General features: G+C 49.3%; 1 protein-coding gene across 2 annotated transcripts; it reads left to right on the top strand.

Annotated features, from left to right (window-relative positions):
* The first annotated feature begins 80,518 nt into the window (after nucleotides 1–80,518).
* Nucleotides 80,519–285,689, top strand: LOC144610464 (ankyrin-1-like). Of its 2 annotated transcripts, XM_078429191.1 has the most exons (44): nucleotides 80,519–80,726; nucleotides 106,266–106,367; nucleotides 128,375–128,473; nucleotides 132,179–132,277; nucleotides 139,333–139,431; nucleotides 140,023–140,208; nucleotides 142,967–143,065; nucleotides 148,294–148,392; nucleotides 154,010–154,108; nucleotides 155,305–155,502; nucleotides 158,659–158,757; nucleotides 161,424–161,522; nucleotides 164,910–165,008; nucleotides 170,187–170,384; nucleotides 178,428–178,526; nucleotides 179,699–179,797; nucleotides 181,392–181,589; nucleotides 182,730–182,828; nucleotides 188,035–188,133; nucleotides 189,124–189,222; nucleotides 190,211–190,303; nucleotides 193,174–193,246; nucleotides 196,413–196,433; nucleotides 197,487–197,592; nucleotides 198,130–198,217; nucleotides 199,086–199,201; nucleotides 199,367–199,432; nucleotides 204,710–204,934; nucleotides 206,568–206,722; nucleotides 208,765–208,976; nucleotides 209,449–209,653; nucleotides 212,023–212,119; nucleotides 213,956–214,184; nucleotides 217,191–217,316; nucleotides 219,393–219,512; nucleotides 222,312–222,396; nucleotides 223,155–223,229; nucleotides 225,222–225,353; nucleotides 228,549–228,692; nucleotides 243,846–244,371; nucleotides 248,372–248,765; nucleotides 267,099–267,182; nucleotides 269,661–269,807; nucleotides 277,087–285,689. In XM_078429191.1, exons 1-44 carry the CDS (start codon nucleotides 80,679–80,681, stop codon nucleotides 277,111–277,113), a joined length of 5,862 nt encoding a protein of 1,953 aa, XP_078285317.1. In that variant the 5' UTR covers nucleotides 80,519–80,678; the 3' UTR covers nucleotides 277,114–285,689. The 2 variants fall into 2 exon arrangements, with proteins under 2 accessions (XP_078285317.1, XP_078285318.1); XM_078429192.1 differs by lacking the exon at nucleotides 199,367–199,432.
* The last annotated feature ends 2,669 nt before the right edge of the window (nucleotides 285,690–288,358 follow it).

The raw sequence follows: 288,358 nt of genomic DNA, 5'->3' as shown, positions 1-288,358 counted from the left end.
CCAACCCCATTCTCCTGCCTTCTCCCCATAACCCTTGATACCCGTACTAATCAAGAATCTATCTATCTCTGCCTTAAAAATATCCACTGAATTGAGGCCTCCACAGCCGTCTCAGGCAATGAATTCCACAGATTCACCACCCTCTGACTGAAGAAATTCCTCCTCATCTCCTTCCTAAAGGAACGTCCTCTAATTCTGAGGCTATGACCTCCGGTCCTAGACTCTCCCACTAGTGGAAACATCCTCTTCACATCCACTCAATCCAGTCCTATCAAGTTGTCATATTGCATGCATTTGACCCATTGCCCTCTAAATACTTTCCATACATTTATCTGTCTACATAAAGGCAATCTCTTGTCCAGAGTAGGGGAATCAAGAACCAGAGAACACAGGTTTAAGGTGGGGGGGAAAAGATTTAACAGGAACATGATGAGTAACTTTTTCACACAAAGGGTGGTGGGTGTGTGGAACGAGCTGCCAGAGGAGGTAGTTGAGGCTGGGACTATCCTGACGTTTAAGAAACAGTTAGACAGGTACATGGATAGGACAGGTTTAGAGAGATATGGGCCAAATGCAGGCAGGTGGGACTAGTGTAGCTTGGGCATGTTGGCCTGTGTGGCCAAGTTTGGCCGATGGGCTTGTTTCCACGGTAATTACGCTATGTTCAATGGTTCAATGGTCCTTTATTGTCACATGTGCAATGAAATTTGCAATGTGCAGTGAAATTTGATTTACCATACAGTCATACCAAAAAAGCAACAAGATACTAAACTACATAAAGGTTAAACGTAAACAGCCACCACAGTGGCTTGTGAGAATCCCCAGGGCACACAGCATAAGAGGAGAACCATGGGCATCCGTTCAATGTCCGGGCCACACACACGCTCCTTCACCATGATGTGCCGCTGTAAATCTCTCTCTGCAGTCCCTGTCTGCCTGAACAGTCAGAAACCCGTCCACACTCACACCAGACTCCGGGATGTCCTCATGGGGCCATGTCCCCGCAAACACCGAGATCACTGTACTCACGGCACTGTGGAGATGAGGAACAAGATGCGTTCCTCATCTCCACAGCACTCCCTCCGAGACCCCACCAGCGCAGGCAGCACGGCCATCTTGTTTTTCAGCGACCTCACATTCCGCACTGTGATGGAAGGCGAATAACTTTGACCTTACTTCCTCCTTTTCTCCCGCGGTCGGGGCAATCGAAGCTCCCGCGGTCGGGGCGATCTAAGCCCCCACAACAGGGCGATCGAGTCTCCCGCGATCGGGTCGGTCGAAGCACCTGCGGTTGGAGCTCCCGAAGGCGATCCCTAACAACGGGACCGCCAGCTCCACAATGTCAAGTCTGCAGTGCGGACGGAGATACGACATGGAAAAAGTCGCATCTCCGTCGAAGGAAAAGTTTCCCCCAACCCCCCCCCCCCCCCCCTGCATAACACAAAAACTAAAGATCCACTAAAACATACAATTAAAACAGACGAAAAACAACAAAGGTAGAAAGGTTCGAGTCATTCTGTTGGCGAGGCTCCCACTTACGGCGCCACCCGGTGGTTTAATGTCATTTCAAAGTCATCATTGTCCCAACAGTCAGGCTGCAGCTATGGAGAAGGAGACAAAATTAATATGGAACCGGAAAGGGTGACGTAAATAGTTCTAAGACCCAGTGGGAATTTCGATTCAAACATCCACCATCCAGGATTGTTGTAAAACTGCCGGTCAATGTAAGTTTGAGAATCATTCTCCCGCGGTGAAGGTAATTGATTTTCAGGAAATAATTGCTTTCAAAAAAGGAAAGAAAACGTGGCAGCTAACAACATTTACCACTGCAGTAATTCAGCAGATGTTTATCTGTGTGGCAAATTTTGTAAATTAGTGAGATTGTATTTTCAATTCTGTTTTCTCTCTGTGAAGAGATGCATGTTGTACAGTATGTACATGTTGTACACCTCTTCTTGAGTCAGAGGGTAGTTAATCTGTGGAACTCATTAGAAAATACCTACAGGAGTAGGCCATTCGGCTCTTCGAGCCAGCATCGCCATTCAATATGATCATGACTCATCATCTAAAATCAGTACCCCTTTCCTGCTTTCTCCCCATATCCCTTGATTCCGTTAGCCCTAAGAGCTAAATCTGACTCTCTCTTGAATACGGAGCCCATCACAGCAAGGAGGGCTCTCTCTAAGCATGTGTGCAGTTCCACTAGGGGTGCCAACTATCTCACCCCCAAATACGGGACAAGGTGACGTCACCGCCCCGCGCGCCACGTGACCTCACCCAGCCAGCGGCCACATGCTCCCGATCCACCAATGGCGGCCGCCCGGGCCGGGAGGTGGGTTGCTACGCAAACTCCGTTAGGTGGCGCCCGGGCCTCTGGACCTAGACTGTCCGGAGCTAGAGTGTCGTGGCCTAAACTGTCGGGATCTAGACTGTCCGGAAACCTAGAGTGTCGTGACCTAAACTGTTGGGATCTAAACTGTCGCGGCCTACAGTGTCCGGGCCTACAGTGTCGGGGCCTACAGTGTCCGGGCCTACAATGTCCGGGCCTGCAGTGTCCGGGCCTACAGTGTCGGGGCCTACAGTGTCCGGGCCTGCAGTGTCCGGGCCTGCAGTGTCCGGGCCTACAGTGTCCGGGCCTACAGTGCCTCCAGGGCCTAATATGGGACACGGTTGGTCCCTTACGGGACAAACCAATTTTGCCCAAAATATGGGATGTCTTGGTTCATATGGGACAGTTGGCAACCCTAAGTTCCACTGTAGAATGGACTCAGTGGGCCAGGCAGCCTCTGTGGAGGAAATGATGAGATGTGGGGGGTTCCCAATCCAATAGGTCGACTATCCAATCCCTCCACAGATGCTGTGTGACCCACTGAGTTCCTCCGGCACTTTTGTTTTTGCTCAAGATTCCAGCACTTTCAGTTTCTTGTGTCCCCATGGGAGTGGTGTTGACAGGTTGTGATGCCCGTACTGAGGGTTCCAGTTTTTACTGTAATTCAGGACCTCGTGGCCACCGTAGTCATTCAGAGTGGAAACAGGCCCTTTGGCCCAGCTTTCCCATGCCGACCAACATGCCCCATCCACACGAGCCCCACCTGCCTGCGTTCGGCCCATATCCCACTAAACCTATCCTATCCACGATGGGCAAAAAAAGCTGGAGTAACTCAGCAGGTCACGCAGCATCTCTGAGGAAAAGGAATCGGTGACGTTTCGAGTCGAGACCCTTCTTCAGACTATCCACCATGGCAGATACTATTTTGGACCAAGATTCCAGGTAGATTCAATGGCTAAATACGTCTAAATCATGCAAAAAGAGTCTCCTAAATATTTCAAGAATTATGGTACGTATTAATTATGTGGAATCGCCCGTTCAACACTGAGAAATTTTACGCTCTCCCATAAAATGGTGCAGATGTTTGCCACATTTATCATGCTAAATCTCATTACAAATAATTGGTGAAAAAGAAAAGAAAATGGCATCCACTTAGGTCATTCTCACGCTGAATGTTAGCTTCAACGTGTGAGAAACCTGGGTCATCTTTGATTCATTGTAGTGCATTAGATTAGCCTTCCCGACCTTAATTACAGTTCATGCCTACTGCTGCATAGCTGAAGCAAAGCAACCTCCAGCTCAGTGTAAAATAATCTGTGCACAGTGGCATGTGGTGGTACTGCAGTAGCAGTGTTCTTCATGAGACCTGACTGTTTAGTTCAAGAGTCAAGGGGGTTTCATTGTCATACTAGACCAAGTGGACCAGTTTGGCCCAAACCTCTCCTGCATTGGTGCAGCACCCTCTCCTCCCTCCCTCCCCCTCCCTCCTCCCCCCCTCCCTCCTCCCCTCCTCCCCATCCCTCCCCATCCTTCCCCTCCCCCCTCTCCTCCCCCTCCCTCCCTTCTCCCCCCCACTCCATCCCCCTCAACCCCCCCTTATCCTCCCTCCTCCTCCCCTCTCCATCCCTCCCCCCTCCTCCCCCTCCCTCCACACCCCTCTCTAGGAGATAGATTTAAACTTTAAAATGTGAATAACGTTTAAAATATAACACCGATTTCAAAGAAACTTCTACCATTAGCACCAAAGGGACGACGGTGAGTAAGGTGGGCCAAAATTGTCGCGCTATCGTGTACCGTTTTGGCTGTAGTTCAAGAACAAACAAACAAACAAACAAACAAACGAGAGTTTTAGTATATAGATGTCCCAAATAGAACAATGACATTTTTACTTGCAGTAGCGCACCAGAATATGTAAACATTGTACACTGTAAACAATTTTGAGATACAGAGTGCAAACAGGCCCTTCGGCCCACCGAATCCACGCCGACCAATGATCACCCGTGCACTCGTTCTATCCCACACACCAGGGGAGATTTACAGAAGCTAATTAACCTACAAACCTACATGTCTTTGAGGTGTGGGTGAAAATCGGAGCACCTGGAGAAAACTCACGTGATCATAGGGCAAACGTGCAATCTCCGGACATACAGCACCCATAGTTGGGATCGAACCCGGGTCTCTGGAGCTGTAAGGCAGCAACTCCAGAGCCTAATTCTCCTTTTATAACTTGTGAACTTATGAATGATACCAATGGATTGGGGCAGCCACCTGTCAGCGCACTTCATCAGGGTCTGTCTCCGAAATGTATCTGAATGTAAGTGAGGTTCGACCAGCCCCGACCCGGGGTAGATCGCCTGGCGCGGGGGAGCTGAGATACCCCCCTGGTGCAGGAGCTGGATCGCCCCGACGAGGAAGGCCCACCGCCGGCTATGGGAGTCAAGATTGTCGCGTCAACGGAAGGTTAGAGGCCCCCGACCGCTGGAGGGCAAAGAAGGGAGAGATTGAACTTGTTTTCGCCTTCCATCACAGTGAGGAATGCAGAGGAGTCACTGTGGTGGATGTTCATGTAAAATTGGATTTTGTGTGTCCTGTTGCTTTTTATTGTTATGACTGTATGGCAAATGAAGTTCCTGGTATATGTTGCAAAACATACTTCGTCGATAAATTATGATTGTGATTTGTGAATTGTGATTTGTGATTTGTGAATTCTGATTTATGATTTGTGAATTGTGAATTGTGAATTGTGAATTGTGATTTGTGATTTGTGATTGTGATTGTGAATGTAAGCTGGTATAGAGTGGGAGATCGCAACACATCCTTCTCCCATGACAGAGTTCCACTGCCGCATTGGGACAAGCAGTGCGTGGAGGTGGTGGGTTTGTACTGCCGCAGTGTTTCCCCATGGGCAGTCTATGAAACAGTGCAGGAACCGTGGCTGACATCCAGAAGCTTGGCCTTCCAGCTTGGGTGTACCAACACAACCACTGACCAAGCTATAGAAGACCTATTGCCTTCAGGGGCGGTATGGCACGGTGGCACAGCGGTAGAGTTGCAGCTGCACAGCGCTAGAGACCTGGGTTCCAATCCTGACCACGGGTGCTTGCCTGTATGGAATTTTCACGTTCTCCCCGTGACCTGCGTGGGTTTTCTCCGGGATTTCCAGGTTTCCTCCCACGCTCCAAAGACGAACAGGTTTGTAGGCTAATTGGCTTGATATCGGTGTCCTCGGGGTGTGTAGGGTGGCGTGTATGATTTAGATTTAGAGACACAGTGCAGAAACAGGCCCTTTGGCCCACCGGGTCCGCGCCGCCCAGCGATCCCCGCACATTAACACTATCCTACACCCACTAGGGACAATTTTTACATTTGCCCAGCCAATTAACCTACATACCTGTACGTCTTTGGAGTGTGGGAGGAAACCGAAGATCTCGGAGAAAACCCACGCAGGTCATGGGGAGAACGTACAAACTCCATACAGACGGCGCCCGTAGTCAGGATCGAACCTGGGTCTCCGGCGCTGCATTCGCTGTAAGGCAGCAACTCTACCGCTGCGCCACCGCACCCCTCTGTGCGGGGGATCGCTGGTCGGCGCGGACTCGGTGGGCCGAAGGGCCTGTTTCCTTGCTTCATCTCTAAACTAAACTTCTGCAATAGAATCATTAAAACAGTCTGTAAGGCATAGCTCACCAGCTTTAACATAACAGCACCTTCTCTCCTTTTTTGTTGCACATTATCATTAACACTGCTAATGTTTCCAACTCATTACTCTGCCACCACCTCTGGAATTGGGAACAGGGATTTCACTGCACAACTGGGGACATGTTTTTATTATTGGTGAAGGCGTTAATTGGCCTTTATTGTAAGTATAGGGATGTACTTATCCAATCTGGCTGGGATTTCTTAACAACATTGGTGAGACCACACCAGAATCATTGTAATGCCTCTGAAGATCTCCTATAATGACACAGAAAGAGAGCCATTGACCCTTTTATGTTCATGTTTATTGCCTGGTGATCAATCCAGTCAGTCCCTACAACTTTGGCACGGTGGCGCAGCGGTAGAGTTGCTGCTTTCCAGCTCCAGAGGCCCGGGTTCGATCTTGACTACGGGGGCTGTCTGTACGGAGTTTGTGCGTTCTCCCCGTGACCTGCGTGGGTTTTCTCCGGGTGCTCCGGTTTCCTCCCACACTCCAAGTCCGTACAGGTTTGTTGGTTAAAGGCTTGGTATAAAAATTGTAAATTTTCCATAAGGAATAGGAGTAGAATTAGGCCATTCGTCCCCATCAAGTCTACTCTGCCATTCAATCATGGCTGATCTATCTCTCCCTCCTAACCCCATTCTCCTGCCTTCTCCCCATAACCTCTGACACTTGCACTAATCAAGAATCTATCTATTTCTGCCTGAAAATCATCCACTGACTTGGCCTCCACAGCCTTGTGTGGCAAAGAATTCCACAGATTCACCACCCTCTGACTAAAGATTCCCTTGTGTGTGTTGGATAGTGTTAGTGTGCGGGGATCGCTGGTCGGCGCGGACCCGGTGGGCCGAAGGGCCTGTTTCCCCGCTGTATCGCTAAGCTAAACTGAAGTAAATTATTGGAGACCATTATGTAAGCATAACCATTTTTTAATCTCCTTGGCCGCGTCAGTTCCGTCAGTCCCTTTTATTGATGAGCCAAAAAGGGACAAGACCCTTTGAAGTGGGGCTGATAACCTCCTAATCCAGGTATTGCTAACACAAACGCATTCGCACACATACGCATGCACCAAAAGTTACCTTGAATTTCACAGAGAGCAATTAATCACTCTTTTTTGCTATGGTTGTTTCATGAATTAAACTTGTCAAAACTGTTGCTCTGTGATTATTTCAAATACTCTTCACGAATCTACACGTACAAGGTCTGAGCCTTATAATTAGACTCCATGCTGTTACACATTCTTTGTAAACCATCCAACGCCTTGATTCAACTTTAGGCTTTAATTTACTCTCAGATATTCAGTGTGAATGGGCCAAAGGCGTCCGTTGGTTCTGATCCAGAATGCTCTTGCACAACCAGGAAAATATCACCGTTCTTCAGTGTAATAAAATAGCTGCAGATGCTGGTACAAATCGAAGGTATTTATTTCACAAAATGCTGGAGTAACTCAGCAGGTCAGGCAGCGTCTCAGGAGGGAAGGAACGGGTGACGTTTCGGGTCGAGACCCTTCTTCAGTCTGAAGAAGGGTCTCGACCCGAAACGTCACCCATTCCTTCTCTCCTGAGACGCTGCCTGACCTGCTGAGTTACTCCAGCATTTTGTGATGTAAATACCGTTCTTCAGCGGGTTTTCTCTGGGGCGCTCCGGTTTCTCGAACCCGTGTCTCCGACACCGCACCACTCTTTCGCTACTCCGCCCTTATCGTGGATTCCAGCTGGGAATCCAGGAGGAACATTTGTCCTCTTCAGGGCGGTGGGGACTCTGACGTTGCTCCCACTGGTTGAGCCAATTGTTGGAATTGGATTTTTAGGGTAAACTGGATAAACGTGAGAGGGAAGAGAGTTTGGGTCCAGACCCGTCTCCAGACTTAACGTTGATTGGTGACGTTTCAGGTTTATACGCTTTTGGTTTCAGAGATGCAGCGTGGAAACAGGCCCTTCGGCCCACCGGGTCCGCGCCGAACAGCGATCCCCGCATATTAATGCTATCCTACACACACACACACACACACACACACACACACACACACACACACTAGTGATATTTTTTTACATTTACCAAGCCAATTAACCTACATACCTGTACGTCTTTTGTGTGTGGGAGTAAACCGAAGATCTCGGAGAAAACCCACATAGGTCACGGGGCAAACACCGTACAGTCAGCACCCGGAGTCGGGATCGAACCCGGTTCTCAGGCATCGCAAGCGCTGTAAGGCAGCAACTCTACCGCTGCGCCACCGTGCTATCCTTCTTTAGATTCGATGTTGATAGCTAATATTTTGAGTTGGGGCACCTTCTTTAGACTCCACATTGATAGGTGACGTTTTGGGTCGAGACCCTTCTTTAAACTCCACATTGATAGGTGACATTTTGGGTCGGGACCCTTCTTTAAACTCCACATCGATAGGTGACATTTCGGGTCAGGACCCTTCAAGTGGATCGGTGCAGTTTCGGGTCAGGGCCTGAGGGAGAGGGCTAAGAAAATGAAAGGCAGCGTGTGCTAGAAGGGGGCGGTGTCAAGACTGGCCCGGCTGGCAGCCCAGGTTAATGTTTATCTGGGAGCTGGTGTCGATAACAGGCAGTGCTTCCTGCACCAGCGTCGGCTCTTGGAGAGATGAATGATTATGGCAGAGTTACTGCAGGCTTCTCGGCAGCGACAGCTAATCGGGCAGATCCACAAGCAGCGTGTGGCATCTGGGCATTCACCCTTGGTGCAAGTGTATGAACGCCTCGCCCAGGCCAGCCTGAAGATTTCTTAAACCTCAAGTAACCCGAGCGTCCCCTCTCTCTACATCCCCCCAGTCCCCCCCCCCCACACCGAAATCATTGTACCAGCTTCAAAGCCGTCTTGTTGAGTCTCATTGTCGGTAACTCATTTTCACCTAGGCCACAGGGAACAATGGCCTATTCCCTTTATCGCCGTTACTTTTTTGCACATCTTTCATTCATTTGTGACCCATTCCTTCTCTCCAGAGGTGCTGCCTGACCTGCTGAGTTACTGCAGCAATTTGTGTCTACCTTCGATTTAAACCAGCACCTGCAGTTCTTTCCTACACTCTTTCGTTCATTGGTTCTATATCTCTCTACATCACCATCTCTATATCTCTCGTTTCCCTCTCCCCTGAGTCTGAGAAGGGTCTTGACGCAAAGCTTCACCCAGGAGGAGTTGGCTGCGCCTAACGGCTGCGGCTCTCTGGCAGTCTGTTGTCTTTTTTTCTTTTTTTTTGTTTGTGTCGGTGTTGGGATGGTTTTTGTTTCTGTTTTTGGCTGTGTATGTGTGGTGGGGGTGTGGGGTGTGTGGTGAGGATGGGGGGGTGCGGGGGGAAACCTTTCTTTTATTAGGTCTCTTCCCCGGGGAGCAGCTCGCCCGCGGGGCCTTCCATCGCCCGGCGCGGCTCGGCTGCGGGACGTTTCAGTGCCCGGTGCGGCTCGGCCGCTGGACTTAACATCGCCCGGTGCGGCCGCGGGACGTTTCGGTGCCGTGTCGTTTGCCTCGGTAGCGGTCGAGCTGCCTGTCCGTGGGTGCGGGGGGAAGAGAGGGGAAGTTTTGTTGCCTCCATCACAGTGAGGGGGTGTTTGGAGTCACTGTGATGGATGTTTGTGTTGGGGTCGGGTGTCCTGTGTTCTTTTCTTTTTTGCTGTGTTTTGTGTGACTGCTGAAATTTCGCTCGGTGTTGTGCCGAGTGACAATAAAGTGTTGTTATGTTATCATATCATATCATATCATATATATACAGCCGGAAACAGGCCTTTTCGGCCCTCCAAGTCCGTGCCGCCCAGTGATCCCCGTACATTAACACTATCCTACACCCACTAGGGACAATTTTTTACATTTTACCCAGCCAATTAACCTACATACCTGTACGTCTTTGGAGTGTGGGAGGAAACCGAAGATCTCGGAGTAAACCCACGCAGGTCACGGGGAGAACGTACAAACTCCTTACAGTGCAGCACCCGTAGTCAGGATCGAACCTGAGTCTCCGGCGCTGCATTCGCTGTAAAGCAGCAACTCTACCGCTGCGCTACATGTTATGTTATGTTATGTTCTCTCTCGTGTTGCTGCCTGTCCCCGCTGAGTTACTCCAGCATTTTGTGTCTTTTCGGCGTAAACCAGCATCTGCAGTTCCTTCCTGCACATACCTTCATTTAAGTTCTGGAAAAGGACACAAAGTGCTGGGGTAACTCAGTTGGGTCAGGCAGCATCTCTGGAGAACATGGACAGGTGACGTGTCGGGTTGGGACCCTTCTACAGACTCATTTCAGGACACTAGTTTCAGTGTTCCGCTACCATCGACTGGTCGGGTGATGTCTGAGGTTGGAGAGACAATGCGGCAGACAAAGAATAAAATTGAATCTCTATCAAGCATGAAATTATTTTTCTTTTGTTTATAAAGGATTAAAGCACATCAGTATTGAAACATGAAGACCTTCAGCTCACTAACATCAGACTGGCCAATTAACCTGCTTAGGCCAAACAGCAGGGTAGACAATACGTAGGTGTTCGCGATTCAACAATTTTATTTATATAAATCGTAGGCATTTCCACATCGCTGTGCTTTTAATCCAAATTACAAAATGCCCCCAAGATAGGCACAAAATGCTGGAGTAACTCAGCGAGTCAGGCAACATCTCTGGAGAAAAGGAATAGGTGACGTTTCGGGTCGGAACCAGAATTCGAAGAATGGTTCTGACCCAAAACGTCACCTGTTTTTGTTCTCCAGAGATATTGCCTGACTCACTGAGTTATTCCAGCATTTTGTGTCCATCTTTGGTGTGAACCTTCTTGATTGGCACGGGTGTCCGGGGTTTGGGGAGAAGGAAGGAGAATGGGGTTAGGAGGTCGAGATAGATCAGCCATGATTAAATGGCGGAGTGGACTTGATGGGTCGAATGGCCTGATTCTGCTCCTACAGCCTGTGAACTTATGAAACCAGCACCAGCAGTACTTTCAGGGCGGCACGGTGGCGTAGCAGTAGACCTCTTGCCTTACAGCGCCAGAGACTCAGGTTCGATCCTGACAACGGGTTGCTGTCTGTACGGAGTTTGTACGTTCTCCCCGTGACCTGCGTTGGTTTTCTCCGAGATCTTCGGTTTCCACCCACGCTCCAAAGGCGTTCAGATTATATGGTTCATTGGCTTGGTATAACATGTCAAATTGTTATTTTACATTAGTAGGTGAACCTATGATGAGCGCTTGCCGGCACTGGGCCTGTGCTCGCTGGAGTTGAGAAGAATGAGGGGGGACCTCATTGAAATGTACAGCATAGTGAAAGGCTGTCCCTAGTGAGTGTAGGATAGTGTTAATGTGCGGGGATCACTGGTCGGTGCGGACCCGGTGGGCCGAAGGGCCTGTTTCCACGCTGTATCTCTAAACTAAAACTAAATAACTATCTTATTGCCACGTGTACTGAGGTACAGTGAAATTCATTTTTTGTGTACTGTTCAGTACAAGTACTTCTATGCATAAGCACTTAGACACATCTTAGATAAGCAGCTCAGATACAGTTTGAGTACAGGGTAGTAGTACACTGAGACAGTGTACAGAGTCGCAGAGTTGGCGCCGTTTTCAAGTCCCAGTTGTTAGAGGGATAGAGTTCTTCACCTGACCATGAAGGCCCGTTGTCCTGGTGCACTGCAGGCACGGCCTGGTCAAGCCTAACTGCTGGTCTCCTCCACTGCTCTGTGCCATGAATGTTTCAGCTTACAACCCTGCATGAGGACATCTCCAGGTGTAGACTTTGCTGTAGTAGGGTCTCGGTCCGAAATGTTCTGAAGAAGGGTCTCGATCCGAAACGTCACCCATTCCTTCTCTCCAGAGATGCTGCCTGTCCCGCTGAGTTACTCCAGCATTTTGTGTCGATCTCCAGTTATTGACTTGTGGCTCCAAAGCAGGATTGTATTGGAGGGAATGCACTGGGTGGAGGATAATGTTCAACACTTGTTTTGCTTTAGTTTTATTTGCAGCAGTTCTCTCAAAAGAGACCATTTTGTTAGTTTCAGTTTGATACTGGACCAAGTGGACCCGTTGGGCCCAAACCTCTTCTGCATTGGTGCAGCACCCTCTCCTCTCCTCTCCTCTCCCCCCCCCCCCCTCCCCTCCTAGGAGATAGATTTAAACTTAAACCCTCTCCTCTCCCCCCTCCCCCTCCCCTCACCTCCCCTTCCCCTTCCCCTTCCCCTTCCCCTTCCCTTCCCCTCCCCCTTGCCCCCCCACTCCACCCCTTCAACCCCCCTTATCCTCCTTCCTCCGTCTTCCTCCCTCCCCCCCCTCCCTAGGAGATAGATTTAAACTTTAAAATGTGAATGACTTTAAAAATATGACACCGATTTCAATGAAACTTCTTCCATTAGCACCAAAGGGACGACGGTGAGTAAGGTGGGCCTAGAATTGTCCAGCTATCGTTTACCGTTTTGGCTGTAGTTCAGGAACAAACAAACAAACAAACAAACGAGAGTTTTAGTATATAGATGTTCTAGGAACAGAATTAGACCATTCGGCCCATCAAGCCTACTCCGCCGTTCAATCATCTTTCCCTCTCAACCCCATTCTCCAGCCTTTTCCCCATTACCCCTGACAACGTTACTAATCAAGACATTGACCATTGTCACATCAGACTATTAGGTGAGAATACAAAAGTGCTTTGCATTTAATTCGGGCCATGTGGACCATGGGATGGTTTTCACACTGTTTACTTCCTTGCCAAATGGGAGGGTTGACTTTGTGTCATCTCTGAAACCATTGATCAATTCGAGTTGCAACTGAGAAGCATTGAGGCCGGAATTAATTGGCCAGTGCATGAAACAGCCTGAGAGAGACACCTATTGGCCTGGCATTGTAACAGCAAACAAAAAGCTACCACATGCAACATGCATCATGCAACATGCATGTGCTCGATGATTGAACGCCAGAATAGGCTTGATGGGCCGAATGGCATAATTTTCCTCTTAGAACTCATGAACTTATCTATATACTAAAACTCTCGTTTGTTTGTTTGTTTGTTCCTGGACTACACCCACAACGGTACACGATAGCACGACAATTTTAGGCCCACCTTACTCACCGTCGTCTCTTTGGTGCTAATGGAAGAAGTTTCATTGAAATCGGTGTCATATTTTTAAAGTTCGCAGCGGTGATGACAGGTAGCGCCAATCGCCTCGCAGCGCCAGAGACCCGGGTTCGATCCTGACCTTGGGTGCTGTCTGTACGGAGTTTGTACGTTCTCCCCGTGGCCACGTGGGAGGAAACCGGAGCACCCGACGAAAACCCTCGCAGTCACAGGGAGAACGTACAAAATCCGCACAGACCCGTAGTTGGGATCGAACCCGGGCCTCTGCCGCTGTAAGGCAGCAACCGGATTCTGTCCCGACTCAGGGACTGCTTCTTCCCAGCTGTTATCAGGTGAGTGAACCATCCTATCACCAACTAGAGAGTGGCAAGTAGCTGAAGAAGGGTCTCGACCCGAAACGTCACCCATTCCTTCTCTCCTGAGATGCTGCCTGACCTGCTGAGTTACTCCAGCTTTTGGTGATACCTACGAGAGAGCAGTCTTGACCTCCCATCTACCTTGTTGGAGAAACTTCGGACTACACATAATCGGACTTTACTGGACTTCATCTTGCACAAAACGTTATTCCCTTTATCCTGGATCTGTACACTGTAGATCGCTTGAATGTAATCGTGGACAAGTATTTCCACTTGAGTGGACAGCGTGCAACAAAAAAAGCTTTGCACTGTGCCTTGGCACGTGTGATAATAATTAACTAAACTATGCTAAACTGTACCGCTGTGCCACTGTGCCAACAAGAGTTCCAAATCCAATATGAACATCTCTACAATGGCCAAATACAACATTAAATACAACATTCAATTAAAACAAAATAGACACATAATGCTGGAGTAACACAGCGGATCATACAGTAAGTTCATAAGATCATCAGTGACAGGAGCAAAATTAGGCCATTCATAGAAACATAGAAAATAGGTGCAGGTGGAGGCCATTCGGCCCTTCGAGCCAGCACCGCCATTCATTGTGATCATGGCTGATCGTCCCCAATCAATACCCCGTGCCTGCGTTCTCCCCATATCCCTTGATTCCACCCATCAAGTCTACTCTGCCATCCTATCATGGCTGATCTATCTCTCCCTCCTAACCCCATGCTCCTGTCTTCTCCCCATAACCTCTGACACCCGTACTAATCAAGAATCTATCTATCTCTGCCTTAAATATATCCACTGACTTGGCCTCCACTGCTTCCTGTGGCGATGAATTCCACAGATTCACCACTGAAGAAATTGCTCCTGATCTCCTTCCTAAAAGAACGTCCTTTAATTCCAAGGCTATGACCTCTAGTGCTGGACTCTCCCACTGGTGGAAATATCCTCTCCGTACCCACTCTATCCAAGCCTTTCACTATGCTGTACGTTTCAATGAGGTCCCCCCTCATTCTTCACAACTCCAGCGAGCACAGGCCCAGTGCCGTCAAACGCTCATCGTAGGTTCACCTACTAATTCCTGGGATCGTTCTTGTAAACCTCCTCTGGACCCTCTCCAGAGCCAGCACACCCTTCCTCAGATACGGTGCCCAAAATTGCTCACAATATTCCACAGCGCCTCTGGGTCAGGGAGCATCTCTGGAGAGAAGGAATGGGTGACGTTTCAGGTCGAGACCCTCCTTGCACACTACAATGTTGAAGGTATCACAAAATGCTGGAGTAACTCAGCAGGTCAGGCAGCATCTCTGGAGAGAAGGAATGGGTGACGTTTCAGGTCTTCAGAAGAAGGGTCTAGCCCCGAAACATCACCCATTCCTTCTCTCCAGAGATGCTGCCCGACCTGCTGAGTTACTCCAGCATTTTGTGATACCGTCGATTTGTACCAGCATCTGCAGTTATTTTCCTTCAATACAATGTTGATCATTGCTTGCAAAAGACGGTCACAGTGAAACTGGGCCACTGTGGAAACATGCACCTTCTGCGAAGAAAACTAAAATAAATATCTCATGACCACAGTGGCTATTTTCGGATTCTGCAACCCTTGGAAAACATATTGTTATTTGTGCTTCTTCAGACCATAATGGTCAAACAATTCTGGTGTAAGTACTCCCAAATGTAAGTCCGGGGAACGTGCATGCCTAAAACACAAACAGTCGGGGTTTTATCCTCGCTGGTAGCAATGTCCTGGAGATTGGAGCACTACCTAATGACCGTGTTCACTGCTTTATTAAGTACTGCAGTTAAATGAATTTCTTAATGGTTGAATGTGCTGTATGAATTATGAGCTGCAAATCAGGGGAGCGAGATTAGATGAATACTTTCCAGTAACTGTGGCAACGGGCAAGGTTCTGAGCTCTACAGTAATGGTTAATGAGGGAGAATCAGACTTTTGAGAGGAAGTGTCACTGAAGTGTTGAAAGTGCCTAGAGACTGGCCCTACCCGGCCTCGATTTAATACGGTTAATATTGGCGATTTAGCACTGCCTTTATTAACTTCTGAACATTACGTTCTAGTCTTAGGTTTCGTTTTAGTTTTAGAGATACAGCGTGGAAACAGGCCCTTCGGCCCACCGAGTCCGTGCCGACCAGCGACCACCCGCACACTACCACTATCCCACACGCTCGACGGACACTTTACATTTAAACTAAGCCCATTAACCTGCAAACCTGCACGTCTTTGGAGTGCGGGAGGAAACCGAAGATGTCGGAGAAAACCCACGCAGGTCACGGGGGAGAGCGTGCAAACTCCGTACTGACAGCGCCCGTTGTCAGGATCGAACCCGGGACCCTGGGTTCTGGCGCTGTAAGGCAGCAACTCTACCTCTGCGCCACCGTGCCGCCCCATAATGTTGAAAATACCTAGTGACTAACGCTACCCTACCTTGATTTAATACGGTTAATATAGGCGATTTAACACTGCCTTTATTAACGTCAGAACATTAAATTAGTTCACTCATTGGATTTTCGGGACTTACAGAACAGGAGGAAGTTCGTCAGCCCAGAGACATTCTGGCCTTCCATCACAGTGAGGAGGTGACTGGAGGAGACTCACTGTGATGGATGTTTCTTTTTGTTTGGTGTTGGTTTGTGATTGTGTGTGTAATTGTTTATTTTTATTGGTCTATTGCTGGACTGTGGGTGATATTTCATTTCACTGCACATCTTGTATGTGTATGTGACAAATAAACTTGACTTGATTTGACTTGAGATGGTAGTTAGCGGGAATGGTCAGTATCAGAAGCAGGAGTACTCCATTAGGCCCCTGGAGCCAACTCCACCAGTAACGAGATCGTGGCTGATCTTCAACTATGTTCCTGCACCACCTGCTTCTTACTTTTATCTTTCCTCTTAACATCTCGACATTTATCAACTTTAAGCTTTGAATTTGATCAATGACTCAACCTGCACAGAATGTGCGGAGTCGAGAATTTCACAGAGACCACTCCCTCTGCAACCCATAAGTGATAGGAGCTGAATTAGGCCATTCGGCCCCACAGGTCTACTCCGCCATTCAATCATGGCGGATCTCAACCCCATTCTCCTGCCTTCTCCCCATAGCCCCCGACACCCGTACCGATCACGAATCTATCTAACTCTGCCTCAGTGCTCCTTGGTCCACTCAGCCCCTCCCACCCAAACCGCCCCCTCCCCAGGCAACTGCAGGAGATGTAATACCTCCCCCCTCGCCTCCATTTAGGCAGAACACACCATGGGAACTACACTCGTCCCCCTGCAGGACCTATACATCAGGAGGTGCAGATCCAGAGCAAGCAAGATCATGAGGGACCCCTGCCACCCCAGTAACAGACTGTTCCAGATGCTACGATCAGGCAAACGCCTCCGCTGTCACGCTGTGAAAACGGAGAGGATGAGACGGAGTTTCTTCCCACAAGCCATCAGGACTGTCAACTTTTATAACTCCAGAGACTAAATTTTTGTCTACACTATAGTAACTTATTAACTTTATTTATATGCTGTAACTGTAATTCTTTTTTGTGCACAATCCGCAGGCATTGCCACTTTCATTTCACTGCACATCGTGTATGTGTACGTGACAAATAAACTTGACTTGACTTGACCACAGCGTTCCTTCCAGGTGATGCACATCTCTTTTAACCTCACCTACTGCATCCGTTGTTCCCAATGTGGCTTCCTGCACATCGGCAAGGCCAACCATAGACATGGCAACCCTTTGGCTGAACACCTGCACTCGGTCCAACAAGGCAATAGACAATAGACAATAGGTGCAGGAGTAGGCCATTCAGCCCTTCGAGCCAGCACCGCCATTCAATGCGATCATGGCTGATCACTCTCAATCAGTACCCCGTTCCTGCCTTCTCCCCATACCCCCTCACTCCGCTATCCTTAAGAGCTCTATCCAGCTCTCTCTTGAAAGCATCCAACGAACTGGCCTCCACTGCCTTCTGAGGCAGAGAATTCCACACCTTCACCACTCTCTGACTGAAAAAGTTCTTCCTCATCTCCGTTCTAAATGGCCTACCCCTTATTCTTAAACTGTGGCCCCTTGTTCTGGACTCCCCCAACATTGGGAACATGTTTCCTGCCTCTAATGTATCCAATCCCCTAATGATCTTATACGTTTCAATAAGATCCCCCCTCATCCTTCTAAATTCCAGTGTATACAAGCCTAATTGCTCCAGCCTTTCAACATACGCCAAATGGAACGCCCGGTTTCTGACCATTTTAACTCTCCTTCCCATTCCCTTCCTGACTTTTCTGTCCTGGGTCTCCTGCATTGCCAGATTATCTATGCAAACATCACCAGATAGTCCACTTGGGTAGCTTAGAACCCAACGGGTTGAATTCTCCACTTTTAGGCAGCTTCAAACACTCACCCCCCCCCCCCCCACTTGCCCCACTTTTCTCTCCTGTTCCTGTGCCCCACCTGGGCTCACACCTATTTCTCCCCCCGATATTCCTTCCTCTGGAATGTCCTTCCCAATTTGCAACTCTTCAATCCTTCCGTCTCATGCCTTCTGCTTTTATCTCTGGCCTTTGCTCAACCATCTGCCTCTCCAAACCCTCCCTCACCTGTCATGCTCAGTCCTGCCTCTCTGTTATCTCACCTTTCATCCCCCCCACCTCCGCACCCCAACAATCAGTCTGAAGAAGGGACTCGACCCAGAAACATCACCGTCCCAAGTTCTCCGGAGATGCTGCCTGACCTGCTGTGTTACTCCAGCACGTTTTGTCCAATTGTTTGTGGTAGTCATTGATTAATACCTTGTGCGGCACGGTGGCGCAGCGGTAGAGTTGCTGCCTTGCAGCGAATGCAGCGCTGGAGACCCGGGTTCGATCCAGACTGCAGGTGCTGTCTGTACGGAGTTTGTACGTTCTCCCCGTAACCTGCGTGGGTTTTCTCTGAAATCTGAGATGAGGAAAAACTTTTTCAGTCAGAGAGTTGTGAATCTGTGGAGTTCTCTGCCTCAGAAGGCAGTGGAGGCCAATTCTCTGAATGCATTCAAGAGAGAGCTAGATAGAGCTCTTAAGGATAGCGGAGTCAGGGGGTAAGGGGAGAAGGCAGGAACGGGGTACTGATTAAGAATGATCAGCCTTGATCACATTGAATGGCGGTGCTGGCTCGAAGGGCCGAATGGTCTCCTCCTGCACCTATTGTCTATTGTTTATTGTCTATCTTCAGTTTCCTCCCACACTCCAAAAACATACAGATTTGTAGGTAAACTGGCTTGGTAAATGTAAAAATTGTCCCTAGTGGGTGTAGGACGATGTTAATGTGCGGGGATCGCTGGTCGGCGCGGACCCGGTGGGCCGAAAGGGCCTGTTTCCGCGCTGTATCTCTAAACAAATACATTTTTGAAACTGTGTGACTGGCAAGTGACCTGAGTGTATTCTTGGACATGGCTGCATGAGTGTATTCTTGGACAGGGCTTCACTTGCCGAAGATGTACAGATGTAAATGAACATTGTGCAGTCATTGCCAAACGTTGTCTTCCTCTTGACCTGATGAAGCAAGGAGGGTCATTGATGAAGGAGGCAGCAACCGTTTGGTTTAGTTTACTTTTAGTGTTTATTTTAGAGATACAGCACAGAAACAGCCCCTTCATCTCACCGAGTCCGCGCCGACCAGCGATCCCCGTACGTTAGCACTGTCCTGCACACACTAGGTACAATTTACAATTTTACCAAGCCAATTAAACTTACAAACCTGTAGGTCTTTGGAGTGTGGGAGGCAACTGGATATCCTGGAGAAAACCCATGCAGGTCACGGGGAGAACGTACAAACTCTGCACAGACAGCACCTGTAGTCGGCCTCTGGCGTTGTAGGTTGTAGCAGCAACTCCTCCGCTGCATCACCGTGCCACCCATGGTATAGTACATTTCCCTGATAAACCTCTACAGTAGGGTTGCTAACTGTCCCATATTAGCCAGGACATCCTGTATATTGGGCTAAATTGGTTTGTCCCGTATGGGACTGCCCTTGTCCGTATTAGTCCCGGGGAGCACTGTAGGCCCGGACACTGTACGCCCGGACACTGTAGGCCCGGACACTGTAGGCCCGGACACTGTAGGCCCGGACACTGTAGGCCCGGACACTGTAGGCCCGGACACTGTAGGCCCGGATACTGTAGGCCCGGACACTGTAGTCCCGGACACTGTAGGCCCGGACACTGTTGGCCCGGACACTTAGGCCCGGACACTGTAGGCCCGGACACTGTAGGCCCGGACACTGTAGGCCCGGACACTGTAGGCCCGGACTCTGTAGGCCTGGACACTGTAGGCCCAGACACGGTAGTCCCGGGGGCCGCTGCAGGCTCGAACAGTGTAGGCCCAGACAGTGTAGGCCCGGACACTATAGGCCCGGAGGCCCAGGCGCCGCCTGACGGAGGTTACTTAGCAACCCGCCTGCCGGCCCGGCCGGCCGCCGTTGGTGGAGCGGGAGCACGTGGCCGCTGGCTGGGTGAGGTCACGTGGGGCGCGGGGTGGTGACGTCACCTTGTCCCTTACTTGGGAGTGAGGAAGTTGGCAACCCTATCCTACAGGGACATCCTGGGGCTGGACTGATCGACTGGTGACCACCAGGGACCACCTTCCCTAGTGTGACGTATGAATGCATGAATGAATGATACTTTATTGTCTCATCGAGGTACAGTGAAATGCTTTGTCTTGCGTACAACCTGGGCGGTTCACAAGTGTCCCCATGTGCTGGCACCGACAAAGTTACAAAGGTGCCAAACACGTCCTACCCACTGAAAGAACGACACAAAAAGCTGGAGTAACTCAGCGGGACAGGCAGCATCTTCTGGGGAGAAGGAATGGGTGACGTTTCACCAGTCTGAAGACCTGAAGCGTCACCCATTCCTTCTCACCAGAGATGCTGCCTGTCCCGCTGAGTAACTCCAGTTTTTTGTCCCTTATCTTCGGTTTAAACCAGCATCTGCAGTTCCTTCCGACACAAGTCCCATCTATTGCCTGGCAATGCATATGGCAGCAGCCCTGCCCCTTTGTCCGATGCCTCTACTGCTAGCGTATCTTCCCTTTGATGTCTTCAGTTTTACCAGAGTTCTTTGATCCCAACTCTGTAAATTATTCTGCATTTATTGTACCATTGGGAACCAAGGCTCTGTTTGAGGTTCGGGCGCTAGATACTTATTTATCTTATTTATTAATTGCTTGCCAAGTATAAACTTTCCAATGTCTGACATGTCAGTTATTTTTATTTTCCATTTGGATGTGACTATTTGTTTCCCAGGGGCGCTGTTGTCTGCTGCGGTGGTGGTATTTGGGAATGCGTTGCATGCCTGCAGCAGCACTGTTTCGCGCAAGTCTTGCACTTTATCTACCATTTAGTTTCGTTTTAGTTCAGAGATACAGCGCGGAAACAGGCCCTTCGGCCCACCGGGTCCGCGCCGACCAGCGATCCCCGCACACTAACACCATCCACCACACACCAAGGGACAATTTGCAATGATGCCAAGCCAATCAACCTACACACCTGCACGTCTTTGGAGTGCGGGAGGAAACCGGAGCACCCGGAGAAAACCCACGCTGGTCACATGGAGAACGTACAAACTCTGTACAGGCAAGCACCCGTAGTCAGGACCGAATGGTCAGGCCAATTCTCTGAATGCATTCAAGAGAGAGCTAGATAGAGCTCTTAAGGATAGCGGAGTCAGGGGGTACGGGGAGAAGGCAGGAACGGGGTACTGATTGAGAAAGATCAGCCATGATCACATTGAATGGCGGTGCTGGCTCGAAGGGCCGAATGGCCTACTCCTGCACCTATTGTCTATTGTCTAACCCAGGTCTCTGTACGTTCTCTCCGTGACCTACGTGGGTTTTCTCCGGGTGCTCTGGTTTCCTCCCACACTCCAAAGACGTACAGGTGTGTGGGTTAATTGGCTTGGTAAAATTGTAAATTGTCCTTAAATTATAGCACCCAGAAATAGCTTTCCCTATTCATATAACCCCCCTCTCTCTCCAACAGACCCCCTCTCTCTCCGCCAATCTCTGGGCAAGGGCAGGAAGCTTCCGCTGAATAACTTGTCCAAAGATTCCAAGTAATAATCTTTTCTTGCCTTGGAGGAGCTGTTAATCTAAGAGAACTATTCCCATGTAAATAGCAGCATGCCAGGAGCTTTCATTTTGTAACTGCTAACTACATGCGATTGTGGCTGCTTGCCTCTTGACGCAAGTTAAAAAGGTAAATTGGATTGCGTTAATGCTTATGAGAAGCTGGGGAGAATTGCTTGATTTCCAGAGATAAAGTACTTTCCCCTCCCAAGCCGTTGCAATTATTTTCTAATTTTAAACACTTTACGTTAACGTGTATCTGTGCAGAAAGTAGCAACATCTCGAAGAACAAAGAGACAGAGTGCTGGAAAATCTCAGTGGGTCTATCGGCAATAGTGGAGGCAAAAAGGCGTCAACTGATGTTTTGGATCAAGATTGAGAGATCATAAGTTCTAGGAGCAGAATTAGGCCATTCGGCCCATCAAGTCTACTCCGCCATTCAATAATGGCTGATCTATCTTACCCTCTTAACCCCATTCTCCTGTCATTTCCCCATTACCCCTGACACCTGCACTAATCAAGAATCTATCTATCACTGCCATAAAAATATCCATTGACTTGTGGCCTCCACAGCCTTTTGTGGCAATAAATTCCACAGATTCACCACCCTCTGATTAAAGAAATTCCTCCTCATCTCCTTCCTAAAGAATCGTCCTTTTAATTCTCAGGCTGTGCTCTCTGGTCCTAGACTCTCCCACTAGTGGAAACATCCGCTCCACATCCACTCTATCCAGGCCTTTCATTATTCGTTAAGTTTCAATGAGGTCCCCCCTCATCCTTCTGAACTCCAGCGAGTACAGGCCCAGTGCCGACAAACGCTCATCGTGTGTTAACCCACTCATTCCTGGGACCATTCTCGTAAACCTTTTTACGAGACCTCGTAAACGTCGGCCTTGCTTCCTTTGGATGAGGTGTTAAGCTGGGGGAAGGGAAGAGGAAATCGTGGCAATGTACGTCGGGATGAATGGAGATGGGGTGGGGGGGGGGGGGGGTGAAGGGGGAGGAGAGTTAGGGTAGAAGCTGGTGATAGATAGGTGGAACTAGTAAGGGATTATGAGTTCTTTCCAAGACTCACTGAAGTAGGTCCTATTACCTGCCACAATTTAGACAATAGACAATAGACAATAGGTGCAGGAGTAGGCCATTCAGCCCTTCGAGCCAGCACCGCCATTCAATGCGATCATGGCTGATCACTCTCAATCAGTACCCCGTTCCTGCCTTCTCCCCATACCCCCTCACTCCGCTATCCTTAAGAGCTCTATCCAGCTCTCTCTTGAAAGCATCCAACGAACTGGCCTCCACTGCCTTCTGAGGCAGAGAATTCCACACCTTCACCACTCCCTGCCCCTCCCCCCCCCCCCCCCCCCCCCCCCCACTCCCCCCTCCAACTTTTAGATTTAGATTTAGATTTTTAGATTTAGAGATACAGCGCAGAAACAGGCCCTTCGGCCCACCGGGTCCGCGCCGCCCAGCGATCCCCGCACATTAACACTATCCTACACCCACTAGGGACAATTTTTACATTTGCCCAGCCAATTAACCTACATACCTGGACGTCTTTGGAGTGTGGGAGGAAACCGAAGATCTGGGAGAAAACCCACGCAGGTCACGGGGAGAACGTACAAACTCTGTACAGACGGCGCCCGTAGTCAGGATCGAACCTGAGTCTCCGGCGCTGCATTCGCTGTAAGGCAGCAACTCTACCGCTGCGCCACCGTGCCGCCGTGACGGTGCCTAGTCTGAAGAAAGGTCCCAACCCAAAATGTCACCTGCCCATGTTCTCCAGAGATGCTGCCTGACCCCGCTGAGTTACTCCAGCACTTTGTGTGTTTTTATTCGTAAACCAGCGCCTGCAGTTCATTGTTTCTACTCTTTATCCTTGGGCAATTAATAGTCTCTTTCTTTCTACGCGTTATAGTTCAGGGAGACTTTTCTGAGCCAACATGGATCTGATGACTATTTAGATGTGCCATGTGTAATGAGGACTGATTAATTAGTGGTCTCGTTTAGGGAGTCCTTTGAGAAGGAGCAATCATAAATGATGAAGCTTCTAATCCCCTTTTTAACATGGAAAGTGAGAAAGTTAACGATGAGACTATTGTCCTGAAATTAGTCTGAAGAAGGGTCCCAACCTAAAACGTGACCTGCCCATGTTCTCCAGAGATGCTGCCTGGCCCACTGAGTTACCCCAGCACTTTGTGTTCTTTTCTTAAACTTAAATAAAGGTCATTAATTGGGTATGTGTAGGAAGGAACTACAGATGCTGGTTTTTGTTCGTCTTCTAATTAAATAAGTATGCAGGCCAAGTTGGTTAAAATAGCCTGGGAAAATAGTTTTATTTACCTAATGAGGCAATAGACAATAGGTGCAGGAGGAGGCCATTCGACCCTTCGAGCCAGCACCGCCATTCACTGTGATCATGGCTGATCATCCACAATCAGTACCCCGTTTCTGCCTTCTCCCCATACCCCCTGACTCCGCTATCATTAAGAGCTCTATCTAACTCTCTTTTGAAAGCATCCAGAGAATTGGCCTCCACTGTCTTCTGAGGCAGAGAATGCCACAGATTCACAACTCTCTGGGTGAAAAAGTTTTTCCTCATCTCCGTTCTAAATGGCCCACCCCTTATTCTTAAACTGTGGCCCCTGGTTCTGGACTCCCCCAACATCGGGAACATGTTTCCTGCCTCTAATGTGTCTAATCCCTTAATAACCTTATACGTTTCAATAAGATCCCCTCTCATCCTTCTAAATTCCAGTATACAAGCCCAGTAGCTCCAGTCTTTCAACGTACTGCCCTTGGCCTGGGAGTCCCTGCTTGTTTAACCCCCTCCCTCCCCTCCTTGTCTCTTCCCTCCCTTCCTTGGGCCAAACCTTACCCCCCTCACTCGGTTGTGACGGGCAATCTGCACTAACAGACACCACCCCCCTCCCCCCCCCCCCCCCCCCAGGGGGGCCGTAATAGTGAGGGGCTTACTGTATTCTATAGAGAGCCAAAGGTGGCACAGTGGCGCGGATGGGAAAGCTGCCTAGATGGTAGAGCGCTGGAGACCCGGGTTCCATCCCGACCACCGGTACTGTCTGTGCGGAGTTTGCGCGTTTCCTCTCGTGACCGCGTGGGTTTCCTCCGGGTGCTCCGGTTTCCTCCCGTGTCCCGAAGGGACGCAGGTTTGTAGGTTGATTGTTCCTGTTGTAAAATTGTCCCCAATTTGTCAGGGAGTGGATGTGAAAGTGGGATAATGTAGAACTAGTGTGAGCGGGTGATCGACGGCCAGCATGGACTCGGTGGGCCGAAGGGCATATCTCTGAACCAAACTAAGGAAGAATACTAAGAATAGTTCCAAAGCGCAAGAAAAGCGTCACATTAATAACAGGCCGGAAGATAGGGAGCAGAGGGTGGCTGTTGTTGTTCGTCCTTCGGGTTCAAATACGACCATGACTTCACTTTCAGTTGGAGGATTGGTGTCTGTGGATCCAGAAGTGACTGGTGAGGCCAATCCGGGCCCGGAAGGCACGCCCACACGTAGGACACAAGTGGATGGGTGCTGCAGTGGAAGTGGAGTTAGCCCGGGCCTTGCGCACAGTGCATTCCCTCTGGGCCTCTGCAGAGCGTCTGTTCTCTGCTGCACGGGCTCCTGTGGTGAGCTTGCTACGCCAGGTTGGACGGTCCAGAGCAAGAGACTCCCAAGTGCTGAGGTTGATGTCCAAGTCTATGAGGGACACTTTGAGGCAGTCCTTAAACCGTTTCTTCTGTCCTCCTACTGAGCGCTTGCCCTGACACAGTTCTCCATACAGAAGCTGTTTTGGCAGTCGACTCTCGGGCGTTCTGATGACATGGCCTGCCCATCTGGCTTGGGCTTTCCGTAGGAGGGTGTGGACGCTGGGGATTCCGGCCCGTTCCAAGACCTCTGTGTCGGGAATTTTGTCTTGAGGGCGGTTACACAAAGGGAGAAATACATTGTAAAATCTATTTAGTAAGGACGAAAAAAACAGCCTGTAAAACCTCCAGCAAGTATATTGAAAAGGAAGGGAGTATCTAAGATAAACATTGGTCCCTTCGAGGATATGACTTAGGAATTAATAATGGGAAATAAGAAAATGGCAGAGACCATAAACATATATTTCATATTTGTCTTCATGCTAGACAGCACTAAAAGCCTCCCATTAATAATGGAGAATATAAGGGGCAAAAGGTTGGGAGAAGTTTAAAACAATCAGTATCAGCAGGGTAAAGGTGCTGGGAAAACTAATGGTGGATAGGTAGTCCACACTTGATGGCCTTCGTTCCAGGGGGTTAAAAGACGTGGTTACAGGGAGGGGCACAAAGTGATGGAGTAACTCAGCGGGTCAGCCAGCATTCCTGGAGGACATGTATAAGAAGATAGATTGAGTCGGGACCTTTCTTCAGGCTCACGCAGAGAGAGAGAATGATCTGCACAGAGGGGGGCGGTGAAAGAGGTTTGAGAGAAAGTGTGATTGTGGTCTTGCAAAATTCCCTTGTCGCGAGAAAGCCCTCTGTGGATTGGAATATGCTCGAAGGAACTGCAGATGCTGGTTTAAACCGAAGACAGACTCGAAAAGCTGGAGTAACTCAGCGGGACGGGCAGCATCTCTGGAGAGAAGGAATGGGTGACGTTTCTGTCTGTCCCGCTGAGTTACTCCAGCTTTTTGTGTTTATCTGTGGATTGGAAAATCTTTATGCAATAAAGGAGGGAGATGGGATGGAGGAAGTAGTTAGGTTGTCATTGGTTTAGTTGAGGTAGCAGCTGCAGATGGTGGTTATCTTAGTTTATTAATATAATATAATATAATACAATACAATATACTGTAAATAATATAATATACTGTAATAAAATATAATTAATATAATACAATATAATTAATATAATGTAAATTATATAATTAATATAAATTATATAATACAATATAATATACTGTAGATAATATAATATAATATACTATAATAAAATATAATCAATATAATATTATATAATACAATATAATATACTGCAAATAATATAATATGCTATAATAAAATATAATTAATATAATATAATATAATATAATATAATGTAATATATTGTAAATAATATAATATAATATACTATAATATAATATAATATAATATAATATAATATAATATAATATAATATAATATAATATAATATAATTAATATAATATAATATAATATAATACAATATAATATACTGTAAATAATATAATATACTATATTAAAATATAATTAATATAATATAATATAATATAATATAATATAATATAATATAATATAATATAATATAATATAATTAATATAATATAATATAATGTAATATAATATAATATAATATAATATAATATAATATAATATAATATAATATAATATAATTAATATAATGTAATTAATATTATATAAAAGATTATAATAGAATGTAATAGGATAGAATATATAAGAATTCATATAATAAATAATAATTTAATTTAGTTTTGTTTATTGTCATGTGTACCGAGGTACAGTGAAAAGCTTTTTGCTGCAAGCTAACCTGTCCTTCCATGGGTGTCGGGCGGTCTGGAGGTTATAGACAATAGACAATAGACAATAGGTGCAGGAGTAGGCCATTCAGCCCTTCGAGCCAGCACCGCCATTCAATGCGATCATGGCTGATCACTCTCAATCAGTACCCCGTTCCTGCCTTCTCCCCATACCCCCTCACTCCGCTATCCTTAAGAGCTCTATCCAGCTCTCTCTTGAAAGCATCCAACGAACTGGCCTCCACTGCCTTCTGAGGCAGAGAATTCCACACCTTCACCACCCTCTGACTGAAAAAGTTCTTCCTCATCCCTGTTCGAGAAAAAGATGAGAGAACAGCTGGGGTTTACAGCGTGCAAGGGTGAGCGAGTCAAACGCCCTTGAGGCCCAGAGATGCCGCCTGACCCGCTGAGTTACTCCGAAGACAGGCACAATAATGCTGGAGGAGGCAGCGACTCTGGACAAAAGGAACAGGTGACGGTTCGGGTCGAGACCCTTCTTCAGACTTGAGAGTCAGGGGAAAGGGAAATGAGAGATTTATAGACGGTGAGGTAGAGAGATCTAGAACAAATGAATGAATGATACACGAAAAAGTAACAATGATAGAGGAAACAGGCCATTGCTAGCTGTGTGCTAGGTGACAATAGACAATAGACAATAAGTGCAGGAGTAGGCCATTCGGCCCTTCGAGCACCGCCATTCACCGTGATCATGGCTGATCTTGCACAATCAATACCCCGTTCCTGCCTTCTCCCCATATCCCTTGACTCCGCTATCATTAAGAGCTCTATCTAACTCTCTCTTGAAAGCATCTAGAGAATCGGCCTCCACTGCCTTCTGAGGCAGAGAGTTCCACAGCTTCACAACGCTCTGAGTGAAAAAGTTTTTCCTCATCTCCGCTCTACATGGCCTACCCCTTATTCTTAAACTGTGTGGCCCCTGGTTTGGGACTCCCCCAACATCGGGAACATGTTTCCCGCCTCTCGCGTGTCCAATCCCATAATAATCTTACGTGTTTCAATAAGATCCCCCTCTCATCCTTCTAAATTCCAGAGTACACAAGCCCAGTCGCTCCAGTCTTTCAATGTACGACAGTCCCGCCATTCCGGGAATTAACTAAAGAGAGTCTGTGTTAAAACGTGGTCGGAGAGTCGGAGAGCGGGAGGAATCTCAGAGGTGGAGAGGCGAGAGAGGATGCTGCAGAACTCTTGTCTCCAGCGCACTGTGTTTCGCTCGGTGTCCATGGATGTAGCTTACTGAACCTCCAGAGGACATGTGAAGAAGTCTCTCTGAAGAGATCATGAATTGAAGTCAAAATTCACGAGATTAAATGTAATCTGTTGGCTGACAGGTGTCGAGGAATCCAGTTAATGGGCAATATCCCTCACTGACAGGATGTAACTCCTGGTCAACATATCTAAAACAACTTCTGAATGAAGAGGCTTTGTTCCAAGTTTGCAGATAGCCAACGTTTTAAGCACTGCAGATGAGAGCGTACATTAACAGAGGATATAAATAGCTTAAGTAAGTGGACAAATCTGGAAACTGGATGTCAATGTTGGCAAAAGAGAGATTGTTCACTTTAGACCTGAAAGAACTGTACAGAATAATAGAAACCTAGAAACACTGGTTGTTGAGTGACATTATTGGAGGACACGGTGGCGCAGCAGTAGAATTTCTGCCTTACAGCCTTACAGCGCCAGAGACCCGGGTTCGATCCTGACTACGGGCGCTGTCTGTACAGAGTCTGTACGTTCTCCCCGTGACCCGCGCGTGGGTTTTCTCCGAGATCTTCGGTTTCCTCCCACACTTCAAAGGGGTACAGGTTTGTAGGTTAATTGGCTTGGTAGAAATGTAAATTGTGAGTTTAGGATGGTAGGAACTCGGACAAACGCCACGCTGGTCACGGGGAGAACGTACAAACTCCGTGCAGACAAGCACTCATAGTCGGGACCAATCCCGGGCCTCTGGCAGGTAGGTAAAGCTGAGGCTTTATAAGGCACTGGGTCAGACCGCATCTGGACAATTGTGAGCAGTTTTGGGCACCCATATCTGAGGAAGGATGTGCTGGCACTGGAGAGGATCCAGAGTAGGTTTACGAGAATGATCCAAGGGATGATTGGGTTACGTATGATGAGCGTTTGGCAGCACTAGGCCTGTACTTGCTGGAGTGTAGAAGGATGTAGAGTGAAAGGTCTGGATAGAGTGGATGTGGAGAGGATGCTTCCACTGGCGGGAGACTCTAAGACCAGACGCCATAGGCTCAGAATAACAGAACGTACCTTTAGAAAAGAGATGAGGAGGAATGTCTTTAGTCAGAGGGTGGTGAATATGTGGAATTCGTTGCCACAGAAGGTGGTGGAATTCAAGTCAATGGATATTTTTAAGGCAGAGATTGACAGATTCTTGATTAGTATGGGTTTAGATTTAGATTTTTTTTTTTAGATTTAGAGATACAGCGTGGAAACAGGCCCTTCGGCCCACCGAGTCCGCGCTGCCCAGCGATCCCCGCATATTAACACTATCCTGCACACACTAGGGACAATTTTTACATTTACCCAGTCAATTAACCTACATGCCTGTACGTCTTTGGAGTGTGGGAGGAAACCGAAGATCTCGGAGAAAACCCACACAGGTCACGGGGAGAACGTACAAACTCCGTACAGACAGCACCCTTAGTCAGGATCGAACCCGGGTCTCCGGCGCTGCATTCGCTGTAAGGCAGCAACTCTACCGCTGCGTCACCGTGCCGGGTGTCGGGGGTTATGGGCAGAAGGCAGGAGAATGTGGTTGAGAGGGGAAGATAGATCAGCCATGATTAAATGGCAGAGTAGACTTGATGGGCCGAATGGCCTAATTCTACTCCTACAACCTATGAACTAATGAGTCGTTGGGCAAGGCACGTTGGATAAATTGTTCTCGCAAAGACCAGGGGACAAATTACGCTGACAATGATGAAAATGGAAACACTGACAATAAATCTGTGAGCCAGATCTTCCTCAGGTCCACTTCATTACCATGTCCTGAAAATACTAATCACCAGAGACTGGAAACTCTCAGCTGGTTTGAAATATGGATTTTGATTCTGTTTGCAGCTGTGGCTTAGTCTGAGGTACTAATCTAATTCAATGCTTGCGCAGTCAGCAGTTATCTGCCAGCAAACGACATCCCAGGTCCCGACTGACTGAAGTGGTGCAATAAAAACATGTACGTCAGCAGCAATAAAACAGCAGGCACAAGATCTATCTGCAACAACTCACAATTGTAGTTTGAAACCAAGAAATCTTTTCTTTCAGTAAATCAGCGCCTGGAATTTTTAATGGAAATATTGTGTATGTGTAAAAGTGTGCGTGTGTGTAAAAGTGTGCGTGTAAAAGTGTGCTGTGTGTGTGGCTGTGTAAAAGTGTGCGTGTGTACAAATGTGCTGTGTGTGTGTCTGTGTAAAAGTGTGCGTGTGTACAAGTGTGCTGTGTGTGTGTCTGTGCAAAAGTGTGCTGTGTGTGTCTGTATAAGTGCGGGTGTGTAAAAATGTGTGTGTGCGAGTGAGGTTGTGTGTAACAGTGTGTGTAAGAATGTGTGTGCGTATGTAAAGGTGTGCATGTGGGTGTAAGTCTGTAAGAGTGGGTGTGTAAAAGTGTGTGTGTAAGTGTGTGTGTGTGCAAGTATGTGTGTGTAAGTGTGTGTGTAAGTGTGTGTGTGTGCACGTGTGTGTGTGTGTGTAAGTGTGTGTGTGTAAGTGTGTGTGTGTGTAAGAGTACACTTCTTCATATTGTGCTTCCCTCGAATTGGCTGACACTGGCCAGTATATGAGGCTACTACTCTATACTGCAAGCTCATAGACGCAGAGCAGTCTAAAGAAGGGTCTCGATGCAAAACGTCACCCATTGCTTCTCTCCAGAGATGCTACCTGTCCCGCTGAGTTACTCCAGCATTTTGTGTCTGTTCTAAGAGGTAGCATACGCACTCTCTGCTCCCCCCCACCTTTTGGCCACCTTTAAATGTCCAGTGGATATACATTGTCTGCTGTACAATTGTGCGGCACGGTGGCGCAGCGGTAGAGTTGCTGCCTCACGGCGCCAGAGGCCCGGGTTCAATCCTGACCGCGGGTGCTGTCTGTGTGGAGTTTGTATGTTCTCCCTGTGTTTCGTTTGGGTGCTCCGGTTTCTTCCCAAACCTCAAAGACTTGCAGGTTTGTAGGTTAATAGACAATAGACAATAGACAATAGACAATAGACAATAGACAATAGACAATAGACAATAGGTGCAGGAGGAGGCCATTCAGCCCTTCGAGCCAGCACCGCCATTCAATGTGATCATGGCTGATCATTCTCAATCAGTACCCCGTTCCTGCCTTCTCCCCATACCCCCCTGACTCTGCTATCCTTAAGAGCTCTATCTAGCTCTCTCTTGAATGTATTCAGAGAATTGGCCTCCACTGCATTCTGAGGCAGAGAATTCCACAGATTCACAACTCTCTGACTGAAAAGGTTTTTCCTCATCTCTGTTCTAAATGGCCTACCCCTTATTCTTAAACTGTGGCCCCTGGTTCTGGACTCCCCCAACATTGGGAACATGTTTCCTGCCTCTAACGTGTCTAATTGGCTTCTGTAAATTGTCCCCAGTGTGTGGGATAGTAGTAGTGTACGGGGCGATCAGCACGGACGCTGTGGGCCGAAGGGCCTGTTTCCACACTGTATCTCTAAACAAAACTGTCAATTCTGAGCCCACTGTGATATTGGAGAAGACGTCTTTGACAAAATAATGAAACCGGTCTCTAAATGAGGTGAACAATCCTTTCCTTCCTCCTTGGTTATGCAATAATGACCAGTAAAGCCCTTCATTGGAAGCAGCGATGAGCATAATAAGGTCATAAGTGATAGGAGCAGAATTAGGCCATTCGGCCCATCAAGTCTACTCCGTCATTCAATCATGGCTGATCTATCCCTCCCCTCTAACCCCATTCTCCTGCCTTCTCCCCATAACCCCTGACACCCGTACTAATCAAGAATCTATCTCTGCTTTCAAAATATCTATTGACGGCCTCCACAGCCTTCTGTGGCAAAGAATTCCACAGATTCGCCGTCCTCTGACTAAAGAAATTCCTCCTCATCTCCTTCCTAAAGGAACGTCCTTTAATTCTGAGGCTGTGACCTCTAGTCCTTGACTCTCCCACTGGTGGAAACATCCTCTCCACATCCACTCTATCCAGGCCTTTCACTATTCTGTACGTTTCGATGAGGTCCCCCCCTCATTCTTCTAAACTCCAGCGAGTACAGGCCCAGTGCCGACAAACTCTCCTCATAAGTTAACCCACCCATGCCAATGACCATTGCCCCACCTCATCTATTCACTGTTATTTCTTGTGTGGTGTATCGTCTAAATGTTCCAGTTCGCTGCTATTTATTGTTTAGTTTAGTTTAGTTTCGTTTATTATTGTCACGTGTACCGAGGTACAGTGGAAAGCTTTTTGTTGCGTGATAAGCAGTCAGTGAGAAGGCAAATCACCATCAAGCCGTCCACAGAATACAGATCCAGGATAAAGGGTATAATGTTTAGTGCAAGGTAAAGTCCAGGAAAGTCTGATTAAAGATAGTTCGAAGTTCTCCAGTGAGGTAGATGGGAGCTCTTATGTTGAAAGACTGGAGCGACTGGGCTTGTATACACTGGAATTTAGAAGGATGAGAGGGGATCTTATCGAAACGTATATGATTATTAAGGGGTTGGACACGTTAGAGGCAGGAAACATGTTCCCAATGTTGGGGGAGTCCAGAACAAGGGGCCACAGTTTAAGAATAAGGGGTAGGCCATTTAGAACGGAGATGAGGAAAAACCTTTTCAGTCAGAGAGTTGTGAATCTGTGGAATTCTCTGCCTCAGAAGGCAGTGGAGGCCAATTCTCTGAATGCATTCAAGAGAGAGCTAGATAGAGCTCTTAAGGATAGCGGAGTCAGGGTGTCTGGGGAGAAGGCAGGAACGGGGTACTGATTGAGAATGATCAGCCATGATCACATTGAATGGCACGAAGGGTCGAATGGCCTACTCCTGCACCTATTGTCTATTGTCTATTGTCTCACTGGTGAGAGGATGGTTCAGTTGCCATGTAACAGCTGGGAAGAGACTGTCTCTGAATTTGGAGGTGTGTTTTTACAAACTTCTGTACCTCTTGCCTGATGGGAGCGGGGAGAAGAGGGAGTGGCCGGGGTGAGACTGGTCCTTGATTGTGCTGCTGGCCTTGTCGAGGCAGCGTGAGATGCAGATGGAGGCAGCGTGAGATGCAGATGGGGTTGGCTTTCCTGGTGGTCTGGATTACGTTCGCAGTGACACAGAGTTGCAGCGGTAGAGTTGCTGCCTTACAGCGCCAGAGACCCGGGTTCGATCCTGACTCTGAGTGCTTGCCTGCACAGAGTTTGTCTGCTCTCGCCGTGACCTGCGTGGGTTTTCTCCGAGATTAGTTTTCGTTTAGAGATACAGCGCAGAAACAGGCCCTTCGGCCCACCGGGTCCGCGCCGACCAGCGATCCCCGCACATTAACACTATCCTACACCCACGAGGGACAATTTTTACATTAACCTACAAACCTACACATCTTTGGAGTGTGGGAGGAAACCGAAGATCTCGGAGAAAACCCAGGCAGGTCACGGGGAGAACGTACAAACTCCGTACCGACAGCACCCACAGTCGGGATCGAACCCGGATCTCCGGCGCTGCATTCGCTGTAAGGCAGCAACTCTACCGCTGCGCCACCATGATCTTCGGTTTCCTCCCACACTCCAAAAATGGTTTATAAGTTAATTGGCTTGGTATAATTGTAAACTGTCCCTAATGTGTGTAGGACAGTGTTAATGTGCGGGTCGGTGTGGACTCGGTGGGCCGAAGGGCCTGTTTCCGTGCTATATCTCAAAACAACCTTGTTAAAAACTCTGCCATTTCTCGCGGTCTTGGATGGAGCAGGTCCTGAACCATCCCGATAACATGGTTCGTGTTGCGGTTTGCGTATTGGCAATTGCTGGTGCTGAGATTCTTGATGGTCGGGACGGGGGTCGGTGGGAGAATCTGCTCATCTCAGTTTTGTGGCTTTAAAGAGGATAGAAAAACCAGTGACTGGTCAAGGAGCTGCTTCTCCTGTCGATTGGCAGCGTTCTCAGCAGGCGGTGGAAGCTGCAGTGTGAGCAGTAATTAATTAGTTTGCTCTATGTCATTTTCTTTCCCTCTCAACCCCATTCTCCTGCCTTCTCCCCATTAACCTCTGACACCTGTACTAATCAAGAATCTATCTATCTCTGCCTTAAAAATGTCCATTGACTTGGTCTCCACAGCCCTCTGTGGCAATGAATTCCACAGATTCACCACCCTCACTGTTCACCACCACCACCCTCACCCTTTAAGGTCACGATCATAGGGGATAGGAGTAGAATTAGGCCATTTGGCCCATCAAGTCTAGGCCACCATTCAATCATGGCTGATCTATCTTTCCCTCCTAACCCCACTCTCCTGCCTTCTCCCCATATCCCCTGACACCCGTACTAATCGAGAATCTATCTACCTCTGCCTTAAAAATATCCACTGACTTGGTCTCCACAGCCTTCTGTGGCGATGAATTCCACAGATTCACCACCCTCTGACTAAAGAAATGCCCCCTTGTCTCCTTTCTAAAGTTACGTTAAAGTTAATCAAGAATCTATCTATCTCTGCTTTGAAGGTGCCTGGGTACTTATCAAAAAGTCCCTGCAAGTCCCAATGCACCAAAAGACTAGGCTTGTATTCACTGGAGTTTAGAAGGATGAGAGGGGATCTTATAGAGACATATAAAATTATAAAAGGACTGGACAAGCTAGATGCAGGAAAAATGTTCCCAATGTTGGGCGAGTCCAGAACCAGGGGCCACAGTCTAAGAATAAAGGGGAGGCCATTTAAAACGGAGGTGAGAAGGAACTTTTTCACCCAGAGAGTTGTGAATTTGTGGAATTCTCTGCCACAGAGGGCTGTGGAGGCCAAATCACTGGATGGATGTAAGAGAGAGTTAGATAGAGTTCCAGGAGCTAGTGAAATCAAGGGATATAGGGAGAAGGCAGGCACGGGTTACTGATTGTGGATGATCAGCCATGATCACAATGAATGGCGGTGCTGGCTCGAAGGGCCGAATGGCCTCCTCCTGCACCTATTTTCTATGTTTCTGTGTTTCTATCTCTGTCGGTCCCCTCTCGTAGATCACACACTCAAAAGGATCGTCAAGCAAGCTTACCCTCGCGGGGTTAACGGATCAATCCCACCACCCCACTCCGCAAAGCGTCAGCCTCCTCTGCTTTGTCCACGTGCTCGTTTCTGCACCAATGCCACTTGTCCTTGTTGGATTACATTGAGTCGTCTCTCCATGGGGAAGGATTAAACCGTCATCAGTCACCGAGAATCTGGCAGTCTGCAGGAACCGCAGAATGCAGTCAATGCTGCAATCAAATCACTCCAATTGCTATGCAGCGCATGTTGCTGCTTGGATGGGGAAAGTCTTGTTTGTCTTGTTTTGAAGGGCAGAGAAAATTTAGCGCACAAAATCATGAGAGGAATAGATCGAGTAGATGCACAGAGTCCCTTGCCCAGAGTAAAGGAGTCGAGAACCAGAGGACATAGGTTTGAGATGAAGGGGGAAAGATTTAACAGGAACCTGATGGGAACATTTTTCCACACAAAATGTGTATGGTACGAGCTGCCGGAGGAGGTAGTTGAGACAGGTACCATCGCAACGTTTAAGAAACATTTAGACAGGTACGTGGATACGGAGGTTTCAGGGAGATATGGACCAAATGCAGAATGTGGGACTCGTGTAGATGGGACATGTTGGACAAGTTGGGCCGAAGGGCCTTTTTCCATGCTGTGTGCCTCTATAACTATGCACATAGAGAACATAACAGTAGGAAAGAAAACTGCAGATGCTGGTTTAAATCGAAGGTAGACACAAAATGCTGGAGTCACTCAGCGGGTCAGGCAGCATCTCGGGAGAGAAGGAATGGGTGACGGTGTAGGCTAACGGAGTGTGTTCGGGGAGCGTGGCCGAGTGTGTTCGCCTTGACGAACTTTCACCATCACTCTTTAATAACCCACTTTTTCAGGCGTTCCTTTGCCTGAGGTAGCAACCCGCCTCCCGGCCCGGGCGGCCGCCATTGGTGGAGCGGGAGCACGTGGCCGCTGGCTGGGTGAGGTCACGTGGGGCGCGGGGCGGTGACGTCACCTTGTCCCGTATTTGGGATTGAGATAGTAGGCACCCCTTTACTCCACAACCACCACCTCCTAGCAACACGTTCCAGGCACCTGCCCCTCTCTGTGTAAAGAAAAACCCTTGCCCCAAACCTTCCCTTAAAGCTTTCCGCCCTTCACCTTCAAGCTCTGCCCTCCAGTCTTTGACTTTTCCCACCCTAGCGATAAAATATTCTGACTGACACCATCAATAACTCTGCTTCACTGCCTGATTTATTTTTGTTTATCAAGTTGAGGTTTTAAAAATTACCAGTGTGCAGGCTTAGAGTACAGCTAATTTACCCATTTACTCATTTAATAATTACAACACGAGGCTGTATTTTAAACAACATTTGTTGATAATTGGACTCAGAAATGTAATTGATTCAACATGAAATCTGTCATCATGATGGCTGTAATTAAAGTGTCAGGCAGTTGGGAGCTTTTTACAGTTTTTATCTTTTAAACTGTGTCAACATGCTTGGAACTGTCTGACTTATTACACTTCCTATATCATGCATATTGACTGCTCTCACTCAAGATAGACCCAAAATGGTGGAGTAACTCAGCGGGACAGGCAGCATCTCTGGAGAGAAGGAATGGGTCTCTTCAAATACCTGTTTTCTAGGCCCCCATTCCCTCATCTGAAGAAGGGTCTTGACCCGAAACGTCACCCATTCCTTCTCTCCAGAGATGCTGCCTGTCCCGCTGAGTTACTCCGCCATTTTGGGTCTATCTTCGGTGTAAACCAATCGTTGCTACATATTTCACACTGTTTTCACTTATACTGCACAGAGCAGTTCCGATAAAAAGGGCCTAATGTGGGTAAATGGGACTTGCTTAGATGGGGCATGCTGGTCGGCATGGACGACTTCTCGTACACATTGGACTGGAGCGCGGTGGATGTTTTGAGGACTGCAGGCGCAAAGTTTGCAACACCAAGAATAGAGTGGATGCGGAGAGGAGAGTCTAGGAACAGAGGCCACAGCCACAAAATTAAAGGATGTTCCTTTAGAAAGGAGATCAGGAGGAATTTCTTTAGTCAGAGGGTGGTGAATCTGTGGAATTCATTGCCACAGAAATCTGTGGAGGCCAAGTCAATGGATATTTTTAAGGTGGAGATTGATGGGTTCTTGGTTAGTAAGGGTGTCAGGAGTTATGGGGAGAAGGCAGGAGGGCGTGGTTGTGAGGGAGAGATACATCAGTCATGATTGAATGGCGGAGTGGACTGGATGGGCCGAATGGCCTAATTCTGCTCCAATAGCATGAACATGTGAACTGATGAAGGAAATGAAAAGGAACATGATGCTTTGGGTCAAGACACTTCTTCAGAGAAAACCTCTTTATATTCTCCAGCGATGTTACCTGTCCCATCGAGTTACTCCAGCACTTTGTGTCGATTCAAGCTGTGATCAACATTGTGTTTGGTAGCTGCCCTTTAGGAGCGTTGTGATTGACAGAAACCACTGTCAAGCAAGAACCTGACATCAGTCTGACTGTGGGAAACGGAGAAGTCCTAGCATGACGTGAGAGGGGAAAAAGAGGACGGCGAAAGAGTATAAACGCAGGGATCCAAAAACAAAAGGCGGCACGCTGGCGCAGCGGTAGAGTTGCTGCCTCACAGCGCCAGGGACCCCGGTTCGATCCTGACCTCGGGTGCTCTCTGTGTGGAGTTTGCACGTTCTCCCTTGTGACCGCGTAGGTTTCCTCCGGGTGCTCCGGTTTCCTCCCACGATCCAAAGACATGCAGGCTTGTCAGGTTAATTTACGCTCTGTAAATTGCCCCAAAAGTGTAGGGAATGGATGAGAAAGTGGGATAACCTGGAGCTTGTGTGAACAGGCGATTGATGGTCGGTGTGGACTTGGTGGCTCAAAGGGCCTGTTTTCATTTTGTATCTTTCAACTGTAAAGTTTAGTTTGGTTTAGTTTATTGTCAAGTCAAGTCAATTATATTTGTATAGCACATTTAAAAACAACCCACGTTGACCAAAGTGCTGTACATCAGTTCAGGTACTAAGAAACGAACATACAATGGCACACAAACATAACAGCACATACATAAACAGTTCACAGCGCCCCCTCAGAGGGCCTCAAACGCTGGGGAGTAGAAATAGGTTTTGAGCCTGGACTTAAAGGAGTCGATGGAGGGGGCAGTTCTGATGGGGAGAGGGATGCTGTTCCACAGTCTAGGAGCTGCAACCGCAAAAGCGCGGTCACCCCTGAGCTTAAGCCTAGACCGTGGGGTAGTCAGTAGCCCCAAGTCGGCCGACCTGAGGGACCTGGAGATAGAGTGGTGGGTTAGAAGATTTTTGATATGGGGGGGCAAGCCCATTTAGGGCTTTGTATGTGAATAGGAGGAGCTTGAAGTTGATACCGAGGTACAATGAAAAGCTTATTTGTTGCGTGCTGATTCCAGTCAGCGGAAAGATTATGTATTACAATTGAATGTAGTTTGGTTTTATAATTCAACTAGTTCAGCTTTTAGTTTTGTTTTCTAGCATGGAAAGAGGCCCTTCGGCCCACCTTTAATACTATATCCACAGTGCACAGAAACAGGATAAAGGAAATAATGTTTAATAAGGGAAGAAAGGGAAAACTAAAACTAAAGGGGACTGAAGAAAAACAACAAGTTGGACAACTTTGGAAAGTAAAGAATTGGATTTATGATTTTGTTCCTCAAAGATATAAACTCTTCATTGTTTAGGAAAGGAAACCTCATGTTGTTCAAAAGGCTTATTGTTGTCACAAAGGCTAGTCATCAGGAGATTCACAACTTTCTCACCTTTAAATTAACTCTAATCTGATCCACCAGCCACATAACCTTCTGTGCTTATTTACAGAATCCGGTCACTTTTTATTTTTACTTCTTTTAGGTTAAATCGACAGCGCCGCATGTTGTATGCACAAGCTAACATGTTGGTTAGGAAATTCCACTGGTGCTCAGGAAATGTCAAGATAAACCTGTTTAGAGCGTACTGTACTCCTCTTTACACTGCTCCTTTGTGGATAAAGTTTAATAAAGTCAAGCATCCATAAACTTAAGGTTGCCTATAATGACTGCATGCGCATATTGCTTAGAAAGCCAAGGTGGTGCAGTGCAAGTGAACTGTTTTGTAGTGCAGGAGTCAATACATTTCATGCCCTGTTGAGGAATCTCATGTTTAAATTTATATGCCAATTGAATGGTTCTCAGAATTCCATCATTGTGCTGCTGGTAAATCCTGGTTTCAGTGCCGTGAGATACCTGGCACCTATGTGGAAACATTGGTATTGTTGCCTTTTCTAATTTAATTTAATTAATTTTATATGTATATACTGTGTACTGTATGTGTATTCTAATGGACCATGAGTCTGCTTAATAAATTTTTTTTTTTAATTTTAAAAATCGGTGCGGAAACTTTTGCCTGCATAGGTTTTCCATTTGCTGCTGATAATCAGAGCTGACGTTTTGTCATAAAATGTAATAAAAAGGAACTTCAGGTGCTGGCTTATACAAAAGATAGACGCAAAATGCTGGAGTAACTCAGCAGGTCAGGCAGCATTTCTGGATAGAATGATTAGGTGACGTTTCGGGTCGGGACCCTATCTTCGGACGAGATAATGTTTAGCCTGAATGTCGGATAATGTCAATGATTAGTAACAAAAGGCATATTTAGTAACAAAAGGCCCCTTAAATGCAGGATATTCTACAACAGGCGAGCATATCCATAGGCTTTTTTCAATCTGTGCCATGGAACCAATCTGCAAACTGAAACTGATTTATTCTTTAAATGTGCAACTAATCTCACTTCATTGAATACTGGCATTTCAGCTGGTGGTCGTAGCTTGCGCTGGTAGCGAGGGTGGTGGGTGCATGGAACCAGGGGTGGTGGCGGAAACAGTTGCAATAACGGCATTTAGGGAACTTTTGGTTGAGCACATGGATATGGAGGGATGTCGTTTATGTGCAGACAAGATAAGGGTTGGCCTTTCATCATGTTTGGCACAGATAAGGTTCCGACCCGAAACGCCACAGTTTAAAAATAAGGGGTAGGCCATTTAGAACAGAGATGAGGAAAAACTTTTTTAGTCAGAGAGTTGTGAATCTGTGGAATTCTCTGCCTCAGAGGGCAGTGGAGGCCAATTCTCTGAATACATTCAAGAGAGAGCTAGATAGAGCTCTTAAGGATAGCGGAATCAGGGGGTATGGGGAGAAGGCAGGAACGGGGTACTGATTGAGAATGATCAACCATGATCACATTGAATGGCGGTGCTGGCTCGAAGGGCCGAATGGCCTTCTCCTGCACCTATTTTCTATTGTCTATTGTCAGATATTGTGGGCCGAAGGGCCTGTTCTTGTGCTGTACTGTTCTAAGTAAATCCGCATACAATTTTTTTTGTCACTAACAGTTGAACTGATAGGGCGGCACGGTGGCGCAGTGGTAGAGTTACTGCCTTATAGCACAAGAGACCCTGACTATGGTCTGTATAGAGCTTGTACATTCTCCCCGTGACCTACGTGGATTTTTTTTCCGAGATCTTCATATTCCTCCCACACTGCATAGATGTACAGGTTAATTGGTTTGGTATGAATGTAACAATTGTCCCTCGTGTGTGTAGGATAGTGTTAATGTGTGGGGATCGCTGGTCGGTGCGGTCTCGGTGGGCCGAAGGGCCTGTTTCCGCGCTGTATCTCTAAACTAAACTAATAGCTAAACTATAAGAAAATAACTGCAGATGCTGGTACAAATCGATTTATTCACAAAATGCTGGAGTAACTCAGCAGGTCAGGCAGCATCTCGGGAGAGAAGGAATGGGTGACGTTTCGGGTCGAGACCCTTCTTCAGACTGATGTCGGGGGTGGGACAAAGGAAGGATATAGGTGGAGACAGGAAGATAGAGGGAGATCTGGGAAGGAGGAGGGGAAGGGAGGGACAGAGGAGCTATCTGAAGTTGCGGCCCGGTGGTATGAACGTCGACTTCTCCAACTTCAGATAGTTCCTCTGTCCCTCCCGTCCCCTCCTCCTTCCCAGATCTCCCTCTATCTTCCTGTCTCCACCTATATCCTTCCTTTGTCCCACCCCCGACATCAGTCTGAAGAAGGGTCTCGACCCAAAACGTCACCCATTCCTTCTCTCCCGAGATGCTGCCTGACCTGCTGAGTTACTCCAGCATTTTGTGAATTAATAGCTAAACTAATTGAATTACAAATCCTAGCTTCACCATGCCACTTGTGCGGTGTTTCCTATTGAATAAATGCACTTATTTAAAGTGTTAGCACGCATTGTGTGAAGAAGGTGCACTATGGAGAACTTTGGGTTTGGTGTCACAGTGATGACAGCGGTTGCCAACTGTCCCGTATTAGCCGAGACATCCCGTATTTTGGGCTAAATTGGTTAGTCCCCTAAGGGACCGCCCTTGTCCTGTATTAGGCCTGGGGGGGGGGGCACTGTAGGCCCGGACATTGTAGGCCCGGGCACTGTAGGCCCGGACGCTGTAGGCCCGGACACTGTAGACCTCGACACTGTAGGCCCGGGCGCTGTAGGTCCGGACACTGTAGGCCTGGATTCTGTAGGCCCGGACACTGTAGGCCCGGATGCTGTAGGCCCGGACACTGTAGACCTCGACACTGTAGGCCCGGACGCTGTAGGTCCGGACACTGTAGGCCCGGACGCTGTAGGCCCGGACACTGTAGACCTCGACACTGTAGGCCCGGACGCTGTAGGTCCGGACACTGTAGGCCCGGACGCTGTAGGCCCGGACACTGTAGGCCTGGACACTGTAGGCCCGGGCACTGTAGGTCCAGGCAGTGTAGGTCTGGCCAATGTAGGCCCGGAGGCCCGGGCGCCACCTAACGGAGGTTGCGTAGCAACCCGCCTCCTGGCCCGGGCGGCCGCCATTGGTGGAGCGGGAGCACGTGGCCGCTGGCTGGGCGAGGTCACATGGGGCGCGGGGCAGTGACGTCATCTTGTCCCTTATTTGGGAGTGAGATAGTTGGCAACCCCAGTGATGCCACTGGGCGATGGGCAAGGAGATTAAAAAGGAAGGTCTCTGCCAGGTCCCTGACAGCATCTGCTAACTGAGTCACACCATCAATGCAACATCAGATTCATGTTCCTTGAACTTCATCCCCTTTGTCTCGTTCTGTGTCTCCCTCTCCCCTGACTTTCAGTCTGAAGAAGGGTCTCGACCCGAAACGTCGCCCATTCCTTCTCTCCAGAGATGCTGCCTGTCCCGCTGAGTTACTCCAGCATTTTGTGTCTATCTTCAGTGTAAACCAGCATCTGCAGTTCATTCCACCGCATCAGAGCTCCTAGCTCCTCTCCTTAAGCTTAGCTCCATCTGGTGGATGTCAGAGTCAGTGCCGTATTAATTTTATTTTTTGTTTTGGATACCTTTCAGGTCCTGTAACCTACCTACTAAGAGCACAAGACTGCAAATATAAGAGATACGGTGAAAAGCTTTTGTTGTATGCCACCCAGGCAGCAGAGAGACAATACATGTTTACAATCAAGCCATTTACAGTGGAAAGATACAGATTCAGGGACAGTTTCTTCTCAGTTGTTATCAGACGTTATTCCCTTTATCCTGTATCTATTCACTCGGTACCTGTGACGATGAACAAATAAATGATCATCCGGGCAGCCTCTGAAAGCTGACTTCCTGGCAACACAGCACTCGAGTGCCAGCCTTGGTCTTTTAGCTTTGTCAAGGAACGTGAATTTTCTCAAAGAGGAGAATGCTGCTGAGCTGGTGGGGCTGACCAGAATTGATGCAGTCCATTATAATCTGGGCACTTTCCACTAATCTCACGCAAGTTACGGGGAGAAAATACAAACTCCGTCCAGACAGCACCCGTAGTCAGGATCGAACCAGGGTCTCCGGAGCTGTGAGGCTGCAACTCTACCACTGCGCCACCGTGCTGGCCCTACATTGTACATTAAGGGCACAATGAAATGCTGCTAGTTTCTGATGCTAACTGATATGACTAGCCAACGATACCCAGGCCATAATAGCAGACCCTGACCCCCAAACACTAGAACTAACTCACAATAGACAATAGGTGCAGGAGGAGGCCATTCGGCCCTTCGAGCCAGCACCACCATTCAATGTGATCATGGCTGATCATTCTCAATCAGTACCCCGCCATCTTCAAAGGAGAACAAGGTAACTTGTTCAGACCAAGAGTGAGACATGTCCATGGAGGACTGACACAAAAGGCTGGAGTAACTCAGCGGGTCAGGCAGCATCTCTGTGGAGAATGTGGTCAGGTACAAAGTGCTGGAGTAACTCAGCGGGTCAGGCAGCATCTCTGGAGAGAAGGAATGGGTGACATTTCTGGTCGAGACCCTTCTTCAGACAGTCCGGTGAAGGGTCTCGATCCGAAATGTCACCCATTCCTTCTCTCCAGAGATGCTGTCTGTCCCGCTGAGTTACTCCAGCATCTTATGTCAGTCTTCATTGTCCATGGGGGAACTGTGGCCACCAGGGGGTGATAGCGTATTCAGAACAAAATTACAAAGTGATGCAATACGACAGAACCTTATTTATAAGTTGGGCCCAAACCCTCCTGCATTGGTACAGCACCCCCCACTCCATCAACCCTCAACCCCCTTATCCTCCCTCCCTCCGCCTCCCTCCTTCCCCCCTCCCTCTCTCCCTCCCCCTCCATCCCTAGGAGATAGATTTAAACTTTAAAATGTGAATAACTTAAAAAATATAACACCGATTTCAATGAAACCGTAAGGTGGGCCTAAAATTGTTGCGCTATCGTGTGGTTCAGGAACAAACAAACGAGAGTTTTAGTATATAGACTAGACCAAGTTGGGCCCGATCCTCGTCGGGTTTCCATTGTGACCTGGGAAAATTGCTTTTTTCTTTAAAATAAATGGTCTGTTAAAATTTTTTTTTTTAAATCTCAATGTGGGGGGAGAGAGGAGGAGGGGGGTGGAGAGGAGGGGGTGGTGGTGGAGTGGACGGGGGGGGGGGGGGGTGGAGTGGATATGGAGGGGGGAATGGGGTGGTGGAGGGGAACGTGGAGAGGGAGCCAATGACACCATCCTGCCAGCGGCCATCTTCTTTCTCCTTCACTCTAAAATTCTTAAGGGGTTGGACAGGCTAGGTTCAGGAAGATTGTTCCCGATGTTGGGGAAGTCCAGAACAAAGGGTCACAGTTTAAGGATAAGGGGGAAGTCTTTTAGGACCGAGATGAGAACTTTTTTTTCACACAGAGAGTGGTGAATCTGTGGAATGCTCTGCCACAGAAGGTAGTTGAGGCCAGTTCATTGGCTATATTTAAGAGGGAGTTAGATGTGGCCCTTGTGGCTAAAGGGATCAGGGGGTATGGAGAGAAGGCAGGTACAGGATACTGAGTTGGATGATCAGCCATGATCATATTGAATGGCGGTGCAGGCTCGAAGGGCCGAATGGCCTACTCCTGCTCCTATTTTCTATGTTTCACTGTGGTGTCGTGCTCCTCCAGGGGAGGGGGAGCGCAATTAAAGGCAGTACAGGGAAGGGGAGAGGGTGTGACCGAGGAGCCTTGGACCCAAAGCCTCTCCTGTATTGGTGCAGCACCCTCAACCCCCTTATCCCCACCCTACCTAGCCCCACTCTCCCATCTTCCCTGGCCGTCACTCTCTCATCCCCCCTCCAACCCCTCACGCGTTTTTTCTTTAAAATAAATTGTCTGTTAAAAAAAAAAAGAATCTCAATGGGGGGGGGGGGGGGGGGGGGGGGGGAGAGGAGGGGGGGTGGGGTGAGGAGGGGGGAATGGGGGTGGGGGGGGGGGAAGGGGAGAGGGAGCCACTGACACCGTCCTGCCAGTGGCCATCTTCTTTCTCCTTCACTGTGGTGCCGTGCTCCTCCAGGGGAGGGGGAGCGCAATTAAAGGCGGTACAGGGAAGGGGAGAGGGTGTGACCGAGGAGCCTTGGACCCAAAGCCTCTCCTGTATTGGTGCAGCACCCTCAACCCCCCTCCTCAATCCCCCTTATCCCCCCCCCTCCCTACCCCCCACTCTCCCATCTTCCTTGACCCCCACTGTCCCCCTTCTCCCCCACCCCCACTCTCTCATTCCCCCACCACCACCCCCTCCTCCCCCCACCCCTCCTGTCCCCTCCCCATCCCTTCTTCCCTCCTCCCCACCCACCCTGCCCTCCTCCCCAGTCCCACTCTCCCTCCCACCCCCATTCTCCTCCACCCCCCTTTCCCCCACTCTCTCCTCCCCCATCCCCCATTCTCACCTCCCCAGCCCCACTCTCACCATCCCCAGCCCCACTTTCCCCCACTCTCTCCTCCCCCCACCCCCCTTTCCCCCATTCTTGCCTCCCCCCACCCCCACATTCTCTCCTCCCTCCCACTCCTACCCTCCACCCACCCGCATTCTCACTGTCCCCCCTCCCCCCCACTCTCCCCGACCCCCTCTTCCCCACACCGACTCTCCCCTGACCCCCACAGTGACCCTTCCCCCCTACCCCCCACTATCTTCCCCCCACCACCAGCCCCCTTTCCCCACATACCCCCTCTATCTTCCCCCACCCTCCCCCTCCTTTCACCCTCACTGTCCCCTTCCCCACCACCCACCGTCCTCCCCTTTCCGTCCCTCCCTCCCACCCCCACTCTCTCTTCCCCTCACCACCATCTCCCCTTCCCCGCTGTTCCCTTCCCCAGTCCCACTCTCCCTCCCACCCCCACTCTGCTCCTCCCAACCTCCCCCAACCCCCCGCCACTCTCCCCTCTTCCCTGAATCCCACTGTCCCCCTTCCCCCCCACCACCACTCTCTCATCCCCCCACCACCACCACCACCACCCCTTCTCCCCTGCCCCCACCCCTCCACCTCCCCACCCGCACTCTGCCCTCCACCCTAGTCCCACGCTCACTCCCACCCCCACTCGCACTCTCCCCCACCCCATTCCCCACCACCCCCCTTTCCCCCACTCTCTCCTCCCCCACCCCCTCATTCTCTCCTCCCCCAACCCCACTCTCCCCAACCCCCCCTTTCCCTTCCAGCCCACTTTCCACCACTCTCTCCTCCCCACCCCCACTCCTCTCCTCCCCCCACCCTCCACTCGCGCAGCAGCAGCAGCCTGGTGCATCGGGTTGCTGTTGGCGCCACCAGCCCCCCGCTGCGCCATGGCCAAGTTAAATAAAAATATCATTTCCGACCGTCCGGGAGAGTGGCGATTAAGGCGCTGCAAAAATTGTGGCGCAACGGTTTACCATTTTGCCGAAATCACTGATAGGTAGGTAGGTAGATATATATATATTTATTCACAAGATCTGAGTTTTAGAGAGATAGATAGATAGATAGATAGATAGATTGATCAGACAGACAGACAGACAGACAGACAGACAGACAGACAGACAGACAGACAGACAGACAGACAGACAGACAGACAGACAGACAGACAGACAGACAGACAGACAGACAGACAGACAGACAGACAGACAGACAGACAGACAGACAGACAGACAGACAGACAGACAGACAGACAGACAGACAGACAGACAGACAGACAGACAGACAGACAGACAGACAGACAGACAGACAGACAGACAGACAGACAGACAGACAGACAGACAGACAGACAGACAGACAGACAGACAGACAGACAGACAGACAGACAGACAGACAGACAGACAGACAGACAGACAGACAGACAGACAGACAGACAGACAGACAGACAGACAGACAGACAGACAGACAGACAGACAGACAGACAGACAGACAGACAGACAGACAGACAGACAGACAGACAGACAGACAGACAGACAGACAGACAGACAGACAGACAGACAGACAGACAGACAGACAGACAGACAGACAGACAGACAGACAGACAGACAGACAGACAGACAGACAGACAGACAGACAGACAGACAGACAGACAGACAGACAGACAGACAGACAGACAGACAGACAGACAGACAGACAGACAGACAGACAGACAGACAGACAGACAGACAGACAGACAGACAGACAGACAGACAGACAGACAGACAGACAGACAGACAGACAGACAGACAGACAGACAGACAGACAGACAGACAGACAGACAGACAGACAGACAGACAGACAGACAGACAGACAGACAGACAGACAGACAGACAGACAGACAGACAGACAGACAGACAGACAGACAGACAGACAGACAGACAGACAGACAGACAGACAGACAGACAGACAGACAGACAGACAGACAGACAGACAGACAGACAGACAGACAGACAGACAGACAGACAGACAGACAGACAGACAGACAGACAGACAGACAGACAGACAGACAGACAGACAGACAGACAGACAGACAGACAGACAGACAGACAGACAGACAGACAGACAGACAGACAGACAGACAGACAGACAGACAGACAGACAGACAGACAGACAGACAGACAGACAGACAGACAGACAGACAGACAGACAGACAGACAGACAGACAGACAGACAGACAGACAGACAGACAGACAGACAGACAGACAGACAGACAGACAGACAGACAGACAGACAGACAGACAGACAGACAGACAGACAGACAGACAGACAGACAGACAGACAGACAGACAGACAGACAGACAGACAGACAGACAGACAGACAGACAGACAGACAGACAGACAGACAGACAGACAGACAGACAGACAGACAGACAGACAGACAGACAGACAGACAGACAGACAGACAGACAGACAGACAGACAGACAGACAGACAGACAGACAGACAGACAGACAGACAGACAGACAGACAGACAGACAGACAGACAGACAGACAGACAGACAGACAGACAGACAGACAGACAGACAGACAGACAGACAGACAGACAGACAGACAGACAGACAGACAGACAGACAGACAGACAGACAGACAGACAGACAGACAGACAGACAGACAGACAGACAGACAGACAGACAGACAGACAGACAGACAGACAGACAGACAGACAGACAGACAGACAGACAGACAGACAGACAGACAGACAGACAGACAGACAGACAGACAGACAATTTCCCTCCTGGCATAAATAAAGTTCTACCGTATCGTATTGTCTGGTCCGGTGCAGAGTGGAGAGATACGAACATAGGGTCTGGATTCTCCAACTTCCCAAGGGTGTTTCTGTGAGAGAGTGTGATGATTTCGTCCTGTCCTCGTGCATCTGATGGGCTTCATGTGTTTCATGGGTCACAGCCCCATCAATGCTCAGCATTCAATCCAGCAGCTAAAAATAAACTAGTTCTATGGTTTTTGTCAAAGCACTTCTCTGAACTGCGTGAGGAATAATCATTGAGGTGGACAATTGTTCGCTCAGGCTTTGAGGCTGCATCTTTAGAATTCCCCTTCCCAAACGCCTAGCTATTGAGTACATTCAAGAAATACCGTCAATGGAACCCAGGACTATAGACAGCAAAGTGTAGCCAAGGAAAGGCGTTGGCCATGGGTTGATTCAATGCAGAGCAGATTTGAAGAACTATATGGGCTTCATCTGTTTTGTGTTCTTGGGCATGGGTGATGCTTCTTTCACTATCCCAGAAGCTGGATGGATCTATTTAACTGTTGTGTTAAAATAGAGGAATATTTGTCCACTCAAACACCCTCCTTCCAAAGTTCATCTCTACTGCCAATGTTCAACCCTACCAATAATGTTCACAACCTCCAATGCTCAGTCCTACCGTCAATGTACACCACTGCCCACCACTGTACACCCCTGTTCACCAGTGTTCACCACTGTCCACCAATACTCACCCCTATCCACCAGTGTCCACCACTGTCCACCAGTGTTCACTACTGTCCACCATTGTTCACCACTGTCCACCATTGTTCACCACTGTACACCAGTGTTCACTACTGCCCACCAGTGTTCACCACTGTCCACCAGTGTTCACCACTGTCCACCAATACTCACCCCTGTCCACCAGTGTACACCACTGTCCACCAGTGTTCACCACTGCCCACCATTGTTCACCACTGTCCACCATTGTTCACCACTGTCCACCATTGTTCACCACTGTCTACCATTGTTCACTAATGTCCATCATTGTTCACCACTAATGTCCATCATTGTTCACCACTGTCCACCATTGTTAGTGAACAATGGTGGACAGTGGTGAACAATGGTGGACAGTGGTGAATACTGGTGGACATTAGTGAACAATGTCCACCAGTATTCACCACTGTCCACCATTGTTCACCACTGTCCACCATTGTTCACTAATGTCCACCAGTGTTCACTAATGTCCACCAGTGTTCAACACTGTCCACCAGTGTTCACTACTGTCTGTCAATGATTGTTCCTGTCCACCAATGTTTACCCCTGTTCACTCCTGTGCACCAGTGTTTACCCCTGTGCACCAATGTTTACTCCTGTGCACCAATGTTCACTCCTGTTCACCAGTGATTACTCCTGTTCACCAGTGTTCATTCCTGTTCACCAGTGTTCACCCCTGTCCACTAATGTTCACACCTACCACTAACATTCACCCCTGCCACCAATGTTTACCCCTACCACTATTGTTGACCACTGTTCACCAATGTCTACCCCTGTCCACCAATGTTTACCCCTGTCCACCAATGTTCACCCCTGTCCACCAATGTTCACTAATGTTATTCACGTTATTCCCTTTCTCGTGCATCGTTACACTGTGGACGGCTCGATTGTAATCCTGCATTGTCTTCACACTGACCGGTTAGCACACAGCAAAAGCCTTTCACTGTAACTCTGTACACGTGGCAGTAAACTAAACCCAACTATTGTGTGACCGTAGCAGGGGACTCGTGCCACCACTGGTCGATGGGCGATGAGTCGTGGAAGTGCCTGTTTCTCTGGATCCCATCGGAAAGGAGGTCGAGTTAGACTGTATGTTTTTGAGTGTTTGTTCGTTGTGCTAGCCTAAGTGTCGGGGAGGAGACAGATAATTAGCCCACTCACTGACGCATGTGCACAGTGATAGGACATCAGCCTTCTGGGCTTGATAAAGTTGAGCGTTGCTCGGCTGTGTCCTCAGATAAGACGTGAAGTGCGCAGTTGGCCTCGCAGCCTGTGTCCATGCCTGCACGTCCCTATTCCTGCAGACCTAAGGCTGGAATAATTCGCAAAGGCCTGCAATGTCTTCGGCCTGCTTCAGGAGGGTGAGTACGGACTTTTCTGCTGCGATCGTGGGTGAAGTCAGGTTCTGTACATGAGAGTATTTATTCACAAAATGCTGGAGTAACTCAGCAGGTCAGGCAGCATCTCGGGAGAGAAGGAATGGGTGACGTTTCGGGTCGAGATCCTTCTTAAGACTGATCAGAATAACAGATTCGGGTTTAAATGGGGTTTGAAACGCCAAGCCAGTTTAAAAAAAAATTGCACAGAAAATCAAAAATTAAATTTACGCTCTCAGACGCAATGATTGTGCGTTTTCTCAAACGTTGCAAAGTTAAAAGCGAAGTGCATTGAAGGTAGACACAAAATGCTGGAGTAACCCAGCGGGACAGGCAGCATCTCGGGAGAGAAGGAACGGGTGATGTATCAGGTCGAGACCCTTCTTCGGACCGAGGGTCGGGGGAGGGTGAGTCAGAGAGAGAAGGAAGTGAAAGAGATCAAAAAGAGATGGAGTTCAAGGAAAATGTAGACTAGATCGTTGTCGGTAGGTCCAAGGTGGCAACAAAGCGGACAGGTGTACAATGTAGTCCGGGAGACCGTCAGATTGGTCAGAGAACTGTGAATGGGGAGGGGATGGAGAGAGAGGGAAAGCAAGGGTTACTTGAAGTTGGCGAAGTTAATCATACCGCTGGGGTATAAGCTGCCCAAGCAAAATATCAGGTGCTGTTCCTCCAATTTGCGTTGAGGTATCTGTCCCATTGATGTCCGTCTCTTAGAGGGTGTGTGACAGAGGCCGGATAGAAACATAGAAACATAGAAAATAGGTGCAGGAGTAGGCCATTCGGCCCTTCGAGCCTGCACCGCCATTCAATATGATCATGGCTGATCATCCAGCTCAGTAACCTGTACCTGCCTTCTCTCCATACCCCCTGATCCCTTTAGTCACAAGGGCCACATCTAACTCCCTCTTAAATATAGCCAATGAACTGGCCTCAACTACCTTCTGTGGCAGAGAATTCCACAGACTCACCACTCTCTGTGTGAAGAAATGTTTTCTCATCTCGGTCCTAAAAGACTTCCCCCTTATCCTTAAGCTGTGACCTTTTGTTCTGGACTTCCCCAACATCGGGAACAATCTTCCCGCATCTAGCCTCTCCAACCCCCTAAGAATTTTGTATGTTTCTATAAGATCCCCCCTCAGTCTTCTAAATTCCAGCGAGTACAAGCCGAGTCTATCCAGTCTTTCTTCATATGAAAGTCCTGCCATCCCAGGGATCAATCTGGTGAACCTTCTCTGTACTCCCTCTAAGGCTAGAATGTCTTTCCTCAGATTAGGAGACCAAAACTGTACACAATACTCCAGATGCAGTCTCACCAAGGCCCTGTACAACTGCAGCAGAACCTCCCTGCTCCTATACTCAACAGTTAACAGAAGCAATGGGAAAAGGTTTAACACGTTGCATGTTTGCATCCAGCCCCCTGTCTCATGTGATAACAGACTTCCTTTAACACGGGTGGAACGCAAGAAAGTTCCCGAACAATTGTAGATTTAGTAAGTAAAGAAAACCAGCCAGCCCACATCTTCAACTTGGTGCTGTCACGAGACAACTGATCACTTATTTAAGGTAGACACAAAACACTGGAGTGGCTCAGCGGGTCAGGCAGCATCTCAGGAGAGAAGGAATAGGCGACGTTTCGGGTCGAGACCCTTCTTCGGACAGATTCAGACTTCTCACTGATCACTTACTTACTTCACAAAGGTATTTATTCACAAAATGCTGGAGTAACTCAGCAGGTCAGGCAGCATCTCGGGAGAGAAGGAATGGGTGACGTTTCGGGTCGAGACCATTCTTCAATCTGAAGAAGGGTCTCGACCCGAAACATCACCCATTCCTTCTCTCCCAAGATGCTGCCTGACCTGCTGAGTTACTCCAGCATTTTGTGAATAAATACCTTCGATTTGTACCAGCAATTGCAGTTATTTTCTTATACTTACTTACTTCAGGTTTAGCCCCTCTCTCTGGTTTATGTAGACAAGCCTTGTCAACTGATAGTCTAGTTTAGTTTATTGTCAGGTGTACCGAGGTACAGTGAAATCCTTCTGTCGCGTGCTAACCAGTCAGCGGAAAGACGAAACACGATTACAGTTGAGCCATTTACAGTGTTTAGATGCATGATAACGGGAATAACGTTTAGTGCAAGGTCAAGCCAGCAAGGTCCAATCAAAGATAGTCCGAGGGTCTCCAATGAGGCAGATAGTATTCTCCATGGTGATGTAAGATCATTTCCCAGCTGCTTGGCAAAATTGGCTGGATGGGATGAGGAGGTGTAAAAATTAATCCAAGGAATTCTTGGAATGTGTAACTTGTGTATCTTTTTGAAGTAAATCAATAGCCCATATGTCACATGTCATGTTAATATGAAAAATGTGCTGGATATTATTGTGAGTGAGATGGACATAGTGCTGCAATAGACAATAGACAATAGGTGCAGGAGTAGGCCATTCGGCCCTTCGAGCCTGTACGCACCGCCATTCAATGTGATCATGGCTGATCATCTCAATCAGTACCCCGTTCCTGCCTTCTCCCCATACCCCCTGACTCCGCTATCCTTAAGAGCTCTATCTAGCTCTCTCTTGAATGCATTCAGAGAATTGGCCTCCACTGCCTCCTGAGGCAGAGAATTCCACAGGTTCACAACTCAGCGGGTCAGGCAGCATCCCTGGAATAAGAGGGATTTGGGCCGAGACCTTTCTTCAGACTGCTTCGTCTTCGGACTTCTCCAGTCCCAACCCATCCTTTGTCTCCAGAGATGCTGCCTGACCCATTGAGTTACTCCAGCACTTTGTGTCGATCTTTGGTGTAAACCAGCATCTGCAGATCCTTGCCTCTACATTATTATGAACGTGGGGAGCAGCCGTCTGTAGATAACCTGGTTAGAGTGTTCCCAACATGAAATGGGTAGGCGACCCGGAACATCACATGACGGGATATACATCAGGATATTCGACGTTTGATCAAAAGCAGGCGTGAAGATAGGATATACAATGGATTTAAACAGTGAAGTGGAATCATATTTTAAAAATGACACTGGAGTCTGAAGAAGGGTCTCGACCCAAAGCGTCACCTATTCCTTTTCTCCACGGATTCTAAATGACCCGCTGAGTTACTCCAGCACTTTTTGTATTTTTTACTCAAGATTCCAGCATCTGCAGTTCCCGGTGTCCACTATTAACAACATGGCTACCCCTACAGATTCAGGATATAGGAGAAACTGGGGCTGATGGGATGGGGGATGGGGGAGATAGGTGGGGGTGGGGGGGGGGGGGGGAGGGAGGGGGGGGGGGGGGGAGGGGGGGGGGGGCGGGGGGGGGAAAGAAATGGAGGCGGGGGAAAAAACAGGACAAATCAGGGTCGGCAACAGATGGCTGGAGTAACTCAGCAGGACAGGCAGCATCACTGGAGAGAAGGAATGGGCGGACGTTTTGGGTCGAGACCCTTCTCTCCAGAGATGCAGCCCGTCCCGCTGAGTTACTCCAGCATTTGTTTTGACTATCTTCGATTTAAACCGCATCTGCAGTTCTTTCCTACACATCGAAGGTATTTATTCACAAAATGCTGGAGTAACTCAGCAGGTCAGGTAGCATCTCGGGAGAGAAGGAATGGGTGACGTTTCGGGTCGAGACCCTTCTTCAGACTGATGTCAGGGGGGGGCAGGACAAAGGAAGGATATAGGTGGAGACAGGAAGATAGAGGGAGATCTAGGAAGGAGGAGGGGAAGGGAGGGACAGAGGGAGCTATCTAAAGTTGGAGAAGTCGATGTTCCATACCACTAGGCTGCAAACTGCCCAGGCGAAATATGAGGTGCTGTTCCTCCAATTTCCGGTGGGCCTCACTATGGCACTGGAGGAGGCCCATGACAGAAAGGTCAGACTGGAATGGGAGGGGGGAGTTGAAGTGCTCGGCCACCGGGAGATCAGTTTGGTCAATGCTCGGCGATCGCTTCGCTGAACACCTGCGCTCGGTCCGCATTGACCAAACTGATCTCCCGGTGGGCCGAGCACTTCAACTCCCCCTCCATTCCCAGTCTGACCTTTCTGCCCTTGGCCTCCACCATTGTCAGAGTGAGGCCCAGCACAAATTGGAGGAACAGCACCTCATATTTCGCTTGGGCAGCTTACACCCAGTGGTTTGAACATTGACTTCTCCCACTTCAGGTCGTCCTTGCTTCCCCTCTCCATCCCCTCCCCCTTACCAGTTCTCCCAGTAGTCTTCCTGTCTCGGTCTACATCCTATCTTTGTCCCGCCCCCTCCCCTGATATCAGTCTGAAGAAGGATCGCGACCCGAAAGGTCATCCATTCCTTCTCTCCAGAGATGCTGCCTGACCCGCTGAGTTACTCCAGCATTTTGTGTCTAGCTACGACCGACTATGGGACTGCTTAAACACAAAAACCCAGAGTAACTTAGCAGGTCAGGCAGCATCTCTGGAGATGAAGGAACTGGTTAAACGCCTATGGTGGAGGAAAGGGGACAATGTGGGACGGAGGGGAGTTTGGAGGGTGTGATTGTCGACCTCACTGTTAAGTTTCCCCTTGAAGCTCCACACCATCCTTACTTGGAAAGATAATGGTGCTCTACATGGACAAAGAATGCGGAGTAACTCTGCGGGGCAAGGCAACATCTCTGGAGAGAAGGAATGGGTGACGTTTCGGGTCGAGACCCCCACTTCAAACTTGACCCGAAACGTCACCCATTCCTTCTCTCCAGAGATGTTGCCTGTCCCCGCTGGGTTACTCCGCCATTTTGTGTCTATCTTCAATTTAAACCACATGGTGCTCCTGCATCTTTGTTGGGTCCAAACCCTGGAGATCCACCTCAATGGCACCATGGGTAGAGTTTCCACCACAACCGCAGTGGCCGCAGAACATGAGTCACCATCATTCTTGTCAAGGACAACCTGGGTGCCAAGAGTCAAGGCTGGTCTTGCCAGCAACATGCTCACCCAGAAGATGGATGAAATAACGTTTCAACAAATCACCTTGATTATTTTGGCTTAGGCCGATGAAATGCACAATTATCCTTCAGCACAGAAAAAGTCACAAAGTGCTGGAGTAAATTAGTAGATCAGGCAGCATCTCTGGAGAACGTGAATGGGCAACATTTCAGGTCGGGACTCTTCTTCTGACTGATTCCGGTAGAGGGGAAGAAAGTCGGAAGAAAGGTGGGACTGCCGGGACAAAGGACTGTCGAGTGATAGGTGGATACAGGTGAGAGAGGGCGGGAGGGGGGGGGGGGAGTTGATTGGCAAATGGTTGGACGCAGGCCACAGATGAAAATACAAAAGGTGTGAGAGAGAAGAGGCATGAAATGGGGAAAAAAGACACAAAGTGGCATGGTGGCGCAGCGGTAGAGTTGCTGCCTTACAGCAAATGCAGCGCCGGAGACCCGGGTTCAATCCCGACTACGGGAGCTGTCTGTACGGAGTTTGCACGTTCTCCCCGTGACCTGTGTGGGTTTTCTCCGAGATCTTCAGTTTCCTCCCACACTCCAAAGAAGTACAGGTTTGTAGGTTAATTGCTTGGTAAATGTAAACATTGTCCCTAGTGGGTGTAGGATAGTGTTAGTGTGTGGGGATCGCTGGTCAGTGCGGACCCGGTGGGCCGAAAGTGCCTGTTTCCGTGCTGTATCTCTAACTAAACTAAACTAAAGTGCTGGAGGAACTCAGTCGGGCAGGCAGCATCCTGGGGAACATGAACGGGCATGTTTCAAGTCGGGACCCTTCTTCAGACTGATTGTGGGTGGGATGGGGGGGTTGTGGTAGAGGGGTGGGGGAAGGAAAACTGGAAGAGAGGAGGGGCAGGTAGGTAATAGGTTGACAGAGGTGAAGGAGTGTGGGTTGATGGGCAGACGGTTGGACAAATGCCGGAGATGAAAAGGCGGAAAGTGTGAGACAAAAGGATTGAAGAGTTGCGAATTGTGAAGCTAGAGGATGGAATGCAGGTGGAAGAGAGGAGGGGAGAAATGGGTGTAAATCCTAATGGGGCACAGGGAGGGGAGAAGAGGGGCAGGGGGGGGGGGGGGGGGAGGGAGGAGGCTTCTATAGTCAACAAAAATTGAAGAATTCATTGTTCATAACATTGGGTTATAAACTACCAAAGTGGAATATGAGGAGCCGTTCCTCCAGTCAACCCATGGCCTCTCTTTGTTCATGCAGTTGGTTTGCCAAATGTGATGCCAAGGAAGTAATATAGGTGCAGGAAGGAACTGCAGGTGCTGGTTTAAACCAAAGATGGACACAAAGTGCAGGAGTAACTCAGCGGGGCAGGCAGCATCTCTGGAGAGGAGGAATGGGTGACGTTTTGGGTTGAGACCCTTCTTCAGACTATGTAGGTGGAGGGGGACAGTGGGGAGTTAGGTGGGTTAGTGTATGATGAGCGTTTGACATCACTGGGGCCTTGTACTCGCTGGAGTTTAGAAGGTTGAGGGGAGGACCTCATTGTAACTTACAGAATAATGAGAGGCAGAGACAGAGTGGATGTGGAAAGGATGTTTCCACTGGTGGGAGAGTCTAGGACCAGAGGTCACAGCCTCAGAATTAAAGGGCGCTCTTTTAGAAAGGAGGTGAGGAGGAACTTCTTTAGTCAGAAGGTAGTCAATCTGTGGAACTCATTGCCACAGAGGGCTGTGGAGGCCAAGTCAGTGGATGTTTTTAAGGCAGAGCTGGGCAAATTCTTGATTGGAACGGGTGTCAAGGGTTATGGGGGGAAGGCAGGAAAATGGGATTAGGAGGCACAGATCAGCCATGATTGAATGGCGGAGAGGACTCGATGGGCCGAATGGCCTAATTCTACTCCTATAACTTGTGAACTCGTGGGAGGGAGAAGGGGGAAGGGGGAAATGGTGGGGAAATGGTGGGGGGAAAGCAATATCTGAAGAAGGGTCTTGACCTGAAACGTCACCCATTCCTTCTCTCCAGAGACACTGCCTGTCCCGCTGAGTTACTCCAGCGTTTTGTGTCTATCTTCGGTTTAAACCAGCACCTGCAGTTCCTTCGTACATATCCCTGTGTGTTTATCAGGCGACACTATCTTCCATTCTTTTAGAAAGAAGGTGAATTTAAAAAGTTTGAGGAAGGACATTCTTGCTATTGAGGGAGTGCAGCGTAGATTCACGAGGTTAATTCCCGGAATGGCGGGACTGTCGTATGTAGAAAGACAGGAGTGACTGGGGCTTGTATGCACTGGAATTTAGAAGGATGAGAGGGGATCTTTTTGAAACATATAAGATTATTGAGGGATTGGACACGCTAGAGGCAGGAAACATGTTCCCAATGTTAGGGGAGTCCAGGGGGCCACAGTTTAAGAATAAGGGGTGGGCCATTTAGAACAGAGATGAGGAAAAAGCTTTTCAGCCAGAGAGTTGTAAATCTATGGAATTCTCTGCCTCAGAAGGCAGTGGAGGCCAATTCTCTGGATGCTTTCAAGAGAGAGTTGGATGGAGCTCTTAATGATAGCGGAGTCAGGAGGTATGGGGAGAAGGCGACGAACGGGGTACCGATTGTGGATGATCAGCCATGATCACATTGAATGGCGGTGCTGGCTCGAAGGGCCGAATGGCTTACTCCTGCACCTATTGTCTATTGCCTATTTGTCTATTTGTCACATTCCATGGAGGTAAGACTCAGGAATGCAGGAATTTTCTCTGGCAATTAATTGGCAATCATCTAAACAACTTCACCGTGCAGTACAGTTTTGTTTGTACACACAGATTGATTGTCAAGATTACGTTTATTGTGTTGCTGTTAACGTAATGAAGCCCAAGGGAGGAAGTTTCAGATCATTTCTGCAGAACCTGCATCTGCTCTTCGCGTAGGAAGGAACTGCAGATGCTGGTTTATGCCGAAGATAGACACAAAATGAAACAGAAGTCTGAAGAAGGGTCTCGACCCGAAACGTCACCCATTCCTTCCATCCAGAGATGCTGCCTGTCCCGCTGAGTTACTCCAGCATTTTGTGTCTAACTTAATCTGCTCTAACTGCTTTGAAGAGAACACAGCGAACAGCTCAGACAAAACACAAATGTTTGCCAAACAGGGGTCCATGTAGACAATAATAGACAATAGGTGCAGGAGGAGGCCATTCGGCCCTTTGAGCCAGCACCGCCATACAACGTGATCATGGCTGATCATTCACAATCAGTACCCCATTCCTGCCCTCTCCCCATACCCTCTGACTCCGCTATCTTCAAGAGCTCTATCTAGCTCTCTCTTGAAAGCATCTAGAGAATTTGCCTCCACTGCCTTCTGAGGCAGAGAATTCCAAAGATTTACAACTCTCTGACTGAAAAGGTTTTTCCTCATCTCCATTCAAAATGGCCTACCCCTTATTCTTAAACTGTGGCCCCTGGTTCTGGACTCCCCCAACATTGGGAACATGCTTCCTGTCTCTAATGTGTCCAACCCTTAATAATCTTATATGTTTCAATAAGATCCCCTCTCATCCTTCTAAATTCCAGTGTATACAAGCCTAGTCGCTCCAGTCTTTCAACATACGGCAGTCCCGCCATTCCGGGAATTAACCTAGTGAACCTACGCTGCACGCCCTCAATAGCAAGAATATCCTTCCTCAAATTTGGAGACCAAAACTGCACACAGTACTCCAGGTGCGGTCTCACTAGGGCCCTGTACAACTGCAGAAGGACCTCTATTCAACTCCTCTTGTCATAAAGGCCAACATGCCATTGGCTTTCTTCACTGCCTGCTGTACCTGCATGCCATGTTTACCAGGGTATAAGTGATACAAAGGTTACTCTGACTGTAATAAGTGTTTAAGCACATTCCCTTTCTCAACGACCCTCTCCAGGGAAAGGAGATTCTGCCACTCTGCTCTAAACCCCTTCAGCATTCATTCAAGAACCCGCTGCTGTAGGCTCCACTTAGGGGTGGCACAGTGGCGCAGCGGTAGAGTTGCTGCTTTACAGCCCCAGAGACCCAGGTTCGATCCTAACTACAGATGCCGTCTGTACGGAGTTTGTACGTTCTCCCCCCCGTGACCGGCGTGGGTTTTCTCCGAGATCTTCGGCTTCCTCCCACAACCCCAAAGATGTACAGGTTTGTCGGTTAATTGGCTTGGTATAAATATAAAAACTGTCCCTGGTGCGTGTAGGATAGTGTTAATGTGCGGTGTAAGCTGGTTGGCGTGTACTCGGTAGGCTGAAGGACTGTATCTCTAAACTAAACTAATCACCAGGTAAAACACTGGTTAATATCTACCTCATACTAACTAAAGGTATCAATTTCATGTCTCCACCACAAGAACACAAGGAGAGTACTTGGATATATTATTTGGAGTATTGTGAGCAGTTTTGGGCCCCATATCTGAGGAAGGATGTGCTGCTTTTGGAGAGGGCCCAGAGGAGGTTTATGAGAATGATCCCAGGAATGACTGAGTTAACATATGATCAGTGTTTGAAGGCACTGGGCCTGTACTCGGTGGGGTTTACATGGATGAGGGACCTCAGTGAAACTCCAGGCCTTTCAGTATTCAGTATGTGGAGAGGATGTTTTCACTAGTGGGAGAGTCTAGGACCAGAGGCCACAGCATCAGAATAAAAAGACGTACCTCATACCTTAAAGAGATGAGGAGGAATATCTTTAGTCAGAGGGCGGTGAATTTGTGGAATTCTTTGCCGCAGGAGGCTGTGGAGGCCAAGTCAGTGGGTTTTTTCAAGGCAGAGAGAGATAGATTCTTGATTAGTACGGGTGTCAGGGGTTATGGGAGAAGGCAGGAGAATGGGGTTAGGAGGGAGAGATAGATCAGCCATGATTGAATGGCGGAGTAGGGTTGATGGGCCGAATGGCCTAATTCTGCTTCGAGAACTTATGAACTTATATCACACCATATATATTATGAACTTTTATATCACACCATATATATTAGGAAATGTGATGTTTGATGATAAGTAGGAGTGAATTTAGAAGATGCAATGGTTTAAGCAGTGAGGTGGATTCATATTTTAAAATAGGGGGCTGGAGTCTGAAGAAGGGTCTCGATGTAAAACGTCACCTATTCCTTTCCCCAGAGACGCTGCCTGACCTGCTGAGTTACTCCAGCGTTTTGTTGGAATCTGTTGGAGTCATGGGTCTTGCCTTTGGTCGGTGTTTGACTCGGTTTCTTTTAATTTAGCTTGGTTTGGAGATACAGCGCGGGAAACAGGCCCTTCGGCCCACCGGGTCCGCACCGACCAGCGATCCCCGAACATTAACACCGTCCTAGACACAATGGGGAGAATTTTACATTTATTCCAAACCAATTAACCTACAAATCCGTTCGTCTTTGGAGTGTGACAATAGACAATAGACAATAGACAATAGGTGCAGGAGGAGGCCATTCGACCTTTCGAGCCAGCACCGCCATTCAATGTGATCATGGCTGATCATTCTCAATCAGTACCCTGTTCCTGCCTTCACCCCCCATACCCCCTAACTCCGCTATCCTTAAGAGCTCTATCCAGCTCTCTCTTGAATGCATTCAGAGAATTGGCCTCCACTGCCTTCTGAGGCAGAGAATTCCACAGATTCACAACTCTGACTGAAAATGTTTTTCCTCATCTCAGTTCTAAATGGCCTGCCCCTTATTCTTAAACTGTGGCCCCTTTTGTGGGAAGAAACTGAAGATCTCGGAGAAAACCCGCGGGGAGAACGTGCAAACTCCGCGCCGACAGCTCCCGCGGTCGGGATCGAACCCGGGTCTCCGGCGCTGCAAGGCAGCAACTCCACCGTGGCTGCTCTTGGTTTGAAACTTGGCCCGAGGCCAACAGACAGACCAGCGAGGAAGCAGCACTAATCCCCCACCCCCCCCCCCCCCCCCCCCCCCCCCCCCCCCACCGAGAGAGAGAGAAGATGCTTGCATTGTTGAGCCTCAATTAATAGCTGGTGCCCCATCCCATTCACCCAACAATGGCCACTTTATTTTATTTGGGGTCTGGCGATGAGAGGTATTGTTGTGCATTCCTGATCCCGTTGTGAACGCTGAAGCATGACGCTGATGAACAAAAAGGGTGAAAGGGTGCTGACAGACTGGCTGGGACACAATGAGAGTTCCTGTCTGTGACCACAGCTCTCACAGGCTGCGGTACAGACAGGGACTTTAGTTTAGTTTAGAGGTACAGCGCGGAAACAGGCCCTTCGGCCCACCACGTCCGTGCCGACCAGCCATCCCCCCACTGTCCTACACAGTAGGCACAATTTACAATTGTTACCAAGCCAATTATCCTACATACTTTGAGAGTGTGGGAGGAAACCGGAGCACCCGGAGAAATCGCACGCAGGTCAAGGGGGGAACGTACAAACTCCGTACAGTAAAAAGATACTAGAGGAACAAGATAGACCACTCCGTTGAAATCGCCTATACTGAAGTGTAGTACGCAAAGGAGCCATTTTAGTAGGCAAACCCCGCCGTTCGCTATGCCTCTCGCAGTGTAATCAGTGTTTTGGGGGGAACAGTATGTGTGATGATACCATTAAAATGCAGAATAGATCTCATCTATCAATTCACAGATTTTTGTTATTTTTCTTTTTAAATGTTTCTGCAAGTTTCTGCCTACTAAAATGGCGCCGTGACGTACTACGGTTTTTAGGGTCGAGTGGTCTATCTTGCTCCTCTAGTATCTTTGGTACAGACAGCACCCATAGTCTGGATCGAACCCGGGTCCCTGGCGCTGTGAGGCAGCAAATCTACCGCTGCGCTGCCCTGTGCTCAACTCTGCCGCCCTGTGCTCAACTCTGCCGCCCATGCCACCTGTGTTGCTGGTTATTTTTGTCGTTAGATAATATGGAAGACAAAGCCAGAATCTGAGGAAGGAAATGTACACAGCAGGGGAATATGTTTTAGTGAAGAAGGTCTCGGCCCGAAACGTCACCCATTCCTTCTCTCCTGAGATGCTGCCTGACCCGCTGAGTTACTCCAGCATTTTGCGTGGACCTGTGTTTTAATGAATGGTTGTCTCAATGCAAAGGGTACAGTTGTGAGAGTTTGAGCAATCTCTGGTTCATCTCCTGCAAAGCTGCAATCTGCAATGGCATGTTGACATGCATAGAATATAAAAATCGGAGGTAATAGTGATCAGATTTTAATCGTTTAGTCAGATCACAACTCCAGTGCTGAATCAGTTTGAAGCCAAGAAATAAATGAGACACCTTCAGTGCTGGAGTCAGCAGAGAGTCACTGGAATACTAATTCCCGGTGTCACGAACACACCAGATAAGAATAAGCTGTTAAATCGCGAACTGTGTTGTCTGAGGAATAACCTCGTCGTAGAAAACCATTCCCAAATTCCCAAATTCCCCGGCACTGCAGCACTAGAGCAAGTGTGTACAGAATGGAGGCAGAGTGTGGATACATTTGTGGATGTCAATAGACAATAGACAATAGGTGCAGGAGTAGGCCATTCGGCCCTTCGAGCCAGCACCACCATTCAATGTGATCATGGCTGATCATTCTCAATCAGTACCCTGTTTCTGCCTTCTCCCCATACCCCCTGACTCCGCTATCATTAAGAGCTCTATCTAGCTCTCTCTTGAAAGCATCCAGAGAATTGGCCTCCACTGCCTTCTGATGCAGAGAATTCCACAGATTTACAACTCTCTGAGTGAAAAGGTTTTCCTCATGTTCGTTCTAAATGGCCTACCCCTTATTCTTCAACTGTGGCCCCTGGTTCGGGACTCCCCCAACATTGGGAACATGTTTCCTGCCTCTAACGTGTCCAATCCCTTATATGTTTCAATAAGATCCCCTCTCATCCTTCTAAATTCCAGTGTATACAAGCCTAGTCGCTCCAGTCTTTCAATATACGACAGTCCCGCCATTCCGGGAATTAACCGAGTGAACCTACGCTGCACGCCCTCAAGGGTCGCAGGGAGAGAAGGGACTATAGAAACATAGAAACATAGACAATAGGTGCAGGAGTAGTCCATTCGGTCCTTCGAACCAGCACCGCCATTCAATGTGATCATGGCTGATCATCCAAAATCAGGAACATTAAGAAGGTGTAAGAAAAGGAACTGCAGATGCTGGTTTACTAAGGAAAGACACAAAATACCGGAGCAACTCAGCGGGTCAGGCAGCAGCCCTGGCGAACATGGATAGGCGACGATTCGGGGCGGGACCCTTCTTCAGAACAAAGATACTAGAGGAGCAAGATAGACCACTCGACCCTAAAGACCGTAGTACGTCACGGCGCCATTTTAGTAGGCAGAAACTTGCAGAAACATTTAAAAAGAAAAATAACAAAAATCTGTGAAGTGATAGATGAGATATATTCTGCATTTTTATGGATTCATCACACATACTGTTCCCCCAAAACACTGATTACACTGCGAGAGGCATAGCGAACGGCGGGTTTTGCCTACTAAAATGGCTCCTTTGCGTACTACACTTCAGTATGGGCGATTTCAACTGAGTTTTCCATCTTGTTCCTCTAGTATCTTTGCTGAGTGTAGTGGAGAAAGTTTTTTAACTTCCTAATCTAAGATGAATGGCTTGCAGCCATCCCAGAAGCACAATTTTAACCAGTCCTGGTATTTACTCAGAGTTATTCACAAAATGCTGGAGTAACTCAGCAGGTCAGGCAGCATCTCGGGAGAGAAGGAATGGGTGACGTTTCGGGTCGAGACCCTTCTTCAGTCTGAAGCATCTGCAGTTATTTTCTTATATTTACTCAGAGTGTTTGTGCTGGTTTAAATCGAAGGTAGACACAAAATGCTGGAGTAACTCAGTGGGGGTCAGGCAGCATCTCAGGAGAGAAGGAATGGGTGACGTTTCGGGTCCCGAAACGTCACCCATTCCTTCTCTCCTGAGATGCTGCCTGACCCGCTGAGTTACTCCAGCATTTTGTGTACCCCTGAGTGTTTGTGTGTTTGTGTGTTGGGGAGCGTGGCATTTTACCGCAGTCTCAAGCAAGTGGTATTGATTTACATGTGCCACAGCGTTTACCTGGAGACTGGGAACTGGTTGCAAGGATGGGTTTTCTCTCATCACCTCGGACAGTTTAAAAACATCAGAACTCGGTGCACGATCATTCACTTGCGTTTACACCGCCTGCCTCTCAGCTGCACAGGGAATTTATTCCCATTGACTTGTATACCTTGCAGCATCAGTGTTGATGCAGTCAGGGGCTGATGTACAACATGGCCTATTGCACCAGCTCTAAGCAAGGCGAAAGCAGAACTGATAATGTGCAGCATTTAATGCAATTTACAGTCCGTCTTAACCAACCTGATCTCCCGGTGGCTCAGCACTTCAACTCCCCCTCCCGTTCCCAATCTGACCTTTCGGTCCTGGGCCTTCCCCATTGTCAGAGTGAGGCCCAGCGCAAATTGGAGGAACAGCACCTCATATTTTGCTTGGGTAGTTTACACCCCAGCGGTATGAACATTGACTTCTCTAAATTCAGACAGCCCTCTATCCCCTTCCCCTTCCCAGTTCTCCCACTAGTCTTCCTGTCCCCGACTGCATCCTATCTTTGTCCCGCTCCCTCCCCCGACATCAGTCTGAAGAAGGGTCTCGACCCGAAACGTCACCCATTCCTTCTCTCCAGAGATGCTGCCTGACCCGCTGAGTTACTCCAGCATTTTGTGTCTACCTAGTATTTAATGCAACATCTTTGCTGCACAGGAGGTTGTGCATTCGCCCCTTGTTCAGAAATTTATGACTCCCTTTCTGAACCTGTGGTGATAGTTTTACCACAATACTGAGCTCACACAGACAATCGAGCCGTCCGCAGTGTATAGAAACTGGATAAAGGGAATAGCATTTAGTGCAAGATGAAATCCAGTCAATTCTGATTAAAAGTAGTCCGAGCGTCTCCAGTGAGGTTGATGGTAGGCTAGGACCGCTCTAGTTGGTGATCGGTTGTTTCGGCTGCCTGATAACAGCTGGGAAGAAACTGCCCCTGAATCTGGAGGTGTGCGTTTTCACATTTCTGTACCTCTTGCCTGACGGGAGAGGGGGGGAAGAGTGAGATTGGTCGTTGATTCTTCTAGCGGCCTAGCCGAGGCAGCGTGAACTGTGGGTGGAGTCAATGGGAGGGAGGTTGGTTTGTGCGATGGTCCGGGCTGCGTCCACAACTCTACAATTTCTCACGGCCTTGGATGGAGCTGTCACCGAGACCATGCTGTAAAGCACCCCTTAACAATGCTTTCTACTGCGCATCTGTAGATGTTGGTGAGACATTGCGTACAGTTTTGGTCTCCTAATCTGAGGAAAGACATTCTTGCCATAGAGGGAGTACAGAGAAGGTTCACCAGATTGATTCCTGGGATGGCAGGACTTTCATATGAAGAAAGACTGGATAGACTCGGCTTCTACTCGCTGGAATTTAGAAGATTGAGGGGGGATCTTATAGAAACTTACAAAATTCTTAAGGGGTTGGACAGGCTGGATGCAGGAAGATTGTTCCCAATGTTGGGGAAGTCCAGAACAAGGGGTCACAGTTTAAGGATAAGGGGGAAGTCTTTTAGGACCGAGATGAGAATGTTTTTTTTCACACAGAGGCGGCACGGTAGCGCAGCGGTAGAGTTGCTGCTTTACAGCGAATGCAGCGCCGGAGACTCAGGTTCGATCCTGACTACGGGTGCTGCACTGTAAGGAGTTTGTACGTTCTCCCCGTGACCTGCGTGGGTTTTCTCCGAGATCTTCGGTTTCCTCCCACACTCCAAAGACGTACACGTATGTAGGTTAATTGGCTGGGTAAATGTAAAAATTGTCCCTAGTGGGTGTAGGATAGTGTTAATGTACGGGGATCACTGGGCGGCACGGACTTGGAGGGCCGAAAAAAGGCCTGTTTCCGGCTGTATGTATATGATATGATGATATGACAGAGAGTGGTGAATCTGTGGAATTCTCTGCCACAGAAGGTAGTTGAGGCCAGTTCATTGTCTATATTTAAGAGGGAGTTAGATGTGGCCCTTGTGGCTAAAGGGATCAGGGGGTATGAAGAGAAGGCAGGTACAGGATAGTGAGTTGGATGATCAGGCTTGATCATATTGAATGGCGGTGCGTACAGGCTCGAAGGGCCGAATGGCCTACTCCTGCACCTATTTTCTATGTTTCTATGTTTCTATGTCTACATAGGGGCAGTTTCTTCTCCATTAAGTGCTCAGCAGTTCCGAGCTTATGAAGTATAAAGAAATGTGGAGTTTCGCAGGTGAATTGCAAACATATTAAAAATACATTTTACAGAAGGCCACGAATTGCAAGATTTAACAGCACTGAGGCACATGAGACTGGAGATGCTCTAATCCTGTCCAAAAAAAACAAACTGCTGGAGCAACTCAGTGGATCAGGCACCATCTGTGTGGGGAATTGGACAGCTCCCAACCCGAGACGTCATCCGTCCATTTCCCTCCACGGATGCTGCCTGACCCGCCGAGTTCCTCCAACAATTTATTTTTTAACATTACCGACTTCTTGCGATTTAGTTTAGTTCAGTTAAGTTTAGATTTAGAGATACAGCGCGGAAGCAGGCCCCTCCGGCCCACCGAGTCCGCACCGAACAGCAATCCCCGCACGTTAACACTATCCTACACGCGCTAAGGACAATTTTCACTTCTACCAAGCCAATTAGCCGACAAACCTGTAGGTCATTGGCGTGTGGGAGGATCTTGGTGAAAACCCACGCGGTCAATAGACAATAGACAATAGGTGCAGGAGGAGGCCATTCGGCCCTTCGAGCCAGCACCGCCATTCAATGTGATCATGGCTGATCATTCTCAATCAGTACCTCGTTCCTGCCTTCTCCCCATACCCCCTGACTCCGCTATCCTTAAGAGCTCTATCCAGCTCTCTCTTGAATGTATTCAGAGAATTGGCCTCCACTGCCCTCTGAGGCAGAGAATTCCACAGATTCACAACTCTCTGACTGAAAAAGCTTTTCCTCATCTCTGTTCTAAATGGCCTACCCCTTATTCTTAAACTGTGCCCCTGGTTCTGGACTCCCCCCAACATTGGGAACATGTTTCCTGCCTCTAACGTGTCCAACCCCTTAATAATCTTATACGTTTCGATAAGATCTCCTCTCATCCTTCTAAATTCCAGAAGGATTCTCCAAGGGGAGAACGTACAAACTCCCTACAGACAGCACCCGTGGTCAGGATCGAACCCGGGTCTCCGGTGCTGCAAGCGCTGTAAGGCAGCAACTCTACCGCTGCGCCATCGTGCCGCCCTATTCATACAGTGCATGTATTGATACAATACTTGGTGACAGAATTACAATACAATACAATATATCTTTATTGTCATTGTACAGGGGTAGAACGAGATTGGGAATGCGCCTCCCATACGATGCAATAAATTAATTAGCTAGTCAGTATTAATCTAAACAACCCAATGAAACAAATTGGAACAGTTTTAAAATAGAATAAAGTGCAAGTAGATCTGTGCCGGTTCACTGTGCGATGTGACCATCCGGCTCAGCATGACCGGTTCATAGCAGCTATGGCCCTGGGGATGAAGCTGTTCCTGAGTCTGGAGGTGCGGGCGTAGAAGGCCTTGTATCGTCTGCCCGATGGTGGAAGTTCGAACAGACTTTTGCAGGGGTGTGAGGAGTCTTTGTGGATGCTGGAGGCTTTTCTGAGGCATCGTGTGTTGGAGATGCCCTCCAAGGCTGGTAGCTGTGTTCCGATGGTCCTCTGAGCTCTATGGACTACCCGCTGAAGAGCTTTCCTCTCTGCCTCCGTGCAGCTGAGATACCACACAGGGATGCCATGCGTTAGGATGCTCTCTATGGTGCAGCGGTAGAAGGTCGTCAGCAGCTGTTGGGGAGCTTCTTGCTCCCAGTCCAAGCCCAGCCCTTCACAGTATTCCCGCTGCAAAAATCTTCCCACTTCCAGCACCTTAAGTACAAATCTCCAAACCTAACATGCAATGCCCCATGGAGGCAGTGCTGCATTGTTACAAGCCCTGTCCTTCAGACACTAAAGAGCCTGTCCCAGTTACGCGATTTTTAAGGCGACTGCCGGCGACTGTCAAAGTCGTAGCAGATCGCCAAAATTTAATTTTACCTTACGACAATGACCACGACAATGACCACGACAATGATCGCGACAATGACCACGTCAATGACCACGACAATGACCACGACAATGACCACGACAATGACCACGACAATGACCACGACAATGACCGCGACAATGACCGCGACAATGACCGCGACAATGACCACGACAATGACCACGACAATGACCACGACAATGACCACGACAATGACCACGACAATGACCACGACAATGACCACGACAATGACCACGACAATGACCACGACAATGACCACGACAATGCCGATACAAGTTACTTATTTCGTGAAACTAGCACCTGGCTAAGAGATTACACCGTCTTCGGAAACATCGCGAAATTCCCACGCTTACCTGTCCGTCAAACTGTGGCCTCCAATCTACCTGTCAAATGTCCTGACGGTTGGTTAAACAAAACTATCTTCTGGTATTCTCCAAATGCCTTTTCTTAATTTAATATTACGTGCTTCTAAACGCATCTGCGACAACCTAGCAAACCTGGGGACAGCGTGCGACAGACAGCGCCCGCAATAAGCTACGATACCTGGCAACATTTCTATCTGGGAAATGTTTCCACGACGCGCCGAGATCCGCTACGATTCCTGGAAGACTCTTCACGATCACGCCCGCGACACCCCGGCAAACGTTCGGCGACAGCCTAGTCGCCGGCAGTCGCCTTAAAATCGCCCAAGTGGGACAGGCCATTTACCTCCGTTTAGTTTAGTGAAGTTTAAATTAGTTTATTCTTGTCACGTGTACTGAGGGTACAGTGAAAAGCTGTTTTGTTGCGTGCTTACCAGCCAGCAAAAAGACTACTGGATTACAATCACAGAGCACAGGTACGGGATAAAGGTCGGCTGAGGCCGTGACCAATACACTAGTTCTATCCTGCACACCAGGGACAATTTACAGAAGCCAATTAACCTACAAAACCCGCATGTCCTTGGAGTGTGGGAGTAAGCACGGTGGCGCAGCGGTAGAGTTGCTGCCTTACAGCGCTTGCAGCACCGGAGACCCGGGTTCGATCCCGACTACGGGCGCTTGGTCGGTATGGCGTTTGTACGTTCTCCCCGTGACCTGCGTGGGTTTTCTCCGAGATCCTCCCACACTCCGAAGACCTACAGGTTTGTTGGCTAATTGGCTTGGGAGAAGTGAAAATTGCCCCTCGTGCGTCCTTCGAAAACCCACGCGGTCACGGGGAGAACGTACAAACTCCGTACAGACAGCACCCGTAGTCCGGATCGAACATGGGTCTCTGGCGCTGTGAGGCAACAGCTCTACCGTCGCGCCACCACAGTTGTGAAGCACTCCTGATCTTGGGACACACTGCCTATGCATGAACCAGGCTTGGGCAGTGAACCATGGCACCTTGCCAAGCTAGTTTGCCAAGAATATTTTAAACGCTTGAATTACTCATTTGCAGAATAAGCTTTTCAGGCAGTGGGGGCAAGCACTAAATACACACTGGGTTATTTTATTGTGTTGTTAGCTGGGTTCTGATTGATGCATTGTGACACCACAGCCTCATTACAATTGGCCTCTCTTGGTTCACCAGCTTTACTGCATGCATGTACTGTAGCTGTTATTCTCAATTTCCACAGGAAGCATTCTTGTTTGCCTCCACTAGAAACGGGGAAGTTCTGGTCTTGCAGCGGAACCTGGCGGGTTTCTATCTAAGTATTGGCGGCACGGTGGCGCAGCGGTAGAGTTGCTGGGCGGTAGAGCTGCTGCCTTACAGCGCTTGCAGCGCCAGAGACCCGGGTTCGATCCCGACTTCGGGTGCTGTCTGAGCGGAGTTTGTACGTTCTCCCCGTGACCTGCGTGAGTTATCTCCAAGATCTTCGGATTCCTGCCATACTCCAAAGGTGTACAGATTTGTAGGTTAATTGACTTGGTATAAGTGTAAATTGTCCCCAGTGTGTGTAGGATAGTGTTAATGTGCGGGGATCGGTGGTCAGCGTAGACTCGGCGGGCCGAAGGGCCTGTAATCTTTATATGTCTCTATAGGGAGAGAGAAATAGATCAGCCTTGATTGAATGGCGGAGTCGACAGGCCGAATATAGTTACCACAATATTGGAACGATGTGTAGAGAAGATGCACCAGGAAGGAACAGCAGATGCAGGTTTAAGCCAAAGATAGACACAAAGTGCTGGAGTAACTCAGCGGGTCACAAGTTCACAAGTTAAAAGGAGAGAATTAGGCCATTCGGCCCCTCGTGTCCACGCTGCCATTCAATCATGGCTGATCTCTGCTTCTGATAACAGAGTTCGGGCTTACAGTGTCCGGGCCTACAGTGTCCGGGACTACAGAGTCTGGGCCTACAGAGTCCGGGCCTACAGTGTCTGGGCCTACAGTGTCCGGGACTACAGTGTCCGGGGCATACATTGTCCGGGCCGACAGTGTCTGGGCCTACAGAGTTCGGGCTTACAGTGTCCGGGCCTACAGTGTCCGGGACTACAGAGTCTGGGCCTACAGAGTCCGGGCCTACAGTGTCTGGGCCTACAGTGTCCGGGACTACAGTGTCCGGGCATACATTGTCCGGGCCTACAGTGTCTGGGCCTACAGTGTCCGGGCATACAGTGCCCGGGCCTACAGTGTCCGTGGCTACAGTATCCGGGCATACAGTGTCCAGGCATACAGTGCCCGGGCCTACAGTGTCCGGGACTATTGTCCGGGCATACATTGTCCGGGCCTACAGTGTCCGGGCCTACAGTGTCCGGGCCTACAGTGTCCGGGACTACAGTGTCCGGGCCTACAGTGTCCGGGCCTACAGTGTCCAGGCATGCAGTGTCCGAGCATACATTGTCCGGGACTAGTGTCCGGGCATACATTGTCCGGGACTAGTGTCCGGGCCTACAGTGTCCAGGCATACAGTGTCCGGGCATACATTGTCCGGGCCTACAGTGTCCGGGCATACATTGTCCGGCCTACAGTGTCTGGGCCTACAGCGCCGTCCGGGCCTAATACGGGACAAGGGCGGTCCCGTACGGGACAAAACAATTTAGCCCAAAATATGGGATGTCCCGGCTAATACGGGACAGTTGGCAACCCTACCAACAATGGACCATTGTGGGCTCCTTGGCGCCCGGGGCCGGCTCTGATTTGCTCTCTCTACCTTTTCACCCCTCTAGTTTCCCTCTCCCCTGACTCTGAGTCTGAAGAAAGGGGCTCCACCCGGGACGTCACCTATTCCATTTCTCCAGAGATGCTGCCTGACCCGCCAAGGTTACTCCAGCATTTTGTGCCTGCCCATGGCACGGAAGGATATGGACCGACTGCGGGCAAATGGGATTGGTGCGGACGGGAGAGGAGAGTTGGCCTGTGGGCGACGGGCTGAAAGACCTGTTCTCTGCCGGTTCTCCAACTTCACGGTTCTCCATTGTATTCTCTACTCGCTGAGGCGTGCAAGATACTGAGTGAGTCTGACAGAGAGATGCTGAAAGTCTCTTCCCTCGGGCTGCACGGTTGACAACTAGTGGGAACTGCCTCGTGATAAGGGAACAGCCATTTAGGTCAGAGATGAGAGATACTTTGGCGAGAGGATAAAAAGTTTTTCTTTGAATTCTCGACCTCGGAAGGGCGGTGGATGTAGGGTTGCCAACGGCCTCTCTCCCAAATACGGGTCAAAGGGCGACATCACCGCCCCGCGCCCCACGTGACCTCACCCAGCCAGCGGCCACGTGCTCCCCCTCCACCAATGTAGCAATAGACAATAGACAATAGGTGCAGGAGTAGGCCATTCGGCCCTTCGAGCCAGCATTCACAATCAGTACCCCGTTCCTGCCTTCTCCCCATACCCCCTGATTCCGCTATCTTTAAGAGCTCTACCTAGCTCTCTCTTGAAAGCATCCAGAGAATTGGCCTCCACTGCCTTCTGAGGCGGAGAATTCCACAGATTTACAACTCTCTGAGTGAAAAAGTGTTTCTAAATGGCCTACCCCTTAGTTTTAAACTGTGGCCCCTGGTTCTGGACTCCCCCAACATAGGGAACATGTTTCCTGCCTCTAACGTGAGTTGCTGCTTTACAGCGAATGCAGCGCCGGAGACTCAGGTTCGATCCTGACTACGGGTGCTGCACTGTAAGGAGTTTGTACGTTCTCCCCGTGACCTGCGTGGGTTTTCTCCGAGATCTTCGGTTTCCTCCCACACTCCAAAGACGTACAGGTATGTAGGTTAATTGGCTGGGTAAATGTAAAAATCGTCCCTAGTGTGTGTAGGATAGTGTTAATGTGTGGGGATCGCTGGGCGGCACGGACTTGGTGGGCCGAAAAGGCCTGTTTCCGGCTGTATGTATATGATATGATATGATATGATATGATATGATAATAATCTTATACGTTTCAATAAGATCCCCTCTCATCCTTTGTGTACACAAGCCTAGTCGTCCAGTCTTTCAACGTACGACAGTCCCGCCATTCCGGGAATTAACCTAGTGAACCTACGCTGCACTCCTTCAATAGCAAGAATGTCCTTCCTCAAATTTGGAGACCAAAACTGCACACAGTACTCCAGATGCGGTCTCACTAGGGCCCTGTACAACTGCAGAAGGACCTCTTTGCTGCTATACTCAACTCCTCTTGTCATAAAGGCCAACATGCCATAAGCTTTCTTCACTGCCTGCTGTACCTGCACCCAGATCTCTTTGTATTTCCCCATTTCCTAAATTGACACCATTCAGATAATAATCATGTTCCCAATATTGGGGGAGTCCTGAACCAGGGGCCACAGTTTAAGAATAAGGGTAGGCCATTTAGAACAGAGATGAGGAAAAACTTTTTCAGTCAAAGAATTGTAATTCTGTGGAATTCTGTGCCTCAGAAGGCAGTGGAGGCTAATTCTCTGAATGCATTCAAGAGAGAGCTAGACAGAGCTCTTAAAGATAGCGGAGTCAGGGGGTATGGGGAGAAGGCAGGAACAGGGTACTGATTGTGAATGATAAGCCATGATTACATTGAATGGCGGTGCTGGCTCGAAGGGCCGAATGGCCTCCTCCTGCACCTATTGTCTATTGCTACTGTTGTACCTGTACGGTCGTAGCAGAGCTGTTGTACTACAGTCTGAATCTCTCATTCTGCTTTCAGTGATAAAACCCTAACCATAGACGTGTGAGAATAGTAGCAGATAGGCCAGGGTAGTTGAGTTTTTTTTTCTTAATTTATAAATATGAATCCAAATGGGAACATACATGCTTGGTTTGTTTTGTCTGAAGAAAGGTCCCGACCCGAAACATCACCCATTCCTTCTCTCCAGAGATACTGCCTGTCCTAGACTGAGTTACTCCAGTATGTTGTGTCTATCTTTGGTTTAAACCAACATCTGCAGTTCCTTGATACACAGTGTAGGAAAGAAAAACTGCAGATGCTGGTTCAAATTGAAGGTGGACACACAATGCTGGAGCAACTCAGCGGGTCAGGCAGCATCTCGGGAGAGAAGGAATGGGTGACGTTTCGGGTCGAGACCCCTTCTTCAGACTGATGTCAGGGGAGGGGACGGGACAAAGATAGGATGGAGTAGGAGACAGGAAGACCATTCAGTTGTCACACCGTCGTGTGCTCACGAGGGTAGATCTTGCTCGGTACTCTGCTGAGGTAGAACAGATATATTTAGGCAGAGTCAGCTTTGAAAGGCACAGCCTGGGAAACGCGTTATCTGAACCCTGGCTCAAAGGAGGGGCGAGCAGTTCTGGGGGTGAAGTCAACATTTTGCAGCTGATATTATTAAAAGGTGGTGCTTTCCTGCACCCACTGCCTTGTGACCTGCTGCTGTGCCGATTAGCTGTGCTTGACAGCAGTCCCAGTTGTTATCAGCACTGCGCAGGTCTCACTGTCTGTACCCCTCTCCTGATAAACAGCTTGGATGTTGGAAATTACTTCCGAGTGACTTGGTCACTGGACAGTTATCTCCAAGCCTTGGGTGTGAAATAATCTCCCTCCCATTAACCCCTTGAATGTCTTTTCAAATATTGCTCCGACCAAGCTGTCATGAACCAAGACACCATTTCTGCCCCAGTCTAGTTTCTGCGGCAGGGCGGCACGGTGGCGCAGCGGTAGAGCTGCTGCCTTACGGCGCCAGAGACCCGGGTTCGATCCTGACCACGGCTGCTGTCTGTATAGCATTTGTACGCACGGCCCGTGACTGCGTGGGTTTTCTCCAGAGGCTCCAGTTTCCTCCCACACTTCAAAGACGTGCAGATTTGTAGGTTAATTTGGCTTTGGCAAACAAAATTGTAAATTGTCCTTAGCGTTTGTATGATAGTGTAATTGTACAGGTAGTATAAGAAAATAACTGCAGATGCTGGTACAAATCGAAGGTATTTATTCACAAAATGCTGGAGTAACTCGGCAGGTCAGGCAGCATCTCAGGAGAGAAGGAATGGGTGACGTTTCGGGTCGAGACCCTTGTTTAAACTGAATCGCTGTATAGGAATCGCTGGTCGTCATGGACTAGATGGGCTGAAGGGCCTGTTTCCATGCCGTACCTCTAAACTAAACTAAAATCGACTCGTGCAGAAAGCTTTTACATCCGCTGCACTGTAATCCATGCTTTGTGGTTCATTGTTCCAGTTAAGCATGAAAAATCGAGCTGGGATCCTTATCCGGGATGGGTGACTGGTGAGACCAGGATCTTGTCGAAACGCCTTTGAACTGTCTCTGGATAATAGCTGGATATCCAGAAGGCATTTAGTAAGCTGCTGCATAAAAGGTCACTGCACAAAAAAACATGGATATCAGGGATAACGTACTGGCATGGATAGAGAGAGCACTGCCCGGCAAACAGGCAAAAGAGAGTTATTTTCAGGTTCTTGGGTGCTCAACAGTTCTAAAGCCAAGAGTGTTTAAATGTTGTTTGTACCGGTAACAGAATAATGAAATTTGTACTTGTGGCAGCTGAACAGTTCACAATAATATTCATATAAGAAAATAACTGCAGATGCTGGTACAAATCGAAGGTATTTATTCACAAAATGCTGGAGTAACTCAGCAGGTCAGGCAGCATCTCGGCAGATAAGATAAAGGCAGGGATGTTTTGTTGTAACTTTACAGAACCTTCACTAGGTTAATTCCCGGAATGGCGGGACTGTCGTATGTTGAAAGGCTGGAGCAATTAGGCTTGTATACACTGGAATTTAGAAGGATGAGGGGGGATCTTATTGAAACATATAAGATAATTAGGGGATTGGACACATTAGAGGCAGGAAACATGTTCCCAATGTTGGGGGAGTCCAGAACAAGGGGCCACAGTTTAAGAATAAGGGGTAGGCCATTTAGAACGGAGATGAGGAAGAACTTTTTCAGTCAGAGAGTGGTGAAGGTGTGGAATTCTCTGCCTCAGAAGGCAGTGGAGGCCAGTTCGTTGGATGCTTTCAAGAGAGAGCTGGATAGAGCTCTTAAGGATAGCGGAGTGAGGGGGTATGGGGAGAAGGCAGGAATGGGGTACTGATTGAGAATGATCAGCCATGATCGCATTGAATGGCGGTGCTGGCTCGAAGGGCTGAATGGCCTCCTCCTGCACCTATTGTCTATTGTCTATTGTCTATTGTTGTACAACAGCACCTGGATTACAGGGCATTGATTCAGTCTCCACTTCAGGATGAATATATATGTGTTGGAGGCAGAATGAAAAGATGAATCGATTTGATTCCTGGGATGAAGGGGTTGTTGTATGAGGTGGAATCAAGTACATTCTGTCAATATTTCTTGGAGTTTAGAAGAATGAGCAGTGTTCTCACTGAAACATAAAACTTGCCGGGGTTAACAGGGTGGATGCTGAGAGAACGTGTCCCCAGAGGAGGTTCAATAAATGATTGGGTTAACATCTGAGGAGCAGGTGACAGCACTGGGCCTGTATTTGCTGGAGTTTAGAAGGATGAGAGGGGGGGATCTTATTTACACATCGAACAGTGAAAGGCCTGGATAGAGTGGAGGTGGAGTGGATGCTTCTAGTAATGGGAGAGTCTGGAATTAGAGGGCACAGCCTCAGAATAAAAGGACGTACCTTTAGAATGGAGATGAGGAGGAATTTTGTTAGCCAGAGTGTAGTGAATCTGTGGAATTCATTGCAACATATAAGCTGTAAAGGGCAACACATTGGGTAATTTAAAGCAGAGATTAACAGGTTCTTGATTAGTCACCCATTCCTTTGATCAAAAGGATAGTGAAAGGCCTGGATAGAGTGGACGTGGAGTGGATGCTTCAAGGGATCAAAGGTTATGAGGAGAAGATTGGGTTAAGAGGGAAAAATAGATCGGCTATGATTGATTGGGGGAGCAGACTCGATGGGCTGAATGGCCTATTTCTGTTCCAGTAGTGGGGCCACGTAGCCCGACAAGTTCGGCGTCACGGTGGCGCAGCGGTAGAGTTGTTGCCTCACAGCGCCGGAGACCCGGGTTCGACCCTGACTACGGGTGCTGTCTGTACGGAGTTTGTACGTTCTCCCTGTGACCGCGTGGGTTTTCCCTGAGTGCTCTGGTCTCCTCCCACACTCCAAAGACGTGCGGGTCTGCAAGTTAATTGGCTGCGGTAAAAATTGTAAATTGTCCCTAGTGTGTCGGATCGTGTTAGTGTGCGGGGATTGCTGGTCGGCGCGGACTGGAAGGGCCGAAGGGCCTGTTCCCTCGCTGTATCTCTAAACTGAACTAAAATGATACAGGCCCTTCGGCCCACTATCCACATGCCAACCTTTAATTTGCCACCCACACTACCCCCATTTTCCCAGAGTATTCCATATCCTTCTATTTAAGTCCCTGCCTCAACATCCCTTAAACATAATGACTGTATCTGATTCCACCCCTTCTGGCCACAACTTCTAATTATCCATCACTCCCTGAAGGGTCTCGACCCGAAACGTCACCCATTCCTTCTCTCCCGAGATGCTGCCTGACCTGCTGAGTTAATCCAGCATTTTGTGAATAAATCGATTTGTACCAGCATCTGCAGTTATTTTCTTATACTCCCTGAATGGAAATCTTTCTCTGAAAATTCCCTTTAAAATTCCTTCCTCTTATCTTAAAAATATGCTCCTTTAAATACTGAGTACCGTCTGGAAAAAGGTTCGGCATGTCCAGCCTCTCTACGCCTCCCTTCATTTTTAAATGCTTCTATCAGGTCTCCTCTCAACCTCTGATGCTCCAGAGAAAGCAAACCATGTTTGTCCATCCTGTCCGTAGACTAGTACCGTCTGATCCGGGCAGCATTCTGGTGAAGCTCTTCTGCGGCCTTTCCACAGGGCGACCAGACCAACACGTAAGAGTCCGTTTGTGGCCTCTCTCATGGTTTAATAAGGCCGCAACATTGCTTCTTAACCCTGATACCCAACGCTCCTTTGAACGGGGAAACGTAGCAAACAAGCCCAATGTTGTTGGCCACACCTAAGTTGTTGTTCCCTTCCAATACTCTGAAGGGAATAAAACGTTCAAGTTTTATCAGGAACTTGCAGGTTCTTGATCACTCCTCCCTGGGTGGGGTGCTGCAGCCCTTGACAGTTTAACCGCAGCAGGGTAACATGTACCAGACACATGTACACAAGAAAACATGATCAATAAATAGGCCCCTCAAGGCACAAAGTGCTGGAGTAACTCAGCGTGTCAGGCAGCGTCTCTGTGGAACATGCTGAAGAAGCAAGGGTCTCGACCTGAAACGTCACCCGTTCCTTCTCTCCAGTGATGTTGCCTGTCCCGCTGAGTTACTCCAGCTTTTTGTGTCTATCTTCGGTTTAAACCAGCACCTGCAGTTCCTTCCTACACATGGATAAGGTGATATTTCAGCTAGGGACCCTTCTTCAGACTTCAGTCTTGTATTGGAACCATATGCGAGTTTATGAATACTGAGATTATGGGCAAGGTCCTTTAGACTTTAGAGATACAGCACGCAAACAGGCCCTTCAGCCCACCAGGTCCATGCTAACCAGCGATCATGTGTACACTAGTACTATCCTACACACCAGGGAGAATTGACCATTTTTTTTTAAACCAAAGCCAATTAACCTACAAACCTGGAGGTCTTTGGAGTGTGGGAGGAAACCAGAGCATCCGGGTGAAACCCATGGGTCTTCACACACAAAGACGTACAGGTATGTAGGTTAATTGACTGGGTAAAATGTAACAATTGTCCCTAGTGTGTGTAGGATCGTGTTAATGTGCGGGGATCGCTGGGCGGCACGGACTCGGTGGGCCGAAGGGCCTGTTTCCGCGCTGTATCTCTAAATCTAAAATCTAAATGTGCCAACTCCACACAGACAGCGGCCGAGGTCAGGATCGAACCCGGGTCTCCGGCGCTGTGAGGCAGCAACTCTACCAGCTGCGCCACAGTGCAGCGGATGATTCCTCTGCAAGTGGCCATTGTCTAAACCCCAACAGGACACAAGGTTTCAGTGTTGCGTCCCCCTGCTGTTGTTATGTCGCCCTCGATCTTGCTGACCTCAGTGGGGAAGTCTGTCCTGGGCCACCGCCCATTGCGCTGTGCAGAAACACGCAGTGTGGCTACACCTCCCTTGACAACACTGCCTCCAGCAGTTGACATCAGGAGAGTCAATGACCCACGGCAAACAGCCCACAGTTCAGCAAATACTGTCTATTCTTGGAGAGAATCGGTCTGGACAGCAGAGGAAGCAGCCACTAGTGTAATCCCTCCCCACAACAAACAACAAGGTGACATGACAGAAAAATACTGGTGTAGAAACAAGGAACTGCAAATGCTGGTTTGCAAAGAAAAAGACACAATGTGCTGGAGTAACTCGGCGGGACAGACGGCATCTCTGGAGAACATGGAGAGATGATGATTCACGTCGGAAGAAGGATGCCGACTGGAAACAGCATCCATCCATGTTCTCCAGAGATGCTGCCTGCCCCACCGAGTTACTCCAGTACTTTGTGTCTTTTCCTTTGTAATCCAGCATTTGCAGGTGCGACTCGGCTTGTATTCACTGGAGTTTAGAAGGATGAGAGGGGATCTTATAGAGACGTATAAAATTATAAAAGGACTGGACAAGCTAGATGCAGGAAACATGTTCCCAATGTTGGGCCAGTCCAGAACCAGGGGCCACACAGTCTTAGAATAAAGGGGAGGCCATTTAAAACTGATGTGAGAAGGAACTTTTTCACCCAGAGAGTTGTGAATTTGTGGAATTCTCTGCCACAGAGGGCAGTGGAGGCCAAATCACTGGATGGATTTAATAGACAATAGGTGCAGGAGGAGGCCATTCGGCCCTTCGAGCCAACACCGCCATTCAATGTGATCATGGCTGATCATTCTCAATCAGTACCCCGTTCCTGCCTTCTCCCCATACCCGGTGACTCCGCTATCCTTAAGAGCTCTATCTAGCTCTCTCTTTAAGAGAGAGTTAGATAGAGCTCTCGGGGCTAGTGGAATCAAGGGAGAAGGCAGGCACAGGTTACTGATTGTGGACGATCAGCCATGATCAGAATGATTGGCAGTGCTGGCTCGAAGGGCCAAATGGCCTCCTCCTGCACCTATTTTCTGTTTCTATGTTTCTATTACCACTTGCTGGTCCCTTGGGCAATCCCTTGCAAACAGATGTGGTCGGCTGGAAGCAGCCAGATGTGCATGCAGGCTGGTCTTGCCCCGGCAGTGTAAGAGAGGAGGTGAGGAGGACAAGATTTGGGAAGAAGGCGCAGGAGTGCTCAGATCTGGCGGATGGGAGAGGAGCAGCATCCGAGCATGCTGTTGGAACCGGTCCAAGTAGTGGCTGGTGTTGGAAGCCCAGCACCGAGGAGAGAGAGAGAGAGAGTGGGAGAGAGGGAGAGAGAGAGAGAGAGAGAGAGAGAGGGAGAGAGAGAGAAAGGGAGAGAGAGAGAGGGAGAGAGAGAGAGAGAGGGAGGGAGAGAGGGGGAGGGAGAGAGGGAGGGGGAGAGAGGGAGAGGGAGAGAGGGAGGGAGAGAGAAGGAGAGGGAGGGAGGGAGAGGGAGAGAGAAAGGGAGGGAGGGGGAGAGAGGGAGAGAGAAAGGAAGGGAGGGAGGGAGGGAGGGAGGGAGAGAGAGAGAGAAAGAGGAGGGAGAGAGAAGGGGGAGAGGAGGGGGGAGAGGAGGGGGGAGAGAGGGAGGGGGAGAGAGAGGGAGAGAAGTCAGCATATGGACCGCCCGCAAGCAGGAGAGCCCTATGGTCTTGCTCGTATTTATAGAGCCCTTGCAATGTGACCGGTTATCCCACCGCCTGCCTGCCTTGTATATAAAACACAGCCAGTGTCGGCTTTCAACCCCGGGCTGGAGGGAATGGCGTTGCGGGCAGGAGGACCAGGCGTGGACAACAAGCATCACAGGGTGAGTGAGTGAGTGAGTAAGTTAGTGGGTGGACGAAGCTCTCGACAGCAGCAGCAGCAACAGCAGCAACAAACCAACACACACACACACACACACACACACCATGTTTTAGCTGCATCGTCTCCGTCCTCTATTTAATGCAGAGAGGAGCCGTTTGCAAAGGGAGGCTGCGAGCTGTGGGAAATATCCCTGGGTTGGTCGACTTGCCCGCAACTGACTCATCTACAGGGAGAGCGGGGAGATGTGGCTTCTGCACCACATCCCAGCCCATCCCAGTACATCCCAGCCCACCCCTGCCAGTCCCAGCACAGCCCAACCCCGTACACCCCTATCCCAGTGCACCCCCAGCCAATCCCAGTACACCCCCATCCCATCCCAGTACACCCCCACCCCATCCCAGTACACCCCACCCCATCCCAGTACACCCCCACCCCCATCCCAGTACACCCCCACCCCATCCCAGTACACCCCCACCCCATCCCAGTACACCCCCAGCCCATCCCAGTACACCCCCATCCCATCCCAGTACACCCCCAGCCCATCCCAGTACACCCCAGCCCATCCCAGTACACCCCCACCCCATCCCAGTACACCCCATCCCAGTACACCCCACCCCATCCCAGTACACCCCATCCCAGTACACCCCACCCCATCCCAGTACACCCCACCCCATCCCAGTACACCCCCACCCCATCCCAGTACACCCCCACCCCATCCCAGTACACCCCCATCCCAGTACACCCCCATCTCAGTGCACCCAGGGCCGTTTTTACAGCATTATGGGCCCCCAGGCAAAGCAGTGTACTGGGGCCCCTACCGTTACTCTCCCCCACCCCCCTTTCCCTACCAGCCCCCCCCTGTCGTGTCGGTGAAAAGCACTTACCGAAAAGCACCTAGCGATGGACTTAGGGTGCTACATTGTTGCAAAAAGCACTTACAGATCGCTGTGAGAAGCACTTAGGGATGGAAAAGCAAAGCACTTGAGGAGCTAATTGTTGCGAAACAGATCGCTGTGAGAAGCACTTAGGGATGGAAAATGTTGCGAAAAAAGCACTTATTGAACCTACATTTTTAAAGTAGTATTTATTTATTGCAAGTCACTTAACATACACAGATCAGCAAGGGGCCCCTATGCTCGTGGGCCCCCGGGCAAGTGCCCATCAGGCCCATGCGTTAAGACGGCCCTGAGTGCACCCCAATCCCACTACACCCCATCCCAGTACATCCCATCCCTACACCCCCATCCCAGTACAGCCCACCCCAGTATAGCCTAATACAGCCCACCCCAGTACACCCCATCCCAGTACATCCCATCCCATCCCAGCACAGCCCATCCCAGCACAGCCCATCCCAGCACAGCCCATCCCAGCACAGCCCATCCCAGTACACCCCATCCCAGTACAGTACAGCACAGCCTATCCCAGTACATCCCATCCCAGTATATCCCATCCCAGTACAGCACAGTACACCCCCATCCCAGTACACCCCATCCCATCCCAGTACAGCACAGTCCATCCCAGAGCATCCCAGCCCATCCCAGTGCAGCCCATCCCAGTACACCCCATCCCAGTACTCCCCCATCCCAGTACTCCCCCATCCCAGTACACCCCCATCCCAGTACTCCCCCATCCCAGTACACCCCAGCCCATCCCAGTACACCCCATCCCAGTACACCCCATCCCATCCCAGTACACCCCATCCCAGTACACCCCATCCCATCCCAGTACACCCCATCCCAGTACACCCCATCCCATCCCAGTACACCCCATCCCAGTACACCCCATCCCATCCCAGTACAGCACAGTCCATCCCAGAACATCCCAGCCCATCCCAGTGCAGCCCATCCCAGTACACCCCATCCCAGTACTCCCCCATCCCAGTACACCCCCATCCCAGTACTCCCCCATCCCAGTACACCCCAGCCCATCCCAGTACACCCCATCCCATCCCAGTACACCCCATCCCAGTACACCCCATCCCATCCCAAACGCGAAACGCCAGCACACTCCTCCGACTGCGCCCCTTTGAACATAACACAGGGGGCACTGACGACCGGGTTAGACTGTCATCGAGGGAGGAGTCTAAACAGGAGGCTTGGAATTAATGCAAGGAACTGCAGATGTGCGGCTTTAACCCCCCCCCCCAAAAAAAAAGACACAGAGTGCTGGAGTAACGCAGAGAGTCAGTCAGCATCTCAGCGGGTATTTGTAAGGCAGAGGTAGATAGATTTTTGATCAGTGCAAGGTTGTCAGAGGTTATGGGGGAGAAGGCAGGAGAATGGGGTTGGGAGGGAGAGATGGATCAGCCGTGACTGGATGGCGGAGTACACTCCCGATGGGCCGAATGGCCCAAATTCTACTCCTGTCACTTCTGACCTGATGGGAACATGGGTAGGTGACAAAGATGGACACAAAGTGCTGGAGTAACTCAGAGGGTCAGTCAGCATCTCTGGAGAAAAAAGGAATAGGTGACGTTTCAGGGTCGGGACTCTTCTTCCGACGTTTTGGAGCAATGCACTTTTTTTTGTAAACCCGCACCTGCAGTTCCTTGTGTCTAATGAAGAGTCGGTCCCGCCTGCTTTCTGGAAGTGCCGGGTCTAAACGCGTTGCCCGAGTATTGAAAGACCACGTCTCGGGAGTTAGCTGGCACCAACTCTGTTTGTGGCAGATATTATGAATTATTCAGACTTCATTTAGTTTTGCCGTGTCAAAGTCACTGTTTCTTCAAAGTGGTTTAGATATTTATTTGCGTGGTGTAAGAGGAGAAAAAAACCCTTGTTATTGGCAACGCAAACATTGTGCTGTTTGAGTTTGGGGTGAGGGTAAAAGTCGGCAGATGTTTTCCCCAGATGTTGGGGGGCTGCTGTTGTGGGGAAGCAAAGTGTGTTGTAAAGTAATGTTGTTTAAAGAGAGAGAGGTTCAGGCTTTAGGTCTAAAGCCTCACTGCCAGTCTGCATTGTGGAGATGGGGCAACCTCTGTCTGATCATTAACTGTGTGTACTTAACTTGTTAACCATGGTAACTTTTGTGCACAAAATCACTAAAGGAATAGATCGGGTGGACGCGCAGACTCCCACACCCAGAGTAAGGGAATCCTGAACCAGAGGACATGGGTTTACGGTGAAGGGGAGGAGATTTAATAGGAACCTGAGGGGTAACCTTTTCTCACAGAGAGTGGTGGGTGTATGGAACGAGCTGCCAGAGGAGGTAGCTGAGGCAGCCGACATTGCACTGTGTAAGAAACATTGGATAAGACGGATTTAGTGGGATATGGGCCAAGTCGCATTAGTGTAGATGGGACATGTTGGTCGGTGTGGGCAAGTTGGGCTGAACGGTCTGTTTCTACGCTGTAGGACTCGCTGAAGAAGAAGGGGTTCCGGAGAGAGCATTTGCCCAAATCTCTTTAATTTGCAATTTGTAAGAGAAAAAATCACATGTGGTTAAAGTGCACATTGTCAGATTTTAATAAAGGTCATTTTTATACATTTTGGTTTCACCATGTAGAAATTACAGCAGTGTTTATACATAGTCCCCCCATTTCAGGGCACCATAATGTTTGAGACACAGCAATGTCATGTAAATGAAAGTGGTCATGTTTAGTATTTTGTTGCATATCCTTTGCATGCAATGACTGCTTGAAGTCTGCGATTCACGGACATTAACAGTTGCTGGGTGTCTTCTCTGGTGATGCTCTGCTAGGCCTATGTTGCAGCTATCTTTAGCTTATGCTTGTTTTGGGGGCTAGTCCCCTTCAGTTTTCTCTTCAGCATATAAAAGGCCTGCTCAATTGGGTTCAGATCAGGTGAATGACTTGGCCACTCAAGAATTGACCATTTTTTTAGCTTTGAAAAACTCCTTTGTGGCTTTAACAGTATGTTTGGGATCATTGTCTTGCTGCAGAACGAACCGACAGCCAATGAGTTTTGAGGCATTTGTTTGAACTTGAGCTTGGATGTGTCTATGCACTTCAGAATTCATTATGCTACTATCATCAGCAGTTGTATCATCAATGAAGATAAGTGAGCCAATACCTTCAGCAGCCATACATGCCCAGGCCATAACACCCCCACCACAGTGTTTCACAGATGAGGTGGTATGCTTTGGATCTTGGGCAGTACCTTCTCTCCTCCACACTTTGCTCTTGCCATCACTCTGATAGACGTTAATGCCCATCTCATCTGTCCACAAGCCCTTTTTCCAGAACTGTGGTTGCTCTTTTAAATACTTCTTAGCAAATTGTAACCTGGCCATCCTATTTTTCCCGGCCAACCAGTGGTTTGCATCTTGCAGTGTAGCCTCTGTATTTCTGTTCATGAAGTCTTCTGCGGACAGCGGTCATTGACAAATCCACACCTGACTCCTGAAGAGTGTTTCTGATCTGTCGGACAGGGTGTTTGTGGATTTTTTTAAATTATAGAGAGAATTCTTCTGTCATCAGCTATGGAGGTCTTCCTTGGCCTGCCAGTCCCTTTGCGATTAGTAAGCTCACCAGTGCTCTCTTTCTTCTTAATGATGTTCAAAACAGTTGATTTTGGTAAGCTTAAGGTTTGGCTGATGTCTCTAACAGTTTTATTCTTGTTTCTCAATCTCATAACGGCTTCTTTGACTTTCATTGGCACAACCTTGGTCCTCATGTTGATAAACAGCAGTAAAAGTTTCCAAAGGTGATGGAAAGACTGGGTGCTGAGAGCTCTCTTATACCTGCATAAAGGAGGCAATTAAACACACCTGAGCAATTACAAACACCTGTGAAGCCGTGTGTCCCAAACATTATGGTGCCCTGAAATGGGGGTGGACTATATATAAATGCAGCTGTAATTTCTACATGGTGAAACCAAAATGTATAAAAATACCCTTTAATAAAATCTGACAATGTGCACTTTAACCACATGTGATGTTTTCTATTACAAATCTCAAATTGTGGAGTACAGAGGCAAATAAATAAATCATGGGTCTTTGTCTCAAACATTATGGAGGGCACTGAAAGCTAGTCCCATTTGCCTGCAGTTAAACCTTTAAACCTTTCCTATCAAAATGCCTGTCCAAATGTCTTTTAAATGGCATTACTATACCTGCCTCGACAACTTTCCTGTTTCTGACGCTGGTTGTGGCTTGCTTTGCAAGTTTGCTAGCAGGCATTCTAGTACAGAGGGCACTGTGGAATCCTCTACACGTCTCAAGCCTGTGGTTCTAACAAGGGGCTCAGTTTTAGTTTAATTTAGTTTAGAGATACAGCGCGGAAACTCATTTAGAACGGAGATGAGGAAAAACTTTTTCAGTCAGAGAGTTGTGAATCTGTGGAATTCTCTGCCTCAGAAGGCAGTGGAGGCCAATTCTCTGAATGCATTCAAGAGAGAGCTCGATAGTGCTCTTAAGAATAGCGGCGTCAGGGGGTATGGGGAGAAGGCAAGAACGGGGTACTGATTGAGAATGATCAGCCATGATCTCATTGAATGGCGGTGCTGGCTCGAAGGGCCGAATGGCCTCCTCCTGCACCTATTGTCTATTGTCCCTTCTGCCCACCGAGTCTGCGCCGACCAGCGATCCCCGCACATTAACATTAACACTACCTTACACACATTAGGGATAATTTTTATATTTATACCAAGCCAATTAACCTACAGACCTGTATGTTTTTGGAGTGTGGGAGGAAACCGAAGATCTCAGAGAAATCCCACGGGGAGAACGTACAAACTCCATATGGACAAGCACCTGTGGTCAGGATCCAACCTAGGCCTCTGGCGCCATAAGACAGTAGCTCTATCGCTGCGCCACCGTGCCGACCCAAGTTCTAGTTGAGTGTGAGGGAGGGAGTCATTTTATTCACCCCCAATGTTATTCATCTCAGGTTGACTACCTAATGCTATTTCTCCTGCCTTCAGACTCCAGAGATACAGCATGGAAACAAGCCCTTCACCCCACCGAATCCACGCCGACCGGCGATCACCCCATAGGCAATAGGTGCAGGAGGAGGCCATTCGGCCCTTCGAGCCAGCACCGCCATTCAATGTGATCATGGCTGATCATTCTCAATCAGTACCCCGTTCCTGCCTTCTCCCCGTACCCCCTGACTCCATACACTAGCACTATCGAGGGACAATTTACAATTTAATAATAATAATAATAATAATGCATTACATTTATATAGCGCTTTTCAAACACTCAAAGACGCTTTACAGGGATTTCTAGAACATAGAGAATTGAATAAATAGATAAATAATTTACACACTAGGAACAATTTTACGATTTACAGAAGCCAATTAACCCTCAAACCTTTGTGTCTTTGGAGTGTGGAATAGAAGACACGGTGGCGCAGCGGTAGAGTTGCTGCCTTACAGCGAATGCAGCGCCGTGGACTCAGGTTCGATCCTGACTACGGGCGCTGTACTGTACGGAGTTTGTACGTTCTCCCCGTGACCTGCGTGGGTTTTCTCCGAGATCTTCGGTTTCCTCCCACACTCCAAAGACGTACAGGTTTGTAGGTTAATTGGCTGGGCAAATATAAAAATTGTCCCTAGTGGGTGTAGGATAGTGTTAATGTGCGGGGATCGCTGGGCGGCGCGGACCCGGTGGGCCGAAGGGCTTGTTTCTGCGCTGCATCTCTAAATCTAAAATAAATTAAAAAATCTAAGCCGGATCACCTGGAGAAAACCCACGAGGTCACAGGGAGACCGTACAAACTCTGTAGACACTGCACCCTTAGTTTGGATCGAACCCGGGTCTCTGGCGCTGTAAGGCAACAGCTCTACCACTGCTCCTCTAAGAAGCCTTTTGAGGCCGGTGTGGAAACATTTGTCACTGGGACGCACACAATTAAGTGCTTGGGCAACATTCCTCCTGCAGTCGGCATATGGTGCAAGGAATCGTCCGTCGCATTAATCATGGCGCAGCCTCGCTGTGTGCAGGCGGGCTCGAGGTACAGGCTGGTACCACGTTTGCAGCAGATGTTGACTCATTGCACTCTGCTTCGATGCGGGACAGCTGTGGTGTCATGCAGTGATGGACCTGAGCAGATGTGCGCAGAGGTCTTGTCTGCTTGCCACATCTGCCAAAGCTGAATTAGTTTAGTTCAGTTTGGAGATACAGCATGGAACCACACGGCCTGCTGCCCACTGAGTCCAAGCTGACCAGCGATCCCCGTACACTAACAGCAGTGTCACAGTGCTAATTCTTTGGGCGTCGGAGCGGCCGCTGTTAAATTCCCCGCTCGTTAAAACTCCCCGCTGTTTATTTTGGCTTTTTTTTTTACAGAGGTGTCAGAGCGGCGCTCCGACAGTACTACACCCCTGACTAACACTATCTCACACGCTAAGGGCAATTTAACAATCTTTACCAAAGCCAATTAACCTACAAACCTGTGGGAGGAAAACCAGAGCACCCGGGGAAAACCCACACAGTCTCAGGGAGAACGTACAAGCTCTGTACGGACAGCACCCGTTGTCAAGATTGAACGAGGGTCACTGTCAGGCAGCAAGTCCACCGCCGCGCCACCGTGAATTCGAACATGAGAATGCTCACTTTGTGCTGTAAATTTCCCCAAGGGTTTCTCAACTCAGGAGCTTGTCCCGGTCCCGGGCCATGTCCAGGTCTGAAGAACAAAACTCAACCAACTGCAGATGTCGGAAGTCTGAAATCCAAAGCAGGTACCGCTGGAAATACACAGCAGGTCCGGCAGCATAATTTTGGAAAGAAGCTTTGGGTCAAGGATCCCTTGACAGAACTGACAGAACTTTCTCAGAACAAGCCTCATCGTCGGAGAGCACAGAAACGGGCCTTGAGCAAGATGACCCAACCAGGCCTGGCCCATAACCCTCTAAACCTTTCCTGTCCACCTACCTGTCCAAATATCGATTATATGTTGTGATTGCAGTTGCCTCAACTACCTCTTCTGGCAGCTCGTTCCATAAACCCACCACCCTCTGTGTGAAAATGTTGCTCCTGTTAAATTTTTCTCCTCCTTTATTTTTTATTTTTTTAAAAATATTTTATTTTTGAAAAGCATATGTACAAATAGAAATAAAAGACACATTTGTTACAGAGTTCTTACATAGCTTCAATTAAAAAAATTTTAAAGAGAGAAAATAAAAAATAAAGAAGTGTTAATGTGCGGGGATCACTGGGCGGCACGGACTTGGAGGGCCGAAAAAGGCCTGTTTCCGGCTGTATGTATATGATATGATATGATAAAGGAAAAAAAAACAACGAAAAAAAAAACTATAAACTATTGAGAAGAGAGAATAAGAGGATTAAAAAAAAGATATAACTATAAAAATTAAAGGGAGTAGATCCGGGAGACAATAACCACAGTTGTACATCCAACCCTTAACTCAAGTTTCAACTTTTAATTTAATTTTTTTATTTTAGTCCTTTAAACCCATGCTTGTAGGTTGATTGGTTTTGGTAGGAATTGTAAAATTATCCCCAGTGTGTAGGATGGTATAAGTGTATGGGGATCGCTGGTCGATGTGGACCCGATGGGCCGAAGGGCCTGTTTCCACTTTGTATCTCTAAAAACACTCCAAGGGCTATGTCCTCAATTTCTTGACTCCCCTGTCCTGAGAAATGTCCCTGGACCTGAACAGTTATCTGTTTCTCTTTCCAAGATGTCACCTTGCGTACTGAGTGCTTTGAGAATTGAGGCTTTTATTATCCCTCCCCTTCTCAAGAAACTCAATACAAGACCAAGAGAGAGTTAGATTTAGCTCTTAGGGCTAAAGGAATTAAGGGATATGGGGGGGAAAGGCAGGTATGGGGTACCGTTTTTAGATGATCAGCCATGATCCTATTGAATGGCGTGGCTGACTCGAAGGGCCGAATGGCACCTATTTTTCTATGTTTCTAATATTAAAATCTCGGCTGCCGCTGCAAAGCAGTGTTGTGTATGAGGGTGTATCGCATGGTGAGGGGTGCTGTTTTCCAAGTGTCATTTTAAACCCACCCTCTCTTTAGTCTTTAGACTTGACATTTTAGAGATACATCGCAGAAACGGCCCCTTCGGCCCATTAGCCTGTGCCAACCCAACGTTCACCCCTGCACACTAACACCATCCGAAACACACTGGGGACAATTTACAATTTTACCGAAGTCAATTAACCGACAAACCCGCACGTCTTTGGAGTGTGGGAGGAAACCGGAGCGCCCGGAGAAAACCCACGCAGGTCACGGGGAGAACGTACAAACTCCGTACAGACTGCGCCCATAGTCGGGATTAAACCCGGGTCTCTGGCGCTGTAAGGCAGCAACTCTACCGCTGCGCCACCTAAGGACTAGACCATCGCAGGTGGTCACAGTGATACCAAGGCACAGTTCCAAGAGAAGTAGACCTGTCTTGAGGCCAGGGACGTTTTTATCTCCTGGTTAACGTCATGAAAACCAGATCATCAGGTCATCATCTCCTTGCCATCCACGGGAGCTGTCAGCCTTCAACTTGGTTGCTGTGTTGGCGCAGCGGTAGAGTTGCTGCCTTGCAGCGCCGGAGACCCGGGTTCAATCCCGACCACGGGTGCTGTCTGTACGGAGTTTGTACTTTCTCCACATGAACCAGATTGATTCCTGGGATGGCAGGACTTCCATATGAAGAAAGACTGGATAGACTCGGCTTGTACTCGCTGGAATTTAGAAGATTGAGGGGGGATCTTATAGAAACTTACAAAATTCTTAAGGGGTTGGACAGGCTAGATGCAGGAAGATTGTTCCCGATGTTGGGGAAGTCCAGAACAAGGGGTCACAGTTTAAGGATAAGGGGGAAGTCTTTTAGGACCGTGATGAGAAAGATTTTTTCACACAGAGTGGTGAATCTGTGGAATTCTCTGCCACAGAAGGTAGTTGAGGCCAGTTCATTGGCTACATTTAAGAGGGAGTTAGATGTGGCCCTTGTGGCTAAAGGGATCAGGGGGTATGGAGAGAAGGCAGGTACGGGATACTGAGTTGGATGATCAGCCATGATCATATTGAATGGCGGTGCAGGCTCGAAGGGCCGAATGGCCTACCCCTGCACCTATTTTCTATGTTTCTATGACCGCGTGGGTTTTCTCCGAGATCTTCGGTTTCCTCCCACACTCCAAAGACGTAGAGGTTTGTAGGCTAATTGGCTTGGTGTAATTGTAATTTGACCCTCGTGTGTGTAGGATAGTGTTAGTGTGCGGGGATCGCTGGTCGGCGCGGACCCGGTGGGCCGAAAGGCCTGTTTCTGTGCTCTATCTCTAAACTAAACTAAATCTCAGCAGCAACCACCCAATAAATCACTTCATTGACTGTAAAGTTCTTTGAGACTCTCTGAGAGAGTGAAAGGTGCATTATAAAATACAGAATGTAGAAAGCAGGAACTGCAGATGCGAGTTTACAAAAAACGCACAAATGCTGGAGTAGCTCAGCCAATCAGACTGCATCTCTGGAGAACGTGGATTGGTGGCATTATGGCCCTGGACCCTTCAGCAGACTATGAAGTCGTAGAGGTGTTTATTCACAAAATGCTGGAGTAACTCAGCAGGTCAGGCAGCATCTCGGGAGAGAAGGAATGGGTGACGTTTCGGGTCGAGACCCTTCTTCGTACTGATGTCAGGGGGGCGGGACAAAGGAAGGATATAGGTGGAGACAGGAAGATAGAGGGAGATCTGGGAAGGGGGAGGGGAAGGGAGGGACAGAGGAACTATCTAAAGTTGGAGAAGTCAATGTTCATACCGCTGGGCTGCAAACTGCCCAGGCGAAATATGAGATGCTGTTCCTCCACTTTGCGGTGGGCCTCACTATGGCACTGGAGGAGGCCCATGACAGAAAGGTCAGACTGGGAGTGGGAGGGGGAGTTGAAGTGCTCAGCCACTGGGAGATCAGGTTGGTTCAGAAGTCGTATGGGAATCACAGAGGGGGAGCAGTGAGAGAGGGTCTCACAGAGCTCCCATCTGGGGTGGCACAGTGGTGCAGCGGTAGAGCTACTGCCTCACAGCGCCAGAGACCCGGGTTCGATCCTGACTATGGGAGCTTGTCTGTACGGAGTTTGTACGTTCTCCCCGTAACCTTGCGTGGGTTTACTCCGGGATCTCTGGTTTCTTCCCACACTCCAAAGACGGACAGGTTTGTAGATTAATTGGCTTGGTAAAATTGTTCAATTGTGGCAAGTGTGTGTAGGATGGTGTTGGTGTGCGGGGATCGCTGGTTGGCATGGACTCGGTGGGCCGAAGGGCCTGTTTCCGTGCTGTATCTCGAAACCAAACTAACAAAAAGGGAGAGGAGGTCTTCCTGAAAGTAGGGGTACCTTGATGAGATTTTGCGGTGGAGCAGTCAAAATGTAGAAACAAGGAATTGCAGATGCTGGTTTACCAAAAAAGAAGACACAGCATGCTGGAGAAACCCAGCCGGGCAGTCAGCGTCTCTGGAGAACGTGGATAAGAGATTTTCAGGTCGTGACCCTCCATCAGTGTGAAGAAGGGTCCCGACCCGAAACATCATCTGTCCATGTTATTATGAGTTACAGAATGTGTAGGAAGGAACTGACAATTGTTGGGTTAAACACAAATTGTTGGAGTAACTCAGCGGGACAGGCAGCATCTCTGGAGAGAAGGAATGGGTGACGTTTCGGTTCGTGACCCTTCTTCAGAACAGAATGTTCATTTGTGATTAAACTGCACTCTTGAATGCCTGGTTAAGGATGTAGGGGAAGAAATGGCACTTGCCTTGGACGTTTGTCGGCACTGGGCCTGTACTCGCTGGAGTTTAGAAGGACGAGGGGGGACCTCATTGAAACGTACCAAATAGTGAAAGGCTTGGATAGAGTGGACGTGGAGAGGATGTTTCCACTAGTAGGAGAGTCCAGGACTAGAAGTCACAGCCTCATTCTTTTAGGAAGGAGATGAGGAGAAATTTCTTTAGTCAGAGGGTGTTGAATATATTTGGGGGTTTTTTTTGCCACAGAAGGCTGTGGAGGCAAAGCCAGTAGATATATATAAGGCAGAGATAGATAGATTCTTGGTCAGTACGGGTGTCAGAGGTTATGGGGAGAAGGCAGGAGGCCAATTCTCAGAAGGCAGTGGAGGCCAATACTCGTGGGGAAAAAAGCTGTCTTTATGTCTGGCTGTGGCAGCTTTGACAGTCTGGAGTCGAAGTGCTTCGAAGAGTTTGTGGCCAGGGCGAGAGGGGTCAGAGATGATACTGAGCACGAGTGCTGGAGTGCCTTTTCTCTATTCTTTCACAGTCTTGCAGAATTCACGTGTGGTTTAAAGAATTCTCTATGGAATTCTCTGCCTCAGAAGGCAGTGGAGGCCAATTCTCTGAATGCATTCAAGAGAGAGCTAGATAGAGCTCTTAAGGATAGCGGAGTCAGGGGGTATGGGGAGAAGGCAGGAACGGGGTACTGATTGAGAATGAGCAGCCATGATCACATTGAATGGTGGTGCTGGCTCGAAGGGCCGAATGGCCTCCTCCTGCACCTATTGTCTATTGAGAATGGGGTTAGGAGGGAGAGGTAGATTAGCCACGATTGAATGGCGGAGTAGACTTGATGGGTCGAATGGCCTAATTCTGCTCCTATCACTTATGGCCTTATGATGTTCCGCTAGGGTGGGCCTGGAAGTGGTGGCGGGATCCAGACAGCAGTGTGTGATTGTGATTGCTCACAACCCCAGTGCATCCAGCAGTTTCAAGCACGCACTGAATAATCGAACATCTGGGACTCTGCTGCTTGTTTTTAGTGACTCCATTAGCCTCTCGTGCCAAAAGAGAAACAGAATTCTTTTTTTTGCTTTTTAATTTACTAAAATGGTTACAAAATGGTTTGAATGTCACAACTTTAGAAGGCAAAACATATCAATCTGAAGAAGGGTCTCGACCCAAAACGTCACCAATTCCTTTTCTCCACAGATGCTGAGTTACTCCAGCCTTTTGCGTCTATGTCATTATGAAATATATCGATTTTATAGAAACCCTTTCGCCTCGATCTAATTATTACTTGCCAGATTTTCTCCCACCCATTCCTCCCCTTTCCATCCATCTTCTTCCCTGCTACAATCGATCTTAAGAAGAGTCCCGACCCGAAACGTCAACTGCCCAATCCTTCCACAGATGCTGCCTGACGCATTGGGTTCTCTACGGTTGTGTATCGATTCTGGAGTTGAGACATAAAATCACATACTTGGTTCAAATGATGCACAATCTAGTATGTTCAGCCTCTGTTCTCACCTGGTAGCTGTATACAATTTAACATGTGAGCCACATGTCAGAGTTGCCAGCCTAACTTCTGAGGACTTTGCGTTGTAAAGTTGGACAGCTTCACCCTTCGTAGCTGTGCTGAGGGGTCGTGGCATAGTTGGACCTACTATCATTTCAAATGAGTTAGAGTCATAGAGTGATACAGTGCAGCAACAGGCCCTTCAGCCCGACTTGCCCACACCGGCCAAAATGTCCCGGCTACACTAGTCCCACCTGCCTGCGCTTGGTCCAGATCCCTCCAAACTTGTCCTTTCCATGTACCTGTCTAACTGTTTCTTAAACATTGGGATAGTCCCAACCTCAACCAACTCCTCTGGCAGCTTGTTCCACACACCCACCACCCTTTGTGAGAAAAAGTTACCCCTCAGATCCCTATTAAATCTTTTCCCTTTCACCTTGAGCCTATGTCCTCTGGTCCTCGATTTCCCCTACTCTGGGCAAGAGATTCTGTGCATCTACCCGATCTATTCCTCTCATGATTTAATATAGTTATTAAACCAAGACCCCATCCATCCTCTCAGGTGGGTCTGGTAGATTCATGATGCTCTTGGAAGAAGAACAGAGAGATTCTGTGTGTGTGATAGTTAACTCTCGTTCATCCTTACTGGGGCCGATGAGATGGCTGTTTTCGTTAAGGCCTTTTATGCTCCATACCTCTTTGCTATTGGCTCCATCTACACTTCACGCTGCCTCGGCAAGGCCACCAGCATAAACAAGGACCAGTCTCACCCCGGTCACTCCCTCTTCTCCCCTCTCCCATCAGGCAAGAGGTAGACGTACATAGAAACATAAAATAGGTGCAGGAGGAGGCCATTTGGCCCTTTGAGCCAGCACCGCCATTCAATGTGATCATGGCTGATCATCCACAATCAGTAACCCGTGCCTGCCTTCTCCCCATATCCCTTGATTCCACTAGCCCCTAGAGCTCTATCTAACTCTCTTTTAAATTCATCCAGTGAATTGGCCTCTACTACCTTCTGTGGCAGAAAATTCCACAAATTCACAACTCTCTGGGTGAAAAAGTTTTTTCTCATCTCAGTTTTAAATGGCCTCCCCTTTATTTTCAGACTGTGGTCCCAGATTCTGGACTCCCCGAACATTGGGAACATTTTTCCTGCATCTAGGAATCAGTCCAGTCCTTTTGGTACAGAAGTGTGAAAATGCACACCTCCAGATTCAGGGACGGTTTCTTCTTAGCTCTTATCAGAACCATCCTATCACCAAATAGAGATCGGTCCTGACCTCCCATCCAGCTCATTGGAGACCATCTTTAATCTGACTTTACTGGACTTTACCTTGCACTAAACGTTACATCCTTTATCGTGTATCTGTACACTGTGGACGGCTTGATTGTAATCATGTCTAGTCTTTTCGCAGACTGGTTTGCATGCGACAAGAAAGCTTTTCACTGTGCCTCGGTACACTTGACAATAAACTAAACACAACGTATATGCGGGATATAAAGTTATGAGGGGTGTAGATTGGGAAGACTGCAGGAAAGCTTTCCCGCATATCAGAGGGCGATGAAAGGGGTAGGAGATGTCGAGGGGATCCAAGGAGAACAATAGACAATAGACAATAGGTGCAGGAGGAGGCCATTCGACCCTTCGAGCCAACATCGCCATTCAATGTGATCAAGGCTGATCATTCTCCATCAGTACCCCGTTCTTGCCCTCTCCCCATACCCCCCAACTCCACTATCCTTAAGAGCTCTATCTAGTTCTCTCTTGAATGCATTCAGAGAATTGGCCTCCACTGCCTTCTGAGGCAGAGAATTCCACAGATTCACAACTCTCTGACTGAAAAAGTTTTTCCTTGTCTCCGTTCTAAATGGCCGACCCCTTGTTCTTAAACTGTGGCCCCTTGTTCTGGACTCCCCCAACATTGGGAACATGTTTCCTGCCTCTAGCGTGTCCAACCCCTTAATAATCTTATACGTTCCTCCCACACTCCAAAGACGAGCAGGTTTGTAGGTTAACTGGCTTTGGTAAAATTGGCCCTAGTGTGTAGGATCGAGCGAGTCGCTGGTCGAGAGTACTCGGTGGGCCGAAGGGCCTGTTTCTAAACGTGCGCTGTATTTCTAAAGCCTAAAGTGACTGGATCCAAAACATCATCTGTTCATTCCCGCCATGGATGTCGCATGACCCGTCACGGGCGGCACGGTGGCGCAGCGGTAGAGTTGCTGCTTTACAGCGAATGCAACGCCGGAGACTCGGGTTCGTTCCTGACTACAGACGCCGTCTGTACGGAGTTTGTACGTTCTCCCCGTGGATTTTCTCCGAGATCTTCGGTTTCCTCTCACACTCCAAAGACGTACAGGTTTGTAGGTTAATTGACTGGGTAAATGTAAAAATTGTCCCTAGTATGTGTAGGATAGCGTTAATGTGCGGGGATCGCTGGGCGGCGCGGACTCGGTGGGCCGAAGGGCCTGTTTCCACGCTGTATCTCTAAATCTAAAAAAATCTATGAAAAAAATCAAGTTCCTCCAGCACTTTTTGTTTTGCTCAAGTTTCCAGCAACTGCAGTTCATTTTGTCCACTGCCTAGTGGGACTCGTGTTACTTAAATTGTATGCAAGTTTCATACATTAAGATAACAAACACACTGCACAGGGGGGGGATACTGGTCAGCATGGATGACTTGGGCCGAAGGGCCTGTTTCCGTGCTGCATGACTCTACGACTTCAAAGAGAGAGTTAGATTTAGCTCTAAAGGCTAACGGAATCAAGAGATATGGGGAGAAAGCAGGAACGGGGCACTGATTTTGGATGATCAGCCATGATCATATTGAATGGCAGCGCTGGCTCGAAGGGCCGAATGGCCTGCTCCTCCTGCACCTATTTTCCATGTTTCTATGAAGCCCTTCATCACAACCCTTGGTCCATCTCAAAGTGTGTCGGAAGGAACTGCAGATGCTGGTTTTAAACCGAAGATAGACACAAAAAAGCTGGAGAAACTCAGCGGGACAGGCAGCATCTCGGGAGAGAAGGAATGGGTGACGTTTCGGGTCGGGACCCTTCTCTGACGTCTCAAAATCTCAAATTGCCTCAGGGACCAAATTATTTTAAAGTGCAGTAAACCTGCGCAGGCAGACAGGTCGGTTATTTTACGCAAAGCCCAGTGACGAATGTACAGTACAGAAGCTGTTTCCTATTCTGTACATCAGCCGTGCGGTAAAGCAGAGTTAATGCCCACTTCACTCAGGCAGAGCGTTTCATTGTATAAGAACTCGGTGCTGCATTGTTACATAACCAATCCCTCATTCCTCAGTTGCTGCAGCCAGTGAGGAAGCTACAGCTAAACACACAGATTGGCTGAATCGGTCCATCGCATTGAACTGAATAGTATTCGCTTGAATCGAATAAATGTTATTGGCCAAGTATGTATACTGTACATACAAGGAATGTGCCTTGGTGTTCCGCTCCCAAGTAACAACACGACATACATGCAGTAAACAATTAGGAATAAAACAGAAAACATTAAAACATTAAGAATAAAACGTTACGGTTTAAACATGTGAAATACCAGAGCAAAAGGAGGCTACAGACTTTTGGTTGTTGAGTAGAGCTACTGCTCGTGAAAAAAGGCCGTCTTTATGTCCGGCTGTGGCTGCTTTGACAGTCCGGAGACGCCTTCCAGAGGGAAGTGCTTCAAAGAGTTTGTGGCCAGGGTGAGAGGGGTCAGAGATGATCTTGCCCGCTCGCTTCCTGGCCCTTGCAGTGGCCAGGAACTGATACGATGTAGAGATAGTAGGGAAAAAAAAACTGCAGATGCTGGTTTAAATCGAAGGTAGGCACAAAATGCTGGAGTAACTCAGCGGGACAGGCAGCATCTCTGGAGAGAAGGAATGGGCGACGTTTCGGGTCGAGACCCTTCTTCAGATAATAAGTGTTACATCACTACGCGTAACTCTGGCTTTCTTTCACTGCCCCCCTCTGCCCATCTGCTGTTTTCTACGCCTTTAGTCACTGGTACCAAGATCTCCAGAAGCAGCTCAGTTCCAACTTTGTTTCGCAACGCTCCTGTTGAAACGCAGTTTCCTGCATTTAAGAGTTCTATCCTGGTAGACATTTAGATAGACACAAAAAGCTGGAGTAACTCAGCGGGGCAGGCAGCACCTATGGAGAGAAGGAATGGGTGTCGTTTCGGGTCGAAACCCTTCTTGTTCTGAAGGGTGGCGTTTCGGGTCTTAACCGAAATGTCACCCATTCCTTCAATCCAGAGATGCTGCCTGTCCCGCTGAGTTGCTCCAGCTTTTTGTGTCTGTCTTTTGTTTAAACCAGCATCTGCAGTTCCTATCTATGCATTGTCGACCAGTACACATACTTCCATATTAATCCCATATCCCACCAAATGGCCCGTGGCCCCCTCTTCTCAGGCAATTCAGGCATTCCTCAAGACACATCTTAAACACCGTCAATGGCTTAACTTCACCACTCTCTCAGGCAGCACGTTCCATGTACTCTCCACACACTGGGTGAAGAAGGTGTTGAGGGCGTGCAGCGTAGGTTTACTAGGTTAATTCCCGGAATGGCGGGACTGTCATATGTTGAAAGACTGGAGCGACTAGGCATGTGTACACTAGGCGGTCACGGGGAGAAGGTACAAACTCGGTACTGACAGCACCCGTAGTCAGGATCGAACCCGGGTCTGGCACTATAAGGCAGCAACTCTACCGCCGCCCCACTGTTCCATAGAAACATAGAGACATAGAAAATAGGTGCAGGAGTAGGCCATTCGGCCCTTCGAGCCTCAGCACAGCAGAAGCACTTGCACTATATCAGGTGCTTCTGTGTGTTATAACTAACAAACTAACTCCAGTTAATAATTACATTATTAGAACAATTAACTTGCAGGCTGCGTTTAATTATTTGATCTCAACAATCAGACATCATAAATCTTATCCGCAAATACTAATACTTCTATAGGTGCATTAAATTGCCACTCCGAGTCAATAATCAATATTGTTCTAAATCTGTATGCTATTTTGTTTATTGGAAATCAGTTGTGGCTATCTGGCACTGACAGTGCAAACTGGATTAAAGTACATAACTAAATCCTTATCAATGATTCAGCACATGAGTGACTATGACTGAGGTTTAAGGTGCCATGTTAATGGAAAGATGTCGTCAAGCTGGAAAGGGTACAGAGATGATTTGCGAGGATGTTGCCAGGACATGAGGGCCTGAACTACAGGGAGAGGTTGAGTAGGCTAGGAATCTATTCCTTGGAGCGCAGGAGGATGAGGGGTGATCTTATACATTCAAGTGATGATAATATTCTGAGCTCTGAAGAATAAATAACAGCACCCAAGTCTGAAGAAGGGTCTCGACCCGAAACGCCACCCATTTCTTCTCTCCAGAGATGCTGCCTGACCCGCTGAGTTACTCCAGCATTTTGTGTCTACCTTCGATTTAAACTGGCATCTGCAGTTGTTTTTCCTACCCACCCAATTCTGAGATGACTTCAACATAAAACATTGTCTTATCGACTTAGAGCTTGGATGTGTGCTGACATCAGTTACTGAGTTATCCTGAACAACACAGAGTGTTGGAGTAACTCAGCAGATCAGGCAGCATCTCTGGAGAACATGGTCAGGTGACGTTTCGGGTCGGGACCTTTCTTCAATGCAATGAAAGGCTACATGAATTGTTACAGGAAATCAGGGTCTGAAGAAGGATCCTGACCCGAAATGTCACGTTCCCCAGAGATGCTGCCTGACCCGCTGAGTTACTCCAGCACTTTGTGTGTTTTCTTTTTATAAACCAGTACTTGCAGTTACTGGAGCTATAATTACTTTGCTCGTAAGAATAGTCAACGATTTTGGTGAAATATTAAATGTTTTTATCAAGAAGACACCAGAAACTGTGAACGCTGGAATCTGGAGAAAGAAACAAAGTGCTGGAGGAACTCAGCAAGTCAGTCGGCATCTGTGGAGGGAACGCTTTTATAAGACTTGATGGGGTAGATGCAGGAATGAAGGTACCAGGGTCTGAAGAATGGTCTCGACCCGAAACGTCACCAATTCCTTCTCCCCAGAGATGCTGCCTGACCCGCTGAGTTACTCCAGCTTTTTGTGTCTATCTTCGGTTTAAACCAGCATCTGCAGTTCCTTCGAACACAATGAAGTTACATTGACTGACAGTTGCAATCGCATAAGCAAGGGGTGACACGAGAAGAAATTTCTTCATTCAGAAGGATAAGACTTTGGAATTCTCTATCCCGGAGGGCTGTGGAAACTCAGTCACCGAGCCTATTCATGACAAGCTATTGAGACGAATGGTATTTAGGGTCGCCAACTTCCTCACTCCCAAATACGGGACAAAGGGTGACGTCACCGCCCCGCGCCCCACGTGACCTCACCCAGCCAGCGGCCACGTGCTCCCGCTCCACCATTGTCGGCCGCCATTGGTAAAGCGGGAGCACGAGGCCACTGGCCGAGTGAGGTCACGTGGGGCGCGGGGCGGTGACGCCACCCTTCGTCCCTTATTTGGGAGTGAGGAAGTTGGCAACCCTACTAATACTGGACAAGGGGCGGTCCCGTACAGGACAAACTAATTTAGCCCAAAACACAGGATGTCCCGGCTAATACGGGACAGTTGGTGACCCGAATGGTATTAGAGCAGGAAGGTGACACTGGGGCAAAATATTGTCTGTGATCGTAATGAATGGCGGAGCAGGTCATAGAGTCATACATCGTGGAAACAGGCCCTTCGGCCCAATTGGCTCACACCAACTAACATGTCCCATCTATACTGGTCCTACGTTTGGCCTACATACCTCCAAACCTATCCTATCCATGTATCTGTCTAATTGTTTCTTGAACGTTGCGATAGTCCCTGCCTCAACTACCTCCTCTGGCAGCTCGTTCCATTTACCCACCGCCACTGTGGGTGGCACAAAATGGCCGCCCCCTTGCTTCTCTGATCACACTTTATTCTATTGTCTTTATTTATAGCTGGGTTACCCCCAAACCTGCATCATTGTTTTCTGCAAATCTTTCCAGTGAGTTCACTGAGCTGCAGTGGAGATGTGTGACTAAGACAGCACACTCTGCAGTGTTCTGACATACGATGTCTAAATATAGGGCAGTGAGAATAGAAATAGCCCACAGCCCACACATCCACATAGTTGGAATTCCTCACTGGCACACACACTCTGATAGCAGACCCCTCTTCCTGGCACTCCTTAAAACAGGAGCCACACAGTGGGAGCTACACAGAATGAGGTATTCATTTTCGCATTTGCTGCGAAGGAATACCTGGCAGGGGGGATAGTTTAGTTTAGTTTGGAGATACAGCGCAGAAACAGGCCCTTTAGGCCCACCGGGTCCAACTCTGACCCAACGATCACCCATACACTAGCTCCATCCCACACACTAAGGACAACGTACAGAAGCCAATTAGCCGACAAACCTGCACCTCTTTGGAAAGGGGGAGGATACCGGGGGAAAACGCTGGAATTTAGAAGATTGAGGGGAGATCTTATAGAAACTTACAAAATTCTTCAGGGGTTGGACAGGCTAGATGCAGGAAGTTTGTTCCCGATGTTGGGGAAGTCCAGAACAAGGGGTCACAGTTTAAGGATAAGGGGGAAGTCTTTTAGGATGAGAAAGTTTTTTTTCACACAGAGAGTGGTGAATCTGTGGAATTCTCTGCCACAGAAGGTAGTTGAGGCCAGTTCATTTGTTATATTTAAGAGGGAGTTAGATGTGGCCCTTGAGGCTAAAGGGATCAGGGGGTATGGAGAGAAGGCAGGTACGGGATACTGAGTTGGATGATCAGCCATGATCGTATTGAATGGCGGTGCAGGCTTGAAGGGCCGAATGGCCTACTCCTACACCTATTTTCTATGTTTCTATGTTTCTAACCCACGCGGTCACAGGGAGAATATACAAACTCCGCCCGTGGTCAGGATCGAACCCGGGCCCCTGGCACTGTCAGGCAGCATCTCTGCCGCTGCGCCACCGTGCCGTCACACTTGCACTCCCCTGAGGAAACGTAGAATGAGAAAATTCAACGCTCCGTTCCTTTTACAGATAGACAATAGACAATAGGTGCAGGAGGAGGCCATTCGGCCCTTCGAGCCATCACCGCCATTCAAAGTGATCATGGCTGATCACTCTCAATCAGTACCCTGTTCCTGCCTTCTCCCCATACCCCCCTGACTCCGCTATCCTTAAGTGCTCTATCTAGCTCTTGAATGCATTCAGAGAATTGGCCTCGACTGCCTTCTGAGGCAGAGAATTCCACAGATTCACAACTCTCTGACTGAAAAGGTTTTTCCTCATCTCCGTTCTAAATGGCCTACCCCTTATTCTTAAACTGTGGCCACTGGTTCTGGACTCCCCCAACATTGGGAACATGTTTCCTGCCTCTAACGTGTCCAACCCCTTAATAATCTTATATGTTTCGATAAGATCCCCTCTCATCCTTCTAAATTCCAGTGTATACAAGCCTAGTCGCTCCAGTCTTTCAAGATACGACAGTCCCGCCATCCCGGAAATTAACCTAGTGAACCTACGCTGCACGCCCTCAATAGCAAGAATATCCTTCCTCAAATTTGGAGACCAAAACTGCACACAGTACTCCAGGTGCGGTCTCACTAGGGCCCTGTACAACTGCACACAGTACTCCAGGTGCGGTCTCACTAGGGCCCTGTACAACTGCACACAGTACTCCAATGTAAATTGTTCTTGGAGTGTGCAGGGTAGTGTTGATGTGCGGGGATCGCTGGTCGGCGCGGACCCGGTGGGCCGACGGGCCTGTTTCCGCGCTGTATCTCTAAGCTAAACTAAGCTAAACTAAACTAAACAGTGCAGCATTACACAAAGACCCTGACAGTTAGTTACTGAGGGAAGGCTTGTGGTTGTTGCTGCCCAGTCTGATTCAAGAGCTTGATGGTTGATGTGAAGAAGCTCTTCTTGAGTCTGAGGTTATGGTTCTCAGCTCCTGTACCCTCTTGACGATGTAGCAGCGAGACGAGAGTGTGGCCAGGGTGGTGTGGCTCTTTGTTGTTACCCACTCTATTTAGCATGAAAGAGTGAAACGGAAATGTTTAAGCAATTCATGAGTTCCTTGTGGAACTAACATGGATAATGGGAAGCGAAGCGAACCTTCGGAAAGCTACGGATGTTTAACAGGCGATTGATAAGGTGCTGGTTTGAATGCTAGAGCTCAGCAATCAGTAGCTACCGTGGCAATCGAGGGAGTGGAAGAAAGGAGAAGCTCTGTGTGTCAGGCTGGACTCAACAATCCAACACCCCCTATTGGGGCGGGTCGGTGTTGCAGCGGTAGAGTTGCTGCCTCACAGCGCCAGAGACCCTTGTTCAATCCTGACTAAGGGTGCTGGCTGTGTGGGAACCCAGAGAGAAGATGTGGACAGTACCCGTCATCTGAATCGAACGTGGATCTCTGGCGCTGTAGTGCAGCAACTCTACCGATGGCCCAATTGCGCTGCCCCCTTTAGTCACCGACTTCCCTCACTTTCAAGATGTCTTCATGGATTGGGCGGCACGGTGGCGCAATGGTATCGTTGCTGCCCCCCAGCACCAGAGACCCGGGATTGATCCTGATTACGGGTGCTGTCTAACTTTTATAACTCCAGGGACTAAATTTTGTCTTCTCTATATTAACTTTATTAACTTTATTAATGTGCTGTAACTGTAATTCATTTTTGTGCACAATACGCAGGCATTGCCACTTTCATTTCACTGCACATCGTGTATGTGTATGTGACAAACAAACTTGACTTGACTTGTCTGTACGGAGTTTGTACGTTCTCCCTGTGACTGCATGGGTTTTCTCCGGGTGCTCCGGTTTCCTCCCACACTCCAAAGACGTGCGGGTTTGTAGATCGATTGGCTTCTGTAAATTTCCACTGGTGTGTTGGATAGAACTAGTGTACGGGTGATCGCTGGTTGGCATGGACTCGGTGGGCCGAAGGGCCTGTTTCAATGCTCTATCCCTAAACTAAACTAAACTAAACTGTTACTGCCTGATGTGTGATAACCAGGCAAGCATGAAAGACTTGAGTTATGGCTTAAATAACTTGAATAACGTGAGTCAATATGCGGGATAGAGCAAGTGTATGGGGTGATCGCTGGTTGGCACGGACTTGGCGGGCTGAAGGGCCTGTCTCTGCTCTGAGTCTCTAAAACTAAAAACGTGTCGTTGTTCCACTCTAACACTTTGCATATGCTTCATTCACTGGAGTAATACATTATTGATCCAGGCTGCCTAGACTGTGTGCTGCAGTTACTCAGACTGAAAAATAGCGAGAAACATTTTATGAATGGAGTTTGACACTTTGGCACCCAATGTGCAGCATGTTTACCATGCCTGTGCTCAGCTTTAATGCATCTGCTTGTGATCCACAGTATTGGTTATCTGGCAGCCTAGCCCATGGAGAGACCAGATGCACTGTGTAACACAGCATGTACCTTTTCAGACTTCTCGGTTCCCTCTCCCCTGACTCTCAGTCTGAAGAAGGGTCGGTCTCAGCCCAAACAGTCACCCATTCCTTCTCTCCAGAGATGCTGCCTGTCCCGCTGAGTTACTCCACTTGCCTTTGTCTATCTTGGGTGTAAACCGGTCCTTCGGCCCAGCCTCCTCAATGCCGACCGAGGTGCCTCCTGAACTGATCTCATTTGTCAGGTCGTTTACTTTACTGTCAAGCAAAGATAATAGAGCAGAGCAAGAAAGACCACTGGACCCTAAAAACCGTAGTACATCACGGCGCCATTTTAGTAGGCAGAAACTTGCAGAAACATTTAAAAAGAACAATAACAGAAATCTGTGAGTTGATAGATGAGATATATTCTGCATTTTTATGGTATCATCACACATACTGTTCCCCCAATACACTGATTGCACTGCGAGAGGCATAGCGAACGGCGGGTTTTGCTTACTAAAATGGTGGACGTTACGCTCCTTTGCGTACTGCACTTCAGTATAGGCGATTTAGACGGAGTGGTTCATCTTGCTCCTCTAGTATCTTTGCTGTCAAGCGTACCGAGGTACAGTGAAAAGCTTTTTGTTTTTTGTCGTATGCTATTCAGTCAGCGGAAAGACGATTACAATCAAGCCGTCCACAGTGAACAGATACAGGATAAAGGGCAGAAGGTTTTCACCAGGTGCTCTGGTTTCCTCCCACATTCCAAAGACGTGCAGGTTTATAGGTTACTAGACCAAGTGGACCCGTTGGGCCCAAACCTCTGCTGCACTTGTGCAGTGCCCTCTCCTCCCGCCCTCCCCCTCACCTCTCCCCCCTCTCCCCTCCCCGCTCCCCTCCATTCTCCCCTCCCCTCTCCACCCCCTTTCCCTCCTCCCCTCCCCTCCCCCTCCCCACTTCTCTCCCCCCTCCCCCACTCCCCTCCCTCCTACCCGAGGAGATAGATTAAAACTTTAAAATGTGAATAACTTAAAAAATATAACACCGATTTCAACCTTATGCACCAAAGGGACAACGGTGAGTAAGGTGGGCCTAAAATTGCCGCGCTATCGTGAACCATTTTGGCTGTAGTTCAGGAGCAAACAAACAAACAAACGAGAGTTGTATATATAGATGTAACCTCCGTAATTTGCTCCTGGTGTGCATGACGTAGAACTAGTGTACGGGGTGATCGCTGGTCGGCGTTGACTCGGTGGGCCGAAGGGCCTCTTTCCATGCTGTATCTCCAATGTCTAAAGTCAAGCTGCGCTACCCTTGACTCCAGTGGGTTCCTGCCTACACTGCAGAACTGTAGCAACACCATGTGGCTTGGCCATCTCTCTCTCTTTGCTCCACTGTGCAGCGCGGATAGTGAAATAGTGGATAGCGGATAGTGGATAGTGCACAGCTCCAGGACACTCACCCGATCACTATCCACCGTTTGTATTCACAAAATTGCTGGAGTAACTCAGCAGGTCCGGCAGCATCTCAGGAGAGAAGGAATGGGTGACGTTTCGAGAAGGGCTGTATATCTGTATATCCGGCTGTATATATATGATGATATGATATGATATGATAAGGGTCTTGACCCGAAACGTCGCCCATTCCTTTACTCCAGCGTTTTGTGAATAAATACCTTCGATTTGTACCAGCATCTGCAGTTATTTTCTTAGTTGAGGCCAGTTCATTGGCTATATTTAAGAGGGAGTTAGATGTGGCCCTTGTGGCTAAAGGGATCAGGGGGTGCGGAGAGAAGGCAGGTACGGGATACTGAGTTGGATGATCAGCCATGATCATATTGAATGGCGGTGCGTACAGGCTCGAAGGGCCGAATGGCCTACTCCTGCACCTATGTTTCTATGTTTCTATGTTTACACTAACCACCGTTTTGTTTGTCTACTCCCCCTTCAGGCAGACGCCGCGACCAGTTTCCTCAGAGCTGCCCGTTCAGGGAACTTGGACAAACTCCTGAACTATTTAAAGAATGGAGCCGAAATCAACACATGTAACCAGGTCAGTGATTTACGTTTCGACCCAAATAAGCCGCTCCACGAAAGCCACAGCAGGGATTTCAAGCCTGCATGTTTGAAAGCAAATGACAGAGCTGTCGGAAAGGTCTGTGGAAATATCGCGGGACCTATCCCAAAACGTCATCAGTCGAACCGCTTGAAGAAGGGTCTCGACCCGAAAAGTCACCCAATCCTTCTCCCCAGAGCTGCTGCCTGTCCCGCTGAGTTACTCCAGCATTTTCTGCCTATCTTTGGGGGAGTCCAGAACAAGGGGCCACAGTTTGAGAATAAGGGGTAGGCCATTTAGAACGGAGATGAGGAAGAACTTTTTCAGTCAGAGGGTGGTGAAGGTGTGGAATTCTCTGCCTCAGAAGGCAGTGGAGGCCAGTTCGTTGGATGCTTTCAAGAGAGAGCTGGATAGAGCTCTTAAGGATAGCGGAGTGAGGGGGTATGGGGAGAAGGCAGGAACGGGGTACTGATTGAGAGTGATCAGCCATGATCGCATTGAATGGCGGTGCTGGCTCGAAGGGCTGAATGGCCTACTCCTGCACCTATTGTCTATTGTCTATTGTCTATCTTCGGTGTAAACCAGCATCTGTTACACATTTTGTCCCTCCACAGATGCTGCCTGACCCGCTGAGTTCCTCCACAAACATGATTCGTTGCTCTTGAAAAGTCCCTCATGTTCTGGAGCACACAAAACAGAAACTTGGATAAGCGGTGCAATTATTTACAATAAATACCGTCCAGAAAAACGTGCAGTACGGTACACAAAAATTTAAAAGCATTGTTCGGGGAAAACACAGCCCTGGTTATTCTTGAGTGTCCGCCTCCATGAGCCATAAACCTCCATTGGAATACAGTAAACCGTCACAAGAACTCCCTGCAAATGGTTGCTCGGCGGCAATGTTGCTGCCTCACAGCGCCAGGGACCCGGCTTCGATCCTGACTAGGGGTGCTGTCTGTACGGAGTTTGCACCTTCTTCCTGTGACCACGTGGGTTTTCTCCAGCTGCTCGGGTTTCAATAGACAATGGACAATAGGTGCAGGAGGAGGCCATTCGGCCCTTCGAGCCAGCACCGCCATTCACCGTGAACATGGCTGATCATCCCCAATCAGTACACCGTTCCTGCCCTCTCCCCATATCCCTTGACTAAGGGGTTGGACACGTTAGAGGCAGGAAACATGTTCCCAATGTTGGGGGAGTCCAGAACAAGGGGCCACAGTTTAAGAATAAGGGGTAGGCCATTTAGAACTGAGATGAGGAAAAACTTTTTCAGTCAGAGAGTTGTGAATCTGTGGAATTCTCTGCCTCAGAAGGCAGTGGAGGCCAATTCTCTGAATGCATTCAAGAGAGAGCTGGACAGAGCTCTTAAGGATAGCGGAGTCAGGGGGTATGGGGAGAAGGCAGGAACGGGGTACTGATTGAGAATGATCAGCCATGATCACATTAAATGGCGGTGCTGGCTCGAAGGGCCGAATGTTCTCCTCCTGCACCTATTGTCTATTGACTCCGGTATCGTTAAGAGCTCTATCTAACTCTCTCTTGAAAGCACCCAGGGAATTGGCCTTCACTGCCTTCTGAGGCAGAGAGTTCCACAGCTTCACAACTCTCTGACTGAAAAAGTTTTTCCTCATCTCCGCTCTAAATGGCCTACGCCTTATTCTTAAACTGTGGCCTCTGGTTCGGGACTCCCCCAACATCAGTAACATGTTTCCTGCCTCTAGCGTGTCCAGTCCAATCTTATATGTTTCAATAAGATCCCCTCATAGCCTTCTAAATTCCAGTGTATACCAGCCCAGTCGCTCCAGTCTTTCAACGTACGACAGTCCCGCCATTTCCTCCCACACTCCAAAGATGTGCAGGTTTGTAGGTTCATTAGCTCTTGTACACTGTCCCTGGTGTGTGGGATAGAACCAGTGTATGAGTGCCTGCTGGTCCGCACTGACATGGTGGGCCGAATGGCCTGTTTTCCACGCTGTATCTCTAAACTAAACTACAGAATAGTATTGATGGTTCAATTGTGTGACCAGTGTGCATGATCTTGATAATAACTCTGCTCCAGTCTAAAGTACCTTTAATTCCTAAGTGATCATCAAACATTTAAAACACTTTAAAAAGAAATTCACTGCAACTCCATCACAGTCCAGTGGATATAGTTCTGCCCCAGTCTGATGTTTGATATTTCTTCTGTACTAGGATTTCTTTGCAATTCACAGGATGTGAGCATTTTGAGCTATAAAATGCCCCTGAGTATCTGGCTATCTTGCCAGCACTTTACTTTAGACTCTAGACTGTAGAGATACAGCGAGGAAACAGGCCCTTCGGCCCACCAAGTCAGTGCCGAGCAGCGATCACCCCGACGCTATCTTACAGACTGGGGACAATTTGCAATCATTACCCGTGCCAATTAACCTACAAACCCGCACGTCTTTCGAATGTGGGAGGAAACCGGAACACATGGAGGAAACCCACATGGTCACGGGGAGAACGTACAAACTCTGTACAGACAGCACCCCTAGGCAGGATTGAACCCGAGTTTCTGGTTCTGCCCAAGTTATGGAAGGCAAAGTGAAATGCCCTAGATCTGCCTTGCAGATTGAGTGTTCAGGCCATGGTTGGATCCGACTTCGGGCCGGGAGATGGGTTGCTACGCAACCTCCGTTAGGCGGCGCCCAGACATCCGGGCCTACACTGTCAGGGCCTGCACTATCCGGGCCTACACTGTCCGGGCCTACAGCGGCCCCCCCGGCCTACAAAGTCCGGGCCTACAGTGTTCGGGCCTACACTGTCAGGGCCTGCACTATCCGGGCCTACACTGTCCGGGCCTACAGCGGCCCCCCCGGGCTACAGTGTCCGGGCCTACAGTGTTCAGGCCCACAGCGCCCCCCCCCGGGCCTAATACGGGATAAGGGCGGTCCCGTACAGGACAAACCAATTTAGCCCAGTATACGGGATGTCCCGGCTAAGACGGGACAGTTGGCAACCCTATTCCTACACAGCTTTTTTGGACCCAGCCTCATGACCAATGGCATTTTGTGTCCATGTTCCAAAAAAGAGTTGTTGTCCTAGAAGTGGAGGCAACAAAACAATTGACAGGGGATTGGTTGTAAAATCTAACCAGAGAGTGCTAAAGTGATCCCGAATCAGTTCTAACTAGTATTTAAGTGGTAAGCAGTGACTTGGAAAGCAGGCTTGGGCCAATGGAGCAGTCGTCCATGCCAGGAATCTATTAGCTTTGGCTCTGAAATTAATATATCAGATTAAGTGTTTGGCTCTGAAATTGAAATGTCAGACCTAGACATATTTACAATTAGTTCCGAATTTTTTTTCTTCTCTTTTCTGAAGGTATGCGTTCCTTCACAAAGTTGACCGAGTTGAAATCTGATACATCCCCATGTTTCGTTGGTCTCGTTTGAGGAATATATTAGCAATTTGTCTATTTGGTTGCCGTCAGTCTTAACGTATTTGCTTTGGAGTTCCGTTGTCACGGGCAGAAGCTAAACCTTGTGTGCGTAGCTTTCTGGGCCATCAGCAGCTGAAATCTTCTTCCAGTTAAGCATTGGACCCGTATAAGTCATAGGCACATCGAGTCTACGCTGCCGTTCAATCACGGCTGATCTATCTTTCCCTCTCAACCCCATTCTCCTGCCTTCTCCCCATAAACCTTGACACCCTAACTAATCAAGAGACTCGATCAAGACTTAACTCCAGAGGCAATAATCCTGAGACTTTGATATTCTAAATCACCTAGAAATACTACCTCCTTCACCCCCCCCCCCCCCCCCCCCACCCTTAGTGTGCCCTTCATAAACCCTCGCGGTCACGGGGAGAACGTACAAACGCTGTTCAGACAGCACCCGTAGCCAGGATCGAACCCGGGTCTTTGGCGCTGTAAGGCGGCAACTCTACCGCCGCGCCACCGTGCAGCCACGATTTTGCCAGCCCGTATCAAGCCACGTATAATTTCGCACAACATCCCAAATGAGCAGACTATTGCTGCTAAAGATAGACACAAAGTGCTGGAGTAAATCAGTGCGTCAGGCAGCATCTCAGGAGAAAACTGCCATTTCGGGTCGGGACCCTTCTTCAGTCTTGGCCTTTGTCAGCCCCATCAAACGTATTTGCCTCAGGAATAGATCCAAGAGTCTTTTGCGCCATTAATTAACAGCCCATTTAAATGGCATACACTGGTCACTAGTTTATTTATAGGCACGCACTTTACCTGTCTCCCCCCCCCAGCACTTGAAAGCCCCTCTTCAGAGAATGAATCTTTCCCGATCCTAAGTCGACCAGCTTGACCAAACACCTCAACAACTTCACCTCAAGTCTCTCCTCTTTTCAAAGAAAACAGGTTCACTTTTCATGGGCCCCGGCCTTCCTTAAATAGACCAGCCAGGATTTGCTGCACTCGAGACGTTTTAATCTCCCTCTTTCGTGTGTAATGGAAAATCAAGTGAGGTGTGGTGTGATGGCTGATGAACCAGAAGTGATCTGGGTGGAGTGGTGATGGAGGACAGAATCAGTGAGGTGCAGATAAGACAGACAGGGAGCCCTCGATTACTGTTGAGCGGACAGATCTGGAGGAGTACTTTTAGTTTTTTGTTTATGGATACAGGCCCTTCGGCCCACTGAGTCCACGCCGACCAGTGATCCCCGCACACTTACTCTATCCTACACACACTGGGGACAATTTACAATTATACCAAGTCAACGAACCTACAAACCTGCATGACTTTGGAGTGTGGGAGGAAACCAGAGCACCCGGAGAAAACCCACGTGGGTCGCGGGGAGAATGTACTTTGTTAACACCCGTAGTCGGAATCGAACCCGGGTCCCTGTCGCTGTAAGGCAGCAACTCTACCACTGCGCCACCGTGCCGCCCCAGCACAGTGGCGCATTTTACAAGCGCCATGAACAGGTTCTGCTGGACTTTGATTCATATTTACTTTACCCTGCTATGGGAGGTGCCTTTTGAAGGAGATGTGTTGGCTTAAGGAACTGACAGCATCCAGAAGAAACTGAGATAGTCAGGTTTTATCTTTGGTATGAACCAACATCTGCAGGTCTTTTAGTTTGGAGATATATAGCGTGGAAACAGGCCCTTCGGCCCACCGAGTCTGTGCTGACCAGCGATCATCTGGACTCTAGTTCAATCCTACGCACTAGGGACAATTTACAGAAGCTAATTTACCTACAAACCTGCACGTCTTTGGAATGTGGGGGGAAACCGGAGCACCCGGTGCAGAGTAGATTTACAAGGGTGTTGCCAGGACTCGAGGGTCTGAGCTATAGGGAGAGGCTGAGCAGGCTAGGACTCTATTCCTTGGAGGGCAGGAGGATGAAGGGTGATGTTGTAGAGGTGTATAAGGTCATGAGAGGAATAGATAGTCTTTTACTCAGTAAAATCGTGTATGACTATACCAGATATGATGAAACGGTGGCACGGTGGCGCAGTGGTAGAGTTGCTGCCTTGCAGCGCCAGAGACCCGGGTTCGATCCCGTCTATGGATGCTGTCTGTACGGAGTTTGTACGTTCTCCCCATGACCGCGTGGGTTTTCTCCTAGATCTTCGGTTTCCTCCCACACTCCAAAGACGTAAAGGCTTGTAGTTTAATTGGCTTGGTATAAAATGTAAAATTGTCCCTAGTGTGTGTAGTATAGTGTTAATGTGCGGGGATCGCTGGTCGGTGCAAGCTCGGTGGGCCGAAGGGCCTGTTTCTGCGCTGTATGTCTAAACTAAACAAACATGAAGGTAGACACAAAATGCTGGAGTAACTCAGCGGGTCAGGCAGTGTCTCTGGAGAGAAGGAACGGCTGACGTTTCGGGTCGAGACCCTTCTTCAGCCTGAAGACGGGTTTCGACCCAAAACGTCAGCCATTCCTTCTCTCCAGAGACGCTGCCTGACCCGCTGAGTTACTCCAGCATTTTGTGTCTACCTTCGATGTCAACCAGCATCTGCAGTTTTCTTTCCTGAACGAACATGAGTGCACAAATGAGTTTCTCCCACATTCCTGCTCGTGGGGCACGTTGGAGTTAACAGTCTGTGCGTTTGTCGGACCTGCAGTGTGGGCTCGGTGAATCCCTAAACCTTACGTCATGCATTGTCTTGTGACAGCAACAGAACAGGCACTGCAGCGGCAGGGTACAGCCAGCACACGATACATCTGCACAAACATTGCACAACACAAAGGCATCCTAGTGGAAATTTTTAAAGAGCGCCGACTTTAAGGGACAGAAGATAAAATATAAAATGATTCACACAGAGTTGTGGCTGGTGAGGAAGGCTGTCAAAAGATGCAGCAGGATTTACAGTAGGTAGATCAGTTGGAAATTTGAGCAGAGAAATGGCAGGTGGGTTTAACCCAGACAAGTGTGAGCAGCTACACTTTGGGAGGGCAAACGTAAGGGGCAAGTACAGCAATCCCTCACACGACAGACTTGGGAGTGCTGGTGCAGGATTCCCAAATGGGTCACTTGCAAGTTAAATCGCTAGTAAGGAAGGCAACGGCAATGTTAGCATTTATTTCAAGAGGAATATAAAAGAAAGATAAAACGAAGGGGATATAAAAAACATGGATGCAATGCTGAGGCTTTGTAAGGCACTGGTCAGACTGTATTGTGAGCAACTTTGGGCCCCATATCTGAGGAGGGATGTGCTGGCATTGGAGAGGGTCCAGAGGAGGTTTACGAGAATGATCCCAGGTTTGATTGGGCTAACATACGATGAGCGTCTGATGGCACTGGGCCTGTACTCGATGGAGTTTAGAAGGACGAGGAGGAACCTGAATATAACTTACCGAATTGTGACAGGGCTGGATAGAGTGGACGTGGGAAGGATGTTTCCACTAGTGGGAGAGTCGAGGACCGGAGGGAGCAGTCTCAGAATAAAACAACATTCCTTTAAAAAGGAGATGAGGAGGAATTTCTTTAGCCAGAGGGTGGTGAATCTGTGGAATTCATTGCCACAGACAGCTGTAGACGCCAAGTCAATGGGTATTTTTAAAGTGGAGATTGACAGGTTCTTGATTGAGTAAGAGCATCAGAGGTTGCGTGGAGAAGGCAGGAGAATGGGGATGAGATAAAAAGATAGATCGGCCATGATTGAATAGCGGAGTTAGACTCAATGGGCCGAATGGCCCAATTCTGCTCCTTTGACTTTTAGGCAATAGACAATAGGTGCAGGAGGAGGCCATTCGGCCCTTCGAGCCAGCACCGCCATTCACCGTGATCATGGCTGATCATCCACAATCAGTACCCCATTCCTGCCTTCCCATATCCCTTGTCTCCGCTATCATTAAGAGCTCTATCTAACTCTCTCTTAAAAGCATCCAGAGAATTGGCCTCCACTGCTTTCTGAGGCAGAGAATTCCACAGCTTCACAACTCTCTGAGTGAAAAAGTTTTTCCGCATCTCCGTTCTAAATGGCCTTATTCTTAAACTGTGGCCCCTGGTTCTGGACTCCCCCAACATCGGGAACATGTTTCCTGCCTCTAGCGTGTCCAACCCCTTAATAATCTTATATGTTTCAATAAGATTCCCTCTCATCCTTCTAAATTCCAGAGTATACAAGCCTAGTCGCTCCAGTCTTTCAACGTACGACAGTCCCGCCATTCCAAGGAATTAACCCAGTGAACCTACGCTGCACTCCCTCAATAGCAAGAATGTCCTTCCTCAAGTTTGGAGACCAAAACTGCACACAGTACTCCAGGTGCGGTCTCACTGGGGCCCTGTACAACTGCAGAAGGACTTGTGAACTTATGACGGCTGTTTGTCTCACAGAATATTTCCCTCACACAATTTGCAAATCACTACCCAAAACATTTGAGATACGGGATAAAATCTGCACAAACAGAATTTATGTGGAGACCTAAATAATGCACATGCAATATATTTTTATTGCGTTGTGTTTCATGACGTGCAGAGATGGCTTTGCACTGCAGAAACTCGCAACGTGAACTGTTTTCTATCATGCAACCCCTCTGTAATATGGGGCTGCCTGTGCACAGTAAATGGCATTGATTTAGGGATACAGCGTGGAAACAGGCCCTTCGGCCCACCGAGTCCGTGCCGCCCAGCGATCACCCCAGCACTATCCTACACACCAAGGGGTTGGACACATTAGAGGCAGGAAACATGTTCCCAATGTTGGGGGAGTCCAGAACCAGGGGCCACAGTTTAAGAATAAGGGGTAGGCCATTTAGAACAGAGATGAGGAAAAACTTTTTCAGTCAGAGAGTTGTGAATCTGTGGAATTCTCTGCCTCAGAAGGCAGTGGAGGCCAATTCTCTGAATGCATTCAAGAGAGAGCTAGATAGAGCTCTTAAGGATGGCGGAGTCAGGGGGTATGGGGAGAAAGCAGGAACGGGGTACTGATTGAGAATGATCAGCCATGATCACATTGAATGGCGGTGCTGGCTCGAAGGGCCGAATGGCCTACTCCTGCACCTATTGTCTATTGACTTTACAATGTTTACTGAAGCCAATTAACCTACAAACCTGAATGTCTTTGTAAAGTGGGAGGAAACGTCTTTGTAAAGTGGGCGGAAACCGGAGCACCCAGAGGTAACCCACAAGGTCACAGGGAGAGCATACAGACAGCACCCATAGTCGGGATCGAACCCAGGTCTCTGGCGTTGCAAGGCAGCTACTCGACCATTGCGCCACTCTGTTGCCCCTCAATGCATTGATGCACAGACAGAACTTGGGGTGCAAGTCCATTACCCCCTGATACACAGGTGGTACAGAAGACAGACACAGTTCTGCCTGTGCTGCACCTATGTACACATCAGTCTGAAGCAGAGTCTCGACCGGAAACGTCACCCATTCCTTCTCTCCAGAGATGCTGCCTGTCCCGCTGAGTTACTCCAGCACTTCCGTGAATATGTTTCCCTTTGAATTTACATAGAAACATAGAAAATAGGTGCAGTTGTAGGCCATTCGGCCCTTCGAGCCTGTACGCACCGCCATTCAATATGATCATGGCTGATCATCCAGCTCAGTAACCTGTACCTGCCTTCTCTCCATACCCCCTGATCCCTTTAGCCACAAGGGCCACATCTAACTCTTCGGAATTTTCACGAATAAGTAAGTAAATGACTGTAACATTCCCAGATCTGGGAAGGCAGATAGCAAGGCAGCGGAAATGTAGCACCCTTAGATCTGAAGGGTAGGTGTGCAGTTGAACGTATTATTAACGGTATGTCAGTCTGGCATGAAGATATGGCAAGCAGATGTGTTGAGTAACATTTTAATGGACCGCATCACTTCAAGATGCGGGAGGTAGCACTGCGACTACTAATATTGACCAACAGAGATTGCAGTGTAACTGAGTCCTGGATCATTGTGGGACTTGAACTCAATGTATCATTACCAGATTTTGAGGGCTCGTTGTGCAACCAAATTTATAACTCCCAATTGTAAGGGGTTAATCAGATGTAATGCTTGCAAGGTGTTGGCAGTTGTAGTGTAACTAAACACATCACTTGCAGATGTGGGCAGTGTAGTGTAACAACAAAAATGTGAACCAGATTGCAACCTAATGTATCGATCCCAGGCATGGTAGTTTAATGACCAATGCTGCATGCAGTGGTCTCAGATGTGGGAAGTAGCAGTAAAACCGGATGGATTATTCTGAAATTTAGTTTTAGTTTAGAGATACAGCGCGGAAACAGGACCTGTGGCCCACCGAGTCCACGCCGACCAGCGATTCCCGCACGTCAACAATAACCCACACACACACACACACCAGGGACAATTTACAATCTTTACCGAGCCAATTGGTCTATAAACCTGTTCGTCTTTGGAGTGTGGGAGGAAACCGGAGCACCCGGAGAAAACCCACGGGGTCACAGTGAGAACGTGCAAACTCCGCACAGACAGCACCCGTAGTCGGGATCGCACCGGGGTCTCTCACGGTGTAGGGCAGCAACTCTACCGCTGCGCCACCGTGCTGGCACGATGCAATCAGAAACATAGAAACATAGAAAATGGGTGCAGGAGGAGGCCATTCGGCTCTTCGAGCCAGCACCGCCATTCATTGTGATCATGGCTGATCATCCACAATCAGTAACCCGTGCCTGCCTTCTCCCAATATCCCTTGATTCCGCAACCCCCCAGAGCTCTATCTAACTCTCTTTTAAATTCATCCAGTGAATTGACCTCCACTGCCCTCTGTGGCAGAGAATTCCACAAATTCACAGCTCTCTGGGTGAAAAGGTTTTTTCTCATCTTAATTTTAAATGGCCTCCCCTTTATTCTTAGACGGTGTGGCCCCTGGTTCTGGACTCCCCCAACATTGGGAACATTTTTCCTGCATCTAGCTTGTCCAGTCCTTTTATAATTTTATACGTCTCTGTAAGATCCCCTCTCATCCTAAATTCCAGTGAATACAAGCCCAGTCTTTCCAATCTTTCCCCATATGACAGTCCCGCCACCCCGGGGATTAACCTGGTGAACCTACGCTGCACTGCCTCAATAATGATATGGGAGGGTCCTGTACATGGAGCAGCGTTAGACTAGAATACGCAGCGCTCCAGCTATGAGAAGCAATAGTTTAACTGAATGTATTGCACCCAGACGTGGTATTGACGTAATTGAAAGCACATCTTCCATTCCTAAACTCCAGTCTAACTAAATATATCACGTTTGGGTTCACATTGTAGCTGTGTGACGTGCCTTTCTGATATACACTGTGGTCCCTGATATATAGACACTGCACCTAGACTCAAAATGCTGGAGTAACTCAGCGGGACAGGCAGCGTCTCTGGAGAGAAGGAATGGGCGATGTTTCGGGTCCTTCTTCGAATTTGAAGAGTCTGTGACTCTCTGGTCCTCGATTCCCCTACCCTGGGCAAGAGAGTCTGTGCCTCTACCCGATCTATTCCTCTCATGATTTTATACATTAAGATCACTCAATAAGATCATAGCCCGTGCTTTACCTCAGCCTCACTTCACTGCATTAACCCCGTATCCCTCTGTTCACTTGCCGTCTAAAAATCAATTGATCTCCATCTTGAGCCTCTCTCCGTGAAGCTGGCAGATTCAAGTCTCTGTTTTGTCATTCTGAGTTATTGATCAGGCTTCACTGAAGTGATCAATTTGCACTGAGAAGTGACACTCATTAAACAAGCATTATTGTCTCATATATCGCCAGAGATTGTACCTCCGCACTCATTAATAGTCCCAGATGTGACTAATGTTTGGCTGGGTTAAGGTCTGATCAAAAATGTTCCCGATGTTGGGGGATGCCAGAACCAGGGGCCACAGTTTAAGAATAAGGGGTAGGCTATTTAGGACTGAGATGAGAAAAAAAAAATTCAGCCAGAGAGTTGCGAATCTGTGGAATTCTCTGCTACAGAAGGCAGTGGAGGCCAATTCACTAGATGTATTCAAGAGAGAGTTGGATATAGCTCTTAGGAATCAAGGGATATGGGGGAAAAAGCAGGAACGGGGTACTGATTCTGGATGATCAGCCATAGAGTCATAGAGTTATAGATTGATACAGTGTGGAAACAGGCCCTTCGGCCCAACTCGCCCACACCGGCCAACAATGCCCTACTTTCCTGCGCTTGGTCCATAACCCTCCAAACTTGTCCTATCCATGTACCTATCCAACTGTTTCTTAAATGATGGGATAGTCCCAGCCTCAACTACCTCCCCTGGCAGCTTGTTCCATACACCCACCACCCTCTGTGTGAAAAGGTTACCCCTCAGATTCCTATTAAAACTTTTTCCCTTCACCTTGAACCTATGTCCTCTGGTCCTCGATTCCCCTACTCTGGGTAAATAGACTGTGCATTCAATATGATCATATTGAATGATGGTGCTGGCTCAAAGGGCCGAATGGCCTACTCCTGCACCTATTTTCTATGTTTCTATGTATCTATGCACATGAAACCGTCAGCCCTCAAAAACAGGGCCAGTGAGACCCATGCAGGGAGCAGAGTGAAACTGAGCTGTTGCATTGAAGGTGGACACAAAGTGCTCGAGATACTCAGCGGGTCAGGCAGCATCTCTGGAGAGAAGGAATGGGTGACGTTTCGGGTCGAGACCCTTCTTGTTCTCCAGAGATGCTGCCTGACCCACTGAGTTACTCCAGCACGTTGTATCTTTTTCGGATCTAAGAGTTTAACCCTAATCCCACCAAGGAAGTGGCTTCACAGAGACACAATAAACTGCAGATGCTGGGATCCTGAGCAAAGCACAAAGTGCTGGAGGAACTCAGAGGGGTCAGGCAGCGTCCGGAGAGGGAATGGACACTCGGGCTTCGGGTTGGGACACTTCTCCAGACCGACTCCCGATCCGAAACGTGGCGTGAGAGTTAGGCGGAACGGAAACCAGAGGCGGGAAAAGGTACAGAACAAATCAGAGCCAGCACGGTTGGCCAAGGAGCCCACAATGGTCCATTGTTGGCCGTGGAGGAGATGATAACAGAGGGATGCGAACAGTGAGACTAGCAGGACGACCAGGGTGGGGGAGGGCCAGAGAGACAGGGATGAGCAAAGGCTACCTGAAATTCGTGAAATCAAGACTGATACCGTTGGGTTGTAAGCAGCCCAAGAGATTTATGGTTTAAACTACCAAACCCTGACTACCAGTCCCTATTTCAACTCCAGTGTGCTCCAGGGCTGTCTAAGGACAGTGGAAAAGAGGGAAAATAATTGACAGAACATAAGTCAGAATTTAACGCAAAGAGGTCCTTCTGGAGTTGTACAGGGCCCTAGTGAGACCGCACCTGGAGTACTGTGTGCAGTTTTAGTCTCCAAATTTGAGGAAGGACATTCTTGCTATTGAGGGCGTGCAGCGTAGGTTTACTAGGTTAATTCGCGGAATGGCGGGACTGTCGTATGTTGAAAGACTGGAGTGACTAGGCTTGTATGAACTTGAATTTAGAAGGATGAGAGGGGATCTTATCGAAACATATAAGATTATTAAGGGGTTGGACACGTTAGAGGCAGGAAACATGTTCCCAATGATGGGGGAGTCCAGCACCAGGGGCCACAGTTTAAGAATAAGGGGTAGGCAATTTAGAACGGAGATGCGGAAAAACATTTTCAGAGTTGTAAATCTGTGGAATTCATTGCCTCAGAAGGCAGTGGAGGCCAATTCTCTGAATGCATTCAAGAGAGAGCGAGATAGAGCTCTTAGGGATAGCGGAGTCAGGGGGTATGGGGAGAAGGCATGAACGGGGTACTGATTGAGAATGATCAGCCATGATCACATTGAATGGCGGTGCTGGCTCGAAGGGCCGAATGGCCTCCTCCTGCACCTATTGTCTATTGTCTAACGCGATGATATGATATATCTGCTCCATCATAATACTGAGAGACACGCGGAAACTGCAGGTGGTGGAAGCTTGAGCACAACGCAACGCGCCGGAGGGGCTCAGCGGGTCAGGCAGCGTCTGTGGAGGGAATGGATAGGCGGCGTTTCCGGTCGAGACTCTTCTTCAGACTGATGGCAGTAGAGGGGAGAAAGCTGGAAAAGGGATGGGGCGGGACAATCCCTGGCAAGTGAGAAGTGCGTACAGACAGGTTGGTTGGAAGATGGGTGAACAGAGGCTGGATATGAATAGGAGATAAAAGGGTGTATAAGAAAATAACTGCAGATGCTGGTACAAATCGAAGGTATTTATTCACAAAATACTGGAGTAACTCAGCAGGTCAGGCAGCATCTCAGGAGAGAAGGAATGGGTGACGTTTCGGGTCCTGAGATGCTGCCTGACCTGCTGAGTTACTCCAGCATTTTGTGAATAAAGGAGATAAAGGGCTTCGGATAAGGAGAGAAGAGGAATGAAATGTAAAGCCAGAGGGAGGGACAGAGGTGGATGGGGGAGGTGAAGAGGGGTGTGATGGTGGGAGCAGTTTCTTGTGCCTCCCTGTTGCGAAGCTGATGGAGATCTGACACCAACTGCTGCTCCTGGCTCCACGTCTGAATCTTTCTCAATAGATAATAGACAATAGGTGCAGGAGGAGGCCATTCTGCCCTTCGAGCCAGCACCGCCATTCAATGCGATCATGGCTGATCATTCTCAATCAGTACCCCGTTCCTCCCTTCTCCTCATACCCCCTGACTCCGCTATCCTTAAGAGCTCTATCTAGCTCTCTCTTGAATGCATTCAGAGAATTGGCCTCCACTGCCTTCTGAGGCAGAGAATTCCACAGATTCACAACTCTCTGACTGAAAAAGTTTTTCCTCATCTCAGTTCTAAATGGCCTACCCCTTATTCTTAAACTGTGGCCCCTTATTCTGGACTCCCCCAACATTGGGAACATGTTTCCTGCCTCTAACGTGTCCAACCCCTTAATAATCTTATACGTTTCGATAAGATCTCCTCTCATCCTTCTAAATTCCAGTGTATACAAGCCTAGTCGCTCCAGTCTTTCAACATATGACAGTCCCGCCATTCCGGGAATTAATCTAGTAAACCTACGCTGCACGCCCTCAATAGCAAGAATATCCTTCCTCAAATTTGGGAACCAAAACTGCACACAGTACTCCAGGTGCGGTCTCACTAGCTCCCTGTACAACTGTAGAAGGACCTCTTTGCTCCTATACTCAACTCCTCTTGTTATGAAGGCCAACATTCCATTGGCTTTCTTCACTACCTGCTGTACATGCATTCTTCCTTTCAATGACTGATGCACTAGGACACCCAGATCTCGTTGTACGTCCCCTTTTCCTAACTTGACACCAAGCCTCGAAGATCTTGACCTCCCCCCCACCCTTGTGCTGGTGCAGGTCGCCCCTCCGACGTGAAAACATGATTGAACCTCCTGGAGACTCCATCGGTTTAGATGGTAAATTGTGGTCTGAATAGGAAGGAATATCAGACTTGTGGGAAAGGTCCAACATCATATGTCCTGTATTGTTGAAGGTGGGATGTATGTGGTTAGACCTATCTCAGAGGTCATGTATTCCAGCAAACCAAGACCATAATGTGCCATCTGACACCACCACCACCACCATCTGCACTTGCCGGATGGAATGGACCTCGTCACCCACTGAAGGGCCACCATCTTCATCAAGAACCATCAAAAAGACGTCTATTACTTTGCTCCTTATCGAACGATACGTAGAGGGCAAGTCTTTTGCAGGTTTACCTGGCAAGAAAGCACCTGCAATCTTCGTTGTCATTCTTCTTGAGGCAGAAGTGAAGTAGGTGTTGAACATACTTGACCGTTAAAAGGGTCTCGACCTGAAACATCACCCGTTCCTTGTTCCTTCTCTCCGGAGATGCTGCCCGACCCGTTGGAGTTACTCCGGCATTTTGGTGTCCATCTTCGGTGAAAACCAGCGTCTGAAGTTCCTTCCGACATACTTTAGTTCTTAGCTTTAGAGACACAGCATGGAAATGGGCGCTTGGCCCCACCGAGCACGCACCGACCGATGATCGCCACGTACACTCATTCTATCCCACGCACCAGCGACAACTTACAGAAGCCAATTAACCTATAAACTTGCACGTCATTGGAACGTGGGAGGGAACCAGAGCACCCGGATAGTCCCAGCCTCAACTATCTCCTCTGGCAGCTCGTTCCATATACCCGCCACCCTCTGTGAGAAAAGGTTGCCCTTCGGATTCCTATTAAATCTTTTCCCCTTCACCTTGAACCTATGTCCTCTGGTCCTAGATTCCCCTACTCTGCGTAAGAGACTCTGTGCATCTACCCGCTCTATTCCTCTCTGAGTGCAGGACCTTGGTTCCCAGCCTCCATAACTGGATTCCTGAGGGAACACTAATCTTACCTCTCCGTCTTCACACCACATGTTCACACAAAGGTCGGTGGGTGTATGGAACGAGCTGCCAGGGGAGGCAGTTGAGGCTGGGACTATCTCAACAGTTGCGAAACAGACGGACAGATTTTAGATTTAGATTTAGAGATACAGCGCAGAAACAGGCCCTTCGGCCCACCGGGTCCGCGCCGCCCAGCGATCCCCGCACACTAACACTATCCACCACCCACTAGGGACAATTTTTACATTTGCCCAGCCAATTAACCTACATACCTGTACGTCTTTGGAGTGTGGGAGGAAACCGAAGATCTCGGAGAAACCCCACGCAGGTCACGGGGAGAACGTACAAACTCCGTACGGACGGCGCCCGTAGTCAGGATCGAACCTGAGTCTCCGGCGCTGCATTCGCTGTAAGGCAGCAACTCAACCGCTGCGCCACCGTGCCTCAGATCCCTCATCATGTACAGTATCTGCACACTGCAAATGGCCCGATTGTAATCATGTATTGTCTTTCCGCTGACTGGTTTGCACGCAACAAAAGCTTTTCTCTGCACCTCGGTACATGTGACATTCAGACAGGTACTGTACATGGATGGGACAGGTTTGGAAGGATGTGGACCAAACGCAGGCAGTTGGGACTAGTGCAGCTGGGACTTGTTGGGCGGTGTGGGCAGGTTAGGCTGAGGGGCCTGTTTCCACATTCTATGCCTCTATTTCCATTGGGATCACGGAAGCATCGGAGAGAGGTATTGGAAGAAGATCATCTCACAGCAAGTCCACCGTTCTGACAGATTTCTCTGCTCGCTACCAGGATGGGATACTTGTAACTCTGTCACAGAGTTCAAACCCTTTCTACACTGACACACCACATCTTCATAAAAGCTCAGATATTGCTTTGTGCTATGTGATAACTCCTTGATGCCAAGCTGTTAGTGTGTTGCTCTCGGGATTTCTAGCTCAGTTCAGTTCAGTTTAGTTTATTGTCCCGTGTAGCGGGGTGCAGAGAAAAGCTTTTGTTGCGTGCAAACCAGTCAGCGGAAAGACAATGCATGATTACAATCGGGCCATTTGCAGTGCGCAAATACTGCACATGATGAGGGATCTTCTCTAACCGGGCAGGAAAATAACTGCAGATGCTGGTTCAAATTGAAGGTAGACACAAAATGCTGGAGTAACTCAGCGGGTCAGACAGCATCTCAGGAGAGAAGGAATGGGTGACGTTTCGGGTCAAGACCCTTCTTCAGTCTGAAGAAGTCACGCATCGATGAGCCTTGGGCGCCCAACACCCTGTCTGTTGCCGGTTTGTGGTTTGTCCCTCCTCGGACCACTGTCGGTAGGTACTCACCACTGCTGACCGGGAGCAACCCACAAGCCTTGCCGTTTCAGTGACGCTCTGACCCAGTCGTCAGTCTGAAGAAGGGTCTCGACCCGAAACGTCACCCGTTCCTTCTCTCCTGAGATGCTGCCCGACCCGCTGAGTTACTCCAACATTTTGTGCCTACCTTCTCTAACGGGGCTGTTTATATCACTGCAGCATCCATGACAATATGTAAGCTCCACATTTACCTGGTTTACCTGGCGAGGTGTGCAAGGTTTAATTCTGCTGGCTGAATCTTCAATTTACATCTCCCTTGAGATCTTGTGGGGGGAGAGGACCATCAAGAACACTGGGCTGTTGAAGGAGAGTTTGGAGTTCCCACGGGAGCTTTGATTTCCAATTACCGCAGAAATACACCGATCAGCCAAAACATTATGACCACCTGCCCAATATGCTGTTGGTCCTCCGTGTGCAGCCCCATACGCAGCAGGGTGCGATACACTGTGTATTGCGACACATTCCTCCCGTGACCACCATTAACATTTTCTGTGACTTGTGCCACAGTCGACCTTCTGTCGGTTCGGACCAGACGGGATAGCCTTCGTTGCCCTCGCGCATCGATGAGCCTTGGGCGCCCAACACCCTGTCTGTCGCCGGTTTGTGGTTTGTCCCTCCTCGGACCACTGTCGGTCGGTACTCACCACTGCTGACCGGGAGCACCCCACAAGCCTTGCCGTTTCAGAGATGCTCTGACCCAGTCGTCTGGCCATAACAATTTGGCCCTTGTCGAAGTCGCTCAGGTCTTTACTCCTGCCCATTTCTCCTGCATCCAACACATAGGCGGCACGGTGGCGCAGCGGTAGAGTTGCTGCCTTACAGCGCCGGAGATTCAGGTTCGATCCTGACTTCGGGCGCCGTCTGTACGGAGTTTGTACGTTCTCCCCGTGACTTGCGTTGGGTTTTCTCCGAGATCTTCAGTTTCCTCCCACACTCCAAAGACGTACAGGTGTGTAGGTTAATTGACTGGGTAAATGTAAAAATTGTCCCTCGTGTGTGTGTAGGATACTGTTAATGTGCGGGGATCACTGGGCGGCGCGGACTCGGTGGGCCGAAGGGCCTGTTTCCGCGCTGTATCTCTAAATCTAAATCAACTTCAAGAACTGACTGTTCACTTGCTGCCTAATATATCCCACCCCTTGACAGGTGCCATTGCAACAAGATAATCAATGTTATTCACTTTGCCTGTCAGTGGTCATAATGTTTTGGCTGATCGGTGTAGTAATGGTGTTTGTTGTGAGCAGCTGTGGGTTGTGTATGCTGCGTTCCAGCTCCCAATTCACTGCCAGTCTCCAGTTCAGTTTCAGTTTATTGCAGCGTGTGGAAGCTTTTGTTGCGTGCTAACCGGTCAGCAGAAAGGCAACACATGATCGCAATCGAGCCGTCCACAGTGTACAGGTACGCAATAAAGTGTACAGGTACTCACTGGGATTTAGAAGATTGAGGGGGGGGATCTTATAGAAACTTACAAAATTCTTAAGGGGTTGGACAGGCTAGATGCAGGAAGATTGTTCCCGATGTTGGGGGAGTCCAGAACAAGGGGTCACAGTTTAAGGATAAGGGGGAAGTCTTTTAGGACCGAGATGAGAAAGTTTTGTTTCACACAGAGAGTGGTGAATCTGTGGAATTCTCTGCCACAGAAGGTAGTTGAGGCCAGTTCATTGGCTATATTTAAGAGGGAGTTAGATGTGGCCCTTGTGGCTAAAGGGATCAGGGGGTATGGAGAGAAGGCAGGTACGGGATACTGAGTTGGATGATCAGCCATGATCATATTGAATGGCGGTGCAGGCTCGAAGGGCCGAATGGCCTACTCCTGCACCTACTTTCTATGTTTCTATGTTTCTAAAGGGAATGACGTTAATAACGTCCAGTGTAAGATAAAGCCAGTAAAGTCCGATCAAAGATAGCCCGAGCATCTCCTATGAGGTCGATGGTAGTATAGGACTGTTCTCGAGTTGCGGTGGGATTGTGCTGGGATTGTATTGGGGGCTAAGCTGTATCGGTGGAGATAGGTCCGGTCCAAAGAACCAACTGAGTTGGACAGCCCGTTATCACTTTGCAGAATGACTGTCATGGGTTTTTACGAGGCTGGAAATAACAGCTGATGGAAGTGCTGGCGTTACTCGAGATGTGTTACACATTTTCTCATCTGCTGACAGGTTTTAGTTGCTGATCGTGTCTTTTTGACAGCCATGCTCCCTGCCTCCCAGCACAGAGGTCGCGAGGAATCGGCTCAGTCAGGAACAGAAATAAAAAACTGATGTTACTTTAAAAATGTGGTTAAACACCCCTCTGTCCACTTATTCAGAAGGCCGACACTTGGAAATGACGGGATCTCCGTGCAGGTCTTTGGAATTACTGAAGCCAATTAACCGACAAACCCGTCGAAAGGAACTGCAGGCTAATACTGAAGATAGACAGAGAGTGCTGGGGTTAGCCACAAACCTGTACGTCTTTGGAGTGTGGGAGGAAACCGGAGCACCCGGAGAAAACCCACGCAGTCACAGGGAGAACGTACAAACTCCGTACAGACAGCGCCCGTAGTCAGGGTCGAGCCCGGGTCTCTGGCTCCGCAAGGGCAGCAACTCTACCGCTGCGCCACCGTGCCACTTCCTTTGATCACAAACTTCCCTCACTTTCGAGATGTCATCACGAATTGGGTGGCACGGTGGCGCAGCGGTAGATTTGCTGCCTCACGGTGCTCAGAGACCCGGCTTCGAGTGCTGTCTGTACGGAGTTTGTACTTTTCTCCCTGTAACTGCGTGGGTTTTCTCCAGGTGCCCCGGTTTCCTCCCAAAGTCCAACGAACTACAGGTTTGTCGGTAACTCCAGCACTCTCTGTCTATCTTCAGTGTAAGCCTGCATCTGCAGCTCCTTTCTACAGGTTTGTAATAATAATAATAATAATAATAATACATTACATTTATATAGCGCTTTTCATATACTCAAAGACGCTTTACAGGGATTTAGAGAACATAGGGAAGTGAATAAATAGATAAATAAGTAAACGAACAGAGAAAGTAGACAGAAGGTGAGGTGACCTTCAGTGGTTGAAGGCAGTACTGAACAGGTGAGACTTCAGTGATGTTTTGAATGTGGTGAGTGTGGAGGAGTCTCTGACGGTTTTGGGTAGTGAGTTCCATAGGGTGGGAGCAGCGATGGAGAAAGCCCTGTCCCCCCAGGATCTGAGTTTGGTCCGGATGTGGGGGGATAGGAGATTGGCAGCAGCAGAGCGGAGGGTGCAGGTGGGAGTGTGCCTGTGGAGGAGGTCGGTCAGGTAGGATGTGGCCAGGTTATGGAGGGCTTTGTAGGTCATGAGGAGGATTTTGTACTGGATTCTCTGGGGGATGGGGAGCCAGTGGAGTTTGTAAAGGACGGGGGTGATATGGTCACGGATCGGGGAGTGGGTGAGTAGACGGGCAGGTTAATTGACTACGGTAGATTGTACCTAGTGTGTAGGACAGTTCTGTACGGGTGACTGTTGATCTGTTTCCACGCTGCAGCTCTAAAACTGAAACTAAATTGGTGTCGGGATTGGTTTATTGTTGACATGTTTTTCATTTGAGTTTAGTCATGACACACAGCATGGAATTAGGCCCTTGCCATCCACTGAGTCCAGGCTGACCATCAATCACTTGTTCACTCCAGTTCTATGTTGCCCCATGGTCCCATCCACTCCCTACACATTAGGGGCAATTTTACAGAGGTCAACCACAAACCCGCATGTCTGTTGGAAACCCACAAGGTCACAGGCATGAACGTGCAAACTCCACACAGGCAGCAACCGAGGTCAGTCAGGATCGAACCAAGGGTCTCTGACGCTGTGAGGCAGTGGCCCTACCAGCTGCCCCACTGTACCACAATAGACAATAGACAGTAGGTGCAGGAGGAGGCCATTCGGCCCTTCGAGCCAGCACCGCCCTTCAATGTGGTCATGGCTGATCATTCTCAATCAGTACCCCGTTCCTGCCTTCTCCCCATACCCCCTGACTCCGCTATCCTTAAGAGCTCTATGCAGCTCTCTCTTGAATGCATTCAGAGAATTGGCCTCCACTGCCTTCTGAGGCAGAGAATTCCACAGATTCACAACTCTCTGACTGAAAAAGTTTTTCCTCATCTCAGTTCTAAATGGCCTACCCCTTATTCTTAAACTGTAGCCCCTTGTTCTGGACTCCCCCAACGTACAGTTAGATATAGCGAAAGACTTTGCCTGCTACCCAGTCAAATCGTGCTGTACAGAAGTACCAATTAAGCCATACATAGGAAGTGCAGAGAAAAATAACCAGCGTGAAGAATCTTGCAACTGCGGAGAAAGTGCAGATTTTTTTTAAAGTACAATGGCTGAAAAGAGGTAGGGCGGGAGATCAGGACTGCATCCTCAGCTTACCTGAAGTCTGATCAGTAGTCTGATAACAGCAGGGAAGAATGGTGGTGTGAATCTGGTGGTACGTGCTATCAAGCTTCTGTATCTCATGCCCAAAAGGAGAGGGGAGAAGAAGGAATAATCGAGGTGCATGTGGTTCTTGAATACATCAACTGTCCTCTTAAGGCAGAGTGAGGTGTAGATGGAGTCGATGGTGGGGGTGGGGATGGGTTTGGGGGAGGGGGAGCTGGTTTGGGAGATGGACTAGGCTGCGTCCACAACTCTCTGCAATTTCTTGTGGTCTTGGGCAGTGCTGATGCCAAACCAATCTGCGATGGATCCCAGTAGAACGCTCTTCATGGTGCAACTATAGAGATGGTTACGGTAGTCACTGTTGAACTTCATTCGCCACAAGTACAACGAGGAGAGATTGACGTGTACGCCTTTCCCCGTGTTCCGCGTTGCTCTGTGGGTTGCTGTGCTCTCCCATGTTCTGACCCTGTTTTTTTGTGTGTGTGCCTTGTGCTTTGCAGAATGGGCTCGATGCCCTGCACCTGGCATCCAAGGAAGGGCACGTCAAGGTGGTGTCCGAGCTGCTGCACAATGGCATCGACCTGGAAGCCGTGACCAAGGTGAGGGAGGACGGACTGGCAGCAAACTGCGCCTGGCAATGAGGGAAAACACAGAACGTAGAACGTAGAACAGCACAGGGCTTGGGCGGCTTACAACCGCTTACAACCGCACGGTGGCGCATCGGTAGAGTTGCTGCCTTACAGCGAATGCAGCGCCAGAGACCCGGGTTCGATCCCGACTACGGGCGCTGTCTGTGCGGAGTTTGTACGTTCTCCCCGTGACCCGCGTGGGTTTTCTCCGAGATCTTCGGTTTCCTCCCACACTCCAAAGACGTACAGGTTTGTAGGTTAATTGGCTTGCTAATTGTAAAAATTGTCCCTAGTGGGTGTAGGATAGTGTTAATGTGCGGGGATTGCTGGCAAGCGCGGCCCAGTGGGCCGAAAGGCCCTGTTTCCGCGCTGTACCTCTAAACTAAACTCAACCCAGTCGCGTGCAGTCGAGCCCCTTACAAACCAGCGGCAGAAACATTGAAAGTCGGTGCAGGAGGAGACCATTCAGCCCTTCGAGCCAGCATCGCCATTCAGTGTGATCATGGCTGATCATCCAAAATCGGTACCCGTTCCTGCTTTTCCCTCCATATCATATCATATCATATCATATCATATCATATCATATCATATATATACAGCCGGAAACAGGCCTTTTCGGCCCACCAAGTCCGTGCCGCCCAGCGATCCCCGTACATTAACACTATCCTACACCCACTAGGGACAATTTTTACATTTACATTTACCCAGCCAATTAACCTACATACCTGTACGTCTTTGTATCCCTTGATTCCTTTAGCCCGAAGAGGTAAATCAAACTCTCTCTTGAAAACACCCAGCGAATTGGCCTCCACTGCCTTCTGTGGCAGAGAATTCCACAAATTCACAACACTCTGGCTGAAAAAGTTTTTCCTCATCTCAGTCCTAAATGGCCTCCCCCTTATTCTTAAACTGACCCCCCTGGTTCTGGACTCCCCCAACATCAGGAACATTTTTCCTGCATCTAGCCTGTCCAATCCCTTCAGAATTTTTTTAATGTTTCTATAAGATCCCCTCTCATCCTTCTAAATTCCAATGAATACAAGCCCAGTCGACCCATTCTTTCATCATAGGTATTTATTCACAAAATGCTGGAGTAACTCAGCAGGTCAGGCAGCATCTCAGGAGAGAAGGAATGGGCGATGTTTTGGGTCGAGGCCCTTCTTCAGCCTGACCTGCTGAGTTACTCCAGCATTTTGTGAATAAATATCTTCAATTTGTACCAGCATCTGCAGTTATTTCATACATTCTTTCGTCATATGTCAGTACCCCCGTTCCTGCTTTCTCCCCGTATCCTTTGATTCCTTATGAACATTGATTTCTCTAATTTTACGCACCCCGGCATTCCCTCCCTCTCTTCCCCACACCTAGCTGTCTTACTAGTCCCACTGTTCACATCCCTGTATCCCTCTCAATATCACCTCTTCCCCAGCCAACAATGGACCATTATAGTCGCTGCCCTTCCTTTCTCGTCTGTTGACAACCCTGCTTTGTTCTGGCCCTTTTCCCACCTAAAGTTACCCTCCCCTTCTACTTTCAGTCCGAAGAAGGGTTCCGACCCGAAACATCACCCATCCTTTTCCTCCACAGGTGCCTCCTGACCCACTGAGTCACTCCAGCACTTTGTGTCTGTCTTCGGTAGAACTGCACACCACAGGGCCCTTCAGCCCACAATGACAGTGGCGAACACGATGCCTCGTTAAACGCCTGTACACGATCCACATACCTCTATTCATGTCCCTATCTAAAAGCCTCTTAAACACCACTGCTCTCTCCACAAATGCTGACTGCCCCCGTGGGTATTCCCAGTCATTGTTGTGGATCCTGGAACGACTGGACAATGGCAGGAATAGGACAACTCTCACTGATCTTCCCAGCCCATCACCCAATCCTTCCCTCCTCCAAGTTATTTTGCACTGGCTCCAGCTGTCTGCGTGCCTTTATATGTTCATAAGATCGTAGGTGATTGGAGCAGAATTAGGCCATTCGGCCCATCAAGTCTACTCCGCCATTCAATCGTGGCTGATCTATCTCCCCCCTCTCAACCCCATTCTCCTGCCTTCTCCCCGTTACCCCTGACACCCGACTCCGCCATTCAATCGTGGCTGATTTATCTCCCCCCTCTCAACCCCATTCTCCTGCCTTCTCCCCATTACCCCTGACACCCGCACTTAATCACAAATCTATCTCTGCCTTAAAAATATCCATTGACTTGGCCTCCACAGCCTTCTGTGGCGATGAGTTCCACAGATTCACCTCCCTCTGAATGAAGAAATTCCTTCTCATCTCCTTCCTAAAGGTACAGTACATCCTTTGATTCGGAGGCTGTGACCTCTGGTCTGGACTCTCCCAGTGCGGCCTGATGCCGTGTTGTGTATGTTCACCTTGTCACTGAACATAATGGGGGAGTGGGCCTCCATTGACTGCCTTCAGTGAAGTGATGGATCTGTGATATTTACAACACTAATCCTTGCTGCAACGTGTCTGATATGCTGCAGAATTTATAGTGTTCGCAGCCTGAATTACACTACAACCGAACATAAACCTTGCAGGGGCACGATATTGACTGGAGAGTACGCTGAGGCATTGCGGAGACAAGGTGAAGTGATTTATCCATGCACCCTGGTGAAGTCACGCTGCTGCAAGACACTGGGGACCACAGAATCCCAGAGGCGGTCCTTTTCCTGGGCCATTTTCAGTGGGCCAGTTCAGTGGGCCAGTTCCTGGGCCAGTTTAGAGATACAACGTGGCCCTTTGGCCCGCCGAGTCCGCGCAGACCAGCAATCCCCGCACATTAACACTATCCTACGCCCACTAGGCACAATTTTTACAATTTTAACAAAGCCAATTAACCTAAGAACCTGTGTGACTTTAGAGTGTGGGAGGAAACCCGAGATCTCGGGGGGGGGAAACCCACGCAGGTCACGGGGAGAACGTACTGACAAGCACCCGTGGTCGGGATTGAACCCGGGTCTCTGGCGCTGTGAGGCAGCAACTGTACCGCTGCGCCACCGTGCCGCCCCAGTGCGAGGGACGACCCTGGATTATCTTGAAACGAGACTGAATTGTGCAACCCATGTGTGCCCTGGTCAAGGTGAGGTTTGTGGGCAAAGGAAGGCAGTGGGAGCTGTGCTACCATCTACGCAGGGCTGGGTGGAACAGATGGCCAACTCTGCTGCACAGAAGGTTCGTTGGTTACGACTGCTTCTTCGGTCTAGAGTTGTTCCAGTTTCGGTTTAGTATATTATCACGCTTACCGAGGTACAGTGAAAAGCTTTTGCTGCCTGCTATCCAGTCAGCGGAAAGACAATACATGATTACATTCGAGCCATTTACAGTGTATAGATACATGATAAGGGAATAACCTTATTCGAAATCCGATCAAGTAAAGTCCGAGGGTCGCCATTGAGGTGGATAGTAGTTCAGCACAGCTCTCTGGTTGTGGTAGGATGATTCAGTTGCCTGATAACAGCTGGGAAGAAACTGTCCCTGAATCCGGAGGTGTGCGTTCCCACACTTCTGTATCTCTTGCCTGATGGGAGAGGGGAGAAGAGGGAGTGGCCGGGGTGCGACTGGTCCTTGATTGTGCTGCTGGCCTTGCCGAGGCAGCGTGAGCTATGAATGGTGTCAGCAGAAGGGAGGATGGTTTGTGACTGATGTGGGAGCTTTGTGTTGCAGAAGGGAAACACGGCTCTACACATCGCGGCCCTCGCGGGGCAGGAGCAGGTGGTGAAGGAACTGGTTGACTATGGTGCCAACATCAACGCTCAGTCCCAGGTAAGAGGCAACAGGCCGACAAGATGGTTGCAAGGACGTGCGCTCTCCCTCACCTCCAGTCCTCTACCCATGTTTGGAGCTGGGGCAGGGGCAAGCCCGCAATCAACATCCACCCAACATCTGGGCGCAGCGGTAGAGTTGCTGCCTTACAGTGCTTGCAGCGCCGGAGACCCGGGTTCGATCCCGACTACGGGCGCTGCCTGTACGGAGTTTGTACGTTCTCCCCGTGACCTGCGTGGGTTTTCTCCGAGATCTTCGGTTTCCTCCCACGCTCCAAAGACGTACAGCTATGTAGGTTAATTGACTGGGTAAATGTAAAAATTGTCCCTAGTGTGTGTAGGATAGTGCTAATGTGCGGGGATCGCTGGGCGGCGCGGACTCGGTGGGCCGAAGGGCCTGTTTCCGCGCTGTATCACTGAACTGAACTGAAGTAAAAATCTCTGTGGCGGAAACATCTGAGGTGTGAAACCAAGCGAGGCAAACCACGTCCCAGTCGACCCATCGTTACCAGCCCTGCATCACACCAATGCAGCTTAGTGGTAGTAAAGCATAACACCAATAATAGGTTGCAGTACCAGGCCGAACAAGTGCTGAACTCTGATGTCTCTCTCGTAGGTCACAAGTCATAGGAGCAGGATTAGTCCATTCAGCCCATTGAGTCCGCTCCGCCATTCAATCATTCCCCCTCTGCTCCATTCTCTTGCCTTCTCCTGCAAACCTTTGAACCTTCCTGCGTGTGCATGCCTTTCATAAGAGGAATAGTGAGGGTAAACGCACAGTCTTTTACCCAGAGTGGGGGATTTGAGAGCCAGCTGACTTAGGTTTAAGGTGAGAGGGGAAAAATTTAATAGGAACCTAAGGAGCAACCTTTTTGCACAAAGGGTGGTAGGTATCTGGAACGAGCTGCCGGAGGAGGTAGTTGAGGCTGGTACAATGACAACGTTTAAGAGACATGGATAGGCTAGGCTTCGAGGAATATGGGCTTTAACATCAGGAACTCGCAGTGTCGGGTTGAGACCGGTCGGGGGCTCCAAAAGCCGCACGAGGTTCGACCAGCCCCGACCTGGGGTAGATCGCCCGGCACGGGGGGGGGAGCTGAAACCCCCTCCCCCACCAATGCAGGAGCTTGATCGCCCTGACGAGGAAGGCCCACCGCCGGCTACGGGAGTCAACGGAAGGTTAGAGGCTCCCGACCGCAGGAGGACAAAGAAGGGAGAGATTGAACTTCCATCACAGTGAGGAATGTGGAGGAGTCACTATGGTGGATGTTCATGTTAAAATGCATTCTGTGTGTCCTGTTGCTTTTTACTAGAAACATAGAAACATAGAAAATAGGTGCAGGAGTAGGCCATTCGGCCCTTCGAGCCTGTACGCACCGCCATTCAATATGATCATGGCTGTTCATCCAACTCAGTATCCCGTACCTGCCTTCTCTCCATACCCCCTGATCCCTTTAGCCACAAGGGCCACATCTAGCTCCCTCTTAAATATAGCCAATGAACTGGCCTCAACTACCTTCTGTGGCAGAGAATTCCACAGATTCACCACTCTCTGTGTGAAAAAAAACGTTCTCATCTCGGTCCTAAAAGACTTCCCCCTTATCCTTAAACTGTGACCCCTTGTTCTGGACTTCCTGTTATGACTGGGTGGCAAGTGAAGTTCCTCGTATGTTGCAAAACATACTTGGCTAATAAAGTGTGATTGTGAAACGCAGGCAGGTGGGACTAGTGTAGATGGGGCATGTTGGTCGGAGTGGGCACGTTGGGCCGATGGACCTGTTTCCACACTGTTTGACTCTGTGACTCCAACTTGTAACACGGGCAGTTTGAGATTGTGCGTAACTCTTCCAACTGGAGGAATGTGCCACGCCAGACAAACAGATTAAAAACCTCAAAGCAGGTGAAAAACAGACATAGAGTGACAACACAGAGTATATTACAATGGCTGAACGTGTCGTTGGTACAAACCAGTGGCGTTCTAATCAGCTCCTCATTCATTTATCCTGGGGTATAAATAGTTCTAATTACCTCTTTTCATCACCTGTCCAATTAATCTAATATTGCTCCTTCGTGTGATTTATTAAAATCTCATTCATTTAATCTGGCAGTGAATTCCAAATCCCGTGTCTCGCTAGCAAAGAGCAAATAGCCGGTGAAACTCAAAAGGTCAGTAGTATCTGTGTAGGTAGGGGGATAGGTTTTTCAGGGCCGCACCTAACACAAGTGTTGGGGGTTATGGGGGGAAGGCAGGAGAACGGGGTTAGAAGGGAAAGATAGATCAGCCATGAGTGAATGGCGGAGTAGACTTGATGGGCCGAATGGCCTAATTCTACTCCTATCACGATAGCGCAGCGGTAGAGTTGCTGCTTTACAGCGAATGCAGCGCCGGAGACTCAGGTTCGATCCTGACTACGGGTGCTGCACTGTAAGGAGTTTGTACGTTCTCCCCGTGACCTGCGTGGGTTTTCTCCGAGATCTTCGGTTTCCTCCCACACTCCAAAGACGTACAGGTATGTAGGTTAATTGGCTGGGTAAATGTAAAAAATTGTCCCTAGTGGGTGTAGGATAATGTTAGTGTGCGGGGATCGCTGGGTGGCACGGACTTGGAGGGCCGAAAAGGTCTGTTTCCGGCTGTATATATATGACCTTATGAGGTCAGTAACATGTGTGTAAGCATTGGGATAGGATTTTCATCAGGACTCTCTCTCATCTTCACACCTCTCTACATGCAGATGTGTCCCTATTCTTCCATCTACTAGTGTGTCAATGGATCCTCAGCAGTGGCTCCATGTTGCATGAACCCCATTCCTTTTGCACGTCAGCACTGTTTAGTTTAACTTAGAGATACAGCGAGGAAACAGGCCCTTCAGCCCATCGAGACGACTCCCACCAATAATCGCCCGTGCACTACCTCTCTCCCGCACATTGGGGACAGTTTACAGAGGCCAATAAACCTACAAACCTGCACGTCTCCGGAATGTGGGAGGAAACCGGAGCACCCGGGGAAAACCCACGTGGTCACAGGGAGAACGTTGAAACTCTGCACAGACAGCACCCTCAGTCAGGATCGAACCTTGGTCTCTGGCGCTGTGAGGCAGCAGCTCTACCGCTGAGCCACTGTGCCTCCCTGTTCCATCAAAGTAAACCAATTTCCCAAGTCGCTAGCCTCCACAGGAGGTCATATTCTCGTGAATATCAGCAACTGTTGTAAAACTCTGATAGTGGGCACACGCTGAGGCCTATTCACATTCTGCAAGGGCTTCTGACCCCCTGTTCTGTCCCAAAACTGTTGTGATTAATGTTCTGCCAGATATTATTCTGACAATCTTGACAGCCTGCAGAGTTGCCCAGTTTAGTGTGGTTTATTATTGTCAATCGCACCAAGGTACAGTGAAAAGCTTTTTTTTGCTGTGTTCTGTCCAGTCAGTGAAAAGACCTGTACCTGATTACAATCTGAAGAAGGGCCTCGACCCGAAACGTCACCCATTCCTTCTCTCCAGAGACGCTGCCTGTCCTGCTGAGTTACTCCAGCTTTTTGTGTCTGTCTTCGGATTAAACCAGCATTAAATCAGTTCCTTGAAAATGATCACAGTGATTGATGATTGTATCATGAACCAAGGATGGTTCCATGATTACAATCAAGCCGTCCACTGTACACAGATACATGATTTATGCTGGCGGCCTTGCCAAGGCAGCGTGAAGTGTGGACGGAGTCAATGGAAGGGAGGTTGGTAGAGGTGGCGGTCTGGCCTATGTCCACAACACTCTGGAATTTCCTGCGGTTTTGGATGGAGCTGGTCCCAAACCATGTTGTGATGCATCCTGAGAGAATGCTTCCTAGGCCCACGCCAGTTAATGTTCTGTGCTCCTTCCCGCCCCAGTCATCTCTGCTCGGTGTCGGGGCCTCGAAGTTGGTGTGAGTCGGGCTGAGGTGAACAAAAGGGGGACCACTGAGAACTGAAGAAGGGTCTCGACCCGAAACGTCACCCATTCCTTCTCTCCAGAGATGCTGCCTGTCCCGCTGAGTTACCCCAGCTTTTTCTTGTCTATCTTCGGAGAACAAAGGGGGGGCCTGGTGTGGAGGGGGGGGGGGGGGGGGCAGGAAGGAGGGATGAGTACTTTTTATAACTTTGTCCATGCTTTTGTGGCAACTTCTTTGTGTACTTTGTAAGCAAAAACAGAATTTCCCAATAGCTAGACGCAAGTGGAAATAAAGTATAGGAAAAAAACCCCAGCAGACGCTGGTTTAAATCGAAGGTAGACACAATTTATTGTCACAAAATGCTGGAGTAACTCAGCGGGTCAGGCAGCATCTTGGGAGAGAAGGAATGGGTGACGTTTCGGGTCGAGACCCTTCTTCAGACTCAAGAAAAAGGGTGTCGACTCGAAACGTCACCCATTCCTTCTCTCCCAAGATGCTGCCTGACCCGCTGAGTTACTCCAGCATTTTGTGACAATAGATTATCATCGTGCAGCTGGAGATAGTTTGGTCTGTGGAGGAGCAGAGTTACTTCTGTCTGATTTTAAATAAATCAATCTCATCTTATTGCCCACAAATGCCATTTTGTAATTTGCCCCAATTCCTGGGTTATGGTATTATCATTCATATATAGAATGCATTTAGTGTAAGGGGATCATTTTACGTTTATGGAAAAGGAATTTTCTTTTCATTTATAATGGAATTGCTTATGTTCCTCTGGGCTTTTTCTAAGAGAACCGTATTGATCAAGTCTTGACGTTTTAAGCTGTTAAAGGAACATCATTTGTCTTCCAGCCTCCACTTAATGCAGCCAGCAGTCAGCTCATGTGCCTTGCTGATCAATAAACAACCTACTAATTATAGCACAGAGATAGGCAGCGGGAGAACATCTGATGTTGTTATTGGAAAGCTGGACTTCAAAGCTGAAGTTGGAGAGACCTGGAGTTTCTTAAGGAAGACTTGCCTTCATAATCAGAATCAGAATAAGAATCAGAATAAAATGTTATTGGCCAAGTATGTATACATACAAGGAATTTGCCTTGGTGCTTTGCTCGCGAGGATAGAAACACGATATACAGCAGACATTTAAAAATAAAACGTTATCATTTAAACATGTGAAAATAAAATACCAGAGTTAGAAGAGGCCTCAGACGTTTGGCTGTTGAGAGGAGCTACTGCTCGTGGGAAGAAGCTGTTTTTATGTCCGGCTGTGGCTGCTTTGACAGTCCGGAGTCGCCTTCCAGAGGGAAGTGCTTCGAAGAGTTTGTGGCCAGGGTGAGAAGGGTCAGAGGTGATCTTGCCCGCTCGCTTCCTGCCCCTTGCAGTGTACAGTTTGTCAATGGGGGAGAAGGTCGCAGCCAATAACTTTCTCGGCTGATCGAACGATGCGCTGTGGCCTCCGAATGTATGGTAGGTTAATCGTCTGACTACAGATTGGAAGCAGTATTAAGCATCTTGGAGTGAATTCATCAATTCATCCATTCATTAATTCACTCACTCATTCAATCTGAATTGAGAAAACTGTTCAAATTCAAGTGCTAGCCTCTGTAGATAAATGTGTCAGGGGTTATGGGGCGAAGGCAGGAGAATGGGGTTCAGAGGGAAAGATAGATCGGCCATGATTGAATGGCGGAGCAGACTTGATGGGCCGAATGGCCTAATTCTGCTCATTATTGTCACGTGTGCCGAGGCACAGTGAAAAGCTTTTGTTGCGTGCGAGCCAGTCGGCGGATAGACTACACGTGATTAATTATGGTAGAGCTGCTGTCTCATGCACCACCAACCCAGGTTCGTTCCTGACCTCATGTGCTGTCTGTGTGGAGTTTACAAGGTCTCCATGTTACTCTCCCCACATTCCCATTGACTACTCGTCCACTCACTAGGGGCGATTTACAGTGGCTGATTAATCCACATCTTTGGGACGTGGGGGGAAACCAGTGCACCCAGAGGAAACCCACGTGGTCACAGGGAGAAGGTACAAGAACAGTGATGTTTGCCAGCCTTGCCATGTTCCCAAACACTGGCGGCTGGAATGAGCATGCTCATGGATGGCCACGACGTAGTTTAGTTAAGTTTAAGTTTAGTTTATTGCCAAGGTACTTGACTACATGGGATTACACATGGAACAACACAATTAAGGGCGGCATGGTGGCGCAGGGGTAGAACTGCTGCTGAACAGTGCCAGGGATCTGGGTTTGATCCTGACTACGGGTGCTGTCTATATGGAGTTTGTACGTTCTCCCCGTGACCTGCGTGGGTTTTCTTCGAGATCGTCGGTTTCCTCCCACACTCCAAAGACGTACAGGTTTGAAACATATAAGATAATTAGGGGATTGGACACATTAGAGGCAGATAACATGTTCCCAATGTTGGGGGAGTCCAGAACAAGGGGCCACAGTTTAAGAATAAGGGGTAGGCCATTTAGAACGGAGATGAGGAAGAACTTTTTCAGTCAGAGAGTGGTGAAGGTGTGGAATTCTCTGCCTCAGAAGGCAGTGGAGGCCAGTTCGTTGGATGCTTTCAAGAGAGAGCTGGATAGAGCTCTTAAGGATAGTGGAGTGAGGGGGTATGGGGAGAAGGCAGGAACGGGGTACTGATTGAGAGTGATCAGCCATGATCGCATTGAATGGCGGTGCTGGCTCGAAGGGCTGAATGGCCTACTCCTGCACCTATTGTCTATAGAAGGGAACAATTCATTAACGGAGAATAATGCAAAGTTCACACACTTTGTCAGGTGGGTAAATGTTCTGCCTCGCAGTGTACTGGAGCCGACAATATCTGACCGGTCCCCACTGTGTATGAGTAGGTGGTCAGACACAAAATGCTGGAGTAACTCAGCGGGACAGGCAGCATCTCTGGAGAGAAGGAATGGGTGACGTTTCGGGTCGAGACCCTTCTTCAGACTGAAACGTCACCCACTCCTCTCCAGAGATGCTGCCTGTCCCGCTGAGTTACTCCAGCATTTTGTGCCTATCTTCGATTTAAACCAGCATCTGCAGTTCCTTCCTGCACCTACGAGTAGGGTTTGTGCTTTGGTTGTGCACCTGATGTTTTCTGCACGCTTTGTGTTCACACAGAAAGGGTTCACTCCACTCTACATGGCCGCTCAGGAGAACCACCTGGACGTGGTCAAGTTTCTGCTGGAGAATGGCGCCAACCAAAACGTAGCAACAGAGGCAAGTCTCAGCTCGGTTCTGTCCTCAGCGCCAACCCCCCCCCGTCCTTGCCCCGATGTTAAGGGTCCGCACTGTGAACCATGCGTGCGCCTAGAGGGGCTCTCCCTCACTCCACAAGGCCCGTGCTCACCCCAACGTCCTCCGAAGTGTCATCTTCACTGAGAGTGGCGTCACCTTCCCCTGAAAGTGGTGTCGCTGGTAGACAGGGTGGTCATGAAGGCTCGAGGCACATTGGCCTTCATCGGTCAGAGTGTCGAGTGTGGGATTCATTGCCTCAGGTTCATTTCGCCCAGAGAGTTGTGAATTTGTGGAATTCTCTGCCACAGAGGGCAGTGGAGGCTAATTCACTGGGTGGATTTAAAAGAGAGTCAGATAGAGCTCCTGGGGCTAGCGGAATCAAGGGATGTGGGGAGAAGGCAGGCAAGGGTCCACTGTGGATGATCAGCCATGATCATAATGAATGGCGGTGCTGGCTCGAAGGGCCAAATGGCCTCCTCCAGCAACTATTTTCCATGTTTCTATGTTTCTAGAAGTTGGGAGGCCATGCTACAGTTGCACAAGACACATTGTTGTTTTTGTATTTTGTCCCAGGATGGATTCACCCCCCTGGCGGTGGCGCTGCAGCAGGGCCACGAGAACGTGGTGGCCATCCTCATCAACTACGGGACCAAGGGGAAGGTGTGCCTCCCTGCCCTGCACATAGCTGCCCGCAACGACGACACGCGCACGGTGGCCGTCCTCCTGCAGAACGACCCCAACCCTGACGTGCTGTCCAAGGTAAACGCTCGCCACGGGTCAGCAACTCTCCGCCGGGCCGGGTTCCAGATGCAGGACCCCTCAATATGACCCCCTGGATAGGACAGGGCATGACAGCACAAGAGCGTGCGGCACGGCGGCGCAGCGGTAGAGTTGCTGCCTTACAGCGAATGCAGCGCCGGAGACCCAGGTTCGATCCTGACTACGGGCGCCTTCTGTACGGAGTTTGTACGTTCTCCCCGTGACCTGCGAGGGTTTTCTCCTAGATCTTCGGTTTCCTCCCACACTCCAAAGACATGCAGGTTTGTAGGTTAATTGGCTGGGCAAATCAAAAAATTGTCCCTAGTGGGTGTAGGATAGTGTTAGTGTGCGGGGATCGCTGGGCGGCACGGACCCGGTGGGCCGAAGGGCCTGTTTCTGCGCTGTATCTCGATAAAAAAAGACCGGTCGGCACGGTGGCGCAGCAGTAGAGCGACTGCATCCCATAAACCCGGTGCCGGATAATGGGACCCTGATTCAAGCTCTCCACAGTAACTACTGGAACTAGACTCAAAGGGAGCGTCGGTAGGAGAGTCCGTCTCGGTTACACCACCAAATGCATTTCCGCCACCCACTGAATTTGAAACAGGCACAGTGACGTAGTGGTAGAGCTGCTGCCTTACAGCGCCAGAGACACGGGTTTAATCCTGATTACGGGCGCTGTCTGAGCGGAGTTTGTACGTTTGTACGTTCTCCCCGTGACCTGCGTGGGTTTTCTCCGGGCGCTCCGGTTTCCTCCCACACTCCAAAGACATACAGGTTTGTTAGGTGAATTGGCTTCGGTAAAATCGTAAGTTGTCCCCTAGTGTGTGTAGGGTGGTGTTAAAGTGCAGGGGGGTCGCTGGTCGGCACGGACTCGGTGGGCCGATGGGTTTGCTTCCGTGTTTGTTTCACCTCTAAACTAGACTAAACTAAATAACCGAATATCGCACAATAAAACCTGCAGAGTTGTTTTGGAAGGAAGTGCAGATGCTGGTTCAAACACAAAGTGCAGATGCTGGTTCAAACCGAAGGTAGACACAAAATGCTGGAGTAACTCAGCGGGACAGGCAGCATCTCTGGAGAGAAGGTCACCCATTCCATCTCTCCAGAGATGCTGCCTGTCCTGCTGAGTTACTGGAGCATTTTGTGTCCCTCTACAGAGACGTTTATGTTCCATTGGTGTACAGTAGGCAGATTGGATGCAAGTTACGTTTGCAATTGAGGGGTTGCAGCCAAGATTCATTGATTCCTGCAAGACAGCTTATTTACTATTTTTGCATCTTGGTATTTTTAATCCAAGTGCTTAGTCCGTTTTCCTTAGCACAGACGTGTCTTGCAGGAATCAATGTATCTTGGCTGCATCCCCTCAATTGCAAATATAACTGTGGTTTTGGAGGAGACCAGTGTCGGAAAATATCTGCAGATGCTGGTACACATCGAAGGTATCACAAAATGCTGGAGTAACTCAGCAGGTCAGGCAGCATCTAGGAGAGAGGGAATGGGTGACGTTTCGGGTCGAGACCCTACAGGGTCTACAGCAGACCGCGCCCGGCAAACCACCCGGATTCCAGCCCCCGTTCCAGACCGAGAGTCTGAAGAAGGATCTCGAGCCGAAACGTCACCTACCCATGTTCTCCAGAGATGCTGCCTGACCCGCTGAGTTCCTCCGGCACTTTGTGTCCTTTGGTGTATTAACCAACAACTGCAGTAGTTTGTTTCTACTACGTATGAGATGATAATACCTTATCGGTTATAGTGGACAATCAGCAATAACAGACACCATATAATGGGCCGATCACACTGTATATATATATATAGAGAGAGATATATATGTGTGTGTGTGTGTGTGTGTGTGTGTGTGTGCCTGTGTATCTGGATGTTTTCTGAACAGACAGACACAAAGCTGGTGTCACTCAGCAGGTCAGGCAGCATCTCTGGAGAAAAGTATGTGTATATATCTGTGTGTGTGTGTATATATATGTGTGTGTATATATGTGTGTGTGTATATATATATATAAATATATATATGTGTGTGTGTGTATATATATGTGTGTGTGTGTGTATATATATGTGTGTGTATATATATATGTGTGTGTGTGTATATATGTGTTTGTATATATATGTGTGTGTATATATATATATATATATATATATATATATATATATATATATATATTTGGGCTGTACTGTTCTATGTAGACAGTGGCATTTACTTATGTTTGTGAATGGAGAACAGTGCAGTGAATATCTGCGTGTGAGGAAGGCTGTAATAACCGCGTGTGCTACCTGCTATAAAGTTTGACGTGCTGTTGCACGATTCACAGTGTGTCGTTGAGCGTTGACCCAACAGAGGGCATTTTGTCAGCTGCCCTGTCCTTGTTTAAGGCCGCGGTTAACAGCAACGCCGAGCCCCTTGGACACTCCAGCCAGCCAGGAGACAGGGCTGATGGAGTTGACAGCCTTCCAGCATGGAAATCTTTCCTGACTCCAGAATTCCTTGTGGTCTGTCTCGACCATCAGCATCCCACAGGATACGCTGGAATCCACATAACTGCTTCCTCGATGCCAGTTCTACACTCTATTAAGACTGAAAGTGCATTCTGGAAAGGATGGGTGAGGTTAATGGGTCATTATGTCTAATTGAGCAGAGGGATGTGCTGTAATGCTTTGTGATGCTGGCAGGCATCAATAATGACTGGAGCGTTCTCTGCTCTCGATGCACTTACAGAAACGAGCTCACTCTTCCGTCTCATTTCAGACCGGCTTCACGCCCCTCCACATCGCTGCCCATTATGAGAACCTGAACGTGGCTCACATGTTGCTAACTCGAGGGGCTAACGTCAACTTCACGCCCAAGGTAGGTGCAAGTCTGCCACCGCGCTGCGTGCCGTGAAACCCCCTCGGTCTCCGCAACCCTCACGGTTTCTCTCGCGGTTCACAGACTCGCCAGCCGCCTGCCTCTTCTGCGGGCTGGAAGAGTGTGTGTACCAGGTGTACACGTAGTGTGTGAGTCTGTGTACCAGGTGTACACGTAGTGCGTGAGTCTGTGTACCAGGTGTACATGGTGTGTGTGAGTCTGTACCACGTGTACATGGAGTGTGTGAGTCTGTGTACTACGTGTACACGGTGTGTGTGAGTCTGTGTACCACGTGTACACGGATTGTGTGAGTCCGTGTACCGTGAACTTTTGAGTATGAAGAAAGACTGGATAGACTCGGCTTGTACTCGCTGGAATTTAGAAGATTGAGGGGGGATGTTATAGAAACTTACAAAATTCTTAAGGGGTTGGAGAGGCTAGATGCAGGAAGATTGTTCCCGATGTTGGGGAAGTCCAGAACAAGGGGTCACAGTTTAAGGATAAGGGGGAAGTCTTTTAGGACCGAGATGAGAATGTTTTTTTTTCACACAGAGAGTGGTGAATCTGTGGAATTCTCTGCCACAGAAGGTAGTTGAGGCCAGTTCATTGGCTATATTTAAGAGGGAGTTAGATGTGGCCCTTGTGGCTAAAGGGATCAGGGGGTATGGAGAGAAGGCAGGTATGGGATACTGAGTTGGATGATCAGCCATGATCATATTGAATGGCGGTGCAGGCTCGAAGGGCCGAATGGCCTACTGCTGCACCTATTTTCTATGTTTCTATGTTTCTACGTGTACATGGAGTGTGTGATGTTGCAGGCCCTGGTCCAATATCTAAAGGGGCCGCTCCTTGCCTTCTGGCTGCACTTCACACCCACCACCCTCATCTCTGGACACCCTGTGCGTGGGGGAGAGGGTAGTGGGGCCGAAGATGTCCTTGTTGGGTTGCTCCTGGGCCTGGCCAAGCTGGCCATCCGCGAGTCACGGCGCCAGGCGGAAGAGGGCTCTGCCCGAGCCGGCTGCCTGCCCCTTTTCCGGGGTTACGTCCGTGCCCAGATGGGGTTGGAGAGGGACCGCGCGCTGTCCACGGGCACCCTGGGGGATCTCCGGGACCGCTGGGCACCGCGGGGGGTGGAATGCATCCTTGACAATAAACAATAGGTGCAGGAGGAGGCCATTCGGCCCTTCGAGCCAGCACCGCCATTCAATGTGATCATGGCTGATCATTCTCAATCAGTACCCCGTTCCTGCCTTCTCCCCATACCCCCTGACTCCGCTATCCTTAAGAGCTCTATCCAGCTCTCTCTTGAATGCATTCGGAGAATTGGCCTCCACTGCCTTCTGAGGCAGAGAATTCCACAGATTCACAACTCTCTGACTGAAAGGAGTGTTAGATGGTTGTATAATAGTTTATCGTTTGTCTTGTGTTATGGAGGTGGGCTCTGTTTTGGTTTTATTGTACTGCATATATTATTTTAATATTTGAATAAATATTTTTAATTAATAAAAAAATAAAAATAAAAACCCCCTTCCTCTCCCTGATTGCTCAACTTCTAAACCCAGGGAGATGTTGGCGACCAATCTCCCAGCCTTCGTTGGTATCCGTAGTCAGGAGGGACGGGTCTGATGTTGTAAACCTCTCCAGCCTCCGCAGAGAGAGAAACCGGTCCAAGGTGTGGCCTCTCCCTTCAATTGGCAGCAGCATGGAAAGGGTTAACCGTGAGGCTGGCGGAGACTGTAAGCAGCCAGGGGACGTCAGCCTGCTGTTCCGTGCGTGTCGGTGTGAGCTCTCGGCGGGACCGTTGCTGGAGAAACCCTGCGGGCGGTGCCCCAGGCTAGATCATGGGTGGAGGAGACTGGGAGGGAAAGGGGGAAGCCTCACTCCCATCAGGAGGAAAGATGGTGTTGGGAGGGCGGGCACGGCGGTGGCGCAGCGGTAGAGTTGCCGCCTTACAGCCAACGCAGCGCCGGAGACCCGGGTTCGATCCCGACTGCGGGCGCTGTCTGTATGGAGTTTGCACGTTCTCCCCATGACCTGCGTGGGTTTTCTCCGAGATCATCGGTTTCCCCCCACACTCCCCCCACACTCCAAGGTGTAATTGGCTTGGTAAATGTAAAAAATGTCCCTAGTGGGTGTAGGATAGTGTTAGGCAATAGACCAGCACCACCATTCAATGTGATCATGGCGGATCATTCTCAATCAGTACCCCGTTCCTGCCTTTTCCCCGTACTCCCTGACTCCGCTATCCTTAAGAGCTCTATCTAGCTCTCTCTTGAATGCATTCAGAGAATTGGCCTCCACTGCCTTCTGAGGCAGAGAATTCCACAGATTCACAACTCTCTGACTGAAAAAGTTTTTCCTCATCTCAGTTCTAAATGGCCTACCCCTTATTCTTAAACTGCGGCCCCTTGTTGTGGACTCCCCCAACATTGGGAACATGTTTCCTGCCTCTAACGTGTCCAACCCCCTTAATAATCTTATGCGTTTCGATTAGATCTCCTCTCATCCTTCTAAATTCCAGTGTATACAAGCCTAGTCGCTCCAGACTTTCAACATATGACAGTCCCGCCATTCCGGGAATTAACCTGGTAAACCTACGCTGCACGCCCCCTATAGCAAGAATATCCTTCCTCAAATTTGGAGACCAAAACTGCACACAGTACTCCAGGTGCGGTTAATGTGCGGGGCGGACCCGGTGGGCCGAAGGGCCAGCTTCCGTGCTCTCCGCGAGTAGTAGTTCTACTCAATAACCAAAGTCTGTTGTCTCTTTTTTGCTCTGGTTTATTTTCACCCACATGTTTAGACCGTAATGTTGTATCCTTATTGTTTTGATGTGTTTATGCTTTATTCTTAATTGTTAACTGTGTGTTTGTGTTGTCATTTGTGAGCGGAGCACCAAGGCACATTCCTTGTATGTGCACATACTTGGCCAATAAACTTATTCATTCATTCATTCATTCATTCATTCATTCATTCATTCACTCATGTCTAAGCTAAAGGAGCAGGTAATTGAGTGGGGAAATCAGCAGTGGGGCTGGGGGTGGAGTGTAGTTTGGGGAGGGGGGGGTTAATTGAAAGGAAGAGGGAGAGCCAACTAGAGAGGCCACCTAATTTTAGTTTGGTTTGGAGATTCAGCGCGGAAGCAGGCCCTTCGGCCCATCGAGTCCGTGCCGACCAGGTCTCACCCATGCCGTGGCACTATCCTACACACCATTTGCACAGAGTGATAAACCCACACGTCTGTGGGAGGTGGGAGGAGACCTCAGCTCCTGGAGGACAAGGGTCCCCACCTGAAACGTCACCCATCCTTTCTCTCCAGAGCTACTGCCCAGCCCGCTGAGTTGCTCCAGCACTGAGTTACATCCATCACCTGGAAGAAACCCACGCGGTCATCGGGAGAAGGTGCAAACGCCACACAGACAGCACCCGAGGTCAGGATCGAACCGGGGACTGTGAGGCACCAACTCTACTGCTGTGCCTCTCTGCTGCCCTAATGTAGAAAGAACGAGCAGCATGCAGACAACAGGCAGTTGAATCGCTCAATTTGTCAACAAGATGGATGTTACCCTGTACGGAAACCTCCTGAAATCTGATGTTAATGCTGATAGGAAGTGGACTGGTTGAATTCTTGCGCGGATGCTGGTTAATACCGAAGATAGACACAAAATGCTGGAGTAACTCAGCGGGACAGGCAGCATCTCCAGAGAAAAGGAACAGGTGACGTTTCGGGTCTGGACCCTTCTTCAGACTGATAGAGAAGGCCAGAACAAGACAGGGCCGGCAACAGATGGTTGAATTTTTGGGATGGTTTATGCAAATCATGGCCACTCCTTTGATAAAGTCGCAGAATGATTCCCAGATCCATTTCTGCAGGTGTTTTGCAACAGACTTGCTCTACGATAGGTTTGTTGGTCCATTGGGGCCATTTTAAAGGGCACCCCTCATCCCCAGGTGACTGGGGTTGCCAACTGTCCCGTATTAACCGGGACATCCCGTAGTTTGGGCAAAATTGGTTTGTCCCGTATGGGACCGCCCTTGTCCCGTATTAGGCCCGCGGGCCGCTGTCGGCCGGGACAGTGTAGGCGAACGGAGTGTGTTCGCCCAACGGAGTGTGTTCGCCCGGGCGGCCGCCATTGGCGGAGCGGGAGCACGTGGCCGCTGGCTGGGTGAGGTCACTTGGGGCGCGGGGCGGTGACGTCACCTTGTCCCGTATTTGGGAATGAGAGAGAGTTGGCACCCCAATACACGTGACCCACCTGAACACTGTAACTGTGGATATGGAGCGTCAAGGAATGATAATCTTCCTTGTCGAATGTACAAATAGGAATTGTGGGCAGCTGGTAGAGCTGCTGCCTCACAGCGCACGACACCTGGGTTCGATCCTGACCTCGGCTACTGCCTGTTTGGAGTTTGCACGTTCTCCCAGTGACCCCGCGGGTTTTCTCCGATTGCTCCGGATTCCTCCCACATTCCAAAGACGTTCAGGATTGTCGGTTAATTTGCTTCTATAAATTTCCCTTGTGGAGGATGCGAAACTGGAATGACATGAAACTTGTGTGCACGGGTGATCATAGGTCAGCACGGACTTGATGGGCCAAAGGGCCTGTTTCCACACTGCGTCTCTCCACTAAATTGAACTAAAGGTGACCACTCCAATCACTAAGGCATGGGAGGCTATGGCCCATCTATATACTAAAACTCTCGTTTGTTTGTTTGTTTGTTTGTTTGTTTGTTTGTTTGTTCCGGAACTACAGCCAAAACGGTACACGATAGCGCGACAATTTTAGGCCCACCTTACTCACCGTCGTCCCTTTGGTGCTAATGGAAGAAGTTTCATTGAAATCGGTGTTATAATTTTGAAGTTATTCACATTTTAAAGTTTAAATCTATCTTCTAGGGAGGGAGGGAGGGGGAAGGGAAGGAGGAGGGAGAATAAGGAGGAGGGAGGGGGAAGAGTGTGGGGGAGGGAGGGGGGGACGGGGAGGGATGGAGGAGGGAGGGGGAAGGAGGGGAGGGTGGAGTTGGGGAGGAGAAGGTGCTGCACCAATGCATGAGAGGTTTGGGCCCAACGTGTCCACTTGGTCTAGTAAACTACTGAATGGGTTGAGTATGGATGGGTAGATACCAAATGGTTTGGCATGGGTGGTATGCTGGGCTGAAGGGTGTGTTTCTGTGCTGCGTGACCGTATGCTTCGACCTATCTTACATGCACTTACTCTTCTGTTCAGAATGGAATCACGGCACTGCACATTGCTGCCCGAAGAGGGAACACCAATATGGTGAGGTTTCTGCTGGATCGTGAAGCCCAGATTGATGCCCGGACAAAGGTGAGTGCAGTTCAGGACCGGCCCGTTCACGTAGCGACGGCCCAGGTCAGCGCTCAGTGACAGGGAATATCATCCAGGCCTCCCAGAGGCACGTGAAAGAGGAAGAGTCTCTAAATCAAACACTGCAACTGTTGAGGGTATTTATTCATAAAATGCTGGAGTAACTCAACAGGTCAGGCAGCATCTCGGGAGAGAAGGAATGGGTGACGTTTCGGGTCAGGACCCTTCTTCAGACTGATGTCAGGGGGGGCAGGACAAAGGAAGGATATAGGTGGAGACAGGAAGATAGAGGGAGAACTGGGAAGGGGGAGAGGAAGAGAGGGACAGAGGAACTACCTAAAGTTGGAGAAGTCGATGTTCATACCACTGGGCTGCAAGCTGCCCAGGCGAAATATGAGGTTCCTCCAATTTCCGGTGGGCCTCACCATGGCACTGGAGGAGGCCCATGACAGAAAGGTCAGACTGGGAATGGGAGGGGGAGTTGAAGTGCTCAGCCACCGGGAGATCAGTTTGGTCAATGCGGACCGAGCGCAGGTGACAATGAGGAATTAATTGATCATTGAAAATAAGGAAGTGTAGATTTTGAACACATCCTTTGTCTTTACACTGGGAGATAGCCAGATCGCTTCTATGATCGTAGTAAATCTAGCGGCAAAAGGATGGAAGGGTCAGAAGACAATCCTCCATGGTTCAATGGCTCTTTATTGTGCAGATGTGCAGTGAAATTCCTTTTGTGTGCATACAGTTCAGTAAGGTATTGCCACACCTAAGCATGATCCCCCGTTAGTACATTGTGTATAGTCAGTTCACTGAGACCGCATGCAAGAGTTGCCATTTTGTGCCACCATTTTCAAAGTCCAATCTGGTCCAAGCACTCGGTCTCCTGGTGCTGGGCCGATCCAGGCGAAGCCCAGGCTGCTGCAGGGTCCCCAGCCTTCGCCTCCAACTGGATCGTCCAACAGACTATCGTCCCTCTCCTCTCCTCTCCTCTCCTCTCCTCTCCTCTCCTCTCCTCTCCTCTCCTCTCCTCTCCTCTCCTCTCCTCTCCTCTCCTCTCCTCTCCTCTCCTCTCCTCTCCTCTCCTCTCCTCTCCTCTCCTCTCCTCTCCTCTCCTCTCCTCTCCTCTCCTCTCCTCTCCTCTCCTCTCCTCTCCTCTCCTCTCCTCTCCTCTCCTCTCCTCTCCTCTCCTCTCCTCTCCTCTCCTCTCCTCTCCTCTCCTCTCCTCTCCTCTCCTCTCCTCTCCTCTCCTCTCCTCTCCTCTCCTCTCCTCTCCTCTCTCTCCTCTCCTCTCCTCTCCTCTCCTCTCCTCTCCTCTCCTCTCCTCTCCTCTCCTCTCCTCTCCCTCCCCTCCCCTCCCCCTCCCCTCCTCTCCTCCTCTCCCCTCCCCTCTCCCCCCTCCCCTCTCCCTCCCCTGGCCTGACCGAAGCCAATAGACAATAGGAGTAGGCCATTCGGCCCTTCGAGCCAGCACCGCCATTCAATGTGATCATGGCTGATCATTCTCAATCAGTACCCCCGTTCCTGCCTTCTCCCCATACCCCCTGACTCCGCTATCCTTAAGAGCTCTATCTAGCTCTCTCTTGAATGCATTCAGAGACTTGGCCTCCACTGCCTTCTGAGGCAGAGAATTCCACTGCCTCAGTGAAGTGAAGCCGGCAGTTCCCTTCCCATGGCCGACCTCCAAGGTTGACTTTGCAGGCCGGTATCTCAGCTCCCCAGTATCTCAGCCTAGGCGGACTGGACTGGAACCGTTCGATTCCTTTTGGTGGCCGTGACCTCTGTTGGTCCATCAAAATGGGTAATCCAGCAAGGCTCTGGAACCAAGAGCGCCAGAAAATCAGTGGAGGACCTGGACTAGAATCTACTGCCCTGAAGGAGGGACGCAGGACAGCGAGGATTCTTCTGTCTGCTTCGGTTCTGGGATCACGAGCTGCAGGGAATTGAAGAGAGTTAGATTTCATTCATGCCCCATTAGTTATGTAAAAATAGAACACTTTTCCAACAAAATGAATAATTAAGTTGCCTTGAAATCATCAGCTCATTTTATTTTCTTTATTCCATCTGTGGCGAGCCATTTGGGCGGTCACGGTGGTGCAGCGGTAAAGTTGCTGCCTTACAGCGATTGCAGCGCCGGAGACTCAGGTTCCATCCCGACTACGGGCGCTGCCTGTACGGAGTTTGCACGATCTCCCGGTGACCCACGTGGGTTTTCTCCGAGATCTTCGGTTTCCTCCCACACTCCAAAGACGTGCAGGTTTCGTAGGTTAATTGGCTTGTTAAATGTAAAAAAATTGTCCCTAGTGGGTGTCGGATAGTGTTAATGTGCGGGGATCGCTGGTCAGCGCGGACCCGGTGGGCCGAAGGGCCTGTTTCCGCGCTGCATCTCTAAACTAAAATTTGAAGGGGAAGTTTTAAACTTTGGGCTGCTCTAGTTTCCATTGGCATCTGGAAATGACTTTTTAGATTTTAGATTTAGAGATTTAGATTTAGAGATACAGCGCGGAAACAGGCCCTTCGGCCCACCGAGTCCGCGCCGCCCAGCGATCCCCAAATATTAACACTATCCTACACACACTAGGGACAATTTTTACATATTACCCAGTCAATTAACCTACATACCTGTACGTCTTTGGAGTGTGGGAGGAAACCGAAGATCTGGGAGAAAACCCACGCAGGTCACGGGGAGAACGTACAAACTCCGTACAGACGGCGCCCGTAGTCAGGATCGAACCTGAGTCTCCGGCGCTGCATTCGCTGTAAGGCAGCAACTCTACCGCTGCGCCACCGTGCCGCTTAGTTTAGGTTTAACATTGTCATGTGTACTGAGGTACAGTGAATAGCTTTGTTTTGCGTGCTATCCTTCAAGCAGAGAATACGATACGAAGAGCAGTATTCGGGATGGTAGGGTTGCTGCCTCGCAGCGCCAGAGACCCGGGTTCGATCCTGACCACGGCTGTTATCTGCACGGAGTTTGTACGTTTCCCGCGTGACCGCGTGGGTTTTCTCCAGGTGCTCCCGATGGTTTGGGACAGAACTGGTGCACAGGTTTAGTTTAGTTTCGTGTTTTAGTTTGTTAGATACTGTACAGCATGGCAACAGGCCCTTCGGCCCACCGAGTCTGACTCTATCTCTCTAAGACTGCAATAAGAATGCCTAGAAGCTGAATAACAAACAAGGATGTCTGCACAAATTATCAAATCGAAATTTTTTGCTTTGCAACCTAATTAAAATTTTTGTGGGAGAATTAATTCTGGTACACATCACATTACAGCACAGGGACGGGCCCTTCGGCAAACAGTGTCCATGCCGAGCACGATGTCAAATTAAACTAATACTTGGGTTTTCAAAAATAAAATTGATAAGCTACTCTACCTCTGTGCCACTGTGTGCCCTTAGATGTGGTTGGTGACTATTGTCTACGAAGTCAGTGTGGTCTACTATCTATCACTCTTCATAAGGTTCGAGGAGCAGAATTAGGCCATTCGGCCCATTCAGTCCACTGTGGCATTCAATCATGGCTGATCTATCTCTCCCTCTCAACCCCATTCTCCTGCCTTCTCCCCATAACCTCTGACACCCGCACCAATCAAGAATCTGCCAATCTCCGCCTTAAAAAAGTATCCACTGGCTTGCCTCCACAGCGGCCTGTGGCAATGAATTCCACAGATTCACCACCCTCTGACCAAAGAAATCCCTCCTCGAAATCTCCCTTCCAAATGTAGGTTATTTTATTCTGGAGCTGTGCCCTCTGGTCCCTGACTCTCCCACTAGTGTAAGCAGCATCCTCTCCACATCCACTCTATCCATTCCATGGGCCTCCTCCAGTGCCATAGGGAGGCCCACCGGAAATTGGAGGAACAGCACCTCATATTTCGCCTGGGCAGTTTGCAGCCCGGCGGCATGAACGTCGACTTCGACAACTTTAGATAGTTCCTCTGGCCCTCCCTTCCCCTCCTCCTTCCCAGATCTCCCTCTATCTTCCTGTCTCCACCTATATCCTTCCTTTGTCCCGCCCCCCTGACATCAGTCTGAAGAAGGGTCTCGACCCGAAACGTCACCCATTCCTTCTCTCCCGAGATGCTGCCTGACCTGCTGAGTTACTCCAGCATTTTGTGAATAAATCGATTTGTACCAGCAACTGCAGTTATTTTCTTATACTTTCACTATTAGATGCAGACTTGGTATATTATACGTGGTATAACTGTGCCTAATATATAGTACGATTGTCACTGGACTGTACGCAAACAAAAATGTCATTGTACTTGGATACACGCGACAAGAAGTCAAGTCAAGTCAATTTAATTTTATTTGTATAGAACATTTAAAAACAACCCACGTTGACCAAAGTGCTATACATCAGTTCAGGTACTAAGAAACGAACATACAATGGCACATAAACATAACAGCACATACATAAACAGTTCACAGCGCCCCCTCAGAGGGCCTCAAATGCTAGGGAGTAAAAATAGGTTTTGAGCCTGGACTTAAAGGAGTCGATGGAGGGGGCAGTTCTGATGGGGAGAGGGATACCTTTGAACCATTGAGTTGTTGCTGCTGTGGACTCGGTAAGCCAAGGATCTTGTTTCCATCGCATGTGAACAGCCATTTAATGAAAACATGTGGACTCTGGACACTGGTGTCTACATTTACTGCACTCCAGAGGCATCCCACCATGACTGGACCTCACTGTGCGTGGAAACCCTTTTGCCATTCACTGGTGGATACAGAATGCCGGAGTAACTCAGCGGGTCAGGCAGCATCTCAGGCCAGAAGGAACGGGTGACGTTTTGGGTTCGAGGGGGCGGGACAAAGATAGGATGTAGTCGGAGACAGGAAGACTAGTGGGGGATCTGGGAAGGCGGAGGGGCTAGAGAGGGAAAGCAAGGGCTATCTGAAGTTGGAGAAGTCAATGTTCATACCGCTGGGGTGTAAACTACCCAAGCGAAATATGAAATGCTGTTCCTCCATTTTGCGCTGGGCCTCACTCTGACAATGGAGGAAAGGTCAGATTGGGAATGGGAGGGGGAGTTGAAGTGCTGAGCCACCGGGAGATCATGTAGGTTAAGACGGGCTGACATTCACTGGGCATTGTTAGGCGAGCTATGAATCAGCTGCTTACTGCTAACACAATGGCGGACAGAGATGAAAGGCTTGGATAGAGTGGATGTGGAGAGGATGTTTCCACTGGTGGGAGAGGTCTAGGACTAGAGGTCACAGCCTGAGAACTAAAGGACGTTCCTTTAGGAAGGAGATGAGGAGGAATTTCTTTAGTCAGAGGGTGCTGAATCTGTGGAATTCTTTCCCACCAAAGGCTGTGGAGGCCAAGTCAGTGGAATATTTTTAAGGCAAGAGATAGATAGATTCTTGATTAGTACAGGTGCCAGGGGTTATGGGGAGAAGGCAGGAGAATGGGGTTAGGATGGAGAGATAGATCAGCCATGATTGAATGGCGGAGTAGACGTGATGGGCCGAATGGCCTAATTCTGCTCCTATCACTTTATGATCTTGTGGATGTGTTTGATCGTCCGGTTGGAAGCAGTTGACTGTTGTGGTTTGAGAGAGTTCCTTTTGTGGGGAGATCTACATTGACAGCGTGCGTTGCTTCTCCTTCGTTCAGGACGAGCTGACTCCTCTTCACTGCGCTGCCAGGAATGGCCACGTGCAGATCGCGGAGATTCTGTTGGATCGCAACGCTCCGATCATGGCCAAAACCAAGGTAGGTGGAGTGCCCGTGTGAGCGAGACACCCCTTTCACACTCCACCCAAAACCCACCCCCTGGGTCCTCATCTACCTCCTAAATCCAAGGTAGATCCAAGGCACTTGTGAGTGAGATGGAGCGGGGTAGCAGAGGCTTTACAAACTCCACGCCAACCCGATACTTGGCCCTCACTTGCCTCCTGAAACCAAGGTGGGTCGAGGCACGTGTGAGTAAGATGGAGAGGGTAGCGTGGGCTTTGCGCGCTCCGTGTAAGCCCCGTGCATGGTCCTTGTTCACCTCGTAGAGCCAATGTGGGTACAAGGTATGTACGACAGGCACAAAAAAGCTGGAGCAACTCAGCGGGACAGGCAGCATCTCTGGAGAGAAGGAATGGGTGACGTTTCGGGCCGGGCGGCCGCCATTGGTGGAGCGGGAGCACGTGGCCGCTGGCTGGGTGAGGTCACGTGGGGCGCGGGGCGGTGACGTCACCCGTTGTCCCTTATTTGGGAGTGAGGAAGTTGGCAACCCTAGGCCTTACGTACTCCCTGCCAACTCAACACTTGGTCCTCCTTTGCCTCCTAAAACCAAGGTGGGCCCAGTGTACGTACCGTAGGTAGAGAGAGAGGGTAGAACAAGATTTTCATTCTCCGTATAAAATTCAAGTTAGTCTCGGGGTTGAAAGGTAAAATGACTCCATATGGCAGGCGGTCACGGTGGCGCAGCGGTAGAGTTGCTGCCTTACAGCGAATGCAGCGCCGGAGACACGGGTTCGATCCTGATTACGGGCGCTGTCTGTACGGATTTTGTACGGTCTCCCCCGTGACCTGCGTGGGTTTTGTCCGAGTACTTCCTTTTCCTCCCACACTCCAAAGACGTACAGGTTAATTGGCTTGGTAAAATGCAAAGGTTGTCCCTAGTGGGTGTAGGATAGTGTTAGCGTGCGGGGATCGCTGGTCGGCGCGGACCTGGAGGGCCGAAAGGGCCTGTTTCCGCGCTGTATCTTGACACGCCATGACACACCAAGACTCCATGACTCTGTGCGTTGTGTTTGCCGATGCCTTTGTCCCAGTAAATGAGCCATCCATGTGTGGGGCCAGGTTGTCGGACACCAGGTTTGCGTACTCCAGGCCTCGGGCTGGACTGTGGGAGCTGACCGTTGTGCCTCAGCCTTGGGCGCTGCCAACACTCTGATCATTTGCTCTCCCCTCCCCAGAACGGCCTGTCGCCCATCCACATGGCAGCGCAGGGCGACCATCTGGACTGTGTCCGCCTCCTGCTCCAGTACAAGGCGGAGATCGACGACGTGACGCTGGACAACCTGACCCCGCTCCACGTGGCCGCTCACTGTGGGCACCACAAGGTGGCAAAGGTGCTGCTGGACAAGGGGGCAAAGCCCAGTGCCCGGGCCCTGGTGAGTCTGCATGTGGAGGTGGTCTCGCAGTAAGTGAGAGCTTGAGCTTGCGTTTGGGGTCCGCTTCGTTGCACTGACCTTTAAGTTCATAAGTGACAGGAGCAGAATTAGGCCATTCGGCCCATCAACCGTGGCTGATCTATCTCTCCCTCCCCCCTAACCCCATTCTCCTGCCTTCTCCCCATGACCCCTCTCACCCGCACTAATCAAGTATCTGCCTATCTCTGCCTTAAAAATATCTATTGACTTTGCCTCCACAACCTGCTGTAGCGAAGAATTCCACAAGAAGAAGGAGGAAAACATTGTGTGAATGGAAGACCTTGCCTGGTTATTGTTATCCCAAACATCCATCCAGTTACCTTTGTCTCATCCTCAAGATATCCTCCCTCTGTGGCCAAGTGCTGACCTGACACCTTCTCCTTTGATTGGTGTTCATGTCTTCATTCTGATGAACAGAATCTTGACCTGAAATGTCACCCACTCCTTTGCTCCAGAGATGCTGCCCGACCCGCTGAGTAGCACCAGCATTTTGTGTCTATGTTCATTATCATCTGTTGACCAACCCATTGCATCATGGGAACATACAGGCTCAGGCCCTTCGGCCCCACCAAGTCCATGCCAACGACCAAACGCCCGATTAAACTAAACATCCCAATTTTTTTTCAATCTTCCCACATTTTCATCAACTCAGTTTAGTTTATTGTCACGTGTACCGAGGTACCGTGAAAATCTTTTGTTGCGTGCTAACCAGTCATCCACAAAGAGAACATGTGATTACAATCGAGCCATCTACAGTGTGCCGATACATGATAAGGGAATAACGCATAGTGCAAGATGAAGCCAGTAAAGTCCGATCAAAGATAGTCCGAGGGTCTCCAATGAGGTAGATGTGGTAGGATGGTTCAATTGCCTGATGTCCCCCTGTTCAATCCTCCAAATTTGAGGAAGGATATTCTTGCTATTGAGGGCGTTATTCTTGCTAACCTTGTCTTAGGTTTACTAGGTTAATTCCCGGAATGGCGGGACTGTCATATGTTGAAAGACTGGAGCGACTAGGCTTGTATACACTGGAATTTAGAAGGATGAGAAGGGGATCTTATCGAAACGTATAAGATTATTAAGGGGTTGGACACGTTAGAGGCAGGAAACATGTTCCCAATGTTGGGGAAGTCCAGAACCACAGTTTAAGAATAAGGGGTAGGTCATTTAGAACGGAGATGAGGAAAAACTTTTTCAATCAGAGAGTTGTGAATCTGTGGAATTCTCTGCCTCAGAAGGCAGAGGAGGCCAATTCTCTGAATGCATTCAAGAGAGAGCTAGATAGAGCTCTTAAGGATAGCGGAGTCAGGGGGTATGGGGAGAAGGCAGGAACGGGGTACTGATTGAGAATGATCAGCCATGATCACATTGAATGGCGGTGCTAGCTCGAAGGGCCGAATAGCCTACTCCTGCACCTATTGTCTATTGTCTAATGTCTATTGATCCAGCCCCAACCTCACTACCAAATGGACCAGCCAACATCTGGCTCATCCCTAACGTTGGAATGCCCTTATCATTGGGAATGGTTTCTTTCTGTCGGGAACAAATGTGTCCAGTTTATAATCTTCAGTTTCATAGTCCAACTTCCTCCATTGTGTTCAGATCAATATTTAAGCTTCCTAAACAGCGGCTTTTATAAGGTTTTGCAGTTCCCAACAGGCAAGAGGACGTCCGTAAGGAATCCAATCAAATGTTCTTGAGCTGATGTTACACATTAGTGGTTGGCGTGGACTAATGGACAGTGGTTGGTGGGCTGAAGGGCCTGTTTCCATGTTGTATCTCTTATGACTCTGTCAGCATAGAAATGGTTCTACTGTCCATGGAGTCTGTGCCAACCATCGACCGACCACCCATTTTCCCTCAGTCCTACTGAATTCTATTTTAAATCCTCTTAAATTTCCTCCAGATTCTACCACTCTTGATGTAGACAGAACCCCATCTGCTAAGGTCAGAGCCAGAGCCAGCTCACCAACACATGCTTGAGTACAAGCATCACAAGCTTAGTTTTATTTATTATTAGTTTAGTTTATTATAATTGTCACATGTGCTGAGGAACAGTGAAAAGCTCTTTTTGTCGCATGCTTTCCCATCAATAGACAATAGACAATAGACAACAGGTGCAGGAGTAGGCCATTCAGCCCTTCGAGCCAGCACCGCCATTCAATGCGATCATGGCTGATCACTCTCAATCAGTACCCCGTTCCTGCCTTCTCCCCATACCCCCTCACTCCGCTATCCTTAAGAGCTCTATCCAGCTCTCTCTTGAAAGCATCCAACGAACTGGCCTCCACTGCCTTCTGAGGCAGAAAATTCCACACCTTCACCACTCTCTGACTGAAAAAGTTCTTCCTCATCTCCGTTCTAAATGGCCTACCCCTTATTCTTAAACTGTGGCCCCTTGTTCTGGACTCCCCCAACATTGGGAACATGTTTCCTGCCTCTAATGTGTCCAATCCCCTAATTATCTTATATGTTTCAATAAGATCCCCCCTCATCCTTCTAAATTCCAGTGTATACAAGCCCAATCGCTCCAGCCTTTCAACATATGACAGTCCCGCCATTCCGGGAATTAACCTAGTGAACCTACGCTGCACGCCCTCCATAGCAAGAATAGCAACCATCGATGCATGATTACACACGACTACACATGATTAGAATCAAGACGTCCACACTGTACACACACAGGACAAAGCGAATAACGTTTAGTGCAAGATATAGTCCAGTAAAGATCCAATTAAAGATAGGCCGGAGGCCTTCAATGAGGTACGAGGTAGGTTAGAACTGCTCTCTAGCTGGTGAGAGGACAGTTCAGTTGTCTGAAAACAGCTGGGAAGAACCTGTTTATGAACCTGAGGGTATGTTTTTTCAAACGTTTCCTCTTGCCTGATTGGGAGAGGGGAGAAGAGGGAGTGACCAGGGTGAGACTGGTCCTTGATTATGCTGCTGGCCTTGCCGAGGCAGCGTGAAGTGTAGATGGAGTCAGTGGAAGGAAGGTTGGTTCGAGCAGTCGTCCACAACTCTCTGCGATTTCCCCTTGTCTGTGGATTGCCAGGGGTGTGCTTAGTTGTTCAGTCGGTTTGCCTTCACTAAGGTGCCCTGTCTTTGCTCATATTCTAGAATGGCTTCACTCCATTACATATCGGCTGCAAAAAGAATCACATGAGGGTGATGGACCTACTACTGAAACATGGAGCATCGCTGGAGGCAGTAACCGAGGTATGGGAACATGATCTTCTTAGCACACAGAACGGGTGCAGAGAAGATTTACGAGCTCGATGCCAGGACTCGAGGGTCTTGGCTACAGGGAGAGGCTGAGCAGGCTGGGACTCTATTCCCTGGAGCGCTGGAGGATGGGGGGGGGGTGATCTTACAGAGGTGCATAAAATCATGAGAGGAATAGATCGGGTAGTCGCACAGAGTCTCTTGCCCAGAGAAGGGGAATCGAGAACCAGAGGGCACGTGTTTAAGTTTCAAGGGGAAAGATTTTATGGGAATCTGAGGGGTAACTTTTTCACACAAAGGGTGGTGGGCCTTGACAATGAGCTGCTGGAGGAGGTAGTTGAGTCAAGTCAAGGCAAGTTTATTTGTCACATACGTATACAAGATGTGCAGTGAAATGAAAGTGGCCACGCCTGCGGATTGTGCTAAAACTACAAAACACAATAGAATATTTTTTTTAACACAAAAAATAAATTAATACAGTAAATTAAATTAGTCCCTGGTGATATGAGAGTTAACAGTCCTGATGACCTGTGGGAAGAAACTCTATCTCATCCTCTCCGTTGTGACAGCGGGGGCGTTTGCCTGACCGTAGCAGCTGGAACAGTCCGTTGCTGGGGTGGTAATGTTGCTGGCTCTGGATCTGCACCTCCTGATGTATAGGTCCTGCAGGGGGGCGAGTGTAGTTCCCATGGTGCGTTCAGCCGAACGCACTACTCTCCGCAGAGCCTTCCTGTCCTGGGCAGAGCTGTTCCCAAACCAGATTGTGATGTTCCCGGACAAGATGCTCTCTACAGCCCCAGAGTAGAAGCACTGAAGGATCCTCAGAGACACTCTGAATTTCCTCAGCTGTCTGAAGCAGGGACTATCGCAATGTTTAAGAACCAATTAGACTGGTACATGGAAAGTGCTGGTTGGTGGGATAGAGGCCAAACACTAGTGGAGATGAAACATGTTGGCTGGTGTGGGCAAGTTTGGCCGAAGGTGTCTGACTCGATGACCCTATATGTAGCGTGGAAACAGACCCTTTGGCTCATTGAGTCCATGTAAAATAACTAAACTAAGGATAGACACAAAAGGCTGCAGTAACTCAGCGGGTCAGGCAGCATCTCTGGTTTGTATTCACTGGAGTTTAGAAGGATGAGAGGGGATCATATAGAAACATATAAAAATTATAAAAGGACTGGACAAGCTAGATGCAGGAAACATGTTCCCAATGTTGGGGGAGTCCAGAACCAGGGGCCACACAGTCTTAGAATAAAGGGGAGGCCATTTAAAAACTAAGGTGAGAAGGAACTTTTTCACCCAGAGAGTTGTGAATTTGTGGAATTCTCTGCCACAGAGGGCAGTGGAGGCCAAATCACTGGATGAATTTAAAAGAGAGTTAGATAGAGCTCTGGGGGCTAGCGGAATCAAGGGATACGGGGAGAAATTGGGCACAGGTTACTGATTGTGGATGATCAGCCATGATCACAATGAATGGCGGTGCTGGCTCGAAGGGCTGAATGGCCTCCTCCTGCACCTATTTTCTATGTTTCTATGTTTCCATCCATCAAGACCTGATCTACATGGAGCTTTCTTCATTACAGACAGCAGCAAGTCCATGCATTTTGTTACAATTGCCGGCAGTTCAACTGTGATTGACGTTATAAGTGGTAATGGTGCAAAGTGAATCCTTGCTCGACTCTCTCGTTATTAATACCATCCCGTTCCACCTGCCTGTCCCTTGCTTCACGAGGCTCAACTGAAATCACCCTTGGTATCATTTCCACAGCTGGCTTTACCGTCAGGAGTATTGCAGGGCAGAACTGCAGATGCTTTCAAGAGAGAGCTGGATAGAGCTCTTAAGGATAGCGGAGTGAGGGGGTATGGGGAGAAGGCAGGCACGGGTTATTGATTGTGGACGATCAGCCATGATCACAATGAATGGCGATGCTGGCTCGAAGGGCCAAATGGCCTCCTCCTGCACCTATTTTCTATGTTTCTATGAAAAGGAACTCCAGGTTTTTGTGTCTATCTTCAGTTTAAACCAGCATCTGCAGGAAAAATGTTCCCGATGTTGGGGGAGTCCAGAACCAGGGGTCACAGTTTAAGAATAAGGGGTAGACCATTTAGGACTGAGTTGAGAAAAAAGCTTTTTCACCCAGAGAGTTGTGAATCTGTGGAATTCTCTGCCACAGAAGGCAGTGGAGGCCAATTCACTGGATGTATTTGAGGGTGAGTTAGATTTAGCTCTTTGGGCTAATGGAATCAAGGGATATGGGGAGAGAGCAGGAACGGGGTACTGATTCTGGATGATCGGCCATGATCATATCATCAGTCTGAAGAAGGGTGTCGACCCGAAACGTCACCCATTCCTTCCCTCCTGAGATGCTGCCCGACCTGCTGAGTTACTCCAGCATTTTGTGAATAAATACCGTCGATTTGTACCAGCACCTGCAGTTATTTTCTTATATTGAATGGCGGGTGCTGGCTCGAAGGGCTGAATGGCCTACTCCTGCACCTATTTTCCATGTTTCTATGTTTCGATGATACATTTCTCGGTCTGTCCAAGAGATGAAGGGTGGTATTTGACTTGCAATCTCTCTCTCTCTCTCTCTCTCTCTCTCTCTCTCTCTCTCTCTCTCTCTCTCTCTCTCTCTCTCTATCTCTTTGTTTGCCAGTCGGGGTTGACACCACTACATGTTGCAGCATTTATGGGGAACCTGAACATTGTCACCAAGTTACTACAGCACGGAGCCTCCCCGAATGTGTCCAACGTGGTGAGTACTTGTGCTCAGAGTGGGTGGCAGCTTCAGGACAACGCGCGGGCAATCTCGTTCCAACTTGGGAGATGTTGACGGGGGGAGGGGTGCCGAGAGGATTTATCACCCAGACGGTGGTATCTAGAATGATGAAAGAGGCAATGCGTTTCATGCAGTCACCACCCAGAACCAGGGGCCGCAGTTTAAGAATCCAGAACCATGGGCCACTGTTTAAGAATCCAGGGCAGCACGGTGGCGCAGCGGTAGAGTTGCTGCCTTACAGCGAATGCAGCGCCGGAGACTCAGGTTCGATCCTGACTACGGGCGCCGTCTGTGCGGAGTTTGTACGTTCTCCCCGTGACCTGCGTGGTTTTTCTCCGAGATCTTCGGTTTCCTCCCACACTCCAAAGACGTGCAGGTATGTAGGTTAATTGGCTGGGCAAATGAAAAAATTGTCCCCAGTGTGTGTAGGATGGTGTTAGTGTGCGGGGATCGCTGGGCGGCGCGGACTCGGTGGGCCGAAGGGCCTGTTTCCGCGCTGTATCTCTAAATCTAAATCTAAATCCAGAACCAGGGGCCACAGTTTAAGAATCCAGAAGCAGGGGCCGCAGTTTAAGAATCCAAAACCAGGGGCCATGGTTAAGAATCCAGAACCAGGAGCCACAGTTTAAGAATCCAGAACCAGGGGCCACAGTTTAAGAATTCAGAACCAGGGGCCACGGTTTAAGAATTGAGAACCAGGGGCCACAGTTTAAGAATCCAGAACCAGGGGCCACGGTTTAAGAATTGAGAACCAGGGGCCACAGTTTAAGAATCCAGAACCAGGGGCCACAGTTTAAGAATTCAGAACCAAGGGCCACGGTTTAAGAATAAAGGGGTCAGCCATTTAGAACAGAGATGAGGAAAAACTTTTTCACTCAGAGAGTTGTGAAGCTGTGGAACTCTCTGCCTCAGAAGGCAGTGGAGGCCAATTCACTGGATGTTTTCAAGAGAGAGTTAGATAGAGCTCTTAAAGATAGCGGAGTCAGCGGGTATGGGGAGAGGGCAGGAAAGGGGTACTGATTGTGGATGATCAGCCATGATCACAGTGAATGGCAGTTCTGGCTCGAAGGGCCGAATGGCCTCCTTCTGCAGATATTGTCTATTGTCACCCTCTGTGTAAAAACAGACCTGTCCTGCACATCACCTTTAAACTTTGTCTCTCTCACCTTAAAACTATGCCCTCTTGTGTGTGAATTAGCCATCCCGGGAAAAAGGTCGAACTGTCTACCCTACCTATAGCTCTGGTAATGTTATATTTGTCTGTCAGGTCTCCCTGCAAATTCTGGCATTCCAGATAAAACAATTGAGTCTGTCCAACTTCTCCCCGTAGCTAATGCCCTCCAGCCAGGCAACCTTCAGGTAAACCTCCTCTGCAGCCTTTCCAAATCCTCGACATCCTTCTTGTAATGGGGCCACCAGAACTGCACGCAATACCCCAAGTGCAGCCTAAGCAAAGTCCTATGAAGCTGTATCAGGACTTCCTGACTCTTGTACTCAATGCCCTGATCAATGAAGGCAAGCATACCACACAGGATCCCTCTACTGGCCACATCTTCCCATCTCCACCCCTTTCTGCGTTCCGCAGAGACCGTTCCGTCCGTAACTCCCTGGTCCACTCGTCCTTTCCCGCCCAAACCACCTCCTCCCCAGGTACTTTCCCCTGCAACCGCAGGAGATGCAACACCTGTCCCTTTACCTCCCCCCTCGAATCCATCCAAGGACCCCGGCAGTATTTCCAGGTGAGGCAGAGGTTCACCTGCACCTCCTCCAACCTCATCTACTGTGTCCGCTGTTCCGGGTGTCAGCTCCTGTACGTCGGCGAGACCAAGCGCAGGCTCGGCGATCGTTTCGCTCAACACCTGCGCTCAGTCCGCCTTAACCTACCTGATCTCCCTGTGGCTCAGCACTTCAACTCCCACTCCCATTCCCAATCTGACCTTTCTGTCCTGGGCCTCCTCCATTGTCAGAGTGAGGCCCAACGCAAATTGGAGGAGCAGCACCTCCTATTGCACTTGGCTAGCTTGCATCCCATCGGTATGAACATTGACTTCTCTAACTTCAAATAGCCTTTGCTTTCCCTCTCTCCCCATCCCCTCCCCCTTCCCAGTTCTCCCACTAGTCTTACTGTCTCCGACTGCATTCTATCTCTGTCCCGCCCCCTCCCCTGACATCAGTCTGAAGAAGTGTCTCGCCCCGAAACATCACCCATTCCTTCTCTCCGGAGATGCTGCCTGACCCGTTGAGTTACTCCAGCATTTTGTGTCTGCGAAGCATACCATATGCCTTCTTTACCACTCTATCTCCTTGTGTGGCCATTTTCAGGGAGTTATGGACTTGGATCTCTGTATGTCAATGCTGTTAAGGGCCATGCCATTAATTGTATATTTTTCCCCTTGCGTTCAAATTTAACCTTGTATTCGTTGAGTGTGTTCCTAGTGTTTTAGAGTTCTGCATCCCTTTCCCACCTCAATACCAACTTTCCCTGTTAATGGAAAACATCAAACATAAAAGGGCAAAACGTTAAGGCGAGAGGGTTTAAGGGTTTGGAAAGGTATCTGAGGGGTAAACATTTCCATGCACAGAATGATTGATATCTGCATCTTGCTGCCAGACGAGGCGTTGGCATTGAGTTCAATCACCACCTCTGAGGCATTTGGACAGATACTTGAGTAGGCAAAGTGTAGGTGGATACGGACGATGCAGGCCAATGGGGTTAGTGAAGATGGGCAGCAAGGTTGGCATGGGCTTTGTGGGCCGAAGGGCCTGTTTCTCCGCTGCACAACTCTAAACTGTAATGCAATACTGTAATGTCTTGGATTTTAACACTTATTTAAAACTCAGTTAAACTCAAGCGAGGAGTTCGGGCATGGGTTTTATTCTCCCTCCGCTTCCCCTGGCCTGTCCAGCTTTTTGCTTCGTGCTTCTTTGCTTTACTCCTGCTCCAGTTGTTCCATTTGTGCAGAGGAGGCTGGAAGGAACGAGCTGGGCACTCAGTCCAAGTCCCCAGAGCCCTGGAGACTCGACCTGGGTTGTTTTGGTGCAGCCCATCAACTTGCTGTGGTCTCCACATCCCGAGCTGTGACGTCTCGTGTGTAGGTGGGGTCCACGAATCTGCTCATTCCCCAGGTCGCTGGGCATTGGAACGTTGACGGTGGGTGATGGTGGGTGAGGGGCAGGAGGTCCACCCTGCTGGCCGTTGGAAGGTTGGACACCATGCCCGCCCAGCACCCAGCCCACAACAGGCAGCAAGGTGCCAACCAGGAAGACTCGCTCAGGCCTCTGCTGGATCCCAGGTTTCTCCCAGGGCCATTTCTCTGGGATAAAGCTTATGTTTCCTGTTTTTTTGTTTGTAATTTGCTGCAGAAAGTAGAGACTCCATTGCACATGGCAGCCCGGGCGGGGCAGACTGAGGTGGCACGGTTTTTACTCCAAAACAAGGCCCAAGTCGATGCCAAGGCCAAAGTGAGTCCGACAGGTGTGATCTGTGAGCAGATGCAGGGTGGCTTGCTGGCACGCGTGACTGTCCGTGTGTATCTGTGCGTGAGTATGTCTGTGTGTGAGTGTGTGTGTGTGTGTGAGTGTGTCTGTGAGTGTGTCTGTGTGTGAGTGTGTGTGTGAGTGTGTGTGTGTGTGAGTGTGTGTGTGCGTGAGTGTGTGTGCGTGAGTGTGTGTGTGTCTGTGAGTGTGTCTGTGTGTGTGTGTGTGTGCGTGAGTGTGTCTGTGTGTGTGTGTCTGTGAGTGTGTCTGAGTGTGTGTGCGTGTGTGTGTGTGTGTGTGTGATTGTGTGTCTGTGCGTGAGTGTGTCTGTCTGTGTGTGTGTCTGAGTGTGTCTGTGTGTGTCTGTGTGTGAGTGTGTGTGTGTGTGTCTGTTTGTGAGTGTCTGTGTGTGTATGTGAGTGTGGTCTGTGTGTGTGAGTCTGTGTGAGTCTCTATGTTTGAGTGTGTCTTTGTGCATGTACGTATCTGTGTGTGTGTGAGTGTGTCTGTCTATGAGTGTGTCTGTCTGCACATAACAAGGTGTGTCTGCATGTGAGTGTGCGTGTGTGTTTGTTGCTGTGTGTGAGTGTGTGTGTGAGTGTGCGTGTGTGTTGCGTGAGTGTGTGTGTGCTGTGTGGTTGTTGCTCTGTGAGTGTGTGTAAGTGTGCGTGTGTGTTTGCTGTGTGTGAGTGTGTGTGTATGAGTGCGTTTGAGTGTGTGTGAGTGTGTGTGAGTGTGTGTGTGTGTGTGTGCGTGTGTGCGTGTGTGTTTGTCGCTGTGTGCGTGTGTGTGTGTACCATTAGACCATACAAAGGAGCAGCATTAGGCCATTCAGCCCATCGAGTCTACTCCGCCATTCAATCATGGCTGATCTAATTTTCCCTCTCAACCCCATTCTCCCCACAACCCCTGACACCCGCACTAATTAAGAATCTGTCAATCTCCACTTTAAAAATAACCAATGCCTTGACCTCCACAGCCATCCGTGGCTATGAATTCCACAGATTCACCGCCCTCTGGCTAAAGTAACCCCTCCTCACGTGCATGCGTCTGTGTGCCTGTCTCTCCACATGCCTGCGAAAGAGTCCGGGAGTTTGATCATATCTTAATTATTTGATCAACAGAACTAACACACGTGTGATTAGGTGTCTGCGTGTGTGTGTGCATGTGAATGTCTGCTTGTCCACAGTATGCTTTGTAAATTAGATCGCTCGGTGTAGATGGGTGAGTGTTTGGTTACGGATGTACAAAGGGTATTTAGGGCCGTAACCCACATGGCCCTGGGTTTCAGATCTCTGCGTCTCCTGTGCATGTTTTCTCTTCCACAATCTGTGTCTTGTTTTAGTAATGCTGGACTTAATTGGCAGAGTTTTGCTTCAAGCCTTTTGCGATTTTTTTCGATCACACGCAGCGGCATTTTGTCCTTGTTATTTTAGTTTCTGCGGAATGATAAGTCGATGCTGAATCACCTCTGCTCTTCCGTTCCCCCTGCTCCTTCCCACCGTGACACAGAATCGCGAGGGACCTGGGAACGGTGTCAATCTCTCTCCAACCATCTGATTTTTAACCAATAATAAGTCTAATCAATTATTCACAAGAATAATATGTACAATACCATAGAAACATAGAAACATAGAAAATAGGTGCAGGAGGAGGCCATTCGACCCTTCGAGCCAGCACCGCCATTCATTGTGATCGTGGCTGATCATCCCCAATCAATAACCCATGCCTGCCTTCTCCCCATATCCCTCGATTCCACTAGCCCCTAAGGCTTGGTAGGTTTGGCATGTCCCCTACAACTCTTACCAACTACTACAGATGCACCATAGAAAGCATTTCATCGGGATGCATCACAGCTTGGTTTGGGAACAGCTCCATCCAAGACTGTAAGAAACTGCAGTGAATTGTGGATGCAACCCAGGTCATCACACAAACCAACCTTCCTTTCATTCCATCAGCGAGACCAAACATAGACTGGGCGATCATTTCGCTGAACACCTTCATTCAGCCCGCCTGAACCTGCCTGATCACCCGGTTGCTAAACACTTCAATTCTCCCTCCCATTCCCACACTGACCCTTATGTCCTCCCTTGTCCTAGTGAGGCTAAACGCAAATTGGAGGGCCAGCATCTCATTTTTGACTTGGACAGCTTACAGCCCAGTGGTATGAATATTGAAGGGAGACACAAAATGCTGGAGTAACTCAGTGGGACAGGCTCTGGAGAGAAGGAAACGGTACCAAACAATACCAACAAACCCACCATAGTACAAAGCAAAACAAATATCAAATACACTGAGTATTAAACAGTTATCTTACACTCCTTGTCAAGGATGCATTCCACCCCCCGCGGTGCCCAGCGGTCCCGGAAACCCCCAGGGTGCCCGTGGACAGCGCGCAGTCCCTCTCCAACCCCACCCGGGCGCGAACGTAACCCCGGAAAAGGGGCAGGCAGCCGGCTCGGGCAGAGCCCTCTTCCGCCTGGCGCCGTGACTCTCAGATGGCCAGCTTGGCCAGGCCCAGGAGCAACCCAACCAGGACATCTTCAGCCTCCCCCCCACCACCCTCTCCCCTACGCACAGGGTGTCCAGAGATGAGGGCGGTGGGTGTGAAGTGCAGCCAGAAGGCAAGGAGCAGCCCCTTTAGATATTGGAACAGGGGCTGCAACCTCACACACTCCATGTACACGTGGACCACAGACTCACACACTCCATGTACACGTGGACCACAGACTCACACACTCCATGTACACGTGGTACACAGACTCACACACTCCGTGTACATGTGGTACACAGACTCACACACTCCATGTACACGTGCACCACAGACTCACACACTCCGTGTACACGTGGTACACAGACCCACACACTCCGTGTACACGTGGTACACAGACTCACACACTCCATGTACACCTGGTACACAGACTCACACACTCCATGTACACGTGGTACACAGACCCACACACTCCATGTACACGTGGACCACAGACTCACACACTCCATGTACACGTGCACCACAGACTCACACACTCCATGTACACGTGGAACACAGACTCTTCCAGCCCGCAGAAGTGGCAGGCGACAATCATTGGGCCCAGTGAACAACATGAAGCTTAAACACATGGGTCTTGAAAAGCCTTGCCTACATTTGACCCACTATAGAACCAATAGGTACAACCAAGAGTTATATTTAACTCTCAGAATATTATTTGATTTTTGCTGTTTGCCATCACAGTGGATATTTTTAAGGCTGAGATAGACAGATTCTTGATTAGTACAGGTGTCAAGGGTTATAGGGTGAAGATTGTGCTTCAAGACTGCTCTCTAGTTGTGGTAGGATGGCCCATGAACACGAAAAGCAATTTGGTTTAGTTTAGTTTACGATCGTGTGCCCCGACGTGCAGTAAAAAACCTTTGTTTACGTGCGATCCAGTCAAGGAATAGACTATATTCTTCAGGGGATCTTATTGAAACATATAAGATGATTAAGGGATTGGACACGCTAGAGGCAGGAAACATGTTCCCGATGTTGGGGGAGTCCAGAACAAGGGGCCACAGTTTAAGAATAAGGGGTAGGCCATTTAGAACGGAGATGGGGAAAAAACCTTTTCAGTCAGAGAGTTGCGAATCTGTGTTATTCTCTGCCTCAGAAGGCAGTGGAGGCCAATTCTCTGAATGCATTCAAGAGGAGCTAGATAGAGCTCTTAAGGATAGCGGAGTTAGGTGGTATGGGGAGAAGGCAGGAACGGGGTACTGATTGAGAATGATCAGCCATGATCACATTGAATGGCGGTGCTGGCTCGAAGGGCCGAATGGCCTACTCCTGCACCTATTGTCTATTGTCTATACCTGTATACAATCAAGCCGTTTGTCCCAGGTAAAGCCTGAACTTTGCCTGGTCACAATATCTACGGATAGATCCGGCCCATTCAACTCTTGTCTCGAAGATAGACACAAAATGGTGGACTAACTCAGCGGGACAGGCAGCATCTCTGGAGAGAAGGAATGGGTGACGTTTGGGGACGAGACTCTTCTTCGGACTCACCGTCCAACCTTGGCTGATCTATCTTCCCTTCTCAACCCCATTCCCCTGCCATCTCCCCATAACCGTTGACACCCGTACTAATCAACCATTTAATCATGACCATGAAACGTCACCCATTCCTTCTCGCCAGAGATGCTGCCCGGCCCACTGAGTTACTCCCGCATTTTGCATATGTCTTCGGTGTAAACCAGCACCTGCAGTTCCTTACTACACACTCCACCAATGCCGCCTTTTCTGCTGAGTTCCTCCAGCACTTTGTGTTTTGTTTGACAATAGACAATAGACAATAGGTGCAGGAGTAGGCCATTCAGCCCTTCGAGCCAGCACCGCCATTCAATGCGATCATGGCTGATCACTCTCAATCAGTACCCCGTTCCTGCCTTCTCCCCATACCCCCTCACTCCGCTATCCTTAAGAGCTCTATCCAGCTCTCTCTTGAAAGCATCCAACGAACTGGCCTCCACTGCCTTCTGAGGCAGAGAATTCCACACCTTCACCACTCTCTGACTGAAAAAGTTCTTCCTCATCTCCGTTCTAAATGGCCTACCCCTTATTCTTAAACTGTGGCCCCTTGTTCTGGACTCCCCCAACATTGGGAACATGTTTCCTGCCTCTAATGTGTCCAATCCCCTAATTATCTTATATGTTTCAATAAGATGTACAGGTATGTAGGTTAATTGGCCGGGTAAAATGTAAAAATTGTCCCTAGTGGGTGTAGGATAGTGTTAATGTACGGGGATCACTGGGCGGCACGGACTTGGTGGGCCGAAAAGGCCTGTTTCCGGCTGTATATATATGATATGATATGATATATGATATGAAGATCCCCCCTCATCCTTCTAAATTCCAGTGTATACAAGCCCAATCGCTCCAGGTTTGAGGTTGGCAGCGTCTGCAGTTCCTTCCTACTCACAGTTGTCCTCTTGTTATAACGACCAGCGCACACACCTCCATATTGATCCCATCTCCCACCAATCGGCCGGTGGTTTGGTATTGACGATGAATATTGTCAATACCAAACAACGAATGTAATTAGACAGCGGAGGTATTCCATGTGGAGGCGCATGGTAGACACGGTCATGCCTCACACCGCTCGTGTTCCATCTGTCTACCCCACGCAGGACGATCAGACTCCCCTGCACTGCGCCGCCCGCCTTGGCCACCTGGAGGTCATCCAGCTGTTGCTGGCGAACGGGGCGTGCCCGAAGTCAGCCACCACAGCGGGCCACACCCCCCTGCACATCTCCTCGCGGGAGGGCCACGCCCAGGTGGCAGAGGTCCTGCTCGACCACGGCGCTTCGCAGACCAAAATGACCAAGGTACGGGGGCACAACCTCCGGGGGGCGCTGTGGCGCGGCGGTACCTCACAGCGCTTACAGCGCCGGAGACCCGGGTTCCATCCCGACTACGGGTGCTGCCTGTACGGAGTTTGCACGTTCTCCCCGCGACCGCGTGGGTTTTCTCCAGGTGCTCTGGTTTCCTCCCACATTGCAGCCCCAGAGCGCCAGAGAGGCGGGCTCGATCCCGACCACTTTTTTTTTTTTAAATATATAAAAGTTTTATTCCAAAGAAAAACATACAAACATACTAAGCAAAATGTGATCAAACAAAAGCCGCCTGTATCGGCAGTTTACAAATTAAACAATTATCACATTAAATTCCCGCCATCTCTGTCAACAATACATTCAACCCCCCGCGGCGACCAGCGTTCCCGGAAGGCCTCCAGAGTCCCCGTGGACACCGCGTGTTCCCTCTCCAGGGACACGCGGGCACGGACGTAAGCCCGGAACAGGGGTAGGCAGCCAACTTCTGTGAGGCCGTCGACTGCCCGCTGCCTGGACCCGCGGATGGCCATCTTGGCCAGGCCCAGGAGCAGACCGACAGGGAGACCCCCTCCTCCCTCCTGACCCTCCCCCCTCTGTACCGGGTGCCCAAAAATTAAAAGCGTAGGGCTAAAATGGAGCCAGAACTTGAGGAGCAGCCCCTTCAGATACTGGAACAGGGGCTGTAACCTCACGCACTCTGTATACAAATGGTACACGGTCTCCTCCTCGCCGCAGAAGCGACAGGCGGCAGACGAGACCGTGAACCGGCTCAAGTACCTGTTACAGGCTATAGCCTTATGCAACACTCTCCACCCCAGGTCCCCGATGTAAAGCGGGAGGACCCCCTTATAGAGAGACCTCCACTGGGGACCGCTCCCGCCGTCAGGTGGTAACACGGACCGCCAGGGCGTGTCCGGACGGAAGACGAGAGCGAGGAAGTGGAGAGTGTGCAGGAGCAGCCTGTACAAAACGCGCCTCTCCGCGTCACGGAACGGCACGCTGGGCATCTGGGAAAGGCGGCTCATATTGTGTGGGGCCGGCTCTCGGGAAGGGACCCGTGCCGTGGGCCCAATGAGCAATTCCGACGGAGCGGGGGTAAGCCCAGTCGGAATCGCTCCACGCACACGCCTCTCCTCGACACCCACCGTGACAGGGTGAGGACCGGCCCCCCTCACAACCACAGCACCCCCCTCCCCCTGAGGAGCAGCGCCCTGGCTGAAGGTGACCAAATTCCTGGCTCTCAGGAGATCACGGTAAAAACCAGGCAACTCCCGCCTAGCGCGCTGACTCATGCCCGCTACCGGGAGCCGTGATCCCTCCTGGAGGCAGCGCCCCTGGCAGAAAAAGTACGTGGCCAGCGAGTGCCATCTGGGAGGGCACTCGGAGTACACGTACCTCCGCAAGGTCCTGAGTCGGAGGGCTGCCACCTGAGTGCGGACGCAGACCAGCGCCTGACCGCCCTCCTCCGACGGGAGACTCAGAACCCCAGCAGAGACCCAGTGGTTCCTCTCACCCCAGAAGAAGTTAACTAACCTCCTCTGTATCATGGCGATGAAACGAGAGGACGGGACCAGAGTGGCCAGCCGGTACCACAGCAGAGAGGCCACCAGCTGGTTTATGACCAAAGCCCTACCCCGATATGATAACACACCAAGGAGGCCTGACCAGCGCCCCACACGGGCGACCACCTTCGCCTCCAACTCCTGCCAATTCGCCTGCCAAGCCCCCTCAGTGGGACTCAGGTAGATCCCCAGATAGAGGAGGTGCGTGGTGCTCCACGCAAAAACTGCCATCTCCTCCGGCAGGGAGTCTACCTGCCACTGACCCACCAAGAGCCCAGCACACTTCCCCCAGTTGATCCTGGCGGAGGATGCGGCTGAGAACACCCGCTGGCACTCACGCATCCTCCGCAGGTCAACCGGGTCGGTGAACATTAGTAACACATCGTCGGCGTAGGCCGAGAGAACCACCTCCACCCCCGGCCCCGGCAAATCTAAACCTGCCAGCCGCCTCCGTAGGAGGCACAGGAATGGCTCCACACAGAGGGAATAAAGCTGGCCGGACATGGGGCATCCCTGACGAACCCCCCTTCCAAAGTGAATGGGAGCCAACAAAGAGCCATTGACCTTGACCAGGCACTCTGCGGCAGCGTATAGGAGCCGGACCCGGGCCACAAAATGGGGTCCGAATCCAAACGCCCGCAGAGTCCCGAGAAGGTAGTCGTGTCCCACCCGGTCAAACGCTTTCTCCTGGTCAAGGGAGAGAAAGGCAACGGACTGACCAGCCCTCTGGCACAGATGGATCAGGTCCCGGACCAGATGGATATTGTCCTGGATGGACCGGCCCGGGACTGTGTAGGACTGGTCAGGGTGGATCACATGGGACAGCATGGGCCCCAGGCGATTGGCCAATGCCCGTGCAAAGACTTTGTAACCCGTACTGAGAAGAGAGACCGGGCGCCAGTTCTTCAAGAGGCGGAGATCGCCCTTCTTGGGTAGCAGGACGACGACTGCCCTGCGCCATGAGAAGGGCATCTCCCCGGTCGCCAGGCTCTCCCCCAACACCTTCACATAATCGCCCCCCAGGACACCCCAGAAGGCTCGAAGAAACTCCACAGTCAGCCCATCCAGCCCCGGAGACTTGCCCCTACTGAGCTGGTGCAGGGCACCAGTCAACTCCTCCAGAGTTAGGGGATCATCGAGGCGCTCAGCCACCTCCCTGCACACTACGGGTAAGCCCTCCCACAGCACCCCTTGTGCCTCCCCACTAGATGTTTCCTCGGAGAACAGAGTGTCATAGAACGACCAAACTGAGGCACCGATCCTCTCCGGATCCGTGATGGAGGAGCCATCGTCCGCAAGCAACACGACAAACTGCCTGCGGGCACCTCGGCACTTTTCCAGGGAGAAGAAAAAGGGGGAGGCGCGGTCCAGATCGTGCAACATCTGGACTCGCGACCTCACATACGCGCCCCGGGACCTCCTCAGCTGCAAGTCCCTCAGTGCCCCTTTCTTCTCCTGGTACTCCTCCCACTCACACGATTCCCCCTCCGTCTGACCCAGGCGAGACTCTGAGTCGAGCAACTCTCTCTCAAGCCGTCCGATCTTGGAGTCCCGCCCCTTGGTCGACCCCCTCGTGTAGTCCTGGCAAAACAGACGGACGTAAGCCTTCCCTACATCCCACCACTGCCTTAGGGAAGGGAAACGCCCCTGCCTTTCCCTCCACTCCGCCCAGAACTGCTTGAATGAGTCCCGGAACCGGCGCTCCTCCAGCAGCCGGTTGTTGAAGTGCCAGTACGCGGACCCTGCCCTTGTGCGCGTCGGGATAAAGTCCACTCGCACCAGGCAGTGGTCCGAGCACGGCTCCAACCGCATGGAGGCTGCCGAGACACAGGACACATAAGCCTTAGACACATATACACGGTCAATACGGGAACCACCCCCCTTAAACCTGTATGAGAAGGCGCCGGAGTTGGGATGGAAATTCCTCCAAGCATCTACTAGCTCAAAAGAATCCACCAACTCCCTTAATGTCTTGACCGCTGCCGGATCGCGCTGAATGCCAGAGCGATCTCTCGCCTCAAGGGTACAATTAAAATCACCCCCCAGGAAAACACACTCCCCCCGATCGATGGTGTTCAACAGCGCGGTCACTTCTTGTGTTAACCGCGTCTGCATAGCACCGCTCTTGGGGGCGTACACATTAATAAAATGTAATGGCACGCCATCCAGGCGCACGGCCAGATACAACAACCGGCCTGGTACAATGTCCTGCACCATGACAATCTCCGGCTGGAAAGATGGGGCCAACAGGAAGGCCACTCCACTCGAAATGGAGGTGAGATGGCTCATGTAGACCCCCCCCTTCCCACTCCAGGAGCCAGGTGGGCTCGTCACTAGCCACAGTGTGTGTTTCCTGCAGGAAGCTCACCGCGTACCTCCCGTCCCTCAGCACCGAGAGATGGTGAAACCTACGGAGAGACTCCCTGGCCCCATTAATATTCAGGCTGGCTATAGTGAGCTTCATTTTGAAAGCGCACTAGAACTTTTACCAGCCCCCCGTGACGGAATGGAGCCTCCCCGAGCTCTCTGCCCTTTCTTTAGGGACTTAAAAAGCTCTTGGAGCTGGCGCCGCTCATTTTTCAATAAACCTGCCATGTTCCCCTCCTCCTGAAGGATGGCATAAATGGACTGCAAGGGTACCGTCAGGTCTGACCAGAGGTCGACAGCCAGATCTGCCTTATTCCTCTTCCCTCTGCTGTCCTTCAGAAACTTCCGGAGTTCCCAGATATCAACAAGCCGAGACACGGGGCTGCGGGTGGGACAGTCCATCAACTCACTGTCGCTGGACTCCACGTCCCCCTCCTCCTCCCACTCAATGTCTGAGCCCGAGTCTGGATAGTTCTGACTCCCAGCCGCCTCGCTCACCCCTCCCTGTGAGGTGGGCGGGTCGGCCACATCACCCGGTCCCTCCTCCGTCACCATCCCACCCCCAGGATCAGTGACGGGGGCAGGTACCGGTACCTCTAACTGTGGCAAGCTGCCTGGTAAATGGCCAGGCTCCTGCACACCCCCACCGCCCTCTGTAACCGGATTGGGGGCAGTGATGTTGGAGGAAGTCTCCGGGGCGGGCAGTGAGAGGGTACGTCTGGAGTCCGACCGAAGGACACGATCCGAAACGACCATGTCCTCCTTCGCACCCAGGGCACCCGGCCCAGCACCGTCACCCAGAGAGTCCCCGTCCCCCACCACCAGGGGAACCACCTCGCTCTGGCCCTCAGGGGGCGATGTTCCCGGAGTCTCCCCTGCTCCCTCAGCCGATGGGGCAGCACACCCCTCAATAGGACTCGTAGCCTCAATGGGGAGCATGGGCTGGGGACCCACCCCCACACTCAAGTCCCCCCCATCAATCTTCCCCTGGTCACCCTCTAAGCCAGCGGACGCAATCCCTGGGGGAACAGCCCCCTCGGGTAGTGTGTCACCACTCTCAGGTGGTCCCTGCACTACAGAGGCATCCTCCTGCCCACAGGAAGCGTGTACTGGGTACTCTGCCTCAACAGGGGAGAAACACCTCCCTTCAGGTCGCCCCTGACCTTCAGGGCCGTTCTCCGTGTCAGAGGACCCGTGCCTCCTCCTCTTATAACCACTAGCGTGCGGTGGTACAGTCAGCTCCATTGCTGAAGCCTGTTCCTCCGCCCCGCCATCTACCTGCTCATCCTCTCCAGCCCTCAGACCCTCAGGCTCAGAGGCGAGCTCGATAATATCTACTGCCGGGGGACCCTCATTAAGGTGACCTTCTGCCTGGCGTCCCGCTTGAACGTTCTTCTTCTTCCTTTTAGCTTTCTTACTGTTCTGTCTCTCCCAGCGCCCCTCATCCACCCCCCACCCTGCACCGGCATCCCCCGCCACAGGTACGGGACATGGGGGTGGTGGGGGAATGGAGGATGGGGGCAAGGGAACAAAGTCATCACGGGCCACCGTGGTAGAACCAGCAGCCCCAGATGGGCCAGCACTGCCTTTCTGGGCCACCTTGGTGGAGCTGGCAGCCTGGTGCTTGGGACAATTCCTGCGGAAATGCCCCACCTCTTTGCATGCATGGCAGCGTGCTTGGCCCGTGTTCCAAAACACGCGATAGCAGAATCCTTCCCATTCAACCTCAAAACACCCCTCCATATCAATCCCCTGTGCTAGCTGTATGTACACACGGCGATTGAACGTTAATACATGCTGCATTTCGGGATCATCCAACCTATGCAACAGTTTGGTGGGCCCAGACCGCACCTCCCCCAGCTTAGTTACATGTGGGAGCAGGAGCGCGTCCGGAACATAAGGGGGAACGTTGGACAGCATGACCGGCAGCACGGGCCGTCCCCATGGGTCCACCGCCATGTAAATCCCAGCCACCGTGATCCCCCTTTCCAATGCGGTAGCCACCGACTGCTCAGTCTTTAGGATGACAACAGCCTTCCCACTGACCACCGCGCCTGCCATTATGGCCTTCTTGCCAACAGTCTCCCCCAGCGCGGTTAGCACAGCCTTGAAGGTAATGTTGCCCTGCAAGGTCACTTTCACCCCATGTATACGCCCCAACAACTCATGGCCCTTAGTCACGGAGACTGCCGACTGTACGGCAGCTGCATAATTCTTGGGGGCCGCCATCTTTAGGGCGTGGAGCAAAACAAAACGTCTCCGTTTTTTGTAAGTCAAAGCAGTCTTTCTGCTGTTGCTGCACCTCCACGCATTTGCAGCAGTTTAAAGTCGTGAAGGCTTTCCTGGCAAAGCACCAGAAAGCAGTCTCCTCCTGATAAGATAGGGAAAAGTCCGTGCCAATCCTCCCGTCGTAGAAAATGGAGCTTCCGGAGGCTTCTTCCCCAGGTCTCGGTCGCCCTCCCGGCTTCAACGAAAATCCAATGCACTGTTGCCGTACTTACCCGGCACACCTGGACCGGGCAAAGTCGGTGTGGGAGGGAGCTTTCCGATGCTACAGACCACAAACACCGCTCTAGACTCAGCTCCCACCAGTTCAAGTGCAACTTGGCCTTCCGCCAGCCACTGCCGCTCCTACGACTTTCAGAAAACACGAACAAATCCTCCCCAATTAGAGGACTCTTTCAACAAAGAGAGTCTCTGCCTTCCGACAGAAGTCCAAAAAGCAAATTCTGACTGCTTTCGTTTGTCCTCGCCAAACAAATCCTTCGAAAATAATCAAATCCTCACAGCCAGCGCCACACACCCACGTCCGATCCCGACCACGGGTGCTGTCTGTACGTTCTCCCCGTGACTACGTGGGTTTTCTCCAACACTCCAGGTTTGTAGGTTAATTGGCTTCGGGAAAATTGTACATTGTCCCCAGTGTGCGTAGGATAGTGTTACTGTGCGGAGATTGCTGGTCGGTGCCACCGACAGCTGTGGAGGTCACGTCAGTGGGTATTTTTAAGGCAGAGATTCTTGATGGGTAAGGGTGAGGGGGGTTATGGGGAGAGGGCAGGAGAATGGGGTTGAGAGGGAGAGATAGATCAGCCACGATTGAATGGCGGAGAAGACTTGAAGGGCCGAATGGCCTAATTCTGCACCTATCACTTATGAACATGACATTGTCCACTTCGGTGAGGTCAGCCCTCTGCCTCCAACACTCAGCCCCTCCAACGTCTCGCTGAGACTCAAGCCCACAAGTCCAGGTGAATCACAGTTGCACTCTTTCCAGCTTTGTGACTTGCAGTTGAGTTGGCATTGGCCTTGGAGACTCTGGGTTAAGGGGGGGGGGGGCTGGAAAGGCAGAGATTGCGGGGCAGGTGTGTCTCATCTCTGCCGCAGATCCGGAGAGCAGGGGGCGAAGGGCAGAGACACAATGAACTGCAGGTGCTGGAATCTCGAGGAAAAGCACAAAGTGCTGGAGCATCTCGGGCAGCTTGGACGGAATGGATGGGCGGCATTTCGTGTCGGAACGCTTTGTTGGGCCGTTTCGTTCTGGGAAGATTGGCTGGAGATCAGCTGAGGTGGAAGGTGGAGAGGCTAAGGGGTTGGACAGGCTAGATGCGGGAAGATTGTTCCCGTTGTTGGGGAAGTCCAGAACCAGGGGTCACAGCTTAAGGATAAGGGGGAAGTCTTTTAGGACCGAGATGAGAAAACATTTCTTCACACAGAGTGGTGAGTCTGTGGAATTCTCTGCCACAGAAGGTAGTTGAGGCCAGTTCATTGGCTATATTTAAGAGGGAGTTAGATGTGGCCCTTGTGGCTAAAGGGATCAGGGGGGTATGGAGAGAAGGCAGGTACAGGTTACTGAGCTGGATGATCAGCCATGATCATATTGAATGGCGGTGCAGGCTCGAAGGGCCGAATGGCCTACTCCTGCACCTATTTTCTATGTTTCTAAGCCCAGCTGGGTGAAGCATCAGTCACTGGGGCATGAGGGATTAGTAGCTGAAGATGTTCATAATGGATCGGAGCAGGATTAGGCCGTTCGGCCCATCAAGTCTAGTCCGCCACCACCCACGATGTTCTGTGGGCTCTGATACTCTGTCTGTCTGTCTGTCCGCAGAAAGGGTTCACTGCGGTCCACATCGCTGCCAAGTACGGTAAACTCCAGGTGATGGAACTTCTGCTTCAACGAGGTGGAGAGCCCAACTCTGCTGGAAAGGTAACTGCACCCTCCAAGGTCCACCTTGAATGCTAACCATTGACACGAGGTACAAGCTTCTCTGGAGAGCATTAGCGACTGTTATAGAGTCATAGAGTCACAGAATGATACAGTGTGGAATCAGGCCCTTCGGCCCAACTTGCCCACACCGGCCAACATGTCCCAACTACACCAGTCCCACCTGCCTGCGCTTGGCCCATATCCCTCCAAACTTGTCCTATCCAAGCACCTGTCTAACTGTTTCTTAAACATTGGGATAGTCCCAGCCTCAACTACCACCTCTGGCAGCTTGTTCCACACACCCACCACCCTTTTTGTGTGAAAAGGTTATCCCTCAGATTCCTATTAAATCTTTTCCCCCTCACCTTAAACCTATGTCCTCTGGTCCTTGATTCCCCGACTGCTCGCCACAGAGGCAGATCCACAATTACATATTACAATCACTCCACACCTTTATCTATACACTGTAAATGGCTCGATTGTAATCATGTATTGTCTTTCCACTGACTAGTTAGCACACAACAAAAGCATTTCCCTTTACCTCGGTACACGTGACAATAAATTAAACTGAATTGAACTGAACTAGGTTGGGTTTTCTCAGAGATCTTCGGTTTCCTCCCACACTCCAAAGACGTGCAGGTGTGTAGGTTAATTGGCTGGGCAAATGTAAAAAAAATTGTCCCTAGTGTGCGTGTAGGATAGTGTTAATGTGCGGGGATCGCTGGGCGGCGCGGACCCGGTGGGCCAAAGGGCCTGTTTCCGCGCTGTATCTCTAAAATCTTATTGGGACTGATGGAGTGGAGGAGAGACCGCCGGTAGAAACATATTAAGATCTCTTTGGTGAGTGGAAGGTATTTATTCACAAAATGCTGGAGTAACTCAGCAGGTCAGGCAGCATCTCGGGAGAGAAGGAATGGGTGACGTTTCGGGTCCCGAAACGTCACCCATTCCTTCTCTCCCGAGGTGCTGCCCGACCTGCTGAGTTACACCAGCATTTTGTGAATAAATACCTTCGATTTGTACCAGCATCTGCAGTTATTTTCTTATACTCCTTGGTGAGTGGTCCTTGTTGAATCTTTCGACCATGAGAAACATGGCCATCCCCCTCTCTCACAACTGCTCTCACTCTCTCTCTCTCTCTCTCTCTCTCTCTCTTTCTCTGTGCCCCGCAGAATGGACTGACCCCTCTCCACGTGGCTGTTCACCACGACAACCACGACATTGTGAAGCTGCTCCTGAATCAGAACGCGTCTCCTCACTCCACGGCGCGGGTAAGTGCGGGCACGCGGACGCTGGTGGGCGATGCCGCCACAGAGCCGAAGGGCAGGAGGATTGCCCGGCCAGCCAGCAGCAGCGAAGACGGGCATGGGTGTGACTTGACCTCCTGGTACCACCACTGATGGCAAGGGTTTATTATTGCCATGTGCACCGAGACAGAGTGAAAAACGGCATCAAGTTCAATTCATACCATACACGAGTACTTTCAAGCCACACACAAGCACCTCAGGTAATGCAAAGAGAAAAATACTGGAGTGCAGAATATAGTCTTATACGTATGGAGAAAGTGTAGATATAAAAAGTGCAAGGGCTGCAAAGAGGTAGGTTGGAAGCTCGGGACTACACTCCAGGCTAAGCGATGGCAGTTTAATGGTCTGATAACAGAGGGGAAGAACAGGAATGCAATACTCCTCTGCTTTAGTTTAGTTTAGTTTAGTTTAGTTTAGTTTAGTTTAGTTTAGAGATACAGCGTGGAATCAGGCCTCACACTAGTTTTCTGTTATCCCAGTATTGCATACCAACACACTAAGTGGAATTTACAGAACCCAATTAACCTTTAAATCTGCTTATCTTTGGAATGTGGGATAAATCTCACGTGGTCATAGGGAAAACGTACAAACTCTGTACAGAGATTACCCGCGTCAGGATCGCACCCGGTGAGGCAGCAACTCTACCGCTGTGCCTCTGTGCTGCCAATGTGTGGAAGACCCCTTGTCACTCTCAAAGGAGAAGGCACGGTTACATACATGGTGGGTTAGGACATGTGGCGCGGCGGTACAACTGCTGCCTCACAGCGCCAGAGACCCGGGTTCGATCCTGACCACGGGGCGCTTGTCCGTACGGAGTTTGCACGTTCTCCCCGTGACCGCGTGCGTTTGCGCCAGGTGTCTTCCCACATCCCAAAGACGTGCAGGTTGTAGTTTCGTTGGCTTTGCTAATCCTGCACACACCGTCGCCAGAGTGTGTCGGAGAGCGTCAGTGTGCGGGGATCGCTGGGCGGCACCGACCCAGTGGGCCGCAGGGCCTGTGGGGGAGGGGCAGGAGGGAGGAGGGGGTCTCCCTGTCGGTCTGCTCCTGGGCCTGGCCAAGATGGCCATCCGCGGGTCCAGGCAGCGGGCAGTCGACGGCCTCACAGAAGTCGGCTGCCTACCCCTGTTCCGGGCTTACGTCTGTGCCCGCGTGTCCCTGGAGAGGGAACACGCGGTGTCCACGGGGACTCTGGAGGCCTTCCGGGAACGCTGGTCGCCGCGGGGGGTTGAATGTATTGTTGACAGAGATGGCGGGATTTTAATGTGATAATTGTTTAATTTGTAAACAGCCGATACAGGCGGCTTTTGTTTGATCACATTTTGCTTAGTATGTTTGTATGTTTTTCTTTGGAATAAAACTTTTATATATATATATATATATATATATATATTTTTTTTTAATTATTAAAAAAATAAAAAAATTAAAATAAAAAAAAGAGCTCAAACGAAAACCTTTCTCTAACCTTCCGATCTGCCGCGCTTGGTCGAGCAGGCGCGGCGGTGTGATCTGGCGGGCAGATCCCGAACCATAATGACGCAGGTTTTGTGCTGGTTTCAGAACGGCTACACCCCTCTGCATATCGCCGCCAAGCAGAACCAGACGGAGATCGCCAGGAGCCTGCTGGAGCACGGAGCGTCGGCCAACATCGAGTCCTCCCAGGGGGTGACGCCTCTGCACCTTGCCGCCCAGGAGGGCCACATGGAGACGGTCACCCTCCTCCTCGACAGTGAAGCCAATGCCAAGATGAACAGCAAGGTAGGAAACCGCAACTAAACACCAACGGTGGCACGTACGTACAATTATGTAACCTTGCATTCCATCGTTCACGAAACCAGGGTAATGTTTATCCTGCCATGCGTAACTCAGTCACCTTTGATTCACAAATTCATAGGTTCAAGGACAGAATTAGGCCATTCGGTCCATCAAGTCTATTCCGCCATTCAATCATGGGTGGTCTATCCCTCTTAGTAGAGCTACTACTATCTGTGGAATTCTGTGGAATTCTCTGCCTCAGAAGGCAGTGGAGGCCAATTCTCTGAATGCATTCAAGAGAGAGCTGGATAGAGCTCTTAAGGATAGCGGAGTCAGGGGGTATGGGGAGAAGGCAGGAACGGGGTACTGATTGAGAATGATCAGCCATGATCACATTGAATGGCGGTGCTGGCTCAATGGGCCGAATGGCCTCCTCCTGCACCTATTGTCTATTGTCTATTGACTACTCGTGGAAAAAAAGCTGTCTTTATGTCTGGCTGTGGCGGCTTTGACCGTCTGGAGTCTCCTTGCAGAGCGAAGTGCTTCGAAGAGTTTGTGGCCAGGGCGAGAGGGGTCAGAGATGATACTGAGCACGAGTGCTGGAGTGCCTTTTTCTCTATTCTTTCACAGTCTTGCAGAATTCACGTGCGGTTTAAAGAATTCTCTGTGGAATTCTCTGCCTCTCTCTGCCTCCACAGATGCTGCCTGACATCCTGAGTTTCTGTTTCTTTCCTGCTTCAGATTCCAACACCAGCAGTCTCTAGTGCCCCCTGTTTAACATCCACATTATCAGTGGAATTCTCTGCCTCAGAAGGCAGTGGAGGCCAATTCTCTGAATGCATTCAAGAGAGAGCTAGATAGAGCTCTTAAGGATAGCGGAGTCAGGGGGTATGGGGAGAAGGCAGGAACGGGGATTGAGAATGATCAGCCATGATCACATTGAATGGCGGTGCTGGCTCGAAGGGCCGAATGGCCTCCTCCTGCACCTATTGTCTATTGTCTATAAAAGCCCAGCCCTGAAGTGGCTGGTCACTGGCTCGCTCCACGTTCAGTCCTGGGCCGTGTCCCATCTGCTGGCAACGTCCTGTTGGGACGAACTGCAGCGTTTGTTGCAGGCTGACCCTCTCCCCTTGCCTCCCACAGAACGGCCTGACAGCACTACATCTCGTGGCTCAGGAGGACCATGTACCGGTGGCTGAAGTGCTCATCAACCACGGAGCCTCGGCCGAACCAGCGACAAGGGTAAGAGCAAAGCCTAGCGTGCGGATTCACCCCAACACCCAGCTCCAGGACCTCGGTGGACACAAGCAACTGTAGATGCTGGTTTGCGGGGAAAAAAAGACACAAAGTGCTGGAGTAACTCAAGGGGTCAGCCAGCATCTCTGGAGAACATGGATAGGATCTATGCTGAGATGCTGTCCGACCCATTGAGTTACTCCAGCATTCTTGTACCCGGTATTTTGATAGCTCGCTGTGGGACTGTTAACCTTGAGAACACACACTCTGATCTCTACCTGCAACTTGAATTGGGATGCAGGGCTTTGCCCGACATGCCTCCCTCTCTCTGCCTCCACAGATGCTGCCTGACATCCTGAGTTTCTGTTTCTTTCCTGCTTCAGATTCCAACACCTGCAGTCTCTAGTGTCCCCTGTTTAATATCCACGTTATCTGTGGGATTCTCTGCCTCAGAGGGCAGTGGAGGCCAATTCTCTGAATGCATTCAAGAGAGAGCTGGATAGAGCTCTTAAGGATAGCGGAGTCAGGGGGTATGGGGAGAAGGCAGGGACGGGGTACTGATTGAAAATGATCAGCCATGATCACATTGAGAGGTGGTGCTGGCTCGAAGGGCCGAATGGTCTACTCCTGCACCTATTGTCTATTGTCTATTGAATCCAGAACAAGGGGTCACAGTTTGAGGATAAGGGGGAAGTCTTTTAGGACCGAGATGAGAAAGTTATTTTTCACACAGAGAGTGGTGAATCTGTGGAATTCTCTGCCACAGAAGGTAGTTGAGGCCAGTTCATTGGCTATATTTAAGAGGGAGTTAGATGTGGCCCTTGTGGCTAAAGGGATCAGGGGGTATGGAGAGAAGGCAGGTACGGGATACTGAGTTGGATGATCAGCCATGATCATATTGAATGGTGGTGCTGGCTCGAAGGGCTGAATGGCCTACTCCTGCACCTATTGTCTATTGTCTATTGAATATACAGATACATCTGACCCCGGTCCCAATGTGGATTAGGGTCTGCCTTCAATGGATATTTTTATGGTGGAGATAGATAGATTCATGGTCAGTACGGGTGTCAGGGGTGATGGGGAGAAGGCAGGAGAATGGGGTTAGGAGGGCGAAATAGATCAGCCATGATTGATTGGCGGAGTAGACTCGATGGGCCAAATAGCCTAATTCTGCTTCTATCACTTCTAAACGTGTAGAAAATCACATGGCTATTTAAATTGAGTTCAATATTCTTTGGAGTTTAGAAGAATGAGAGGGAACTTTATTGCAACATATTAGATGCTGAGGGGGCATAAGGGGTGGATGTTGAGAATCTTGAATGAGGCCACAAGATGAAGGGGGGGGTCATTTACAATGGAGCAGTGCAGGGATGACCTGTTGCAGAGGTCAGTGAGCCTCAGGAACGCCCTGATCCAGAACATGGTGAGAGCCGGATCATAGACAATAGACAATAGACAATAGACAATAGACAATAGACAATAGACAATAGACAATAGACAATAGACAATAGACAATAGACAATAGACAATAGACAATAGACAATAGGTGCAGGAGGAGGCCATTCGGACCTTCGAGCCAGCACCGCCATTCAATGTGATCATGGCTGATCATTCTCAATCAGTACCCCGTCCCTGCCTTCTCCCCATACCCCCTGACTCCGCTATCCTTAAGAGCTCTATCTAGCTCTCTCTTGAATGCATTCAGAGAATTGGCCTCCACTGCCTTCTGAGGCAGAGAATTCCACAGATTCACAACTCTCTGACTGAAAAAGTTTTTCCTCATCTCAGTTCTAAATGGCCTACCCCTTATTCTTAAACTGTGGCCCCTTGTTCTGGACTCCCCCATTGCGTTAAATTTAAAATTGGAGGCACTCCAAAGATGTACAGGTATGTAGGTTAATTGGCTGGGTAAATGTAAAAATTGTCCCTAGTGGGTGTAGGATAGTGTTAGTGTACGGGGATCGCTGGGCGGCACGGACTTGGTGGGCCGAAAAGGCCTGTTTCCGGCTGTATATATATGATATGATGATATGATATGATACATTGAAATATAAGGGAATTGTGAGCTTATTGTGAGGGAATTGTGGGGAACAGGCACAGAAGAGAAGATGAGGCCTTGGACAGATCAGCAATGATGACGTTGAATAGTAAGGCGGGTTTGTGGGGCTGAATGGCCTACTCCTGCCTCTATTTTCCAATGTTCTTGTGTATATGTGAACGAATCCAGTGTGGCACGGTGGGGCAGCGGTGGAGTTGCTGCCTTACAGCGCCAGGTTCGATCCCGACTACGGGTGCTGTCCGTACGGAGTTTGCACGTTCTCCCCGTGACCTGCGTGGGTTTTCTCCGGGTGCTCAGGTTTCATCCCACACTCCAAAGACGTACAGGTTTGGAGACTGATTGGCTCGGTAAAGTTGTAGTGTGTGTAGGACATTGTAAGTGTATGGGGGATCGCCGGTCGGCACGGACTCGATGGGCCGAAGGGCCTGTTTCCGCGCTGTATCTCGAAACTAAACGAATTCACTTCCAAGCAAAAAATACAAACCAGGCAGGGTTAAAAGTTTGCCGTTTCAGTGCAGGATTTTGAGCTCCAGTGCCTCTTTAAACAATCTATATACTAAAACTCTCGTTTGTTTGTTCCTTAACTACAGCCAAAACGGTGCACGATAGCGCGACAATTTTAGGCCCACCTTACTCACCGTCGTCCCTTTGGTGCGAATGGAAGAAGTTTCATTGAAATCGGTGTAATATTTTTAAAGCTATTCACATTTTAAAGTTTAAACCTATCTCCTAGGGAGGGAGTGGGGGAGGGAGGGAGAGAGGGGGGAGGATAAGGGGGGTTGAGGGGGATGGAGTGGGGAGGAGAAGTGGGGGAAAGGAGAGGGGTAGGGGAGTGAGGAGGGGGAGGGAGGGGGGAGAGGGGAGGGGGGGGGGAGGGAGGGGGGAGAGGGGAGGGGGGGAGGAGAGGGTGCTGCACCAATGCAGAAGAGGTTTGGGCCCAACAGGTCCACTTGGTCTAGTATTAACAAAACCAGTGCTTTTTTGGTGACTACTTGATGTACAAGTAGTGAGCTCCTCTCACATGACACGCTTGTTTACCAATCATGTTTAGCTCTTGGATAATGTAAGTGAAAGAATTAGAACATTTATTTATTTAGACTTAGAATTCAGTTATTATAGTATAAGTTGTCCCCAATGCATGGTATACTGAGAGCGCAAATATTTTTGATCAATGTATCTTAAGTTTTAATTGACAAAATGCTGGAGTAACTCAGCAGGTCAGGAACATCTTGGGAGAGAAGGAATGGGTGACGATTCGGGTCGAGACCCTTCTTCAGACCCTTCTAAGTCTGAAGAAGGGTCTCGACCCGAAACGTCACCCATTCCTTCTCTCCCGAGATGCTGCCTGACTTGCTGAGTTACTCCAGCATTCTGTGAATAAATACCTTCGATTTGTACCAGCATCTGCAGTTATTTTCTTATACTTAAGTTTTAATTGAAGTGCTTACCGCTTACAAAAAAAAACACTTTAACTGATGAAAGACAGAAAGTGGCGGAGTAACTCAGCAGGTCAGGCAGCATCCCTGGAGAACATGGACAGGTGACGTTTCGGGTCGGGACCCTTGTTCAGTCCTGATGCACTGACTAAACCTGCTCAAGGGCTTGTGTGCTATATATAGAGGCATTGGCTGTGACGACGTTGGGAATAGTTCACCTCGAGGTTCTCAGAGAGGGCGATCGAGGGCTGTGCGAGTGACAATGTGGATTTGGAGCTCGGTGGCGCAGCGGTAGAGTTGCTGCCTCACAGCGCCAGGGACCCGGGTTCAATCCCGACTACGGGTGCTGCCTGTACGGAGCTTGTACGTTCTTCCTTTGACCTCGTTTGTTTTCTCTGGGTGCTCCAGTTTCCTCCCACACTCCAAAGACATACAGGGTTGTAGGGTAATTGACTGCTGTAAGTTGTCAGTTGTCCCTAGTGTTCAGGATAGTGCTAGTGTACGGGGTGATCGCTGGTCGGTGTGCACTAGGTGGGCCGAAGGGCCCGATTCCACTCTAAAGCCTAAAAGCTGTTTGGAGAATGTGCACGTTGAAAGGTTCTTAATGAATGGGCGGTGAAGAGGGGATTTGGGGTTTGGAGGAGGGGGTGCAGTGGAGTTCCGTGGGTTCATCATCAGAACAAATGGGCGGTCACGGTGGCGCAGCGGTAGAGTTGCCGCCTTACAGCGATTGCAGCACCGGAGACCCGGGTTCGATCCCGACTACGGAGTTTGTACGTTCTCCCCGTGACCTGCGTGGGTTTTCTCCGAGATCTTCGGTTTCCTCCCACACTCCAAAGACGTGCAGGTATGTAGGTTAATTGACTGGGTAAATGTAAAAATTGTCCCTAGTGTGTGTAGGATAGTGTTAATGTGCGGGGATCGCTGGGCGGCGCGGACCCGGTGGGCCGAAGGGCCTGTTTCCGTGCTGTATCTCTAAACTAAATGCGGGGTTCGAGACTTGCAGAAGACACAGAGGTGCGGTGAGCAGTGAGGAACATGGTGAGTGATTGTACGGTCATATATGGGTTGACAAACTAAGCAGTCATCTGGCAGAAAGAGGTGGGTAAGACAGAGAATACGGTGGCGCAGCGGTAGAGTCGCTGCCTTACAGCGCCAGAGATCCGGGTTCAATCCTAACTACGGGTGCTGTCTGTATGGAGTCTGCACGTTCTCCCAGTGAATGGCGCGTGTTTTTCCCGGGTGCTCCAGTTTCCTCCCCGCTCCAAAAACGTACAGGCCGGTACGCTAACTGGCTTCGGTAACGTCGTAAATTGTCCCTAGTGTGTGTGTGCGTGGGATAGAGCTAGTGTGTGGGGATCGCTGGTCGGCGCGGACTCGGCGGGCCGAAGGGCCTGTTTCCGCGCTGTATCTCTAAACTAATCTAGTGTGTGAATGGGCACAAAAAAAAACCTATTTATTCACAAAATGCTGGAGTAACTCAGCAGGTCAGGCAGCATCTCGGGAGAGAAGGAATGGGTGACGTTTCGGGTCGAGACCCTTCTTCGGACTGATGGAAAAAAAAACTGTTGGACCCAAAAATAAGCCGAGCTGTTAGTATTGATGTTAGTTTGCTGCTTTGATTGATTGAGGGTTCCCGGAGCCGTTTGATTGCGACATGTTTTGCTGTGTTGAGGTTACGCTGTGTAAAAGGAATGACTTATTTTTTGTATTACAGTCCGGATACACTCCGCTGCATATGGCCTGTCACCATGGAAACATAAACATGGTGAAGTTTCTGCTCCAGAACCAGACGAACGTCAATTGCAAAACCAAGGTAGAGCCACTTTCTAATTAGTTCCTTGGCATTTGATAAGAAACCCTGCGGCTATTTTTTCTTTTAGCCTCAGGAGTTCGATTAGTAGGACTGGATGTTACAATCCCTAAGGTTTGCTGTGCAATTGACTGGTGTTGTTGTTGGGGGTGACCACTAGGTGATGTTGGTACCATTCAGACACGTCTTCATTTGTGTACCTCAACGTCACTGGGTGTTTTGGCCTTTTATCACAAGATGCCCTCAGGGTGATCAGACCTGGCCCATCGCAGGGTGATCAGACCTGGGTGTGTGTCTTATGGGGGGGGGGGGGGTGGGATTTCTGGTGGGATTGTCATTCGGTGTGCTTAATAACTCTATTTCTCTCGTTCTCCCTCTCCCTCTCCCTCATCTCTCTCCCCCCTCTCTCTCCCCCTCTCTCTCCCCCTCTCTCCCCCCTCTCTCTCTCCCACTCTCTCCCCTCTCTCCCACTCTCTCCCACTCTATCTCCCTCTCTCTCCCACTCTCTCTCCTACTTTCTCTCCCTCCCCCTCCCCCTCTCCCTCCCACTCTCTCTCCCTCTCCCTCCCCCCTCTCTCTCCCCCTCTCCCTCCCCCCTCTCTCTCCCCCTCTCTCTCCCCCCTCTCTCTCCCCCTCTCTCTCCCCCCTCTCTCTCCCCCCTCTCTCTCTCCCCTCTCTCTCTCCTCTCTCTCTCCCCTCTCTCCCACTCTCTCTCCCACTCTCTCTCCCCCCTCTCCCTCCCCCTCTCTCTCCCCCTCTCTCTCCCCCTCTCTCTCCCCCCTCTCTCGCCCCTCTCTCTCCCCCTCTCTCTCCCCCCCCCCTCTCTCTCCCCCCCCCTCTCTCTCTCCCCCCCCTCTCTCTCCCCCCCTCTCTCTCTCCCCCCCCCTCTCTCTCCCCCCCCCTCTCTCTCTCTCTCCCCCCCCCCCTCTCTCTCTCTCTCTCCCCCCCCCCCCCCTCTCTCTCCCCCTCTCTCTCCCACTCCCCCACCTATAGATTGGACACACGCCCTTGCACCAGGCTGCCCAACAGGGCCACACAGATGTCGTTAACCTCCTCCTAAAGCACGGAGCCTCTCCCAATGAAATGACCATGGTACGTGGTGGTGTGGCTGCCGTCTGCGCCGCGCTACGTACGCGGTGCTGCAGAGACGGCAGTGCGGAGTGAGCTTGAAGCTCCTGGGTGAGGAGGCTTCACCAACACGTTCACGCTCACCGTACGGAAACCCTCGTTTTAACGGACCGCTTTAAGCCGTGCGGCACGGTGGCGCAGCGGTAGAGTTGCTGCCTTACAGCAAATGCAGCGCCGGGTTCGATCCCGACTACGGGCGCCGTCTGTACGGAGTTTGTACGTTCTGCCCGTGACCTGCGTGGGTTTTTACTCCGAGATCCTCGGTTTCCTCCCACGCTCCAAAGACGTGTGGGTTTGTAGGTTAATTGACTGGGCAAATGTAAAAATTGTCCCTCGTGTGTGTGTGCAATAGTGTTAATGTGCGGGGATCGCTGGTCGGCGCGGACCCGGTGGGCCGAAGGGCCTGTTTCCGCGCTGTATCTCTAAACTGAATGGATTTCAGATATAGCGGACACCTGCCCTTGCCACCACTGCCTCGAACCCTCACCCCGGGCGTTTACTGCCCTGGCTTCCGATCCCAACCCCCCACCCGCAAGGTGCGCCGGCGAGCCCTCGTTCACCCTCCCCCCCCCCCCCCCCCCCCCCACCACGCACGGTCTGGTGAAGTGGCTGTTGATGCGGCTCACGTTGTAGCAACCCTTCCTGCAGGCCGCCGCCACCGCCAGGTTCCATCCCGACCATGGGTGCCGTCTGTACGGAGTTTGCACGCTCTCCCCGTGACCGCGTGGGTTTTCTCCGAGATCTCCGGTTTCCTCCCACACTCCAAAGTCCGTGCAGGTGTCCATGTCGATTGGCTTGGTATGAATGTGAATTCTCCCCAGCGTGTGTAGGTTAGTGTTAGTGTGCGGGGATCGCCGGCCGCGCGCGGGCTCGCTCGGTGGGCCGAAGGGCCTGTTTCCGCGCTGCATCTCTAAACCTATCTAAACCAAGCAATGTTCTGATCCACTTGCAGAATGGAAGCACAGCCCTGGCGATCGCAAAGCGACTCGGTTACATCTCCGTGACGGACGTGTTGAAGATTGTTACTGACGAAACCATGAGCACAGTGAGTGTGGCCAGCAGGGACTAACCCTGGCGGTGAACTCAGGCCTCTGTCCACAGTGGGAGAATGCACACACGCATGCTCACAACCTCCGTCATGCGTTGCACAATGCGCCAGGAAACATGCGCTGGAGAAAACACACGGTGTTTCGTTTCAGAAGGAACTGCAGATGCTGGTTTACACCGAAGACAGACACAACAAGCTGCAGTAACTTAGTGGGACGGGCAGCAACTCTGGACAACAGGAACCGGTGACCTCTCGAGACGAGACCCTTCTTCAGACTTCTTCAGAGTCTGTAGAAGGGTCTCGACCTGAAACATCACCTGTTGTGATATAATGTGGATAAATGTGGCGGCAAGAACAGAAAAGCAGAGTATTACCTGAATGGTGGCCAATTAGGAAAAGGGGAGATGCTAACGTGACCTGGGTGTCATGGTGCACCAGTCATTGAAAGCAAGCGTGCAGGTGCAGCAGGCAGTGAAGAAAGCGAATGGTATGTTAGCATTCATAGCAAGAGGATTTGAGTATAGGAGCAGGGGGGTTCTGCTGCAGTTATACAGGGCCCTGGTGAGACCACACCTGGAGTATTGTGTACAGTTTTGGTCTCCTAATCTGAGGATAGACATTCTAGCCTTAGAGGGAGTACAGAGAAGGTTCACCAGATTGATCCCTGGGATGGCAGGACTTTCATATGAAGAAAGACTGGATAGACTCGGCTTATACTCGTTGGAATTTAGAAGACTGAGGGGGGATCTTATAGAAACATATAAAATTCTTAAGGGGTTGGAGAGGCTAGATGCGGGAAGATTGTTCCTGATGTTGGGGAAGTCCAGAACCAGGGGTCACAGCTTAAGGATAAGGGGAAGTCTTTTAGGACCGAGATGAGAAAACATTTCTTCACACAGAGAGTGGTGAGTCTGTGGAATTCTCTGCCACAGAAGGTAGTTGAGGCCAGTTCATTGGCTATATTTAAGAGGGAATTAGATGTGGCCCTTGTGGCTAAAGGGATCAGGGGGTATGGAGAGAAGGCAGGAACAGGTTACTGAGTTGGATGATCAGCCATGATCATATTGAATGGCGGTGCAGGCTCGAAGGACCGAATGGCCTACTCCTGCATCTATTTTCTATGTTTCTATGTTTCTATGTTCCTTTTCTCCAGCGATGCTGCCTGACCCGCTGAGTTACTCCAGCATTTTGTGTCTGTCTTTGATGTTTTGTTTAGTTTAGTTTAGAGATATAGCACGGAAACAGGCCCTTTGGCCCATCAGAGCTCGTGCCGACCGGTGATCGCTCCGTACACTAACACTATCCTACACACGCTAGGGACAATGTACAATATTACCGAAGCCAATTAGCCTACAAACCTGTACGTCTTTGGAGTGTGGGTGGAAACCGGAGCTCCAGGAGAAAGCCCACACAGGTCATGGGGAGAACGTACAAAACCCCGTACAGACAGCGCCCGTGATCAGCATCGAACCCGGGTCTCTGGCAATCGCGAGGCAGCAACTCTACCGCCGCGCCACCGTGCCACCCTCATCTGGTCGGAAGTCCAAGTTTCCAGCTGAATCCTAGGGGTTAATTTTAACCCTCTCTCCCCGGAAAACTGAACGGATACTTAATTAAGAACAGGGCAATTATCCAGCTGCCCACATCGTAAGCCCTCGCCGATCGAGCTGCTTTTAACACTGCAGGAAGTGCAGTGTCTGGACTGCAGCCAATTAATGTAGCTGGCAGGATCCCAGCTGGAATCAATGACCTCAACAGCCGATCAACTGTCCTTGGCTGGAAACCATGAGGTTGATTCTGAAAAACACCCTGCAGTCAACGAGCTCAATGCTGCCAACCAATGACGGTGTGCTGGATGCAGGACGTCAGTCCCATTCACCAGGTTACGCCCGATAGCTTCAAGAGCACCTGCAGCTCCGATAGAAAGGAAGGCAAGGTGGCATGGTGGCACAGTGGTAGAGATGCTGCCTCCCAGCGCCAGAGACCCGGGTTGGATCCTGACTACGCGTACTGTGCCTGTACGGAGTTTGTACCTTCTCCCCGTGACCCCGTGGGATTTCCCCCACATTCAATGAGGCGCAGGTTGGTAGGTTTCTTTCCCAACTGTTCTCAGGCAACTGAACCATTCTCTCACCAGCTGGAGTGTGGTCCTGACCTCCCATCTACCTCATTGGAGACCTCCGAACTATCTTTAATCAGACTTTACTGGACTGCATGTATGCTGTATCTGTACACTGTGGACAGCCTGATTGTAATCGTGTATAGTTTTTTCGCTGACTCGTTTTCAGGCAACATGTGTACCCCATAATTAACTGAACAAAGTGTTTGGGGTTTTCTAGCTAAGGAAGCTGCAGTGTTCTGGAGTTGAGTATATTCAAGATCTGACGTTATTCTCGTTACTCTCTTTATCACGGCTCGATTGTAATCGTGTATTGTCTTTCCGCTGACCGGTCAGCACGCAACAAAGGCTTTTCACTGTACCTCGGTACACGTGACACTAAACTAAACTAAGACAGCAATTAATGGATACGGAGGGGCTGAGGATAAAAGTTACTGCAGGGAAATGGTGCAGAGAAAGGCACAGGTGGAGAAGCAGGAGGAGCCTAATTGTCTACCCTTGTTTCACGTTTTGTACGCCCCTCAGTACCTGTCGAGTCTTCCCAAGTTAGTCACAAAAAGCTGGAGTGACTCAATGGGGCGGGCAGCACCTCTGGGGAGAAGGAATGGGTGACGTTTCGGGTCGAGACCCTTCTTCAGAGTGATCTAAATGCAGCTCACCATTTGTAGTATGGTCCCCTGTGACGTGGGACGTTTCATTGTCAACACGGATGAATCCATTTATAACCAACGCCACGTTTTCCCCACAGACCATCACAGAGAAGCACAGGCTGAGCTTTCCTGAAACTGTCGATGAAAGCCTGGACGTGTCGGAGGATGAAGGTAAGTGACGGAATCTCTCGACTAGGTCGAGGCCCAGCCAGGTTGCACTCATAGGCATTTAAATAGATGAAGGATCTTCTGTAACTATGACATCTCACACTGGTCTATCACGAAGAGTTGTTCCTGTTTCACCCACAGTCAGCATGCAACCTGAGTTATTTCAATTCCTAACACAAACTCTGCAGGTGAAAAAATGTTGTCAGTGAATCTAGAAGGCGCCGAACAGGGTAGTGCCAATCCAGTTCTTTGATATAACGTCTTATTTAGACAATAGACAATAGACAATAGGTGCAGGAGGAGGCCATTCAGCCCTTCGAGCCAGCACCGCCATTCAATGTGATCATGGCTGATCATTCTCAATCAGTACCCCGTTCCTGCCTTCTCCCCATACCCCCTGACTCCGCTATCCTTAAGAGCTCTATCTAGCTCTCTCTTGAATGTATTCAGAGAATTGGCCTCCACTGCCTTCTGAGGCAGAGAATTCCACAGATTCACAACTCTCTGACTAAAAAGGTTTTCCCTCATATCATATCATATCATATCATATATCTACAGCCGGAAACAGGCCTTTTCGGCCCTCCAAGTCCGTGCCGCCCAGTGATCCCCGTACATTAACACTATCCTACACCCACTAGGGACAATTTTTACATTTACCCAGCCAATTAACCTACATACCTGTACGTCTTTGGAGTGTGGGAGGAAACCGAAGATCTCGGAGAAAACCCACGCAGGTCACGGGGAGAACGTACAAACTCCTTACAGTGCAGCACCCGTAGTCAGGATCGAACCTGTGTCTCCGGCGCTGCATTCGCTGTAAAGCAGCAACTCTACCGCTGCGCTATCTCTGTTCTAAATGGCCTACCCCTTATTCTTAAACTGTGGCCCCTGGTTCTGGACTCCCCCAACATTGGGAACATGTTTCCTGCCTCTTACATGTCCCAACCCCTTAATAATCTTAATACGTTTCGATAAGATCCCCTCTCATCCTTCTAAATTCCAGTGTATACAAACCTAGTCGCTCCAGTCTTTCAACATATGACAGTCCCGCCATTCCGGGATTAACCTAGTTTAATTTACAACATTAATTTTATATCAGTAGTGTGAATAATACCAATTAGGCTTTTTTATAATGTATTTAATCCAGATGTACAGAGGTAGAAGGGAGGAAATGCAAGGGGAGTTTAGCTTAGTTTAGAGATACAGAGATACAACAGGCCCTTCGGCCCACCGAGTCCATGCCGACCATCGATCGCCCATTCACAAACGAGGGGGGCCATTTTTACGGAGGTCAATTAACCTACAAATCCGCACGACTTCGGGATGTGAGGGGAAACAGGAGTAAGCCCACAGGGTCACAGAGAGAACTTGCAAGCTCCACACAGACAGCAAATGAAGGGCAGGATGGAACCACGAAGCTCTGACGCCTGTGAGGCAGCGGCTGGACCATCTGTGCCACAGTGTCGCCCTCGAGTTAGTTGAAACCGCGGCCTAGGAGGTGGATCTATTTAAAGATGGAGAGTTTTCGAGAATATGTTTAACCGAGTGGAACTAAGAAAGTTGACGGTTCGACCAGTCAATTAAGCTGGAAAAGGGGACGTACAAGTTAGGAAAAGGAAAAGTTAGGAAAAGGGGGACGTACAACGAGATCTGGGTGTCCTAGTGCATCAGTCACGGGAAAGGAAGCATGCAGGTACAGCAGGCAGTGAAGAAAGCCAATGGAATGTTGGCCTTCATAACAAGAGGAGTTGAGTAGAGGAGCAAAGAGGCCCTTCTGCAGTTGTACAGGGCCCGAGTGAGACCGCACCCTGGAGTACTGTGCGCAGTTTTGATCTCCAAATTTGAGGAAGGATATTCTTGCAGTTGAGGGCGTGCTGCGTAGGTTTACTAGGTTAATTCCCGGAATGGTGGGACTGTCGTATGTTGAAAGACTGGAGCGACTAGGCTTGTATATACTGGAATTTAGAAGGATGAGAGGGGATCTTATCGAAACATATAAGATTATTATGGGGTTGGACACATTAGAGGCACGAAACATGTTCCCAATGTTGAGGGAGTCCAGAACCAGGGGCCACAGTTTAAGAATAAGGGGTAGGCCATTCAGAATGGAGATAAGAAAAAACCTTTTCAGTCAGAGAGTTGTAAATCTGTGGAATTCTCTGCCTCAGAAGGCAGTGGAGGCCAATTCTCTGAATGCATTCAAGAGAGAGCTAGATAGAGCTCTTAATGATAGCGGAGTCAGGGGGTACGGGGAGAAGGCAGGGACGGGGTACGGATTGAGAATGATCAGCCGTGATCACATTGAATGGTGGTGCTGGCTCGAAGGGCCGAATGGCCTACTCCTGCACCTATTGTCTATTGTCTAATGGAAGGAAAAGATATGCAGAAGGTCAGAGACAAAGAATTGGGCAAGGATTCGGAGGTGCAGGGAGGGAATGTCCAGAGGCTCAGTCAAGGATATATTTAGTGCAGGTTGCATCTATGAACATTTTACTGGTTCTCAGTTTAGGAGCAACTTCGGTTCTGATGGGAAGGGCATCGTTTTCGCCCCGCAATGGGCATTTAGGGAAGTGTTCAGATTGAACCGTGATTAGCAGAGAACTCTGTGTAGTCCGTACAAGGGCAAAGCAGTGTGTTTGCAGTCATGATGATTGTTGTGAAGCGGCCACTATTGTGCCCAGGCAGCCTCAGGTGCTGTGCAGTGCCCAGTCCATGAATACCACAGTCAATGAGTTCCACAAATTCACCACCCTCTGACGAAAAAGAAATTCCTCCTCATCTCCTTGCTAAAGGTACGCCCATTTATTCTGCGGCTATGGCTTCTGGTCTTAGACTCTCCAGCTACTGGAAACATCCTCTCCACATCCACTCTATCCAGGCCTTTCACCGGGCCTAAAATTGTCACGCTATCGTTTACCGTTTTGGCTTTAGTTCAGGAACAAACAAACAAACAAACAAGAGTTTTAGTGTATGGATGTTGCATCTCGCGTAGTGTCCCTAACGAAGCTACTGCCTTGTAAAAAGGAAAACATAGAAACATAGAAAATAGGTGCAGGAGGAGGCCATTCGGCCCATTCGAGCCAGCACTGCCGTTGATTGTGATCAGGACAGGCAGGTTTGTGAGTGCTCTCAATGCCGCGGTCTAAATGTCACTTTTCTTGCTTTCTAGGAAACCCCCACACTCTCCTAGGTACGAGTCTGCTTTTTGCTTCAAGTCCCTGTGGCCGGCGTTAACCTAACTGAGGCAGAACCCCATTCCACGCTGCAGGACATTGAAGCAAAATGCGATTGAACCATTTGTATTTCTGCCCATTTCACCCGTCACCGATGCAGCTCGCCCCGGCCGGCTCTCAGTGTTTCCCTCCAGCTTGGGGCCATATCGTGCTGTTCCCATTCCAGCTTCGGCAAAGTTTGGGAGAGGGGTAGCTCTTTAGTGAAGAGTTTCCAGGATTCTGGATTTGGAGGGCCACATCGGCATCCATGTCCAGAACACGCCAATGCTCGCCTCCAACTAAAAAACAAAGTGCTGGAGTGCTCCTTCTCCTCCCTCTCCCTCTCCCTCTCCCTCTCCCTCTCCCTCTCCCTCTCCCTCTCCCTCTCCCTCTCCCTCTCCCTCTCCCTCTCCCTCTCCCCTCTCCCTCTCCCTCTCCTCCCTCTCCTCTCCCTCTCCCTCTCCCTCTCCCTCTCCTCTCCCTCTCCCTCTCCCTCTCCCTCTCCCTCTCCCTCTCCTCTCCCTCTCCCTCTCCCTCTCCCTCTCCCTCTCCCTCTCCCTCTCCCTCTCCCTCTCCCTCTCCCTCTCCCTCTCCCCCTCCTCTCCCCTTCTCCCCCTCTCTCCCTCCCTCTCTCTCTCCTGACCCGCTGCGTTCCTCCAGCACTTTCGCTTTTGGCTCAAGGTTCCATTATTTGTGTCTCCATTTTAAACGCTCAGTCCCACTTGGACCCATGTATGGTCTCTGATTTATTGGGTGAAAGTGGGTCTGCCTTGGGCGGGTATTGAAATGGTCTCTTGTGATGTCCAGTGGACAATGATCCGGGCAGCACACTTGAGGAGATGTCCTCAGGAACCATGCAATCCCTATCTTTGGCAATGCATTCCCCATTCAGGGCTTTAGCATGGACGTGTCCAAGGAGGGAAGGGATCGGGGGAGGGGAGGGGGGGTGGGGAGGGGGAGGGGAGGGGGATATACAGGACTCGTCGTGACGGAGAAATGCTTGCCTACTTCTTGACCTCTTTGATCAACAGGAGAAGATGTCCTCGGAGTCGATGCAAACAAGTACCTGAAGCAGGACGACTCCAGGGAGCAAGAGGAAGACTACTTATCTGCAAAGAAGGCAACCGATTTTGACGTGTAAGACTACTCTTTGGGGTGGTATTCGTCTTCTGTCGCATGGACTCATTGCGCGCTGCGGGATGTGCGTGCAGTGGACCATGCTTCCCGAGCGGCGTACAGTAGAGGATGAATCCTACTCCGTTGCACCAGTGCATGCAAGTGTTGGGGCGTGTCGGCTGGGATATAGACCTTGCACATTGGCAATAGCACCACACTGTGGTGTCAGTAGACCTATACACCCACTGCGAGTGCATTACCTCTGTGGTCCAAGGTGGATCAGGGCTCACACCTTGACCTGTTGAGCATCGGATCAGTTTCCTCTCTGGTCCCTTTTAACTGAGGAACCTTGGTAAAGAGCCAAGGTCAGATGTAGGACATCACCCAGACGCCCAGGCCAAGCAATGAAGTGGAACTGGTGCATTTGAGTCTTCACTCCAACTATTGACAATGCCATGGAGAGGGAGTGGGCGGAGGACCTTGTAACCGGCGGAGCATCAGACATAGGTTATAAGGGGAAGCTGGTGTGAGCTTCTTTGTCTTTGTCGTTCCTTCCAGATCTTGCTCTCCTGCAGTGCACAGAATGTCATTTGCCGCACCAGAAAACATGGCTGCAAAAGACCAGGTCCCACTGCAAGCAGAACAGGTATGGACACTTTGGGCTTTTACCAATCTTTAGACTTTAGAGATGCGGCGCTGAAACGGGCCCTTCGGCCCATCGAATCCGCACCGGCCAGCCATCCCCCCCCCCCCCGTACACTAGCACTATCCTACACACCATGGGCAATTTTACAATCTTACCGAAGCCAATTAGCCTGCAAACCTGTACGTATTTTGGAGCGTGGGAGGAAACCGGAGCACCTGGACAAAACCCACGTGGTCACGGGGAGAACGTACAAACTCCGCGCAGACAGAGCCCGTAGTAAGGCAGCAACTCCACCGCTGTGCTGCCCTCAAATCTGGCAGGAATCTTCCTCACGAGATTGAAGGACGACTCTACGGTTCGTAGAAATGCGGCTCGTTCGTGCTTGGTTAATTTAGTTTCGTTTCGTTTAGAGATACGGCGCGGAAACAGGACCTTCGGCCCACCGTGTCGACGCGACCAACGATCCCCGCACATTAACACCATCCTACGCACGCTAGGGACAATTTACACTTATACCAAGCCAATTAACCTGCAACCCCCTAGGTCTCTGTAGTGTGGGAGGAAACCGGAGCACCCGGAGAAAGCTCGTGCGGTCAGAGGGAGAACAGGTCTCCAGGTTCCTCCCACGCTCCAAAGACATACGGGTTTTTAGGCAAATCGGCCCTCGCGTGTGTAGGATAGTGCCAGTGTGTGGGGATCGCAGGTCGCCGCGGATTCGGTGGGCCGAAGGGTATGTTTCTGCGCTGCATCTCTGACCCGCGCAGGTCACGGGGAGAAGGTACAAACTCCGCGCCAACAGCGCCCGTGATTGGGATCGAACCCTGCGTGGAGTGAGGCTGCCTCACTTGTATCTCCCCTCTCTGTGCAGCAACCCGCTTCCATCTCCCTGCCCAAGGACTTTGATGAGGACTCCTTCACGCCCAGCAGCCCGGCCACTGAGACGTCAGATAACATCAGCCCGATCGCCAGCCCCATCCACACAGGGTAAGTGGGCCTTGGGCCCTGCGTCCACTAGGCCGACGGGCTTCCCTGGTCTTTACGAAGACAAATGGCGTCTCCGTCCTCTCTGGGCCCACTGGAGAAGTTAGTCGGGGATGTCTACACTGGAGGTCACCTCATGCAGTGTCTCTCCCATTTTATCTCCATCAGTGAACTCAGCAGTCCTTCTACAGATATGTACGATAGCACGAACTCTATGGACAATGTCCTTCCTGGGTAAGTGGTACATGAGAGGAGGTTACCAGCCTCCTTCCATTGTCTCCCCCTTAGGCTCTTCTTTCATCTTCTCCTTGTAGAAGTCTTCCATGTGAATATTAGTTCCTCACCCTCGCGTCAGACGATGCTGGGGCCCACCGAGGCAGTCTGCATCTAGCAACTTCTCCTGTCTATCTTTGTTTTATGTCTCACTTAGTGAGCCGGCCAGCAGTGCGGCTGTGGAGATATCTTCTCGTAGCACGCTTGAACCTAACCCTGTCCGGTCTGGGTAAGTGAGGGGAGCTTGGCCAAAGTCGGGCACCTCTGCAGTTCGCTCCAGCTTGCAGCTCTGCCCAACCCCGCCAGCAATGCCGGACTAGCGTGAGCCGCAAAACTGGTCACCGCTACCAGGGTCAGGGGCAAGGTTGTTCCCATAGACTGACATGTCAATGTAGGAGCCACAGTGGGGGGGGGGGGGGGGGGGGGGGGGGTTAGAGGGTAGTCTTCAGTCAGAGGGTAGTTAATCTGTGGAACCCATTGCCCCAGAGGGCTGAGGAGGCCAAGTCAGTGGAGATATGTAAGGCAGAGATAGACAAATTCTTGATTGGAACGGGTGTCAAGGGTTGTGGGGGGAAGGCAGGAAAATGGGATTAAGAGGTAGAGATCAGCCATGATTGAATGGCGGAGTGGACTCGATGGGCCGAATGGCCTAATTCTACTATAACGTGATCTTGTGTGAGAGAAGGGTCGGGGGGCAGATTGGGATCAGGATAAAGATTAGGGTCCGAGCTTGATTTGGGGAGAAAGATTAAGGTCAGGGTTTAGGATGGGGTGAAAGAGTAAGGTCAGGGTTTAGGATGGGGTGAAAGATTAAGGTCAGGGCTTAGGATGGGGTGAAAGATTAAGGTCAGGGCTTAGGATAGGGTGAAAGATAGGGTCAGAATCTGGAATTGGTAGAAAGATTAGGATCATAGAAACATAGAAAATAGGTGCAGGAGTAGGCCATTTGGCCCTTTGGGCCAGCACTGCCATTCAATATGATCATGGCTGATCATACAAAATCAGTACCCCGTTCCTGCTTTCTCTCTATATCCAACTCTTTTGAATACATCCAGTGAATTTGGCCTCCACTGCCTTCCGTGGCAGAGAATTCCCCAGATTGACAACTCTCTTGGGGTGAAGAGTCCAGGGTCTGCAATGAGGAGAAAGATTTGGCCCTGGGCTCGGATGGGGGGCAAGGCTTGGGACGGGAGGAAGAATGGGCTCAGGGCTTAGAAGGGAGTGAAAGATGAGGGTTGGCGTGTGGGATGGGGAAGAGGATTAGAGTCAGGGGATTAGGCTTGGGATGGGGAGGATGAATGGGGTTAGGTGGTGTATCCGGGACAGATTGGGATCAGGGCTCGGGATCGGGAGGAGGATTTGGGTCTGGGTTTGGGATGGGGAAGTGGAATGGAGTCAGGGACTGGCATCGGGAGAAACATTAGGGGCAGGGTTTGGGATGGGTAGGAAGATTAGAGTGAGGGTTTGGGAAGGAGAGGCGGACTGGGGTCAGGGGACTAGTCTCGGGGGACAGATTTGGGGTCAAGGCTTGGGATCGGAGGAAAGATGAGGGCGAGGGATTGGAATCGGGAGGAAGATTTGTGTCAGGGGCTGTGGTTGGGATGAAGATGACAGTCAGAGTCAGACTGTAATCCATACAGGGGGCAGGGGGAAAACCAGGCTTTGACACTGGGTCAGGGGGCAGACTGGAGTTGGGGGTTCCAGGGACTTGGGTTGCGGTCAGTGAGTAGACAAAGTTAGGCAAAGGACAGGGTACAACTGGCATTAAGAACTCGGGTTATGGCTTGGCATTTTTGTGTCAGTGGATGGGGAGGCAGTTTCCAAAGTCACCTCACCCCCACCAAGATCAGAGAGGGTTGTGGTTAGTTGTGCTGTCTGATAGATTAACTCATCTGTGTTGGATTAACCTGTGTTTAGTTGATTAGTCTACTAGATTAACCTAGACACAAAATGCTGGAGTAACTCAGCGGGTCAGGCAGCATCTTTGGAGAGCAGGAATGGGTGTCGTTTCGGGTCGAGAAGAAGGGTCTGAAGAAGGGTCTCGACCCGATACGTCACCCATTCCCTCTCTCCAGAGATGCTGCCTGACCCGCTGAGTTACTCCAGCGTTTTGTGTCAACCTTCGATTTAAACCAGCATCTGTAGTTTTAGTTCCTACCAGATTAACCTGTCAATGTCAGATGACTTGTGTGATTATTTAGCCAGATAGTTTAACCCTTTGATGTTGGAGTAGTTTCTCTCCCACCAGTCTGCCCGGAGCTGCCAGCTGAAAGGCAAAGAGCAAGATTGCAATCTCCTGAATCAAACGGATAAAGGGATAATCCAATGGATGTGTTTGAAGGGGTTTAATAAAATAAAGGGATTAAGGGGTTTAATAAAGTAGAGTGAAAGGAGCATTGCATTCAGCAGAACACAAAGTGCTGGAGGAACTCAGCGGGTCAGGCAGCACCTGCGGAGGGAATGCACAGGCGACGTTTCGGATCGGGAGTCAGTCTGGAGAAGTGTCCCAACCCGAAACCCGAGTGTCCATTCCCTCTCCGGACGCTGCCTGACCCGCTGAGTTCCTCCAGCACTTTGTGCTTTGCTCAGGATCCCAGCATCTGCAGTTTATTGTGTCTCCGTGAAGCCACTCCCTTGGTGGGATTAGGGTTAAACTCTTAAATCAGAAAAAAAGACACAACAAGTAGGAGAACAAGTAGGGTCTCGACCCGAAACGTCACCCATTCCTTCTCTCCAGAGATGCTGCCTGCCCCGCTGAGTTACTCCAGCATTTTGTGTATATCTTCAGTTTAAACCAGCATCTGCAGTTCCTTCCTACACATGGATAGGTGATGCTTTGGACCAGGACCCTCCTTCAGACTCTGAATAGAATGTAGAATGAGTAGATTGGAGACCTACCTAAGCTTTGGAAAGTGCAGTCAGTAGATGCATGTTGGTGTGCACAGAAACAGAAATCCAAAGGCCTACTCCACAATGTACAGGAAGGTGCTGGTTTAAAATCAAAGATAGACACAAAATGCTGGAGTAACTCAGCCGGACAGGCAGCATGTCTGGAGAGAAGGAATGGGTGACGTTTCAGGGGTCTGAGGAGGGGTCTCGACCCAAAACGTCGCCCGTTCCACATCTCCAGAGATTGCTGCCCGTCCCGCTGAGTTACTCCAGCATTTTGTGTCCATCTTCGGCCTGCTCCACAATGTTAGACCATGAAGCGAGTTCGACCTTGACCCTGAATACTGGACATGCTTTAGACTTGGCAGAAGCATCTGCTGCCAGCACACAATACTGCAGCAGAGCAGTGAACTGAAGCTGTTGGGATAGGCGTGGAGGGACACTAGCGTGGGTGGTGACGGAAGGCCTAGGCTACCAGCTTTAATTTAGCCTGTTACTAATGCTTCACGACTGTAATGCTCACTCAAAGGGTGACATCCTCTTAACGATGCAGTAAGCAAGCCTTTAATCGCTGGGCTTTACTGCAAATGTAATGAATGCTTTGAATCTCCTGCCCGGAGTATTTGCTACTAGCTTCATCCTAACAACCTTCCTAATGATTGTCTGCTGATAGGCCTGGAGCTTATGTCATGTGGATTTCCGAAGCTTTAAATTGCAGTGTGATCATCAGTGAAAATATCACAGCTTTGAAATCATCTCAGGGAGATTTGTGCTCCAGATTTGCGCTGTCATGACGATGTACGAAAAATTCATGTTCATACGTGATAGGAGCAGAATTAGGCCATTCGGCCCATCAAGACTGCTCTGCCATTCAACCATGGCTGATCTATCTCTCCCTCCCAATCCCATTCTCCTGCTTTCTCCCCAAAACCCCTGATACCGGCACTAATCAAGAATCTATCCATCTACTGTCTTAAAAGTATCCATTGACATGGCCTCCGCAGCCTTCTGTGGCAATGCTGGGGGACAAGATGGCTGCAATGCTTGATGCTAGAAAATAAAGTTAGGTTGCATCAGGCTTAAGCAAAGGATTAGGAGTTTAGCCAAAGCCCAAATTCACCATTTGAGGTCCCCATAAAATGATCCAAGATGGCGCCCAACCCAGGCGACTCGTTGTGTGCTGGTCGCAGAACTGGATCTGCAATCAGGCGTTACAAATGCTCCACTCCAACGAAGGGTCTCGACCCGAAACGTCACCCATTCCTTCTCTCCAGAGATGCTGCCTGACCCGCTGAGTTACTCCAGCTTCTTGTGTCTACCTTCGATTTAAACCAGAAACTGCAGTTTTTATTCACAAAGTGCTGGAATAACTCAGCAGGTCGGGCAGCATCTCAGGAGAGAAGGAATGGGTGACGTTTCGGGTCGAGACCTTTCTTCAGACGGGTCTCGACCCGAAACGTCACCCATTCCTTCTCTCCCGAGATGCTGCCCGACCTGCTGAGTTACTCCAGCATTTTGTGTCCGATTGCAATCATGTCTTGACTTTCCGCTGACTGGTTTGCGCACAACAAAAGCTTTTCACTGCACCTACGTACACGTGACAATAAACTCAACTCAACGCGAGGCCTGAGGAATGTTTTCAGCCAACCACTCGGATGCAGGCTGGCTGATCAAGAGTAGGATGGTGGAGAGCATGGCAGGTCACTCTGGATCAAGGCCTGAAGCAGAGAATCGAGGGCGCATCGTTTGGTCCATTCGATTGAGAATGATCAGCCATGATCACATTGAATGGTGGTGCTGGCTCGAAGGGCCGAATGGCCTCCTCCTGCACCTATTGTCTATTGATTGAAAGATATGGAATGGAAACAGACCCTTCGGCCCACCGACTCCACGCCGACCATCTGACACGCCTTTGACACGACTGCAATGTTATCCCAAGTTTGCATCCACTCTGTACACACCAGGGGCAATATACAGAGGCCGATTTACGATTTGCTGAACCTGACAAAACGCACGTCTTTGGGGCGTGGGAGGAAACCGGAGGAAAACCCACGCAGTCGCAGGGAGAACGTGCAAACTCCACACAGATGGCACCCGAAGTCAGGATCGAACCTCGGCCTCTGGCGCCCTGAGGCAGCGGCTCCACCTGCTGCACCACAGTGCTTCCCTATAGTTAGAACCATCTGCAACAAGTGGCCGATGAAGGTCCCTGGTCACGTCGGAAATGGTGGGGGGGGTGAACGGGTCAGTTTCACTTCACGTTAGTCCTCAGGTGGTCCCGGCACGCCGCTAGGGTTGTGGGGCTTTCCCCCCCCCCCCCCCCGGCTGACTCGTGGTCTCTCTCGGCAGGTTTCTGGTGAGCTTCATGGTGGACGCCCGGGGGGGCTCGATGCGGGGCAGCCGGCACAACGGGATGCGGGTCATCATACCGTCGCAGAACTGCAACGCCCCCACGCGCATCACCTGCCGCCTGGTGAAGTCCCAGAAGCTGGTGAGCCCACCGCCGCTGGTGGAAGGAGAAGGGCTGGGGAGCAGGGTTGTCGCACTGGGGCCAGCTGGTACCCGCTTCCAGGGGTAAGTGCATCTGCCTTGTCCCGCGAACCAACGGTGGGGGACTTATAGTGTAGAGACACAGCGCGGAAACAGGCCCTTCAGACCACCGAGCAATCACCACATACACCAGTTCTACCCTACACACACTGTACATTATACCCTTTGATATCTTGTATCTGTCCACATCGGCGAGACCAAACGCAGGCTCGGCGATCGTTTCGCTCAACACCTTCGCTCAGTCCGCCTCAACCAACCTGATCTCCCGGTGGCTCAGCACTTCAACTCCCCCTCCCACTCCCAGTCTGACCTTTCTGTCATGGGCCTCCTCCATTGTCATAGTGAGGCCCACCGCAAATTGGAGGAACAGCACCTCATATTTCGCTTGGGCAGCTTGCAGCCCAACGGTATGCACATTGACTTCTCCAACTTTAGATAGCTCCTCTGTCCCTCTCTTTCCCCTCCCCACTTCCCAGTTCTCCCACTAGTCTTCCTGTCTCCAACTATATCCTTTCTTTGTCCCGCCCCCTCCCCTGACATCAGTCTGAAGAAGGGTCTCGACCTGAAATGTCACCCATCCCTTCTCTCCTGAGATGCTGAGTCGCTCCAGTCTTTTGTGACACCTTCGATTTGTACCAGCATCTGCAGTTATTTTCCTACACAACTTGTATCTGTATACTGTGGGCAGCTTGATTGTAACCATGTATAGTCTTTTCACTGACTGGATAGCACGCAACAACAAAGCCTTTCACTGTATCTCGGTACACTTGACAATAATAAACTAAACTAAACTAAAATGAGTTCTATACTAGAACTGGACTAGTCTATACCCCTTCCTGCAATCTGAAATCTATCTATTCTGATGGCATTAATTGCAGTGCACTGAACAAACAGGTCTGATGTGGAATAAGCTATAAGAGTAGAATTAGGCCATTCGGCCCATCTAGTCTCCACCATTCAATCATGGCTGATCTCTGCCTCCCAATCCCATTTTCTTGCCTTCTCCCCATAACCCTTGACACCCGTTCTAATCAAGGATTTGTCTCTCTCTCTGCCTTAAAAATATCCACTGACTTGGCCTCCACAGCCTTGAGTGGCAGTGAGTTCCACAGATTAACTACCCTCTGACCAAAGAAGTTCCTCCTCACCTCCTTTCTGAAAGAGCGCCCTTTAATTGTGAGGCTGTGACCTGTGGTCCTAGACTCTCCCACCAGTGGAAACATCCTTTCCACATCCACTCCGCCCTTCATGCTTCTCAACAAGTGAGAAATTTAGAACAAGTGTAAAGTAAAAACAAAGTGTTGATGTTTCTGCCTTGAATTAACTTGATGGTTAAGTTTTGATCGTTCTCCAAGGCTGAGTGTTTTAGAAACATAGAAAATAGATGCAGGAGTAGTCCGTTCGGCCCTTCGAGCCAGCACCGCCATTCAATATGATCATGGCCACTTTGGTCAACGTGGGTTGTTTTTAAATGTGCTATACAAATAAAATTGAGTTGACTTTCTCCCCATATCCTTTGATTCCCTTAGCCCTAAGACCTGTGTCTAACTCTCTCCTGCAAGCGCGTTGAATTGAGTTTTCCCCGCTGTATTCCCCCTCTACAATGAATTTTCCTTTTTCCTCCACTGTCTGTTTCCCTCCCTCTCTGGTCATTCAGCCCCGTCATTGTGGAAATCCCGCACTTTGCCTCGGTGGAGCATGCAGACCGGGAGCTGGTGGTCTTTCGCAGCGAGAACGGGTCGACGTGGAAGGACCATCGCAACTGCTGTGGGTCGGAGCAGCTGGAGCAGCTCCTGAGCGGAATGGACGAAGGTAGGGTTGCGCTGGGGGGGCAGGGGGGGGGGGGGGGGCTGTGGAGACCGGTCCCAACCATGGTTGGCTTCCATAAGTCCGTAAAGCGTTCGGAGCAGAATTAGGCCATTCGGCCCTTCAGGTCCACTCCGCCATTCAATCATGGCTGAACTATCTCTCCCTCCTAACCTCTTATGAAAGGGCGGCACGGTGGCGCAGTGGTAGAGTTGCTGCCTTACAGCGAATGCAGCGCCGGAGACTCAGGTTCGATCCTGGTTACGGGCACCGTCTGTACGGAGTTTGTACGTTCTCCCCGTGACCTGCGTGGGTTTTCTCCGAGATCTTTGGTTTCCTCCCACACTCCAAAGACGTACAGGTTTGTAGGTTAATTGGCTGGGCAAATGTAAAAATTGTCCCTAGTGTGTGTAGGATAGTGTTAATGTGCGGGGATCGCTGGGCGTCGCGGACCCGGTGGGCCGAAGGGCCTGTTTCCGTGCTATATCTCTAAATCGAAATCTAAAAAAAATCTAAACTATCTCTCCTTCCTAACCTCTTATGAAAGGACTGGACAAGATAGATGCAGGGAAAATGTTCCTAATGTTTGGGGGGGTCCAGAACCAGTGGCCACAGTCCAAGAATAAAGGGGAGGCCATTTAAAACTGAGGTGAGAAAAAAATTGTGGAATTCTCTGCCACAGAGGGCAGTGGAGGCCAATTCACTGGATGAATTTAAAAGAGAGTTAGATAGAGCTCCAGGGGCTAGTGGAACCAAGGGATATGGGGAGAAGGCAGGCACGGGTTATTGATTGTGGATGATCAGCCACGATCACAATGAATGGCGGTGCTGGCTCGAAGGGCCAATGGCCTCCTCCTGCACCTATTTTCTATGTATAAGTCTACGTTTAACCTCAATTGACCTGTTGGAGAATTAATCGTGGATGTTCACCTTGTCTCAGATTTTCATGAGGAAGTGAAATTTCTAAGTTAATTTGAGGGAGATTTATGGCATGAGAATCAGATTTATCCCTTGCTATTTTTCCATCTTTCTTCAGTGGAGGCCATTTTGCCCACGGTGGTCCATGCCAACTCAATGACCAAACACGTTCCTTCACCATATTCCCGATAACCTACTTCTCCCACATATCCATCTATTCCACCTCCCACTCTATGAGAGGCCACATTTTATTCATGGAGTCATGCAGCGTGGAAACAGGCCCATCGGCCCAACTTGTCCACAGACATGACCGAGTAAACCTCCATCAAGGTGGTGCAGCGGTAGAGTTGCTGCCTTACAGCGCCAGACTTCTAAGTTTGATCCTGACTACGGGTGCTTGTCTGTACAGAGTTGTTACATTTTCCCCATGACCTGCGTGGGTTTTTCTCCGGGATCTCCAGTTTCCTCCCACACTCCAAAGACGTACAGGTTTGTAAGATATTTGGCTTGGTATAAGTGTAAATTGTCAATAGACAATAGAAAATAGACAACCATTCGAGCCAGCACCATCATTCAAAGTGATCATGGCTGATCATTCTCAATCAGTATCCCGTTCCTGCCTTCTCCCCATACCCCCTGACTCCGCTATCCTTAAGAGCTCTATCTAGCTCTCTCTTGAATGCATTCAGAGAATTGGCCTCCACTGCCTTCTGAGGCAGAGAATTCCACAGATTCACAACTCTCTGACTGAAAAAGTTTTTCCTCATCTCAGTTCTAAATGGCCTACCCCTTATTCTTAAACTGTGGCCCCTTGTTCTGGACTCCCCCAACATTGGGAACATGTTTCCTGCCTTTAACGTGTCCAACCCCTTAATAATCTTATACGTTTCGATAAGATCTCCTCTCATCCTTCTAAATTCCAGTGTATACAAGCCTAGTCGCTCCAGTCTTTCAACATATGACAGTCCCGCCATTCCGGGAATTAACCTAGTAAACCTACGCTGCACGCCCTCAATAGCAAGAATATCCTTCCTCAAATTTGGAGACCAAAACTGCACACAGTACTCCAGGTGCGGTCTCACTAACGTTGGCAGATGACTTGTGCTGACCGTGGCTTTGTGTCCGTACAGATCTGGACTCGACAGACGAGCTGGATCGGAAACGGATTTGCCGCATCACGTCCATGGACTTCCCGCTCTACTTTGCCATTGTCTCCCGGATCAGGCAGGACATAGAGTGGATTGGGCCTGAGGGCGGAGTGGTGAGCAGCACCCTGGTACCAAAGGTGCAGACAACCTTCCCTGCATCGGCAGTGATCAAGAGAGTGCGTCTGGGCCTGCAGGTAAGCTTGGAGCCTGCCAACCACCCATCTTGACCTTCACAGCTACAATGGACCGCAATACTCTTTGTCACCCGTTCCATCTTTAGGCTTTTCGTCTTTAGACTCAAAATGGACCCCTCTGGGACAGAAGGCACCCCTCTATACATCTCAAGCCCGTGGTTCGAATGAGGGGTTAGACACAAAGATGGACACAAAAAGCTGATGTAATTCAGCGGGACAGGCAGCATCTCTGGAGAGAAGGAATGGGCGACGTTTTGGGTCGAGACCCTTCCTCCTTGTAATCACCATGGTAGAGATAAAGGGAAAGGCAAGGTGTGAAATTAAATTCATGAATTAAACATGGCCCCGAAACGTCACCCATCCCTTCCCTCCAGAGATGATGCCTGTCCCGCTGAGTTACTCCAGCTTTTTTGTGTCCAACTGAACTAAACCCGTCGATGTGTTCGTGCCTGATGGCCATGTCTTTCCCCAGGCCCAGCCTATTCCCGACGAGCTGGTGACGAAGTTGGTGGGTAACCAGGCGACCTTCAGTCCGATTGTAACGGTGGAGCCGCGGAGAAGGAAGTTCCACATCCCGATAGGTCTCCGCATCCCACTGCCGGTCTCCTGGAGGATCAGCCAGCCCAGCAGCTGTGAGGGAGACGAGACCAGCCTCAGACTCCTGTGCAGCGTCATAGGTCAGTCAACCATCCCCTCTCTGCAGCTTTTGGTAGACAGGCGGTGAACTTCACACACAAGTCCATGTTGGTTTAACTTCAGAACAAACCACCCTTTTACAAGCTAGTTACAAGGGGAATAGGCTGGAACAGGCTGCTAACATAGAAACATAGAAAATAGGTGCAGGAGAAGGCCATTCGGCCCGCCATTCATTGTGATCATGGCTGATCGTCCACAATCAATACCCCGTGCCTGCCTTCTCCCCATATTCCTTGATTCCACTAGCCCCCAGAGCTCTATCTAACTCTCTCTTAAATCCATCCAGTGATTTGGCCTCCACCGCCCTCTGTGGCAGAGAATTCCACAAATTCACAACTCTCTGGGTGAAAAGGTTTTCTTCTCACCTCAGTTTTAAAGTAGTAGTTGTAGGGTATCACAGCTGCCCTGTGGTTAGCAGGGTGGCTTGATTACACATGGTTACACTGAGTTCCCAGTGAGTTCCCAGTTCGCATGGTTACAATGGATACACCTCGCTTAGCATCCTGTGAAAGGACAATGAAGAAACCAGATTGATTCCTGGGATGGCAGGAGTTTCATATGAAGAAAGACTGGATAGACTCGGCTTGTACTCGCTGAAATTTAGAAGATTGAGGGGGGATCTTATAGAAACTTACAAAATTCTTAAGGGGTTAGACAGGCTAGATGCAGGAAGATTGTTCCCGATGTTGGGGAAGTCCAGAACAAGGGGTCACAGTTTAAGGATAAGGGTGAAGTCTTTTAGGACCGAGATGAGAAAGTTTTTTTTCACACAGAGAGTGGTGAATCTGTGGAATTCTCCGCCACAGAAGGTAGTTGAGGCCAGTTCATTGGCTATATTTAAGAGGGAGTTAGATATGGCCCTTGTGGCTAAAGGGATCAGGGGGTATGGAGAGAAGGCAGGTACAGGTTACTGAGTTGGATGATCAGCCATGATCATATTGAATGGCACTGCAGGCTCGAAGGGCCGAATAGCCTACTCCTGCACCTACTTTCTATGTTCTATGTTTCTAAAACATGTACAAAATCATGAAGGGAACAGATCGGGTAGACACTCAGAGTCTCTTGCCCCGAGTTGGGCCGAACCAGAGGACTTAGGTTTATGGTGAAGGAGGGGGGGGGTAAAGATTTCATAGGAACCTGAGGGGTTAACTTCTTGACACAAAGGGTGGTGGTTGTATGGAATGAACTACCGCAGGAGAGAGTTGAGGCAGGGACTATCGCAGTGTTTAAGGAACATTTAGACAGGTACATGGATAGGACAGGTTTGGAAGGATTCGGGCCAAATGCAGGAAGGTGTGACTGCTGTAGATGGGGCATGTTGGTCAGTGTGGGCAAGTTGGGCCGAAGGGCCTGTTTCCACGCTGTATCACTCTATGACTCGGGACAATTCTGAGCCACATTTGTTTGCAATCTCGTTTCCTTCCAATTTTCTCCTGATACAAACATTATTCCCCACCCAATAAAGTCTTGGCTTGCTCACTAAAAGCATCCTGTCACAAGAACATAACATAATGTTCAACATATTGACATCATATCTGTCAATATTTCAGGTCCCTTGAGGGATGTAATTTGTAACTGTTTAAATGCTCCACTTCGGAGAGATTGGAAGCTTTTCCAAACCATTCAAAGCAGCACAGCTTCGTAGCTTTGGTCGCACGTCAATCTGATGGCTGATGTGCAATTTCTAATTGAATTCCCGACAAATTTTTAACCTGCGGCAAATTGTCACCATTTTACGTAACCTTTCGAATAATATCCTTCAGGTTCTGCAAAGAATTCTTCAAGATCCACGCAGATCTTTTTAACGGTTGATGTTGCATATTTTAGTCACTCATTTGCACATTTTAACCATCCAACTAATCCAATCCAATCTTCATTTCCCTTGGCGTAGGAAGGAACTGCAGATGCTGGTTTACACCGAAGTGCTGGAGTAACTCAGTGGGACAGGCAGCAACTCTGGAGAGGATGAATGCGTGATTTTATGGGTCGAGACCCTTCTTCAGACTATCTTCCTTTTTCCTATCGTCCCGACTCTCTCCTGTTTCTCGTTCTAGCCTCCTGCCCGACACCATCCAGTGGGCATTCAGAGGGTCAGCCATGAGAGGAGGATGTAAAAAATTAACCGACCTGAGCGATCAGTCTGAAGAAGGGTCTCGACCCGAAACGTCACCCATCCCTTCTCTCCCGAGATGCTGCCTGACCCTCTGAGTTACTCCAGCATTTTGTGTCTAGGAGTGATTTGTTGAGGAGGCAGAGGAGAGCGTTCTGTCACTCTGCTCGGAGATGGCGATAATGGTGTTGGTCTCGTCGGCACGTGGCTGCATTAACGTTGCTGTGTTTAATCCTGCAGGGGGAACGGCTGCTGCCCAGTGGGAGGATATCACGGGAACCACCAAACTCCTCCAAGCCAACGACTGTGCAAATTTCACCACCAATGTATCCGCAAGGTGAGCCGTGTCTGGCTTAGTCTAGTTTAGAGATAGAGCGCGGAAATGTTCAGCATGGCCATTGTGGGCCGGGGGCTTGTTCCTGTGTAGAGTCGCAGAGTGACACAGTGTGGACCCAACTTTCCCACACCGGCCAACTGCACTAGTCCCACCTGCCTGCATTTGGTCCATATCCCTCCATTTAGAAGGATGAGAGGAGATCTTATCGAAACGTATAAGATTATTAAGGGGTTGGACAGGGGTTGGACACGTTAGAGGCAGGAAACATGTTCCCAATGTTGGGGGAGTCCAGAACAAGGGGCCACAGTTTAAGAACAAGGGGTAGGCCATTTAGAATTGAGATGAGGAAAAACTTTTCAGTCAGAGAGTTGTGAATCTGTGGAATTCTCTGCCTCAGAAGGCAGTGGAGGCCAATTCTCTGAATGCATTCAAGAGAGAGCTGGATAGAGCTCTTAAGGATTGCAGAGCCAGGGGGTATGGGGAGAAGGCAGGAACGGGGTACTGATTGAGAATGATCAGCCATGATCACATTGAATGGCGGTGCTGGCTCGAAGGGCCGAATGGCCTCCTCCTGCGCCTATTGTCTATAAACCTGTCCTATCCATGTACCTGTCTGTGTTCAGAAAGTGTGTGTTCAGAAAGTGTGTGTTCAGAAAGAAGCCAGCCTTAGTAACAAACAAGTACGCAAAGTGCTGGAGTACCTCAGTGCGTCAGGCAGCATCTCTGGTGAACATGGACAGGCGACATTTCAGGCTGGGTGTGGAGAAGGGTGCCGACATGCAACGTCACCTATCCAGGTTCTCCAGAGATGCTGCCTGACCCGCTGAGTTACTCCAGCACTTGGTGTCTTTCTTGGTAAATCAGCATTTGCAGTTCCTCGTGTCCCCATTCTCAGTAGCGGTAGCCGTGAAGTTGCAAGAACCCATCACTGTTATTATTTTGGAGACCATGTCTGTCGCTCTTACACATCCGACCCCTAGATGGCACCATAGATCACCAGTTTCGTTTAGTTTAGAGATACAGTGCAGAAACAAGCCCTTCGGCCCACCGAGTTCATACCGACCAGCGGTCCCCACACATTAACACTACCCTACCCACACTAGAGACCATTTACAATTTTACCAAGCCAAATTACCCACAAACCTGTACGTGTTTGGAGTGTAGGAAGAAACAGGAGCTACCGGAGAAAACCCATGCGGGTCACGGGGAGGGCATAGAAACTCCGCACAGACAGCGCCCGTAGTCGGGATCGAACCTGGGACTCTGGCGCTGTGAGGCAGCAACTCTACCGCTGCGCCACCGTGCCACCCAGCTGGCTGACTCTGAAATGGCCACTCCTGTCGGGACAACGAGGGCTGGGCATTAGCAGGTGCCTGGCCAACCTTGAGGAGAAACGTTTTCACCCAGAGAGTTGTGAATCTGTGGAATTCTCTGCCACAGAAGGCAGTGGAGGCCAATTCACTGGATGTATTGAAGAGCTAGTTACGTATCAAGGAATCAAGGGATTATGGGAGAAAAAGCAGGAACGGGGTACTGATTCTGGATGATTAGCCATGATCATATTGAATGGTGGTGCTGGCTCGAAGGGCCGAGTGGCCTCCTCATTCTCCTATTTTCTACGTTTCTATTATAAGAAAATAATTGCAGATGCTGGTACAAATCGAAGGTATTTATTCACAAAATGCTGGAGTAACTCAGCGGGTCAGGCAGCATCTCGGGAGAGAAGGAATGGGTGACGTTTCGGGTCGAGACCCTTCTACGTTTCTATGTTTTGTACGTTTCTAACCCTTGAAAGGATGACCAGACGTGTCGTGTCGTGTTGTGCCTGTCCTGCAGGTTCTGGCTGGCGGACTGCCCCCGCACTGCGGAGGTGGTGAACTTTGCCACCCAGATCTACACCGAGCTGATGGCGGTGCCCTACATGGCCAAGTTTGTGGTGTTTGCCAAGATGCACGACGGCCGGGACGGGCGGCTGCGGTGCTACTGCATGAGCGACGACAAGGTGGACAAGACCCTGGAGCAGCACGAGAATTTCACGGAGGTGGCGAGAAGCAGGGACATCGAGGTGTGTCTGCGCATTCCCCCCAAAAATAATTTATTTAGTTACGATCACGATACAAAACAAAACCCTGGTGACACAGTACAAATCACCAAATTATCTCAACACTAAATTTTCAAACCACTATCTTACAATCCTTACAAATATAGTGAATAAATACTGTACAACTATGTCCCTCTCTAACACCACCCGGGCGGGGACTTAACCCCGGAAAAGGGGCAGGCAGCTGGCTCGGGCAGAGCCCTCTTCCGCTTGGCGCCTTGACTCGTGGATAGCCAGCTTGGCCAGGCCCAAGAGCAACCAAAACCAGGACATCTTCAGCCCCACCCTCTCCAAAACCCCCATGGGGTTGCTTGGTGCTCAGAAACGGTCGTTGCATCTTCAATTGCCACAATTTATATTAATATCTAAAGTAGAATTTAGATATTAAATTCTAATATTTTATTATTAAATAACAATAATTATTAATACCGGCACGGTGGCGCAGAGGTAGAGTTGCCGCCTTACAGCGAATGCAGCGCCGGAGACCCAGGTTCGATCCTGACTACGGGCACCATCTGTACGGAATTTGTACGTTCTCCCCGTGACCTGCGTGGGTTTTCCCCGAGATCTTCGGTTTCCTCCCACACTCCAAAGTCGTGCAGGTATGTAGGTTAATTGACTGGGTAAATGTAAAAATTGTCCCTAGTGTGTGTAGGATGGTGTTAGTGTGCGGGGATCGCTGGGCGGCGCGGACTCGGTGGGCCGAAGGGCCTGCTTCCGTGCTGTATCTCTAAATCTAAATCTAAATCTAAAATCTAAAAATCTAGAAACCCACAGAGTCACGGGGAGAACGTACAGTACATACTTCACACCAGCAGCAAGGATCAAATCCCAGTCGTTGTTGCTTCACTGGCTGTGGTATAACCTTAAGTGCTGGCCTGGAAATCTCTTAGATTGAGTTTCAACACCCAACCCACTTTTAATGAGGAACGACCACGTTGAATGAGATTTCAAGGTCAGTTTATTGTCACATGTACCAGTTAAGGTACAGTGAAATTTGAGTTACCACACAGCCATACTAAGTGAAAAGCAACAAGACACACACCCACATAAAATAAAAGTTAACATAAACATCAATCACAGTGGATTCCACATTCCTCGCTGTGATGGAAAGCAATAAATTTCAATCTCAATATCAAAAACAGCAATCAAAACCCCTTTTTGAAAACTCACTCATGGTAAATCTGATTTTGCTGTATAATTGCTGTGGTTGCATAGCAACAGGATTAGGCCTCGAGCCTTTTCTGCCACTCGGTGTTGCCATGGTGTTGCCATGGTGTTGCCATGGTGTTGCCATGGTGTTGCCATGGTGTTGCCATGGTGTTGCCATGGTGTCCACAAACCTGCCACTGTCCCATGTCCCTCAGTGCCTTCATTTTAAATTTGACGATTTGTTAATGAAACGTTTGCTGGTACTTGGGGAGTTTCCCTTCTCTGGTGCGGGTCGTCTCAAATGAGGGACAAAAGGTGATGTCACCGCCCCGCGCCCCACGTGACCTCAGCCAGCCAGTGGCCACGTGCCCCCACTCCACCGATGGTGGCCGGCCGGGCCGGGAGGAGGGTTGCTAGGCAACCTACTTTAGGCGGCGCCCAGGCCTCCGGGCCTACACTGTCTGGGCCGACAATGGCCCCCGGGCCTACAGTGTCCGGGCCTACAGTGTCCGACCATACAGCGCCCCCCCAGGCCTAATATGGGACAAGGGCGGTCCCATGCGGGACAAACCAATTTAGCCCAATGTACGGCATGTTCCGGCTAATACGGGACAGTTGGCAACCCTACTCTTGAGAGGCTTTGCATCCATCTGGCATTGGACAAGGCTACCGTTTAATGTCTGCCAAAGACAGCTCTCATCTGGGTTTCTGTGCCTTGTGCCCGCACCCTGGGAGTGACTGGTCAATGGGTCGGGCAGCTTCCTGACTATCCCAGCCCCTTGTGCTGCTGACCACAAATGGGTGTTCAAGAGAGAGTTGGCCAGAACTCTCAGGGCTGACGGAATCAAGGGATTATGGGGATAAAGCAGGAAAGGGGTACTGATTCTGGATAATTAGCCATGATCATATTGAATGGCGGTGCGGGCACAAAGGGCCGAATGGCCTCCTCCTGCACCTATTTTCTATGTTTTTATGATCAGCATGTGGCTTGGTCTTACCCCCAGAAGCCACAACAAAAAGCAAATCCCTATTAGAGAGACGCTAAATGCTGGAGTAACTCAGCGGGTCAGGCAGCATCTCTGGAGGGAAGGAATAGGTGACTATTCCAAGTATCACTTCTCTAATTTCAAGTAGCCCCTGCGTTCCTTCTCTCTCCGTCCCTCCCCCACCCCAGTCATCCTGTGAGTTTCACTGTCCGTATCCCTCCGTTATCACCTCTTCCGCAGCCAACAATGAACCATTGTGGGCTCCACCTTTCCTTGGTCGTCGGTGTCGGCTCGGGTTTGTTCATGCTTCTGGTTTCCCTCTCCCCTGAATTTCGTCCTGACGAAGGGGCTCAACCCGAGATGTCCCCTATTCCTTCTCCCCAGAGATGCTGCCCGACCTGCTGCGATACTCCAGCATTTTTAGATTTTTGTTAGATTTAGAGAAACAGCGCGAAAACAGACCCTTCGGCCCACCGAGTCCGCGCCGCCCAGCGATCCCCGCACATTAACACTATCCTACACACACTAGGGACAATTTAAAAAAAAAAGATTTTTACATTTGCCCAGCCAATTAACCTACATACCTGTACGTCTTTGGAGTGTGGGAGGAAACCGAAGATCTCGGAGAAAACCGACACAGGTCACGGGGAGAACGTACAAACTCCGTACAGACGGCGCCCGTAGTCAGGATCGAACCTGAGTCCCCGGCGCTGCATTCACTGTAAGGCAGCAACTCTACCGCTGCGCCACCGTGCTGCCTACCTTCGGTGTAAACCGGCGTCCGCGGTTTCCTTCCTAAAACTAATCTCCGTTGCTCTCTCATCGCATGCAGGTGCGGGAGGGGATGCCGTTGTACGTGGAATGTTCCGGCAACATCGTGCCCGTGAGGAAGGCGGGGCAGCAGCGGTGCTTCAACTTCCATTCGTTCAAGGAAAACCGACTCCCGATCGCCATCAAGGTCGGTCACAGTGAAAGCCGGTGCGGGTAGACGGACACTTAACCAATAGACTATAGACAATAGGTGCATGAGTAGGCCATTCGGCCCTTCGAGCCAGCACCGCCATTCAATGTGATCGTGGCTGATCATTCTCAATCACTACCCCGTTCCTGCCTTCTCCCCATACCCCCTGACTCCACTATCCTTAAGAGCTCTATCTAGCTCTCTCTTGAATCTCCTCTCCCTCACTCCCCCCTCTCCCACAATTGCCCTTTTAAGGGCCTTAAGAGTTCACAGAGTCATAGAGTGGTACTGTGTGGAAACAGGCCCAACTTGCCCACACCGGCCAACATGTCCCATCTATCTGTTGTAAATCTGTTGAATTCTCTGCCTCAGAAGGCAGTGGAGGCCAATTCTCTGAATGCATTCAAGAGAAAGCTTGATAGAGCTCTTGGTAGCGGAGTCAGGGGATATGGGGAGAAGGCAGGAACAGGGTACTGATTGAGAATGATCAGCCATGATCTCATTGAATGGTGGTGCTGGCTCGAAGGGCCGAATGGCCTCCTCCTGCACCTATTGTCTATTGTCTACACTTGGCCCATATCCCTCCAAACCTGTCCTGTCCATGTATCTGACCAACTGTTTCTTAAACGTGTTTTTTTTTTTAAATCTTTTTTTTTTCTCCGGTCAATACAATACAACAGATTGACCACACAGTTGTGAAAATTAAATAGTGCAAAAAACTTTGTATCAAAAAAAAATAAAACAATATAATCACACACATTTTCTGACCGAAAAAAATAAAAAGGTTTAGGCAGAAGCCAAAGCTTATTATGCCTACCCTTAATACTTAACAAAAAAAATATATTTTTAAAACACTACCACTGCACTCTCCTTCACTCTAATCTCCTTCACTCTCCCTCTAACCCCCCCCCCCCTCATTACCAAGCCCACAACTGTCCCATAATTTTACACAGCTCATGTGAACTTACAACAGTGTAATTTATAGTAGACCAAATCGATGGCACTGGTGCATTAACAGCGTTCTCTTCCGCCCCTAAAGGCTGTGTTGATTCCTGTCACTATTAATCATATTAATATGCGTTTACTGTCAGTAGCATCTTGACCATAAATCTCTACCAGTCGTGCCTTGCCTTGTACTTGGGTCCATAGCAAATTGACAGTAATTAGCAGTGCAGTAAGCCCTCATTTTAACCAACATCTTTATAACGGATTTTGGTCGTAGTGGACAGACCTACCGATGGCTGCAGATGCCAGTCCCGTCTCGCACTGCCCGCCGCTCGCGGTCTTGAATACGGGTGCTGTCTGTCTGGAGTTTCTCCCTACGACCGTGTGAGTTTTCTCCGGGTGCTCCGGTTTCCTCCCACACTCCAAAGACAAGCAGGTTTGTAGATTCATTGGCTTTGGTTAATTGTGAAATTGTCCCTTGTGTGTCGGGTAGTGTTAGTGTATGGGGGGATCGCCGGTCGGCGCGGACTCAGTGGTCCGAAGAGCCTGTTTCAGCGCTGTATCTCTAAACTCTAAAGTGCGGTTCAGACTTTAGAGGGGAGCAGCACGAGAACAGGCCATTCGGCCCACTGCGTCCGTGCCGACCAGCGATCACCCCATATGCTAACACTACCCGACACACAAGGGACAGTTTATAATTTTTACCAAGGCCAATCAACCTACAAACAGGTACATCTTTGGACTGTGGGAGGAAACCGGAACACCTGGAGAAAACCCACACGGTCCCAGGGAGAACGTACAAACTCCAGACAGATGGCAGTCAGGATCAAACCTGAATCTCTGGTGCTGGAAGGCAGCAACTTAATTAGTACGGAGTTATGGGGGCGAAAGGCAGGAGAATGGGGTTGAGAGGGAAAGGTAGATCAGCCATGATTGAATGGCGTAGTAGACTTGATGGGCCGAATGGCCTAATTCTGCTCCTATAACTTATGACCTTGTGGAACTACCACTAGGCCGCTGTGCCGTCCCAAGAAGATTTTGAATCAAGAGGTTGTGGGCTGTTGTAATTTATATGTATGCTAAATATCCACCGAGAGGGTGCTTTATACGTATCTTGCCTTTGTCTAGGTGAGAGACCTCAGCAAGGACCACACCGGCCACATCTCCTTCCTTCGGAAGCCCACGAAATACGAGGATCTACAACACATCATCTGTAACCTGAACATCACCATGCCCCCGTGTGTGAAGGTAAGGCACTGGTCCCCTTCAGGTTCACTGTCCCAGAGGGTAGCTGAACACTAAGTAGGTATTTGTTTCACAAAATGCTGGTGTAACTCAGCAGGTCAGGCAGCGTCTCAGGAGAGAAGGAATGGGTGACGTTTCGGGTCGAGACCCTTCACTCATTCCCTCTCTCCTGAGATGCTGCCTGACCTGCTGAGTTACTCCAACATTTTGTGCAATAAATACCTTCGGTTTGTACCAGCATCTGCAGTTATTTTCTTACAGTAGCTGAACACTAAGCACTTGCTGACACAAGGACCACAACTTTAATATACAGTACTAGTGCTGAAACGCTAGAGCAGAAAATCAGCCTGTGTTTCCATTCCAATTATTATCCCAAAGGGAGGAGCACATGACACTGGTCGGCACGGTGGCACAGATTTAGCGGTAGAGTTGCTGCCTTACAGCACTTGCAGCGCCACAGACCCGGGTTGGGTCCCGACTACGGGCGCTGTCCGTACGGAGTTTGTACGTTCTCCCCGTGACCTGCGTGGGTTTTCTCCGAGATCTTCGGTTTCCTACCACACTCCAAAGACGTACAGGTTTGTAGGTTAATTGGCTTAGTATAAGTGTAAATTGTCCCTAGTGTGTGTAGGATAGTGTTAATGATCGCTGGTCGGTGCGGACTCGATGGGCCGAAGGACCTGTTTCTGCGCTGTATCTTTAAACATAATTTTTTTTCTTTAAGGCAGTAGATTCTGAAGGATGTTTAAATGAGCTGCGTAAAACTATGGACAGTTGTGGGGTGGGTGATGAGGAGGGGTTGGGACGAGGTTTAGACAGTAGGGTCCTGCTTTCCTTGCCTCAGGGGTCAGTACCTAGGGGGTACCTGAAGCTGTACAGCTTTCAACTGTGTGACCACTTGCTGCAATGAGCTGTGCACCAAGTGCATGCTCAATGGAGATTTACCAGAATGTTGCCAGCAAAGGCACTAGAGGAACAAGATGGACCACTCCATTGAAATCGCCTATACTGAAGTGTAGTACGCAAAGGAGCCATTTTAGTAGGCAAAACCCGCCGTTCGCTATGCCTCTCGCAGTGTAATCAATGTTTTGGGGGAACAGTATGTGTGATGATACCATTAAAATGCAGAATAGATCTCATCTATCAATTCACAGATTTTTGTTATTTTTCTCTTTAAATGTTTCTGCAAGTTTCTGCCTACTAAAATGGCGCCGTGACATATTACGGTTTTTAAGGTCGAGTGGTCTATCTTGTTCCTCTAGTATCTTTGGTTGCCAGGACTAGAGGGTGTGAGCTACAGGGAGAGGTTGAGTAAGCTGGGTCTCTATTCCATGGAGCGCAGGAGGATGAGGGATGATCATATAGGGGTATACAAAATCATGAGAGTAATAGATCGGGTAGATGCACAAAATCTTTTACCCAGAGTAGGGGAATCGAAGACCAGAGGACATAGGTTCAAGGTGAAGGGGAAAAGATTTAATAGGAATCTGAGGGATAACCTTTTTACTCAGAGGGCGGTGGGTGTATGGAACGAGCTGCTGGAGGAGGTAATTGAGGCTGGGACTATCCCATCGTTTAAGAAACAGTTGGACAGGTCCATGGATAGGACAGGTTTGGAGGGTTATGGAACAAGTGCAGGCAAGTGGGACTAGGGTAGCCGGGACATTGTTGGCCGGTGTGGGTGAGTTGGGCCGAAGGGCCTGTTTCTGCACTGTATCACTTGATGATTCTATGACTCTATGACTCATTCTTGCTATTGAGGGAGTGCAGCGTAGGTTCACTAAGCTAGTTCCCGGAATGGCGGGACTGTCGTATGTTGAAAGACTGGAGCGACTGGGCTTGTATACACTGGAATTTAGAAGAATGAGAGGGAATCTTATTGAAACATATAAGATTATTAAGGGATTGGACACGCTAGAGGCAGGAAACATGTTCCCAATGTTGGGGGAGTCCAGAACCAGGGACCACAGTTTAAGAATAAGGGGTATGCCATTTAGAACAGAGATGAGGAAAAACGTTTTCAGTCAGAGAGTTGTAAATCTGTGGAATTCTCTGACTCAGAAGGCAGTGGAGGCCAATTCTCTGGATGCTTTCAAGAGAGAGCTAGATAGAGCTCTTAAGGATAGCGGAGTCAGGGGGTATGGGGAGAGGGCAGGAATGTGATCATGGCTGAATGATCAGCCTAACACATCGTAACACACGGCATCCCTGTGTGGTATCTCAGCTGCACGAAGGCTGAGAGGAAAGCTCTTCAGCGGGTAGTCTATAGAGCTCAGAGGACTATCGGAACACAGCTACCAGCCTTGGAGGGCATCTACAACACACGATGCCTCAGAAAAGCCACCAGCATCCACAAAGACTCTTCACACCCCTGCAACAGTCTGTTCGAACTTCTACCATCGGGCAGACGATACAAGGCCTTCTACGCCCGCACCTCCAGACTCAGGAACAGCTTCATCCCCAGGGCCATAGCTGCTATGAACCGGTCCTGCTGAGCCGGATGGTCACATCGCACAGTGAACCGGCAGACCTACTTGCACTTTATTCTGTTTTAAAACTGTTCTAATTTGTTTCATTGGGTTGTTTAAATTAATTCTGACTAGCTAATTCATTTATTGCATCGTATGGGAGGCGCATTCCCAATCTCGTTGTACCCCTGTACAATGACAATGAAGATATATTGTATTGTATTGTATTGAATGGCGGTGCTGGCTCGAAGCGGCGAATGGTCTATTGTCTATTGACTATCTCCGGTCTGTTGGCGTCCGCCGTATTCTAAGTGTGTCCTCTCTCTCCCGGCAGGTGGACGGGAGTGAGGAGCGGCGACGTAACCTGACCCCGCTAGCTCTCCGTGAGCGATACAACACGCTGACCGAACCGGCCCTGGGTAGGTACTCGGCACACGGCATCTCCGCCCGCCATGAGAGGCAGACGAGGCTTGCCTCCTCCAACATTAGCTCCCTTAAAACTAAGGCATGGAAGACCCGTGCTGTAAAGTGGTCGTGCACGAGTTCCGCGGGCACGTTTACTTGAGTTATGATTAGGTGGGAAACGAGCTTGGGTAGATGCAACTAAATTCCAATAAAGTCACATCATTCCCAAAGGAGAACTTTGAGAGAAACTGAAGAAAAGTGCGGAAGAGAAAGACAAGAAATCCCCTGGGAGTCGAGGGTCTGAGTCACAGAGTGAGGCTGCGTAGGCCGGGATTCCCAAGGACCGCAGGAGGATGAGGGGCGGGGTTGCCAACTTCCTCGCTCCCAAACACGGGACAAGGTGACATCACCGCCCTGCGCCCCACGTGACCTCACCCAGCCAGCGGCCACGTGCTCCCGCTCCACAAAATTGTCCCTAGTGTGTTTCAGACAGTGTTATTGGTAGTCGGGGACCGCTGGTCGGCACAGACTCGGTGGGCCGAAGGGCCTGTTTCCGTGCTGTATCTCTAAACTAAACTGAAGGTCAGGCGGCAGCTATGAAGCAACACAAAGCTAACAACCCCTGTGAATGACCTAAAACTTGTGGATGAAAGTTCACGGACTTTCCCTCCACAGATGAGGATTTCCAGCACTTTTTCTCTTTATTGTAGATTTGCGGCGTGTTATCTTGCCTTCTGTGTAATCCAGTAACGCTGTGCTTGCAATGTTGTAGCCTCTCTCAGCGCTTGGGAACGTACAGAGATGAAGATGTCCCTGATCGCAGAGCAGCTTGGTCTCAGCTGGGCTGGTGAGTTCGCACAAGGAAGGAGTTTCCGAAAGGCTGCAATGTTTGCATTGAGTGATGGGTGAGACTGGGGAATGGTTGGGTTCGTGGTCCAGTCCAGTAAAGATAGTCCGAGGGTCTTCAACAATGCAGCTCAGGACTGTTCTCTCGTTGGTGACTCCAGAGGAATGGTGTACGAGTCCTGTCCCGGCGATTCTTGGCCCCAATGCACCAAGCAGTGATCCCGGTCCTCATTGGCATTCTACCCAGAATCTCTGAAGAAGGGTCTCGACCCGAAATGTCACCCATTCCTTCTCTCCCGAGATGCCGCCTGACCCGCTGAGTTACTCCAGCATTTTGTGATACCCAGAATCTCTCCATCGTTTACATTGAGCCAGCGGAACACTTTCTCCAGAGTCCACGGTGATGGTAATCCATTTGGTTTATGCTAGTCGGTGAGGTTACCTGTTTGAGTTTAGTTTAGTCTATTGTCACGTGTACCGAGGTACAGTGAAAAGCTTTTGTTGCGTGCAGACCAGTCAGTGGGAAGACAATACATGATTACAATGGATCCGTCCACAGTGTACAGATACACAGGTACAGCAATAACATGTTGCTAAGCCGATGTAAATAAGTTGACATCTGGAGCAGCGGATGCAATAGATGAGGTTGGAGGAGGTGCAGGTGAATCTTTGTCTCACCTGGAAAGACTGTTTGGGTCCTTGGATGGAGTTGAGGGGGGAGGTAAAGGGACAGGTGTTGCATCTCGTGCGGTTGCAGGGGAAAGTGCCCGGGGTTGGGATGGTTTGGGTAGGAAGCGCAGGCTCGACGATCGCTTCGCTGAACACCTACGCTCGGTCCGCATTGACCAAACTGATCTCCCGGTGGCTGAGCACTTCAACTCCCCCTCCCATTCCCAGTCTGACCTTTCTGTCATGGGGCTCCTCCAGTGCCATAGTGAGGCCCACCGGAAATTGGAGGAACAGCACCTCATATTTCGCCTGGGCAGTTTGCAGCCCAGTGGTATGAACATTGACTTCTCCAACTGTAGATAGCTCCTCTGTCCCTCCCGTCCCCTCCTCCTTCCCAGATCTCCCTCGATCTTCCTGTCTCCACCTATATCCTTCCTTTGTCCCGCCCCCCTGACATCAGTCTGAAGAAGGGTCTCGACCCGAAACGTCACCCATTCCTTCTCTCCTGAGATGCTGCCTGACCTGCTGAGTTACTCCAGCATTTTGTGAAGAAAGGGAATAACGTTTGGTGCAAGATAAAGTCCGATGAAAGATAGTCCGAGGGTCTCCAATGTGGTTGGTAGTGGTTCAGGATCGCTCTCTGGTTGTGGTAGGGTGGTTCATGAACACGAAAAGCAATTTGGTTTGGTTTAGTTTATGTTCATGTGGGCTACCGAGGCAGAGGTCAGGACCACTCTCTGGCTGTAGATGGTGTGATCTCTAGTTCGGGAGTTCAAGATGACCACTTTCAAGTCAAGTCAAGTCAACTTTATTTGTCACATACACATACACGATGTGCAGTGAAATGAAAGTGGCAATGCCTGCGGATTGTGCACAAAAAAGAATTACAGTTACAGCATATAAATAAAGTTAATAAAGTTACTATAGTGTAGACAAAATTTAGTCTCTGGAGTTATAAAAGTTGACAGTCCTGATGGCCTGTGGGAAGAAACTCCGTCTCATCCTCTCCGTTTTCACAGCGTGACAGCGGAGGCGTTTGCCTGACCGTAGCATCTGGAACAGTCCGTTACTGGGGTGGCAGGGGTCCCTCATAATCTTACTTGCTCTGGATCTGCACCTCCTGATGTATAGGTCCTGCAGGGGGGCGAGTGTAGTTCCCATGGTGCGTTCTACCGAACGCACTACTCTCTGCAGGGCCTTCCTGTCCTGGGCAGAGCTGTTCCCAAACCAGACTGTAATGTTGCCAGAGAGGATGCTCTCTATAGCCCCAGAGTAGAAGCAATGAAGGATCTTCAATGCTCACCTTTTGATTATTGGTTCACAGAGTTGGCACGGGAGCTGCAGTTCTCCGTGGATGACGTCAACAGGATCCGCGTGGAGAATCCCAACTCCCTCCTGGAGCAGAGCGCGGCACTACTCAACCTGTGGGCCAGGCACGAGGGGAAGAGAGCCAAAAGTAGGTTGGACGTCCCAGCTGCATCTTAGAGTTAAGGTTCAGAGTTAAATGTGAAGCAGGGTCTTGACCCGAAACGCCACCCATCCCTTCTCCCCAGAGATGCTGCCTGTCCCGCTGAGTTAAGAGCCTGTCCCACTTAGGCCGTTTTAAGGCGACTGCCGGCGACTAGGCTGTCGCCGAACGTTTGCCGGGGTGTCGTGGGCATGATAGTGAGGAGTCTTCAATGAATCGTAGCGGAAAAATGTACCTGCTAGAGATTTCTCGGCGACAGCTGGCTTGTCGCCAGGTATCGTAGCTTATTGCGGGCGCTGCCTGTCGCACGCTGTCCCCAGGTTTGCTAGGTTGTCGCAGATGCATTTAGAAGCACGTAATATTAAATTAAGAAAAGGCATTTGAAGAGACCAGAAGATAGTTTTGTTTAACCAATTTATTTACCGTCAGAACATTTGACAGGTAGATTGGAGGTCAGGTAAGCGTGGGAATTTCGCGAAGATGGTGTAATCTCTTAGCCAGGTGCTAGTTTCACAAAAAAAGTAACTTGTATCGACCTGACTCGGCATTGTCGTGGTCATTGTCGTAGGGTAAAATAAAATTTCGGCGATCTGCTAGGACTTTGACAGTCGCCGGCAGTCGCCTTAAAAATCGCGTAACTGGAACAGGCCCTTAACTCCAGCATTTTGTGCCTATCTTTGATTTAAACTAGCATCTGCAGTTCTTTCCTACACATAAATGTGAAGGATGTTCTATTTTATTTTTATTTCGTTTATTTGTCATTCCACTCCTTACAGATCATGCAACGAATGGGACGAAACAGAGTGCCTCCGGGGGCCATAGTGCAATACAAACGCAAAACATATAGACAGGGGATGGCAGTGCAGTACAATACCATACAGTACAATACAATTAGACAGTGCAATACAATACAATACATATAGACAGGGAATGGCAGAGCAGTACAATACCATACAGTACAATACAATTAGACAGTGCAATACAATACAATACATATAGACAGGGAATGGCAGAGCAGTACAATACCATACAGTACAATACAATTAGACAGTGCAATACAATACAATACATATAGACAGGGAATGGCAGAGCAGTACAATACCATACAGTACAATACAATTAGACAGTGCAATACAATACAATACATATAGACAGGGAATGGCAGAGCAGTACAATACCATACAGTACAATACAATTAGACAGTGCAATACAATACAATACATATAGACAGGGTATTAAAGCATGTAAACGGTAAAAGGTAAACTGCTGAGAGTAATCCTTACGCAGTGTAGGTGGGGTGTACGATGAAATGGGAAGCCCATCCCACAGTAACATGGATACAATACGGAATAAGTGGATGACCAAACTACTGTTCACTCAGCCTTAGAAAGCAACCCTTCATGACATTTGAGGTTCACCAGAGAAAGATGCGTTACAGAGGATCGTGCCTTTGGGTTTACTCCTTTTAGATCCCACAATGCCCCGGGGTGGACAATGTATAGATGCGGTCTTTTAAAATTGGTCCCTATTGGTATTGGGCGCTCTTTTAAAAATGAGGTGAGGAGGAACGTCTTTAGTCAGAGGGTACTTAATTCTGTGGATCTCATTGCCACAGAGGGCTGTGGAGGCCAAGTCAGTGGATATTTTTAAGGCAGGGATCAGTTCTTGATTAGAACGGGTGTCAAGGGTTTTGGGGAGAAAGCAGGAAAATGGGATTAGGTGGCAGAGATGGCAGATTAGACTCGATGGGCCTAATTCTACTCCTAAAACTTGTGAACTTATATGCAGTTAAATAGGAGATAATTGTACCAATATCCAGCATAATTCGAAAAGCATTAATTCGGTGATTTCTTCAAAGAATGAAAATGGTTTCTGCCATTACAATCAAGCCGTCCACAGTGTACAGATATGGGACAAAGGGAATAACTTTTAGTGCAAGTTAAAGTCCAGTAAAACCCAGTCCAGTAAAGATAGTCCGAGGGTCTTCAATGATGCAGATGGTGGCTCATGACCGCTCTCTATTTGGTCATAGGATGGTTCGGTTGCCTGGTAACAGCTGGGAAGAAACTGCCCCTGAATCTGTAGATGTGTGTTTTCACACTTCTGTGGGCCTAGCCTGATGGGTGAGGGGAGAAGGGTCAAACTCGTCCTTGTTCGTGTTGCTGGCCTTGCCGATCTCCCCGGGCCCCAGGCTTTGTGCCTTGCACTTGCTGTAGCTCGCCTGGGCATCTGCTCTCCTCTCCACTGTAGGGACTGGCCACACCAGCTGGAGAGGTGGAGAGGACACAGCTTGCTCTGCCCTACCAGGTGTGCAGGAAGGAACTACAGATGCCGGTTTACACCGAAGATAGACACAATAAACCTGGAGTAACTCAGCGGGACAGGCAGCATCTCTGGAGAGAAGGAATGGGTGACGTTTCGGGTCGAGGCCCTTCTGCAGACTGAGAGTCGGGGGAGGGGGAAACCAGAGATATGGAAGGGTAAGGTGTGAAAAGGACAGATCAAAGCAGACGACGTTCAAGGAAACTTACAATGGCTCATTGTTGGCTGAGGGGAAGGTGACAATGAGGCAATGAGGCATACAAACAGGAAAATTAATCAGGAGGACCATTCCAAAACACCACCCATTCCTTCTCTCCAGAGATGCTGCCATTCCCGCTGAGTTACTCCAGCATTTTGCGTCTAACTGTCCAGGTACTGGGCGTGAAGATGTAAGTGTTGTGTGAGCCTTGGTAAGAGGGGGAAGGATAAAGGACAACCCATGCGAAAAGCCAACTGCAGTTCTTCATTCAGTAGAATAATTCCCAGAGAAAGGCATTGAAATGGTTACCACCTAGTGTCACGAATGTGTCGGGTGACATATTGATGTCTCGGGTGGAAAGAAAAGTCAGGTCGACACAAAATGCTGGAGTAACTCAGCAGGTCAGGCAGCATCTCGACCCGAAACGTCACCCATTCCTTCTCTCCCGAGATGCTGCCTGACCCGCTGAGTTACTCCAGCATTTTGTGCCTACCTTCGATTTTAACCAGCGTCTGCAGTTTTTTTTTTCCCCCTACACATGAAAAGAAAAGTTGTCCCGTAAAGTTGTTCAAGTGCGGGGCTCTGTTGATGAGCAGGCGCAATGATTGTACTCAGCGCGGTTTGTCCTTTACTGCTTTCAACTGGTGTTTCTTCCCTGTTAGTGGAGAGCTTGTACCTGGCACTGAAGAACATTGACCGCAACGACATAGTGAGCATGCTGGAGGGATCCAACACGAACAGCCACACTCTGAACGCGAATAAAAAGCACAAGGAAAGAGACCAAAGCCTTTCTCCGGCAGTGAATGGTAAGTCTGAACTCCATCACGTTTCAAATCATCCAACCTCTTTTACTTGTACTCTGCTTGAAAGTCCAAGATTGGCATCAGCAATATTCCCCCAAGGTTACAAGGCACATGGTGGACGAAGTGTCCAATGTTAACGGTAAGCAGTGAAGTCGCCCATCCATTGTGCTCGTAGCAATCGCACTCCCAATGGACAAGTATGCAAGCAGACCGAATAAGCACACTTCACGATATGACTAGAGTTGCTGCCTTATCGCGCTTGTAGCGCCGGAGACCCGGGTTCGATCCCGGCTACGGGTGCTATCTGTACGGAGTTTGTACGTTCTCCCCGTGACCCGCGTGAGTTTTATCCGAGATCTTCAGTTTCCTCCCACACTCCAAAGATGTACAGGTTTGTAGGTTAATTGGATTGGTATAAGTGTCAATCATAGATACATAGATACATAGACAATAGGTGCAGGAGTAGGCCATTCGGACCTTCGAGCCAGCACCACCATTCAATGTGATCATGGCTGATCAGTACCCGGTTCCTGCCCTCTCCCCATACCCCCTGATTCCGCTAGCCCTAAGAGCTCTATCTAACTCCCTTTTGAATGTTTCCAGTGAATCAGCCTCCACTGCCTTCTGAGGCAGAGAATTCCACAGATTCCAACTCTTTGTGTGAAAAAGTTTTTCCTCATCTCAGTTCTAAATGGCCTACCCCTTATTCTTAAACTGTGGCCCCTGGTTCGGGACTCCCCCAACATAGGCAACATGTTTCCTGCATCTAGCGTGTCCAATCCCTTAATAATTTCACATGTTTCTATAAGATCCCCTCTCATCCTTCGAAATTCCAGTGGATATTGTCCCTAGTGTGTGTGGGATAGTGTTAGTGTGCGGGGATTGTTGGTCGGTGCGGACTCAGTGGGCCGAAGGGCCTGTTTCTGCGCTGTATCTCTAAACTAAACTAAACGAAGCAGAGAAGACTCAATTAATGTCTCAACCAGGTTTTAAGAAATAAATCTGAAGCTGTAAATAAAAGGCATCCTTTGCTGTTCCACTCTTCTGATGGATTTGAATCGTATTATGGTCTTATCATGGTAGGATACTGAACTGTTCCTGCATAATCAGTTTTAGGTCCTCTATATGCAATACCACCCTGAACTCCAGCCCTGCTGAGAAACAGTGCTGAATTAACTTGCCACTTCACTATCTCCTTTTATCGTGTAGGATGCATTCTAAACGAATGATTCTGCTCCCTTTCAGTTAAAACTCAATTCGATCAGTCGGAAACCCTTTTCATTCACAGCAGTGGATACCACTGACCCTTAAAAGGTTATCATCTGATCTCACAGTCCATCCCCAGCTCAAGTTTGACTGATAATCGATGGTAAAGTTGAGAAGCATCTCGGAGCAGGAGTGTAATCAAGAACCTTCCTGACAAGCAGTTGATTTGTTTATAGTTGGGTTGTTGTGGAGTTCCCACTTCTCAACGCCATACCTGCATTTAAACTGTACACAAGGAATGACTGCCCCTTCAACTCCCCATAGACTTGGACCCTCTGGTCGACATGGTCTTATGCCATTGAAGCGCATGGAGGTAGATTAGCCGTGGAAGAGTCATTGTAACCAGCCGAATCCCTCTGTCACCCACCAGGACCGAAACTGGAATGACATTAACATGTAGTGATCTATTGTGTTTGTAGCTGAATTCGTATTAACGTGTGCGTGAACTGTTTTTCTTCTGGTTATCAGCCTTTTACATCTTGTGCCAAAGGTGAAACTATTTCAACTTCCTGTCACCTCTCTCTCTGCCTCTGACCTCTGATTTCATGTTGATATCTAGTTCTTTGCCACCCTCTGTCTGCACTGCCTGCCTGCTGCACCTTTCTCGACATTTTGGCTTTGATGTCATTTTCTTTGGAAATTATGAAATAGCAGATCACGCTCCCAATCTTAATGGCAAGGGAAAGTGAAAATCAGCCTTTCAAATCGTGGCCATTCTGAACATGTAGTTGTCTTAAAAAATCACAATTATCCAGTTTCAAAATGTCCTCAGCCATTTTAGTGCATGGAGCTTCTTTCATTGAACAAAACATGACGTGTATGTGTGCGCGTGTATGTGTGTACATGTGTGTAGGTGTGTGTACATGTGTGTGTACATGTGTGTATAGTGTGCACGGGTGTGTGTGTACATGTGTGTAGGTGTGTGTACATGTGTGTGTACATGTGTGTATACGTGTGCACTTGTGCATATGTGTGTACGCGCGCTTGTGTGTGCACGTGTGTATGTGAGCATGTGTGTGAACATGTGAGTGTGTATATATGTGCGTGTGTACACATGTGCATATGCACGTCTGTGTGAACTTGTGTGTGTGCGCATGTGTGTGAACGTGTGTGTGTGCGCATGTGTATATGTCTGTGTGCACGCCTGTGTATGCACGCGTGTAGGTGCGCATGTGTGCGAACACGTGTATATATGTGTGTGCATGTGTGTGCACATGTGGGTGTGTGCGTGTGCACATGTGGGTGTGTGCGTGTGCATATGTGCGTGTGCGTGTGTGTGTGTGTGTGTGTGTGTGTGTGTGTGTGTGTGTGTGTGTGTGTGTGTGTGTGTGTGTTGATCTTTAACCACAGTTTCAATGTGACGTTAGTTTGAGCTGCTAAGTTGCCCCACTTCAAACACTAATTTGTCAAACAGCACATGTGCAAGACACATTGAGTTATGTCTGTAGGTACTCAGCCAAGAATATAATTTAATATTTTATGACAGCGAACATTTATAAAGAGCATTTAATACAGTGAAATATTTCAAGGCTGGAGAGGGATCAAAACAAAATTAGGAATTGGGACTGTTGACTGAAAACTTGGCAAACAAGAGAGACATTAAGGAGTGTTATTTTCAGAAGGCATCTATTAAGCTGCTGTACAAGATGTTGTAGCGTAAGGTTGAAGATTGAGATTTGGTGGAATAACATATTCTCACGGTTTGTATTCTGGTTGACAAGACAGAAACCAGATTAGGGAAAGTGAGGTCATTTTTGTATGACAATTTATAACTCAGTTGTGTCTTAAGGATCAGAAACTAGGCTCTCAGTGATTGCCACCTTTACAGTCACTGCAAGGAGGAGAAGCCAGTTTGCTGTGTCCATTTTTGATTGATATAATTATTCATTGGAGCACAGGAAGATGAGGGGTGATCTTATAGAGGTGTACAAAATCATGAGAGGGATAGATCGGGTAAACGCACAGCCTTTTGCCCAGAGTAGGGGAATCGAGAACCTGGGGTCATAGGTTGAAGGTGTAGTCCTTCGACAAGATTTACTCAAAACCAGTAGTCTGGCAAGTGCAAGAATGTCGAAAGAGAGGGGCATGTTGTGAGTTAAATTACGGGCGACAGAATGTTTGTTGAAGGTTGATAATTGAACAGCAAAGCACTGGTTCTGTAAAGACAGACACAAGAAGCTGGAGTAACTCAGCGAGTCCAGCATCTCTGGAGAACAGGAATATGTGACATTTCGGGCCGAGACCCTTCTTCAGACCCGAAACGTCACCCATTCCTTTTCTCCAGAGATGCTGCCTGACCCGCTGAGTCGCTCCAGCTTTATGTGCCTGTCTTCGGTTTAAATCAGCATCTGCAGTTCTGCCCTGCAATACTCCTGACGGTAAAGCCAGCTGTGGAAATGATACCAAGGGTGATTTCAGTTGAGCCTCGTGAAGCAAGGGACAGGCAGGTGGAACGGGATGGTATTAATAACGAGAGAGTCGAGCAAGGATTCACTTTGCACCATTACCACTTATAACATCAATCACAGTTGAACTGCCGGCAATTGTAACAAAATGCATGGACTTGCTGCTGTCTGTAATGAAGAAAGCTCCATGTAGATCAGGTCTTGATGGAAACATAGAAACAGAGAAACATAGAAAATAGGTGCAGGAGGAGGCCATTCAGCCCTTCGAGCTAGCACCGCCATTCATTGTGATCATGGCTGATCATCCACAATCAGTAACCTGTGCCCAATTTCTCCCCGTATCCCTTGATTCCGCTAGCCCCCAGAGCTCTATCTAACTCTCTTTTAAATTCATCCAGTGATTTGGCCTCCACTGCCCTCTGTGGCAGAGAATTCCACAAATTCACAACTCTCTGGGTGAAAAGGTTCCTTCTCACCTCAGTTTTAAATGGCCTCCCCTTTATTCTTAGACTATGTGGCCCCTGGTTCTGGACTCCCGCCAACATTGGGAACATTTCTCCTGCATCATGGAGAAAGGGGATGAAAGGCCCAAATAGTTGCACGTCCTAATGTTCAGATTGGGACTGATCTGCAAATGCATCTCATGCCTTGGATCGAGGGGATGAACTCATTGCTCCAATCCCGAGATTTATTATCATGCATAATTTCCCAAGGAATGCTGAGAGATGAGCTATCTATTCGTTGAATGGGAGATGAAAATTTGCTTGCATGTGACTGAGTTCTGCTTTCATGTGAACATTATTCAGCATTAGCAACCCCTCGGAAGGAATCATGTGCCAGCCCTCACGCTGAGATATTGAGCAAGAATCCAGGGTACAGATGCACCTCACAGAATTGTGAACCTCACCTGGCACATCTTTTTAAATGGGACAAGGTGGCGCAGCGGTAGAGTTGCTGCCTTACAGCGCTTGCAGCGCCGGAGACCCGGGTTCGATCCCGACTACGGGTGCTGTCACTACGGAGTTTGTACGTTCTCTCCGTGACCTGCGTGGGTTTTCTCCGAGATCTTCGGTTTCCTCCCACACTCCAAAGACGTACAGGTTTGTAGGTTAATTGGCTTGGTGCATGTGTAAAATTGACCCGAGTGTGTGTTGAGACTCAGGTTCGATCCTGACTACGGGCGCCGTCTGTATGGAGTTTGAACGCTCTCCCCGTGACCTGCGTGGGTTTTCTCCGAGATCTTCGGTTTCCTCCCACACTCCAAAGACGTACAGGTTTGTAGGTTAATTGACTGGGTAAATGTAAAGGTTGTCCCTAGTGTGTGTAGGATAGTGTTAATGTGTGGGGATCGCTGGGCGGCGCGGACTTGGTGGGCCGAAGGGCCTGTTTCCGTGCTGTATCTCTAAACTAAACCAAATTAAAGTCACAAGGAGTGCAAATCTTGCCCATGGTGGCAGGGGAAGAGTTAAGCTGACCTGTTTAAGTCTTCCAATGCCACCATCTTAAATCAATCGGTTCACAACTAGTTTGAAGCAGCTGCTGCCTTCTACATGTCCAAAGGGAAGGGAAGGGAATGCTGCCAGATTTTTGTGTGTGTTTAAATCGGTCGACTCCTTCTGCTGTGACGCAGTAGTCAGGACAAGACTCTTCCCAAACGCACGTTCGATCGTAAATTCCGTTTGTTAAGTGTCTGTACACGACAGTAATTTCCAAGATCGTTTAGCAAGCCTTACAGAAAAAAGAATACTGTTAGAGGCTGTCAGCACCGAAGGTTCACTGGACTTACATCGGACTGGTTTACTAGATTTAATAGGAACCTGAGGCGCAACCTTTTTCACACAGAGGGTGGTGAGTGGGTGGGGGAACGAGCTTCCAGATAAGGTGGTTGAGGCAGGTGCCAGAACAAAATTTAAGACAATTGGACAGATACATGGATAGGAAAGGTTTAGAGGGATACTGGCCAAACTTGGGCAGGTCAGACTAGTGTAGAATGGGACATCTTGGTCATAATGGGCAAGTTTGGCCGAAGGGCCTGTTTCCATACTATGTGACTCTCTATAACTTGGAATAAGCTAACAGGCCTCTTCATTGTAAAAGAAAATAACTGCAGATGCTGGTACAAATCGAAGGTATTTATTCACAAAATGCTGGAGTAACTCAGCAGGTCAGGCAGCATCTCGGGAGAGAAGGAATGGGTGACGTTTTGGGTCGAGACCCTTCTTCAGACTGATGTCAGGAGGGCGGGACAAAGGAAGGATATAGGTAGAGACAGGAAGATAGAGGGAGATCTGGGAAGGAGGAGGGGAAGGGAGGGACAGAGGAACTATCTAAAGTTGGAGAAGTCGATGTTCATACCACTGGGCTGCAAACTGCCCAGGCGAAATATGAGGTGCTGTTCCTTCATTGTAAATCCTAAAGTGGGCTTGAAAAGCTTTTGTGTGTTCCACAAATGGCGGCATGCAGGACGATTGTAGATGGGGATTGTAGAAGCGCCCTTGGGGGGGGGGGGGGGGGAGAGGGGTGGAGAACAAAGAAGGACCTGGCTTGGGATACTTTGTAACTTTGTCAACGCCCTTTAGGTGGCGACTCTTTACATACCTTGGGTGTGCAAAACGAATATCACTGTGACTTGCCACATGTGACTACAAGGTCATAAGGAATAGGAGTAGAATCAGGCCATTCGGCCCATCAAGTCTACTCCGCCATTCGATCGTGGCTGATCTATCTCTTCCTCCTAACTCCATTCTCCTGCCTTCTCCCCAATAAAGTATCGTTCATTCCATCGTGGTCGACATGTGCAAGCTGGCCTGTTTCTGTGTTGTATAGCTCTGTGACTCATCTTCTCCTGCCTCACCTCATGTGTTTGTGGTCTGGAACAATTGCACTGCATGCAGTGTTGTGTGTGGCATCATTTCATATCTAGCTCTCCCATCCTTCATTACAGCAGAATTTACTTTAACTGATGCCTTTGTAAGCCACAGGGATGGCGATATCACCCTCCACACAATATCCTTCTATTATCCGACAGTGGGGTAGAACTTGACTCCTGTACAATAAAATAATAACAATTATTTTTAAAGCCATAGCTCTCCGCTCTGCACCCCCGATCTCTCTGTTCCTCCACTCCCTTCCCCTCTCTCCAGTATGCAACTCTCTGCTCTCCTCCCTTCTTTTAGTTTAGTTTAGAGGTACAGCGCAGAAACAGGCCCTTCGTCCCACCGAGTCCGCGCCGACCAGCGATCCCCGCACACTAACATTATCCTGCACACACCAGGAGCAATTTTACAATTGTACCAAACCAATTAGCGTACAAGCCTGTACGTCTTTGGAGTGTGGGGGTAAACCGGAGATCCTGGAGAAAACCCACGCAGGTCACGGGGAGAACGTACAAACTCCGCACAGACAGCGCCCATTGTCAGGATCGAACCCGGGTCTCTGGCGCTGTGAGGCAGCAAGTCCACCGTGGCCACACCCCCTTCCCTCTTGGCCTCCGCACTCCGCCCTGGCACTCTGCTCCTCTCCATGTCACTCACTCATTCCCGCGCTCCGCTGGCAGAACCCAACGAGACGCTGATGGTCTGGACCTGGCCCTGAGCCCCGGACTCTGAGAGCACCAGTCTGGGGCTGCCCTCACCACCTGGGTCCCTGTCGCTTCAGCCCAAGGCAGCCGCCAATTGTGGACCCCAAAATGTTTGGGGTTTTCCAGCAAAGCTTGCATCTTGGGAATGCCGGGGGTGCCAGCGGGACGTGCGGTCCGGGGCGTCAATTGTGGGGGCCGCTGGGAAGGCCCGGAAGCCGGGGAACGTCACAGTGAGAGTGAACAGCAGAGGAAGCCCACCAATCTGGTACCACTCACGAAGAGGGGTCTCGACCCGAAACCTCACCCATTCCTTCTCTCCAGAGACGCTGCCTGTCCTGGTGAGTCGCTCTAGCTTTTTGTGTCTACCACTCACCTTAAGCGTGGCTTCAGCAGATTAAAACTTTACCTTTGTTTTCATTCTTCCCTTCCACATTCACTGAACCTCATGACCTTAACAACTTTGCCCTAAAGTCCAGTACAGCACGTCTACTGGTGACATGGTTGTAGATCCAGTCAATTCATTCCTACACCTCTCTGGAAATGTCCAACTCATGTGAGGTTTCCCCCCCCCCCCCCCCCCCCCCCCTTCCCCCACCCTTGTGGTCCATCCTTGGCCTTTATTAAGGTTAGCTATTTGGAACTGAAAGTGTGAAGCTCCAATTTCTAATCTTGATGACGGGTGGCGAATAATCCTGGAATAATTTTGGATAGCGTTGCGCTCAACCCAAGTTCCAGTTGTTAATGTACCGAGCAAGACGAGCCCCGATAACTGACGGTGGTTATACGAACGATACAATCAAAAAGCTGGAGTAACTCAGCGGGGCAGGCAGCACTTCCTCCTCTCCAGAGACGCTGCCTGTCCCACTGAATTACTCCAGCTTTTTGTGTCTCTCTTTGGTTTAAACAGCATCTGCAGTTCCTTCTTGCACAGTGGTTGCCTACGATGTACACAGCTCTCAAACAGCATTGCTGGTTTCTGTTGCTGGTTCACCAGACACCAGCCTGCTACACAGTCCGATTTTGACATTAACTTGAACATGCTGGTGGCCGTGACCGAATGAAGTTGAGCAAGGAGCAAAGTTGGACCAAAGTTGGAAAAGGTTGTTGGATAAAAGGTTCTGTGCATTCACTCTGCGTAGGGGTATCAAGAACCAGGTTTAAGGTTTAATAGGATGCTGAGGGGCAACGTTTTCACACAGAGGGTGGTGGGTATAAGGAATGAGTTGCCAAGGGAGGTAGTTTAGGCAGGTACCTTAAGAACATTTTTTTTAAAAACATTTGGACAGGTACATGGCTAGGGAAGATTTAGAGGGATATGAGACAAATGAAGTCAGGTGGGATTAGCGTGGATGGGACATCTTGGTCGGCATGGGCAGTTGGGGCCAAAAGACAATGGCACTGTGGGTAGCATATTGGCGCAGTGGTAGAGTCACTGCCCTATCGTTCCAGAGATCCAGGTTCGATCCTGACTGCGGGTGCTGTCTGTACGAAGTTTGTACGTTCTCCCTGTGACCGTGTGGATTTTCTCCCAATGCTCCGGTTTCCTCCCACACTCCGAAGACGTACAAGGTTTGTAGGTTAATTGGCTTCTGTAAATTGCCCCTAGTGTATGTGGGATAGTGCTTGTGTACGGGGCGATCGCTGGCCGGCACGGGCTCGGTGGGCTGAAGGGCCTGTCTCCACACTGTATCTCTAAAGTCTAAAGGGCTGTTTCTGTGCTGTGTGACTCGATGACTCTGTGACTCCCTCGCTCGATCCTCACCAGTGTGCCTGACATTGGCACGGCCTTGGGCACACACCAAATGATCTCACTCTTGGAGTGGTGCCCACTGGTGTAAACTGGGACTGTCTCGCTGGAACGTGGAATACATCTCACTGGTTTGATGCATGTGTCTGTGTTCCAAGGAACACAACAGGGGATCAGACAGGACAGTTCCAGACCCAACTGCAGGAACTTACTCACATCTTGCAAAGTCAACACTGATTGAGTTTGAGTTTAGTTTGCTGTCACGTGTACTAAGGTACAGTGATAAGCATTTTTAGTTCAGTTTAGATTAGAGACACAGCGCGGAAACAGGCCCTTCGGCCCACCGAGTCCGCGCCGACCAGCGATCCATCCCCACTCATTAACACTACCCTACACACACTAGGGACATTTTACATTTATAGGAAGCCAATTAACCTACAAAACCTTTACGTCTTTGGAGTGTGGGAGGAAACCGCAAATCTCGGTGAAAACCCACTCGCTCACGGGGAGAACGTACAAACTCCGTACGGACAGCACCCGTAGTCGGGATCGAACCCGGGTCTCCGGTGCTGCAAGCGCTGTAAGGCAGCAACTCTACTGCTGCGCCACCATGTTGTTTGTTGCGTGTTAACGAGCCAGCGGAAAGACAATACATGATTACAATCGAGCTGTCCTCAGTGTACAGATACGTGATAATGGGAATAACGTTTAGTGCAAGGTAAAGTCCGATTAAAGATAGTCCAAGGGTCTGCCATCAGGTAGATGGTAGCTCAGGACCGCTCTCTAGTTGTGGTGGGATGGTTCAGTTGCCATGATTGAATGGCTGGAGGGCCTACAGGTTGGGTAGCAACTAACATCCAGCGTTGACGATTCTCATTCAGCGGGTTAAGTCCCTCAACATGTGATCCGCTACTGGAGTCATCGTTAGAGGCAGGGCTGGCCACAGGCACAGGGGACCTTGGGACAGGAGGGCAAGAACAAGCCGCTTCTCAGAGCGACCCCAGAGTGTCCATCCCCTTGCTGAACCTCCACTGAACTGGGCATTCATCTGCAATGGGTTTTCCAAAGCCATCATCACGAAGTTCAAAATGTCAGTTCAGGATTCAGGATATCTTTATTTGTCATCCAAAAAACAAGTCTTTTGGACGAGATTACGTCACCCACAGTCCAACAATAAGAGCAATAAAATAAGCAATAACACAACCCCAACCAACACAAAACACACAACAACAAAAAAAAACATCCATCACAGTGAGTCTCCTCCGGTCCCCTCCTCACTGTGATGGAAGGCCAGAATTCAAAAATGCATTCAAGAGAGAGCTACATGGAGCTCTTAAGGATAGCGGAGTCAGGGGGTATGGGGAGAAGGCAGGAACGGGGTACTGATTGAGAATGATCAGCCATGATCACATTGAATGGCGGTGCTGGCTCGAAGGGCCGAATGGCCTCCTCCTGCATCTATTGTCTATTGTCTATTGTAAGCTCGAGAAACCAAGAGCTTCTGGTAAATACTTACTCATGCTGATGACAATATTTCTCCTATTTCTTGCACCTTTGATCAATGCAGACTGTAAGGTCAATACTCAGCGCGCCCAATGCAGTCCAAACCACACACTCAGAAACAAGGGGGGGAGTGCACTTACTGCAGATGAACATCTATAATTGTAACCCAAGTGGTTTTGCAGCTGTGGAACCTTGATCTGGGCACACTTATACCTGGCATGTCCTGTTACACTGCTGAGAAAGGCAGCTTGAGGTCAGGCACGACGCTCTTCAACTGATGAAGTCTTGGCCTCACGTTTGCTCCTAAGGCTTCTCCAGGACCTCCAGCACACTGATTACTCAGCCTTTAACGCATCCAAATGACCTGGGCAAGAAGTCGTGGATCGACACAAAATGCCGGAGTAACTCAGCGGGTCGGGCGGCATCTCTGGAGAGGAGGAATGGGTGACGTTTCGGGTCGAGACCCCACTTCAGACTCGACCCGAAACGCCGCCCATTCCTTCTCTCCCGAGACGCTACCCGCCCCGCTGAGTTACTCCAGCATATTCGGTGTAAAACCAGCATCCGCGATTCCTTCCTACACGTGAGGAGGTTGTGACTTTGGAAAGTGGATTCCCAATGTGACCATCTCCCACCACAACAGCTCCTGCTGGAAGTAGTAATGGCAGCCAAGGTCCTAAGGTTCACTTTACGCTTCGGAGTAGGGGATTAGTACATTCCCACTCTTCATTGCACTGCCAGTTTGGGGATGTTTAACTGATATGTAGAACAGAGAACATTCAGACCGCTTGGAGGGTGGAGCTGGGTGCAGGGAACTAGAAGCAAGAAAAGATGGAGCAGCGGTAGAGTTGCTGCCTCACAGCGCCAGAGACCCGGGTTCAATCCTGACTACGGGTTCTGTCTGTCTGTACGGAGTTTGTACGTTGAACAGTTGAACAGTTTAGTTAATTGTCGCGTGTACCCCCCCGAGGTTCAGTGAAAAGCTTTTGTTGTGTCAGCAGAAAGGCGATACATGATTACAATTGAGCCATTTACAGTGTACAGATACATGATAAAGGAATATTGTTTAGAGCAAGGTAAATCCAGCAAAGTCCGAACAAGGATAGTCCGAGGGACACAAGGATATCATATCATATAACAGTATAACAGTATAACAGAGCTTTATTTGTCATTCGGTACCAAGGTACCGAACGAAACTACATAGCAGTCATACAAAAAAGAACACAAGACACACGACCCCAACACAAACGTCCATCACAGTGACTCCAAACACCCCCTCACTGTGATGGAGGCAACAAAACTTCCACTGTATGATATATATACAGCCGGAAACAGGCCTTTTCGGCCCACCAAGTCCGTGCCGCCCAGCGATCCCTGTACATTAACACTATCCTACACCCACTAGGGACAATTTTTTACATTTACCCAGCCAATTAACCTACATACCTGTACGTCTTTGGAGTCTTTGGAGTCACGAGTTCTCCCCGTGACCTGTAGGGGGTTTTCTCCGATATCTTCAGTTTCTTCCCACGACAGACAGGTTGGTGGGTTAATTGGCTCGGTATAAAGGTAAATTGTCACTAGTGTATGTAGGGTAATGTTGGTGTGCCAGGATCGCTGGTCAGTGTTAATGGGTGATAACAGCAGTAACGATAGTTCAGCGGTAGAGTAGTTGCCTCACAGCGCCAGAGACCCGGGTTCGATCCTGACTATGAGTGCTGTCTGCACGGAGTTTGTACGTTCTCCCTGTGACCACATGTGCTCCGGTTTCCTCCCACACTCCAAAAAGATGTACAAGTTTATAACTTAATTGACTACGGTAAAAAATTGTCAATTGAACCTAGTGCGTTGGATAGTGCTAGTGTACGGAGTGATCGCTGGTCAGCACAGGTTCGGTGGGCCGAAGGGCCTGTTTCCCCGCTGTATCTCTGAAGTCTAAAGCATTTGATTGTCAGCATAGACCCGGTGGGCCGAAGGGCCTGTTTCCATACTCTGTGATCCCATGAACTTTCCCTTTCTGTATCTTTGATGATCATTCACAATCATGTTTTTTTTTTAACATTCAAGCTTATCGCTATTGTCTCTATCAGTCATCATTTCCATTATCATGGCAGTAACCACTTAGCCATCAGATCACTGGCCATGCCCTCCCTCTTAAACAGTGCTGAGAGTTTGGTCTCTGATCTCCCCTCTGCAAATCCATGGTGTGAAGCTTACTCTCAGAACCTGATACTAAATAATTGGGGCAAAAGGAACTGGTTGCTCCTCTTCTCCGTAGCCTGATGAATACAATCCACCATCTCCTATAGATTGTACACACAGAGGTGTAAGACGATACCATATTTCCCAGCGCAATACTTTAATTAACAGCAATTATAAGTTTTGTGGTCATGTTTGCTTTGTACGACGGTCTGTATTTCTTTCTGGCAGCGCATGTAACCATGCAGCTTAGTGAATGTTCCTGCCCTTCCCAAGGGCAGGGAGATTCACAAGCGTTAGAAATGTATTTCTGCAAGGAGAAAAATAAATCCCAAAAGGCTCTTTGCTTAATATTAACGTCTGGGTATGTTTGCATTTTGTCATGTTTTCTCACTTTTAATGGTATGGATTTTTTTAATCAGCTTGTGCAAGCTGTTAATTCCAGTGACTCTGGGGCGATGGGCCGCAGTGATCAGGACTTGATGGTCCAGTAACAGCTCCAGAAAACAAGAAAGGAGCCTCAATTTTGCTGAAGTCTGGAATTCCCCGCCTAATATAATTATCTCGATTCTTGTGGAATTGCATCCGATCGCTAAAGCGTCGCTTGGTCGCCTTGCGAGCCGACTAAAGTGCTTTTGATCGCTGAATTTTCCTTGTCCTGTTTTGTTAACAGAGTTGCAGTTTTTACAGGTGATTCTGGTTCTTAATTCGATGCTTCAGCAAAGCTGACGATTGAAAGCCCCACACAAGCCAAGTCTGAAGTGGAATGCGGACACTCGGAAACGGATCCAGTGTTTCCCAGTGTCAACTCTCACTATGAATTGGTGGACTTTCGACTTGCTAAAACGTTCAATGAATTGGGCTGTGAGGAGTGTTCCTTCACACAATCAACCATCTTTGGGCTTGAGATACGGCCGATTAGGTTTCACTGAACCAACTGCCCACCCCCCAGAATGAGACAGAGGGATACAAGGAACTACAGATGCTGGTTTACAAAAGAAGACACAAAGCGCCGGAGTAACTCAGTGGGTCAGGCAGCATCTAAGCAGAACATTTTTTTTTAGTTTAGTTTACTGTCACGTGTACCGAGGTACAGTAGAAAGCTCTTTTGTTGCGTGCTATCTAGTCAGTGAAAAGACTGTACAAGACGATACAATCAAGCTGTCCACAGTGTACTGATTCAGGATAATGGGTATGATGATGCTTAGTGCAAGATAGGTACGTGGATAGGTTAGACAATAGACAATAGACAATAGACAATAGGACAATAGACAATAGGACACTAGGACAATAGACAATAGACAATAGGTGCAGGAGGAGGCCATTCGGCCCTTCGAGCCAGCACCGCCATTCAATGTGATCATGGCTGATCATTCACAATCAGTACCCCGTTCCTGCCTTCTCCCCATAACCCCTGACTCCACTATCATTAAGAGCTCTATCTAGCTCTCTCTTGAAGGCATCCAGAGAATTGGCCTCCACTGCCTTCTGAGGCAGAGAATTCCACAGATTCACAACTCTCTGACTGAAAAAGTTTTTCCTCATCTCCGTTCTAAATGGCCTACCCCTTATTCTTAAACTGTGGCCCCTTGTTCTGGACTCCCCCAGCATTAGGAACATGTTTCCTGCCTCTAGCGTGTCCAACCCCTTAATGATGAGCAACAAATACTATGAGCCGTTTGCCTCAGGTTATTTATGCGGCTGGATTTACAAATAGAATAATTGAAGGGATTTAGTTTTGGATGTGGCAGAATAGACAGACAAATAAAAGTTTCAGTTTCAGTTCAGTTTGGTTTATTGTCCCGTGCACCGAGGTCCAGTGAAAAGCTTTTGTTGCGTGCTAACCAGTCAGCGGAAAGACAATACGTCAGTGGGAAAAAACGGCCAGCATCTGCAGTCCCTTTCTGCTCATTTTTTGCTTTACTCAGGATTCCAGCATCTGCGGTTCATTGTGTCTCCATAATTAGTATTTTCCACTGAAGGCCGACACAAAATGCTGGAGTAACTCGGCAGGACAGGCAGTGTCTCTGGAGAGAAGGAATGGGTGACGTTTCGGGTCGAGACCCTTCTTCAGCCTGAGTCCTCAGTCTGAAGAAGGGTCTCGACCAGCAACGCCGCCCATTCCCTCTCTCCAGGGACGCTGCCTGTCCCGCTGAGATACTCCAGCATTTTGTGTCTGCCTTCTTTAGTGAACACTCAGCATCTGCAGTTCCTTCGTACACATTTGTGTTTTCTACTTTGGTTGGAAATCAGAAACCAACGGCCAACTTATTGCCCAAAGATAGTTCCAGAACTGATTAAATTTTGCAACCGCCCTGATAAGGCCGGACAGTACTGGAGGGCTTTGCGGTCCATTTCCCCTCCCCCCCCCCCCCCCCCCCCCCCCCTCCCCTCTCTGCTAGTTTACTCAGTTATTGCAGGTATGGCTTCTGCAAGTGTGCTCTGTGCTTGTGCAGGTTTCACCACAGTGCAGGATGAGATGCTATCTCCTGCTTCGCTGCAGTACACGATGCCATCTCCGCTTCAAGCTGACCAGTTCTGGAATGATGTCACCAGCCTGGACGTTAACCCCCATGCACGCGCTGACAACGATTCCCTCTTGGAGATATCCGATGTCAATGTGTGGTCGTCGGGCGGCAAGCCGCCCCTGGTGGTCGCAGAAGACTCCTCGCTGGACTACAGCAGGGCCGATGAGTCATTCCAGGCTGAAGCACTGAGTTCCTTGAACCTCAATGAGGAGGATGCAGACGCCATCAACGGGCTGGTAGATATGCTCGACAGTGTCGGAGATCAGAGGTCAGAGGGCAAAAGGTCAGAGATGGCAGAAGGAGAGACTCCAACCAAGATGGCAGAGGAGGTGAATACAGAGAATGGCATTTCTGTGATTTCAGGGCAGCAGGAAGCACACGAGAGATGGGCAGGGTCACCCGCCTTGAGACGAGCCACCTCAGACGCCAAGCAGCCTGACCTGAGTGCGGAAAGGTAAATGGGCTCCTTACTTTGGCATCTGAGGGGTAACTTTTTCACACAAAGGGCGGTGGGTGTATGGAACGAGCTGCTAGGCGAGATAGTTGAGGCAGGGACTATCCCAACTAGATAGTTGAAGATACAAATTTGTGGGTTAAGTTTATGATATTTTTAAAAAGTTGACTTCAAACCACATTGGGGAATGTTGAACTAAAAGATGGGAAGATTATGACTCAGACAGCTAGACAGGTACATGGAGAGGACAGGTTTGGAGGGATATGTTCCAAACGCGGGCAGGTGGGACTGGTGCAGCTGGGTCATGTTGGCCGCTGTGGGCAAGCTGGGCTGAAGGCCCTGTTTCCACACTGTGACTCCATCACTTTGGGTCATTAGAACTTCAACGATGCAGTAATGGAGAAATGATGATGAGGAACTTCACTTCGAAGCCCGTGTGAAATATTGACTTCCCATGATGAAAAGGTGATCTTATTGGCCATCTAGAGTTGCTGCCTTACAACTCTATAGACTCAGGTTCGATCCTGACAATGGGTGTTGTCCGTATGGAGTTTGTACGTTCTCCCTGAGACTCTATTAGGATTTTTCCAGGCGATCCCTGAGACCGCACCTGGAGTACTGTGTGCAGTTTTGGTCTCCAAATTTGAAGAAGGATGTTCTTGCTATGGAGGGCGTGCAGCGTAGGTTCACTAGGTTAATTCCCGGAATGGCGGGACTGTCGTATGTTGAAAGGCTGGAGCGATTGGGCTTGTATACACTGGAATTTAGAAGGATGAGGGGGGATCTTATTGAAACATATAAGATAATTAGGGGATTGGACACATTAGAGGCAGATAACATGTTCCCAATGTTGGGGGAGTCCAGAACAAGGGGCCACAGTTTGAGAATAAGGGGTAGGCCATTTAGAACGGAGATGAGGAAGAACTTTTTCAGTCAGAGAGTGGTGAAGGTGTGGAATTCTCTGCCTCAGAGGGCAGTGGAGGCCAGTTCGTTGGATGCTTTCAAGAGAGAGCTGGATAGAGCTCTTAAGGATAGCGGAGTGAGGGGGTATGGGGAGAAGGCAGGAACGGGGTACTGATTGAGAGTGATCAGCCATGATCGCATTGAATGGCGGTGCTGGCTCGAAGGGCTGAATGGCCTACTCCTGCACCTATTGTCTATTGTCTATTGATCCAGTTTGTTCCCACATACCACGGACGTGCAGGATATTCTTGCTATAGAGGGCGTGCAGCGTAGGTTTACCAGGTTAATTCTCGGAATGGCAGGACTGTCGTATGTTGAAAGACTGGAGCGACTAGGCTTGTATACACTGGAATTTAGAAGGATGAGCGGGTTTCTTATCGAAACATATAAGATTATTAAGGGGTTGGGCACGTTAGAGGCAGGAAACATGTTCCCAATGTTGGGGGAGTCCAGAACCAGGGTCCACAGTTTAAGAATAAGGGGTGGGCCATTTAGAACGGAGATGAGTAAAAACCTTTTCAGTCAGAGAGTTGTAAATCTGTGGAATTCTCTGCCTCAGAAGGCAGTGGAGGCCAATTCTCTGAATGCATTCAAGAGAGAGCTAGATAGAGCTCTTAAGGATAGCAGAGTCAGGGGGTATGGGGAGAAGGCAGGAGCGGGGTGCTGATTGTGGATGATCAGCCATGATCACATTGAATGGTGGTGCTGGCTCGAAGGGCCGAATGGCCTCCTCCTGTACCTATTGTCTATTGGCTAATTGGCCTCTGTAAATTGTCCCTTGTGTAGGATAGAACTGGTGTACTGGTGATTGCTGGTCGATGTGGCCTCAGTGGGCCGAAGGGCCTAGTTCCACACTGTTTTGCTAAACTAAACTAAATTAAACAAATTGGACCTACACTCTTTGGAGTTGAGAAGATTGTTTGGAGTTTCGAAAGATTAATCGTGTAATATGCAAGATTCATTGGGGCAATAGAGTGGTGCAGCTGGTAGAGGTGCTACCACACAATGCCAGAGACCTGATTCAATCCTGACCTCGGCTACTGTCTATGTGGAGTTTGCACGTTACCCCTGTCACCCTGTGCGTTTCCCCCAGATGCTCCGTTTTCAATAGACAATAGGTGCAGGAGGAGGCCATTCGGCCCTTCGAGCCAGCACCGCCAGTCAATGTGATCATGGCTGATCATTCTCAATCAGTACCCCGTTCCTGCCTTCTCCCCATACCCCCTGACTCCGCTATCTTTAAGAGCTCCATCTAGCTCTCTCTTGAATGCATTTTTGAATTTTCCTCCCACGTCCTCACGACACTTGAGTTTGTAGGTAAATTCACCTGTGTGAAATTGCCCCTCGTGTGCAGGGAGTGAATGAGAAAGTGGGATAACAGAGAACTGGTGCGAATGCGTGATCGATGGTCAGTGTGGACTCGAGCCTGTCTCCATGCTGTATCTCTTAAACTAGCTCTGAGGGGGTTTCATAGAATGAATGCAAAGTGTTTATTCCGACCACGAGCTCCGTTGGGGAATCGAGACTAGGGGTCTAGATTCACATAGGGAGTCATCCATTGAAGAGGGAGTTGAGGAGAATATTTTTGCCATCAGAGGAAAGTGAAATACTCTACCCCCGAAAAGTTTGGTGGCAGAGTCACTGCATATACAAGTGAATTCCACAGATTTACAACTCTCTGACTGAAAAAGTTTTTCCTCATCTCCGTTCTAAATGGCCTCCCACTTATTCTTAAACTGTGGCCCCTGGTTACTGGACTCCCCCAACATTGGGAACATGTTTCCTGCCTCTAACGTGTCCAACCCCTTAATAATCTTATGTTTCGATAAGATCCCCTCTCATCCTTTTTGGTTGATGGGGGAGTAATGGCTAGAGGGGAAGCAGGCAGGCAAGTGAAGAGACCTGAAGATTTGTTCAGCTGAGGGGGAAAAATAGATCAGCCATGATCGAATGGGCCAAATGGCCTAACACTGCTCCTAGGTCTTATGGTCTGAATGGCAAACCAGGCTATAGGGGACAGATTGGTGTCAGAGTCACTGCAGGATGATGAGCCACATGGAGAGTTCAGGCAGATTCGGTTCCAAGTTCCTTCAGTACATTCAGTCCCAGTTAAACCCCTGATGGACAATCAAGGTCATACAGCATGGAAGCAGGCCCTTTGGCCCACTGAGTCTGTGCTGACCAGCAGGGGCGGCCCAGTGGCACAGTGGTAGAGTTGCCACCTCACAGTGTCCTAGTCCCAGGTTCGATCCTGACTACGAGTGCTGTCTGTACGGAGTTTGTATTTCTCCCTATGGCCGGTGCTCCGGTTTCCTCCCAGGCCCCAAAGACGTACAGGCTTGTAGGATAATTGGCTTTGTTAAAACTGTCCCAAGTAAGCACGGTAGCGCTAATGTATGGGGGGATCGCTGGTCGGCACGGACTCGATGGGCCGAGGGGCCTGTTTCCTCGGTGTAGCTCTAAAGTCTGACGTGTAAACTGATGTAAATGGATACCTGATGGTCAGCACAGACTCGATGGGCCAAAGGGTCTGATTCCAAGTTGATTGACTCCACTTACCCATCAGGAACTTTACTGTGAGTGGATGCACTGGAGGAACTTCGTATCCAAGGTACATCAAGCCCTGTCTCCAGGGTACGAAAGGACGAAGCTCCTGAAATCGCCCTCTTTGTCTTTCGTGAGTTCATAGGTGCTAGGAGAAGAATTAGGCCGTCACGGCGTACTTCTTTATGAAATGGCTCTTTGAAATTCAGTACCATTTGTAGGAAGGAACTGCAGATGCCGGTTTAAACCAAAGATAGCCACAAAGAGGTGGAGTAACTCAGCGGGACAGGCAGCATCTCTGGAGAGAAGGAATGGGTGACGTTTCAGGTCTGAAGGAACCGTCACCCAACTGTCGACCCGCGACGTCTCTCCAGAGATGCTGCCTGTCCCGCTGAGTTACTCCAGCTTCTTGTGTCTATCCATGTGCAAGATGCCCTGCCTGTTTGCCTCCAGAGAGAAGCTAATTTTGTACCAAATGTTGTGTTTCTGCAAGGTCCCAGGCAGTACCTTACATCGTGTCCTACCTGACGGTCCAGGAGGAGAGGGGAAGGGTCCCCGAGTTCGATGGGGCCTCAGTGAAGGCTGAGCCGTGGAAGCCGGGCTTCATCGCGTCGCAGAAGGAAGCCTGGGCCGAGGTGCTGAAGCAGTGGCCTGCCGAGAGCTTGTCCAACATCGCCAAGCAGAGTCCGCGGGGCCTGCAGACCGAGGAGCGGCTGGTGCAGTCGCTGGACAGCAGGGGGCAGCAGCAGCCTCTCCCCTACCGCCATCTGAAGGATTTGGAAGGGCCCCTCTGTCACGCCCCTGGTGGCTCGGCCCTCCACCGCGACGTTGACCCGCGAAGCAGCTGGATAACCGTGGAAGAGGAGGTGGTGGACTCGAGCGAGGAGGTGAGCAGGTCTTTCATGTGCAGGGAGGAAGTGCAGATGCCAGTTTACACTGAAGACAGGCACAAAATCGAAGGGCCGAATGGCCTACTCCTGCACCTATTGTCTATTGTCTATAAAAAGCTGGAGTAACTCAGTGGGTCGGGCAGCGTCCCTGGAGAAAAGGAATAGGTGTCGGAAGCGTATGGAAGGGTACAAAGAACTTGTCAGGTGTGAAAAGGACAGATCAAAGCAGACGATGCTCAGGAGAATGTACAATGGTTCATTGTTGGACCCCTCGTAGATGGGTTCTTCTTTGTACCTTCTCCACATCTCTCGTTTCCCTCTCCGCTGACTCTCAGTCTGAAGAAGGGTCTCGACCCGAAATGTCACCTGTTCCTTCTCGCCAGAGATGCTGCCTGAGTTTACTCCAGCGTTTTGTGTCCATCTTTGTGAGATCTCTTTTACTTAGTCTTTGACCATCGGATAAACTTGTCCAAAACTGAACAGGGAGAATAGGGGAAACAACTCCCTGAATAGTAAAACTCCTATCATCCACTTTCCGCCTATTCCGAATAGCAATTTCTTGGTTTTTTTGTTGTTGTGCTTCTGGCTCACCAAGTGATGTGTACCACGCTCCATCCACTCACTGGGGCCCCAGTCTTATTTAGCGATACAGCGTGGACCAAGGCCCTTCGGCCCACAGAGTCCCTGCCAACCAACAATCACCCGTTCACTAGTTTGTGTTCCTGTTCATAGGTTCTAGGAGCAGAAATAGGCCATTCAGCCCATCAAGTCTACTCCACCATTCAACCATGGCTGATCTATCCCTCTCAACCCCATCAGTCAGAATCGAGTCCCTGATATGAGTGATATGAGCTGCTGTAAACATAGAAACATAGAAACTTAGAAAATAGATGCAGGAGTAGGCCATTCGGCCCTTCGAGCCTGCACCGCCATTCAATATGATCATGGCTGATCATCCAACTCAGTATCCCGTACCTGCCTTCTCTCCATACCCCCTGATCCCTTTAGCCACAAGGGCCACATCTAACTCCCTCTTAAATATAGCCAATGAACTGGCCTCAACTACCTTCTGTGGCAGAGAATTCCAAAGATTCACCACTCTCTGTGTGAAGAAAAACAAAAAACTTTCTCATCTCGGGGGCTGTAAAGTGGTAGAGTTGTTGCCTCACAGACGCCAGACACCCGGGTTTGATCCTGACTACCAGCGCTGTCTGTACATCGTTTGTACGTTCTCCCCGTGACCTGCGTGGGTTCTCTCTGAGATCTTCGGTTTCCTCCCACACTCCAAAGACGTACAGGTCTGTAGGTTAATTGGCTTGGTATGAAGGTGAATTGTCCCTAGTGTGCGTAGGATAGTGTTAGTGTGCGGTCGGTCGATGGTCGATGGTCGATGGTCGGCAGAAGTGGCCCGTTTCCCCGCTGTGTCTCTAAACCAAACTAAAGGAAACTAAACTAGTCTGGAGTTTGCTGAGCATCACAGTTCGTTTATTTTAAAAGGTGAGCTGGTGACAGCCAGTCTGAGACATTAATAGATTGAGTGAAGGCCAGGGAAAGTGCACCAGGCCAAATCAGGAGTTGCCTGCACAAAGCGAGTGCGAAGGGCAAAGAGACAGGCGGAACGTGGGCTGCTCCTGGCAGCCTGACCCTCCCTGCTACAGTACCACATGCTGCATCCGGATATAACCGTCGGCTGACATACTTCAGAGATACAGCGTGGAAACAGGCCCTTTGGCTTGCCGGGTCCGCGCCGACCAGCGATCACCCCGTACACTAGCGCTACCCGACACACCAGGGACAATGGGCAATTTTACTGAAGCCAATTAACCTTTCTATTGAGGGCGTGCAGCGTAGGTTTACTAGGTTAATTCCCGGAATGCGGGACTATCATATGTTGAAAGACTGGAGCGACTAGACTTGTATACACAGGAATTTAGAAGGATGAGAGGAGATCTTATCGAAACGTATAAGATTATTAAGGGGTTGGACACGTTAGAGGCAGGAAACATGTTCCCAATGTTGGGGGAGTCCAGAACCAGGGGCCACTGTTTAAGAATAAGGGGTAGGCCATTTATAAAACTGAGATGAGGAAAAACTTTTTCAGTCAGAGAGTTGTGAATCTGTGGAATTCTCTGCCTCAGAAGGCAGTGGAGGCCAATTCTCTGAATGCATTCAAGAGAGAGCTGGATAGAGCTCTTAAGGATAGCGGAGTCAAGGGGTATGGGGAGATGGCAGGAACGGGGTACTGATTGAGAATGATCAGCCATGATCACATTGAATGGCGGTGCTGGCTCGAAGGGCCGAATGGCCTCCTCCTGCACCTATTGTCTATTGTCCATTGTCTATAACCAAAGTTCCTGATGGGTAATTAGAGTCATACAACTTGGAACCAGACCTTTCAGCCCGGTGAGTCTGCTGACCATCGAGCATCCATTTACATCGGTTTAGACTTTGGAGATACAGTCCAGAAGCAAGCCCTTTGGACCCACAGAGTCCACGCCGACCAGCGACTACCCCGTACACTAGCGCTATCCTACACATGAAGGACTGTTTTACCAAAGTCAATCAACCTAGAAACCATAGAAGATTGAGGGGGGATCTTATAGAAACTTACAAAATTCTTAAGGGGTTGGACAGGCTAGATGCAGGAAGATTGTTCCCGATGTTGGGGAAGTCCAGAACAAGAGGTCACAGTTTATGGATAAGGGGGAAGTCTTTTAGGACCGAGATGAGAAAGTTTTTTTTCACACAGAGAGTGCTGAATCTGTGGAATTCTCTGCCACAGAAGGTAGTTGAGGCCAGTTCATTGGCTATATTTAAGAGGGAGTTAGATGTGGCCCTTGTGTCTAAAGGGATCAGGGGGTATGGAGAGAAGGCAGGTACGGGATACTGAGTTGGATGATCAGCCATGATCATATTGAATGGCGGTGCAGGCTCAAAGGGCCGAATGGCCTACTCCTGCACCTATTTTCTATGTTTCTAAACCTGTACGTCTTTGTAGTGTGGGAGGAAACCAGAGCACCTGGAGAAAACCCACGTAGTCACGGGGAGAAGGTACAAACTCCGTACAGACAACACCAGTGGTCAGGATCGGACCTGGGTCTCTGACGCTGCAAGACAGCAGCTCTACCCGCTGCACTTCACTCCCTCCTCCCTGACCGGTATCTCGCGGCACAACCCTGCTCCACGCTGTATCTCTAATTTAAACTAGACGTCGCTAAAATGTCCCTTGGGTGCTCTCACCCCAGCTGTAGGCTTGGCTAATCACAGTCCTTGGGTTCTCAAACTAGTCTGTGAGGCCGCACCTGGAGTATTGTGTTCACTTGGGGAAGCACAGTAGCGCGGCGGTAAAGTTACTGCCATACAGCGCTTGCTTTTGAGACCCGGGTAGGCGGTGCTGTCTGTACGGAGTTTGCACGTTCTCCCCGGGACCACGTGGTTTTTCCCCCGAGATCTTCGGTTTCCTCCCACACTCCAGGTTTGTAGGTTATTTGGCTTGGTGTAAGTGTAAATTGTCCGTAGTCTGTGTAAGGTAGCGTTAATGTGTGGGGATCGCTGGTCGGCATGGACTCAGTGGGCCGAAGGGCCTGTTTCCGTGCTGTATCTCTAAACTATACTAAACTAAATTATGGTCATCCTGTGAGAGGTAAGTGCATTAAGCTGGAAAGCGTGCGGAGAATTTTACAAGGATTTGCCAGGATTCAAGGGCCTGAGGTAAAGGGAAAGGTTGGGCAGACTAGGACATTATTCCTTGGAGCGCACCAGGCTGAGGGGTGATCTTATCTATATACTAAAACTCTCGTTTGTTTGTTTGTTTGTTCCTGAACTACAGCCAAAACGGTACATGATAGCGCGACAATTTCAGGCCCACCTTACTCACCATCATCCCTTTGGTGCTAATGGAAGAAGTTTCATTGAAATCGGTGTTATATTTTTTAAGTTATTCACATTTTAAAGTTTAAATCTATCTGCTAGGGAGGGAGGGGGGAGGGAGAGAATGGAGGGGGAGGGGGGAGGAGGGAGGATAAGGGGGGTTGAGGGGGATGGAGTGGGGGAGAGGGGGAGGGGGAGGGGGGAGGAGAGGGTGCTGCACCAATGTAGGAGAGGTTTGGGCCCAACGGGTCCACCTTGGTTTGCATAGATGGCGCAGCGGTAGAGTTGCTGCCTTACAGCGAATGCAGCGCCGGAGACTCAGGTTCGATCCTGACTACGGGCGCCGTCTGTACGGAGTTTGTACGTTCTCCCCGTGACCTGCGTGGGTTTTCTCCGAGATCTTCGGTTTCCTCCCACACTAAAAAGACGTACAGATATGTCGGTTAATTGACTGGGTAAATGTAAAAATTGTCCCTGGTGTGTGTGTAGGATAGTGTTAATGTGCGGGGATCGCTGGGCGGCGCGGACCCGGTGGGCCGAAGGGCCTGTTTCTGCGCTGTAGAATCTAAAATCTAAAATCTAAAAAAAAGATGAGGTTGGGCCGAAGGGCCTGTTTCCGTGCTATACGGCTCTATGAGTAGTATTCTAATGATCGCCCATCACTATAAGTAACGCCCCTTAGTTTGTCCATTTAAGGAGAGTGGCAGGAAGAAAACTGCAGACGCTGGTTAAAATTGAAGGTAGACGCGAAATGATGGAGTCACTCAGCGGGTCAGGCAGCATCTCGGGACAGAAGGAATGGGTGACGTTTCGGGTCGAGACCCTTTTGAGTTGTACTGTTTGGCCAGGATCCTGAGATATTTGCTGCTTCTGAAGGGATGGTGGTGGAGGCAGATACGAAGGTGGTGTTGAAGACGCTCATGGATATGCATGGAATGGAGGGACACCGATCACGTGCAGGCAGATGAGTCCGTTTAACTTGGCATCATTTTTCGGCACAGACGTTGTGGGCCGAAGGGCCTGTTCCTGTCCTATACTGTTCTATGACTCTGCTTGATGACATCACCATACACACACACACACTAGACTTGCATTAGCATACTCTGATATTGATGAATAGGGGGTTTCAAAACACAATCTCTATATGCGGCACGGTGGCGCAGCGGTAGAGTTGCTGCCTTACAGAGAATGCAGCGCCGGAGACTCAGGTTCGATCCTGACTACGGGCGCCGTCTGTACGGAGTTTGTACGTTCTCCCCGTGACCTGCGTGGGTTTTCTCCGAGATCTTCGGTTTCCTCCCACACTCCAAAGACGTACAGGTTTGTAGGTTAATTGACTGGGTAAAAATGTAAAAATTGTCCCTAGTGGGTGTAGGATAGTGTTAATGTGCGGGGATCGCTGGGCAGCGCGGACTCGGTGGGCCGAAGGACCTGTTTCCGCGCTGTATCTCTAAATCTAAAAAATCTATTTAAAAAAATGCCCTGGCCATATACAGAGAAAGGAAGACTTGGTTTTATGTTGCTTTCCAAGGCACCGTAAGATCAAGGAACTGCTTTCTGGGGCGGGACAGACGCGCAACGGTGGAGTTCCCATGCAATCCTGGGGACCCGGGTTCAATCCTGACTACGGTTTGCCTGTACGGAGTTTGTACGTTCTCCCCGTGACCTGCGTGGGTTTTCTCCGGGTGCTCGGGTTTCCCCCCACACTCCAAAGACGTGCAGGTTTGTAGGTTAATTGGTGTGGTAAAATTGCGAATTGTCCCTCGTGTGTGTAGGATAGTGTTAGTGAATGGGGATCGCTGGGCGGCGCGGACTCGGTGGGCCGATGGGCCTGTTTCCGCGCCGTGTCTCGAAACTAAACTAAACCTTGTAATGAAGCCAAGTTGTCCACAGCAAACCCAATAAACAGCGATGTGTTAATGACCAGATAATCTGCAAGTGATGTTGATTAAGGAGTAAATATTGCCAGTATGTCGTGAGATGTCTTGTGGTGTTCTACGGGAGAGTGCCTCGGAATATTTACTTCTTCCGAGAGGGTAGAGAAGCCTTCATTCCACGCCTCATTGAAAGGACGTCCTGTGTCTGACAGTGGCACTCCCATGGAATGCCGAAACAGAGTCCCGTGTTTAAATGAGCAAATCATAAAGAGCTGGAGGAACTCAATGGGCAGCAACTGCAGGAGGAAATGGACAGATGATGTTTCATGCCGAGACTGTTCAAGGTTGACAGAATAGAGGGCAAGTAGCGATTGTAGAGATGAGGGGAGCGATGCGACAATCCGTGGCAAGTTTAGTTTAGTTTAATTTATTGTCACACTAGACCAAGTGGACCCGTTGGGCTCAAACCACTCCTGCATTGCACCCTCTCCTCCCATCCCCTCCCCCTCTCCCCCCTGCTCCCTCCCCCTCCTCCCCTCCCCTCCCCCTCCCTCCACCCCCTCCCCCTTCCCTTCCCCCTTTCCCCTCCCCCCACTCCATCCCCCTCAACTCCTCCTTATCCTCCCTCTGCCCCCTCCCTTCCTCCCTAGGAGATAGATTTAAACTTTAAAATGTGAATAACTTTAAAAATATAACAACCGATTTCAATGAAACTTTTTCCATTAGCACCAAAGGGACGACGGTGAGTAAGGTGGGCCTAACATTGTCGCGCTATCGTGTACCGTTTTGGTTGTAGTTCAGGAACAAACAAACAAACAAACAAACAAGAGTTTTAGTATATAGATGTTCCAAGGAACAGTGAAAAGCGTTTTGTGGTGTACTATTCAGTCGGCGAGAAAGACAATACATGATTACAATCAGATAATGCATAGAGTACAGATACAGATGCAGGATAAAGGGTATGACATTCAGTGCAGGATAAAGACTGGTAAAGTCCGATTAAAGATTGTTCGAAGGTCTCCAATGAGGTAGATGGGAGGTCAGGACCGTTCCCTAGCTGGTGGGAAGATGTTTCAGTTGTCTGATAAAAGCTGTGGAGAAACTGTCCCTGAATCTGGAGGTGTGCGTTTTCAAACTTATGTACGTCTTGCCTGGCGGGAGAGTGGAGGAGGAATTGGTCGGGTTAGACTGGTCCTTGTTTATGCTGGTGGGTGACCTTGCTGAGGTAGCGTAAACTGTAAATGGAGTCAATGGAAGGGATACTGGTTTTTGTGATGGTCTGGGCTACATCCACAAATCTATACAATTTCTTGCGGTCTTGGATGGAGCTGGTCCCAACCAAGCTGGGATGCATTCCCCATAAAATGCTTTCTACGGCACGTCTCTAGGTGTTGGTGAGGGGCAATTTACACTTATACCAAGCCTATTTAACCTACAAACGTACGTCACTGGAATGCGGGAGGAAACCAAAGATCCCGGAGAAAACCCACGCGGGCCACGGGGAGAACGTACAAACTCTGTACAGACAGCGCCCGTAGTCGGGATCGAACCCGTGTCTCTGGCGCTGTGAGGCAGCAGCTCTACCACTACCCCACTGTGCCTGTTTCAAATTCAGTGCGTGGCGGAAATGCATTTGGTGGTGTAACCTGGACAGACTCTCGTACCGACGCTCCCTTTGAGTCTAGTTCCAGTAGTTACAGTGGAGAGCATGAATCAGGGTCCCATTATCCGGCACCAGGTTTATGGGATGTCTTTGGCACCTAACTCGAGTGCTGTGTCTGCATTCATTTCTTCAGCGAGATTAATGGGCCTATTTTTAGGCTTGTGGAAATCCACTGAGCGTTACAGTCGTGTTTATGGCATATAGACAACTTGATCTTTGCCCATCTGTAAGTAGTCACATCAGGAATAAAGGCACTGGAGCATTTGCCTGCAGACGTCACTGGCGGCCGTGAATCCGCCGTCCGTGATTCCTGAGACAGGTTCCAGCTTACGATCTTTTGTCCCCAGTGTTGAGAACATTCTCGAGATGTCCAAAAGCATTTTGCAGGCAATTAACTCAATCTGACGTGTGGTGGTGCAGAAAACCCAGCAGGTAAAGCCGTTAGCAGTTTTCCCATCCACCAAATTCACCAACAAGGGAGGTGAATCTGTGGAATTCGTTGCTACAGAAGACTGTGGAGGCCAAGTCAGTGGATATATTTAAGGCAGAGATAGACAGATTCTTAATTAGTACGGGTGTCAGAGGTTATGGGCAGAAGGCAGGAGAAAGGGGTTAGGAGGGAGAGATAGATCAGCCATGATTGAATGGCGGAGTAGACTTGATGGGCCGAATGGCCTAATTCTTCTATCACTTTTGAGAACTATATAAACCAGCAGTCAGTTACCCAGTCATCCTGCCCAGTCTGTGCAATGCAGTGCTGTAGTGGTCAAGTTACTGCCTTACTGTGCCAATATCCATTTCCTCTTCAAACATTTCTATACTGCTACATACAAGATAAAGCCAGTAAAGTCTGATCAAAGTTAGTCCGAGGGTCACCAATGAGGTAGATCGTAGTTCAGGACAGCTCTTTAGTTGTGGTAGGATGGCCTGATAATTATCTTTGATCAGACTTTACTGGGCTTTAACTTGCACTAAACGTTATTCACATTATTCCCTTTATCATGTATCTGTACACCCTGGATGGCTCTGAGGGGCTTCCCCTCCTCCATTATAGATGAGGCTCTCACTAGAGTCTCTTCTACATCCCGCAGCTCCGCTCTTGCTCCCCATCCCCCCACTCGCAACAAGGACAGGATCCCCCTCGTTCTCACCTTCCACCCCACCAGCCAGCGGATCCAACATATCATCCACCAACATTTCCGTCACCTACAACAGGACCCCACCACTGGCCATATCTTCCCATCCCCTCCCCTCTCTGCATTCCGCAGAGACCGTTCCCTCCGCAACTCCCTGGTCCACTCGTCCCTTCCTACCCAAACCACCCTAACCCCGGGCACTTTCCCTTGCAACCGCACGAGATGCAACACCTGTCCCTTTACCTCCCCCCTCAACTCCATCAAAGGACCCAAACATTCTTTCCAGGTGAGACAGAGGTTCACCTGCACCTCCTCCAACCTCATCTATTGCATCCGCTGCTCTAGATGTCAACTCATCTATATCGGCGAAACCAAGCGCAGGCTCGGCGATCGCTTCGCTGAACACCTGCGCTCGGTCCGCATTAACGCCACTGATCTCCCGGTGGCCCAGCACTTCAACTCCCCCTCCCATTCCCAGTCTGACCTCTCTGTCATGGGCCTCCTCCAGTGCCATAGTGAGGCCCGCCGGAAATTGGAGGAGCAGCACCTCATATTTCGCCTGGGCAGTTTGCGGCCCGGTGGTATGAACGTTGACTTCTCCAACTTCAGATAGCTCCTCTGTCCCTCCCTTCCCCTCCTCCTTCCCAGATCTCCCTCTATCTTCCTGTCTCCACCTATATCCTTCCTTTGTCCCACCCCCGACATCAGTCTGAAGAAGGGTCTCGACCCGAAACGTCACCCATTCCTTCTCTCCCAAGATGCTGCCTGACCTGCTGAGTTACTCCAGCATTTTGTGAATAAATCGATTTGTACCAGCATCTGCAGTTATTTTCTTATACACCCTGGATGGCTCGATTGCAATCATGTGGTGTCTTTCTGCTGACTGGTTAGCACGCCACAAAAGCTTTTCACTGTACCTCGGTACACGTGACAATAATCTAAACTCAACTCAGACTCAATGATTGAAGACAATAAGGCACGGTGGCATAGTGGTGGAGCTACTGCCTTACAGAGGGATGGGGCAAGAGCTTGCGGGCTATGGATGGATGGATACAGGTTATGAATGGATACAGGTGTGTAAGGCGGTACAGTGGCACTGTAAGCCAGTTGCTGCCTTACAGCGCCAGAGACCCGGGTTCGAACCTGACAATGGGTTCTTGTTTGTACGTTCTCCCCGTGACCTTCGTGGGTTCTCTCTGAGATCTTCGGTTTCCCCCCACACTCCAAAGGCGTACAGGTTTGTAGGTTAATTGGGTTGGTATAAATGTAAAATTGTCCCTAGTGCAGGATAGTGTTAGTGTGCGGGGATCACTGGTCGGCGCGGACTCGGTGGACCGAAGGGCCTGTTTCCACGCTGTATCTCTAAACTAAACAAAACGGACTAAAGTCCATTGAATAGACGTGGGGCTGGAGACTTGAACGTGTGTGTGTTTGTGTGTGTGCGTGTGTATGTGTGCGTGTGTGTGTGTATGTGTGTGCGTGTGTTTTTGTGTGTACGTGCGTGTGTGTGTGCGTGCGCGTGTGTTTGTGTATGTGTGTGTGCGTGTGTGTGCGCATTTGTGTGTGCGTGTTTGTGTGTGTGCGTGCGCGTGTTTGTGTGTGTGCGTGCGCGTGTGTGCGTGTGTGTGTGTGTGTTTGTGTGTGCGTGTGCTTTTGTGTGTACGTGCGTGTGTGTGTGCGTGCGCGTGTGTGCATGTGTGTTTGTGTATGTGTGTGTGCGTGCGCGTGTGTGTTTGTGTATGTGTGTGTGTGTGTGTGTGTGCGCGTGTGTGCATGTGTGTTTGTGTATGTGTGTGTGCGTGCGCGTGTGTGTTTGTGTATGTGTGTGTGTGTGTGTGTGCGCGTGTGTGTTTGTGTGTGTGCGTGTTTGTGTATGTGTGTGTGCGTGTTTGTGTGTGTGTGTGTGAGCGTGTGTGTGTGCGCGCGTTTGTGTGAGCGTGTGTGTTTGTGTGTGTGTGTGAGTGTCCGTGTGCATGTGAGTCCAGCAACTGCAAACAACTATTTATGCAATGGGAACAATTTTCCATTATAACAACAGATTGCCGTGTGGTAACAAGGGGACTGGTTGTAGGTTCCTGAACCTGGACGTCACAGTTTTCAGACTCCTGTACCTTCTTCCCGATGGCAGGGGTGAAATGAGAGCGTGGCCAGGGTGGGTGTGGGTTCCTGACGATGCTGGCTGCCTTTATGAGGCAGCGACTCCTGTGGATCCCTCCGATGGTGGGGAGGGGTCGGTACCCCAGTGATGAACCGGGCAGTATCCACTCTGCTTTCTCACGCAACCGTCTTTGTTCCTGGGGGCTGGAGTTGCCGAATCCGGGCCGCGATGCCAGCCAGTCAGTGGGCTCCGCGTCGCCCACCCGTAGAGGTCCAAGAGAGTATTGGTGGACGTCCCGAATCTCTTCGATCTTGCATCAGTGGGCTGGGTTCAGCACAGGGCTGGGACTGAAAGCTGTGCAACAGTTGCTGCCAGGCGTCAAATTTCCCGGGAACATTTCCCATGCGCACTGACGGGGGATTTAGCAACCGAGGGCGAAGCTTAGAGCAGGCACCTAAAATTACCCTCTGCTCGGGGAGAGGCTGGCCGCTCTGATTTCAGTGGCCATGAAGCAGGAGGATGATCACGCTGCTCAGTGAGTTCCTCATCAGCCTGGTGCTGCTCGGCTTCTTCCTCGTCAGCTGTCAGAATGTCTTTCAAATCGTGTCCAACACCGTGCAATTTGTGCTGAAATACATCCACCAGGAGCTGGACAAGGAGCTGGGCGAGGGCGAGGCCAGCTCGGACGATGAGGAGATCGTCACCACACGGATCACCCGCCGCAGGCTCATCGTTAAGGTAGCCGGCCCCTCCGGCTGAGCTCGGCTGATCAGTGCCGTCGCATGTCGGCTTAATGCGTGTGCGTGCGTGTGTGCGTGCATGTGTGCCGCTGAAGCCCCATCTTACGCTGCACGGTGGCGCAGCGGTAGAGCTGCTGCCTTACCGACCCGGGCTCGATCCCGACCACGTTTGCCTGTACGTTCTCCTGTGACCTTATCATAAGGAGATCTCATCGAAACGTGTGAGATTATTAAGGGGTTGGACACGTTAGAGGCAGGAAACATGTTCCCGATGTTGGGGGAAGTCCAGAACAAGGGGCCACAGTTTAAGAATAAGGGGTAGGCCATTTAGAACTGAGATGAGGAAAAACCTTTTCAGTCAGAGAGTTGTGAATCTGTGGAATTCTCTGCCTCAGAAGGCAGTGGAGGCCAATTCTCTGAATTCATTCAAGAGAGAGCTAGATAGAGCTCTTAAGGCTAGCGGAGTCAGGGGGTATGAGGAGAAGGCAGGAACGGGGTACTGATTGAGAATGATCAGCCATGATCACATTGAATGGCAGTGCTGGCTCAAAGGGCCGAATGCCCTCCTCCTGCACCTATTGTCTATTGACCTGTGTGGGTTTTCTCTGGGCTATTCCATTTCCCCCTCCGCACTCCAAAGGCGCACAGGTTTGTAGGTTAATTGGCTTGGTATCAATGTGCAATTGTCCCTCGTGTGTGTTGGATAGTGTTAGTGTGCGGGGATCGCTGGTCGGCGCGGACCCGTTGGGCCGAAGGCCCTGTTTCCCCGCTGGATCTCTAAACTAAACTAAACTCTATGAAGCAGGCGTGATGCATGGCATGAACTAAAAGTGAAAACGTACAAAAATGTGCTCGGGCATTAGGGTTAGCACAAGTCTAACCAAGAGACACAGGGCATAAGTTCTAGGGGCGGAATTAGACCACCATTCAATCATGGATGATCCATCTTACCCTCTCAACCCCATTCTCCTGCCTTCTCCCCATCACCCCATGACACCCGTACTCATCAAGAATCTGTCTATCCCTGCCTGAAACATATCCATTGGCTTGGCCTCCACAGCTTTCGGTGCCAATGAATTCCACCGATTCACCACCCTCTGACTAAAGGACAATGGTGGGGAGGCATGGCTAAAGATGGCATGGTGTGAGGAGATGGGGGGGGCTGGTGGTGTGTGTGGAAGGGGGGGGGGGTGGCTAACACTGACTGACTGCGTGTGCAGTGTGTGAGCTCAGGGCAGCCACTAACAATGAGAGGGGGGTGGCAGTGCTCTGCCCTTCGAATGTGACGTCAGAGGTGATGTTTCACGTGAATCGCCATGCCTACACTCCGCTGGATTGAAGCCCAGAACTGTAGAAACAATGGACTGCTGATGCTGGTTTATACCAAAAATAGACACAAAGTGCTGGGGTAAACTCAGCAGATCAGGGAGCATCTCTGGAGAAAACGCAGAGGTGACGTTTAGGGTCGGGACCCTTCTTCAGGCTGAAATGTTCTTCGGTCTGAAGGAAGGGTCCCGACCCGAAGCGTCACCCATCCATTTTCTCCAGAGATGCTGCCTGACCCGCTGAGTTACTCCAGCATTTTGTGCCTATCTGGAGTCTGGAGCCCTTGTGCGATTTGTAACAAGCCAGTGCTGGAACTGGCACAACACTGGGAATGTGGTTCGTCCTGCACAGTGGCTGACCCACCCCCTCCTCCCCCGGGCCTAGGACTCCCTTTCCAAAGGTACGTCCTTTTATTCGGAGGCTATGACCTCTGGTCCTAGACTCTCCCACTGGTGGAAACATCCTCTCCACATTCACTCTATCCAGGGCTATCCAGTGTTTTATGAGTGCCACTGTTGGCTCCATAACATCATAGATGACACTTATCCAGAGATACTTTTGGATGGCAATAGACACTCAATACAGCTATTGGATTTGCTTATGCTACTGATACCAAAGTGATGTTCCTGTCACTGAACTTAGTAGCAAGGTTATCAACTGGGTAGGTCCAAACTCAACCCCAGCCTTGTAACTGAGTGATAACCACAAACAAAATCTGTAGGAAAATAACTGCAGGTGCTGGTACAAATCGAAGGTATCACAAAATGGTGGAGTAACTCAGCAGGTCAGGCAGCATCTCTGGAGAGAAGGAATGGGTGACGTTTCAGGTCGAGGCCCTTCTTCAGACCTGTACTTATCAACAGGAGAAGGGAAATATCCTGACTTTGCCCCAAGCTAAAGCCTTCTGAGTCTTTGAGGTCTGATGTGGCTCAAGAAATATTCCCACGTTTTTTATATTATTGGAATTGGAAGTGGATTGATGAGGATCATTAGAAAGAGTGCATAAAACATTCATCTACAGTATATGTAAGAAAATAACTGCAGATGCTGGTACAAATCGAAGGTATTTATTTCACAAAATGGTGGAGTAACTCAGCAGGTCAGGCAGCATCTCAGGAGAGAAGGAATGGGTAACGTTTCAGGTCGAGACCCTTCTTCAGACTGAGAGAAGGGTCTCGACCCGAAACGTCACCCATTCCTTCTCTCCTGAGATGCTGCCTGACCTGCTGAGTTACTCCATCTACAGTATGTAATCAGATATGACTTCCCATCCAAAGGAAAATACCACGAACTCTGGAAATCTGAAATAAAGAGGAAAATGTAGAATACTCAGCAAGCCAGGCAAACGAAGTGGAGAGAGAAACCATGTTTACAAACTTCTCACCAGATTTACCAAGAAAGGCCCTCGCACCCCACTTCAGTTTGGATTTAATTTAAAAGTGAGCACTTGATCTACAACGTTCATCTTCAGTAGCATGTTAAAGACAAGCCTGCCTTCCATCGATGCCTGGCTCACCATGTGACTGTACATCAGGACATCAAACATATAAGATTATTAAGGGGTTGGACACGTTAGAGGCAGGAAACATGTTCCCAATGTTGGGGGAGTCCAGAACCAGGAGCCGCAGTTTAAGAATAAGGGGTAGGCCATTTACAACTGAGACGAGGAAAAACTTTTTCAGTCAGAGAGTTGTGAATCTGTGGAATTCTCTGCTTCAGAAGGCAGTGGAGGCCAATTCTCTGAATGCATTCAAGAGAGAGCTAGATAGAGCTCTTAAGGATAGCGGAGTCAGGGGGTATGGGGAGAAGGCAGGAACGGGGTACTGATTGAGAATGATCAGCCGTGATCACATTGAATGGCGGTGCTGGTTCGAATGGCCTCCTCCTGCACCTATTGTCTATTGTCTATTGACTTTCCATTGACCCCAGCTGACTGATTGCCAATAGAATCACGAGAAACTGCAGATGCTGGTTTTTCCAACAAAAAAAAGGACACAAACGCTAGAGTAACTCAGCGGGTCAGGCCGCATCTCTGGTGAACATAGAGAGGTGACGTTTCAGGTCAGGAGCCCCCTTCAGACTCTGAGTCTGAAGAAGGATCCTAACCTGAAACGTGGCTTATAGCGAATAGGCGGAGTCAAGGGGTATGGGGAGAGGGCAGGAACGGGGTACTGATTGTGGATGATCAGCCATGATCATATTGAATGGCGGTGCTGGCTCGAAGGGCCGAATGGCCTCCTCCTGCACCTATTGCCTATTGTCTATTGTCTATCCACGTTCTCCAGAGATGCTGCCTGACCCACTTTGTTACCCCACTTTGTGTCATTTACTGATTGTCGTTTCTTTGCACGTTTTCGGCTTGGGCTTTGATGCATCGGGCCAAGAGAGAGAGTGATCTTGTTGCCAGTGTTTGGAGTGGTGAAGGCAGCTTTCGGAGATTGTGTGTTTACTAACCAACAAAATTCTGTGAATGGAGTTTCAAGGAAGGCACAAATGCCAAGACATGGCCTTGGGCTGTTCATGTTTAATGGTTGGGGGAGCATTGGCTGTCCATTTTAGTCCACCTACCCCCTCAACATTCAGCTCCTCTGTTTAACCATTAACCTTATGGCTTTCCGTGAGTAAAAATGCTTTGGCATTTGTGGCTTCCCTTGGATCAGATATCAAAGGAAACAAAATGGGAATGGTTCCCAGTGCTAACGTAAAACTTCAATGTGGAAATCTGTATGACTAAATTTAACAAGTAATTAATAAATAGTGATGTATATTTGGTTTTATACCACTTTTGGAATTGGTGAACTGGTTGACGGTGGATAGAACATTGCAATATTAATTACATTGTTGAATCTGGACAGTGAATTTAGCAATCAGGCAGGTAAGTGTATTCAATATAATGACAGTGATCTTGGCACATCGCCTCCAGTGTTAACCAGAGGAGGTGTAGATCATGTTTGTTGTGACATCAGTCTGAAGAAGGGTCTCGACCCGAAACGTCACCCGTTCCTTCTCTCCTGAGATGCTGCCTGACCTGCTGAGTTACTCCAGCATTTTGTGAAATAAATACCTATGTTTGTTGCGATGTTCTTCCGATGTGCAATACAACACAGAGTTAAGATGGAAGATATAGGAACTGTAGATGCGGGTTTACAAGAAAAGAAACAAGGGTGTTGGAGTAACTCGGCTGGTCATGCGGCATCTCTGGAGAACATAGATAGACTTATTCCTGAGATGTTTCGGAGCAGAATTAGACTGTTCCACCCATCGAGTTTATTCCACCATTCGGTAATGGCTAATCTATATTTCCCATTAAATCCCATCCACCTGCCTCCTCCCTGTCACCTTTGATGCCCTTACTGATCAGGAATATCAGTTTCCTCTTTAAAAAACCCATTGACTTGGCCTCCACAGCCGTCTGTGGCAATGAATTCCATAGTTTCACCACTAATAAATTCTTCCTCATCTCCACCCTAAAGGCAGGTCCTTTTATTCTGAGGCTGTGACCTCTGGGTCCTAGTCTCTCTGACTTTTTGGCTTGGGACCTTTCTGCAGACTCAACTTCAAAGTTAGGTTTGGGAAAAGGGATGCCATTGGACGTGTATCAATCTGCAGCTGGTTGAACTGATGTTAGAGAGGGACTCTCAGGAAATCCCAGGAAATCTGAAAGAGCTGCACATTCTTGTAATACACTGAGACGCCACACACAAATGCACTTCTTTTTTTATTATTAATCAAAAATATTTATTCAAATATTAAAATAATATGTACAATACAATAAAACCAAAACAGAGCCCAGCCACCATATTACAAGGGCAAACAATGAAACTATTATACAACTATCTTACACTCCTTGTGGACAATTATCTTACACTCCTTGTCAAGGATGCATTCCACCCCCCGCGGTGCCCAGCGGTCCCGGAAATCCCCCAGGGTTCCCGTGGACAGCGCGTAGTCCCTCTCCAACGCCACCCGGGCAAGGATGTAACCCCGGAAAAGGGGCAGGCAACAGAGCCCTCTTCCGCCTGGCGCCGTGACTCACGGATGGCCAGCTTGGCCAGGCAACAAACGCACATCTTGGGAGGTTCTTTGTAAGGATTTTCTAACTTTATTGACACATATTGGAAGTGCTTGGAATGTGCAAAGTGCTGACTCCCCTTTGCCAATGTCCCAGGCATCTTGCCCTCATCGCCCGCTGCATGTCAGCGGCTCGGTAAATGTATTTTTCACCCCCAAAAAATAAACTTTACTCAGAATAATTAAAAAAAACACATACGAAACAAGAACAGTGCAAAAACTCTTCTGACATTCTCAGCCTCTATACGTTGTGATATCAGGAGAGGTAGAGTCATAGAGGGGAGATACATTTCCTCCCGGTGGATGCAACAAGGACTACAAACCATCATGGCTGCCAGCAAAAGACTACAAAACCCATAGTCAGCAGGGCTGCCTGCCCTGCTGATACTGATTGCTGCTGACACTGATTGCTGCTGACACTGATTGCTGCTGACGCTGATTGCTGCCCAGCTGAACCAGATGAGCTGATTGCCTCAGTGAGAGAGCTAAAAGGGAAGGGAAGCAGTATATTTAAAGAGAGAGACAACGACGGGAGAGGGAGAGAGGGGGAGAGGGGGAGAGGGGGAGAGGGGGAGAGGGGGAGAGGGGGAGAGGGGGAGAGGGGGAGAGGGGGAGAGGGGGAGAGGGGGAGAGGGGGAGAGGGGGAGAGGGGGAGAGGGGGAGAGGGGGAGAGGGGGAGAGGGGGAGAGGGGGAGAGGGAGAGGGAGAGAAGCAGTGTTTGAGTTATATTTTTGTAAGAAGGCAGCAAGCTACAGTTTTGATTTAACCACCTGTTTGGGTTTTGTGTACCTGTCTGTAAACAATTAAGTTGACCTGTTTTTGGAAAAGACTAAATATATGGAATTTAAGTTTGAAAACAAGAACTTTTCTGTCTTAATTTCCGGCACCCACACCTCCCAACCTTCAAGAGAAAAGCTCCCGACCTCTCAAGACATCACAACGTACATTCATTAACGTTACATGTTGTAGTGTTCTCAAAACTATCCTTATACCAAGCACCCTTGACACTCATGTGTAGGAAGGAACTGCAGATGCTGGTTTAAACCAAGACAGACACAAAGTGCTGGAGTAACTCAGCGGGACAGGCAGCATCTCCGGAGAGAAGGAATGGGTGACACTGGTCTCGACCCGAAATGTCACCCACTCCTTCTCTCCGGAGATCAGCCTGTCCCGCTGAGTTACTCCAGCATTTTGTGTCTACCCTTGCCACTCATGTGGGTTGATATCACTTATGAGGTATACATCATGGAAACAGGCCCTTTGGCCCAACCCATCCCTGCTGACCAAGGTGCATTCCCTTGTTGATAACCCTTCCCTTGTTTGAGGGGCATTTCCATCAGACTATCTCCCCGCCCCCCCCCCCCCCATGTGCAGCAACGGAAGGTCCCTAGACGGTGGTCCTCCCACAGAGCTACCTGAGTCACGAGTGCTTGTTGGTGAGTGGCGTCCCTCTGCCCATCTTGTCCTTGAACCTGCTCCAGGTTGTTGCCTGTCTTGCCCGGCGTTTGGAATGGCCGCCCACTGATCATTCTCGTTTTCTCACGGACAGGGTGAAGAAGCAAAGAACATTCCAGGCGAGTCGGTGACAGAGGAGCAGTTCGTCGATGAAGATGGCAACATCGTCACGAAGAAAGTAATGAGATTGAGTATTCTTGCGCGTTTTAGAGCCGTGTCCCAGCGATGTAGTGAACGGGGGCCACCAAGAGAAACCGAGCGACCTACCGGCTAATGGCAAAACCCAAGAATAGCACAGCAATCCTTGTATTTTTTGATACAACACGGGAACAGGCCTCTTGGCCCGTCTAGCCCACGCCAGCCATTGATCACCCATTCACACCAGTTCTCTGTTATGTTCTCTGTTATCCCACTTCCTCATCCACTCCCTGCACATATTAGACTTTCAACCTTCGAGATGCAGCACGGAAACAGGCCCTTCAGCCCACCGAGTCCACGCCGACCGGCGATCGCCCCTCTGTCCTACACACGAAGGACAATCTAAGCCAATTAACCTACAAACCTTGTGCGTCTTTGGAGTGTGGGAGGAAACCGGAGCACCCGGAGAAAACCCACGCAGGTCACAGGGAGAACGTACAAACTCCGTACAGACAACTCCTGCGGTCAGGGTCAAACCCGGGTCTTTGGCGGCTGTAAGGCAGCAACTCTACCGCTGCGCCACCGTGCCGCCCAATAGCGGCAATTTACAGGGGCCAATTGACCTACAAACCCGCAGGTCCTTGGGATGTGGGAGCAACTCTGCACAGCCGAAATAGTTAGTGGTGCAAATGACGTCTTCACGTTGAGAATGGTGTCACTGCATGGTGGCCTCAATGGTGATTCCTACCCTTCATCCTAACTTTGAAATGATGCCAGTGGAATCACTTCCTCTCCTTGTGTGGCCAGGCAACCACTGCACAACACTCTAAGCTCAGGGTTGTGACGTCAACTGCAGGCAACTTCCATGGTGGCCCGTAACTGATCACTGTAATGTTGGCTATTATAGTTAGTTGGGAAATGAGAAGCAACTATAACGGTGATACAGAATCTACATACTACCATACTACAATCGACATACTGACCGGTATGCAGGAGAGATGGACACAAAGTGCTGGAGTAACTCAGCGGGTCAAACGCACTGAACCTTTGCTTCTTGTGTGACGTCAGAGGTGATGGTTTACGTGATTGTGAGGATGGTTGCGAGCTGGGCCGCAGCCCGGACTGTGGAAGCAAAGCACTGCAGATGCTGGTTTACACCTAAGATGGACACGGAGTGCTGGAGTAACTCTGCGGGTCAGGCAGCATCTCTGGAGAAAAAAGGATGGCTGACGTTTCAGGTCAGGACCCTTCTCCAGACGTCTGAAGAAGGGTCTCGACCCCAAAAATCACCTCTCCTTTTTCTCCAGAGATGCTGCCCGACCTGCAGAGTTACTCCAGTACTCCGTGTCCATCTTCGGTGTAAACCAGCATCTGCAGTGCTTGGTTTCTATACTCTTTGGAGATGCGGTCTGACCTACTGAACTGCTCCTCCAGCAGTTTGTGTTTTTCCGCTCCAGGCCACAGCAATTCCAGTCTCTCTGTTATGTTGGGGGAGTCCAGAACCAGGGGCCACAGTTTAAGAATAAGGGGTAGGCCATTTAGAACAGAGATGAGGAAAAAAAAATTTAGTCAGAGAGTTGTGAATCTGTGGAATTCTCTGCCTCAGAGGGCAGTGGGGGCCAATTCTCTGAATACATTCAAGAGAGAGCTAGATAGAGCTCTTAAGGATAGCGGAGTCAGGGGGTATGGGGAGAAGGCAGGAACGGGGTACTGATTGAGAATGATCAGCCATGATCACATTGAATGGCGGTGCTGGCTCGAAGGGCCGAATGGCCTCCTCCTGCACCTATATGTCTATTGTCTATTGTCTTGTGCCTCTGTAGTTGATAAAACTACAAGCAGAAAGGGAAAACCACGAAGCAAGCCAAATCTCAACGATAGATTGGTGGTCACCATCTGTTGCAAGGCTTAGTCGATGTCCCACCAACCTCAACGAGGATGGGTAACAAGCCGGAGATGTAGTAGAAGACTGAAGGGATACGTCCACATCATGTTAACATCTTAAACTAATTTCTACCCCAGTATATCACATCTGGATACCTTGGCCCTGCTGCTGCCAGATGTTGACAAGCTCTGTTCCCCCGAAAATAAAAGTTCATAGGTTCTTGGAGCAGAATTAGGCCATTCGGTCCATCGAGTCTACTCTGCCATTCAATCATGGCTGATCCGTCTTTCAATCTCAACCCCGTTCTCCTGCCTTCTTCCCATAACCCCTGACCACCATTGCTAATCATGTATCTGTCAATCTCCGCCTTAAGAATATCCATTGACTTGCCTTCATAAGTGATAGGAGCAAAATTAGGCCATTCGGCCCATCAAGTCTACTCCGCCATTCAATCATGGCTGATCTATCTCTCGCCTTCAAGCCCATTCTCCTGCCATCTTCCCATAACCCCTGACACCCGTACTAATCAAAGTATTCTCCTGACTGTGGCAATGAATCGCACAGGTGCACCGATGGTGAAAGTGTACAGTTGTAAATAAAGTGAAAGTGATCATGTTTCACCGCTTCACGCAGGTCGTTCGAAAGGTTATTCGGAGGATCGCCCCCGGCGAAGGAAAGGAAGAGACATTGGAGGTCCTATACCCAGATCCGTCAGACCTAGAACATGCAACAGATAACTTCTCAAAGTACATGTTAACAAGAGACAGCACAAACAGTAAGGTAAAGCTGGCTTAAACATATTATTCACGGGATGGCGAGTGTTTGCAATGCGGCAGCCATTCCGTGGTGTTCATCTCCAGCCATGGGTGCTACACAGACTACATAGTTAGTAGAAGATAGGCACAAGGTGCTGGAGTTACTCAGCGGGACGGGCAGCATCTCTGGAAAAAAAGAATAGGTGACATTTTGGGTCGGAGCCCTTCTTCAGACTCCAGTCCCGACCCAAAATGTCACCTATTCTTTTTCTCCAGAGATGCTGCCTGACCCGCTGAGTTACTCCAGCACTTTGTGTCTATCTTCAGTATAAACCGGCATCTGCAGTTCCTTCCTACGTAGTAAGCAGACACATAAGAAGGGCCTGAATAGTGACCACAAATTCCGAGACTGATTCCAGACTCCCCACCAGGTGGAAACATTAAGCTTCGTCTAATATCTCCCGGTTGCTAACTAGTTTAACTCCCCTTCCCATTCCCATAGTGATCTTTCTGCCCTGGGCCTCCTCCATTGCCAGAGGAAGGTTATGTGCAAACTGGCGGAACAGCACCTCGTGATCCAAGGTAGACACAAAATGCTGGAGCAACTCAGCGGGTCAGGCAGCATCTCGGGAGAGAAGGAATGGGTGACGTTTCGGGTCGAGACCCTTCTTAAGGGTCTCGACCCGAAACGTCACCCATTCCTTCTCTCCCGAGATGTTGCCTGATCCGCTGAGTTACTCCAACATTTTGTGTCTACCTTCGATTTAGACCAGCATCGGCAGTTTTTTTCCTACCTCATATTCCACTTGGGTAACTCACAGCTTAACGGTATGAACAGAGAATTCTCCAATTTTATGCTTCTTTTCAAAAACAGTAAGCATACACACGTTGCCTCTGTACTTCCTTCGCTTGAAGCAATGGAATAGATTCTGGAAATCTAAATGCTGGTGTTAAATAATGGCCTGTGTGATGCTCCGAAAGGGACAAACTTCTAGGCAAATGTGTCTTGCCCCCGTGTCGACTGCACCCTGTTTCAGCCAACCCCCTCCCCCACCTTCCCAAGTGGTTTGAGTTGCTAGTTTCGTTGCCTGTCCCATTGCCTCTCACGAAGAGGTGGGGAATGAAGGCTGGGCATCCTTCGGTTCAGCAGGCAGGCCAGCTGAAAAGGCACAAAGATGCTCGGTCTTAAACAAGTCAGGGACTGACCAGCTCAAGAAGGCACCTCGGTCGGCATTGACGGGTTGGGCCGAAGGGCCTGTTTCTGTAGTGTGTAGCTCATGTTCATAAGTTATAGGAGCAGGATTAGGCCATTCGGCCCATCAGGTCTACTCCGCCATTCAACCGTGGCCGATCTATCTTTTCCCTCTCAACCCCATTCTCCTGCCCTGACACCCGTACTAATCAAGAATCTGCCAATCTCTGCCTTAAAAATATCCACTGACTTGGCCTCCACGGCCTTCTGTGGCAATGAATTCCACAGATTCACCACCCTCTGACAAAAGAAATTCTCCTTTCTAAATTGTACATCGTTTTACACTGCGGCTAATGGCCCAATTCTGCTCCTGTGTCTTGTGGTCTTATGAATAGCTGCCAAATATCATGTGGATGCTTTAAAAGCCCCCACCATGTAAATTCTGACCATTGTTTAAAGTAGACCCTCTCAAGCAGAGAGTTTTCCATCTGCATCGTTTATGTTCCATCACTTTCTGGTACTCAAGTTACTAGCAGGTTAACCACACACCATTATTTGATGGGTCCATAGGGGTTGAGTGAGTCCAAGGGCCATATTGTGCATCGAACCCATCAGGTTACAGAAGCTGCCATTTCTTGTTTCCATTTTCTCCTTTTCAAATCTTTCTTCTCTAAGTTTTCTTTAGTTTCCTAGGTTTTCAGGGAGAACTGAAGCTTGGCTGGTGGTGGGGGGGGGGGGGGGGGGGGGTAAGCAGGGAGTATGGTGTGGGGGGCATCAGCTACATCGTGGCGGTCTATTTCAGTGGGTCATGAATGGGGAATGAAGCCCTGATGTTGAACGGGGAAATTATGTTTCCCCTTCACCCTGCCTTCCCCTTTAGACAGCGGCTGAGATCACAGCGGTTCAAATACCCTTTTTTGCCAAGTCAATTAACTCAGTCCGAATAACCCACAACAAGCATGGCGCAGCGGTAGAGTTGCCGCCTTACAGCGAATGCAGCGTCGGAGACCCGGGTTCGATCCTGACTACGGGTGCTGTCTGTACGGAGTTCGTACGTTCTCCCCGTGACCTGCGTGGGTTTTCTCCGAGATCTTCGGTTTCCTCCCACACTCCAAAGACATACAGGTTTGTAGGTTACTTGGCTTGGTAAATGTAAAGATTGTCCCTAGTGGGTGTAAGATGGTGTTAGTGTGCGGGGATCCCTGGGCGGCGCGGACCCGGTGGGCCGAAGGGGCCTGTTTCCGCACTGTATCTCTAAACTAAAAAAGCGGAGGTTGTCAGTGGGGAGACCCACCCTTCTGAATTCTCCACCGCTTTCTTTAGAGTTTAGAGATACAGTACAGAGACAAGCCCTTCGGCGCACCGAGTCTGGGCCAACCCGCGATCACCTCGCACACTAGTTCTATCCTACAAACTAGGGACAATTTGCAGAAGCCAATTAATCTACAAACCTGTATGTCTTTGGAGAGTGGGAGGCAACCGGAGAACCCAGAGAAAGCCCATGCGGTCACACAGAGAATGTACAAACTCCGCACAGACAGCACACGTAGTCAGGATCGATCCCGGGTCTCTGGCGATGTAAGCCAGCGAATCTACCGCTGCGCCACCGCGCCGCCCGGCACAATAGCCATGTCAGACCAAATCACAAGGTCTTGTGGACAGCTGTTGTGTGGGTCAGTATGCGATCAAGTTGCTAAGTGTGGCATCATCATCAGCAGTAAAATATGTAATGTTTGAATGGGTTTGGGTGGAAGATTACTGATGTGCATAATCTGCTGCAGTGTGTGTGTGTGTGTGTGTGTGTACACTGCTCTGTGTGAATGGGGAAGGGTAGTTATGTATGTCTACTGATGTATGCACATCAACATTGCTGTGTGTACGTGAATGCTGTTGTACACACGCACCATATACATATATATGTATATATATATATATACATGTGTGTGCCCTGAGTGTCATTTTCTTTTTCCTCCATCTTGTCTGTCTTACCCACTGTGATTTACTCTCTCTTTCCATTCACTCTCTGTCACTGTGTTTCTGTGTTGTCAAAACAAACTGTTGTCTCCGCTGCCTCCCATTCAGCTGGGAGAGAGGGATAGTGCCTTGTACAATGAGTGGATTCATGGTCGAATGGGCGCGCAGATTGTGAAGAAAATCAGCTCGGACGTGAATACGCCAAAGCAGTGATTTAGGGATGATTGAATAAAGGTAACTTGAGTGCAACTAGAATTCTAAGAAAGACATTCTTGCCCACAATTTTCTCGTTTAATTCCTTTTGCTGCGCTTTGAAGCAAAAGGCCAAATATCAAAGTTCAGTGTTCTGTAAAGATACAGAGTTGGCCATGTACTTACAGAACAGAACTTGGGCAAGTGTCACGTGTGTGGTGTGCTCTCTCCCCGTAACACACAGGGCTTTTACTCCTTTGTTAAAGGCACCCATGTTGGACTTTCTCTGTGCAATGTCTCAACTTTAAACCTCTCCTAACAGGAGCTTTACATCCATCACTGACAGAGCACGGTTTTTTGCATGGCATCTAAAGACAGATTACTAAACGGTGAGGTTCTGTTGAAATCACTGATTCAGGAGCGGCACGATTCTTAATAAAACACTAGGATTTATTGAAAAGCCATTTTTTACGACATTTTCAATGGACAATAGGTGCAGGAGTAGGCCATTCGGTCCTTCGAGCCAGCACCGCCATTCAATGTGATCATGGCTGATCATTCTCAATCAGTACCCCGTTCCTGCCTTCTCCCCATACCCCCTGACTCCGCTATCCTTAAGAGCTCTATCTAGCTCTCTCTTGAATGCATTTAGAGAATTGACCTCCACTGCCTTCTGATGCAGAGAATTCCACAGATTCACAACTCTCTGACTGAAAAAGTTTTTCCTCATCTCCGTTCTAAATGGCCTACCCCTTATTCTTAATCTGTGGCCTCTGGTTCTGGACTCCCCCAACATTGGGAACATGTTTCCTGCCTCTAACATGTCCAACCCTTTAATAATCTTATACGTTTCGATAAGATCCCCTCTCATCCTTACAAATTCCAGTGTATATAAGCCTAGTCGCTCCAGTCTTTCAACCTATGACAGTCCTGCCATTCCAGTAATTAACCTAGTAAACCTACGCTGCACGCCTTCAATAGCAAGAATATCCTTCCTCAAATTTGGAGACCAAAACTGCACACAGTACTCCAGGTGCGGTCTCACTAGGGCCCTGTACAACTGCAGAAGGACCTCTTTGCTCCTATACTCAACTCCTCTTGTTATGAAGGCCAACATTCCATTGGCTTTCTTCACTGCCTGCTGTACCTGCATGCCCCCTTTCAGTGACTGATGCACTAAGGCACCCAGATCTCATTGTACGTCCCCTTTTCCTAACTTTTCGACACTTCCTTCAACCTCTTATCAAACTTTAAACCTTTCTTCAACCTCGATCCAACTTTTACAAGAATCTGAATAAAATCAGAAGATTTCTGCGGCATTGGGATCGCCTAAATCAAACAGTGTAGTTCCGAACTGATCCATTCTGTATACGACTTACCCACAGTGCCAGGCTAATTAAAACATATGCCGCACCGGACATTTTCATATCAGTGTAGGTCTGTTAAATCACTTACTAATTTAAATAATCATTTTGTTCAGACCATTGGATGAAATACGAAAAGTATGTTCTAACCAAACTCGAGTGTGAGATTTGACTGAATGGATCCAGTATTTCAGAACCTTCCTCTTAGGTTGGAGTGTGCAACAGAGGAGGTGTAATTCTCCACAGCCTTCTGCCACAAAGAGCCTTAAATTAAGTGTAGGATTTGATTTAGTTTGGTTTAGAGATACAGCTTGGAAACAGGCCCTTCAGTCCACCGAGTCTGTGCTGACTAAAAATGACTTCTCCAACTTTAGATAGCTCCTCTGTCCCTCTCTTCCCCTCCCCCTTCCCTGTTCTCCCACTGTCTTCCTGTCTCCACCTACATCTTTTCTTTGTCCAGCCCCCCCTGACATCAGTCTGAAGAAGGGTCTCGACCCAAAACGTCACCCATTCCTTCTCTCCAGAGATGCTGCCTGGCCCGCTGAGTTACTCCAGCATTTTGCGATACCTGTGCTGACTAGTGATCACTGGTTCTATCCTTGACACTAGGGACCATTTACAGAAGCCAATTAACCTACAGACCTGCACGTCTTTGGAGTGTGGGACCCGGTTCGATCCTGACTACGGGTGCTATCTGTGCGGAGTTTGTACGTTCTCCGTGTGCATGGGTGGGTTTTCTCCGGCTGCCCCGGTTTCCTCCATCCTCCGAAGACACACAGGTATGTAGGTTAATTTGCACCAGGAGAAAACCCACGCGATCACAGGGAGAACGTCCAAACACCTTCTAGACAGCACATGTATAATAGAATAGAATAGACAATAGGTGCAGGAGGAGGCCATTCGGCCCTTCGAACCTGCACCGCCATTCAATGTGATCATGGCTGATTATTCTCAATCAGTACCCCGTTCCTGCTTTCTCCCCATACCCCCTGACTCCGCTATCCTTAAGAGCTCTATCTAGCTCTCTCTTGAATGCATTCAGAGAATTGGCCTCCACTGCCTTCTGAGGCAGAGAATTCCACAGATTCACAACTCTCTGACTGAAAAAGTTTTTCCTCATCTCAGTTCTAAACGGCCTACCCCTTATTCTTAAACTGTGGCCCCCTTGTTCTGGACTCCCCCAACATTGGGAACATGTTTCCTGCCTCTAACGTGTCCAACCCCTTAATAATCTTATACGTTGCGATAAGATCCCCTTTCACCCTTCTAGTTAGAATTGAACCCAGATCTGTGGCAATGTAAGGCAGCAACTCTACCAGTGTGTCTCCTCAAGATGTGATGGGCAGAATATATTTATTGAGATGTTTTTACAGACGGTAGATATGTTTTCTCTGACCTTTCAATCCCATGAACTCTTATGTTTCCAAGTGTGGCTGAGCTAATTGCAGGGTGTCCCATAAAGTCAAGTGATAGTCAATGCTGAGAAATACCTTCCATCACAACTATAAATACTCCACAATGTGATGTCTCTTGCTAATCTATTTGTGTCTAGCTCTGACCTATGGAGATCAGGTTCAAACCGAAGAAGGGAAGACTTGAGATTTGACAGTAAATCTTGACGTATTAATTGGAGGGGGGGCGGGGGGGAAGAAAATCTAGAATGCGACTGAACGATGTGAATGAATGAGCTCATTAAAATCAGGTACAAGCATCATCATTCTGCATATCTCAAAACTAAACTTCAGTCTGAAGAAGGGTCTCGACCCGAAGCGTCACCCATTCCTTCTCTCCAGAGATGCTGACTGTCCCGCTGAGTTTCTCCAGCATTTTGGGTCCATCGTCATTCTATGCAGTGTTTAATGTAGAGATTGCAATCCAGTCCTCAATAATGTTGCTCTGATATAAACATAGCAATTCCTTTACAACTCTTTCATTGGTATTATTCATTGGTTTTCATTGCTTCATACATATTTTAGTAAACACACATTTGAAGAAGGGTCTCGACCCGAAACGACACCAATTTCCTTTCTCCAGAGATGCTGCCTGTCCCGCTGAGTTACTCCAGCTTTTTGTGTCCATCCTCGGTTTAAACCAGTATCTGCATTTTTCTTCCTACACATGATTAAGTTTAGTTGAGTTTAGAAATACAGCGCGGAAACAGGCTCTTCGGCCCATCAAGTCCGCGGCGAAAAGCGATCCCCGCATACTAACGCTATCCCACACACATTAGGGATAATTTTACACTTACGCCAAGCCAATTAACCTACATACCTGTGCGTCTTTGGGGTGTGGGTGCATATCTCGGAGAAATCCCACGCAGGTCACAGGGAGAACGTACAAACTCCGTACAGACAGCACCCTTGGTCAGTATGGAACCCGGGTCTCAGGCGCTGTAAGGCAGCAACTCTACCGCTGTGCCACAGTGCCACCAATTAAAACATCTTTGAACTGAGAATCTGAGAGAGTGCTGATGGCTTAAATAATCCGTGAAAGTGTATCCTATCTTGCACATGGTGTGACTAAATCAATTTTTGTCTTCTACCTAAATCCTGCCCGCTAATTCTGCACCTTTTATTTTTCAGGATACTGTATCTACAACACGGCCTTGACGAGCGGAAGCAGGCGGATTGGGGGGCTGTGAGAGGAAAAAGACTTTACATTAGGCTACAGGCATGATTTCTATAGGAGAGTTACTATTATCAATTAGCATGATCGACTGCCAAAGCATGTACTCTGTTGTACCGCCTAAAGGACTGAATGGTAATTATTGTCACAGAGCTGGGAGGTACCCCACCTACAGAATAAGCCTGAACTATACCCTGGTACAAGAGCCACATCTCAACAGCAATATCAAAACAAAATTCAGTCGCCTCACTGCTCACGTTTTTAATTGGGTTTTAACTAGCAAGTGGAGTTTTCAATACAATTGTTTTGCTGTCCGTGATTAACTTAATACTATGCAACAACAAAAAAATAACAGCAATGTACTGCAATATGCTCAACAGTTGTCTGGGTAGCTACCAAACCAGCTGTCTAAAAGACAACTTTACTTTGCATCAAATGCTTCCCTTTCTCTTCCCCTTTCCTTTTTGCTCGACCACTCCTTGGAGTTCAAAATTGTGCTTTGCAGCTTTTAAATTCTGCTGCTCTATTTTTTTAAAGAACTTCCTTTAAGATTTGTGTTTGGTGTGAATATTTGCCCTACTCCAGAAGAGGGCAGGCAGCTCTCTATGTTCTACGTATTAAACAGTAAAGAGTCACTGTGTCCGTTTCTCCATTAAGGCCTGCTCAGAACTGGACCAGGCAGCGTCAAGCTTTGAACTTAAGCTGAAGGCAAGAGGTTTAATTTCCTCTGTTCAATCTCCATTTGGTTAATCTCCATCTTTGTGTTTGGGCCGTATTGATAGAGTGCAGAAAGTCATTTCACTTTACATTCTCCAACCACCAAAGCTCCTGCTTTTTTAAGACGTGAGCCGATGTTTCCTGTTTGGTTTTTGCCTCTCACAATGTGGAGTTGTTGTCACTTCAGGTTTTCCAAGTACCATGCATCACCAGCAATACTGGCTTCAAAATGCAAGCCATCGCACCCCGTTAATCTATACTCTCCGGGTATTATTGTGGGACACACACGTGTGATCACTGGTTCCTGGTTCATTGTCACGTTGCAGAGTTTGGGTAACTGTGAAGCTTTGTATTGTTTGGAGAGCAACCTGAGAGAATTAAACTCCGCTCACAGTTCCTTGGACTGGTGTTTGTCTGCCGCACCAAATTCTGGAAGGGAATTTTAAAGTTTGTTTTCTGGGACCTGGGGCGAGGCAGGCCATCTCTCGTTTGCTTGTGAAGAACAAGTGGGGTCCACAGAAGAGCTAAACGTTGGCAATGTTTGTGCTGTGCAAGACGTCCAGGCAGATAGGAAAAAGGACAAAGGAGCTCCTTCCAGAAAGGGCATCGTGGTCGCAGTTGAATGCTTGCGACAGCCTCACCTCTGCTGTCAACAAAGGACGCCAAGCACTGGTGCAACTCAGCATCTCTGGAGAACATGGATGGGTGACGTTTCGGGACAGACTGTCCGAAGAAGGGTCCCGATCAGGAACGTCATTTATCCATGTTCTCCAGAGATGCTGCTGTCTGACCCGCTGAGTTAGTCCAATATTTTGTGTCCCCCCTTCTTCACCCATTCATTCATTCATTAATTCATTCATTCATCCATTCTGCTGTCACCAACTTTACATTGGCAGAGTTTTAAATACTGTATTTAAAATTTCAAAGGGTCCCGCACTCTCGTGTTCTGGACAGTTAGTCCCTACCTGTTCCCGTTGCTATCTATTCCACTGGATGCAGGAATGAATGGTGAATTTCCTCAGGAATGTCTGTTTGACAGGTTCTGCGTTTTTCCAACTAGTTTCCTTGTTCTCCCGCCTGGATGGCCTTGTTCCCTGGTTTGGTTATTTCCCATTTATCACCACGCTGTTGTGCGGTTTGCCCGTCGTGTGGGAGTCTGAAAGGGTTTTCACGTCACCACTGGCGTGGAAGTGTCTTGCCCGAGGAGAGCGGAGTGAGAGGTGTGGCTGGGGTGGCAGGCTGGACGTGGTTGGATCTGACCATGGGTGTAGCCGCGGGTGATGCAGCAGCTGCCTGTATCTGTAATCTGGACTGCAGTGTAAGTTTAGTTGAGTTCAGATATACAGCAGGGAAACAGGCCCCTTTGGCCCACACCGACCAGCGATCCCCGCACATTAACACCATCCTACACACACCAGGGACAATTTACATTTATACCAAGCCAATTAACCTACAAAACTGTACGTCTTTGGAGTGTGGGAGGAATCCGAAAATCACGGAGAAAACCCCACGCAGGTCACGGGGAGAACGTACAATCTCCATACAGACAGCACCCGTAGTCAGGATCGAACCTGGGTCTCTGGTGCTGTAAGTGCTGCAAGGCAGCAACTCTACCGCTGCGCCACTGTAAGTAGGAGACAGGGCATGGTTGGGTTTATCCACTGGCAATGCTGTACCAGCTGCCTATTGCCCAAGGCGATCACTGGAAGTAAGAATCCAAGAGTCTTCTGAAACACACAAATGACAGGTTCAAAGTGAGAATTCGCCCCAGCCTCTCAGTAAACCTGCCTCCATCAGTGGCAATGGGCGTGAATGTGAAGTAGGCCATCAGTACTGACGACAAGCTTGCAATTGCTTGTCTCACCTGACATTCAGTTTAGTTTAGTTTAGTGATACAGCCTGAGAACAGGTCCTTTGGCCCACCAAGTCCGTGCCGACCAACAATCACCCCGTACACCAGTTCTATCCTATACTCTAGGGACAATTTATAGAAGCCAATTAACCGAAAAACCCATACATCTTTGAAATGTGGGAGGAAGCCTGGCAAAAACCCACGCGGTCACGGGGAGAACGTACGTACTCCGAAGAAGGGTCTCGCCCCGAAACGTCACCCATTTCTTCTCACCAGAGATGTTGCCTGTCCCGCTGTGTTACTCCGGCATTTTGTGCCTATCTTTGACATGAACTGATGTTGTTGCTCAGGGAACTGCAGATATTAGGAATAACTATATGCAGGGGACTTGCTCCATCTCAGTGGACAAGGGCTGGTGGTTGTGTGACCATGGGCGGTCATAAACTTTGTAACGATCGAGTGAGAACCTTGTGTGTCTGCAGCCTCCTCTGCTGCCTTTAGACGTCCCAAATCTGTGTGATTCAGTCCATCAAGGACAACTTGGGAAAGTGCCCACTATTGCAGAGTGGCAGGGACAGTAGCTGGGTGACAACAGCAACATGCAAATCCCACGTTGGCCCTACAAGCATCGACGCAGTGAGAATGTCTCTATCTTCTGCAAGGAAGTGGAAGCCAGAATGAATCCATCATTTGATAAGTGTGGGCTTGTGCTGTTCATGCAACTGTACTAACACGGCAGGCCTTGGGCCTTCTGATGTGGAGAAGCTGATTCCACTAGTGGGAGAGTCTGGGACTGGAGGCCATAACTTTAGAAAGGAAACAAGGGGGGGTTTCTTTCGTCAGAAGGTGGTGAATCTGTGGAATTCATCGCCACAGAAGGCTGTGGAGGTCAAGTCAGCGGATATTTTTAAGGTGGAGATTGATAGATTCTTGATTAGTACGGGTGTCAGAGGTCATGGGGAGAGACAGGACAATGGGGTTGAGAGGGAAAAGGTAGATTAGCCATGGCTGAATGGCGGGGTAGACTTGATGGGCCGAATGGCCTAGTCCTGCTCCAACAACTTATGAACTTACGATGTACAACCCAGCTTCGATTGTTCCTTGGTGCTGAGAATGGAGAGCTTCTGCACCTGTCAGAAACATAAAATCAACCAGTAGGTAGTTGAATGGTTTGTTATGTGTAGGAAAGAACTGCAGATGCTGGTTTAAATCGAAGGTAGGCACAAAATGCTGTAGTAACTCAGTGGGACAGGCAGCATCTCTGGAGAGAAGGAATGGTTACCAATGATAAGATTTTTTCAGTATTTTATCGACATAATTAATAATTAAAAATTAAATTCTTAAAAAGTGGCGATTAAAATGGCACCGGGGTTTCACAGAGGCTGTGGGGAAGTGAAGTTCTGACACATTGCAAAGAGCAGAACTCTGAAGAAGGGTCTCGACCCGAAACGTCACCATTCCCTCTCTCCCAGATGCTGCCTGACCCGCTGAGTTACTCCAGCATATCCTCCTGCAGAAGTGACCATGCATTACCACTTTCACCAGTAGGGGGTGTTCTTCATGCAGGAAGGAACTGCAGATGCTGGTTTGCACCGAAGATAGACACAAAATGCAGGAGTACCTCAGCGGGACAGGCAGCATCTCTGGAGAGAACGAATGGGCGACGTTTCGGGTTGAGATCATCTGAAGAAGGGTCTCGACCCTAAACGTCACCCATTCCTTCTATCCGGAGATGCTGCCTGTCCCGCTGAGTTACTCCAGCATTTTGTGCCTATCTAGGGGGGTATTCTTCAGCTGATCTTCCAGCGAGTGGCAGGGATGTAAAGAACAGGGGCACCATCTTCCTCCAGCTCATGCCATATCCCACCAGGGATGGTGGTGATAAAAAATAAGATGCGCCCGTCTTCAGGAAAGACATTAAGAGCATCCTGGAGGGCAAGGGACATAGGTTTAAGGTGAGAAGGGAAAAAGTCGATTGGAACCAGAGGGGCAATGTTTTCACACTGAGGGTGGAGGGTATATGGAATGAGCTGCCAGAGAAGGTGTTTCGGGCAGGTTGTATTACAAAATTTGGACAGGTACATGGATAGGAGAGGTTTAGCGGCATAGACAATAGATAATAGGTGCAGGAGTAGGCCATTCGGCCCTTCGAGCCAGCACCACCATTCAATGTGATCATGGCTGATCATTCTCAATCAGTACCCCATTCCTGCCTTCTCCCCATACCCCCTGACTCCGCTATCCTTAAGAGCTCTATCTGGCTCTCTCTTGAATGCATTCAGAGACTTGGCCTCCACTGCCTTCTGAGGCAGTGAATTCCACAGATTTACAACTCTGAGTGAAAAGGTTTTTCCTCATCTCCGTTCTAAATGGCCTACCCCTTATTCTTAAACCGTGGCCCCTGGTTCTGGACTCCCCCAACATTGGGAACATGTTTCCTGCCCCTAACGTGTCCAACCCCTTAATAATCTTATATGTTTCGATAAGATCCCCCTTAAGGGATGTGGGCCAAAGGGATAAGGGATGTGGGCCAAAAGTGGGCAGGTGAGGCTAGCGTCGATGGGGCTTCTTGGTCGGCATTGTAGATTTGGGCTGAAGGGCCTGCTTCCATGCTCTATGACTCTATGAATGATGTGGGAATCTTCACAACCAGCTGCTCAGGTCAGGTAGGGCAGATCCATTATCCAAGAACTTCCTTCACCCAGCTGCTTGGGCCTGCCCCCTGCAGACCAGTCCATGAATTGCACGCTTGCATCGCGCTCTGGTGCCACTTCAAACCCCCAGCGACCTCCACCGAGACCTTGACTGGATTCTCAACAAAAGGCCATGGAGTCACTCGAGGGGTCGTCCTGTTCCACGGTTGGAATTTTCAGCCGATATTGTTTGGGTTGAAAGCTAGAAGCAATTTTTTTTCAATGTGCTCACAGCAATCTCTGTTCCTCCAAAGAGCAATAGTTGTACACAAATCAACCATCCCTTCTACCCTGGTGACAGAGATTCCTGATCTTGACCAGTGTGAGTTAGTGCTTCAGACTGCCTGTATTAAGCCCTGGGTTTAAATATTTTATCTTAAGGATTGTGCTCCATTGAAGACTAGGTCAAGGAACACTGTGGCCCCAGTTTCACCTACTGTCAGGGGTGTTTGTGACTTCACCTTCTGACATCCGGGATCGCAGTAAAGATCTACTGCCTGTATCCTTCACTGTGGTAAGGGGGGTCACAAACTGCTGCAATAAATAGTACATGTCAGGGAGAACGGAATTAAGACATCTATGTTTCAATTGGTGAAAAGTGCATGGGGCGGCAGAGTGGGTGCAGCTGGTAGAACTGCTGCCTTGTAGCACCAGAGACCCGGGTTCGATCTTGACCTCGGATGGAGTCTCTGTGGAGTTTGCACATTCTCCCTGTGACCACGTGGGTTTCCTCTGGGTGATCCGGTTTCCTCCTGCATCCCAAAGACACGTGTTTTTGTAGGTTAGTCGGCCTCTGTAAAATTGCCCTCGGTGTGTAAGGAGTGGATGCGAAAGTGGGATAACACATAACCAGTGTGAATGGCTGATCAATGGCCAGCGCGGACTCACAGTGGGCCGAAGGGCCTGTTTCCATGCTGTAATTTTCAACAAATCATTCTATCTCTTGTGAACGATTATTAATTAGAATTGGTAGACGCAAACATATGCTGAAGACTCCAAAGTGCATCAACATTTCGTTGGGACTGAGTAGAGAGTGGAGATTTCGTACGTGTAACGTGCCAATCTCCCTTCTGGGTTCCTTCCATAAGTCTCATGGTCCTAGTGTTTTTGGCAGTTATTTTCTCTAGTATGTTTGAAATATGAAAAGGCACTAATCAAGTTGCTACCTTAATCTTCCGATAGTTACAACAGCACAATGGTACAGGGTAACGGAGCATGAGATTCCATGCCACATCACAGAGGAAGCAAAGATCCATGCTACATCCAATGGATAGAAACATAGAAAATAGGTGCAGGAGTAGGCCATTCGGCCCTTCGAGCCTGCACCGCCATTCAATATGATCATGGCTGATCATCCAACTCAGTATCCCGTACCTGCCTTCTCTCCATACTCCCTGATCCCTTTAGCCACAAGGGCCACATCTAACTCCATCTTAAATATAGCCAATGAACTGGCCTCAACTACCTTCTGTGGCAGATTAAGCCACAAAGCCATTCCAGTGCAGAGAAAGGGTTGTTGTCTGAATGGAGGTTTAAGCAGAGACAGATCCTTTGTTTCTGAATCCAAAGAGGTGAAAAATTAACTGCGTAAAGTTTGCATTTTAAGCCAGACTTGCGACCTTTGTAAGGCCATCAGCACGTCATGATAAATAAGCACATGGGTTGCAGTGATTGACCTGGGTGAATGAAAAACTTGTAAAGGTACGGAATGACAAAAACAAAAACAAAAACAATTATCCCCTTAAACCCATGTCTTGCATCAAGTGCAGCCAATTCCTTATCCCATTCCTCCCACAAGGAAAGTCCTGCTGAATCCTTAAGACAGACACAAAAGGCTGGAGTAACTCAGCGGGTCAGGCAGCATCTCTGGGGAAAAGGAATAGGTGATGTTTTGGGCCGAGATCCATCTTCAGACCTGAAACGTCACCTATTCCTTTTCCCCAGAGATGCTGCCTGACCGGCTGGCTTACTCCAGCCTTTTGTGTCTGCCTTTGGTTTAGACCAGTATCTGCTGTTCCTCCCTACACATTTTGCCTGCTGAATCCTTGCTCCATAAAGGAAAGGGGACAAGGGAAGGGTGTACCAAGCTTCCCCATTGTGTCTTTGCATCATGCTTTTATTTCCATTGAATTTAACCCCCACACCCATGCCAGTGTGATACACAGGTTGAACAACCTCTTTGAAACCGCTGGGCCATTTTGACCTCAGAGGAGTTGAAAGTGGCGAATCTGTGGAATTCATTGCCACAGAAGCCGGTGGAGGCCATCATTGGATATTTTTAAGGCGGAGATCGATAGATTGATTATTGATTAATGCGGGTGTCAACTGTCATGGGGGAGAAGGCAGGAGAATGGGGTCGAGAGAGAAAGATAAATCACCCACGATTGAATGGTGGAGTAGACTCGATGGGCCGAATGGCTTAATTCTGCTTCTATGACTTATGAGCATGAAACCTGAAGTTCAAGGTTCAATTGCAAGGCTTTATTGGAGAAAAGGAAAGACTCTGTGTTAATTGTGCACAATTGAAAGAGATCTTCCAGTTCACTTATAGCAATAATACAACTAATCCATCTCGGCTTCTTTACGCACCTTCAACTCGTGGCTGTGGAGTTGTAGGTAACCTTGGAATTCACACATTCCACCAGCACAGCAGCTCAAAACTTTGGGTCGAAATCAGTGATCGGGGACAGCACCTGAGTATTTTGAGCATAAAGCTGACTTTCGTTAATGGCTTTGTCCAATACCAGAATATCCCTGTTGAAAACGGGACCCCGATGGCTGGCTTGCCGTGACACCATTGCATTGTGCACTGAGGAGCCTCATCAAGACGTGTGTTGGTGAGCGCTCTGAGTGTGCACAGGTGAAGGGCTGGGGGTGGGAGAGAGAGGGGAAGAGCATTGCACTGTGCGAGTAAGTGGAGAATGGATAGGTGGTAGATGGAGTACAGGCTGGTATGGAATTGTATTAATCTTATAGCATCTTACTGTAAGAAATGCTTCAGCACTTGCACAGAAATTGTATCAAGCATCACCAGGAATGTTTAGGCACTGTGACTGCTCATCAGGTATAAAGCTATGGCTGTATTAAATATTAAATTGTAGAATGCTGATAATCAGTGAAACCTTCCTGGCACAGCTTTTAGAATTTCACCAATGCCTCCTGGGTTTTTTTTAATCGTTGTTGTGAAGAGAAGCCTTTTGAATTAGATTTACCTATATCAAAGAATTGTAAAAAAGAAAATACGTTTAACAGAAAAAGCCATTTCTCTGTACACCAGCTGAATACTTTAAAAAAGAAATTAAAGGAGTTATTTAAAACATTTGACTCTCAAGAAGCTTTTGTTCTGTGTACACCGATGTTCAATATTTTTAATTATTTTCAGTAATTATTTTACCGGTAGTTGTTGGCGGCACGGTGGCGCAGCGGTAGAGTTGCTGCCTTACCGCGCCAGAGGCCCGGGTTTGATCCTGACTAAGGGTGCTGTCTGTATGGAGTTTGTACGTTCTCCCCGTGACCTGCATGGGGTTTACTCAGGTTTGCTCCCACACTCCAAAGACGTACAGGCTTGTAGGCTAATTGACTTAGATAAAATTGTAAATTGTCCCTGATGTGTGTGGGATCGTGTTAGTGTGCGGGGATCATTGGTTGGCGCGCGCTCGGTGGGCCTGTTTCTAAACTAAACTAAAAGTTTGATGGGTTGAGACAGGAGGTCACAAGGCCGCACCACTGATATCCAGGCTTAGTTCGAGTTTTTAGAAGATAAGACACAAACAGCTGGAGTAACTCAATGGGTCAGGCAGCATCTCTGGCGATTAGGAATAGCTGACGTTTTGGGTCGGAACCCTTCAGGCCGAATGATAGAGAAGGCCAGAACAAAACAGGGGCGGCAACAATGACCTCAGCCAGGAAGGGTGGAGTCCATAACAGCCTGTTGTTGGCTGGGGAAGATGTGCTAACGACAGGGATACAAGAATGCGAACAGTGGAACTAGTGGGAGGGTGGGGAGAAGTGGAAGAGGGGGGGGGGGGGTGGGGGAGGAAAGGAATGCAGGAGTTACTTCAAATTAGGGAAATTAATGTTCATACCATTGGATTGTAAGCTGCACACTCAAAATATGAGGGTCTTTTTCAAAATTTGGGTTTTGCCAGAACTACTCTGTGCTGGTCCACATTCCAGTGTTGGCCCAAACATGGACAAAGATTTCTGGAGGCCGTGGAACAGTATTTGACTCTGCATGGACCAAGGAATTTGTTGCCACAAACGACCGTGGAGGTACTTTTAAGCGGAGATTGATAGGTTCTGGATTAGGAAGGGCGACAAAGGTTAGGGGGAGAAGGCAGGAGACTGGAGTAGAGAGTGAACAATAGATCAGCCATGATTGAATGGTGGAGTAGATTCGATGGGCCAAATGGCCTCATTTTGCTCCTTTGTCCTGTGGTCTTATAGCCTAGGGATGCTGAGCAACACCAAAATCAATGGGAAATAAAGAGAAAACTTCACGCGGATGTTGGATGTGGTTGTTGGAGGTCACTATCTCTGCCATAAATATATCCATGTGACTTCTGTGGCAAATAATTCCACAGATTCACCATCTTCTGACTCATCTCCTTCCGAAAATAATTCTGAGGCTGTGACCTCTCGACCTAGACTCTCCCACTAGTGAAAACATCCTCTGCACATCCACTCTATCCAAGCCTTTCACTATCTGTATGTTTCAATGAGGTCCCCCCCCCCCCCCCCCCCCCCCCCCCCCCCCAACCTCCTCATTCTTCTGAACCTTGGTGAAGTTCTGCAGTTCCCACTGCTGCCACAGTGTGCCAGTGACGGAGGGAATGAATGTCAAAGCTGATGGATGGGGTGGCAGACATAGGTTGTTGTGCCTTGATGGTGTCAAACTCCTTGAACGTTGTCAGAGCTCTTTCTGTCCATAGGAGTGCTATGGTGAGTGGAATAGACTCGTACATCACGGAAGCAGGCCATGGCCCGTTGGGTGTGTCAGTGAGTGTACCACTGCCTCTGAGTGTGTATCTGCACCTGGGTGAGAGTGAGTGAGTGAGTGAGTGTGCCAGTGCACGTGTCACTGTATTTGGGTGCAAGTGAGTGTGTCACTGCATCTAAGTATGAGCGAGTGTGTCAGAGTGTGTCCTTGTCTCTGGGTTTGAGTGAGTGTATCTGTAAAGGTGTCACTGTGAGTGAGTGTGAGACTGGATGTGATTGAGTGTGCCAGTGAAGTGTGTATGTCTGTGTGTGTAAACAAGCCTATTTCCCATGTGGTGGGAGTGAGTGTGTCAATGCCTCTGGGTGTAACAGTGAGTGTAACACAGCCCCTGAGAGTGTCAGTGTGTGCGTCGCTGTCCTTGGTTTGTGTTGGCAAGTGTGTGTCACTGCCCTTCATTGTATCAGTGAGTATGACACCTCCCTGGGGTGTGTCAGTGAATGTGTCCCTGAATGTGCCACTGTCCCCGGGGTGTTTGGGTGGGTGTTTCACTGGGTGTCAGTGGGTATTTCACTGCCCGTGGAGGTGTCAGAGAGCATGTCACCTCCACTGGGTGTGTCAGTGCGTGTGTCACTGACTCTGCCACTGCTCCAGTGGGCGTTCGTGAACGTGCCAATGGGCGGGTCAGTGAGTGTGTCAGTCAGTGAGTGTGTCAGTCAGTGAGTGTGCCAATGAGGCATATGAGGGGTGTCAGTGTGTGTGTCAGCAGTCAATGAGTGTGCCAGTGAGTGTGTAACAGAAAGTGGCAGTATGAATGTCAACGATTGTGTACCTAGTGTGTCAGTAAGCGTGTCGCTGCCCTGGTTATGTACGTGTGACGGTGTGAGGGTGCGTGTGTGTGTGAGTGTGCCACTGTCCTGGTTGTGTTAGCGAGTGCACCACATCTAGGTGTGTCAACTCGAGTGTGTCAGCGAGTGTGTCAGCGATTGTGTCAGTAGGCGTACCGCCTCGAGTTGTGACAGTGAGTGTGT

This window comes from Rhinoraja longicauda, chromosome 36 (assembly GCF_053455715.1).
Source record: "Rhinoraja longicauda isolate Sanriku21f chromosome 36, sRhiLon1.1, whole genome shotgun sequence".
Taxonomy (NCBI): domain Eukaryota; kingdom Metazoa; phylum Chordata; class Chondrichthyes; order Rajiformes; family Arhynchobatidae; genus Rhinoraja; species Rhinoraja longicauda.
This window is presented reverse-complemented; position numbering and strand designations above follow the sequence as displayed.

Coding starts and splice junctions, on each gene's coding strand:
- LOC144610464 (XM_078429191.1), top strand. CDS start 80,679: ATGGCGTTGCGGGCAGGAGGACCAGGCGTGGACAACAAGCATCACAGG. Junction 154,109..155,304: donor CGATCATGGCCAAAACCAAG/GTAGGTGGAGTG, acceptor TCCCCTCCCCAG/AACGGCCTGTCGCCCATCCA. Junction 196,434..197,486: donor AAACCCCCACACTCTCCTAG/GTACGAGTCTGC, acceptor TTTGATCAACAG/GAGAAGATGTCCTCGGAGTC.